Consider the following 285,289-nt stretch of genomic DNA (forward strand, 5'->3'; position numbering starts at 1 on the left):
TTTGATAAATTTAGTATTTTCAATTTAGTTATATGATAAATATGAAATATATCTATAAATTTGATCTCACATTATATTATTGAACATGTAGGTGAAAATTCATGAATAAAATATATTATTATCTTTTAATAATTTTTATATTTTATTTGTATGTGAGTATTTAAATAAACCAGCAATTGAATCGGTTAAACCGACCAGTAAACCGTCAACACAAAACTTTACCGGTTTGATGTCCGGTCCGGTTTTGATAACATTGTTGATTAGTCTAGTGGGTTTGAACTTTGATAAATTAAATCCGTTTAAAGAATAATAGAATACTTCGTTAATCAATTTATGAGATGGATATCTGATTGATACAATTGGACGGTAGATATGCCCATCAAACTCAGAATGGGTCCGATGGACATCGGAACTACTCCTCTCCCCTCACTTCAACGTGCACCTTGTGGATTACCAAAATTAATGTCATTTCGGCCTACGGACTCTTTACCAAATATAAAAATAAAAAAAATATCAATGTCCTTTTTACATGGAAGTGCTTCAAAAATTAGGCTATTACAAGGACAATCCTATTCACTTTGCAATCGATATTTATATCTTTGGTAATAAAGTAGTGGATTATGATTTTCTAAAGTAACTTAAATTTTGAATTTGGGTCCGGATCATCCCCCTTCTCTCTCTACTTCTCTCTCTTGTTTTTTTTTAAAGTTTACTTCTCTCTCTTGGTGAAAGCCGCCTCTCTCTCTCTCTCTCTCTCTCTCAGATGGCACGTGAAATTGAAAAGGTATTAAACTCTAATGATGGCTTAATTTCTTCTCTTTTTGCCCTGGTTTTCATGAAATGAATGAACAACTATTGAATTAATTTATGCATCTGCATTAATTTCAGGCCGAAGAGAATGAAAGTATCAAATATGACGAGGTATGTATATATGTATGTTTTTGTTTATATATTTAAAAATTGATCTAATTCCAAGAATATTTGTTAATGAAACTTGTTATTCTTGTTACTTTTTAGGAATTCATAACGAATTCTCAAGGCAAGAAACTATTTACATGCCGATGGCTTCCCAAAAACACCGAACCAAAAGCTCTAGTTTTTGTTTGCCATGGTTAAAATATATATATTTCTCTTCCATTTATCACAGTTCATTGATCATATACAGTACTAGTACTTAGAAATAAATTGATTTATGCAGGATATGCGGTTGAATGCAGCATGTTTATGAGAGGTAAACTCTCAATTTATTCTGAAACTATATATATATATATATATCATATTTTAATTATGGCATTTATAATTAGTAAATTTGGATTGTATTTTCAGATACCTTTACTCGGTTAGCGTGCGCCGGATACGGTGTGTATGGTATGGATTATATTGGTCATGGAAAATCATCTGGATTGCAAGGATATATACCTAATTTCAACGATCTCGTTGGAGACTGCTCAGCGTTCTTTGTTAGTGTTTGCGGTACGTACGTATGCATTTTAGTTGCAATAAATTATCTGGTATTCTTGTACTGTTCAAAATTAGCCCTGACAAATAAAAAAAATAATGTACAGAGAGAGCAGAGAACAGGAATAAGCAGAGGTATTTGCTGGGAGAATCAATGGGAGGAGCTGTGCTGCTGCTCCTTCATAGAAAGCAACCAACCTATTGGCATGGCGCCGTCTTGGTAGCACCCATGTGCAAGGTCTCTCTCTCTCTTTCTCCTCTATTTTTTTTTTTTCCTATAAAATATAGTTTATTTTAACAATTATGTGGTTCTAGAAGGTAAATTAGTCATTTAGCACTAAGGCAATGGTAGCACTATTTATTTGACCACTGTGGCAACTTGTTTTAGTTTACGGATTACCTGATTCCAAATGTACACAATAGCCAACCAAACTTTATTTCTCCTACCAGTAAAACTATTGATGCTATAAAATAAAATGAGGAGGGATTCCATTATATTTTTTTTTTTGACACTGAATTATAATTTCTATTTTTAAAGTTTTCAAATTCTAAACAGTCGATCTAAACCATTCAACATGATAGATATATTAAAATGTACTTGCAAGTCAAATTTTATATTTTTTTTGAATTTTTTTTATATCTTTATTAAGTATTTTACAAAATCGTTGTTTTCAGACCATTAAATTTTTGTACCCATCTTAATAAATAGTAAAAAAATTCAAAAGAAAATAAAATTTCATCTACAAGTACATTTTAATATAACTATTATGTTGAATGGTTGAGATTAACTGTTTGGAGTTTAAAAATATAAAGTATAATCCGATGTGATAAAAAAAAAAATGTAATTAGATCCCTCCTCAAATAAAATATACTATTGCATGTGTGCACATTACTCCATTCCTGTAAGTGGTACTGTCCGATTATAATCCGGAACAATCCGGCTTAAACTATAATCACTGACCCTTTAAAATTCCAGCCAATACTGAGGTACCTCAGGTTATATGAATATTCACTGAAATTTTTATAGTATCCAAATTTTTTTTCAAATCTACACCCGATTTGTAAAAACTTCGAAATCAACCAAATCCAGGAAATTATTTTGCAGATCCAGAGTCCTGAATCCACATAATAATTTTCCGAATTCAAGATTTCTCTTTTCAGTAACTTATTTACTGTTTATGGCATTTCCGGTAAATTATTTTGCGAAAACACCATTTCCGGTAAATAATTTGCAAGAAATAAGATTTTCTTATTTTTATGTTAATTAAATAGAAAATATTATGATTTTTCACTTTTTTTTATTGAAATATTAAAAATATTTTACATTTCTTTGAAAATAGATGGAATACTATATAATTGAATTTATTAGAAAGATTGCCACAAATAACCCAGATCAACATTTTTCAGGTCGGATTTTTTGCGGCTGTAAGAAAAATTAAAATACTTCTTTGTGTGTTATTGGAAAAAAAAATTTGGATCTGAGTTATTGATCCTGGTTCAAATGTTAATTATGGTAAATAAAGAAATTATCGTGGTCCTTCTAGTATATGTTCAAATTCTAAGATACTACATTTATTTTCGAAAAAAATTGATTTGACATTTTGGCAGAGCCACGTAGAAAAATTTGATTTAACATTTTCAAAAATAGACAGTGTATCTTAGAATTTATAAGTACTAGAAAGATCACGATAATTTCCTTATTTATCCAGAAGTGACTTTTGAACCATGATTAACAACTCAGACCCATAACATTTTTATTTTTTCCCAGTAACACATAAAGAAATATTTTAATTTTTTATACAGTCGCAAAAAAACAAGTCTGAAAAATGTTAATCCAGATTATTTGTCGCAATCTTTCTAATAAATTCAATTATATAATATTCCATTTATATTCAAAGAATATAAAAAATTCTAATATTTCAATACAACAAATAAAAAAAATCATAACATCTTCTATTTAATTAAAATAAAAAAAAATCTATTTCCGATAAATTATTCACCAAAAATAGGATTTCTAGATCAGGAAAATTATTCTGCGGATCCAGGCCCAAGATCCGCAAAATATTTTTCCGGATTGGGTAGATTTTGAAATTTTTGCAAAGTGTAGATTTAGAAAAAAAAAAAATTTTAGATATTAATAAAAACTTCGGAAATATTCATGTACTGTAAGCACTTGGTAACTTGGTGTAAACTTTATTTACTATATTATGTGTTTTACATAATTAATTAAAGGAGAATTTCATATATACCACTCAAAAACCATGAAACTACGTATTTACCATCCAAATTTTTGTAATTACATATTTGTCATCTAAAAATCTAATAACTCACATAGTTACCCAATATAACTTTAGTATACAACAAATATACCCAAAACTCAAATTAATTATATTTAATTTTCTAAAATCTATAATTAATTAAGGATTAACTTAACACCATCTCTTTCTTTCCTTAGAATCGTTCTCCTTTATACCCACTATAAAAGATTAAAAACATATATTCTAAACTGAACCGGTAACAAAACACAGATTCTCAAACTCAATTACTACTTTGATAACTAGTTGCGATATCAATGTTGAATTCAGTACGAGTTGTTTTGATGGAAAAGTTGGAGTGGTTATCTTGTTTTTAGAGGTTCAAGTTGTGGCTGAAATTCTAATATCCGAGTCTACTACCCCTTCTCTCCGAGTTTCAATGGGAGAAATAAGATGAAAAGAGAGTTTCAGCGGAAATGGAAAAGTTATGTCCAAAAAAAAGGGAGGAAAATCTGTGTGCAGAAGAGGAAGCGACGGAGAAAGAGAAGAGACTAAATAAGTTATTAATTATAATTTATATAACATTAAACTTAATTAATCTCATTTTTTGATTAATTGAGTAAATATGTGAATTATTAGACTTTTAGATGGTAAATACGTAATTACATAAATTTGGATGGTAAATACGTAATTTCACAATTTTTCAGTGGCATATATGAAATTCTCCCATTAATTGATTATATCAATTATTGAGATGCGTAACTGAAACTGTTATTGCTGACTTTTATATACTTAAGTAATTAATAAATAATTGAGATGTATAACTAAACTGCTATTGTTGACTTTGACATTAAATTTTATATATCTTGGTTCACAGATTGCTGATGAGATGAAACCTCCACGATTTATAATTCCTATCCTAGTAGGACTTGCTAATATAATACCCACGTGGAAAATTGTCCCTATCAATGATGTCATTGATCTCGCTCATAAAAATCCTGAGAAAAGACAAGAGGTAATAACTCAATTCAATTCACTTATGCATTTCCTTCCTCCCCTTTTAATTACTTTTAATTAATTATGAAATTATACAATCAAATGATGTAGACTCTTTTGAGTTATTCAATATAGAAAGGGTTTTGAAAAGTAGCATTTGTTAGAAACAAATACACAATTAATATTTTGATAGAGTCAGTCACATAGGCAAAATTTTATGCATGTTCTTCTAGAACTTTGCAAAAATTATGTTACTCTTCTAAAATACAAAAATTATCACATTTATCCTTTTAAAATTGAAACTTATTAATTTCGTCTCCAGATCGATCAATAAAGTTAAGAAATATAAAATTCTCATTTTTAACCTTCTTAAATCTCAGAATTATTCTCCCTCAAAGATTATAAATACCATATTAAATTATTAATAATTAAATACATAAACACTCCTATTAGATTACCTTCTTACCCTCATTCGAAATAAAAGAAAATTCCAAAAAAATTATGATACTGTTGTACCAACCACTTGGTGAAATTATGGGTTTGCAACAATGTATAACAAATTGTCTTGTTTTCTTCATCTTATTTTCTGGATGCACATTCTTTTGGTTCCCAACATCAATAAATGATACTGTTTTTGTATGTCCTTGCAATCTTATTTTATTTTTGTATTTGATGATATATAGATAAGGAACAATCCTTATTGCTACAAGGGAAAGCCTAGGTTGAAGACAGCAGAGCAGATGCTATCTGTCAGCTTATATCTTGAGAAACACCTTCATGAGGTACCCACACCTTCATTTATCACCAATCTGTTACTCCAATATTTCATATAAAATAATTGTCACACTAAATCCAGGTTCTATCAAGTTCTGGTCAAGGTCAACTCTTGGATTTTGTGACTATGATAGGGCTGAAAACGGATCGGAAATTATTCGACTGAATTTGGATCCGTATTCGAAAATTAGATACGGATATCCGATATTCGAATATCCGTGCGGATAGTGATACGAATATGATTTTGAATTTTAATTATCCATATCCGAATAGTAGATATATACCATACAATTTAGTATATATTATGAAAATATGTATGTATATATCTATGAATATCCGATCCGTATGTATCTGTCTAATATCCAATTCGTATCTGTATCCGAAAAAAAAAAATGGATACAAATATGATTTTACCACTATTCCATTCGTATCCGATCCGTTTTCACCCCTAGACTATGATCCCTTGGAATACTCCACTCAAATAATCTATCTAGTTGTGTATTGACATGCGGAGCACTACAACCATTGCATTAATTAAATTGCATTTTTTACTATGATTTTTTTATTAAGAAAAAAGGATATCCAAGACATTATTGGGATAAGAAGAAGTCTTTATATGTTCACATACCATGTGTTAATTTTTTTTAAAGCCACCGATATTTTTAAAGTTTAAAAGTATGATAATTTGATATAATTTTGGTAAAAGTTCATTTGATACAGGTGTTAAAAAGCAATTGATACATTTTATTAAAAGTTGATTGAGTTTTAAGATCTTTAAAGGCAATTATTGATCAAGGAGTTTTATATATGGATCAACCGATAATTATTGTCAAATGTAATAATATGGATTAAAAGTATTTAACTTTTTTATTCAATAAATATTAATCAATCAATGTGTGGAGTATATAATGAAATAAATAAAATTAATTGCTCTATTATGTGATTGTCTATTGAAATTTGTTTATATTTTTTTAATGTTGCATCCTATTTGATATATACAATTTGTTTCAATTTAGAATAATTTTTTTTTCAAATGTATATTTTTTTTGGGGTGGGGGGAAAAGAAAGATAGTTCAAGTATTATATAGGATGCCCATAATTAACTAGAAAGGTTAAACAAACATTCGAAGGATCTTAATCAATACCTACCTTAATTTTTATTCAAAAATTAGAAGATTGCATAACGCTATATATTCATTTTCATATCTCTGTCTGCATTATTATATATTGAAGTAATCTGTTTTTTTTTTTTTGCGCAAATCACGACGACTACCTTTCCACGTATATTAAGTCATTAGGTACTAAATATTTGCAAATTGTAAACATAGCCTAAATATAACATAGTTTTTTAAGCTACAACCTCTGGAACCATGCAATTGCTAGCTATCAACCCATCTTTTTTTTTTCCATATGCATGTCAGTAACATTTGTTCCATACGTTGTAGGTTTCGTTGCCATTCTTGATAGTTCACGGTGGAGACGACAAGGTGACAGATCCATTGGTGAGCAAACTGCTCTATGAATCAGCATCTAGCACAGATAAGAAGTTCAACCTGTACCCCGGCATGTGGCACGCTTTAACCTTCGGCGAGCAGCCAGACAATGTAGACCGTGTTTTTCATGACATCATTGCTTGGCTAGACGAGAGAACTGCATCCGTAAATGTACAGTCTGAGATGGAAGAGAAGGCGAAGCACGACAGAATAGATCTTTCATCTGATATGAAATTAAAATCGATGAGTAACTAAAAAGGAAAAGAAATGTGATTTTTTTTTTCTGGATATTATTAATTTCTTTCCGGTGTAATTATTGTGGGTTAATAACACGGTGCATATACATATATTGCACAATTGTGTCATGAAAGAAAAAAATTAAAACAAGTTAAAAGACGGTGGATAAGGTGCTGTGGACAAAACGTAAACAGTAGAAGGTGGATAGAAACAATTTCTCTTTTAGTTATATGTCTATTTTCATACTTCAACCGATTTTATTTTTGATAATTTTGAAAGGCTGTTTTGACTTTCCAAAATCTGATTGGGGAAGGACGAAGGGAGGGGAGGTTTTAAAGCTAGCTGGTGCAAACAAAGAGCGGGTCTGTTTTGGAGCGTCAGATGGGTATCAAAGGGATGATAGACATGAGTGCAGAATCGTGATCCGTGGACACTTCATTTATGAATTCCTATTATTGGCTGTAGAGGGTGGCCGCGTGACAGGTCTGTGGAATTAAGTGGTCACATGAGCATTTGTCTCTCCGGATATATAAACTTGTTTAGTACCACAAGAGTTATACAAACTGGAACAAAAAGTATATACAACAACAATGAAAGACTTTTCACGAGAGAGTACTGTCATAAACGTGTTTTTTTATTTGCGACGGTACTTTTCACGAGGAAGTACCGTTATAAATGTGTTTTTTCCCTTGCGAATACTGTTTACTTGGTTGTTGTTATAAGATATACTTTGAACTTCTGCCTTGAGTGAAAACTTCATAGAGGAGAGATATTAGAATACAATTTTTGGATATAAGCGGATATAATGGAGACACAAAAATTAAAATAAAAATGAAAGTATAATGGAGACACAAAAATTAAAGGCATTTGAGCCCTTCCTGTAATAATAACTATTAATTATGTTGATTTGTTTTTGCAGAAAAATTGCAAGTGTCTCAAATATACCAGATAAGGATAACACAGCTTATTTGTAAAGTTGATCATCATTTCGCCCTCTAGTTATTGTTAATACTAATTTCTTTTCATATGCTGATGGTAGATTATAAGCACTTCATCTGTTCATCGTTTCAATTACTTTTGGCAAAAGAAAGTCTGAAGGTTTTTTTTCTGAAATTCCAAGGTGAAGTGGGGTCTTTTAGAAAATTTTCAAGGCAAATTAGATAAAGAGGAGGTACTTACAAGCAGTTGTGTTCAATCAACCAAATCCAATGCAACCCATGATTGAGTGAATCAGGTCAAACCAAGGCGATCTCATTATTTCTTTGGCAATGTCTCAAATTAAGTCAGGTTTTCAAGTACAAATTAATTAACACATAATGGATGTTATCGACAGTTTGAGTTGTGCGTTCCACCTTAAAATTTTAATTAATTAAGCATATCAAAGCATTTCATCATCCTTACAAGTAATTACACAACAGTAAATAAATAATTATTTCTTTACAAATTAATCAAAACTTAAATGATCCTGAAATTTGTAATTTTAGCTGATGTTTAAAAATAGCAGCCCATCAGCTTGCTCATATTGAGTTATACAAGATATAAAATAATAAAATTGCAAAAGGCAACATCAAGATACTCTAACATTTGATCAGTAAATACAAAATTCTATATAAATAGGTATATAGGTCTGAAATTGACTTGTATTCAAAATTCTAGATATCCAGCCGGAAAAAGAATTCTAACTAAAAGGGGCCAAGTTCTGATCATACCCCATCCTAAACTGCAAATTAAGTATCATATTTACATGTCTTAAATTAATATTGATTTGTACGGTACTTGTCTCTCCTATTTTTGGGAATTTCATATTAATAATTCCCAAAAATATAAATTCGTTCATTTTGAAGTTAAACCCTATCTACCACAATTTACAATTACACTTTTTTTAGTTATTAATCCGATCATTTAGGTCTCCTTACCAAAATATTTAGGTAATGGTGCTGAATTTTTTTTTCTCAAACAAAAAAATTATTATGGAAACTATATATTGAATTTAGTATGATATGGTGGGTTTTCCTAAGGTGACCACAATTATATGTTTCTTTTCTTTTCCATCTTTCTAGGATGATCTTGTACCTCTAAAGGTCAAAAAAGAAAACAAAAAATGGATTTCTGCCCTTGGTGTGGTATGATGCTTCAAATCGAGTCGGCTAGTAGTTCCCGCCAATTGTGTTTCTCATGCCCCATCTGCCCGTATTACAGCGTCCCTGTAGCCAAGGTTAGTTTCATAAATATTTTTTTCTGTTTTCTTTTTCTTTTCTCTGTTTGTTTATTTAGCTTGGTTGGTGTCTGATTCTTTGAATTGGGTTCAGATTGAGAAGGAAGTTCCAATTGTTAAGAAGGAGGTTGAACCCATCTTTAGCGGGGCCGATGAGATGAAATTTGCACCTAAAACAAAAGGTAAGCTTTGTTCTTTTTCGTTTCTCTTTCTTTTTTTTCTTTTTTTTCTGTGCTACTGTTTGGTATTATCCAAATTAGGTCATTTTTGTTAGTAATTCCTGTATCAGAAAAAAATTGCAATCTTTGGTATAGAATCAAGTATTGTTTTTTTGTTTTTCTCTTGCTGTAAGCATAGTATATTCAGGGCAAGTATAGTTCTAATGTGTGTGCATTGCTAATAATGTTGTTGCCAGTAACAGTAATACTGGTTTGGTTTTGAGTTGTTTTATTATATATTCCTCATTTCCTCTTGTTAACTTTGTATTTAAATTGCTTGTAGCGACATGCCCGAGATGCCACAATGGTGAGGCCTACTTCAGGCAGATGCAGATCCGGTCGGCCGACGAGCCAATGACCACCTTTTACAAATGCTGCAACGACAACTGTCGCCACGATTGGCGTGAGGACTGACATCACATTTTGCTTTGGTGGCAATTATATCTTATAGTCTTGAGTTTTTGTTTTCTTTTTAACTTTTTATAGAATTAAATTTTTAACTAGGTGCTTCATGTTGCAGCTACGCCGCAACCGTTATGGTGTTGTTGTAAGTGGATTGCTATGTGAATTTCATTTAAAAGGATTGAACTTTTTCATAGAAGAAGCTGTACGGTCTATTTATTTTTTGGATCCTCTGATTTACTCAAGCAGGTTTTTACAGATTGTAAATAATGGTAAATAATATGAATAATTGTAAATATGTAAATACAGTATGCAATTAATTTTGGAATAGAAGCTGGCTGGAGTTGCACTTTTTACTTCTGCCTCTTTTTTTCCTATAACGAACAAATTCAAATTAGAAAACGAAGAGATCTTGAATTGAGGAACCATTAGATATAAATACGTATTTAGATTGAGCTGATAAGTTACATTTTTCTACTTTTTATTTACCTGTGAAGTAACCTTCATCTGTGTAATTAGTGCGCAAACTAAGTATGTGTTGAATCATTTCACACACTATTTAGCACGATATATTCTATGAAGTGCATGTAAAGTCGCCGTATGTATATTTATCTGCAAAGATGAAGAACGATTGATTAATTATGTGAAGGGAAAAATTCCATGTAGAATAAAGAATTACAATTGTAATCCAATTGTCTTCAGAAGGAGACCAAACTATCATTTGTTCAGTAGGTTGTTGGTATCTACCAGAGAGGACTGTAACAGTCACAGTGACTGATTCATTTGAATTTTTGCTTTGCTTGATTTCTTCTAATAATTAATAAGACATGCTAGAAGCTATAAGTTTTTCTATAGGTACACATGAAGTTGTTCATTGCTTTTATCAAGTACCATACCAGTGCTCGACTGCTATGCATAGGCCAGTAGTACATTTTCTTGTATTAGAAAATTAATTTAAGAAAATATTAATTCTTCGAAAAATATTAGCTTAACAACGTCAGCTAATAGACCCAGTCTGAATTGATAAAAATATATTCCTTGGACAATTGAAGGTCCAGTTCTCCTACAGTTTGAAACTTTTAATTCTAGTGTACATGTAAATCAAGGATTCATGTAGTAAAGATCTTAAGCCAAGTTGCTTTCAATTGCCACAGAAGGGTGGGGACCTCATAGTCAAGGCTGAAGTTATAAATAGAATAGAACTGAGTTTTGGGTTACAATTATGACTCACGAGAGCACGATGCATGTAGTAGGCATTTTGCTGGATGCCGGCGATGCCCTCGGCGAGCCACTTCTCCTCGTCCTCTGCCATCGTGTCGATGTGCATCAGGAATTTCTTCATAACATCAATTTTTACCACAATTTAAAAGAAGAAATTTTCAAGTCCATAGTACGGACCGATGTGTGCTATGCATATATAGTACCATAGTCTCACTCCAGTTAGTATGTATCATTTGATAACTTCGTGCAAAATAATATGGCAGAATAGATAAACATTGGAATAGAATGCCGTAGATAATGGCATATAATTAGGTTTATATGGAATGACTTGAAAAAAAAAATATATATATATATAGGCAAGTCAGGCTTATCTGTCAGGCTTGAAGACCAGGTTGATCCGTACAAACCACTATTACAGTTTTGTCCTCTATATATGTGTCAACTTCATTATTAAAAAAAACTAAGAAATTCTCTGAGACAGTTGAAGAAAAAGGACAGCGTGACTGGTTTTGCTTTTCATCAGTAGTGAGAAGGAGATCGATTTTGTGAAACCTTGCGAGTAATGTGGGCGAACCCTCTTAGAAATAAGATCTCAGGGTCGGTGTTTTCAATGATATAATGGACTTTTTTTTTATGCGTCTAAGACCAGAGTTGTATTTCAATATTATCAGATCTCCCACCAAGGGCCGGATATTCTCACAAAATAGCTCATGAGATAGATAGCATTTCAAAAAAGTTAATCTCAACTTTGTTCATAGGTGGGGTCACTAAAAGGATTAAGAGTATCCAAGATCCTATTTTTGTTCTCCTCACGTATATTCACTATGTGATTGATAATACCAAATTTTTTTTTTTTAAAATCATCTTTCTTTTTGACGATTTTGATCATGTGCTTCAACATAAAAAAAAAAAAAAATGGATTTTTCGGTCTGGGTTCACCTAATTATGTTTGGTGATCAACTTTCAAAGTTCTGTAATATATGTTTTCTTAGTCGCAACCCCTTGTGGAAAGAAATTGCTCGATTGAAATCTTCAACCGTTGTCGTGTAATTTTCTTGAGAGATTTCCAAATATCAACTTTTCGGGTCAAGAACCGGATGTAATTGTATATATCTAGATTTGACAAAGTGGTTAGTAAATGCAGGGGCGGAACCAAGGCTTAGGTCAGTTTGAGCTCTAACCCCCCTTGACCCAGAAAAATATACAGAGCTAGCTTTTAGTTTCTACCCTCTTGCCCCCCCCCCCCCCCCCCCCTCCCTCCACCCGTTCTTGCGACAGGGGTCTCTGACTTCGTCTCTCTCCGCGCCGTGAATTTTCTAGTTAGACTTCCTCTACCGATCATTCCTGGTTCCATCACCGAGTAAATGTTAGGTCTTTATAGAGAGTTTCTTTTATGAGGACATTCAATTATTTTTTGTAAGGCCAGTCTAGAAAAGTACATCTAAGATACATGTCTAACACGAGTAAATATAATTATTTTATAGTAAAAAGATGCATATTATGAATAATAATTTTAATTGAACTAATCAATATTAATATTTTTAAATATTTTTTACTGTCGAAAGCACAGAGACTTTTATCATTATCCTTTTTTAACATGTCAACTCTCTCATATATGTACATTATCCAATTCATGTCTCTCTCAATCAATCTGCACACCATACCGCACACTTGTACAAGAGACTTGTAAATTTGCAAGCAACAAAAAGGTATTCTCTCTTCTCAAGTTATAACGGGTCCCAGGTACCCGTTCAAACTTGTAAATCTCCATTGCATAGAAGTTGATATATCTAATTAAATAGTGTTGTCTATTTCTGCAATTTCGTAGGTTCAAATTTTATTATCCATGCTAGAATAATTTAAATATTTGTAATCATTATCTCGTACTAAAAAATATAATTTAATAATTTCTGAATTTTGTCCCACCATTACTTAATTCCTTTTTTCAAATTGGGCCGTGGCCCAATTATTGTCCGGGATTTGGGTTATTAATTTGAAAATGTTTATTCTAAAACCAAATACAAGATTAATTTTCCGAACTGAACACTTGAAAAACTAAAATAGACATAACAAAATGAAAGGAACCATTTTTCATGATCAAGATGCGTATATTTCTAGATTTGTATTAATTTATTATAGCTGGGCACGCAAAGTACTTAATTATTAGTTCACGAGTTACATGTCAATTTATCCTTTAAATTTGCTTTTGAATTGTCAGGTCAAATGGAGACCAACCACTGGTTTCTTTTGACCTGAATATATACTGCAAGACTACAAGTTCGACCTGATTAGTGTAGAGAGTGGCGAGGAAAGCAAGGTACTACTTTGAAAGTTGAATCACGACTCAAGTTATTTTTAATTCGTTTGGAATTTGTGACTAATTAAGTCATAGCTTACGTTCTTGTTTTTTTCTGTTATTTATAAACATGCAACAACCATACAGCACCTGAATCAAATTAGCCATGCATGAATCATTCATTCATTTGCGCATCCTTTCCTCACCCTTGCACAATTTACAACATACTAGTATAGTAGTATCCTATCTGTGCGTTGCAATTGAGACATATATATACTATAATATTGAATAAAATATAAAGAGACTTTTTTGTTTGACATTCACACAAAATTAAAAAAATATATATTTTTAAATGAAAATAAAAGAAACAAATAAAAAAAATGGAAATCCAAATAATAAATAATAATAATAAAAGAAACAACAACAAATGAAAAAAAAAGATCAAATATAGCATGAAAAAAAAATCTTGAAGTATCATTGCGATTTAATATCTAAATTTCTCCACAAACATGCCTGATCATTAAACAATTTAGAGAAGAAATAATATGTAAAGAAATAAAACTGGCAAATATATGATTAAATAATTCAAATAAGGATTTCCTCCACATAAATATCTTGATGAAAATTATTTTAACAATGCAAATTTCTCTACATATCATTTCTCTATACAAAAGTTCTAGATATTCTTCATTTTCTCTCCAGATCGAAAAAATATGATGGTTTTCATGAGCACAAGATCTGTTATTCATCTATTCACAAATATATAGTAGCCCTAAACAAAATCCCGAAAGATATGATTGTTTTCATTTTCATTTTCATTGTCGAAACTTTAGAGAAAGAGGAGAAATAAAATGGAGCAAGCATAGAAATAAGAAAATAATTTAAATGCAGAAATCAGAGATAGCTGTAAAGAGAAATAAGAAAACAGATTGCTAGAGATTAATTTAATTTTAATTTGATAAACCTTTAGCAGTCTGTGTAGCGAGTATATTTTTAACTGAATTTAGACATCTACACATAGAATAAATGTATTTAATCAAAAGAAGACATCATGTGACTAGACGTTTGCTAAACCCCTAACGGGTTCAACCCGTTTTGCCCGGCCCGTACCCGTTACCCGAGCTACCCGTACCCGTTGCCCGGGTACAAACGGGTAGACGGGTACGGGTAATAAACGGACCGGACAACCTAATTTGAAAAAAAACCCGTTATACCCGTACCCGCCTACCCGTACCCATCTACCCGCATACCCGTACCCGTTACCCGTACCCGACCCGTTTCACTTCAAAAAAATTTGAATTTTTTGAAAAAAACAGAAAAAAAAGGGAAAAAACAGAAAAAAAAAAAAAAAATCGGGCGGACCGGACCCGTACCCGGATACCCGGATCCGTACCCACGGTACCCGTACCCGTCAACCCGCAACGGGTACGGGTAATAAACGGACCGGATAGAGGTTTTGGAAAAATTACCCGTCTACCCATTACGGGTTTTACCCGTACCCGACCTACCCCTTTACCCGTCCTACCCGTTACCCCTAACGGGTAACCCGGAACGGGTCACGGATAACCCGTTAGCAAATGTCTACATGTGACTATAGGGTTGATATTCAATTTGAAAATTTATCTTTCAATCTTAGCTGTTGACGGATCATGACAACTAGGTGCATTATAAAAATGGAGAAAATGGAGATATAATACTTCATGCTAGCAAAAATATTAGCTAGGTTAACCAATGTCATTACAAAAGCACCGTTACTGTCTTTGAAATTACCTTGTGCACAAGAATGTGCTGATTAGAATTAAATTTAAAATAATTACATAATGAAAAATCAATCAACGTTCTAATTAAAAATCTAAAAGTATGCGCATCTAATTTAGAATAAGTTGACAACCTAATTAAAATTAAAAGGTAGCAGCACATATATATATATGCATAACTTCGAAATAAATTGACAAACAAAATGAAGATAGAATCATAGAAAATAGTAATTAATTTAGCTACTAATCTATCTCTCATTCCATGATTTGTATCACCATGTGGATATTGGAGCTGTACTTCCTTAATTTATATGATATATATATATATATATATATATATATATACACATAGTTTAGTTAAAATAATGATTTTTTTTTTAATTTACCTCTATATTACTCTTTAATTTGATGTACTCTGCGAAATATATATAATCAAAGAGATCAACCAAACAGGAAAAACAAAACAATCAAGGTTTGGAATTAAATTAACGTTATTTTTTAACATGAAATAAGGATCGAAGTCCAAACTCACTCAATTATAATGAAAACACTGAGTTTCAAACCCACAAACTCATGCATAGAAGATAATGCTTTAACCATTAGGCTAAGCATGATTCTCACTTTAATAATAAATAATAATGAACAAATTTACTAGTAGCTAGATGGATTGCTCGAATAATCAAATAAATAAGAACTAATTATATGTGTAAGACATTCTATTATTAAGTCCACACTCCTAATTAAATTATTAATATTATAATAGAATATTACAAAAAAAAAATTACGTATTACACTTATCACGAGTATAGCTAAATTGCTACCGGTAGCACTTTGACCTAAGTGCATAAGATATTTGATGTTCAAATAACAAATCCAAACCGTTAGATGTTCAATCTATATTAAAATGTGCTTGGAGACCAAATTTTATATTTTTTGGAATTTGTTTACTATTTATTAAGTTGGTTTGAAAACTGTTGTTTTTTAATGCTGTAGAAATTTAATAAAAACAGCGGTTTTCAAACTAGCTTAATAAATAGTAAAAAAATTTCAAAAAATGTAAAATTTGGTCTCCAAGCACATTTTAATATAGATTGAACATCTAACAGTTTAGATTTGTTACTTGAACATCAAATACTAAGATATGACTCCGTAAACACTTAGGTCGAAGTGCTACCGGTAGCAATTTATCCATACTCCACTTATCACCTACTGTGAATTTATTATTTCCAATATTGACTTCATCAAAAGTAGCATGTCAACAGTATTTTTTTATTTGTCAAAATTTGGATAAACAGAAGTGTTGTTATAATGCATACAGCAAATAACAAACCTCAAATGAATATTTGGGTCTAAAATCCTAAACTCATGTGTCCAGACATTTTTCTAAATTACATGAATATTTAGGCATAATTTTGCGATTTTTTTCAAACCAAAACCACTTTTGACTTTTCTAAAATAAGTATTATATAGAAAAATATTATGGCTAAAGTGATATACATTAAAAATTAACATGACTTGATATAACTTGTTGGCATGCCTTTTGTTGGCGTTACAAAACAAAAGACCCTTCATAAAATAAATCATCATCAAAGAAAGAAAGAACCACCGGCACATGTCTCGGTCATATATCATAAATGGCATCACAAGCACAATGATTGGTGGATAAGGCTAAGGTGCTATGGGTTGTACAGAGGGCTACGGTGCTACAACTTAATATTCGAGTTTTTAAAATTCAAACGGTCGATTCGAACCGTTCATCTTGTTCTCCATATTAATATGTGTTTGGAGACCAAATTTTACATTTTTTGAAAAAAATTTATTATTTTTTTAGATAAGTAGAAAATCAGTTGATCTAAAAAATTCTGCACCATTTAGATATTTGATTTTCTACCTATCTAAAAAAATAGTAAATAATTTTCAAAAAATGTAAAATTTGGTATTCAAATACATATTAATATGGAGAACAAGATGAACGGTTCGAATCGACTATTTAAATTTTGAAAACTCGAATATTGAGCCATAACACCATAACCCTCTATACAACCCATAGCACCTTAGCCTTACCATGATTGGTTCTTATATAATTATATTTCAAACTCGGTTGTATATGTTAGATAATGTATGGCGTATATATGTACATACAATTACAAGCTCTTCCATGCATGTTCCACTGCTAACCAAATATTATACTTAATTAGTATGTCAGTATGACAACACCATAATTAATTATTAAGAGTCAAACAATATTATTTAATTAGCTAGTAGAGCACGACCTAGAGTGTACGGCTACGTTTTGACAAGCAATAGGCCATGACCTAGTTTTCTCAAAAGCAAAAATAAAAAAATAAATAGAAGAGAAAAATATAAAAAGGAACTTAATGGTAATACGCGGAACATGGATTTACTAATAAGTCTTATATAATTTGATTGGATTAGATTAGATGCTCTCCTAATAGGCTCATACTAATCAACTCGGCAATTAATAGTGTAGCATTCATTTTAAAGATGCCGATTTAATTATAGCTGCTTAATTTGAAATCAAAACTAAAGAAATATCACAAGTAATTAATATTGGGTTTTCCGAGAACATGATAATTATTTTTAAGTACTTTTTTTTTAAGTCTTAAACAGACTTTATTCAAGCACACAACTCACAACTGCATATAATTCTTTGAAGGAAATTAATTATAGGTGAAAGAAACAATATTAATTGCACCAAAGGAAATCATTGTTAAAACAAAATGTTGTTTTAAGAAAACATGTAATTCTACGATTAATATTATTATTTTCATAATAAATTGTGTTGGTGCATTTATGAGTATTAAAAAGACTGCCCCCCTTTAATTCTTATTAAGACCTCATGTTTTTAATGTTAAACATACTATTCAATAATTTTGATCTTTAGAATAATTAAAGTAAATTGAGATCTATAATTATATTTATACATCTTATAAATAAAATGTGGAATTCGGCAGCTAATTAACACATTAATATAAAATCACATGCTGGTGTGAATCTCTTTAATTGGTTAAATGATCATTGCTAATTTTCATTTAATGAAACAAAGGAACGTTGGACAATTTTTTGCATTTCCATTTAACGGGCCGGGGTAGCTTTATATATATATAATAAGATCCAAAATCATCACAGTACACAATAGGAGAAAGTACATCAAACGACAATTTGAGAGCAATATCTACAAGATTTTGGGAACTACATATTTAAATTTTGTAAACTCTATTTAATTTTATTTAGTGACTTTTTTAAGCTTAAATATTTAAAGTTTTTTTTTTCTTCTAACAATCAGTACTGTGATATAAACGTTATAACGCAAAAATATTCGGAAAAAATAAGTAACAAAAGATGACATGTTACCACCAACTCATTGGTGGATATATAATTAGTTGATGTTCATGTTATTTTCTTTGTATATATGATTTGATTATATTTGCTCATGATGTCCATGGAGGAGCATGCATGTATGGTGCCGCATATTTCAACGTTCAAGGGAACAAGATATATATGTAGCAAGTAGTATGAAAAATGTGGCATGAATCATGCTGTCGGTCATAACATCACAAATTCATAATTAACACTTCAAATCATAGGTCAAAAATTTGAAAAAGTTTAGATTCTTATGCACTTTAATGAATGCCAACTCGGTGTACATACATATTTAATTTCTTTCTTATTTATAATATTTGCACAAACATCTCACTAATTAACACTTGAAGATATAAAAGCATCTTTGAGGAATCATTTGAATGATTTACATGCATAGAACTCTTGTTTATTTATTTCCCAATTAATCTCTCTATTGCATGACAGGTTTTTGTAGTGTTGGAGAACAGTTGTACATTACATGTTTCAATGCGAATATATATATATATATATATTTTGTTAATTAATTTAGTCATTTTAATTACATGCTACTTGCTGTTGGATTAATTATATATTCTGTAGCAATTAATTAAAAGCCTCATGAGCGCCATCAATGATATAATTGGAAAAAAAAAATTAAATTTTAAAATTAGATGATTGACCTAGTTAGCCAATGTTTCACTAATTCCCCTCACTATGAAGAGAGAGATGTCTATTTTTTAGTTGTAGAGCATGTTGTCGCATTTAAGAGTAACAAGTTGTATACTATAAACCATATATACATCAATAGAGATGTGAGTGTAGATAGGGATTGGAAGATACAAAATTTGAAATGTTTGTACAGTAGTGTAACCATAACATTTTCTCTTTTTTTTTTCTCTATTTTTTTTTTAATTGACAGCGGTTTCCAAAGTTGAACTCTCTCATCTTCTCTCCTTAATTTACAAATATGGACATTCATAAAATTGAATGCCATTGAATTTATAGTGTCATTAATGAATCTAAATTAGAGTTGCAATTCACAAGTTAGACTGAATTCAATCTCTATCTCTACATTGTATAAGCATATTATTGAAAAAAAATAAAAAAAGATATACACCTCATCTTGTTTGATAGATTTTGAAAGGATAAAATAATCAATATATTGTATTTGTCACTGTAGATATTTTTTGTGAGATTTGTGAATTAACCTTGACCAAGCATTCAATATTTAATTAACCTTGCTCAATTACTTTTGAATTAGGGAAATAATGACTATATCGACATTTCTTTTATTTATTTATTTATTTTATAATTTGGTTTGATTTTCACATCATTTACAAGGAGGTTTAGTTCCGTTTAGTTTGGGCATATTTATGTTTTAATTTAATTTGTTTCTTTATATTCTGACATAAGCTCATGTCAATGAAGAGGTATACTGGATTAGTGAATTAAAAGTGAAAAGAGATTTTTATTTTTATTCTTTTGGGGGGGGGGGGGGGGGGGGGGGGGGGTGTGTGTGTGGAGCGATTTCATGTTATATCCCTCAAAAACCTCAAATTACGTTTTCCCCTTCTAAAATTTGATATTTACCCTTTTCAATAACTCACAAATTTACTTATTTATTGACTTTTCTATTAAAACACATTTTAAATTTGTAAAATACCAATTTTGCTCTTGATTAAAAAAAAATAAAAAAAAAAATGTAGTATATGTAAGAAAAATGTTCCATTTCCTAATGGTCGGTTTCCGAGAACAAATAGTTCATTTCTCTACTTGTGACATATATATAGTGGCATTTAGTCATAAGCTTGTGTATGTATCACAAGTAGAAAATTAAATCATTTGCTCTCACAACCGATCAATTAGAAGACTAAATATTTATCTTAAAAATGCTACTTTTTTATATTTTTAATAAAATAGTAAAATAGGTACTTTATGACTTCAAAATGAGTTTTAATAATAAAAAAGTCAATAAATTGAGTTAATTTGTAAGTTTTTGAAATTTATAAGAGTTAATACAATATTTATGGATTTTAGAGGGGGGATACATAATTTTGAGGTTTTTCAGGGGTATACATGAAAATCTCCCTTTTCATTCTATTATTTCAACCGTATATATATTTATTTATTTTTAACGCAAGTTTGTGAGAAAACGGAAAATTGCAGTTAAGTGTGTATTTATACGCACTCCTTGGCAACTACCAATTTTTTTTTTTTTTTTTTTTGAGAAACTGGCAAAAGCTGCCAATAGAATTAATCAAAATAAGGTTTCACATCAACATGCCATGTGGGCTCTTTTCATGGAGGATTCAAAGGTTACAATCTTTATAAATGGAGGAGGGACAGCTTTGGATGGTGAAGAAGATATGCAGATGGTGCCTTGGTTGAATTTGGATTATGTAGAGATGTAATTGCATTTTACTTTTCTATTGTTTGCTGCAGGTTATAATTGTAGGAGTCGTTTGTTTTGTGATTTATCATAGCTCTAGGTTATATTGTTTTGATTTGGTAGGTAATCTCTTTTATAGGTATGTGATATATTTTTGTTTTGGCTTGTGGCAGCTGGTACCAAATTGGAAGCATCAGCAGTAACAGTGGTGTAAATTTGTGATTTTCATTTTAATGAAAATAGGTGGCTGTGCCACTTCTTTCCCAACAAAAAAAATAAAAATAAAAAAATAAAAAAAATTCAACAGTACAATCAAGGTTGGTAAATTTGCTTCTACCTCACTGAGCTACCAAAATTGAATATATGAAACGATGCAAATTGTCGAATACGATATGACGCACTCATTAATTACCAATTAAGATTTCATTTGCTAGCTCTATTTATTGATGATAACTACATTAATTACGTTGTACTAAGTTGACTAAAACAAAATGGTTTATAAGAAAGTCTCTAAATTATACATACGTGCAAGCCACTGAAGAATTAATTAGCATGCCGTACATTGAATTAAGTCCTAAAATTTGTTTAATCACAAACCTAATTCTACATTTCACAAGGTATTGGCTGGGTTTTGTACCCAAAAAAAAATATTATAACTAGAAATCGATTTTTGGAGAAGGGTTTGGGGTTTTGATCGCGCGTCGTTTTGAAGAAGGGTTTGGGTTTTGGTGCATTATTTTTTTTTATCCAAAATTTCAGCGATAAAAAAAAAAAAAAATCATTGATCGGTGTTTGCGCCGGTCGCTTATACAATTGGTCGCCTGATTTTAAGTGAAATTCATTTTTTTTTTAGAGAAATTGATTTTTTGCGACTTGCGTCTGACCCGGTCGCAGAAAAACTTTTCTGCTGTAGTGTTTCTTTCATATTTTTATAATCAGATCACAAGTGTGTGTGTTTTAATTGCAAAGGCTAATATACATTGTTTTATTCATTGTAAATCAACAAAAGATATGAAAAAATAGAAAAAATCGTAACAACATTGAAAAAAATCTAAGATATCAACTGTAAATGATATCCATGTTTTTTTTTTCCTCTAATTTTTTCTGATGTTTCCCGTTTGCCCCCTTTTCTTCGAATTATTTCAAGAATAATTCAAAAATTAGAAAAATTGCAAGAAATTGAAAAATACTGGACATTAATTGAATACAACTTTTACAAAACAAAAAAAATCCATATTTTTCCCCTATTATTCCCGACCATTTTCAGATTTGTTTTCTTATATATATATATATATGAGGAGGAATCAAGTTACAACAAGCTACAACAACCATTTTCTACATTTTCAAAGTCCAAATCGTCGATTCAAACCGTTAGATATGATCTCCACAATAAAATGTGCTTGGAGACCAAATTTTACATTTTTTTGAATTCTTTTACTATTTATTAAGATGGGTACAAAATTCAATGGTCTGAATTTGACTAGTTTTTGTATCCATCTTAATAAATAGTAAAAAGATTCCAAAAAATATAAAATTTGGTGTCCAATCACATTTTATTGTAGAGATTTTTTTTGAAGGTTGACATTTTATTGTAGAGATTACATCTAACGGTTTGGATCGATGATTTGGACTTTAAAAATGTAAAAAATAGTTGTTGTAACTTGATCCCTCCTCTCTCTCTATATATATATATATTTTAGCAAAAACAGTGTATTGGAAAAGAAAAAATATATATTAGGCACATATCCTGCCGAGTAAAAAGAAACGTATTGTGTTGAAATTTTCTATATTGTTGACTTCCGTTATATCTTTTTATCACAACACATATCAAGCAACATGTCATACCGTGTCATGCCAAATAGACATGCATGTCATTGTAAACATATGCCATGATGTGTCAAATTTCAATTCCTGTATTTTTTTTATTCAGATCTTATCTGAAATTCTCCAATAAAATCTGTACAATTGACTAGGAGACCATTAATTCTTCAGATATTAAGTATGCAATTTTAGTCAATGAAATGAAATTTTTCTCTGGGCTAACTGCCAATTTAATGTTAGAAATGAACTATTAAAAGGTAGGTAAACTTCAACTTTAACAGTCGAAACAGAGAATTAAGTCAAGGAAATCAACACAAAAATAAAAATAAAAAATATGCGGTTGCTTTGATCTTGCGGAAAATCTGGTTTGTCAAGTTAATATTTCTTAGATGGGAGATACTTAGATTATTTTATTTGGCTAATATCTTGAATTGATATTTGTACTCGATGGTTTTTTAATTAAAATGAAAGGAATCATAAAAGCCGTTTAGAGGTTAATGGCTCGAATTAAATAATGGTTCGAATGGATGCAATCTGATCGATCGTTTTTAGTTTCGGGGAATAAAGTAATCTGTTGATTTTAAACCAACGATTGAGATTTATTCTTTACAAATAAACGGATGCATTTACACTATAGAAATATATTGAAATAATTAAGTAATCTCTTGATTTATCACAGCCGTTCATAGCATTGCCTAATTATTGTCGCTATTCTGGCGACAGAGTTGAACACTGGAAAAATACAAACTATCTATCTCCAAAAATGAGAGTTTAAATACTTTTATTTTTGTGTTTACACCATACTTTAACTTTTTAATTTTCTGAATAATAACAAAAAAAATTAAAATTTATCTCTTCACATAAAAAATCTATCAATTTTAGTTTTTTTTATATATATACATCAATAAGTTGAAAAATCAACATCCAAAAATTATCTTCATGAGTGTATTTTTGCAAGATCTTGATAGCAATCAAAATATAAATTTTAAATATCATAATTCTTTACATGTGCATAGAGAAAATAATATATATCATATCTAACAGTTTTATTTTAATATATATAAATTTTAGATTTTAAGTTGAAGTTTCAAAAATAAAATATATTGGAGATATTTTAACCCTCCTCTTTTCCAATTACTATGTAAAATCTATAAAAACTTGACAAAGCAATTTTGTTCAGTAAGTGAATTTTAAATATTGATAAGCGATTAATCTTGCACGTGTGGGGTGCTATTTAATCTATCATTTGACTACTTAATTGCATGGCACACTAAAATTTACGCTTGTCACAAAATTTATTTTAATAGATTATACAAATTTACGTGATAAGATATATTGAATTTTGAATTATAAAATTCTCTGTCTATTTTGAAAAACGTGGTTATTGAATTTAATGGAAATATTAATTCCAACAAAAGCAACAGTGGCTCACATTTTTTTCACACTCATAAATATAACGATTGTAACGTTACAAGTGGTGGCGTAACGAAAACCATACATTAATTTGTCTGCTTGTTGATATATATATTTATTTGTACAAGGATTATGATACGTCTTTGTTGGGGTTAGCTATTACAACATAATCAAGCGTTGTAGAGTAAACCATCACATATTTATCCTTTGCACGTCATGTCAATATAATTCAGTATTTGCACACAAAGAGAGAATCAATCATTGCAAATGTAAAAAAAAAAAAAAATGTAAATAATGAGGTTAACAGTCCTTTTCATTTTAAATATATATCTCTCTGCAGTGTGCACCCATTTTCATGCTTGAACGCAATAGACGACAACAAACTATATATAATTAATAAAAACAACAAGATTAGTTACACAAAAATATAAAAATTGTATCATCTCAAGTGTTTTCATTGGTACACATTAATTAAACTCATATTTTATTTTAAATAGCAAAAGATAGGCAGAAATATATATAACAGCCGTGATTAAGATAAATCGAATCAGAAAAGAGAAGCAAATCAGACGGTTGACAGAAGACGTGACATGACACACATAAGAAATTTGCAAACCTAACTGTTTTAATGAAATTGTAATTACAATTATTAACAACAATTAGTATTTGATCTAATGACCGAGACAACATATGCTTTTGTACGAAGAGAAGTGCCAAAAAAGGGAGGCGAGATGTAGCTATTGGTTTTTTTCTTTTATTACTAGCTATTGGTTGAATGTATCTACATCTTTTACTACTAAGCAGCCACCTACACACACCTAGCTAGCTACTCTTTCTTTCTTACTCAAGCACGTCTCAATTCGTATCCTGCGGTTATTGACCGTCAGATTGGTATTGGCACGAATATTAAAGGATCATGTGAATTTTTTTCTTAGATCAGGTTGGTCTAGATTTTGATCGGACGGTTCGAATTTCAAACTCAAAATATGAGGTGCCGTATAGTATCCATGCCTTTTGAATTGTAACGTACAGAAAGCACTCACTGTTTCTGGGCCCACAGCTAGTTTGGTTTGGTCTCTGTCTCTCTCTCTTTCTAAAATGGTAATCAGATTATATCAGCTGCCATTTGGCAGCACTTTTCAAACTCTTGACCATTTAACCAAACCAGTGCCAATTATCCCTCAACAACTCAACCAAATTTATCTCGTCATCATTCAATCATCATTACGAACTAATTATTTAAGCACTGCCGCTCTTAATTACTACTAACCAGCACTGGCATTGGCATTTGGCAACTACCTACATATTGACTATATATATATACCCCTCCTAATCTCTCCTCTCTTCTTCTCTGATTCATACATCATAAAATTAATATCCATTTCTTTTGTTGGTAATTTTTTATGACTACTAGCTCCGTCAATGGCCGCATGACCCGACAAGTCGACGTCGATGAGCCAACCTACAACCGAAGCAACAACCGAAACCCCCGCATGTTCGAGTGCAAGACGTGCAACCGGCAATTCCCGTCCTTTCAGGCGTTGGGTGGCCATAGGGCTAGCCACAGGAAGCCGCGCCACACCGGTTCAGGAGAGACCCAAGCACCACCGGAGCCGACCAAGCCGCGTGTGCATGAGTGCTCGATATGCGGGCTCGAGTTCCCCCTCGGCCAGGCATTGGGGGGTCACATGAGACGACACCGTGCCAATGGAGATCATCACAGTGCGAATAATAATGTGAGTAAGCGGGTTGTGTCGGGTTTGAATTTGGATTTGAATCTGGCACCGCCGGAATCAGAGACGGATGAGGATTACCGAGATGGGATAGATTTGGAATTGCACCTTGACCTGGCAGAGAAGGTCAGGTTTGTAGAATGGCTGCAGTAGAGACTACTGTCATAGAACTGACTTGGTCTTATTTTGTTTTGAATTATTCCTTAATTTTCTATGATTTCTGATTAATTTTGGTTTTGGGGGCTTAGACTTATTACTAGTTTTTAAAGAACACACATTGTTAGGGAAGCTACTCTACAAATTAATGAGTGTTTATTGATTTATTTGTGGAGTGTAATCTCTGTTTTAATTAATTATGATACAACAATTGGCATTAGCGTTTTTAATTTTTATGTATCTTTTTTTATAAAAAAAATCGACCATTCCATTTATATAATCTGAAAGTAGATTTGGATCAATATAATGAATAAAACTAGCCAGCTTAATTGGTTTACAATATATAAATATGGTTACAGTTTGGCATTTAATATCATTTAATTTGTTCCTGAATATTCATATAAGCTATATAAATTTCATGGACCAAGTTAAGTGTAATAAATACATTATAGTGCATTCATCTTTGGTTCTCTTGAATTGTATGAAATAAAAAAATAAAAATTTGTAGAATTTACATAGCTCCATCCCTCTTGAGAAATTATACAATATTTTCATGTGAACTTTTGACTTTTGAAATATTAATTCAAAAGGAGGTGGTGGCCTGTAATTGACCAGCAAACAAAATATTTGTGGCATTGAATCTTTCTCATCTGAATTATTATTTCTTTTCTTTCTAATTCTAATAGTGTGAAATGAAATTGGTGCAAACTAAAAGTTTAGAAAGATGGTTGTCAAAATGGGAAGTTTGAGAGGTGATTGGCCCTTTTTTTGTTTTAATGTATATCGTTTTCTAATAGTGTACTTCCATTAATTTTGTACAACGTTTTCTAATAGTGTACTTCTAATAGTGTACTTCCATTAGTTTTGTACAACTTTTTATAAAAAGAGATTCAAATCTGCTCATTTTTTTTAGAAAATGAGTACCCTCCTATTCTTTTATTTGAGCCGTTCAAAATCGATCACACAGCTTTCATTACTTTTTTTTTATATCAATATAATATATTAAAACAAATAAGATATAATTGCAGCCGTGTGATCGATTTTGAACGGCTCTGATGAAATAACAGGGGATGCTCCAGAATTCAATCCGGCAAAAAGATGCCTGGAACTAATAGAAAAGAGAGAACACTTGCTGCTTTAGAGAATAAATTATTATGAGGAGCTAGTAATGACAAAGATGAATTGTAGGTCCAGCATAGATAATGCAGAATCTTGGACTCTGAAAAACTGCATGTTTAAGCCAGCCCACCACAAGATGAATGATAAAATATCGTACTTAACTACCTTTAATGAAAAAATTAATGTACATAAAATATCTTGTAAAGAAATGTGTCTCGAGTCTTGACAGTTGAGGCTGGTCCGCTATATCATATCAGCAGGGAGGCAGCAAGGATAGGACAGCCTCAAACCCTATATATTAAGAAAGAAAATAAAAGGATACATCAGACTCTTTAGGCCCAAAAATAGAAGGCCCAGCCCATTAAAGGTCTGAACAAATTGAAAAGATTTTTCATTCATTCATTCCTTCATTCTGGGTTAAGATTTTAACAGAACAGCTTTGACTTCTTACAGCTCAATAATTATATACAGATCTGTTTTGATTCCATAGTCCGTTAACTGCATTAAGCCAAAACTACCCTGTTAAACTCTATAACCATTATCCTCCCATATCCAAATTCTCCCATTTCAGCTCCAAGCTGCTTCCAGCGCATGACATAACAATTTAATTAGCAGATATTAAAATTGAAGTTCAAGCCTACACATCGTGATCGTGATCGTGATCGTTAGTTACACATTTCACATCTGACACCCCGCCCCCTTCCTCCCTCTCCTCTCCTCCACTGCAAAATCTGGATCTCGATTTCTCACTTCTGAGAGAGAGTGGGAGAGAGATGGCGGCCTTCACCAAGCTAGAAGACTCGCCTATGTTCAGAAAACAGGTCTCTCCATTATTTATATATTTTACTTCTTTTCAATTAAGCTTAAGTTTGCTTCCTTCGATCCCTTTTCGTCTACACAAGCAAACATCTCATTGTCACATTTTCAATCAAGCTTAAGCTAGTACATAGCTCAACAATTATTGACCAATCAATCAATCAATCATATAGCTTCAAACAATGTACTGTTACTGCTGCTTCAAACAAGGATAAAGGGTTGTTCTGTTCATTTTATTAATACTCTCTTATTCTGGTATTTATATTTGAAAGATGTACTCTTTGGAACAACTGGCTGATGAGTTGAAGAGACGCTGTCAAAAGCTTCACAAGGGATGCCAAAATTTCATGTTAGTTTATTATACTCTGTGTGTGTTTGTGTGGACAGATGTAGTATGTTATATTGACCTAAACCTCTTTGTGATTAATTGATTTATTGGATTGAATTTCAAGGGGCTCACTTGATGTGGCATATGAAGGTGACCTCGCCTTTGCTGATTCCTTGCAAGAGTTTGGTGCTGGCCAAGACGACCCCATTAGTGTTGCCATAGGAGGTACTTGACTTTGCTCTTTTTGTAAATTTGTAGGGCTCACTATTTTTTTGTAGTTGTCCATTTTTCACATGCCCTTCTTAATTTGCAGGGCCTGTTATGTCAAAGTTTATTACTGCTTTTAGGGAACTCAGTACTTATAAAGAACTTCTTCGCACTCAGGTATTTGATTTAATATTATTTTTAAAAAAAGCGGTGATGTAACCCAATTTCTGTTTAATTTGTTTCTTGTCCTTTTTTTTTTATAGAACACCTTAGTTTTTTTTTTTTTTTTTGTCATAATCAGATTGAACATATGCTGAGTGAACGATTAATGCAATTCATGAATGTGGATCTACAGAATGTCAAGGTATACATATGAAATTAATGTGCAAATTTTGGTAAAGTTAAGCAATAAATGCGGGAGGCTCTAAATGGTGCATGATTTGATAATACTTTACCATGATATAGGATAGTCGTAAACGCTTGGACAAAGCTGCGATTGGATACGACCAGGTAAAATGCTATATAATAACTTGAACTTTTGTCCTAGTTTACTTATAATTCTGTCTTAATTTTTGAGATTCAACTTTGTTTGGTTACAAACTGGATTATCGCGGTACTCCCAATAAATGCACAACATAATTGTAATATTATTTGTTATCGGATCTACTCTATTACAGGCACGTGAGAAGTTCGTGTCTGCAAAGAAAGGCACTAGGACTGATGCTGAGCTTGAAGAGGTAATAGTACATTCTCTCTCTACAAAACAAGCATTCGGGTATACATTTTGAAAGAGCAGTTTTTAATTCATGCAATGCACGAGTCATATGCAGCATTCTTTTGACTTTATTGTATGTGCGCTGCATAAATTAAAAGCTGCTCTGTCAAAATCTTTACCTCAAGTATTTTTTTGGTTAAGTAACAACTATGAGAATTAACCTATCTCATTTATAATGACAGGATCTGGAGAATTCTAAATCAACTTTTGAGAAGTGCCGATTTAACCTAGTATGCATAAGTCAATTGTTCTCCTTATTTTCTAACTAATGTAAGTTAGAATTTGTATTTTTTTACTTATACCCTCTTGACGGTAAAAATCTTAGGTTAGCGTTGTCGCAAGCGTTGAAGCGAAAAAGAAGTATGAGTTTCTTGAGTCAATCAGTGCTGTAATGGATGCCCATATGAGATATTTTAAACAAGTAAGCATTACATAAGTTAGACGACTTACAAACTTGCAATTTCTAATCACTCCTTTTCTTTTATCTAGGGATACGAGTTGCTGCAACAACTGGAGCCCTTCGTTCATCAGGCAAGGATTAGAAACTTCGATACTGGTATTGAGGCATTCACATGCTGTACCAGAATATACTGTCAGTGCTAAGCTGTATAAGTTCAGTGCTGAAGTCAGTACATATTTCCATTTATTTGTTATATACTTGATATTGGAACCTTTATGTCTTCTTTGAGTATTATACTTGATACTGGTACACCCAACACATGCACATGGTACCATTAATGAATTGTCATCCCACGTGGTTATTATTAATTAAATGTATGATCTATGATGAAGGTTTTGACATATGCTCAACAAACAAAAGAAATGGCTAGTAATGAACATGAAAAACTCGAGACAAGGATTCATGAATTCAGGACTCAGGCTGAGCTGGCAAACCTAAAACCAGCAAGTAATACTGACAACTCAACTAGTGGTGACGGAATTCATGTGGTCGGTGTTCATTCGTACAAAGAGATTGAAGAACTGATGCAATCTTCCTCAAACGGAGAGGTACTATCACTCTTTGTTTTCTGCCTCTGATGTTATTAGATTCGAATAATACCGGTCCAAAGTGTTATTTGAACTCTATATTTGTTGATTATATAGTTTTATATGATTGGTGGATTGCTCATATGTAAGAACACAGAGTGAGTGAAATAAAAGTAAAAAATTTAGTACTTGGACTTCTTTGTAATAAAAAATCATTTAAGGGCCATCGGCTAATAAACTTCCAAGGACTTCAGTGAAAAATAACCATTAAATAAACTAATATAATATATGAAAAAAAGTAGTAATCACTTTTGATATATTCAACTGTACAGATAAAAAATTGAGTCAAGAATCACTCGTGTTGAAAAACACCTCTAACTGAATGTGTCATTTTTAATTTTGTAGGTACAAATAATTAAACAAGGTTATCTACTAAAGCGCTCTTCAAGCTCAAGAGGAGAGTGGAAAAGGAAGTTCTTTGTGCTAGATAGTCACGGGATGTTGTATTATTATAGCAATAAACTTAATAAACAGTCGGTATGTCATATTCTTCACTTCTCCATTATTTTTTATTAGTTTGTCCGGTAAACTACATAAATCGTCTGTATAAATTTGAATATGTTTCCAATTTAGTCCAAACTATTATCATTAAGTCAAAATAATCAGGGATCAAAATTGGAAATGTGTGACAATTTAAGGAACATTTATATAGTCTACTCCTGTTATTTTTATAAAGCATTATGAAATATAGTCATGTCAGTACCTTTTTCTGATCTTTTGTAATTTCTAATAGCAAGGATCAACACTACAGCAGAGTAGATTCAAATTTTTAAATCAAAGAACTCCGTACCAGGGTGAAGAAGCTACTCTTGGTTATCACACAATAGATCTGCAAACCTCGACTCTCAAGCTCGATGCTGAACAAAAGGATCTGCGGTTCTGCTTTCGAATAATTTCTCCTTCCAAGAGTTATACACTTCAGGTAATTTCCTTTATTTCCTCTCCTTGACAAACTTACCTTTCAAAATGAAAAAAAAAATGTTTATTTTTTGTTTTAAAACCATGGAGGACATCATGGTAAAGGTCAAGTTTAATAGTTAATACTGGTATGAATTTGTATTATATTTCTAATATTGAAGGCAAGTGATTTCTCCTTTGTATCATTTTGCTGGGACACATGAAAATATTGTTCCGTGAATCTTTGAATGAGATACTTTGGTAGTAGTATTTATATAATTAAATACCATCAGGGCGAGAACAAAGCTGAACAGATGGACTGGATAGAGAAAATCACCGGAGTTATCGCATCAATCCTTCATTCTCCTTTCCCTCGCCAGGTTCTCTACTATATATTCTTTTGTTTTTAAGATGTGAATTTGTGAAGGGTGTTTTTATAAAATGACTAACTTAAATTCTTGCCTTAAGTTTCCAAAAAAGTAGGAATAACCAGAGGTTCTCAAAGTAAATGTCAATCTAGAAGTATATAGGTAACAAGCAAACTTCTTAAATTAGGAAAAATAATCAAAATGCCGTTAGAAGTTGGCATCTTAGCAACTAGAGCAGGGTTCAAATGCCTCAATAGTGCCTAACAAACAGTCGATCCGAACCACTCAACACGATCTCCATATTAAAATGTGCTTGGAGACTATATTTTTTGGAATTTTTTACTATTTTTTTAGATAGGTACAAAATCACTGTTTTTCAGAAGATTCTGGACCATCCAAAATCACTGTTTTTATGTTTGTGGATTAATCTTCTTATATTGCTTACTTTTCTATTGAAATATTACTAAATGAGTCACGGGATTTTATTCTTTTTGTTTGAACAGCTATCTTCTAGAAACTCTGATAAAGAAAATAACGGGATTGAATCTGTGTCCCTGGAGGAGCAGCAACAGGGATATGACAATGTATCAAGCAATTTGCGAAGCATCCCAGGAAATGAAATTTGTGCCGAATGCAATGCACCAGAGCCTGATTGGGCATCTCTAAATCTCGGTATACTCATGTGCATCGAATGTTCCGGAGTTCACCGCAATCTTGGTGTTCATATTTCAAAGGTTCCCTTTTATTTATTTGAAAATAGTTGAAATATTGACATTACTCAAAATGCATTTGCCAATGCGTATTAGACAAAAAAAAATGGTTTTCTCTGATAGCTAAGTGTATTTAGACCAAATTAACCCTTTCAAAGCAGGGAATTTGTCTCATAATTTGCTCATCAAAACTTGAACTGTAGCACTATGAGCTCAACTCATTTTGAGTTAAGCCAGGATTTACACCTAGCAGGGTCCTTTAGGGTATAGACAATTTAATTTCTGAGTGCTATAGAAAAGCAGTTTGTTTGTTTATAGAAGTTTCTTTTATACAATTATTCATATAAGCAAAGCTCTTTCACCACCAGTAATAGCTTAAAGTAAATAATATGTGAGTCAGGCTATGGTACTATGCATAGCGCATATCGATCCATACTATGGATTAATGTCTCCATTTTCAAAGTGCAAACAATCAATCTGAACTGTTCAACATGATCTTCGTATGAAAATATACTTGTAGATCAAATTTTACATTTTTTTTAGAATTTTGTTACTAATTTTTTAGGTAGGTACAAAATCAATTGATCTAAAGATTCTAGACCATTAAAAAATAGTGAGTTTCTACCTTTCTACAAAAATCATAAATAAATTATAAAAATTATAAACTTATTGTGCAAATAAAGTTTCATATGAAAATTATGCTGAATGGTTCGAATCGACTATTTGAACTTCAAACGAAAATATTGATCCGTATTACAAACCTATCCGCGCTATGCATAATACCGTAGCCTTACTCATAATATGTCTTGCTATAATTTTGAAGACTAATGTCTTTAGTTTTCTCTACATACAGGTGAGGTCTTTGCGGTTGGATGTGAGGGTTTGGGAGCCCGTAATGTGCAATTTATTCCATGCATTGGGTAACACATATGCCAATTCTATTTGGGAAGGTTCTCTTCTCAACAGAGACGAGAGGTAAATTTTTGGGCGATTAAAAATGCACCATTAAATCATTACTCTCAATAGCTGTTATTAATCTTATATTCGTGTGCAGCAATGATAAATCAAAAGAAGGTAGTGTCCCTATAGAAAAACCCAATCCCAGTGACACTCTTGTAACCAAGGAGAAATACATCCAAACAAAGGTACAGTTAAATTTTAACCCTTTTGCCATTAAAAAACTAATGCTTTTTTTCACAAATTGGGTGCCAAAGCCTGCAATATGTTATTTTTCCTACAACCCGGGCATATTTATGCTTGCAACTGAACCAAACAATTTTCCTAAGCAAAATTGAAATTTTGTAAGGTCACATATTTATGTAAACTAGAGATGACGAGATCTTGTTGAGTTAATATGATAAAGTTCAACACTGAAGGGCACAGTCATTTTTGCTTTAACTTGTACTTGACTTTAACTGGATAAGAAATTATTTGCAAATGTCTTCTTTGCTCTGCAGAATATGAGAATATGTTGAGTGTAACATCTAAATGTTTTTTAATACAAAAAGTAGACCTAAACCTTTTTTGTACTTTTAAAGATTAAGTGATAAAAATAAATGAAAAATAAATACTGTTTGAAACATTTTGATGACATGCAGTACATGGAGAAACTTTTAATTGCCAAAGAACCAGAACCGCATTCTGTTACGATTTGGGATGCAATTAAATCAAATGATATTAAGACGGCATATCGGCTTATTGTGGCTCACAACATAAATCCGAACATGAGATACTACGAACCAGATGACAATTGCCACAATCAATCCGAATCTACTGTTGAGCAGTGGCAGTTTGACCCGTTAGCATGTCAGAAAATAGCATCATCAGATCAGCAGGACAGTTGCATGGAAGGATGCTCTCCTCTGCATTTTGCGTGCCATTTTGCGAACCCTACCATGTTAGAGCTCTTTCTTCAGTTTGGGTCCCACATTGATTTGCAAGATTTTCATGGCCGTACACCTTTACATCATTGCGTGTTTAAAAAGAATGATGCAGTTGCCAAGTATCTCCTCAAGAGGTATGGGTTATCATGAAACATGGCCTGGTTATGTATCTGACCATTTATTAAAGAGTGAGGCTATGGTACTTTGCAAAGCACACATACCATAGATCCATATTTTCATTTTCAAAATCCAAACAGTCGATCCGAACCATTCAACATCTTCGTATGGAAATGTAATTGGAGATCAAATTTTACATTTTTTTTAAAACAAATTACTATTTTTTTAGACAAGTAGAAGATCAATTGATCTAAAGATTTTGGACCATCTGTAAGTAGTGATTTTCATTACAAAAATTATAAAAAAAAAGTAAAATATGGTCTTCAACTATATTTTCATATGGAGATCATGTTGAGCCGTTCCCATCAACTATTTGAACTTTGAAAACGGAGATATGGATCCATAGCACGGATTGATCTGTGCTTTGCAAAATACCATAGCCTCACTCTTTATTAAGTATGTATAATTTAGAGCTTTCATTGAATATGTATATTCTTTTCTATTCTCTAAAGGGGTGCCCGTGCTTCAATAAAAGATGGCGGTAATCTGACAGCTTTTGAAAGGCGAATGGAAATCGGTGCAATAACGGATGAGGAACTTCTCATACTATTTGCTGGCTAACGAGTTGTACATATAAAATATTAGGTTCTTTTTTTGCAGTTGTATGCATCTTTAAAAAAACACATAGATTGCAAACGCACAGGAGGCCGATACAGCTTTGTTTTTGGTTAAAATTAATTGGTATTTTATTCAGTTTTAAACATGTCAAACATTAAATTTCGGTGTTTGTTTAGCATGCAAGTATTGATAAAACAACTGTCAGTGCTTATATTCTTTTGGTCTTGTGTTCGTTAATCTTGGTTCTAGCAGATGATTAATAGAATAATAAATGGGTATAGAAAAAAAAAAAAACGCTGATAACAATCCTCGCAATCTCCACTCTGCATTTATCTTTGCAGATATTGCCAAAAAAACATGAGGGGACCACTCAATCATTAATGAGCGTTTAAAAAACCGTTAGTATTTAATTTGAAGCATTAAAGTATTTATCTTGAATTTGTCACGTATTAAACCCTCTGCAATGAACTCTATTTACGAAAGAATAAATCAATCCATTAATTGTTCTCACACAAAATTTCCTTTTTTTTTGAATCGTCCCCGCACAACTGGGGACCATTAAATTTATAATCCCCTCATAAATGCTTGTTATTTATCCCCGCACAAAATTTTCTTTTTTTCTGGATTGTCCCTGCACAACTAGAGACCATTAAATAAACAATCCCCTCACCCAATGATAAATACTCTGAGACATAATGATAAATACTTTATGCTACATGAGTAAATATTTTACATTATACGAATAAATACTTTATATTACATGAATAAAAACTTCTCAGGCATACTTGCAACTTTCAGTAAAACATTAATGATAAATACTCTCATGCATAATGATAAATACTTTATGTTACATGGATAAATACTTTTCAGATATAATTGCAATTTACAATAAAACATCAATGATAAATACTCTATATTACATGGATAAATACTTTATGTTACATGAATAAATACTCTATGTTACAAGGATAAATACTTCTCAGAAATAATGATAAATATTTTTTTGAACATCAATTAACAGATAAGCATTTATTAACATGGATTGTTATTAGATAACAGTATAATTAATGCGGAGATTGTTTTTAAAGGAATAATTAATACGGAAATTGTTATTAGAGGAAGGCATAATTAATGCGGGAATTGGTATTAAATGACAGTCTAATTTAATGCGGGGATAAATTGAAACTTTTAGCAAAATTAGTGGGGAAATATATGGCAGTTAAAAAAGAGAGAGAGTGCGGAAAAAATGCGGAGATGAGAGTGGGGGGTTCCATATAATTATTCAAAAAAAAAAAACAAGTCAGCATAAAAGAAAATAAAAAACTGTATGTGATTTAAAACAGACTTATACATTGATTGTGTCGGTAAGGATTGCATGCAAGAGAGAGCTTCAAATCTTTCTTTTGTAGTGTTGTAATTGGGCACTAAATTTAACCTGTCAGACTAGATTTGTGCTTATAAAAAGGTACACAGAGATTAAGGGGGGATTTCATGTATATCTCTCAAAAGTTTCAATATTACGTATTTATTCCTTCAAAATCAGTAATTACATATTTTTCCTTAAAAATTGTAGAAAGTCACATATTTGTCCAATCAATCATATTTAACATTGATTTTTTTATGTATTCCCATTTTACCCTTCTTTTGTTTTCCCTTCTAAGGCAGTAAGTAAATAAAAGAAAGCACTGAAACTGATTATCATTAAAGTCAATTCTCTGGAGCGCCTTTGCATGCCACTGTATTTCACTATTTCTCTTCTACAGTAGCTATTCTTCATTGCACAGATGTAAACTTTTGATTGAAGTCAGTGATCTAGTTTTGATTGAAGTCAGTATCAGTATTGAACCGTATCAGTACCAGTACCAGTACTGAACCGTATCAATACCAGTCATTACAGTATGTCTTCATTCTGTTGTACCAGTCCAGTATGCCACTAACCCGTACTAATCCAGTATTGTATTTCTCCATTCTCATGTACAAGTACCGTGCCCATTTTGTACCATGCCTCATTCCTTCTTTTAGCTTTTCTTTTCTTTTCTGTGGTTTGTTTCCCTCTAAAAATGCTGGTACCCACTGATCTGAACCGACTGAAAAACAAACTGCGCCGATCCTCTCAATTCCTTCATGTTTTCCTTTTATTTCCTTCTAAATACGCTGGTATTCGTTGACCATAAAGTTGTCGTCACTAGCCTATGAATTTCTACTAAAATGAAAAAAGAATCTTCATCACTGCATGAAAATTAAAAAGTCTAATTATGAGTATACTCAGAGATAAGGTGAAAAAAAAAATAATAAAGTGCAAAAGAAAAAACTTTATGCTAATGACAGCTTGTTAAAATCCAGCTCCTAAATCTATTCCTATGTGTAGAAGCCAACATTTTATTAACTCGCAAAGTTTAAATGAGTACAAACTATAGAAGGTCGAAACTATTGAAAGATATTCCCAAACTGTTAGATGTTTAATCTATATTAAAATGTGCTTGGAGACCAAATTTTACATTTTTTGAAATTTTTTTACTATTTATTAAGATGGTTTGAAAATCGTTGTTTTTTAATGATGCAGAATTTTAATAAAAACAGCGATTTTCAAACCATCTTAATAAATAGTAAAACAATTCCAAAAAATGTAAAATTTGGTCTCCAAGTACATTTTAATATAGATTAAACATCTAACGGTTGGATCGGCTATTTGAACTTCGAAACTAGAGATATGAGCGCGAATTAAAACATTTTGTTTAATTCACGAAGTAGCACAGCCTTACTCTATATATATATATATATATATATATATATATATAGAGTACGGCTAACGCGCTTCCTCTAGCATATGGGCCGAAATGCTTCCGGTGAAAAGTTAAAATTTCAAAATCCAAAAAGTCGATCTGAACCGTTCATCTTCTTCTCCATATTAATATCTGCTTGGAGACCAAATTTTACATTTTTCTGAAATTCTTTACTATTTATTAAGCCGCTTTGAAAATCGCTGATCCAACGGTAGCTTCTGATTTTTACTGTTTGGTAAGCCACCGTTGGATCAGCAATTTTCAAAGTGGCTTAATAAATAGTAAAAAATTTCAGAAAAATGTAAAATTTGGTCTCCAAGCAGATATTAATATGGAGAAGAAGATGAACGGTTCAGATCGACTTTTGGATTTTGAAATTTTAAATTTCCACCGGAAACATTTCGGCCCATATGCTAGAGGAAGCGCGTTAGCCGTACTATATATATATAGAGAGATAGGCTAATGTGCTTCCATAAGCACTTGGCCCGAAGTGCTGCCGAAAGAAATTTAAATAAAAATCAGAAGAAGCTTGGTGGAACGTTATAACGAAGAGAACTTCAAATGCAATGGGGTAAAAAAAAACAATCAATTGTGTAAATTAGAGCAAAAGAGTTGTCAGGAATGTAGCTAGAGAGGGGAAAGGAGATATGAGATAAAAATCATTTTTTTCTTTTATTATTATTTCCTTAAATAACATTCTCATTTAATAAGAAAGATATTAGAGAGAGAAAGATTTAAAGGGTAAAACAGGTACTTAGAGAGGAAATTTTCTCTTAGCTCTCAATATTGTAATAGTTGACCTCAAAATAGCACTCTCCTTAAACTAAATGAAATTTTGGTACATAAGTACTGTTAAAATTAATTTGGTTTCTTATGCTGCAGATTGCAAATTTTGTTATTTAAGTCAACGTGCTTCAATGCAAATTATATGCACTAAATCATGCTTTATGAAAACTTATGTGTCTTTGTAATCAGACTTTATGAACGAGTCGAGGATGATGAATGATGAACGATGAACGATTAGCCTTGGTCATCCTCAATAACTAAAAGACAATGGTATAGAAAGAAAGGTTTTGTTTTTTTCTTTAGTTTGATTTTTCTTTGAAAGTTATGGAAAATTGCAATATATGATACTTTCTATTTCTAATATATGCTAGTTATCTAGTTAACCTCTTCTCCCTTCATTCCTGTCATTCATATATGATCATATTCTCTCCTCCTACCATTTAATAACTACCATATATATTAATTTCCATTTTTGGTGTAAAATTATTCATCATGAGACATGACTACTTGCTCCATCAACAGCCTCATGACCCATCTAATTACTTACCACAGAAGTCAGGCCAATTGAAAAAAAAAATGATAAATAAATACAATGAAACATATGTTGAAGCACAGTTCAACTTAGTAATTTAATTGAAATATTTCTAACATACAAAGAGATCTTGCAGAGATGTTTTGCACACATCAGTATGCAAAATTATTGCAGAAACCAAAGAGTACACATGTACATGTCAAGACATTATGAATTCTACAAAGAAATATTCCACTGCAATCAATCTTGCATGGAACCAACGGTACGAATCTCGACAAATTCTTATTTTTCCAATGGATGGTTGATTGGGTCATCTTGCAAGGCCTTTTGCAAAATCTCGGTTTGCTCTTGCACATGCAATGAGTAGAAACCAGTTGCCGTGGCTGCTGATGGGGCCCGCCCCACGTACTTGATGTCCTCTATGGACCCGCGGTTAAGTGCTTTCATGGCTGTCAGAAGGCGTGGTGCAATGTAATTGTATGCACCCATGTTCATTGATTCCTCTTGGCACCACACAATCTCCGCATCTACAGATATTAATTCACAAATCAGTATTATATTAACAAACCATAATGTGTCGGAAGGGTAAGTGTGTAAAAGAAAAAAACAATACTAGAGACCGAAAGGAGTATTGTAGTGAGGCTACGAAACTATGCATAGCGCACTTTGTTCTGTACTATAGATTCATATCTCCATTTTCAAAATCCAAAGAGCCGATACATACCGCTCAAAATGATTTCTATGTGAAAATGTATTTGAAGACCAAATTTTACATTCTTATTAAAGATTTTGGACCATCCCTTCCTAAAAAAAATGATTTTGGATCCATCCCAAAGTAGTGTTTTTCTACCTATTTAAAAAAATAAAAAAATTCTTAAAAAGCAAAATTTGGCCTCCAAGTAAACTTTCATATGGAGATCATATTGAACGGTTCGGATTGACAGTTCAGACATTGAAAATGGAGATATATATCCATAGTACAGGCTGATGTGCGCTATGCATAATACCGTAGCCTCACTCTATTCCAGTAATAAATACTCATTGTTTACTTCTGTAATAGGAGGGTTCTAAAAAAATCAAAACCGCAGATATTTTCTGCGAACAATGAAAAAAAAGTTGGTGTCTTACTGTATACTTCTAGCAAAATAGCCTAAGGTAATTAATTACAAGTTATAAACTAAGATGTTTATATGGAATGATGCAGCAGAACCATATAAAGGAGTAATTAATGAAGTAAAAAATTAGAAAAGAAAACTGAAGAGAGAAAAATTACTGGGATATCTCTTTAGTTCTCGCTGGATGAGGTCATAGGGGACTGGGCACAGCTGCTCGACCCGACATATGGCCACATCCTTTCTTTCCCTTTTCTTTCTTTCTTCATCCAACTCATAGTACACCTATTATTAATATTATACGAAATAAAATAATAAATAAATAATAATCACAGAAATGACATGTTTAGAAAACATGAATCAAACTGTTCCGAGAATATGAAAAATTAACTGTCCAAGTGTACCTTTCCAGAGCACAGAATGAGGCGATTAATGCCCTCCTCAAGGTCTTTATGGTCATTTTGGTCTTTAATGAGACGTTTGAAGCGGGTCCCCTGTTTGTCAAACCCAGGGTGGCCCACAAGGTCATCAAACTCAGATAAGTGGGATTTACAGTCCTTGTGACGGAGTAGGTTCTTTGGTGACATCACTATCAGAGGCTTCCGGAAACCTCTATGTATCTACATTTAGAAAAAAAAAAAAAAAAGAGGGTGTGTGGGCGGTAAGTAAAAAAGTGTTGGGATTTATGTATGTTTATCGCATTATAGAAGCTATAGGGTTATATCGGTAAGAAAGCAATTATAGAAGTTATAGGGTTACGAATGCAAAATGTAATGCCTATATAGGCCCAAGAGAACAAAGGAATCAAAACAATTCGTTTTTGAACCATTTCTATTAAAAGGATTATGATCTCCACATATAAAAGAAGATATTCATATAGTTGAGTTTTTACTACCTGTCGGCGAAGAACATGGAAATAATTAGCTGGTGTGGTGACATTCACAATTTGCCAATTGCATTCTTGGATCTGTTTTCTCAGTGTGGGGTCCATCTCTGGAATAACATACGGGTTATCATCGCTCATCTGTATAACAAACAAAATTTTAACGGTTAGAGATAGCAAAATAATACTCGAATAAATAACAAAAAAAACACAACACATGCCTGGAGGAAGCGCTCAAGCCGGGCGCTAGAGTGTTCTGGGCCCTGGCCATCGTATCCATGTGGTAACGAAACGACGAGGCCAGTCTGACGAAGCCACTTTGACTCCCCACTGCTCAAGAACTGATCGAATATCACCTGGGCCCCATTTGCAAAATCTCCAAATTGGGCCTCCCACATTACTAGAGCATTAGGGTTTTCCATTGAGTAGCCCAACTCGAACCCCAATACACCAAACTCTGACAAGGAGCTACAAATAACACAAACAGTACAAAACTAAAGAGCTACTACATATATTCAATGTCAAATTAATGTGTGTCCCTGAAAAACTTATTAAATTGAAATTCTTTTGCTCAAATAAGGGTTTTACTCATATAATTGGAACAAAAAAGAAAATGGTTTGCAAGGTTACACAAGTTATGTAGGTACCTTTACAAGAATCTCTAGGGTATTTATAAAACGTTTTCAGGTTTTGCAGGGTACCCATCAGTATAAATCAAATAAAACAGAAAAAAAATATACATATATAATATAACCTTGATAGTTTCCATCTTGTAGGGATTCGTGACATTATGAGCTTTTGCAGGAGTACTCATAAGCTTAAATGAAATCAAAGTGCAAAAATATAACATACCTGTTACTGACAGTAAACATCTCTTCGGGTTGGTTCATGATAATATGATCAAGGGGACAGTATCTCTCTCCGGTAACTTGATCATGAATTACAGAATGCCTATGACTAAAGGTGCCCCTCTCGACATCTTGACCGCTCAATCTGACATGATTTCCTTCTACTATGAGAGTTGCAAATGCAAGAGCCTCTCCAACAGCCCAATCAAGCCCTTCTCCAGTCTCTATCATCTTGGCCCGGTTCTCATAAATCTTTTTTACTCCTCTGTGTGGCGTGAAGTTTTCGGGCAGCATTGTCATTGCTTGCCCAACCCGTTTTAGTATCTCCGGTTTCACACTACATGAGTTGTTGAGTCGTTATGACAAACTTGCAGTAAAGAAATAAAGAGAAACAAGTAATTAAGTAGAGTGTTACCCAGTATTACGGATCCTTGAAATTTGTTCGGGTGATTTAAACCCGGCCCAGTAAGCCGAGAGCCAGTCTCTTTTGTTCGGCACATAATCCTTACTATTTTCAAATTCTTCGTTCAAGATGGTGTTGACCTTTGTTTGCAACTTCTCTACTTCTTCTTTTCTAATTTGTTCCGATTCGAGAAGCTTCTTTTGGTATATACTAAGTGCACTTGGATGATTTCTGATCACCTATTATTAAAGAAGCATGAATAAAAAAAGTTATGCCAATTTGAATGAACAAAAAGGACCTTCCAGTTCAAAAAAGTATTCACATAAAATCTCCAATTTTTTACCCTGTCAAAAAGAAAAAAAAGGCCTTCCAAATTAAGAAAATTACATAAATTCTCCAATTTCTTGTGTTTATTTGTATTCTTTCTGTTGTTGATTCAACCCATTTTCCAATGTACTGATCAGGTACAGTACTTGTATAGGCTCCAGAGATTGGCTATTCGGCTTCCCCAAGAACTTAACTACATTAATACAAACTACAACTCCAACCCTGAGAAAAAGAAAAGAAAAAAAAATATACACAAAAAATAATATAAAGAGAACAAACCTGGTACATCTTAGGCTGAGTGAACGAAGGCTCATCAATCTCATTATGCCCAAATCGCCTATAACAAACTATATCCACGACCACATCAGAATGAAACGTTTGTCGCCACTCACCCGCCAGCTCACACACATGCACTACAGCCTCCAAGTCATCCCCATTCACATGAAAAATTGGCGCATCTAATGCCTTTGCCACGTCAGTACAGTACTGACTCGACCGTCCTGCTTTTGGATCAGTAGTGAACGCCACTTGATTATTCACAACTATGTGTATGGTACCACCTGTGGTATAGTTTTCTAGCGCACTTAAATGCAAGGTTTCATAAACCACACCTTGCCCCGCAAAGCTTCCGTCACCGTGAATCAACACTCCCAAGACCTTTGTCCGGTTGGTGTCGTTTGCGTAATATTGTTTTGCCCTGGTTTTACCGATTACAACTGGATCAACTGCCTCTAAATGACTTGGGTTTGCAACTAGAGATAAATGGATTTGCTTACCACCACGTGTTGGCCGGTCATAGGATGTGCCCAAATGATACTTAACATCACCTGTACCAGTATACAAACCCTCACCTTCATTTACTGGTTTGATACCGCCACTAAACTCACTAAATATCTGACGCAGAGGTTTCCTAACGACATTTCCTAATACATTTAACCGACCTCTGTGTGGCATTCCAATAACTATACTCTCAACACCCATATTCGCGGACCGATCAAACATTTCTTTCATACCGGGTATCAAAGTCTCGCATCCTTCCAACCCGAACCGTTTCGCTGTTGTCCATTTGGTTGCCAAGAAATTCTCAAATTGCGTGCTCCAAATAAGCCTATCTAGCATCACCAACCTTCTATCATGGGCATATTCCCTTGGTTTAACCGTCTCGATTTTCTCTCTCAACCAATTACACTTCTCTCTGTCGGGTATATGCATGTACTCGTACCCAATTGTACCACAATATGCTTGTTCAAGCCGGTTTAATATCGACCTAAGAGTCTGAACAGGTCGATTTTCTGATAAAAAACCAGACATCCGCCACACTCCAAGAAAGAATTCCCGGTCCAAATCAGCCTCAGAGAACCCATAAAGAGCAGGATCCAAATCATCAGGTATCGGACGCTGCTCTAACCCCAATGGGTCTAGTTTTGCCTTCATGTGCCCGTTAACCTGGTACGCCCGAACAAGTAATAGCAACCGCATGCTCTCTTGTATGGTTTGACCAGATATACCAGGTGATGTGGTGGCCTGGCCCACAAAGTTTCTAAAGAAGTTGTCCCATGATTCATCAACACTTGTCGGGTCTGCCTCCCAGGCTCTTTGTAATTCTTCCAGGTACACACTGCTCGTACCGTCTAAAAAACTGTCCGTCAGACGTGATAACGGTACAGCACGCGGGATTGGGGCTGCAAAGAAATGTGGTTTGGTCCCATGGAAGGTGCGGTAAGGAGGATGTGGTATTGGCCTGCTACCAGCCAAGTGGTACGGTGACCTGGCTAGGTTCAGATTTCTCCTCAGTGCTTGCCTAGAGAGAGCTGATGCGGCACGAAACCATGCCATGTCAGATTCTTTTTAATTGTTCCTTTTCTTTTTCTTTTTTCCTTTTATTGATATATAATCCTAGTGCATCTCTGGATTATATCATCTCTGGTTGCTGGGAAGAGAAGAAAGAAAAATAAGTCCTTTATCTCTAGAAACAACAATAGCAAGTTGAAAAAAAAAATGGATAAGAAGGAAGAAAAAAATCTGATGATCTGCATGTAATAATTAATTGATTTTCTAAATTAGGAGTTTACCTAACATAACAAAAATAAAAATAAAAGTGATATTGCGATCAGAGTACGTAGAATAGCAATTACAGGACCTTGGGGACTGATTTATTTTTAACTAAATTTGAGAGTATTTCTTTCAAATTAATTTCACTAGTACTTACGAGTTCTGCGCATATCCGTATTATTACAAAATTACTTGAGAAGAGGTTTAGATCTAATGTTAGTGTAAAATTGAGGTTTAAAGGGTAAAATCCTGGAATCAGAAGGTAAAATTACGATAAACCTGAGAATTGTAATCCTAATTGAGACAACACGCAAAGAATAACAAACTGTACAAAAAATAAGGAAATAAAAAAAAGGAGTAGATAATAATTGAGATGTTGCTTACACCAAAGTAGATAAAAATTCTCTCTTTTCTCTATTTTTCCCAATTCCAATCCTTTTTTTCTTTGATTTGAAACTCCAATCCTGTTCTCTTCTCTCCACTCTTTCTGGAAGCCACTGTTGATTCCAGTCTAACTGGTTCACTCATAATGGTACGAAAAAGCTTACTGACTTGTAGGACCTACCTCATTTTAGTTCAGTAGAGTTCGGAACACCATGTGCACATGTGTTTTTTCACCGGAGACAACCCAGCTACCCAGAAATTGTTTGTTGGACCAGGCTTACAGTAGGTCCTGGTTTCTGGGGTCCAAACTCCATTCACGGAAAAACAAATTATGAGGTTCACGAAGAACAGGTGTGGATAAATATTTGGTACGTCAGCATCGACTGCCAATAATGACACCCGCGGTCTTATCCCAGTGCGCGCGCTTTAAGTCATTAAGCGCCACGCTGGTCGCTCCCGCTATTCAGATTCTTGGCAACCGATTTGAGACAATACTGTGTGACACTTGACTGACAGGTAGGGGTGAAAACGGAGCGGATAATGCTGATACCATATCCACATCAATCGGATAATGAGCAGATACGAATACGGATACGGATAGTAAACGGATATCAAAATTCAAAACCAAATTCGCCTTAAACGGATACGGATATGGAACAGATAGTCCACGAATACGGATATAAAACAAATAATAGTCGGATAATTAAAATATATAAACTTCTAAGATATAAATATTAATGATAACTATAAGTTGAAGAAGATGGAGAAATAATGTATTGATATAATATATAGAAAAAATAAAGAAATTATAATACAAGATTGATGTGGTGTAGTGGTTCAACTTTTAGTCTTTAAAGCTCTCTACAGAGGGAGAGGGTTCAAACCCGGTTAGAAGCAATTTTAACAAAGATGTGCAAATTTATTTTAAGTAGTTTACATCTTTGATTCGTAGATTGGGCTTGGCCCAATATTACTTCGATAGTTAAATATAAATATTGATCCGTAGACTGGGCTTGGCCCCATTGTCCGGTATATCAAGGAGTATTGAATAGTCCCACTCCCACAAATAGTATTGTTCAAAGCAACATATCATATATAAACAAAGGCATGCAAAGCTGTTTCACGAGAGCACGAAGAGAGAAAAATTGATATTGGGTTTGGTTTCGGATAGTGCGGACATCCGATCCGTTTAGCCAATACGGATATTATCCGTATCCGAATTCGGGGAATTTGTCCATCTTAATAAAATATCCGTATCCGGAACTATCCGCTCCGTTTAAATTCGGATACGAATTCGGAGCGGATATCCATCGGATAATCCGGCTCTGTTTTCACCCCTACTGACAGGCTCAACTTAATTTGAACTTTATCAGTAATTAAGGTGCGAATCCAATTTTTTCGTACGGAGCGAAAAAAAAATAGCTAATTAAATTTAAATTCATTAATTAATTGAATACTCGATTAAAAAAAATAATGTTTAACTTGTACTTTTCAACACTCTAACTTATAAATCTAATTATCAATCATAATTTAAAAAATATATTTTAAATTTAATCTGCATTGAATAGACACTAAAAAAATAGCTAATCAAATTGATACGGATCTATTCGCTCCGTTTAAATTCGAATACGAATTCGGAGCGGATATCAATCGGATAATCCGGCTCCGTTTTCACCCCTACTGACAGGCTCAACTTAATTTGAACTTTATCAGTAATTAAGGTGCGAATCCAGTTTTTCCGTACGGAGCGAGAAAAAAAAAGCTAATCAAATTTAAATAGCTAATTAAATTTAAATTCATTAATTAATTGAATACTCGATTAAAAAAAACAATGTTTAACTTGTACTTTTCAATACTCTAACTTATAAATCTAATTATCAATCATAATTTAAAAAAAATATTTTAAATTTAATCTGCATTGAATAGACACTAAAAAAAATAGCTAATCAAATTTAAATAGCTAATTAAATTTAAATTCATTAATTAATTGAATACTCGATTAAAAAAAACAATGTTTAACTTGTACTTTTCAATACTCTAACTTATAAATCTAATTATCAATCATAATTTAAAAAAAATATTTTAAATTTAACTCTAAATTTAATCTGCATTGAATAGACACTTGCATTCTGCTTCCAGTACTTCAAGACATCGATGGATTCATGTTCCATTATCGCCAAATTATATAGCATACTAATTTGTTTGTGCTACTCTCGGACATTTGCAAGTCATCATCCTCCTGCAAATCTTGTAACAATCCAGTACTATTGTTGCTTCTGTTGTTATTAAAAAAAAAAAAATTCAAGTACACAAATAATGTAAATATTATAAATAATAAAAATTAAAAACACATATATATTTATATTCATATCTAACGTGGTGACGGATCGAAGAAGGTTGATTGGTAGTTCGTCTCGAGTTGTATAAGTTAGACATCTCCTCAAATGCTCATGTGTCCCTACCGAAGTCTAAATGTAGATTAGTCTTTAACCTTTGAAGCATTCTTCTTGTGAACTTTGTCTTGAATGACAGATGGAGGTAATTTACGATAATGGTCATGAGAGGTAGCTCTTCCCAATATTTTATGAATTTTTCTTTCATGGCTATACACTGAAAGTGATAAATGAGTGAATTTGAAAAGTGATATCAGAGTGAACTGACAACACACTATAAAGTGATAAATGAATGAACTGACTACACACTGAAAAGTGATAAATGGATGAACTGACCACACACTAAAAAGTAATATCATGATTGACCATACACTACAGAGTGACAAAAGAGTGATCATGACCATTTTCATTTTTTTTTAAATCTAAATTGTTTATATATAGAGTTATTGCAACAAATGCTTCTTCACCTCTTTTATAGCAAAATAATATATCATCTACTTCAATGAAAAATGAATAATGATAATGAGAATTATACAAATCTCATCATGCCACATATAGAGAGAAATATATTGGAACCAACTCCATGCCATACTTCAATCTTAACTGGAATGATGAATGTCAATGAAGTCTTAGATGCAACATATCATGCACTTGATAAACAAGTTGGTATGTTAAAAATGTGGTTCCCATTTTAAAAATTGCAACATATTATGCAATTGATAAACAAGCTGACATTGTACAAGCAGCATGTATTATACACAATTTTATTGTACATTACAATAGCAATGACGCTTGGACTGCAAACGTTAATTTGGAAATTGATCCAAATGATATTGTGGATGTACCAGATGAAGAGTACGGCAAAAATGTTGAAAGATTTAATAATCAATGTCAGGTAGGGAATAAAAAAATAGATGAAGTTGCTAGACTTATGTGGGATGATTATGTTAGATGTCAGAATAGAAACTTAACTTAATATTAACTTAATTTATTAAAATTAAGTGCCGCTACTTTAATTATACTTGTTCAATAATTTATTGTATTATTAAATTGTACTTGTTTAATTAATTTTAACCTTTATATTATTAAATTGTATTTGTTTAATTGAGTGCTTGATTATAAAAGTTAATTTTAGTTTAATTAATTAAACAATTAAACAAGTATTCATTACTATAATTCCTCTTTTAATTAATCAGGGCCTCTTTTAATTAATTTTAGGTTGTTAAAATTATTTTTGTTTAATTGAGTGCTTGATTGTGCACGTTATTTTTAGATAAATTAATTAAACAAGCATTAGTTAGTATAATTCTTCTTTTAATTTATTAAATAAGTTAACTATATCTTTTAAATTAATGAGCGAAAGACACTATCTCAATTTCAAACAACTTTGAACGGCCAACAACTAATTACAAAATCAATAGAACTAGAGTATTATTAAGCTCACCAAAGTATTTGGTGAGCTTTAACTCCAAAACTTATCAAATCGGTTTCAAATGACAAATCTGAACTATTGGAACACGCCTACCTTACGAGTGATGCGTCTACATGTGAAAATTCTAAACATTCGAATTAATATAGTATAAAGTCAATTGGTCAAAATTAGAAGATTAATAAATTAATTTTAGTGCATTCATTTTTTGAACGTTTTTTGACTGCTTGACTTTATACTAAATTAATTCGAATGTTTAAAATTTTCACATGTAGATGCATCACTCGTAAAATGGGTGGATTTCAACGGTTTGAATTCGTCATTTGAAACCGATTTGATGAGTTTTGGAGTTAAGCTCACCAAATACTTTGGTGAGCTTAAGAACACCCCAGTTCTACTCATTTTTCAATTGTTTTTTATTCTTCACAAGAGCCACAACTATATGAAAAAAAAAAACGGAGCTCACACTGAATTGTATTTTCTCCATAAAAACTGAAGGAGGCGAGGGAAATATATTTTGTTGGAATTTGAAATGGGAAATAAAATTTGACTACCGAACACGTAATAGAAAAAAATCCGACTGATCTATTTTTCTCAAAAAAAAAAGCCCATAGGAATCAAGTCACCGAACAGGCCCTGAGTGTACCAAAAACACGATAAGATAAGTGATAAAAAAAACTTATTTGTATATTCTCCAACAAGATCTGATATTTATTTTATTTATGTACACTTTATAAATTGGCAAGTAATTGAAACTAGAAAATAGAGATCCTAGAAAAGAAAATATATAATAGCCCAACTAATGGATTGAATGAAGAAAGTAATAACAACTTGTTTATAACTATCGGATCCCACCTGATAAACATCAGCATAAACCGAAAAATCTACCTTTCTTTTGAAGGATCAATCAATCGGTCTTCTGATGGATTTATTTTCCAAATCATGGCACAGCACAGCCCAAACCTTTTTGAGAACCCGTGTACAGCCCAACTCAGTTTAGTTTGTTTCCACAGCCCCACAGCTCTCTGGAATCGATATCATCTGAGGTAATAGAATATTTCTGTCAGAATCCGGATCAATCCGACCATACCCGCTATCTCGCTACCCGTCTCTCTGCTCGTTTCGTTGATTCGCGGATTCGGGTCTGAGGTTTCGCGAGAGAACAGAGAACAGGCTAAGGCGGCTCAGGCGGGACTCGTGGGACGCGGCTCAGCTACTTAGCCTGGTAACCCTAAGCTTTTTCTGAACTGCGATTAACCCTAGTCAGCCATTTTTGTGAACTGCGATCAACTTCTTCTTTTTTTCCTCTTCTGAATTGCGATTCGGAAAAGGCTTTTGTAATTTCAACATCTCATGCTCCTGTCATACAAAGGACACAATAAAATATTGGCCTAAGAGTAAGATATTAGGACTATTAAAGCATCATATTGAATTACTTCTGCATAATTAAAATGAGAAAAAATAATAAACTTCTATAAAAGCATTTTTTTTTTTTAGTTCTAAAAAAAATAAGAGTGGCTAAAACTGTGTTAGTTTAAATTTTTTAACCTACATTACTGTTCTAAGGTTTTGGAGTTAATTTGTGGTGCACTTTTATTACAAAACATTTGAGCCGACAAATAATATTCTAAGGTTTTGGGGTCATATTAGTATAATGAGTGGTACATACATACCAGATAATTCATTTGGTGCTTGTTGATCCTAGTTACAGTGCACTATTTAGTATGGCCAATTTTTAAATTAAAACTGTAAAATAGTTGTATGTATTTGCTGAACTCTGGGTTTACTGGGTGTGGGTGGAAATTTATATTTATAGTCTCAGTGTCTCACTTTGAAGAACTATGTACCTTTGTAGCTGATTTGATCGTTTTTCTTAGCTGCCAACATTCAGGTCTTATATTCTGTGTTTACATTCAGTTAAGTGTGTTCCCATTCACTCTACACATTGAATTTGTATAAATATCTTAAGAAAATTCATGATATAGCATTCAAATTATGCTCCTGATGAAAATCTTAGTTAAAGTTTATATTTTGTTTCATTTAAAAAATATAATTTTTGTTGTAATTTTTTTTTTTTTGCCTATCCCCGGTGAAAATCCTGGCTCCCCTGGCAACACACTATGGCTTGATATGGGGGAAGATCCTAATTTAATTTTAATTTTAAGTAAGGTACTTCACAAGCAATAATATGAAATTAAACCAGCTGAAGTACTACTTACCTGGTACTATCTGATCCTGACTAGAGACTTTGGTTTAAGCTGCTGTATTTATCCACTACTCAACTCTTTTTATACTTTTCTGTGATTGATTTGTGTGTTCTTTATAAAGTTTTTGTTTGTTCTCTATTTGGGTTTTACCGAGTGATCAGTATCCAGTATAATGCAGGATTGTTGTAGCAATTATAACCTGGTACAGGTATCAGAATAAACTGGTTTACTTATCCTTCAATACCTGTTATACCTGGTATGGGTAACTGTTTTCTCATTATAAGAATAACATTTTTATTCTTGTTAATAGTGCATAGGAGTTGTACAAAAGAGAGAGCCCAATTGATGGCCGACGGGGGAGGAGAACCTAAGGCGGGCCCCAGTGAACCATCTGTCGGATTAGCAGATAAATTGCAAGAGCAATGGCGCAGAACCAAGGAGCATGCCGAGACATACCCGTATGTGTGGGGGTCGTACATCCTGGTCTACAGTGGACTTGGTGCATACCTCACATGGAGGTGGCGCAAGCTGCGGCGCACAGAGGACCGAGTGCGTGTACTCCAAGAGCGGCTAAAGAAATTGGTGGCTGACGAAGCCAAGAAGCCACCATCCACGCAATAACAAGATTTTGCCTTTACCTCATCTCATCTTAAGTTGAGGGATTTTTACTCAATTTTAGACTCGTGGTTATTTTGAGATGTGAACTTCTCATAAGTTTGCATTGTGCTTTTAGTTTTAAATGCTAGCAAAAGCGTCGCGGGTCGGAGACGCGCATTTCGGATAATCTGTTCTTTCTTTCCTTTTGTTTAAATTATCTTTGTATCTCTGGTTAGTTGGGGTTAATGTTACAAAAGAAGAAAGTAATATCGGTCATGTTTGGTTGTGGAGTAAACCCCTTACTTCACACTTAAGCTGCAAAAATGAGGAGTAAATAGGAGTAAAATGGTCTAATGCTGAGCTAATCCGGAGTAAGTTACTTTAGGCGTATTAATTTACGCTACCTATGGAACGCACTTCCAGAGAAACATTCATCCGGAGTAAGTTTCTTCTACTTTTCTTAATCTCCAGTTTTGTAATTTCTCATTTTTTTTTTTATGAAAGTTATATTGGTACATGGTACATGTTGCATCCCATTTTAGTTTTTATATTTGTTAAATATTTTCGAATTTTTTTCAATTTTTGGTAAAATGATTGATATAGATGTGAATTCTCAACAACACGAACAAATTCATCAACTAGGTAACTAATTTGTGCCTTTTTGTGGTATGATCTAAATAAATATAGCACAACAATAGAAAATTTTACCAATGCCGTGGCATTTTTCCAATTAAAAATTAGAATGATCATGTACATCATGCCAAAAGATGTAGTTACTTCCTGGTAAGTATCTACTTTAGCTTAATTCTTGTACAATACAATTTGTTGAAATTTTAGGTTTAACTTTCATTTTTTTTACTGATATTTGAAACTAAACTAAACTACCCCGCAATACACACTTGTCTTGTGAGCAATGCACACTAGACTTTTGAATTATTTATATTTCAGGTTTTGCATGACAAACGATGAACCTTCAAATTGTATTCCAGTTTATTCATGTTTGTCATGTCATGCAAAAAATTGGAATACAATTTGAAGGTTCATTGTCTGTCATGCTCAATAAACTGAAACAAACTGAGAACAAACTCATTCATTTGTCTATATTCCAGTACTGTGTCAATTTGTCTCAGAAAATGAATGAGTTTGTTCTCAGTTTGTTGAGCATTAGGTTGCCATGACTCAATCTGATACAATTTTATCAGTAACAAGGATAAATATGTCCATACTCTGCAATCTAATAACATCACATAACTTCTGCAGTTATAAATGTAATCAAAATTATGCAATATGCACTAAAGAGTTAGCAGTAGTGCTATTTCAATCTGCTTTGTTCCTATGGCTGTGCCTTACTGATAGCAAGAAGTGATGGAGCTAACAATAATGATGTACCGAGAGTATGTTGGCTGAAAATACTAACAGTTCTTTTAATAAATTATTGGTTATTTAGTTTAGTTTAAGAGTGGATATCTATCTTTCAGTTTTACTTGATAATGTATGAAAAATTGATGATGAAATGGTATAGTCGTACCAGCCTTTTTCTCATGTACCGGTATTAGTCGTACCATCCCTTTTCTCATGCACCGGTACAAGTCGGGCGTATTTTTCCCTTTTGATAAATAAAGAGCCTTTTTGTTGAATTCAGATCTGACAAGGCCAATGTGTGGATCGCAACTCTTTTTTATAATTTTATTTAAGTTTCTGAAATTTATTTTGTAGTTTTTTTAACTACAAATTTTTGAAGTTGTGTAATTTCTGAATAAAATGCTGTTGAAATAAAAGTAAAATATATTATTAAAAAATAAAGTTGAAATAAAAGAAAAGGTTAAACCATGACTTAAATTGTATACTCCAACCAAACAAAGAATCATGACTTAAAGTAACAAGCTTCAAGAAGAACTTAATCCGTCTTAACTTGAAGCAATTCATTCCTCATTTAACTTTATTTTCCAACCAATGGCATGAGATTAGAAACAATGGGCCAAACAATGGGCCAATGGCATGAGATTAGAAAGAAGAAAGAAATAGACCTATTGGCCTCTCTAAATTACCTTTCGGTCATGTTCATCTTTTTCTTCAGAAAAAAACGCTCTTGAAATTCTATATTGTTAGTGAAAGTCATATTTTACTTCTTTGTGGTCTCGAACATATCAATTGAAATTTATGGAATTTCTTTTTTGACTGATGTAGTAACAAGTAGTATGCACTTACAATTTAACATCCATAAACGGTTTACACGTCATAACTGGAAGCTACATAAGTTCTTATGAGGTGGCAAGCAATAATACATTCAAAATCCAGTTGCCAGATGCAGAGCATGATTGTAAATGGGAAATGAGATAACCTAATTACAGTAGTGCACATAATACAAGGTCATGTCAACACACTGCGAAATAATTTGGAAAAAAAAAGAAAGAAAAGAAAAGTCCATGTCAACCACAAAAGGAGGTCCCATAATCGAAATTAAAAGGTAAAATGAGATATATATTCCACAATTTGAGTAGATTAAAACAATGGGAAAACAATAATACAATATGACTGCACCTCTACTACTTCCATCGCCATATTTTTTGGCTCTTTTGTAATACAGCATAAGTCAACAAGCAAGCAAACCAGTTGATAAGAGTCTCCTAATCACTCTTCCCTTAAGATCCACAACAAGCCGATCTCTGCGCTGCAGCTGCCTCTGGTGCAGCTGGATCGGCTTTATTAATTTTAATCGTCCGATCCTGAAGCAACAAAAAATAATAATAAAAACAAAGATCCACTAGTGCATAGCGCACATCTGTCCATACTATGGCTCCATATCTCCATTTTCAAAGTCCAAACTGCTCAATATGAATTGTACTTGGAGACCAAATTTTACATTTTCCAGAAGCTTTTTACTATTTTATTAGATAGGTATAAAATCACTTGGTCTAAAGATTTTGGAACATTTGGAAGTACTGATTTTGTACCAATCTAAAAAAATAATAAAAAAATTCTAAAAATGTAAAAGTTACCCACCAAGTACATTTTCGTAAGTGATTTCATATGCAGTACTTCTGAGTTATTGTTGGCAAAAATATTAGCAGAGGCAATGTAGATTTTAGAAGAGTAAAACTAAAAAAACTGTTCAATTTTAGATATAAACCTGTGCTAATTGGGATGGCCAGCTTTTAAGAAAAGTTTTTTACTTCCTTTTCCATTGTATGAATTTTAATTTCATTACACCGGATGTAAGATCATTCCTTTTCTTTTCTAATTTTGCCTTTTCTTTTGTACATCATTTTTCTTTTGGGTTGTGCATCTCTTTTTTGGGCTAGATTATAGTTTGTCCAGAGTCCAGACCAAAAGATGAAAAAATAGGCCTGAAGTTTCAGTGAACAAATCCCGCTGATCTGTTTATACCAATTGAAGCTACCAACATGGCAATCACTGTGGGACCCACTGTAAGGTAGAAAAAGGGTGGGCAGTTGGTACCTCGGGTTTTGAATCACTCTCAGAAAGCCGCTGCTTGATGTCTCTAGCTATAGAAAAGAACACTTGCTCCACATTTAGGTTTGTCTTTGCACTCTGCAATTCAGTGAAAGATCTTATTATATTAGAGAAAGAAGAAGAAAAACATATATATAATAAGGACAATTTCCAAGTCTACCTCTACAAACACAGAGTATAACACATATCAAATATAAAAGTATACCCTCTTAGATATGAAAATATCACTATGTTTCATCCTGAGCTTTTTCAAGAGTACCTAAACTATCCCTTTGTTCGTCTCCATTTATTCAGATAAAATCAGCTAGCAATGAAGATTTTGGGGGCATTTTCAGCGATATCATGAACTTATAAATATTTTTTGCAATATACATCATAGTCCTACTTTTATGGGTTTATTTGTAATATTCCTAATTTTTTAAAAGTGTGCATCATAAGGGATTTTCAGGGGTACAAAAAATCGCCAAAATAAAGCTTACAATAGAAAATTGTAGATTTGTGCAAACTTACAGTTTCAAAAAACTTGATGCCGTACTCATCTGCTAGTGCTTGTCCCTTTGATGTAGGCACGGCCTAAGTCAAGAGCAAACATTTTTTTGAGGTGTGAGAAGCAAAAACAGTATGCAAAACTAATAACGATAAGAGTAAAGAATTAAAGGACAATAACAATAATTATTATTTAAAAAAAAAATACCCTTTTGCTCTCATCCATGTCAGCTTTGTTGCCAACCAAAATCTTGTTCACGTTGTCAGAAGCATGTTGCTCTATGTTGCGTATCCAGTTCCTTATGTCTACATGAGTTTGAAAATCAACATTAATAAAAAATTAAATCAAGCCCTTAGGGAAACCCAACACAAGGGGGGGAGGGAAAGGGATATATATATATAGAGAGAGAGAGAGAGCATACTATTGAAAGAAGACTCGTCGGTGACATCATAAACAAGTAAAATGCCCATTGCCCCTCTGTAGTAAGCTGTTAAATTAACACTACTAAAAAATTAACCCTTGTAGAAACATGCAATCAAAAATAATGAATTATGACATTAATATTTAATGCTAACTAGTATCAGAAGTAACAATTGAGTTAAAATGACAACTTGCAAATCAAAAGAATGAATAACAGATTATTGCAATACACGAAGTAGATACTTGGCCCTTATAATATCAAATGTATCATCATCTATTTGACTATTTACTAGAAGGTTTTGGTATTTCAGTGTATATACATCACTTTCTTATCAGCATATAATTCGCTATTACACCTTAATTATATCAGCACGTGATCAACTTAAATGAGGAGAACATAAGCCTGTACCAGTAGTGATAGTCCGGAAACGTTCTTGGCCAGCAGTGTCCCAAATTTGGAGCTTAATCCTCTTCCCATCCAGTTCAATTGTTCTTATCTTAAAGTCAATCCTATATAACCAAAATGCAATAAAAATTAGACCAGAAAAAGAAGCAAAATTTGAAAAGAAAATGACAGCAAATTTAATTGTTTGTATATAAGCATAACTACCCAATGGTGGTAATGAAGCTGGTGGTGAAGGAGCCATCAGAGAACCGCAATAGAAGGCAACTCTTCCCAACTCCTATTATTTAAAGAATAAAATCAATTGTGCTCCAGGGATGTAAATACGTGCTATGCCATGACCAAGTCAGATTTTTGCGTGTTGTGCTGTGCTGTGACCAAATCGGGATGGACGGTCATGGCACGTTAGTCACGCCGTGTCTGGTCACATTTAACTATCTTTTTTCGTAATTTAAATTAGTTTATTCAAAATTCACCATTAGATCAGGATCTAACAGTCCTGATCACGTGTGACTCGTATGACCACTTGCCATGACCAAACCAGTTCGCATGCCGTGCAGTGCCGTGCCAATTTCTGAAGGATGGTTACGTCACGCGAATTGGCCATAGCATGGGACACGCGAGTCACGTCACGTTACCAGCATACATGCGACTTATCCGGACACGACGTGACTTTTTTACATCTCTACTACATCCACATGCATAAACAAAATTCATAAGACCTGATGATAGTGCTGTTTAAGTATATCACATTAGACACAACAATACAAAAAAAAAAAAAAAAATTACTTGAGCTGCTCTAGTTCGTTTGTTTCTTCAGCTCTGTATGTAATTTTCACTTCCAAACATAAACTGAGCATTTCAGGTGTGATTTTGACAGCATATTGTTTTCATGATCTAACATACAGGAACACGCGCTGAATTGAATCTTTTGACTTGATTATCTGAAGTCAGAATCGGGTATTCATATACCTTTTGTAAAGGTATATGAAAACAATCGAATTTGGCAAAAAGAGGGGAAAAACAATAAGCAAATGAAAATTAAAAAAATGCAAATACCGCTGTCGCCAATGAGGAGGAGCTTGATGAGATAGTCGTAATCAGCGCGAGCCCTTGCTGGTGGAGCCGCCATCTCAACTCAACTATAAATTTCAACAAACAGATCACAAAAAGGAAAATATATCGATCGATCGATCAATCAATAGAAGGAGAAATCAATCATACAGAAGAGAAAAGAGAGAATGAGAGCAGATCTAGTAATGTCGATGGAAGCGAGAAGGTCGGGAGGAGAGGAGAGGGAAGAAGAGAGAGAGAGAGTCTCTGGCCGTGGGGTCGGCCGTTACAGAGAGAGAAAGTGGAATGGGAGAGGAGGAGAGAGAAACGGGATTTTGTCGACAACATTTGTTCTTGCATTGACAATTTTCATATCTACCCCTCACAAATCTAAGTAATAATAATAACCCTTTAAAATGTACGCATAACTTTAATTTGCCTGTACTAAAAGCAATAAAAGGTCCGAGAGAAAAGAACCGAATTACATTATCTAAGATACCCAAAAAAATTTATATTAAATCTTTTTAAAATATGGAAATTTAATTATTACTTAGATAAAAATTTTAAATTCCAATAGTTGAAAGGACAGGAATTTTACATCCTTCGAGGGCTAAAATTTTAAATTTCTATTCTTCAAAAGTCAAACTTAAATCCTATTCTTCGAGAATCTGATTTTTTTTATGAGAAAAAAAAATAAGGAGCAAGTATTTATTTATATATTAATTGAGAGAATTGGATTTTAATATCCTAATTCTTAGTTTTTGATGTTTTTATTCCACTAAAAATGTGTATCGGTCAGAATTTCGTATTCTAGTCCTCCAAAACCATAAGTTTATTTTCATATTTCTCAAATAAAGAAGTATGAATAGAGAGAACTAATTTATCCGCATTGTTTCGTTAAGTAACTTTTTTATAAATACAAATTTTATCTATCTCTATCTTGTCCTCTTTCATTTTCTTCATCATAATTTTTTTTTCAACTTTTTGGAGAAGATAATATTTTATACAATCTAACAATAATAATTATAGTAATAATATTAATAATTATTATTGTTATTATTATATTAATAAATTTATAATTAATAGTTTTATTATCATTGTCCTTACAATTCAAACAATTAAAATATTTATTTTTAAGTTGTCGCACATTAAACATGTCTCTTCCCAAGTGTCTCTCATTTTTTACACATCGTATCTTGTATAGTCTAATAATTCATCATCTTAGCCCTCACAAGTCAATAGATAGATACTTTTAGTTGCACAAAACATGCTATATTAATAATTCATCATACCTTTAGATCTACAAATATAGATAAAGACTAACCATCAATCCATCAAAACACACCTTTTTTTTTTGTTAAAGATGAAAAATCAATTGAGAAAAAATGTTCACACTCCTTTTTACCAGACTTAATCCAAAGCCATAACATACTTTATCAATAATCATGATCATTAGTAGGAATATATGAGTTAAGGTTTGGTAACTTTAACAGATGGCCTACTATGCAAAATTCACATTTTTCTTATATCAAGCCCACATATTTTGTGTTGGGACTTGTACCTTCCTAACAAGTTTGTTTTCAGGTCAAATAAAAAAATTCATATGCAGAGATTATTCAGATATACTACTAGATTTTCAATAGATTGTTATTAAGATTGTCACAGTGATTTTACTCATATACCCTTGCCCAACTGATTGGGCAGGAGAAGGGGTCGTTTAGCATGCATAAGGATAAGGATCTTGAGTCAAAGTCTAATCATGCATGACTCTAGACATTGAACAGAATTTATTATTTCTGGTGACATATCGTATGATCTTAAACAATCAGAATATTCCAAGTAATGAAGAATAGTCAAATCTGTAAGTCAAACAAAATGACATGTATCAAATTCATAGATAAATTAGCTATAGTATCATTGTATTTTATTCATATAATTAATGCAATCATTCATAGATAAATTAGCTATAATTTTAAACACAACACAACCCCGCACGGATTACCATGACGTTCCAAAGATTGTACTTTCCGATGAAACTTCTTGCTTACCTCGACATAACTGAATAATAATTACTCTGCGCTAACTCAAAAGACTATCGGATCCATTAAAAACTATGAAAAATTAGGGAGCAGATCACCTGCCCCCTCAGTCACTGTGGGGTGGGGTCGGGTTTAGGGTTTGGGGTGGGTGGGGCCCACTAACAGTGACTCTGGGGGCAGAAAATTCCTGCCCCCAGGGGGGCAGGAGATTCGATCCCGAAAAATTAATACAACATGTTGTAAATTTGAGTAAGGCTATTAAAAACATTGAAAAAATTTGAGCGTCAGGATTTGTAATCCCAATTCATTAAAAACATTCATAAATTAATGCATGCAACATGTTGTAATCTAAGACTTTTATATATCGGATAACATTACTATAAAATTATTTATTTTTATATCTCGGTTTGAATTAATCTAAAAAGTTACTGTCAAGATTGTTAGGATAACCATCAAGTGATTGCGCATGTAATGATAAGACTATATTATCACCGAAGCTATGGCGTAATGATAGTGACATATAGAATATCTTACATTAAAAATAAATAAATCAAAATCCTAACATGTATTATAAGATTGGAGCGTTAATCCTTATCCTCATGTTTGGTTGTGGCCTAAAACTAAGGAGGCCTAAATTGGTTATTCCAACTTAGGCCGGTCTAAATTATTCATGTTTGGTTGAGGTCTAAAATTAAATCATAGGTTAAATTATTCCTTGTTTGGTTAAAGTTGGTGGAGGACTAAAGTTTTGAAAGCCTAAATTGGTTAATTATTTATAATAAGATACTAATGATATAATATTAATATATTAATAATAATTGTAATATATTATATATTATTATAAAATTTATTTAATATATTAACAATATAAATATTAATTATATATTAATAATGATTATTAATAATAAAAAATTAATTGTATAATTATAAATTAATAATAATTACTAATCATATAATATATTAAATCTTATTAAAATAATAATTTAATATATTAACAATATAAAATATTAATTATATAATTATATATTAATAATAATTATTAATAATAAGATACTAATTATATAATATTAATATATCAATAACAACTATAATATATTATAATATTATTATAATAATGATTTACTATATTAAGAATATTAATTATTAATTATTAATGATTATTAATAATAAGATACTAATTATATGATATTAATATATTAATAACAACTATAATATATTGTAATATTATTATAATAATTATTTAATATATTAACACTATAACATATTAATTATATAATTACATATTAATAATAATTATGAATAAGAAAATATTAATTATATAATATTAATATATTATTATATTATTATAATAATTATTTAATATATTAACAATATAGGGTATTAATTATATATTAATAATAAGATACTAATTATATAATATTAATATATTAATAATAACTATAAAATATTATAATATTATTATAATAATTATTTAATATATTAACAATATAACATATTAATTATATAGTTATATATAGTTAATAAGATACTAATTACACAATATTAATATATTAACAATATAACATAATAATTATATAATTATTTATTAATAATAATTATTAATAAAAGGATATTAATTATATAATATTATTATAATAATTATTTAATATATTAACAATATAAGATATTAATTATATAATTATATACCAATAATAATTATTAACAATAATATACTAATTATATGCAGATAAAATATTATTATAATCATTCAAGTTAGGCTACGAGGTGGAATAAAAATTAATCCACCGTGTGAGGTGGCTTAATTTAGGCCGGCCTAAAAATCGGCTTATGCCATCTTAGGCCGGCTCATTTAAGGCACGTTTGGTGGGAATAACGAGGCCTTAACTCCTTATTCCACCATTTAGGCCACAACCAAACATGGTGAATATGAATATCCCCTTGGGTATCGCAGGTACTTGAGTTAAATACCAGCCGAGCGATTTTTTTTGGGTCCTGCCTTAATGCACAACAACATATGGAAATTTCAAGATTTATGTCAAATTAAAATAAACGGTTCAGATCTCATTCTATCAGATCAAGTACTTGACTGGATCTGAATCAAGAATTCAAAGGGGATGTATGAGTAGGATTGAAGGACAGGTTTTTGAACTTTTACTTTAGAGTAAGGCTACGGTGCTATGGATTACATAGAGGGCTATGGTGCTACGGCTCAATATTCGAGTTTTCAAAATCCTAACGCTCGATCCGAACCGTTCATATTGTTCTCCATATTAATATATGTTTGGAGACCAAATTTTACATTTTTTGAAAAAATTTTACTATTTTTTTAGATAGGTAGAAAATCAAATATCTGAATGGTGCAGAATTTTTTAGATCAAGTGATTTTCTACCTATCTAAAAAAATAGTAAATTTTTTTTCAAAAAATGTAAAATTTGGTCTCCAAACACATATTAATATGGAGAACAAGATGAACGGTTCGGATCGAGCGTTAGGATTTTGAAAACTCGAATATTGAGCCGTAGCACCGTAGCCTTACTCTTTACTTTAAAATTATCATTTAATCTAGTGGTAAAAACAATATTCTCTGTGCGGGAAATCGTAGGTTTGAAACCTCAATGAAAGAATTTTTTGAAAATATTAATAATTGAGTGAATTGACCTCCGATCTTTACTAAAAAAAACTTGTACTTTAAAAAACAAAAAATTAGCAGACAGTACATCTGACCTAAAAGTTTAGAATTAAATGTAGACATTGTAGAGACAAAAGTGCAATATGTATTGGATATTCACGACCAAAGCAACTAAAGACGGACAAATTAAAATAATTAAAACTTTAGAAAACAAAAATGAGAGCTAGTGAGCATGATTTCCATGGAAAAAGGATGCAAAAAGGTGCACAAGGGGAAAAAGAGAATGTGGTTGGAGAATATACCAAAGAAGATCCTTTGTGATTAGATTAAAATTTAGAGCTACAAAAGGATGGAATATGAATTTGCTCCTCTCAACCAACAAACCTTAAAATTTCCATCTCTTCTATGACATATATGGATTATCTATGTGCGCGCGCGTGCAGCAAGAAGCAATCAACAATGGATCTATGTATTTCTAAATTTCTAATGGTGTGTGCATGGGCAGTAGAAGCAGCAGCAGCACTGGTGGATACTACACACAGATGATATAGAGATATATACGGCCTCGGTATATATGTTATATTAGCAGGGCAACTAAACTCTTTGGCAGTCTCATCTCATGGTGCCAGTAGCGACCCCGGTACTGTACCATGAGAATTTTCTTTTTCTCGGTTTTTCCAATGAAAATACCAAACTGTTTCATTTGCAAACTTTGTTAATTTATCTTTGTTAACCTGGTTTTGAAAAGAAACTGAAGTATGTGCATGGTGTATTGAATGACATGAAAAGGAATCATACATTTGCCAGATCACTCATAGACAGCTGATCCAGATCACTCCACCGTATCAGACGGTCTGGATCTTAAAATTACAAATAAAACCATGTTCCAAGCATGAAAAAGCAGTAGAAAAGAAGAAGAAGAAGAAGAAAAAAAAAGCAACCATTTTTCACACTTTAATTCCAACTCCCCTTCCACTGTGAGAGCAATATTTCAGACCCCACATTGGCAGCATAAATAGGAAAAATATATACTTGACACTTGTGCAGGAATAACGCAAGCCATATAAAACACACCTACCTATTAGTGTTCTTAAAAAAAAACAAAAGCCGTCTGTTTTATTACAAAACAAACAAAGTTTACAACTCAAAGTCATCAGTGTTATTTGACTCATAACATGACACAAACCAAAATTACCTCAGACCTCGCATAAAAAGTAAAAAAAAAAAGGATATGAACATTATTGAAACTCTTTTGCATGAGCACGCACAAGAAAGCAATATTTCAGTAAAACATTCTCAGCTAATGAACGGAATCTACTTATTCTCAGCCACAGACTTGAACAATTGTTAAAATGTTAGTACATGTTATAAAATCTAAGAAACATTTTGTGATGTACCCACGAAAAAAAATTGCCCGGCACTTACATTGAACACCGAGATATCAAATTTCAGTAAACTTCTCATGATCATACAAGCACAAAGAATTTAAGTACAACAATATCATAAACACAATAAACTCTACTATTCCATTGAAGAATACTCAAGTACCTAAACAGGTAAAATTGAAAACAACAACAGATCCCATCAAAGTTCAATCAAAATTACTTGCACCAACTCTAAAAACAAAGAAAGAAAGCATGAGGTGTACCAATTTCTATCCTACTAAGATAAGCATGACGATATCTAGTAGAAAAAACCGAGCACCTTGCCTCCGACATTCTTCCTCCTGGCCTCCTCATGATCCATGATGCCCGCAGATGTCGTCAGAACGATGTACCCAAACTGCAAAACATAATATTAATGCAGAATTAGAATCTGCAATTCTATTGTCACCCCAACTTTGACAATTTTCAAATTTATTCATTCGTGATCCAAAAAAACAATATTAACAAGCCACGTATAGAAACGGAGGGGCGTCCGCTCAGAACCGTCCAATTTGCTCCAAGATTTGTATGTGCCGCTTCGATAGTCATGTGCGCTGCTTCAAGGTTTTTGTGGATCAAGTTTTCGTAAATCTTGGAGCGAATTGGACGGTTCGGAACATTGATGCACCCCGCTTCCATCATGTATACCCAGGATGAGAAAATTCTTAGTCAACAGAACAAACTATTGGTACCAGTACTTACCGAGCACCAGTGTACCAGACCCGACTAACTAGAATCACCCTGAAAGATCAAGTATCAAGATATAGTCTCTCCCTCACAAATGCAGGAGAGGCCAACAGGACCAAACGCAGTATTACAAATTCCAATGAGCAAAAGAGATTTATGAGAGAGAGAGAGACCTGACGGGAGGGAAGGAGGCGGGCGGTCCAGGACTCGATATCCTTGACGCCAACATCAAAGCGGGGGCTGATGACGCCACACTTGTTTAGGCGGCCGTTGAGTTCCACAACTATCTTGCCGGCTCTGTGGTCGTCAACGTACTCAAACTCACCGATGTACCCTACAGTAAATGAAAGGGAATGAATTAGACTTCCGAGGTAGCGAATTACAGTGAAATTAAATAAAATAAAAAAGGGAGAAAAAAGAAAGGAGAGGGTAGAAATCACACCGTGCTTTTGCATGACAATAAGGAACTTGATGATGACCTTGGATGACGGTCGGATCATGACCTGGCGCTTCCCCCTCTTCTCGGCATTGTACATGCTCTTTAGCGCATCATTTAACACGCTCACTCTCACCATCCCTAATAATTCCCTCTTTCACTTTTACCTTCCTTTTATTGCTTACTCTTCCTGCATCATTCAGGCATGACATATCTTATTATTATTATTATTGTTATTTTTTCATTGCACTTCGATTATTAGCCCCCAAGTTCCTAACAGAGGACATAATTTAAATCATGGTCCTATTTAATTTAATTTAATTCAACTATATTACTAGAATTTGCAAGAAAAGGTTCTGGTAATGTGATGGAAACAAAAAAATAAATGTATATATGATCTAGCAAAAAAAGAATCTGCAATAGCTCACGCATTGAGAAATCAACCTACTACTAAGATCGACCGCACAATTAAACTACTTAGAAGAGAGAGAAAGAGAGAGATCACCTAAGGCTAAAACCCTACCTCCGTCTCAGCCTCCGCCTCTGCGCCAGAAAAGAGAAATTTGGTTTGGAGAGAGACGGCGGCTTTATATCATATGCCGATATGCGAGAAATATGGTAACACATATCGGACGGTTCTGATTTTGTATAAGACATTATATAAAGCGAGAGCGCCACATCGACCCGTTCAGATTTGACATAGACTCCTCAGATCTTCATCTGGCCGTAGATTTCTTCTCAGACATTATCACAGTTGCCTGATTGCCTCTCCAGGGTAAATTGGACCTTAGTATTGGGCCTTATTGGAAATTAATTTAACGCGAATTAAGTTAATATGAAAAGAGTTATTGGGCTTATTCCAAACGAAGGATTCTTTATGGGCTTTACAGATAAAACCCATACAACAGTTGTAGTATCGTTCATTTTTTTCTTTCTTAAAATGGTACTATTAAGTTTCTTAAACCATTCATACAACTGTTATATTTCTTATTCTTTTAGATGATTTTTGTGAGAATTAAACCGTTTATATCTCCTGCTTTATGAAAGAAGAAACCTAATATCCTAGCATCTCGAGTTTTTAAATATATATTTTTTTAATTGCTTGGTAGTGGCTACCAACTTGAGTTTTTAAATAGTTGACAACACACACTAAGTCTGATTTTCAAAAGCATCAAAGAAAATTTTTACAAGTGTAAATGTATGATGATGTGCAATCAGATGTTCATTCAAAGAGGCAGATCCAGTATATGTCAGGGGCAACTTTGAAAAGAAATTTTCAATTTAATAGGTCCGGATTAATTAATCTCTCTATGGAAATTAATTTTGCTCCCTTTTGTTGTTTTTAATACGTAAAAGAGTATTACTTTGTGGTTTTTTATTATATGAGAGACTATTTTTATTATGTAAGATATTTTTTTTTATCTAGTACATAATTAGTTAATGAATTTGAACTCGGTTCGTGCTCCACCATGACAAAAATTCTTGATCCGTCGTGTTCATTCTATACACGCAAGTTGAATCAGTTCTCCACGTCTGTGATCATTTAAGTTTAATTCGTTCATCTAGCTTGTACTTGGAATTTTTTTTCATCGAATTGAATGAATACATTTGTATAATGCTGAATGTATGTATCTGATTTAGATGTAGTTTCGTAAAATTTTACAATCTACAATATATTAGTGTTATTTTATTAAAATTAATATATAAATGCTCTTTCAAAAATTAAATAAATGCAAGATTTTTTATATCATGATTTTTTGGACGTTAATTTAGTACATCCAATCTGATCTATCAAGGTATTTTCCAACTAAATTGTATATTCGAGTTCTCTTGATTTTTTTTAACAAAAGCATGGATATATAATTAACTTTTGGTTTCCTTATTTTGATAATTTAACAATGAATTTGTTGTTTTAAATTATCATTCTAGTTATTTTACAGATGAAAACAAAGAGAGTATTTTCTACAACATTTTTTTTTAAAATAAGATAGGATTCAAGACCCTAATTTTATATTTATTTTATAGATAGAAATACTAAAACTTTCAAAAAACATGAAATTGCTCAATGGACATTGAGCAGGAAAAAGTTACATCTCTGCAACAAAATAATTAGAAGACTAAGAGCAATAATTTCTAAATAGATTGTAGATTTAATTTGGTACACTTCTGTACCATTTAATTGAATGGAGTATTGTCGGTTTAAGTAAATCCCAATGTGATCTTGGGGTTATAAATTTAGAAGAAGAAAAAAACATTTCTCTCCTTGCTAAACGGTGATTAATTAGATTCAAGGATCCAACTGTTAGTAGCAAATAAAAAAAATATACTTATTGATAAGTATGACCTTTTAGGTTTAGTTACATCTAGATTTTTTTTCCCTTTAGTTTGGTATACTAGCTTACAATAATATTTATAATATAGGAATAAATAGATTTATTGGAAATGATTGTGACTCAAGCCTTTAACACTTATGTTTTCACCCTTCAATTTACTAGACAACTTATGGAATTTTGTCTTCTAAATGACAACATTTGTCTTCTACTTTTTACTTCTTTTGTTCTTACTAATCAATCAAATTTAATTGCTTTGAGAGAGAATTTTTCTGGCAAATTCACAGTTCATTTCTTGTATCTGTGGTTAGATTATGGAGACATACACATAAAACCTGACTCCATTTGAAAAGCTAGCTAACATTTCCCTTAAAATTAAAGTTTTTTTTTCTGGCTCTTTAGACAAGATAAGAGTATTAACTAAACATAATTTGATTAAAAAAGACTGGACTGGTGACATTTCTTGTCTTTTTTGTAGTTTACCAAAAATAACTGACCATGTTTTTGTTAATTGTTCTTTCATATCTGCAATATGGACATGAATTGCACAACACAATGGCTTTATATATGATTGTGAATCTTTAACAGGCCTTTGGTACTTAGATTCATGTATACCATTAAAGGATATTCTTTTAGTTGAACATGTTAATTAGAGCAGCTACGATTTAGATTGTATGGTTGGCCAAGAACAAAATATGCTTTACTAATTCTCTTATTTCCTCACTTAAGTGTATAGGCACCTCTATAATTGGCCTTAATTACCTCCTACTAGTGTAAATCCAAGAATGATGATACCTTTTTTTAAACTAACTTTAATTCTTCATATGAATGCTTTCTTTTGGATCGAAGTAGACCATTTGCTAATCGTGTTAGACTCCGATAAGGGCAAGCTCCATTCTGGAGTTGGAAGAGGTCGGACTTGGTTTAGACGAGTCTGATCTATCTGACTACTTAAGTGATTTGACTAATATTGAAGCTTAGATGTTACTGACATTTCTGTTTTTACTTCTTCTACTTCTACTGGTTCTCCTGGTTTTACTGGTTCTATTGATTCATCATCTTATGCTAGCTGTGATGATTGTCTCCTCTGGCATGGATTGTGATTACTTATTTAGTTGTTTACTATGTTGTTATATGTTATGCTTTATGTGTGTTTTTTGTGTAGGTACCTTAATTAGTTTGTCCTTTTGACATCTTTCTGACATCTAAGGGTTATGCTCTAGTATTTTAGTTTATGTTTCTTTTGTTTTCAATGGTTACAATAGTAATAATTGTTTTCAATGGTGGACACTCCCCACTATTGTAAAAAAAAAATTGGTCCACTTATCCAAGTTTAGTTGAAATAGCGAGATAAATGGATTAATTGTTAGTTTCTTTTTATTTTATTTTTCTAGATCGAATCCCTAATTCGATTCCATGTGCACTGGTTAAATCTTTTATTATAAAAGTTGTGTACCTTTTTTTTTAAGGCTTGACGCTTGACCTAATCGTAGGTTTCAATTGTATACGTTTTATGCAATGCAAGAGTATTAATTAATTAATTAATATATTTAATTATAAGCCATCTTGCTCTTCCACACATACGCACGTATACAAAGCAGTGTTGTAAATAACGATATGCAGTTGTCAGACGGGTAGAATACTGCCAAGCAATTAATCGGAAATAATCGGCCGATTAATCAGAAAAATCCATAACGGTTTGATCACCGCCAACAACTAATCGGCTGATTAATCGGTCTAAACGGGCATTTTTTACAACACTGATACAAAGTAGTAGGATTATTGTACAATATAAGATACCACGTGGGCTTTAAATTATTTCTAGATCTTGGTTTTTGTTTTCCTACTTGTTATATTTTCTCGGTAAATACCTTTGGAAGTCGCTAGGCAACCCTTTTTTTACACATTAATCATCAATGTCACTCCATTTTCAACTTTGAAAGCTTTTTGTTTGTCTATATATTCTACCTTTTTTAAAAAAAAATAACATTAATACATGCATTCAACTTGGCAAAAAAAAAAATTTTAAAAATCAAGATATACCGATGAAAAATTGTTAAATTTGTACCAATTATGACACTTAAATGCCTCTTAGAGCATCTCCAACAGTGATTGCTTATGGATTGCTTATGCTGATGTGTCAATTATTTTTGTAATTGCTGGGTTGTATGGCTATTGCTTATTTAGCAATTGTTGAAAAGAATTGCTTAATAAGAAATCATTTTCTAAAGATGAGTTAGCTAAATATTTAATTCTTATTGGTCAAATGTTTAATTCCCAATTGTTTGGTTGATTGCACCAATGTAGTAGTGGATTGCTTAATTTTTTAAATTTTCATAATTGCTAATTTAGCAATTAATTTCAATTGCTGGATTGGAGATGCTCTTCGAAGATAGCATGTAACAAAATGTTTATAAAATCCTTTTTTTGTCATCTCGAACCACCTTTTAGTTAACCTGTTTTGAGCAAGGCTTTGACATTATGAATAACATAAGGTTTTTTGTGCTATTATTTTAAAAATTTATCATATAAATTTTGAACGATGAATTTAAACCATTAAAACTAATGTATTTTATTATTGATGCGATTATATGTCAAAATTTATAAAAAAAAAAACTAGTTTATTTTATATAAAGTCAAGCTGTAAAGAAATAATGAAAATGAATGTATTAAAATTAACTTAAAATTCATCTTCTTCTTTTTTACCACTTGACTCTATATCAAATGAATTCAAAAATTTATTGATTTGACATGTAAATGCATTAATAACGAAGTACATCGATTTTAACGTTTAGATTCATCGTTCGAAATTTATATGATAAGTTTTTGAGACAATAGCATGAAAGGCCTTATGCTATCCATAGCACCTATATATGTTTTACTCAATTATTGTTACATGTTATTAAATCCATCCTTGTATGTAGGGGTGGCAACGAGCTGGCTCGTCACTAGATGGGCACAACTCAAATTCATTACAAGCGAGTTGATTTTAGAGGCATGAGCTGAAATCTCAGTTTGAAATTGTCACAAGCTGGACCGAGCTAGCTAGCGAGCTGGCTTGCTGGGTCTGACTGGACCTTGTTTTAAGAAGAAAATAAATTATAGAAACTTTGTGGACCGAGTTGAACCGACTTGGACAGAGCTGTGGACAATATAAAATGCACATAAATTCACAAATTGACTCCTAGCTGAGCTAGGCTCCAGCTTAAACTCATTAATTTTGGATCGAGCTAGTGGCGAGCGAGCTAGGCTCCACCTTAAACTCGTTAATTCTGGATCGAGCTAGTGGCGAGCGAGTTAAGTCCCAGCTCAATCTAGTAACGAGCGAGCCATTAACGAACGAATCAATTGCAAATTACAATCGAACCACGAGCTTTTTTATCAGTCCTACTTGTAACGTAATAGTAAAATATATTAATTGGGTAGAAAAAATAAAGCACGTATGACTTAAATTTATTTATTTTACCAACAAAACAATGTCATTGTGTTTGTACTTTGTAGTATTTCACAGCTAGCTATTAATATTAGCCGTTCTTTTGCTGATTGACTGGCAATATCAACACTTGCTTTATTATTTTTTTTTTTTGGCGAAAACTACCAAGTTACCTAATAAATACGAATGAGAAAATTAAAAGATTCCAAATAGATCATTAAAAATTTAGCAACTGAACTTTTGACCAGGAGCAAACGTAGGGGACCACTCAACAAATTCTTGCTAGATCCATCTCTTGAGTTAGTCCGGATCGGTCTGAGAGTCTAACACCGTCCGAATCCGATCCACAGTTCGAGTCTAAACCGGACGGATCTTTTCAATACACTAGTGCCAATGTGTACGATACAAATAGAGTAGAAGCATATATCTACTGAGAATTGATTTTATCCATACTCTATTCTTATCTATTAAAAATTGACTTTAGTACCTTACTCTATTCTTACTCCGTTAAAATTATCGAGTAATAAAACAGGTGACTAACAAATAATACAAATATAATAATTAGTTTTATTATATTTTTAATAATAAAAAATCAAAACTCATTCATTTTATACATATGCAATCACATTATCAATAAAAAAAACAAATGTGCAATCAATTCCAACTAAATTATTTTTTTAATAAAGCAAGTGAATTTAAAAACACGAATCTCTCCGGACAAACTTAATTATTTAACTAAATAATAAAAACGTGCAAATAAAAGTAATTTGTTTTACATTTTTCTTATAACAAAAAATACACTGAATAACAAAAGTACATTACTAATTATTGTTCAAACATTATCATATGAATATCACGCAAATAAATTTTATCATCACTAATTATTGCTCAAACATTATCATATAATTTTTTATATAATTACTAATTATTGTTCAAACATTACCCGTACCTTTACCCGTTTAGCTAATAAAAAAAAGAAACCTTACCAATACCCATACCCATACTCATACCTAATAAGCTAATGAAAAAAAAATCTTACCCATACCTACCTTATCGAATACGGTACAGTAAACAGTTAAAAGGATATCACTGACACCACTTTCTTTACTGGATAAAGATAGAAAAATTCAGATCATGATCCTGATATTTTTTTTTCTTTAAAGAATTTTAAAAATTCTGAAAAGAATTCAATTGGTTTTAAATTGTAGAAGAAGGATATTTTTTTTTTTTTTTTTTGCACCAAGTTGATTATCACTTTTGAATAAGAACCAATTTAGTCTTCAAGTGTTTCTCGAAATAATAATTAATCTGAATATTTTGAGAGAAATTGAAGAATCCCTGAAATATAAGTATCATTTGGATACAAATAAAAGTGTAGAAATTAATTTGTATCCTTAGGAAAAAAAAAAAAACCGAAACCTTTTAACAATACAAGTTGAATTTTTACTAGAGAAAACAATGTAGGATTCTCCGTAGCGTAAATTGTGCCATTAATAGCGTAAATTTATTTTACTAGAGAAAACACATGGCAACCATGCATCCACTGATCCACCTACTACCCTTCTTCCTTAATTATCGGTTTTTATGTGTACAAAATAATGTCTATCAAATATAAAATGCATTTCGAGAAATAATAATAAGATTTTATTTATCAATTTTGAAAGCATAATTAAGCTGAGTCATCAAGTTGACTTATTTATTGGCGACCTCTGCACAACGTTTCAATTTGCCTCAGTGATTGGATATACATACCATACGTAAGTAACAATTTTGTAATTTGGATTATGCTATAAAATTAAAATTATTAGATCATCACGATTAATATTTAGAAATTTAATTTGTGTTATTGATCCCTTGATGTGCAAAAAAGTTGAAAAAAATATATATATCAGTCGTTCAATTCTAATTAAAAAAAAAAAAAATATATATATATATATATATATATATCCAACAAGCGACATTAAAATAAAATAACAATTAAATATAATATTTTATATATTTATATATAAAAAACAAACAAACAAAACAAATGACCTGTTAAAAAAAATAGGGGCCGCAATGACAATTGATGGCCTAAGAATGGGGCCGTCATTTGTTTTTGCGGTCCCGATAAATATAGAATTATCCAAAAAAAAATGGTTTATTTATTTTTATTTTTTGGATTGGGGGTATTTTTAAAAAAATATTGGCTCTCGGACCTGCCCCACCGTGTTTCTTCGTCTATCAGATTCACTCCTTATGTATCCAAACTCAAAACTACACAAATAGGAGTCAATTTAATTCTAACATAAAATTAGAAAATTGAGATAGAGAAAGTTAGATGAATTATTTTAAGCCATGATTTAAAAAACTCCAACCAAACAAAAATAGCTGAAGTCATGACTTACCTAAAAAGTTCTAACTAAATAAAAATAGCTTAATCCGACTTGAAATACAATTTAGATCTCTTTAATTTTAGACTTTCCACCAAATATGTTAAAAAGATTAAAGTATGTACTCAACGGAAAACAAATTTCGGATTTTGCCTAACAAAATTTGTATGTAGCTTCAAAATCTGTAGTTAGACCTAAGACTACTAACAATTTGAGATTATAAAAACTTCAAATAACAAACTAAAATTAAGCATAAAAAATGGAGTTCTAAAACGAAGGAATTTGAATAAAAGAATCAATCTTTAATCTAATAGAAATAAAACAATTTCATCCATGTGAGAGATCGGAAAATTAGAAATCTGAATAAAAATTTCTTTATAATCATTAAATTAAAATCGGTAGACTAGAAATCTATCTTTTAAAATAAATAAATGTATTATTCAAGGCAGAGGGAATCTCCGATGTACAAAGGGATGAGGTCTCCACTTCCATGCACGATCCATGCTTTAATTTTTTATTTTAATACCCTTCACATGTCCAACTCGTTCCTCAATATATATATATTACAGATCTTATCCTCTTATATTTTTTTCTTCCTTGAGCCTTTTCAGGATTACTTCGGATTCAAATATGCTCATATTTTTTTGAGAAAATAAGCATCCTCCTATTTCTCTATATGAGCTGTTGAAAATCGATTATATAGTTTTAATTACTTTTTTTTTTTATATCAATATAATTTATTAAAACAAATCAGATGTAATTGAAGCTGTATGATCGATTTTCAAGGGCTCGGATGAAGAAATAGGAAGGTGCTCCTTTAGCAGATTTGAATCCACTTTCTTCCATCTCTCTCTTTTGCAACACCAACAATTCAACATTTTCTTCTGCAAATTGACAAAGCAATAATTTCCTACCAAAATATACAAAAAATATTTGTATACTTTTATTTTCTAAATTTACATTATTAAGATTTGCTACGGGTGAACTCAAAATATCAGTATTATTCTTTAAAAATTATGGAATGGACAAATAAAAAATTACCGTAGTTTATCAGTAAGAAATAATATATTATATTAAATTAACGCGTGATTCATCAACCTTTTTTTTTATTAATTGTTCAAGTAACAATCTCAAGGGCTTTTTTGTAACACAGCCTACCTATATAAACCCACCCCCTGATCTCCACACAATCATACCAAACACACACACACACACACACAAAGTTCACAGTTTCTTCTCCAAGGATGTCTCAGAGGCCAAGCCGACACCAGAGAAGGCCATCGCAAAGCATGTTTGTCTTGCCAGAAAATTTTGCAACAAGTGAAGCTCCGGTAAAGGAGGCAACTTGTGGGACCCAAGACGCACCTGGCCACTCAGGTCAAGCGTCGAATGATACTTCGGCTCAGACATTGCTTCATTCTTCGGTTGTCGTTTTGAAAGAGCAGGAGATGAAGCAATGTGGGACCAGGAAGGTTCAAGCATGATTTTTTTTTTTTTTTGGTAGTTTTATATATTATTTGCTAGTTGAAATTGTGTGTTTGTTTGGCCATTAAAGATGGCATATCATATTTCTTAATAAATTAATTAGGATGTGATGGAAGGAATTAAATAAAAAGGTGTTTCTTGATCAGTCTGTTGTTGGTATTATTCGAATATATATCGATATGAATCATTGGAATTTTCAGTAATAATTTTAAAACAAACTAGTGTTAATTTGCCACAGCAATTTAATTTCTTGGATGATAATCAAAGAGCTTCAATTTCATCAGAATAAACTGTGTGGTTTTCCTCAAAAAAAAAACTGTGTGGTTGTGATTTGTTTTAAGGAAAATACATTTTATTTCTACAAATTAATTACAATATTATTTTATTAAATAAAAAAAATTGAATGGACAATAGAAGAATGGCAAGTTGACAAGTAGCAAACAAAAATGAATAGCCAATAGTGTTGGTCTGACGTGTCATAATATTTTGGGGGGGGGGGGGGGGGGGGGGGACTGTTTCATTAAATTCAACATGTCATCACATATCATTCATCAGATTTAAAATTAAATGCCGTGAACCCTAGCTATATTCTATGCATTGATATAGATTCCTCTCAGATTTGTTTGGGATAAGTATCAACCAAGTAGATACTTCCTCTCACCTCATCGCTTAGGTAAAATTTAGGAGGTTAATGAAAAATTCGATGACTATTGTAGATTTGAGGAGAAAATCTTGTATGAGAATTATATATGTAAGATATATGGTTTGACATTTGTATCATTTTTTTTAAATATTTATAACAAATTTTTTTTCCATCCGTCACACTCCAATTTGGGAGGGAAACCGATTCTATTAATTATAATAATAGAAGATTAAATCTTTCACCTCCGGTATAATTTTATCAACCAAATACGATTCAATGGAAAGTTTTTGTTCCTTTCCATTCCCTCCCTTCCTGTACTCTCCATCCAAACAAGGTGTAAATGATGTTTTAATCTCAATGTAAAAAATAATTGTCATAATTTTTTATGTTAGCTATAATAGATAATTGTCACATTTTTTATTGTAATAAAACTTATCAAATAATACTTTTAAAACATCGAATCACAACACATAAATTTCATGACTCCGTTATGACGTAAATTACTACTGAATATTTTATGTACATTAAAATTTATCTAATTTCGTTATATGTTCTTAAAAGGTAAAGAAAACAGTAGGTATCAAAATCATAGTTGTTGAATATTTGGTTATTGGATTTTTTTTATAATAATAATAATAAATATATAGAGAATCAGCTTTGTTCTAGTGACAAAGGCAATGCTCTCTACGTAGGAGGTTGCAGGTTCAAAACTCAAAAGAATTTTTTTTTATAGATATTAAATAATTAGGTAACTTAACCTTCAATTTTTACTAAAAAAAATAATAATAAATGTATAATTATTTGTGAGTGTGTTCTCAAGAACTTCAATAATTAATTATCAACTTACAACAATACAAAAACCTCTAAGCGACAAGACTGCAGTATGTATAGAACAATAGGGGCTTAGTATAATAAAAAATCTATCTTGGATGGAAAAAAAAAATCTTTACATGCTTTGTTAATCGGTCTTCGCACAGAGCCTTTGCACTTTTGCAGTGGCTCCATCAGCTTCAGTCTGCAACGGCTGTGTTATTTATGTCAATATCGAAATTTCAACGGCCATTTTTATTAATATCCCTAAAAACAAAGAAAATTTTAAAAATGCCCCTGTCCCCAAATTTTTATCAAATATGCCCTGACCGCCTGGACCCAGGGCGGCCCAAAACACACAGTGAGGCGCCCGTGGCTGGGGCGCCCCATGGTAACTAGCGGAGCGCCCGTGGCTGGGGCGCCCCATGGCCTTTGCCTTTTTTTTTTTTTTTTTTTTTTTTTTTTTTAGAGAGATGTTAGTATTTTGATTTGAATAATTTTGTGAAAAAAAGTTTTCTTATTTAGAGTGTATGCCAAAAAGTAAAATATTTGATATATTTACGAAGTGATGTCGTAAATTTTTATAACTTTGATTTTTTTTATTTTTATTTTTTTTGGTGAACTTTGATTTTATTTGTCAGTTGGATATCACAAGTCTAAATATAACACTAATAAGGACTTGGCTTTTATTATGGTTTTTATAATATATGTATAATATACATATACACATACACATACACATACACATACACACACATATACATATACATATACACACACATATACACACATATACACATACATATACATATACTAATAAGGACTTGGCCTTTATTATGGTTTTTATAATATATGTATAATATACACATATACATATACTAGTATTTTGATTTAAATAATTTTGTGAAGAAAAAGTTTTCTTGTTTAGAGTGTATGCCAAAAAATAAAACTTTTGGATATATTTATGAAGTGATGTGATGCACGAACGATCAAGAAATTAAAAAAAGTAATGGAAAGATAGATTTGGTTCTGAGATCACACATTAAAAACTCAATTCTTTGATAAAACTGAATACATTAAAAACTAACTTCTGCCAAAAGACATGACTTCTATTTAAATACAAACCCTAAAAACATAAAATACATAAAAAAAAAAACATAAAAAAAAACATAAAAGACCCTGAAAACTCTAAAATTATAAAGAAAGGTCCAAAAGTCCATGAAGGAAGGCTCAGATCGCCAATCTGAGCCCGAAAATGGGTGAAACGAATCTATAGATTTGTTTCTGATCCGGTTTTGGGCTGTGGAGTTCCTGTCAAAATTTCAGCCCGATCCGATGGACGGATCAAAAGTTACGCCCCTTTTCGTGAAGCATGCGCAGGACCATATTGCATCATGATGTCGTAAATTCATATAATATGCAATAAATTTTTTTGGCAGGACCATATTGCATCTGACGGACTAAAATAGTATGTGTATATATGTAGCTTTGTATATGTATATGTATATATGTATGTGTATGTGTATATGTGTGTGTATATGTATATGTATATGTATATGTATATGTATATGTGTGTGTATGTGTATGTGTATATGTATGTGTATGTGTATGTGTATGTGTATGTGTATGTGTATATTGAGGAGGGTTCAAATGCCTCCATGTTTTTGTGCCTCCATCATGCCTCCATCTCTCTCCATCATTTTCAAAGTTCAAACAGTCGATCCGAACCGTTCAATCTAACCTCCATACTAAAATATGTTTGGAGACCAAATTTTATATTTTTAGGAATTTTTTTACTATTTTTTTAGATAGGTAAAAAAATACTGTTTTTAGATGGTTCAGATTTACTGATTTTGTACCTATCTAAGAAAATAGTAAAAAAATTCCTAAAAATATAAAATTTGGTCTCCAAACATATTTTAGTATGAAGGTTAGATTGAACGGTTCGGATCGACTGTTTGAACTTTGAAAATGATGGAGAGAGATGGAGGCACAAAAACATGGAGGCATTTGAACCCTCCTCGTGTATATTATACATATATTATAAAAACCATAATAAAAACCAAGTCTTTATTAGTGTTATATTTAGACTTGTGATATCCAACTGACAAATAAAATCAAAGTTCACCAAAAAAAATAAAAAAAATAAAAATCAAAGTTATAAAAATTTACGACATCACTTCGTAAATATATCAAATATTTTACTTTTTGGCATACACTCTAAATAAGAAAACTTTTTTTTCACAAAATTATTCAAATAAAAATACTAACATCTCTCTAAAAAAAAAAAAAAAGAAAAAAAAAAAAGGCAAAGGCCATGGGGCGCCCCAGCCACGGGCGCCTCACTGTGTGTTTTGGGCCGCCCTGGGTCCAGGCGGTCAGGGCATATTTGATAAAAATTTGGGGACAGGGGCATTTTTAAAATTTTCTTTGTTTTTAGGGATATTAATAAAAATGGCCGAAATTTCAATGTCATTTGTTTAATTCCCTTTTTTTGTGCTAGAAAATAAAATCGGTTCTTTTTTTGAAAATATTGGTAGAGGCTATCAATTAGTTACATCATTCATCACTAAGTATTCAGTAACAACTCAATATCTCAAATAGAAATTACAATCCATAGAAGCATTTGGATGTCATCTTTCCAATTCCTTCTCAACTAACTGATCATGTACAATATCTCATCCACAGCTTCTCTTCTTGCAAAATTAGTTGTACCAGTATCTTTGGATGCTTCATCTTGTCAGAAAAAACCTTATTGTTCCTTCGCTTCCACATATTCTATAATGTGCACATGAACAAGGTTGCCCATTCTTTTCTCTGCATCGCCCCACTATTATTTTCCAAAGATTTTTTCCATGTTTGTTGTACCGAGATTCCCACTGAGAGTACCTCTCTTCCCTTATTCCTTGATATTTCTCGCCACACTGCTGTTGCATATCTACACCTGAAAAATAGGTGATGTGCAGTCTCTAGACTGCAAGCTACACACATTATACATCTCGGTTGACAGTGCATTTGTCTTCTCACCATAATGTCGTGTGTCAGTAATCTGTTTTTGAGGTGCAGAAATATAAATACTTTGACCTTTGAAGGAGTGTTCGTCTTCCAAATAAATGCAAATCTCCATTTAATCAAACCTCCTGTTGACATTATAAAATCGGTTCTTAGCCTCAGTATTTAGTCTATGTTTTTTTTTTCCTTCTAATGCAATATAAGAACCAGTGCCATTATATTTTTACTTCAACGTTGCGAATTTTGTCTTTATAATATAATATAAGATCTATCAGATTCTTCTTAAAAGTAAATATCAGTCAGCTATCAATCAAAAATCTTAAATTTTTGTTTGTCAGAATTTTCAATCGTACATAAAATTTGTTGAAATTTTTAATTTTTTTTCGTTTAATATAATTAATTTGCTCTAATTATAAGATGGAAACAATAGAAAATCGACTGACAAATATACCCAAACAAACGGCTGCACAGCTGGAGTTACTGCTCGGGCATTGCCAAATAAGGATGTGATGTGAATGTGATGACTAATTAACTATTTATATAAGATTCTAAGTAAAAGTGAGTAGTTGCTTGTCCGAGTTTGAGTCCAAGTCAGCGTCAGCAAAATTGTCAGTATATGATATGCTTAAACAAGAAATCTCCGCCTCCGCAAGTAACCTCACTTCACTTGTCTACCTCTTTCTACGAACCAGAAATAGAAACCGAGACAGAGAAGTAACCAGTAGCTGAAATGTCACCGTCAAAAACAAAAGGAATTCCAGTGTGCACGTAATCTTCTCGAGTGGGTATCCTCTGAGATATCTCAACTTTTGTGGGGGTCAGAATTATGTGTCCTTTGAGATTCGTGTAGAACGTATTTAAACGTTTGAGATTTTCCATAAAGTCACGCAAAGTTTGAGGTATCTCAGAGGATACGAATTCAATCTTCTCTCCTCTCTCTCACAGTGGGTTACCGTTAATATTCGTGCGGATTCGGATCCGACGGTGCGATCCGAATATTTCTTTTCAGATTTAGACCGTCCGATCCGAATCCGCACGAATATTAAAGGCTTCCGTGCATTTCATCTCGGACCGGATTCATATCGGACAGTTACAATACAAAAGGAAATAGAGGTTATGGATTCTACGGTTTCTATCTCAGGTGATATGAATTCAACTGCAATCTGCAAATATCATATCAGCTCCCACTTGTATCAGTCTCAATCGATTCCAATCAATTTATTTAATCGAACTGAAATTCAGAATCCAATTCAATTGATCCCTCGTTGTAATCTGGTATGGGATCCAACGAGGGCATAGATCCCCAATCGTCCGAGGAAGAGGTGCCTCTCGTCGTCTCAGTCGATGTCTCCGGCGCCCCCTCCGCCGTCGTACGGACGACGCCGAGCAATCACACCAGGGACTTGCATATACTCAGCTTCGCTTTCTTGTTCGTCTTCTCTGCTTACGGCGCTGCTCAGAACTTGGAAAGCACTGTCAATAATGTCTGTTCTCTCTCTCGTTTGTATTTTGTGTTCTAATAAATGATCAATTTTATTTGGATGGGAGAATTGTGTCAGTGTAAAACGGTTTGTTTTTAGTGTAATTTACTGATACGTATTAGATTGTTTGGATAATTGGATTACAATGCTTTTGTTCTGTAATTAGGAGGGAAACATTGGGACGATATCGCTGGCCATCCTGTACTTATCTTTCACTCTCTTCTCCATTATTGCATCACCGGTGGTTAGGGTTTTGGGATCAAAGAGAGCTCTTGTACTCGGAACCAGCGGCTACTTGTTGTTTATTGCCGCAAATTTAAAGCCGTCGTGGTGAGAAACTTTCATAGCTTTATGGATTCTACTCACATATATTTTTTGCTTGCATCTCAATCTATTTTTAGTCTTCAAACAAAATAGAAAATTCAAATCCAAATCGGGCTCACAGCATCAAATAGTTTGTCCTATAAAAATCAACAATAGCAATTCCTTGTTTTGTTTTTTATATAATTATGTTGTACTCGTCTACAATACAATGGTATAGGTACACTATGGTGCCGGCTTCAGTCTATCTCGGCTTTACAGCTTCTATCATTTGGGTCGGAGAGGTACTTTACTGATTATATTGGTTTGTACTGTACCGATTCAGCCTTTTTTTCTCTCTCTTTTGATGGGAAGCTGGGAACGCTTGTTGAAAAAACGCCCCTAAGAAAAACCAGGACCCCACCCTCCATGATTATTTCCACATAAAAAGGTCTATTTTGAAATATTTTATTTTCCTTGCATTTTAGGGAACATACCTCACAACTGCCGCACTAAGCCATGCCGAAGATAACAATTTGCATGAAGGGACGGTTATTGGTGCTTTTAATGGAGAATTTTGGAGCATGTTTGCCGGCCATCAGGTTTTGATGTTGAATTTTCTCTTTAAATAAAATTGAAGCATTTCGAAAGGGCATAAATTAACCATGTGTTTTGTTATATGTCCTCTGTTAGGTTATCGGAAACTTGTTATCCCTTGCCTTGTTGAGAAATGGCGTAAGTGTTAATATCAGTTCTCTCATCTACCATTAATAAAATCTCTGTTTTGTTTCAACAAAAAATAACTTGTGGAACTTTTATTAACTGTAGGAAGGAGATGATGTTACCGGCAAAAATTTGCTGTTTACCGTGTTCTTAGTTTGCATGATAATTGGTATTGTAATGATGTGTTTCCTGTCGAAAAGAGATGAAAAGAAGCATGATATGCCTACATACACCTCCCTCAATAGTTTACTTAAATCTTCATTTGCACCACTATTGGACAAAAGGATGCTACTAGTTATCCCCTTGATCGCATATTCCGGTTTACAACAAGCTTTTGTATGGTAAGTACACTCATGGATTATAGTATTGTATATTGGTACCAGTCTAGGTAGCTCCTGACTCCATGTACCAGTATCCCCTTGTTTGTTTGCATGTTCATAATGAATGAAAGTTTTTGATGTTCTAATTTATAATACATTTAAATTAGGGCCGAATATACAGAGAAAATAGTAACTCCAGCACTTGGGATATCTGGAGTCGGTGGCTCAATGGCTGTTTATGGAGCAGCTGATGCCATTGTACGTGTCTGTTACAAATTTTTCGCATCTGATTGTTAACAATTACAAATCTCATTTTTGTTTAACTTTTTGATAATTCGGATAATTTTTTTAGTGTTCTTTGGTTGCCGGGCGATTAACTAGTGGGTTGCGTTCAATAACTTGGATTGTATCCATTGGAGCATTTCTTCAAGGATTTGTCCTCCTATGGGTTCTTTTTGGCTACAGGTTTGTTGATTTTGTAAACTCAATTTAATTAAAACATCTTTGCTCAATTCTGTAACTCAATTCAATGATGTTGTCATTGTAGGTTAACTAGTGGATTGATGGGGATGGTGAATCCTCTACTTATGGGGGCAATTTGGGGAGTTGGTGATGGGGTACTTAATACACAGCTTAGTGCATTGCTTGGTTTGCTTTTCAAGAACAATAAGGTAATTTCATCTCAGTGAGTACCTAAATACTCCCCTTCCAAGTATATACATCAGTGAAGCTATGGTACTAATGCATAGTGCATATTGGTCTGTACTATTAATTAATATTTCCATTTTCAAAGTTCAAACAATCGATCTTAACGGTTCAACATGATCTTCATATGAAAATGTACCTCTTAAATCAAATTTTACAATTTTTTAGATTTTTTTTTTTTTACTATTTTTGTATATAGGTAGAAAATCACTTGATCTAAAGATTCTAGACCATTCAAAAGTAGTGATTTTCTAATTACCTAATCAAATATTAAAAAAATTAAAAAAATATATAAAATTTAGTCTGCAATTACATTTTCATGGAAATTATGTTGAACGGTTGAGAACAACTATTTGAACTTTGAAAATGAAAATATTGGACTAATTTGCTCTATATAATTTGTACATTTGGGCGAGGTTTTGTTACAAGTAAAAATTTAAGGTGTTTGGTATAACAGGAGGCGGCGTTTGCACAGTTGAAGGTGTGGCAGTGTGCTGCGATTGCAGTCATTTTCTTCATATACCCTTATATTTCATTGAATTTCATGTTGGTGCTGATGCTTGTGGAGCTGATCATATCTATATCTTCGTTCCTTCTCCTTACTTTAGTTGTAGTCAGACCCACCACTGCTGCTATCTTAAATTCCTGATTTTAATAGTATAGTTAAAAATTAATGAATGTTTATAATCTTCTTGTTTTTTTCTTAAAAATAAAAAGTTTCTTGTAAAAGGTACCACAATGTTTGTAGGCGCTTTTCTTGTAAAAAATTTAGGTTGTGTGCAGTGATGAATTAGTTGCATATCTATTTTAGTAGCAAGCAATGAAACTGAAATAGGTTCCAAAATAAGGAATTCAGATCCAACGTGGTACCCATTATCCAAACCGTGTAGAATGAGATCTTAGTCGTGTTGTTTTATTCTGGCACAAATCTCAAAGCGGACCCCCTCCCATGTTTCAAGTAGACTCCAAAGTTATTTTCGCTCAGCTGGGAACCTGGAAGTATTCTATGCGGTCCGGTACCGCAGAGGATACTCACTTCAAAATAAGCGCATTGAATTCTGCCATAGTCGTCTGATGTACGGCCATTTTTATTAATAACCCAAAAAAAATACTTTTTTATAAATATACCCTCAAAATATGAGTTTTTTCAAATATACCCTAACCGCCCGGGACATGGGCGGTCTGCTTCTATAGCAGACCGCCAGGAAAACGGGCGGTTTGCTCTTTTTTTTAGAGATCTGATTTTTTCTTAATATTTTCATTTGTGAAGTTTTAGTTTTTTTTTGTTTAGGGTATTTGCCAAAAAATAAAACATTTGATATATTTATAAGTGATGTTGTAACTCTCGGTTAATTATGAATTTCAAGTATGGATTGATACAGCATGTAGAGCATTCAAAAATACACAGAATTGATATAAATTTCAACTTATTTGGATTTTTCTACAGTTAATTATGAATTTCCAAAGTTTAATTTTCAAAAAAACTTTAAACACCCATAACTTTGGCTAGGAAAGTCGAATTTATGCCGCACATCTTGATGGGTAACTTAACTTAACTTGATGGGTAACTTATATTAATCTGAACCGCACATCTTGATGGGTAACTTATATTAATCTGGGCCGTCGGTTAAAGGATTTTCATTCAATTGACTTCTCTGAAAATAAAATTCTCCGGGCTCAACAGAGCAGCGCTTCGTAACCTCATACATAAGGTTCCTTAAAAATAATAATAAAAAATATTACACCTAGTGTTATGTATGTGGGCCTGATTCTAGGAGTATGCGGGGGGTGGCAGGGGGGCGGCAGCTCCCTGCGAGCGGTATCTGAGGTTACGAAGCACCGCTCTGTTGAGCCCGGAGAATTTTATTTTCAGAGAAGTCAATTGAATGAAAATCCTTTAACCGACGACCCAGATTAATATAAGTTACCCATCAAGATGTGCACTAAAGCATTTGCAGAAAAATATAATAAGAGACAGTTATCACAATTGATGCATAGTGGACCGCCCGGGCTGTGGGCGGTCAGGTCTCCTAGTGGACCGCCCCACCACCTGGCGGTTCATTATAGATCTGGACCGCCAGCATGTCTGGGTAGATATAAAAAAAAATCAAAAGATTGGTTAGTTTGGTAAATTTGTTTTTTATGTTGGGTATTAAAAAAAATGACCGAGAGTTACGACACCACTTATAAATATATCAAATATTTTATTTTTTGGCAAATACCCTAAACAAAAAAAAACTAAAACTTCACAAATGAAAATATTAAGAAAAAAAATCAGATCTCTCTCTCTCAAAAAAGAAAAAGAAAAAAAGAAGAAGCAAACCGCCCGTGTCCCGGGCGGTTAGGGTATATTTGAAAAAACTCATATTTTGAGGGTATATTTATAAAAAAACTATTTTTTTTGAGTTATTAATAAAAATGGCCGTCTGATGTATGGATCTTTTGTTGTTACCTGTATTTTCCAGTAGCAAGTTATATAACATATTTTGTTTTTGAAAAATGACAAAGTTGTGCGTAACATTTGAATTGGTTTGGCCTTTTGAGAATATTGTTTAGATTATTGGATAATTGTTGTCGAAGTGATCCATTTCTTTCTTTTTTTATCTATTAATATTTGGTGAAAAAAAGTTGAATAGGATGAAATAGAAATATAATACTAAAGTGGTAATTAATGTATATGATCAAATTCTACACATTATAAATACATTAATATCCGGTTGAATACACGTAATTTAAATCATACTTTATATGCATAGCATTGTTTTAACCGAGCTAAGCTTTCTTTAAGTTTATTTTTGGCCAGTATGCATGTAGGCATATTACTTCTTAAGCATTAGAAGTATTTAGTTTTGAAAACAATACAGTATTTGTAGAGAAAATTTAATGCACCTCTGATGAAGTAAAATGATATCTGAATTTCTTATTTCCATCTAAAATTATTCCTATTTGACATTATTAAACTGAAACAAAAACTTGCTCTGTTCCTACTTGAGGTAAACAGAAAGAGAAAGAGAAATCAGTATTGTGAGCATCTGATGGAACTCTCACTACAAGAATTTGCACTCCCTGCAACAGAAAATGTAGTATAGCGCAAATGAGATGATGATATTTTGTCAAAATTCGCACTTGATGAATGAAGATTCCTGCCGTTAAAAAAGTCACCTAAAATGGTAACTGCTGTGTGAACCCGCTACTCTATAGGCCACACCTTCCAAGTACACAGCGAACCTCCATCAGTCACACAGTTGGCGCACATTCAAAGAAGCCACAAATCTCAATATCTGTGCTACGCTTCTCTTCTCCGAGTTCTATTCCTTTACATCTTCTTCTTCGCTTCGCTCACCTACTCAAACCCTCCCTTTTTCCCCTCCTTCTCATCTCTCTATTCAATTTCAACACTCTTTACTAATCATTTTCTTATTCGGCACTAAACCTCTTTCTTAAATCATCGCACCAATTCATTCATTCTCCTTCAAATCAACACAATCTACACACTACAAATGACGCCCTTTTCCGACCTCCTCCCGCTCCTTCTCCGCCTTCGCCGCCCAATGCTCCGCCGCGCCGCCACCTGGACCGCCCTCATGACCGCCGCTGTCGTGCTCTCCTCCTTCACCCCCGAAGTTGCCTTCGTCTGGGCCCTCTCCCACCCCCGCATCGCCGCTGCCCGTTGCAGGGGAGACCGTGTGTGGGTCCCACTCGACAACGAGGGGGCCTGCCTGCCCTCCAGGGCCCTCAACAGATCCATTGCCGATGTGTTTGTGCCGCCGGTTTTTGCAGCATTGGTCGTTGGGGCCTCAGCATGCTTTGTCAAGGCCGTTGCATGGGGCCGGGACGACATTCCGAGCGAGATGGGTTGATTTTAATTTATTTGTGTGGTGTGGATCCAATTTGATAATTGGTTTTCATCATATCACTGTTTCGTATATTAAATTTTGGGGTAGAATTTTCCATTTTCATTGTTATTTCCCAGAGAGAGGGGGGCTGCAAATTGTCAATAAGTTGGTCCATCCTCTTCAGAATACATACAGATACAGTAGATAGAACAACAACTACATTTGATTTTGAAAACTTTTAAATTGTTTTTAATTTCTGTTAATTTATTTCCGAGTATAATTGGTAACAGAGAGCATATCATTAATATAATGGAAACAATCTGGTACCAAACATCAGAAACTGTACTATAACAGTGCCTGTATCAGAATTAACTTCTCCTAAAAAGTAACTCAAGTTTGAGTTTGGACCCAGACCGTCCGATCAAAATCTGCATGAATAGTAAAAAGGCCCCGTGAATTCTACCTCAGATCGTATTGGCCCAGATTCTGATCAGACGGTCCAGATCCAAACTCAAATTTTAAGTTACTTCAGGGGATTCAGGTATCAGAGCCTAAAACTCTTGCACACAGCATCACACAATTATACACCCCAAATGAAAAAAGGGACATCATTGACCGTTTAGTTAATATTGCATTATCATATAATGAAAGATAACAATTGTTTGACATTTACAGCCAACTACAAACAACCTGTAAAAGTACAAACAATATAGGAACGAAAAAAGATTATAACCAAAAAACAACTTTTCAACTAACAAAACGCAAGAACGGGTCATATACCGATCGCCTTTTATACACAAAATGTTCTAGAGAAATGAAGTCAGCAAAACTAAACCCCTATTTTATGCCTAACACTAGTACCAAAAAGGCTTCCTCTCTAAAATTGCAAATATTTTCTAATTAACATGCAATAATAAGAGTTAGGTTGATAGTTCGATGCCTCTCTTTTTTGCGGCCTCTACAATTTTATCTCCGCTTTCATTCATCCTCTTCAAAAGATAAAGATACGATTGCCATAACTTGAGAGAGAAAGGGTAAACTGAGACGGCATGCTCAAGAAATCTATTTGAAATATCAAACAAATTTAAATTGACCAAAACTTCAGCCCCTTCTACCCATACTGGCTCGGGTGCAACTGGTACAGACTGAAATATTGAATTGACCAAAACTGAACCGGTCCAAAACCTAACACTCATTGTACCAATGTCATCAAACCCAAATCTTCTAATCACGAATCTACAAACCGAAAGTGCAAACCGGTAATTTGCAGGAGAAATCTGAGTAACTGACTCGACCAAATTGACCAGCTCTTTAATTCCAGAATTTTCAGGAATAAGCAACTCTCCGTAGCACATCTCGAGAATAGAGTTGATCAAGGAATAGTCGTCAGAAACAGGGCCCAACCACTCGTCCAGTAACTGCCGGGTCCTGGTTTCCTTTATATCCTGGTAGAATTTTCTCGACAAAATTTTCCTGGCAGGACGGGTACGGGCATCTTTGAGGTAAGCTCTGATAAGATCCAGTACAACCTGACTAGAAATATCTGTTTGATTGACCAGAGACTCTTTCAAGAGGTATACAATGACATGCTCTTTTAAACAATGCATGTACAACTCCTTATCCGTGAGTTTTAGAGCCTCGTCCACTGAGCAATGAGCCGCCGACAAGTCATCTTGTATCAATTGATAGAGACACAAATTCAACAGCCCAAATAACTGTTCCTTTCGGGGAATGGAATCGTCGCTTTCTGACTTGGTGTCAATAAAGGACTCCAACTTAGCATCCCCATACCATCGGCTCAACAAGTGTCTTGTAACATCGAATCTTTTACTCGCCAGTAAGTGCTGAGCATACTGGTTCCATATGCACTGAAACCCATCAAATTGTCTCGGCCAATCAGAGATCGCCACCTCAAACCCATTTTCTCCCAATCTGGCTGAAATTAGGGCTAATTCCACACAATTAGGGAACATTTCCTTGTACTTAACCAACAAATCAGTTGCACCATTTGGCCCCCCTCGTATTGCCGCCTTACATTTGAGATGACTCAAAGCTAGAAAGTGTAACTCTTTAAGGTACTCTCCATCAGTTTTGGGGGTATTCAGACACAGTTCTGTTAAACCAGTATTAATAATGGCAAAGTTAAAAAGCCTCAAAACCCTAAATGCATCATTAGTTGTAAGGCTAACAGAAGGCCAATCAATCACAGAATAAAGGTCCTTATCTAATTGTAATTGTTCTAAGATCCCTTCTGGAAGCCTCCCATAGGTTGAGAGATATATGCTGCTAACCCAAAATATACACTTATCTGGTACAATCAAGGAAGAGAGAATGGCGGTCAATAGTTCGTCAGAAGAGAATTTGAAAACCCTAGAGATGGCCATCTCTGTGTTGCCTGACATGCACAGTGTGTTAACCATGTGAAGATAGAGGTCTAGTACGACGGAGCTTAGATCCTTTTTCTCTTTGTCAGAGGTTGGCCCCAGTTGGCACATACTGGTAAGTGCATCAGTGAAGGCGCTTAATTGATCCTCCAATTTTAGCCTACTGTTTATGTACATTAGCCAGAGATCATAAGAATACTTGTTGTTGTGCACCTAAAAGACAAACAAAAAAACAAAAAAAATAGAAAGGAAACAAGTTATTTGTTACATACAAAAGCCTCAATCAGTAATAACAGGCAATTTGACCATACTAACCTCTTGAGCCATCATCATAACTCAGTAATGTACCATTGTATTAACTGATATATCACTACCCTACCATTACATAAAATAAAAAGCAGTGTCTATGCCCAGATGAGGGGATAAGGTACCAATTATGGTTTGACTAGGTAGAAGTCTATTGTTACAAATTTGAAAATTTCAGAAGGCCAAAGTGGAGATGTGAACATCTTTGTAGATCAACTCTTCAAGCGATAGGGGCAGCAGATGCAAGCAAAAAATTTCAATTATCACAAGGCAAAATGGTAATAGGAAAAAAAAATATAAAATAAGAGCAATGTACCGCATCAAGGAACATATCATCCTTTCCAAAATCCTTCTCTTTCATGTAATAAATGTGCAGATATACTATCCAAATCAATACTGATTTTGGATCTCTCTCCAGAGCACGTGACAACACCGATAATACCTTCAATTTTCGTTTCAAAGACAGTGAGCAATGCAATAGTGCTGCAAATGTCTGATGAATAATAAAAAAAGAAAAGAAAAGAGAATATGCATCACCTTCTGCTTTCCAAGAGAAGAATTGAGAGCTAACTCTACACATTTCTCAGCTTCTGGCAAATCTTCTTCTAACAATAGTTTCTAAGAAACAAACAAAATATATCATACTGAACAAATAATAACTAAACAGTTACTAAAGCAATGTATTCAATACAACCCCTGGTGAAAGGATTGGTATTGAAACAAAAAAAAAAAACAAAAAAAAACAAAAGAAAAATAATACACACACATGTAATGCATCTGAATTAGAAAGAAGGAAACACACAAATAAAAGAAAGCGACCACTATCACAAGGCTGCGACTAGTATCACAGTACCATATACAGTACAAGTCAAGACTGGTAAAGTACTAGATCACATAAAATAAAGTAAACTGGCTCTAGAATCCAAGACATAAATTGTCTCCATTTCATTTTTAAATCATGCAACCCTATCAACTTACTCAAATTTAATATTAAAAAAAATCAACAGGAACCACCAATGAACTGACCTCATTGTACTGATGTGCAACAGAAGCTTCAGGAAACGATAAACAAGGTGCGTCAGTTCGTAGCAATCTCTTTACTGAAACAGGTACAGGAAACAATGCACAAAATCCCCTCTGCCAGTGCTGCCACAAGCCTTGTGCCTGAACCGAGCAGGCCATGTATGGCCCATTCTTTATTAAGCATGAACCAATTCGATGTGTTGGTACGTGTACCATATGCTGATAAAGCCCTGCATTAGTGAATTATCTTTCATTTTAATCATTTAATTAAATCAATCTTCTTACAAAACAAAATAGAATAAAATAAAAGCTACCATTTACAGTTCCAAAATTTCAAATTTCCAGCCACACACTACTGCTAAATTGAGAATAACAAACCTGAAGGAGAGGTGAGAGAATTGCCAGGTTTGAATTTTCGCCATTCGTAGTCTTTGACATGCTGCCAACGACACTCTTCATCATTGCACCTTCCTCTCAGCTCAAAGATGCAAAATGGCCAGAAGGGGTCAAGCTGTGGACCCCAAACCCCAGTGTCCTCTCTTGTTCGCTCCGATTTATTCACTATATCCATTCCCTCATATCTAGTGTTATGTGCATCATCAGAGGAGTTGACCATCTGCTTGAAATGGACACAGGCATTTCTTACGGTAGAAGGAGGTAAGACAAAATGAGAAGCAACCAACTCACTAATAGTCTTCAAAGAAGTGCATGTAATATTCTCTCCAGTCTCTTTCACTGGAAGTAGCAGCTCACAAGACGCATTTGGAGATTGGGTAATGTTCTCTTGAGGCTCACCAAATGGTACGTTCTCTTGATTGACCAATTTTTCCTCAGCTGACTCGGTAAATTTTTTAGAGGGAAAATCATCACCCCCTACAGAAGGGGAAATGGAAACAGAATGGGCAACAGGAGTGGGTCCAGAAGGTGACCCCTGAGTTTCATTAGGAGAGAAAGAACTGTTTTCTTGGGTCTGAGTAGATGGCTGATCGATCACCTCTCTTGGAAATAAGCTTTCTTGATTGACCAATTTCTCCTCAGTTGACTCAGTATTTTTTTTTGACGGCAAATTGTTACCCCCTACAGATGGGGAAATGGAAACAGAGTGGGCGATGGGAGCGGGCCCAGAAGGTGACCCCTGAGTTTCATTAGGGGAGAAAGAAGTGTTTTCTTGGGTCTGAGTAGATCGCTGATCAATCACATCTCTTGGGAATAAGTTCTCTTGATTGACCATTCTTTCCTCAGTTGACTCAATAAAATCTTTTGGTGACACCTGAGTTTCATTAGGAAAGAGAGAGAGGCTCTCTTGAATCTCGGTCGATGGCTGATCAATCGCGTCTCTTTCAGCGGACTTGGTACTGTTTAGCGGAGCTTTGTTGCGGTATCGTGCCACCAGCGCAGATCTGAGAGAAGCTTCTAGAGCCTCATAATCTTGTGGTGAGCTGTCGCCAGATAGCGAACCCCTCTTGTCAACATCAGAAAGGGTAGCACCTTCTTCCAATTGATCCTTCGTGTTTGTGCTGTCAGTCAGTTGTCCTTCTTCTCTGGTGTCATTACGTGACCCAGCTACGCGATTCCCATCTGCCGGCTGGTCTGACGGTGACTCTCTTGGGTCATGCCAGCACAGAGGCCAAGGGGTGTTGCTATTGCTTGAGTTCTCCACTAGGGAGTTGACCCGGTTTGACAGGATATCTCTCTTCTTCTGGAGGAGGTTGCATTTCTCATTGGCCTCGAACAAGGCACGTTGAGCCTTTCGGTACGCTTTAAAGGCTTCTCTCTCCTCTCTTTCCAGTCTTCGTCTCAGCTCTTGTGCCTGTTCGAGATCTCGATCTTGTGCATCCTCTTGCTCCATCAAACATTGCAACTGGATCTGGCTGTCAGTATTCTGTAGAGGAATAACTAGTCACATAAGGTAGACATATTATTTGACAAACCAAAGCAGAAAAAAATTAGGTAGATAAAACTTAACGATATTGAATAAAGTTTTTTCTATTAATACTATTAACTATTGTTTTTTTTTACTTGTGTAGCTTTGGAGAGAGAGAGAGATGACCTCAGCATTCGTATTCAACCAAGCAGACACATCAGCTGATCGGTGCATGCCGCTCAATACCAACCTGCCATTAATTTCTCCGCCGCCATTATCTGCTTTAGACAATACAATTCCACTGCCGGGTGCTGATACACTTATGTTTTCATTCCCGTTTTGCTGGTTCACAAATTGATTGGAATCTCCCTTCATGTACCTGGATGGGCTTGCATTGAAATTCAATTGATCCTCTTTAATACTCTGATTACCATTACTCGGTGGTTCAACCTTCATTCGCTTTGATGGGCGACCATAAGTTGCCTCAATAGACCCTGGTTTCTGGATTTTCAATGATTTCTCTCTCAGAGCTATCTCAAGACGGAGTGTCTCCAGTACTTTATCACTACTACTGCCCAAAGCACCATTGCTCTGACTCGATGATGCTTTAGTTTGCAATGTAGCATTTGGCCGCAGAGCAGACCCATTAGGGCCCAAAATTGAATTCCGAGCTGCCGTGTTGTTTGTGGGCCCAGATCTGGTCATTTGAGGCCTTACCTGTACCTGTACGTTGGCGGGTGTGGTGTCACTTTCACTATCGTCATCTGAGAAAGATATCACCAGGTTGTGGTCATCTAATGGTCTCTTCTTTTGCCAAGAGAGATTTCGATTAGTTGCAAGCTTATTGTACGGCATTTTTTTATTGTAGCTCTTGCTGCGGTAAGAGTGTGGGGTTGTCTGTGGCATGACCCATTGCAAATTTGGATTAGAACTAGGAACAGGTACGGGATTCAGATTGGGAAGGGATGAGGTGGTAATGGCACCTGGTCCAAACAGCAGATGTGATAAGAGATTAAGAGTTGAAAAAAAAAAAAATTATGCACACAATAAAGATTTTACAATCTACAACAAATTTGAATCTAAAGGCACATGCATCTCAGTGTGAGCAGCTTCACCAGCAATAACATATAATCTAATACACACGGCAATTAAATTACAAGCACTCAAAACCTCTGAAGGTAAATTTTCAAACAAACCAGAAAAATTACCTATCTTTGTACTTTTCTCAGCATTACTTGTCAAAGAGAGATTACTCGGTTCTAGGTTTGGAGCTCTTCCCAGCACACTCTGCGGAATTTACAAAACAACCAGTAAGTACTCAGAAAAGGAAAACAAGAAGTGTCACATCAACATACAACAGAAAACATGCAACTTACTAATTACAAAATCTATGCATAGGGCCCACATACATACAGAAATTAACAGCTACGATAACCATTTAAAGCATTTCTACTGCCAAACACGTGTTAGATACATACCTGAAATGGATACCGTGTACAATATGTGTATGATATGCATCAGATAGACCATCTGGCTATCCAACATTTTAATATTCAGTTTTGAACAGATAAGGTGAAATATGCGGATCAGCGCACGCAAGGCCACACAAATTGGCCTCACTGAACTACTAGCTGGTGTTAATCCATGTGCCAAACATTGTTAATATTGAAAGGTTAGAGTGGACCACTTTTAACTTGCACATTGTGGGACTAAACAAGCTCCTCGGATCTGAATTCCAGACCAACCATTTTAATACGAAACTCCAAACTTATAGAGGAAGCACTAGAATATTTTACTGGAATGATACTACAATGCTGTGCAGTCATCCTCTGAGTGCAATGCAATAGAACTTTCCTTAACTGTTTTTTTCATTGAATTTTTTCTACAAGTACAGAAATTTGACTAAACTAAGAATCACAAAACTATTCAACATATTTTACCTTTCTCACGCATATTCTGTCATACTCAAGAGTTTGTTGAGAGTTTGTTGCTGGTGTTACTCGTAATTACTCACACAAACATTAAAGATAAACTTTTTATATATATTTAAGGAAATAAACAATTAAACTCGGTGTTTTCTTAATTTGAAAGTTTTAATCATCAGAGAGTAGAAAGGTAATGTATTTAGATTTGCATAAATATATAAAAAATATATTTTCATGTTTACATAATATACAAAATATTAAAACGTAATAATTCATAAACGAATTATATACTATGATTTAAAAAGTTGCAAATCACCGTATCTGAATCATATCAGATAAATGACCAGTGTAAGATAATATTTGTATTGATGTCATACCCTAACTAGACACATGAAGAACACTTGTAATGGATCCCACATGCTGTAATTTTTATACAGATCAGCAATCTATCAACTATACACTTGTTTATCTGATCTTCAGCAGCTTAATAAGACCCATAGATTAAGAAGCCACAAAAGGTAGGGATACTACAAAGCGCACATATACATGATCAGTTGGTCCAAAGACGAGCACAAGATTAACATGTCGAGAAAACAATTGCACAAAACAATTTCCTCAGACTAACCCTGATGGCTTCCCAGCAGTAAATGGATTTTACTGAAAGAAATGGGATGTGGGATTCATTAATATATACCACTCGTACTAGCCATGTCAAGAAAAGCAGTTGGTTAAGTAGTGCAAGACAGTGCCCATCTAAAAGGATTTCCACATGAATTGAGTCAGTGATTAAAAAAAAAAGGTACAAAACTTGAGCAAACACATAGTTTATATTATCAGGGACAACAATTTGCTCTGCACGTCTAGTTATCCGTCTTCAGACCTAAGCGAACAACTGATAGGCAGTTCAACTTTGCAATGGAAAGCCTTGCATATACAAATACCCTGGTACAAAATCTCTTTTGGATTACACTAATGTTCTGATTTCACAGAGCACCTAATCCAGATCGTGCATTGCCAGACCGAAATAATTCCCTATGAATTAATATTACATATCCCTGTATAACTCCAACGGAACAACAAGCAAAAGAAAAAAGAAAAAGGAAAAGTACCTCGTCTTCCCCGCCAGACGAGACCTCCCCTTCCTCGCGAACTCCAAGAGCTCTGAAGCTAGTACTAGACGAACTAGGGTTTCCTAACTTTGCACTGAGAAGGTCGCTTCGATCCGCCATGGCTGCTCGATTGGAGCAGTGTCCTTCTATAACCCTAATTCCAAATTCTCTCTCCGTGCGTGCGTCTTTTGAGGGGGGTTTCCAGTTACGGCAATACGAGAAAGAGAGAGAGAGATTAAAAGAGAGGGCCTTTCCTAAAAAGAGAGAAAGATCAGGGTCCTGGGTTGCAATTCAGATCCCTAAAGTAACTCAAATTTTAATTTAGATTCGGACCGCCCGATCAAAATCTGGGCCAATCCGACTCGAATTAGAATGAGCTGGGCCACTTCAATATTCGTGTCAAAGTAGATCTGACGGTACAGATCTTAACTCAAAATTTGAGTTACTTTACTTAATATGAATACGGATGGGAGCGGGGTAGTTCTGAACAGGCGCAGTTCTGAACAGGCGCGTAGTGAGTAAAAAATTGAAAAGATAAATCAGTTAATTACCCTAATAAAATATAGGGACGTGATATGAGTACCCGCACTCTCATACCCCCATTATCCCCCCAATTTTATTTATTCAATCTCATCCACATTTCTCATGATCTATAAGGAATTTTGCGAATCTAAAACCACGAACTTCTTATACGCAATTTTATCTTTCAAATGAGATCCATGATGACATACTTTCGAGCTCGTCATCGTACAAGTATTTATACCTCGTCATTTAAGTATTTATACCTAGTATTTTTCACATATGACACTGCTGACATTTAAAAATATTAATATCAAGTATTACAAGTATTTATACCTATGCACGGAAGTATTTATACCTATGTGGTCAACTATTTTTGTTAGAGAAAGGTTGACGCAAGGACGATTAGGGAAATGTGATGCGGAGATGCGGGGTCCACGATTGGGGATAAATACTTACAAATATAGGTATAAAATACTTGAACGATGAGGTATCAATACTTGCACAGTGAGGTATAAATACTTGTGTGACGATGAATCTGAAAGTATGTCATTATGGATCTCATTTGAAAGATAAAATTGCGTAGAATACATTCGTGATTTTAGATTCGCAAAATTCCTCATAGAACATGAGAAATGTGGAAAATATTGAAAAAAAAAACTCATCTCTAAAAACGTGTATGATTCTTCTCCCATATAGTTTGAGTGGTCCCTCTATATAGTTATATCAAGTTAGACATGCAAGTATTAATATCTTAATTTGCAAGTATTAATTTATTATCTTCCAAGTATTTATACTCATGAATTTAATTAAATTTGGAAGATCATAGTGTTGTGAATAAATTTAATTAAACTAGTTAGTTAAGTTAGTTTATGGGAAGTTAAAATATGTTTAAGAGATGGGGGTACAATGTGGGTACTGGAGTGTGGGGATTGAAATAATTATTCTAAAATATATTATTTAGCTGCTATTTTGAAGATATATTTTTATTACTTGATTTGATTTTTTAGGTGAATTTTCTCAAAAAAAAAATAATAATAATAAATTTGTATATTTATAAATTTTATATGTAAATATATAATTCGCGAAGATTAATTTGAACAGTTTAAATTAATTGTTTGAAATTTATCCGATATCTTTAAAAAATTATTAACAATTAAGCTGAAATGTTAACGTTGCGTAATAGCCGGATTCTAATTTTAACGAATTGCGTTAGAACAATTAAGGATAACATTGTAGCATTTAATAGGATCTCAACATTTCAAAAGACATTTTAAAAATAAATATCTCGCAAAATAGAGCAATGTATAAAAAAGTAGTTGTCCAAAAAAAAATAATAATAATAACACAAAACAACAAAATCTGCAATCTATAAAATACTAAAATAACTAACATCATATACTTGATTTATTTCGAACCGTTTAGGTAATATCGATTAATTTTATTAGAAGTTGTAAACCAATTTTGGCAAGATAGTTAATCCTGTTGTTAAATTTGCATATCAAAAAGTGAAAAACTTTACAAACATCTTCTTTTTACATATAGTTGATGATCTTATTCCATGGTAATGATGATAATAAAAAACAGAACGCACAGAGACAATTAAATTGTAGCATTGGATTACCACTTGATGCTTCAAAGACATCATATAAGATCCATAAGTTACGAAATAAAGAATATACCAAAATTCAATCCCTGGAATTTAATATAATTAAAGATAATAAAATCTCATGGGTGGGATGACCTCCTCGGTTTAGGTGTATGTGTTAGTTCTAGAAGATGTTAACGTTGAAAATATCCATTTTGTGGTGTTTTGTGGCATCAAATTACATGCTTAATTTATTTATTTTGTACAATTAACTTATGGGAATACTTTATTCCTAGCTAATTAGTGTTTTATAGTGATAATGGGGGTTGAGACAGTGGAGATAATTTATGTCTTTTGCCGGATCCAACAAATAAAATATCATTGAATTGTACTAGTATCACTTGCAAATAAACAGAATTGCAGCTGGCATGCACACTCGCACAGAAGCAATTCCTTTCTAGATGGTGCATTTGGATGAATCAAGAAATAGCTCGGAATAGCAGCTATTTCTGAATTCGGAAGAGCCGCTAATCTAATATTTCATAGGAATAGCAGAATAACAGCTAACTCGAGCTATTCCTTTGTTGAGAATAACATTTTTTTTTCACCCAAACGTGTTGAAGAGAATAGCTCGCCAGGAATAGCAGCTATTCCTGGATTAGCGATATTCCTGTGTCACCCAAACGCACACCCAGCAGAAAATTATGGTATATTATAAGAGAAAACTGCTGTGAGCTAGCTTCGTAGCAACCTCGCAAAACCTTTATATACGAGGTTCCTTCTGTTGTTTAGGATGAGTAAGCCATACAAGAATTAGGAGTAGAAATCTAATCTCATTCATGTGTTCAGGGGCGGACTCAGGATTTTCGTCTGGGGGGGCAAAAAAATATCGAATCGGGTTTAAATAACTTATCGGATTTAAACCCATTAACTAATTGGGTACTCGATAAAAAAAACAATGTTTTGACTTGTATTTTTCAATACCCTGACTTATAATTTATGATCCTATAACTTATAATTAATATTACCAATCATAATTCAAGAAATTTATTTTGATTTTAACACCAAATTTAACCTGAATTACAAATCACAACATACAGAGGGGGGCAAAAAAAATTTCAAAAAGAGGCAAAGTCGATCGGTACCAATAAATCACCACTAAAACTCGAAATCCAGGGAGGGCAGCTGCCCCCTGTTGTCACACCCCAAATCCACCGGGTCTGACAGCCTGCCCCGTGTATCTATCAGGTGTCACATATACACGCAAGGCAGTGGATCTTTTATATGCATTGCCAATATCCTCTTTGCTGCGTCCGAGTAACAAACCTGAAAATAATCGGGGAGAGGGGGTGAGAATAAATTCTCAGTGCGAATTTGCCACAGTTTAGATTATTGGACTTGCAATCAAACTCTATATTCAAAAATGAAACCCAAACAATAAACAATGCAAACAGATACATATAATCATAAATAACAGAATGCCAATGCACGACAACAGTTAAATCAACCTACAACACAGTTTACGGAATTTCCAAGATGAATTTCAAACACAACATATATTTTGGCTTAACTCGATTCATAACTCAGTTCATTAGGGCTTGTAGCAATTACAGATGTTCTTTCGAGCTGAACCTTTCTCAAACCCACATCTGTAGGGTTACTGACACCTACAGATGGCCAACCGCTGGACCCTTTATCTGACACCCATCTGCAATCGCTTGGCTTAACAGTTTATTAAGGTCTGGTTCGAATCATATAAAGAAAATCCACTTTGGAATCATTCCAATAGTCGTAATATTCAATTGACCTTTCCAAATGCATTAACACGTAGGAGAATGCCACCGAGCCACAGACGTTACACAAGTCACCCACGACCTCAAATCACATATCATAACACATCACATATCATCACATGATCACCCTCCCTCGTCCCAACCGGTACTGGGAATATCGAGGGCCGTTCACCTAAGGCCATTTAGGATCCTGGGAATCCAAGTCAGCATACAGCCCGACTTGGCAAATTCATTGGATCTAAGTGCTTAACTTCATAAATCCATTCACATACATTCACATATTCAATCCAATCGTGGTGACTTTCAATCAAAATCAGATCATGATAGATCGATACTACCTATAACCATACCAGCATGCAAATCATTCAATTCAGATCAATTCGAATTTAATTTGATTGGGCGATGCAAATGCTCTACACAATTCAGTGATGCAATCAATGATATTCAACATGACAAACGAATAAACAGTTTAATTCCTGAAAATAAAGTATCAAACAAGTCCAAGAATCCCGCACCTTATTATGACGAGTGTACCGCTTAATTTAAAGATCAGGCGTCTCGAATTGCCTCGCGAAATCTGGCTCGACTGAGCCTACACCTATATTATACGATTACTTGATTTAGTTCGGTTACATTCTCAAAACTTAAATTCCAAAAGCCGTCTTTCAATTCGTCAATTCTTTTATACCTTTCGGCTCATTTATAATCATTTTAATTCAAGTCCAATTCCAAATTTACATATACACATCATGTCATATCCATTTCAATATTACAAGGCTTATGAAATTACAAGTCCAATTTACTAAGGCCCAAAACAATCAATCATTTCAATTTAATTTTATATTCCAAGATTGGGCCCAATTATTCATATACACACATCATGTCATTTATCAAATCAATTCAAAGGCCCAATCATTTAAATCAATTTATTCACAGGCCCAATTCATTAAGGCTCAAAGCCTTCTTCTATTTTATTTATTATTCAAGGCCCAAGCCCAATTAATTATACATCAATGCAAAGCCGAATTCATACTTAATTTTTTTCAGATTTTGCATAGAGGCCCTTCTTACTTAATTAATTTACAAAATTCAAGGGCTTTTACAACACACCCCTCTATCTTAGTTTAAATCATTTTAAGGCTGATTTCTTACACAATCAACCCCAAATCTTAATTAAATTACTCAAAGAGCCCTGCCAGTTCAAGTTTTTGGTAAATATACAAGTCAACCATATCACAGCACCATCTAAATCAGAGAGGGTAATTAGCAAAATGCCAGCATAGCATCAAGCACCACAAAAATATCATAATTTGGAGGTAATTAGCATCACACAGGAATTCAACAAGGCACCAGAGAAATGAGAGGAATAACTCAATTCAGATCAAAACAAGGCAGCACCTAGGTACTGACTCGAAACAGAACAGCACACGGTATCAATGGTCAAAACAGGGAAGTCATGCCGCAACAAGGAACAAGGAAACCTCATTGCTTCCGGGAAAATCAACAACCCGAGCAATGAAAGAAAATTCCGATCAATTAAACGAGCACTTCAAAGATTACCCGAATCGGGCTAGCACAAAGGAGAATAGCAACACGGCCGTCAGAGATCAACACCAGAACAGCACCGGGACAGCACCAATCGAACACCGAGGCAGCACATACCTCAACCCTAGAAACTAGGGTTTCATGGGAGGGGAGGGGAGGCAGAAACCGAGAGAGAGAGGGGCGACCTGGGGTTGTCCGAACCGAGAAGGAGAGAGAGGAGAGGGTGGCCGTGGAGCGTGGGCGTCTCGCCGGCGACGGGAGGGGGCGGAGCCCTCTCTGTTTTCTTCTTTGGCGTAGAAGAGAGGAGAGGGGACGGAAATGGGAGGGGCTGTCACGGGTAGGGAAGGAGAGAAAGAGAGAAGGGAGAGGGTGGGGGATTAAATGGACTGCTTTAAGATTCGTGCAGGGTTCTAATCCAACAGTCCAAACAATTCAGAATTTCATTATGGTCTCCTTTAATTGATTTAAAATCTGTTTCTCCTATAAATTCGAATCGAATTTTCGTAAAATTTTACAATTAAATTCGTATGTATATTTCGGACCTTTATTTGTCAATTTAAAATCTAAATAATGCGTTACCAAACAATATATATATATATATATAGAGAGAGAGAGAGAGAGAGAGAGTTAGGCTGGGGTGCTATTGATAGCATAGTGGCCTCTATGCTACGGCTCAATATTCGAGTTTTCAAAATCCAAACGGTCGATCCGAACCGTTCATCTTATTCTCCATATTAATATCTGCTTGGAGACCAAATTTTACATTTTTCTGAATTTTTTTACTATTTATTAAGTATTTTACAAAATTGTTGATCCAACGGTGGCTGCACAAAGCAGTAAAACCGTTGGATTAGCGATTTTCAAAGTGGCTTAATAAATAGTAAAAAAATTCAAAAAATTATAAAATTTGGTCTCCAAGCAGATATTAATATGGAGAATAAGATGAACGGTTCGGATCGACCGTTTGGATTTTGAAAACTCGAATATTGAGCCGTAGCATAGAGGCCACTATGCTATCCATAGCACCCCAGCCTAACTCTATATATATATATATATATATATATCAAATCAAATATCTAAAATTCATAATTGAATGAAATTCGTAAGTTTTATATTAATCTTATTGGTACAATAATTTTGTATATTTATTCTCCTAATTAGAACTCAATACAACTATTTATTTTATGTTTTAACCCTCTAAATTTTAATGTACATAATTTTATGATTCATTTATATTTCGAAATTTTAGTTTCGTTTAGTCGGTCAGAAAATTTCTGAACGATCGTTAAGTTAATTAAACTTTTTTTTTTTTATTTAAGTCAAATGATCGTTTTATCAATTTAATCATGTTTTAAAATTTCGGAATGTAACACCTGTACTATAGTTGATCCACCCCTGCATGTATTGACTTCTTCATTCTCTTTAACTTGAAAAAAAAAAAATGTATCTTACTCTTTTTCAGTAAGCTTATTCCTATCCGTATATAACTACTTAAGTCGGTGCTACTATCTCGAAGCGTTAATTGTTGGTGATTATATGAGAAAAGTATATGATATATCAGTTATGAAGTATATTGGTTTTCAACAATTTGAATCCATTATTTTGAAATTAAATCAATATATTTTAAAGTTATGCTCATCAAGTCTGATTTTACTCTGGATTTTGAGTGGCATACTGTAAATCAAGTAAAATTTGGGGATTCTTTGATTTTGCGACAATGAATTTTTTCAACTAGATAATTTTTTTTGATCGGTAAATTTGAATTACTATATCATTTTAGTTGATATCTATTGTATTAAAATCAATTGAAATTTTTCATTATAATTTTAATGAGATGGCAAAAGAATTAAAATAACAGAAAATCGTACGTAATGAGAGAATTAATTTCTTCCACTATTTGATTAAAGTACTTTTATGAACAAATAGTTGTTGCATTTTCTCGTGCACTACAACAAAAAATAATAATATAGCAACACAGATAGGGGTGATTAATGAGCGAGTTAGGGTATGCTCATGCTCGGCTTATTAAGTAAATGAGTGAGTTTAAGCGAGTTACTAAATGAGCGAGTTATGAGCGGCTCATGAGTTATGAGTACTAAAATTTAACAAATTGTCATAATTCATTTAAATAAAATAGAATAAAAATCTAACAAAAATTAACAAATAGAATCAACATATTACATTATCCATAGTAGCATCGACTTTGTTCTGCCGACTTTACAAAAGTATGAATATGACATAGGGATTTAATGAGGCAAGGCCTCAAGGATAATTTAATATTGCATAAATTTAGTTCAGTGATTTAATGCTACATAAATTTGGTAGTGCAGAAATTTATTTGAGATTGAATGTGGTAGGGATTAGATGTGGCAAATTCTTAGGTCCTGTTCAACAGTAATTCTGAAATTTACTGTCACGTGAAAAAAAAAATTCAGAGTGAATTTATTTTTTCCCACGTGAACAATAAAATGCAGAGTGATTTTTTTTCCCACTCGAACAATAAAATTCAGTTCAAAATTTTCAATTTTTATTCTCTATTGGGCTGCCGAACAGGTCCTTAATGAACTTTTTAATGAGCTGCTCACAAGTTTTGAGCAGTTTACTCACTCCTAATAGCATCTCCAATCCAGCAATTGAAATTAATTGTTAAATTAACAATTATAAAAAATTTAAAAATTAAGCAATCCACTCTTACATTGGTGCAATCAACCAAACAATTGAGAATTAAACATTAGACCGATAAGAATTAAACATTTGGCCAACTCATATTTAGAAAATGATTTCTTAGAGCATCTCCAATGGAGCAATTAAAGTTAATTGCTAAAGAGCTACGTCATTATCTTTAGCAATTAAAGAGGTTCATAATTGCTAAAACACTCCATTCCAGCAATTATTAATAGATTGTAATTAACGCCACGTCAGCCAAAAATTAAAAATGAGACCCTTTCTCTTCTTCTCCGTATTTTCTATTTGGTTCTCTTTTTGTTGGATTCGCTCTTGCTCTCTCCTCGTTTTATCTGTTCTGATATGCTCTTGCGCACTCCTCTCTCATCTTCTCTTGCTCTCTCCTCTTCTGCCGCTCTTGCTCTCTCCATTCGAACAGTATAATTTAAAGCAAAATAGTGAGCAAATAAAGTCCGCTGGTTTGGTAAATTCGGACCATTTCATATATTCATTTATAAATATTTTTGCCTTATCTTCGAACTTGAGATTTTAAATATGTTTCATCCATCTTTAGCAATCAATTGCAAAATAGAGAGTTGTAGAAATAGGTATCATCCCACATGGACAATATTTGTCCATGTACAGTTAATCATGCTTTACAGGATGTATCAATCAGCCCTGGTACCAGTAAGTCATATCCAAAATTATAGTCCTTGGAATGAACAAAATCAGTACTTTAAACAAAACATTTAGAACACTGCAAAATAACAACAACAACATCAAAATAATTGAAAATGGAAATTTGAACATGTGATCCAGAATGTTAAAACAGCTGCAGTTTGATCATTTTTGGGCATAAGTTAATTTGGCATGTGTATCATCCCAAAGTTGTTGCCCGATATACCCAGCGCTCAATATAACTTGTTCAAGATCGATCGGGAAATCTTCATCAATTGAAGAGTTCATCCCTGCATGCAAATAAATTATTAACAAAGAGATGATTCAGAGTACTAAAATAATAATTTTAGAGGTAATGGTAAAGAAACAATTACTTTGCTTATCACAAGTGTAAAGAAATATATAGGAAGTATGAATAAAGTTTGATGATTTGAATATCACTCTATCAATGCTTTATTTATAGACATCAATTTCAGCACTCCGCAACATTAGAAGAAATTGGAAAAAAAAAAGGCTCCGTTGGTCACCAACCGATGATCTGAAATTATGTGGCGCATGGCTATTAGTTAGCAAAGATCCGGTAACTGGTAAGGATCAAAGTGACAAAAGTTTTTGGAAATGTATATATACAGAGTATGTACAGTCTCAAAATCAAAACTCTGAACGGAGTATATCGGCCGTGGTAAGTCGCTGGCAAAAATTAAGCCACGCCGTATCAAAGTTTGCAGATTGTATTAAGAAGATCCACGATTGCTACCAAAGTGGGTTGAGTGAGGATGATAAGAAAAATAAAGCACTAGAGTTGTATCATCATCTGGAAGGTGAAATTTTTACCTTAATGCATGCATGGGATGTTCTCAAAAAAGAAGAGAAATGGCTCAGCCAGTATGTAAACACAAAAGATACCCCATCAACTGAACATACAGGTTCAAAGAGAAGCAAAACTAACACTACCAACAGCTACACCTCGAATGAAGATTCAGATATAATTATCTCTCCTTGCCCTCCAGGAAGGAAATTTTCAAAAGCCAAGGGAAAACAAAAGGAGGCGTTGGCAAGCGAAATAGAAAAAAAGAAGGAAGCACTGGAGGCTCAGCATAATGTTGAATTACAGAAGATTGAAAAAATTGATAGCTTCAATAAGACTATGGAAGGGTTGTGCAAGGAGATTAAAAGGGTGCACAATCAGAATTTCGCACTTAAGTTTATGGAACTGGATCCATCAACAATGACTGAAGATCAAAGGAAGGTGTACGACAAAACACTTGAGAGTGTTTTGAGTGATGATTGATGAATCAATATAGTTGATGTTAATTTCTTTATCCTTCCATAAAAATGTTTTGCTTTTTTTTTTTTTGGTACGAATAATAATTTGTTCTGCTTAATTATAAAATGAATAGAAAACACTCGTTCTGCTTAAATTGAAAGAACCATTTCACTATGATTTGTAATGTACCAGAGGAGCAGTCAGCTCCAGTACATGCTTGGTACCATACTGGTCTATATTCTGGTATGAACAAGTCATGATTAATACTAGAATCATGGATATTGGTTCCGACTGTTAAGAAATGAATAAAAAAATAACAAGTACCTTCTCTTTTGTCTAATCTGTTCGACCTTGTCAAAGGAGCTTTTCGGATCGTAGCATCCAAGAAGAAACTCCCAAAAACCTCGCCTCTAATTGAAGGATGCCCTGTGGTTACATCGACAATTTAATAAATTAAAAAGCCAGTAAGTCGTATCCAAGAATTCAATTAATTTTCTACCTTACTGAAAGATTATTACTCAATTCGGCATCGGTACAACAAATAAAATCATTACAGCAACAATTTCAGAAAAACAATATTGAGAAACTCGTAGAAACATCATATTCAGTAGCTATAGAAAGAATTGTTCGCATAAAACCCACAAATATGAGAAAAGGGGCAGCAGAAAAAAGGAAGTACCGTTCTAATTGACGGAGCTACACGTAGCTTTTTCACATCGGAGATGGACTTTGGCACTCAGCACACCTCGGCTCCCAAACCCTAGAAAAGACCTAGCTCCAAATCCTGTCCATCCCACTCTCCCTCGTTGAGAGAATTTTGTCGTAGAAAATACAGAAATTGAGATAAAACATATCCTCCAACAATTGAGATGTCAAAATGAAGTTCGTAAATAGGCGAATTCATTGGAGAAATCGGCAAGAAGAACGATAGTCGGTAGTAGCCAAATTGAGGAAAAAATGGAGTGAAAGATGTTTCGTTTTTTTAGGAGAGAGAGAGCGCTGGAGTTACGGAGAAAGAAATGATTTGGTCCAATTATTTCGCCAGCGTGTCATTAAGCAACGATTTCTTTTAAAGCAAATTTGCTTAATTAGAAATTCCGATGCATTCCAGCAATAGCTTAAGCAATTAACAATCTGTATAAGTAATCACTGTTGTAGATGCACTAGATACATTTATTAATACAATAATGTATTGGAACACAGATACTGAGATACATTTATTAATACAATAATGTATTGGAGGTAAAAAGAAATGGCGTCGCCCGGGTTCGAACCGGAGACCTTCAGTGTGTTAGACTGACGTGATAACCAACTACACCACGACACCTTTGTTGTCTTTGGAACCTTATCCATTTAATGTCTTATATCTGGGTAACAGCAATGCAATTGAATTGTGCTTTTTTTCTTTACTGTAAACCTGCCTCAGTGCCTCTTCGCTTCTCCCCGCTCTCCTTTCTCAGTTGGAGAGAGAGAGAGAGATGGCGAACGCACTGGACATGAGTCTGGACGATCTGATCAGACACAACCGGAAACCACCACCCTCCGCTACTTCGCCAGGTGGCCGTGTCGGTGGTCGCCGGGACACTGCCGGAGGAAGCTCTGACCTAAGAGGCGCTTCTGGCCCCGCTCGCCGGATACCTAAGTGGCGTACGGATCGCCATAGTCCCTACTCCCAGTTCCAAAAGGTGCATTTTTTTTCTTTGGAAATAAGGCTCAAGGCCCGTTTCCAAAAGGTGTATTTTCTCAAGAGCTTTATATATAGTTTTATACTACTTGTCTTGGTCTCGCACTCGCACTCATTTTACAGTGAATGATAGTGCATTTGATTACATTTTGGGGGAATTTCATGTATACCCCTAACAAACCTTTGAAATTACGTATTTTCATCATAATATCATATTTCTTAAACATGCTACGTATTTCTTATTTTTCTTAATAAACGGTACAATAGACACTTTATAAATTTAAAAATAGTTTTAATAGAAAAGACAATAATAAAATGGGTAAATTTGTGAGTTCTTGAAATTTAGAAGGGTAGATAATAATAATATGAATTTTACAGAGGGAAATATGTAATGTCACAGTTTTTAGGGGCATACATGATATTCCCCCTTGCATTTTTGTTTAATTTATGTACATAATATTTTTAAGTTTAATGGGATCATAATTGTATATTGTAAATAAAAAATATTTGTACATAGAAAAGACATAAGGTGCATATCTGATAAAATATTTTATATTTTTTCTATTTAAAATGCAATACTGTGAATTGGGTGTAGGCACCTGATACTTTGTGGGAGCACGATTTGTATACAGAAGAAGAGATGGGGGATATGGTGGGTCCCGTTGTTGCGGCGGCACCAGTGGCTGAAAGAAGCTTGGCAATTGAACTTAGCACAAAGCTGTTAGTCTCAAATCTTCACTATGGAGTTTCCAATGAGGACATCCAGGTAAGAACAAATGGTTTATATAAGCCTTATTGATCATTACTTGTTACTAAAAGTTCATTAAAAGGATTTATTTTTAAACTATGAAAGTACCTTGAATATTCATTATTATGTGTTTACAAAGACATCTCAGAATATTCACTTCAACGAATCTAAAGATATTTAAGGAATGCTGTTGTTACGTCAAAATTTCTCTTCATAAGTACTAACAAGCTTCTGGTCTTATTTCTATATTGATTTCTTATTATAAATTTCTATTTTTGCTTTGACATGCAGGAACTTTTTTCAGAGGTTGGTGGTATAAGGCGGTACTCAATTAACTACGACAAGAGTGGGAGGTCCAAGGTAGATTTCCTTCTCTTGCTCATCTAAAACACATTAAAGCAAATGAAAAAAATTTCAAGTAAAAATAAATTCATCTATGTAAAACCTAAAAATGTCCTATGATCCCTCCAAAACAAGAAAATACTGTATAAACTCATCTATGGATGAATTCATACATTTTGACAGTCACATGTCTTGTGTAAGATATTTGAGATTTTTGTTTTCATAATTTTCTTTAACTAATTTTACAGGGAACTGCTGAAGTGGTGTTTGCAAGGCATGCGGATGCACTTGCGGCTGTCAAGAGATACGACGGCGTCTTGCTCGATGAAAAACCGATGAAAATCGAGATTATCGGCATGCATTTCCCATCACCTCCTCCTCTTGTTTCTCATGTTGTTGCGCCTTTGCCGTTTGCTGGGGGTTTTGGAAATCTCAATGCCAGTGCCTCTACAAGGTATTGCGGCCTAAATTTTTTTCACCTTGTACGGATAAATTTTGCTTTGAAATGTTGGTTTAAATCATTCATTGTTGCAAATGGTATAAACAAAAGAGAAAAAAGAACAAAGAGTAGCCTTTGATTTTCATTACAACAATAACAACAACAACAACAACAACCAAGCCTTTGATCTGCATTGGTGAAAAAAAAATCAAAATTACAAGGCTGTTAGCCTGATATCACGTAAGGACTGACAGAGTATGGTGATGACTTCAGTATAAATAATATTTTAAGGGTTCAGTATGACCTCGGTACCAATCTCATTTCTCACTGTGCTTCTCTTGCTTTGACTCTATTATATAATACAATATAATTGCCATATAGGACTTTACAGTGTAAACAAAACCAAAAAGAGAAAAAAAAATGCCAATCAATTTTTGTGGTCAATAATATTTTCTTTCTTCTTTTAATAAATTCATATTATACTGATGATATCACAAACAGTGGCGGGAGCCTGTCTGGAGGCAGAGGATTTGGTGCAGGGGTTCGAGGCGGAGGCGAAGGAGGGAATTTTAGGGGTGGTCGTGGTGGTGGGGCCAGTAAAGGGAAGAGAAAAGAGCAGGTGTTGGTTTCTGTTGACGATCTTGATGCCGATCTGGAAAAGTATCGTGCCAGTGGGAGGCATGCAAGTTAGTATTTATCAAGTAAAGCTGATTCTGATAGGTTATAGATGGCTTTAATCATGATCTTTTGAATAGTTGATTTGTTAAGAAATTAGTTGAGTTTAAGTCTCCCGGAGCTGTTATTGTGGTGATTTTGATATAATTTCAGCTTCTATATTGCGGTGATTTTGATGGGGTGCATCTATGCTGCTATTAAGGCTTTCATACTCTGTATAGTCTTAGCTTTTGATACTGAATCATTACAAATTCAACAGATAATATGTGCTAGGTATTTTATCTAACTTCACAGTTTGATTTGTGGATCATACCCTCCTTTCTGCTATTTCCTTTTTCGGTTAATTTCTGAAAGGCTCTTTTGTTTCTTTCTCTAATGGCCAAATTAGCCCTGTAACTCTTTAAATACCGATCATGTATATTAATGTACATTGTAAGTATGATAATTGAATCAATAAATTAAGCTTTTAATCAAATAAATTCAGCAAATTTATCATGCTAAGAGTGATGGTGGCTAGGTTCTGTATGTGATTCTCAGTTGCTAAGATTGAAATTTATGCAAAGGTAAAACAAAAACAAAAACTTAAAATTAAATTTAGAATTACTTGAACAACAATCAGGACTTAGTACACAAATAATTTCTTTGCAAAAATGCCTTGCAATCGAGACATGAAGTCTTCAGATACGAAAATGAAAAAATTACGCATCCTTTCAAATAGCCACACCAGTGAAGCATTTCGTAAAATCAAATTTAGCTTTCTGCATTTAAAAATAAAGTTATATAGTTAACAACCATGAAAAATATGTAAGATTGTTCAATTTAGAAAAAAAAAAAAAAAAAACTCAGTCCAGAAGTAAGAATGATATGAATGTTTCGATGTAAAAAAGTTTCACAAAACTAATAAAAACAAGTAATAAACTTTTGTTAATTTGAATCATCAAAAATGGTAACTAAGATCTTCAACTTGTCACCTCATATCAAATTATTTCTATTACGAACAAAATGCATCAAAATATATATCTGAAAAGCTGTGATTCACATCACCTTTCCTTTTAAGAAGAGGAGCATGATTCTTGTAAATAGTAAAATATATTCAACCAAAAATGTAATTAAACCACATTAGATCAAAAACAATAAAATAAAAATAAGTATCGGTTTTATAGATTAAACCGAATTTTCATTACATTTTTTGAATGAGCACCGAAAAAGTGAAAAAAAAAAATCCTTAATAAAATTTGGAACCTACTAAGAGGTAGAAGTAAAATGTTCAAAGCCTTTGTGGAGAGATTAGATAACACAAGCAATAAAGTCTAGGAAATATAACTATTTCGGTACAATTTAAAAGGAAAAAAAAATGTTGCGCCTACAAGTCTGGGAACAATTATAAATATGTACAGATCATTGTTTTCACAATATTCTGGACCATTTAGACACTGATTTTATACCTATTCAAAAAATTAGTAAACAAATTATAAAAAAATATAAAATTTATAACATAAGAAAAGAAAGTTACAAATTATTAATTAATCACTAAATTAAGTTACTAACTAATCGAATGCAGATGCATATGCGACAATCACATGGGATAGCTAAATCAAATTTAGATGTCAACACAGAGATATAGAGTAGGGTTAAAATGCCGTATTGATTTTGTGCTCCATCATACTCTAATATATTTCAATATAATTATCTCTATTTTCAAAGTTTAAATGGTTGATTTGAACCACTCAATATGATATTCATATTAAAATATGCTTGGATACAAAATTTTATATTTTTTTAATTTTTTTGCTATTTTTTAAGATAGGTGCAAAATTACTGATTTTAGAAGATCATGGACCATTCAAAAATAGTGATTTGTATCTCTCTAAACAATTAATATATTTTTTTAAAATTTGTTATCCAAACACATTTTAGTATGAAGATCATGTTGAACGGTTTGGATTGATTATTTAAACTTATATATATATATATAGAGAGAGAGAGAGAGAGTAATGTGCATTTGAATGTATATGAGCCGAAATACATACGGTTCAAATTTGACTTTTCAAAATTCAAACGGTCGATCTGAACCGTTCATCTTGTTCTCCATATTAATATGTGCCCGGAGACCAAATTTTACATTTTTCTAAATTTTTTTACTATTTATTAAGTATTTTACAAAATTGTTGATCCAACGGTGGCTTAACAAAACAGTAAAATCAACAGCCACCGTTGGATCAACAATTTTGTAAAATACTTAATAAATAGTAAAAAAATCAGAAAAATGTAAAATTTGGTCTCCAAGCACATATTAATATGGAGAACAAGATGAACGTTTCGAATCGACCGTTTGGATTTTAAAAAGTCAAATTTGGACCGTATGTATTTCGGCCCATATACATTCGAATACACATTAGTCACACACACACACTCTCTCTCTCTCTATATATATATAGAGAGAGAGAGAGAGTTGGGCTAAAATGAGCCATGGCTCATAGCACGTTGGTGAGCCATAACTCATTTTAGCCATTTTGAAAATTTAAACAACCGATTCGAACCGTTTATCTTGTTCTCCATATTGAAATGTGCTTGGAGACCAAATTTTACATTTTTTGGAACTTTTTTACTATTTATTAAGCATTTGTGAAAATTGCTGATCTGATGGTCCAGAAAATTTTACTGTTTTTACTGTTCACAGCAAAACAACAATTTTAAAAAATGCTTAATAAATAGTAAAAAAATTCAAAAAAAAAATATAAAATTTGGTCTCCAAGCACATTTCAATATGGAGATCACATCTAACGGTTCGGATCCGTCGTTTGGACTTTCAAAATGAAAATACGGCGTGGAGTACAAACGCTTGGTGAGCCATGGCTTACCCAAGTCAACCTCTCTCTCTCTCTCTCTCTATATATATATATATATATAGATGGGCTACGGTGAGTTGCGAAGTAAAGCGACTATTTTACTTCACACTCATATTTTGTGATTTTAAAGTTCAAAACGTAGATCCGAATCGTTCATCTTATTCTCCATATTGAAATGTGCTTGGAGACCAAATTTTACATTTTTTGGAATTTTTTTACTATTTATTAAGCAATTTTGAAAGTCACTGATCTGATGGTCCAGAAAATTGTACTGTTTTTACTGTTCACAGCAAAACAGTAATTTTCAAAAATGCTTAATAAATAGTAAAAAAATTCCAAAAAAATGTAAAATTTGGTCTCCAAGCACATTTCAATATGGATTAAACATCTAACGGTTCGGATCGGTCGTTTGGACTTTCAAAATAAAAATACGGAGTGAAGTAGAAACGTGTTTTACTTCGCAACTCACCATAGCCCATCTCTCTCTTTAAGTCTAAATAATCAATCCGAACCGTTCAACATGATCTTCATAGTAATAAATTTTCAAAAAATGTAAAATTTGGTCTCCAAGAACATTTTAATATGGACATCACGTTGAACGGTTCGGATCAACTATTTAAAATCGCAAAAATGACTTATAAAAATATGGTGTCAAGATGTGTCACTATAAAATGATGTATCGGAGCATGATATATATATGTTGGAGTACAAAATCAATAGAGCATTTTAACACTGCTCTAGATATATAAGGTAAGGCAATCCAAAAGTCATCCATATATTCATTTGATACTTAACCATGTAACTACTTGGTCTGGTTTTGGATCCAATCAGAATTTAGATCTTGTCATTCATATCACAACAAATTCTATCTTTATATATTTGAGTTATTGTACCACTTAAATTGAATATCTTAAAAAATATTCAATTTAAGTGGTACAATTTACCGATTTAATCATCTTAAAGAAATATTCAATTCAGTTGATAAAACATGTAGCAAATTGAAAAAGTAATTAAAAAAAAATCATGTGAAACCAGTTAAAATAACACAACAACGATAACATATTAACATAACATACATGCACGACTAATATAATGAAAGAAATCAGGAATGGAGATCTATAATAATAAGTGATACAAAATCCAAGTCCAGTCCACGAAATAATAGCCCAGCCCATTTACTTAGGCCTCATATTATTAATTATTAGTTTGGCCCGCTACTATTATTCCTGTCTTCCCTTCTTTCCATTTCTTATATTCCTCTGCAATTGGAGGCGGTACGATACCTAATCGAATCCGTCCGATCTGCAGCATGATTCGTGTGTACATCTTAATGTTCACGCCGATCATGTTTGGTCCGATTCATCGAGGTCACATCCTCTCCAATACCTGATAAGGAAATCTTTTACAATTACTAGATCTGAACCGTTATTTTTAACTTGGCACGAATCTCAAAGCCAAAAATACCTGCCGCACTGCGGCCCGAATACCAAACCGGTTGAAATTTAATCTCAAACCGTAAAGTGAGGGTGATCCTCGGAGAGGATGCGGATTCCGATTCGCCTCTCTCGATCGAGATCGATTTTACAAGCAAATAAGATTACATTATAATTACATGCGCTTTCAAAAGTAAATTATAAGTAATATTTAAGCAAATAAGAGAGAGAGAGAGAGAGGATTTTGGTTGCAATTAAGCTGGGGATGGCGCAGGGGCAGATCTCGCCGTTGCTCCTCCTCCTCCTTCTCTTTTTCCTTCTTCTCCCCAGAAGATGCCTCTCCATTTATTGCGACGAAGACGACTGTTACGATCTCCTCGGGTACACCTCTCTCTCTATTCTTTGTTTGATGCATTTTCATTGGATCATGATTTCTTAATTCTTCTTGATTTATCTACCAGGGTTTCTCAAAATGCAAATGCCTCAGAGATCAAGAGAGCCTATTACAAGCTCTCTCTCAAATAGTATGTATCAACCAACACCTTCAATTATTTACTTTATTACTAGCAGCTTCTGCGAAGATTTTAAAAAAAAATTACTATCTTTCTCATTTTTAAATTCATTTCAAAATTTCAATTTATTTGTTTGATTACTTTTGTGCAGTCATCCAGATAAGAACCCCGATCCAGAATCCAGGAAACTATTTGTGAAAGTTGCAAATGCATATGAGGTCTCTCTCTCTCTAAAACACACACTCTCTCTCATAAGAACTCAATCAAGTTCCATTCACTAATCTTTGTGGTACAAATGGGTGTGCCGTTGAATTTTCTTTTCCAGCACTGATATGACACTAAGTGCTAATTACATAATTGTATTTCGGTGAAACTTTTTATTGGACCTGACTACATACGGGGTAAATATTAAAGTTCTAATTATTCCTTTATGTAGGTCGTTCCAATATAATTATATAGATTATCTATTTCTTGCTTACTTTTGAGTTTGAATTCGATCTGACAGATTCTAAAAGATGAATCAACAAGGCAACAATATGACTATGCAATTGCCCACCCAGAGGAGGTACGGTGTTCCTTGCAAGATTTCTTTCATTTAAATAAACACTACCTTCTGTTCCTTATCAAATTATATGAATTTATGTAATGAGTATAAATAATTCGGAAATTGTAAGTACTTGAGGGATTTATCTTATATTGTAACATTTGACTTGCTTCTATTAACATAGCTGCAAGTCGAGCACTAGTAAGTTCACATGACCCAGTTAAGCAAAAGAGCACCTAGACAAACATAAGAGAACCACAAAAATTTACATGCAGTCATGCTCAATACTGGTACAGCTTGCTCTTTGGTTCCACACTTGACTGGTACTTCCAGAGTTATTCATATCTTGTATTTTGCTATACTGCCATCATGCTGCAAGTAAGGTTTGGCAAGTGTTTGTCCAAGTTCTAATGAAATTTCTATCTTAAGGCCTTAATTAAGTGCTTCACTCCTGGAACAAGCTTTAACTAGGGACAATCAATGAAATGGATCATATGATCTATGCTGTACTTCGACACTGCAAATCATTATTTTCCAATGGAATTCTCTATGCATTATTTATTTTTACATGCCTTTACTGTTTTAGTATATTTATACTTTGGTTCCAATATGAATGAAGCAATCCCAGACAATCATTCTATGTGCACTTGAAGCTCATCCAAATTTATGAATCAAAATGTCTACCTTGAGCAATAACCATTTTAGTATGAACTATTGAACTCTTCTTATTATTCCATTTTCCATTTCAGGTGTTCTATAATACAGCCCAGTATTATCGTGCTTATTACGGGCACAAAACTGTGAGTCCCAGTTCTTTCCTCTCATTTTTCCCCTTGTGAATCTTAATAAATTGTATAAATGTTGAAAAAGTTAGTGATTTTTTCCCTTAATATTTGACTTGTCAGGATGCACGAGCAGTTTTGGTTGGCTTTCTACTTTTTGTTACACTATTGCAATATCTCAATCAATGGACAAGATATACACAGGTATATTTTCAAACAAACACCTGCAGCGGTGCACACGTGCAAAAGTCGGCAAGTTGTGATGAAGTTATTCTCAAATTGCAGGCTATAAGCATGGTTAAAAGGACACCTGCATATAAAAATAGATTGAAAGCATTGGAGCTTGAACGCACTGGTGGAATAACAAACAAAAAGAAAGGTCATAAACAGTTAGACAAGTAAGTATTCAAAATTCATTTAGAAACTAGAATTGAAAATTTACATGGGCATCACACTTGTGATGGAGATTTGCTTAATCCATCAAACAAACTTTGTTATCAGATTTTTGTATGCTCCTTGAACAAGTTTGCAAGTAGTATAAGCAATCTGGTTTGAGCTCACATCGTTTTTTGAGTTCTATCTCATTTCTATTTTTTTATTTATTTTAAGAAGGAAACAATAGTCAGTTCATCCAGTTTCAACACAAGTGGCTGCCTTGCAGTAGTACAACTGTACAAAGAGTAGTATCGGCTTATAGAACAATATGGCATACTTTCTCTGTTCCAATGTAAATCCTCCAGTTATAAAAAAATGGGGGAGTTTCATGTACCCCTCAAAAACCTTGAAATTACATATTCCCCCCTCTAAAATTCATAATGAGTTGGGCTACGGTACTTCGCGAAGTAAAGCGAGTGCTTTACTTCATGTCTATATCTTCAATTTAAAAGTTCAAAACGTCAATCCGAACCGTTCAAGTTGATCTCCATATTAAATTGTGCTTGGAGACCAAATTTACAATTTTTGGAAATTTTTTACCATTTATTTAGAATTTTTTAAAATCACTGTTTTTCAGAAAATTCTGGACCATCAAAAACAGCGATTTTAAAAAAATAGTAAAAAATTTCCAAAAAATATAAAATTTGGTCTCCAAGCACAATTTAATATGGATATCAACTTGTACGGTTTGGATTGACGTTTTAAGCTTTAAAATTGCAAAATATGAGTGTGAAGTAAAATACTCGTTTTACTTTGCGAAGCACCGCAACCCAACTCATATCATAATTACCCTTCTAAATTTGTAAAACTCACAAATTTAGCCAATTTATTGACTTTTCTATTAAAACTCATTTTAAATTTATAAAATACCCATTTTACCCTTTATTAAAAATAAAGTATGTAATATGTATAAGAAAGATGTTCCGTCTACTAACTGGTAGGTTTTCGAGGACAAATGGTTTGATTTCTCTACTTGTGACGCATACACAGTGGCATTAGGCATACACTTATGTGTGCTGTCACGAAAATCCTCCAGTAAAAATTATTTGGATTTTCGGTTCCGAAAAAAAATCTCTGTGCATTTTTGCTTATTGATTGAATGATTTTCATGCAGAAAGATGGAAGAAGATCTTGACAATGAGCTAGAATTACAGATACAAGGAGTTGAGAAGCCCTCAGTGTGGAAACTGCTGGGGGTGCAGTTTTTACTTTTACCTTACACCGTAGGAAAGGTCAGTAATTCTCTTTAGGGCATAAGGTTAAATCTTAAAACAAAGGAGAACACTAATTGATCCCTAATCCTTTTCAGTTAACTGAATCTACTTTATAGCCAATACATAGTCACAATTATCAAAATTTGATAGTGTACCTTTTCTGTTGTGAGAACCTACCAGTTGGATGCCATTACAGAGAACTATGTTGCATTATTCGATAATATTACTTTCGATGAATGTTATTTTCTTATTAGAGCTGTGCTTGGGTTGTTTCTATTTGTAGTTATTAATGTGGAGGGCTTGGTGGTTGTGGAGATATCAGATAAAGAGGCATCCTTACTCATGGGATGATGCTTCTTACTTGACCATGAATTCTCTTAACATTGGTACTAGCACATGGCACGGCATAGGTAATTATTTTGTGTGTGTGTGTGGGTGGGGGGGGTGGGGGGGGGGTGGGGGGGCTGCAAAAGACCCCCTCAATTTTTTTTTTTTTTTGTTGTAAAACCCCTTTTGATTTATCTGATGTCTCTGTTGAGATGGTTTCTAGTGGATGCATCAGCTTCTTGTAAGATTATGACTATCATATTAGTTGTCAGTTTGGGTTGGGTCCCTACTTGTTGTCACATTTATATCAGGTTTTGGTTATTGGTTAAGTTTTGAGTTTGGGTAACTTGTTTGTGAGATGAGCACTTAAAGAGTTTATTTGTGATTTGTGTGAACAGATGACTCGGTGAAGGATGACCTGGTGACAAGACGGTTGTGGGAGAAAGCCAACATGGAGACATACCGTGCCGAGATGAGGAAAGAATCAAAGCGCCGCCGATAGCAGCTCCTCTCCGCGGTACTCTATAACCTATGTTTAGAAGTTAGCGCCCCACTCCACTCTTCATCCTAGTAAAAAAAAGGGCCTTGTTTGTTAAAATGAAATGGACCCTTTACTTATTTATAGAAAGTATAAACACAAGGCTTGCATCGGTTCGCATACTTGAGATTCAGGGTAGGAAAAATGGGTAGTTTTAATAGGAGCCCCTTGATTGATTTATTTTTATTTTTCCAATTATTTATAGTTATTTAAGTCACTGAAAGATGGCAAATTCATTTTTTGGAAATGAATTTGACGACTCAGATTTTGGAAATGAACTTCAAGCAAAAGAAGATATGTGGAAGTTTCTGGAAATTTGTATTTATGATATGAGAAATTGAAGTTTGTTGAATTTTTTATTTATTAAATGGAAATTTGGAAATTGAGACTTTCGTAATGAGGACATAAAGTTCAGGTAATATCAAATTTGATGAAACAAAATTCAGCAAATTTGATATTAACCGGATTTCGGCAAGCATCATCTTTCCAAATTATGGGTTGGAAATTGATTTTTTCAAAATCAGGGAATAAAATTTGAGACTAATATATGGGAACGAATGTAATACTTTATTTTTCTAAAAGTTCTTAATCTATGGATTTAATTGGTGGTCAATTTGAAACCAGGAATAAATTTTGAAACTAGGAGAGGACTAGTTTCAAGAAAGTAATAAAACTGGGATTTGATTTCCATAGCTGTGCCAGCAGTTTATATTCGAAATAACTGCAATTGATACGTTACATAAAGGCATAAAGCACAAGCATACATTAATTACAGTTAAAGCTAACCATATTTACCCTACATAAACTACCTGTTGAGTGTTGATAGGGGTTATTAGTAATGGTTTTGTTTCCAATCCGCATCCCGGGATATCTCAACTTTTGAGTTGATATGTGTAAAAATTTGAACACGAATTGAAGCAACCCATTTCCTATTAATACATTCCTGCATCTAAATAGACACCGTTTAAAATCTGGCCCGTATATCCATCAACTCAAAAGATGAGATATCTCATTCATTTCTCCACAAAGCAATATACCACCAAAAGGTTTTCCATAACATAGTTTCATTAGTGCACAAGGTAAGGTTTTCCTTGCTTTTCTGTTCAACACGTACCATTTAATTAATGAAACCTGGGGGTGTTCGATGGGCATCAGACCAAATTTGGTCCGATGCCCGGTCGGAGCTATTCGATCCGATTTGTCTGGAAGATTTTCCGTGAATCTAAATGGACGCGTGAACCTTAACATGGTCTGGTGCCCATTGAAACGACCCATTCCCTTAATTAATTTCCTAGTCTCGTAAGTGCCCACTGATTTTTATTTTTATTTTTAGGAAAAATAGGGGTCTACCCCCTAGTTGCATATATTGATAACAGAAGTTACAGAGTGCCCACTGATCTCAATAGTTGTGCTGTGCAAATGTTGTCAGAAGAAGAACCAACCAACCAATTTACATGGGGATTGAACAAATTAGACAACGCATTGCTGCTTAATTTCTACCTTACCTATTCTATTATCACAATGCGTACATAAAGGTGAGGTCGCAACACATTTTAATGAGAACAAAAATTAACCTAAATTTTTTTGAAGAAGTTCAGTTTTCCTTTTATACTAGGTTTTAAAGTTATGTATAAATAAAATTTATCACAATGCCTTGCAGTTTGACATCTACATTTGGAAAATAAATTAAAATATTTTACAATTTTTCCTCTTACACCTTTCTCCCTCTGAGTTTGCAAAATATCTCATTCAGATTGACATTTCTCCCTGGATTCTCTGACTGTATCAGTGCAATCACCCCTCTCTCCATCTTCTTTATTTCTCTCATCAATTCTCTCAAACAAAACCCAATGGAACCCACATAAAGCACTAGTTCTCCCTTGATCTCCCAAGAACTCAATTCCTCCATTCGAAACATCTCCATTACCTCCATTTCAATCTTCTCAAATTGCTCATGGATGTCACTTAGTGAACCAAACTCAGACAATCCTTCTTCTACAATTCCCATCTCTATATCATGAGGCCTAGAATTGTTCAACGAACAAACCACTTCAAGGCACTTGACTGAAGCACAAGCCGCTTTCTTGAACTTCTCCATTTCTCCATTTATCATCCCTTTTATCTCATCAATCATAGGCTCTTCAATTCCATTATAGTCTACATAAATCTTTTCCAAACCTCGATCAATGAAATACATGAAATCTACCATTTTGGATAGAGATTCATGCAAATTTTGAAAACAAGTAGTGTTGAATGGCAAGAACCATAAATTCGGCTCGGAATTGGCTTCGGTAATGAGCTTTTTAAGAACACCAACTTGCTCTCTTAGCTTCCGCTCTCCTTTCATTGCATCGATGCCTTCTCTTAGTGTAGTGAGGCTTTGACAGAGCTGTTTTCTTGCCAGTGTTGAAGCCCTAGTTGGTTGTAGTACCAGCTCGACAAAGATTGCACATGACAACCCAATGAAGGTCTCACATAACCTAGTTATAGAAAATTCTATAGGCGACCCATAATTCCTCCTGCCCAAAATAAAAATAGCCGACAAAATTGCGGCTATGCTGCTGGCTTGACCAAACATACGACTATTTCGTAAAAAACCAGTGAATATTATCCAAGGTAGCAGAACCAAGAACCTTAGTTCCATTAAATGTTCAGAGATATACGAACCAAATACACCATATATAGACCCCAATAGCGTCCCTTGAGCTCTCAAATTTGCAAATGTAAAGGTTGATTCTCTGTGCATTGTAAAGGTTATTGCTACGGTTAAACCCGACCAAAAGGCATTATCTTTACTAAATAACATCCCAAAAAGCACCGCGAGAGATAGCACTAGAGAGCATTTGAGCGAGGCAATTATTCTTTGTTTGGGTAGTTTAAATGAAAAGTTGCGCTTGTTTTTGCCTCTTGGCTCTACGTCGGGTTCTTCACTGAATGAATCTGAGTCTGGTTCGGTAGCCGTTGGTGTAACCTTTTCCTTCGATCCATCAGCTGGCATGGTGCTTGGAGGATTTTTGAGAAGGAGACTCATGCAAAAGAGAAAGAAAAGGGAAGATATGTCACAAGGATTTTGTACAATTGTGGCTACCACGTTTTGGAAAGTTTTATTAAGAGTCAGTTTTTGATCATGGCAACAGTTTGGTTTTAGTAGTTTTAGGCATATTTGGTCTCTTAGGATGAAGAGGTTGCTTTCAAGATCTTGTTGCATTGAAAAGGATTTGATTGGGACTGAGTTGGTGGAGGTGAGGGCCATTTCTATCCCTTTTAGAGGCATTTCTATCCCTTGTAGGCCATCACTAGTCATGCCATTGCCAATTTGGGGTTGCGACAAACCAAATGGAGCCTTCTCCCATTGCACCTTTTCCTGTTATATGTGCATCACGATTAGTTAATTAGATCTATACATATCAAAAGGCAGTGATGTAAACTAACATTTACATTTTGTGTAAGATACTATATATATTCTAGTGAATCTTGTGGTGGAGCTTTTTCAATAATAAAGTTTTAAGGGATCACAACAAAAAAGCTTGTTCATTTTTTCTGCAATGATGAACCATATCAATTTTTTACCATATATATTTTTAAATTTTATATGAAGATGTCCTGATATTTTAGGAATTTTGAGAGTATTTCCGAATGTATATTTGGGTTTTGTTAAGTTCAGTAACATATATTTTCTTTAATCAACAATGAATATTATGAAATTTGAAATATTTAATTGAAGTTGTGAACATGACTCTGAGTTTCTAAAAATCAATAAAGGACCTACCCATAATTTTGTTACTTTATTAGTCCTTTTCAATTTAAAAAAGCTATTGGTATTGGCTTTGGTTGGTGAATTGTGTACGAGTAGGAGAAATTAATGGTGGATGACATGGTTCAGGTTTAGAAAAAAAAAAAAAATGTTGATTACCTTAACATCACAGCTTTGGTTACTCTGTACCGGATACATATACTAACCCTTAGTGTGGCGAGTCAAACCAAATTTTATATCTTATGAAATATCATATTATATTACGGATCGATGTGTGATAATATTGCTGATGCACTCATCGGTGTAGCTAATTTTATCAATGTAATTAAGTGAATTTTCAATATATTTTTTATTCTACCGTGTTCTTACGTGAATAACAATAAAATCTTAGGTTTTAAAATAAAACATTATTTTTAAATTAATCTGAACCATGCATTTAGTTCCACGTCATCATCTCATACTTATAGATTTTTATTTTAATAAATTAAACATGTTTTCCTCAACATTTTGTTGTATTCGTTTCCTTAAATATGGGAGACATTAGTGGTACTTCTTTTAGAAATTAGTTTGAAAAATAAATAAATAAAATTCACTTTCATGTGTAACGGGGTCCCCTCATGATGTGGATCCCTTGAGCAAAATCTATTGTATTGTCTTGATATGTGAATGATGTAACCTTATCCTAATTCCTAAGACGTAGTACACCAACCTTAATTTGCCTTTGTCTTTATTAAAAGTTGCTTATATATAGTTGCCGTGCTCATATAATTGGTCGCTTCCCTTGTACCGTACTTATCTGAAACACGGCTCACCGATGCAACTTATACGACTTTTATATATATTTTTTTTATTAATGACTTTTATATATATAATATATAGTTTGGGTTGTGAGGTGGTGGAAATCAGATCCGCTGTTATTATCTTCATGTGATCGAACAGAAACTCTGTTATTCTTGTTTTTTCGAATTCAACCGTTCAATTTATTTTGAAAACGAATTTCAAAGCGATCTTTTTTAGAACTTTTCTGTGCACGTATTTCGAAATAATTTAATAATTGAATTTGAAAAAATAAAAATAACAGAAATACTGTTCATGCACGAGAATAACGGCAGATGCGTATCCGTGGGTGGGGATATATAGTTCAATTAATTAATGCATGCGCCATGCTAACTATAGACTTTTTAGAGCCCTATATGTTCATTCTCTTTAACCTAGCTATATGTAAAGATCGAGTCATTAAATGATTAATATATTTAGTTAGGCTTCTAATTCATGCTATATGAAAAAGAAGGCTAACACTTATGATTTAAGCGTCTAAAAAAAGATGGTTTCTCTTAGAAATATATTAAGCATATATGTTCCGCCTTCTAATTATTCCCAAAAAAATAAAATAAAAAATAAAACATAGTCTTAAAATACTAACTTTACTTTGGATTAAGTATAGATCATGCAAGAATTCAAAAATTAATATAGCCAATCAACAAATACTAACTTTACTCTTTAATATAGCTAATCAACAATTAATTAATGTATACTTTTTAATATAGAAAATACTTTGTTATCTCAACCATTACTTGATTTACTTCTGCATATAAAATATTAAAATTTTATACGTACGAGTGGAAATTAATCCTAATATATATGGTTAAAACAGATGAATTTAATGAAGTGAACTTACTTGATTTATTTTGACATGGTTGATAAGTTTAGTGCTTGCTGTTGCAAAGCTTTTGGATTGAGAGATGAAAGCTGCCATGCTTGATGTGTTCTCTGCACAGAACCCCTCCACTAATACTCTTACTCTCTCTATCGCCATTTCTATGTACATTTTTTTCTTTCGTCGCACCTACACATTGCAAACATATATATAAAGAACAATAATTAGTGAATTGCACATGTGATTTAGAGTAGAGTGGATGTATATATATATATGGCAAAAACATGGCCTTAATTTTTTTGAGTTTGACTAAACTCTAAAGGCTGTGCATGTACAACATTAATAAACAAATATGGCCTGGTATTAATACAGCGCCTAACCTTATATTAATGAAATCACATATATAATACAAATGAAATTGCACTTCGGCCTTTATAGCTGATAGCTACTATCAGTTCTATCAAAAAGAAATTGCACTTCGGTTACCCACAACTACAAGACCGTAATACACACTAATTATACAACATATATACCTAATAAATATATAACACCCACCACAAATAATACTTGCTGTAAATCTTACTTCATTCAATGCAAGTCTTGGATAAGGAAACAATAGAGCAAGAATAGCGGCTGCCACACCAAGAACTGTGCTAGTGGCAACATGAGCTGGCTTCATGATGCTACCTCTGACACGTCCCTCATCCACGTCACCATGCCCAAAGCCCGTTGCAAAGATCAACACAGTCTGTCCGAGTGCAATGCGCTTGGCTACCACGTCGGCAGGTCGGGACCACGACACAAAAAATGCCAAGACAAACACCGTGGCGGTTGTCGTAAAGATCGATGATCCGACTGCCTTGACGAAATATAAGGTAATCATGGCAGGGAAGATGCCTAGAACAGACCCGTATATTGCCGAGATGGTGCCATGCAATGCACCACCAAGTGTTGCCTCGCCGACAAGCATTATTGCTACAACATAGGAGAAGGCCGGCAAGGTCACGTGGTGGCGAACTGTAACAGGCCCGTATATTGAGGTCACACCAACTATCACACATGCAAGAGCAGTGCGTAGTGCCGGGCCTAGGGAGGCCCGCAAAAATAAGACGGTGTGGTTGGATGGTGTGAACCAAAGCGGTTCATTGGTCGATTCATTCTTATTTTTTATTAGAGAAGGTGGAGGCAGAGTCGATGGCGGAGGCAGCGATACTTGTGAAGGTATAATAGCTTGACTCATGGTGACAAAAAATATGTTTGAGCTATAGTGGTATGTTTAGTTCAATTGTGTAAGAAATCAGTAATGAGATTCGCATGGAATGTAGGAATTTAAGGGTATATATATAGAGAAAGCATTATATGGTATTTGGTAGGGTACATGCATATATATTACAATTTAACCTAACTGGCGGGACGTTGATAAACTAAATTTATTTCAAAATATTAGGTACTTGTCTGATATTTTTTATCCTCTCTCTCTCTGCTTTTTAATTTCTCTTTATCTATTTCAAGTGGCAGGAAATATGGAAAGCTGATGAGACTAGAGAAGCTTGTGGAATGGTCGCCGCTAATTATAAATGTTAACCATTAATTAAGGTTTAATTATAATACGGTGTATGTCTTATATAACTATATGAATTTTGAAACCGTGGTGCATCAATGCATGTGAGGACGTGAGGTGCTGTTGAAATAAAGAAATCATAAATTTAATTTGACAACATTGTAAATAATGACGAATTAGAAAACAACAATTCAGCCTTTCTATTATTATTTTTATTTGGTAAAAAAAGACAAAGAGGGGGGGTGGGGGTACGTACGTGTACTTGAAAGTGCTTGAGATGGATTGGATGCGTGTGCGAGTGCGAGTGCGAGTGTGTGGTGTGCTCCTAATGGGAGTTCCACTTAAGGTTAAAAGCAGCTTGTTCTAAGTTGATGCTTTCTTTGCATATCACATGACATGACTCTCTCTTACCCTAAAAGATCAACCCATCACCTCTTCAGATCGGTAAGGGTCACATTTATACCGCCGCGCGCGGTACCAACTTAAAAATTAAGCATTTTAATTATATACACACACACATAAAGGATGTATCTACGTACGTAGCTTGCATATATAGCGCGCAATGCATCGGATAGAATATTCAAGTATTATGTTGAGATTTTTAATGCTAATTCTAATGCTCTATAACTTTTTCTTGGAATTACCTAACAATAACATGATCTTGAAAACACCACACAGTTCTACCTTTTCGTCAAGTCGCCGTCTATATATTCCAAACAAATTCAAAAGAAAAACAAAGTGCGTTCTGATGCAACATTAGAATTTATCATGTCATCATGCAACATTATAGTTCAAGTTTAGATTTGGTAATTCTATATCGTTTCTTTCCCAGTTTAATTCCTTCAAATCAAATGGGGTGCATTATTCATTTTTTTCTATTAATTATGTAGATGCTTCGAGCACATATCAGTTACTCAATTGGTCTATTAATTATGTGGATCCTGTTGAATGAATGTTAATTTACACAATACATATTTAATTAGTGCTAGTTTGGTACTCACTTTATGTAAACAAGGCGTTGTATTGTCAGAATCTCCGTACTATGCGACACAGGATGAATTGGACACGAAAGAAATGAGCACTTATTAAATTATACATGCATCATTTGTTCATGGACAAGACATCCAGCCCAGGTAGTACTTTTTTTCTCAGTTGAACATATATAGTGAAACAAGCATGAAATATGTCATAATTAATAGGCACGAATATCTTGACTATTGAGCAAAGATCAAATATCCAAGCCAGTAGCTAGAGAACCCAAACCAATCATTTTATGAGCTTTGGAAAAATCTTGATTCATTCATTCTTTCATGTTTTGGTGGTACGTGCAATGTGTGCAGTAGGGCAGTGCTCTCTGACAAGTTCAAGCTGGATGCAACCACTGTCTGCTACTAGCTAGACAAATTTCAATTCGTCAGTTCAAATTAAAATTTAAGGACTAATTGGTTAAATTTCAAATTCAAATTCAAATCATGCAAAGAGTAAAATTAACCCCATTAACCATGCCTCTCAGCCTCTAAAGGCATTTATATATATGCTTGCACTATTAATTGCAGCGACAAAAGTTGAGGATCAGTGCAACCACTGTCTGATTTTCACCTTATGTGTTATGCACAAATATCAACCATGAAAGAGGACTGTCACATCTGTGTTCCAATTTTGCACAGTTTCAGATTCAAGTGCATGTTTACATTTATATACTGTCATTACTGTTTTGAATTTCATCAAATTATTACTACTGTTTTGAATTTCATCAAATTAATTACATAATTAATAAATGTAACTAATACTAATAGTGCAAGACGACTATATATGAGAGAGTTGGTTGGACAGGAATAATACTAATTAAGCACATTCCAACCTAGAGCTTCTAATTAACGAGTGTTTAGAATTAGTTAACCGTAGAAGAGGGAGTATGTAATGTACGTACGTAGCCTTTTAATTTGGGATCTGTATCCTCCCAGGTACCTGACTCAACACAGTTGAAACGGACGGTCCAGATTTACTCCCAGCCGGTGCCTACTCGGGGTGGCGCAGGGGGCAAGTATTATTTATGCTTTGAGATTCGTGCTAAGTTAAAAAGAACAATATTGGACCATCCGATTCATACTCAGTCAGGTAACCTGAGGGGATATGAATTCTTTCATTTGGGCATCTTACTAATGAGATCTGCTTGGGTCCGATGTCCATTGGACCCAAAGTGGTTAATTCCAATGAGTTCGGTAACCATCGGATCTGCTTTAGGATTCGTGTATACGGATTTTAAAATAGACGCGAAATTACATGCGCGAATCCTAAAGCAAATCTGGCGGTTAGCGAACCCATTGGAACCACTTTGGGTCCAATGGACATCGGACCCAAGCTGCTTCCCTTATTAATAGATCAGAAATGAATACTTTCTTATGTCATTTTGGGGTCTGCAAATATTTCACATTTTAGAGACAAAGTGACATTCTCCATAAAGTTCAGTCTAGCAGAGCTATTACTTTTGATTCCTCTTATATTCCATATTTACTATTTAATTAATACATCATTATTTAGTGGCAGAGGTGGTGGAGCCATGGCAATGATGAATAATTTGTCTCAGGTACCACCTTCTGTCTGTTTAATTTTTAGCTTTTCATAAATTTTGGGTGTATTTCTTTTCCATTGGTTAGTTCGATTCTCAGCAGTAGCTGCTTTAAACTAGTTGTAATGGATGTAATCATATCTGGTACCAGCAGTTTCGTACCTGATATTAATGCTTGGTTTCAATAAAAACCAGTCAGTATCCCCTTTTTTTTTTTTTTTTTTTTGAAGGTCAGATAGCAAGAAGCCTGCTGACAATATATTAAGATAAGAAAAGTATTTACACACAGTATCCCCTTTTTTCATTTTTCTTTTTTCAAAATACATTATAATTTAGGAGTAGTTGGAGCTTCATGTAGCCATAAGCCTCTAATAACAGATCTGATCTAATATTATACCAGTAGGCAAGTATGGTACTGGAATGTACCGGTAGTGTCTACAGCTCAACCATCCATTTCAGGCACAGATATATATCAAAAGGTCTAAATCAAAGATAAAGGTCAATCATTCCTGGCAATTAACAGGTTCACTCCCATAGCGTGTCAACCAGGTACCATAACCAACATAAACAATAAATACTATAATTCCATCAAATATTATATAACTCATACTATTAAACCCTGAAGCTGAAGCAAGCGATATCTATAGTTTGAGCTTCCTAACTTCTATCATTTTATAATTCTTTTCTAATAATTTCAGTTGCAAATAACAATATAATACATCAGTGCCGTTTCCTATTTTATTATGAACTGGAGTCGCCGTAGAGCAGCGTTCAAATCAGTAGTTCATGGTAAAGAACTAAAGATAAGAAGTTGTCTGCTCCATGGGGTCCTTTTTCTCTCAAGCAAACCATGAATTTGTGCAGCTGCAATTAATGGGTATTTGGAAAAGAGTTTAGTAAGTAAAGATGACCCATCATGCATGTAATCCACTATAAAACCTCAGCTTGACAATTATGGTTTGAAATTTGGGATTCCCCATATATAATTGCAATAAACAATTTAATCAAAATGTTAAATTGGAAATTCTGGTGCATTACACGAATCCTCCCAGTTCGCAAACTTAAATCTTGCTCATTCATTTGTTCCTTCATTTGTCTTAAACCTTGCTTTTTAAAAAGGACTAAATAAAAAAATAACAACTCAAGCAAATCATTAAACTCATATCTAAATTGCTGATAACCAAAATTTCGCCCATGTATATTAAAAATTGTAGAGAACCTTCAAGCCCCTAGATCTACTCTCCAATTCAAACAAAAACTCCCAAATACACAGATTTTTCGCGCATGAAGTTAATTTTTTTTCGTGTATCTCCAAAATACAAAGATTTTCTTTTACAAGGTAGCATCAACTCTTGAAATTCCTATACACTTTGGATCAAAGGATAAAACATCTCTGTTATCCTGTACACCAGTCATTCTCCAAAAATGACATACAATTCTTATACTCACAAATTACAAACATTGAAGGGGCAAAAAAATGTACCTACCTACTTCCAAATTCAACACCACCTTAGAACCTACGATTGCATGCATATATATACTATTCTCCCTCCAGTGTTTGCTTTTTTCTTTATTTGTACAAAAATAAGCCAAAGAGGGAGGGCATGAGCATATTAGCAAACCAAAAGGAAACATTGGCATATGATGAATGATAAAGTTACACCATCTGTGTGGAATCAGGATCTATTTGACTCTAAACTATACTCACAATCAAGTCATGGAAGCAATTAAAGTTATGGAAGTAAAAAATGAATCACATAGGAAATCGAGATCCTGTGGCGAGAAAACAGACAAGTCGAAATCCTGAAGCTAGAGTTGCAAGTGCCAGAAAGAGAAACCCTGCAAAACCAAGCGCGACACTTATGTCAGCTTGTATGCAGTAAGATTCACCGTCTCCCTGACAAATGGGTCTCTGTGTCAGTCTTTGTCGTCCTGTCTCAGCTGCTCCGGCAACACTGGCACCCAATACCAGGTACGCAAAAACCTAAATTATAGAGTCCATCCGTTTATCATTACAATGGTACAGAAAATTATATGGTATAGAGTGTCCTAATCCTAATTCGATTGGAGACAATATGTTACTAATCGACCTGTGCTATAGATCCATATCTCTATTTTCAAAGTTCAAATAGTTGATACAAACCGTTAAACATGATCTCTATATGGAAATATACTTACAGAGAAATGTTACATTTTTTTATAATTTTATTACTAATTTTTTAGATAGGTAGAAAATCACTGTTTTTGGATGGTCCATAATTTTCAAATCAAGTGATTTTTTTACCTATCTAAAGTTAGTAGAAGTTATAAAAAATATAAAATTTAGTTTCCAATTACATTTTCATATGAAGATCATTTTTAACGGTTTGAATCAGCTGTTTGAATTTAAAAAAACCAAAATACGAGTCCATATAGCGGGTCAATTCGTAATATGCAAATTACCATAGCCTCACTCTTATATTATATTATGTTGTTCCGATTGCAACCTCTGGTACCAACTCAAGGAAATAATGGTAAATTGTAATTGTATATTAATTACCTGATCATGAGAGAAATCGAACCAGAGCTGAGCGGACTCAGGCAGGAGAGTGGCGCCCTTAATGATCTCCCAAGAGGCGGCGCCCATCTGGAAAAGAGAATAAACAGCGACAATGGCATTTGCAGCGAAGAGAAGGCGAAAGGAGAGAAAATCGAGTTGAGAGCGAGAGGGAGAGGAGTTGGAGAGAGTGAAGACGGCGGAGGCAAGAGAGAAGGAAAAAGAGGCGAGGCGAAAGAGGAGGAGGAGGTAGTTGAAGCGCCGGATCTTACGCTCAGACACGGTGGAGACGAACAAGTCCAGGTGGCGGTTTCTGGTTCCATTTCCATTGCGGAGAGGAGATGGCATCATTAATTAATTCTCTTTTTTCTCTTCTCTCACTAGTGAGGGAACCAAGACTAATGACTGACAGTGAGATGAGATGCAAACTATTCAAAAGGAAAGAGAAGAGAAGAGAAGAGCATTTAATGAATCACGAGTGGGGCATGGGAGTGGGCCATCAAGACAGCGACACAGAGAGAAAGAGGGGTATATTTTAAAGAGAACTGAATGCTCTGCCCCCTATTATGGGAAAATCCGAATTCGTTTCCTCTGAGATATCTCAAATTTTGCGTGACTTTATGGAAAATCCCAACTGTTTAAATACGCTCTGCACAAATCTTAAAACAAAAATAATACTCATCCCCTACATCACCCCGAATAGGCACCGGACACGTCAGTCACCCAAAAGTTGAGATATCTCAGAGGATACGCACTCGGAAAATCCTGCCCTCATTGAAGAGAAAATAAATCTGCTGTAATTCTTTGGGAATTACAGGACCTGTAATCTCAATCCGAACCGTTGGTCTTTTTTGAGATTTGTGCATGAAAACTTACTTTTTTTCGAGATCTGTGCAGAAAATATTTGAACGATTGATATTGGAATTTCAGGGCCCTGTAATCCCTTCCGGGATTACAGCAGATTCGGATTCCATTGAAGAAGGAGAGGGAGGGAGAATAGGGGTGTCAATGGGTACGATACTTGGAGAGTGGAACCATTTTCATACTCATATCCACTAAGAATTGATCTTACCCATACCCTACCCATACCCGTTAAGAATTTGTCTTACCCTACCCTACCCATACCCGTTATGATTAACGGGTAATGAAACGATAGTTGACTAATAACAAAAATACTAATATAATGGTCCAGACAGCATAGGGTCAATTTTGTCACTTGTTGCATTCTTTCTTCTAACATTTCATTCCATCTCATTCAATTATTATTATTATATATATATAGAGAGAGAGAGAGAGTTAGGCTGGGGTGCTATGGATAGCATAGAGGCCTCTATGCTACGGCTCAATATTCGAGTTTTCAAAATCCAAACGGTCGATCTGAACCGTTCATCTTATTCTCCATATTAATATCTACTTGGAGACCAAATTTTACATTTTTCTGAATTTTTTTACTATTTATTAAGTATTTTACAAAATTGTTGATCCAACGGTGGCTGCACAAAACAGTAAAACCGTTGGATTAGCGATTTTCAAAGTGGCTTAATAAATAGTAAAAAAATTCAGAAAATTATAAAATTTGGTCTCCAAGCAGATATTAATATGGAGAATAAGATGAACGGTTTGGATCGACCGTTTGGATTTTGAAAACTCGAATATTGAGCCGTAGCACGGGAGGCCACTATGCTATCCATAGCACCCCAGCCTAACTCTATATATATATATATATTCATAGTATAACCTTGAGAAAGTTGACATGTGATGTAAAATTTAGACGCTAACACCTGAGCTGACATTAATGGATTACTCATTTGAATCAAACAATACATTATTGCCAGAAAATAAGGTGAGGATATATTTTATTTGAAACATGAAATATTTTCATTTGTAGAATTGAGAAAAATGCAATAACGATGAATAAGGAAGAAAACAATGAAATGAATTCGTTGATATATATGTCTCCAGCGTTGATACAGGCATACAACAATATGAAAAGAAGAAAAATAAATAAATTGGATATAATATTAGTATATTTATATATAGAGATGGGCTATGGTGCATTGCAATGCATGGGCACCCTTGTGCATTGGACTATAAATCACCGATTCAAAGTCCAAATGACCGATCCAAACCGTTCATCTTGTTCTTCATATTAATATGTGCTTGGAGACCAAATTTTACATTTTTTTGAATTTTTTTACTATTTATTTAGCCACTTTGAAAATCGCCAATCCGGTGGTCCAGAATTTTTTACTGTTCACCCAGATTTTCAGATTTTCAAAGTGGCTTAATAAATAGTAAAAAAATTCCAAAAAATGTAAAATTTGGTCTCCAAGCACATATTAATATGGAGAACAAGATGAACGGTTTGGATCGGTCATTTGGACTTTGAATCGGTGATTTATAGTCCAATGCACAAGGGTGCCCATGCATTGCAATGCACCATAGCCCATCTCTTTATATATAATATATTTCATATAATTACCTATTACCCAACGGGTACGAAATAACCTTTACCCGTACCCATATCCATTTATCTAATGAAAAAAAATATTTACCCATACCCAATAAACTAACGAAAAAAAAACCTTATTCATACCCGTTTTATCGAATACGATATGGATAGGATAAACGGGTAAACGGGTGTCATTGACACCCCTAAGGGAGAAGGAAAAGGAGAAGAGAGGGACAAAGATACCTGTTGCACAGAGAAAGGGTGTTGCCTCTCCCTCTTAAGTTCTTTGCGGAGAAGAGTTGAAGGAATGAGAAGAACAGACTGACAGGGGGTGAAGTAGATTTGTTCTCTGTTGGACAAAAGAGAGTCGAGGAGAAGAAGCATAGGTCGGAGGGAGAAGAGGTGGTGAGATGGAGGGGGAGAGGAAAGGAGCCATCAGACCAGGAACAAGAGAGCTACCAGAGCCTTTTTATTTTTACCGTTTCATCAAGCGTTTGATCCCAGCACGAATCCGAAAGCATATCAAATGGCCAAATCCACATGGGGGCAGGATTTTTCTGCCCATAGAAGGGTAGAGGATTCGGTTCTATATTTTAACAAAGTAGTTTTGCCTTCCTGCAATGCAAAAATTATAGAATCAAAATAACACTCCGTATGATTCGTGCGCTGCATAAAGCCAAAACTGCTCTTTTAAAATCTTTACCCGAGAAAGAGGCATTTGCATTATTGCATTTGCCAATTTTTTAAAAAATACCCTCCAAAAAAATATTTTATTAAAAATAACTAGGTTTCAGCCAAATTTTAAAAAATAGTCAAACCGCGGATTTTTTCCGCGCTCCAGAATTTTTATTCCGGGCCGCGGAAAAAATTCGCCCCCCGAAAAAAAAAAATTAAATTTTTTTTCCCGAGTGCGGATATTTTCCGCGGCCCGGATTTTTTTTTTTTTTTTTAGAGTTTGGAAATTATTATTTTTTTGGAATTTTTTGTCCAAATTTGCACCTCTGGTTAACATATCAAAATACCTTCAAAAATCATGAAAATTTACCGACATACATTTTTGACTTCATAAAATAAGACTGTGAAGTTTTATACAAAATCTCAAAACAGATCGTGAGATATCGGCTCTCAAAAATTGCCCGAACTGCTGGAGGAGTGCATCTGAGCCCAAATTTGCACCTCTGGTTAACATATCAAAACACCTTCACAAATTATGAAAATTTACTGACATGCATTCCTGAATTCATAGAATAATACTGTGAAGTTTAATACAAAATCTCAAAACAGATCGTGAGATATCGGCTCTCAAAAATTGCCTGAAGTACTGGAGGAGTGCATCTGAGCCCAAATTTGCACCCCTGGTTAACATATCAAAACACCTTCAAAAATCATGAAAATTTACTGACATGCATTCTTGACTTCATAGAATAAGACTGTGAAGTTTCATACAAAATCTCAAAACAGATCGTGAGATATCGGCTTTCAAAAATTGCCCGAATTGCTGAAGGAGTGCTTCATGATTTTTGAAGGTGTTTTGATATGTTAAACAGAGGTGCAAATTTGGGCTCAGAAGCACTCATTCAGAGAGAGTTCAGTTTTGTTATGTTTGAGTTTTTATTTGTTATGTTCAATTTTATTATCTTCTTAGTATATGTTTTATTATGTTTGAGTTTTCAGTTTTGTTATGTTTCAATATCTCACAATCTGTTTTGAGATTTTGTATGAAATTCACAGTCTTGTTCTATGAAGTCAAGAATGCATGTCGGTAAATTTTCATGATTTTTGAAGGTGTTTTGATATGTTAATCAGAGGTGCAAATTTGGGCTCAGAAGCAACCATTCAACAGTTCGGGCAATTTTTGAGAGCCGATATCTCACGGGCAATTTTTGAGAGCCGATATCTCACGATCTGTTTTGAGATTTTGTATGAAACTTCACATTCTTGTTCTATGAAGTCAAGAATGCATGTCAGTAAATTTTCATGATTTTTGAAGGTGGTTTGATATGTTAACCAGAGGTGCAAAGTTGGGCTCAGAAGCACTCCTTCAGCAGTCCGGGCAATTTTTGAGAGCCGATATCTCACAATCTGTTTTGAGATTTTCTATGAAACTTCACAGTCTTATTCTATGAAGTCAATAATGAATGTAGGTAAATTTTCATGATTTTTGAAGGCATTTTGATATGTTAACCAGAGGTGCAAAGTTGGGCTCAGAAACACTCCTTCAGCAGTCCGGGCAATTTTTGAGAGCCGATATCTCACGATCTGTTTTGAGATTTTGTATGAAACTTCACAGTATTATTCTATGAAGTCAGGAATGCATGTCAGTAAATTTTCATAATTTGTGAAGGTGTTTTGATATGTTAACCAGAGGTGCAAATTTGGGCTCGAAAGCAACCTTGAGCAGTTCGGGCAATTTTTGAGAGCCGATATCTCACGATCTGTTTTGAGATTTTCTATGAAACTTCACAGTCATATTCTATGAAGTCAAGAATGCATGTCAGTAAATTTTCATGATTTTTGAAGGTGTTTTGATATGTTAATCAGAAGTGCAAAGTTGGACAAAAAATTTCAAAAAAACATTATTTTCCAAACTCTAAAAGAAAAAATCCGGTTCGCGGAAAATATCCGCGCTCGGGAAAAAAAAAAAAAAAAAATTTCGGATCGCGGAAAAAATCAGCGGTTTGGCTATTTTTAAAAATTTTGCTAAAAACTGGTTATTTTTAATAAAATATTTTTTTTGGAGGGTATTTTTAAAAAAATCGGTTGCATTTGTATCCTGATTCATTTCTATCCTTTCAAATATTCCTGGATTGTATTCCATATTTCCATCCCTTCCTTTTTTTAAAATAAACCTCCAGTCAGTCCACCAGACCAAGTGCTCATATTAATATCATCCACTTTTTCATCTACTTTTCTTCATCTTTCACCTCCAAAAAGCAAATTTAATTGGTTCCCTTTCCCTACTGCCTACGACCACCTCTTACTTTCTCGACTTTGGATTATGCATTTATGCTCCAAACGAAAAGAAAAATAAAAAGAAAATGAAAAAACAAACAAACATTACGAAAGCAATAAATACAAGGGTATTGCAGCGATATTAAGTTAATAACAATACAAGGAGTATATATACAAAAAAGTATATATATTGTATGAAAATTAATAACATTTCTCCATGCATTGTATTAAAAATATTCACATGTTCGTCATGAGGATTACAGCAAAGAACAGCAGATCTAGACCAATAATATTCTAATATAAAAGAGAAGAATAAGAAAGCATTCAAAAAAGGAAAAAAAAACTGAGACCCAAATACCCCACAGGCATCGGTTGAACATAATAACTTACTTCTCAAAGCATTTCTTGAGATCTTCTAACACAGCGGCCAACCTTCTTCCGGAATTGATCCCAATTCTCTCTCCATTCCTTCTGCAAATTGAAGTGTAGTTGAATCAATATTTTCTATCCAAGTTTTTTTTTTTCCTTTTTTATTATTTCTTTTAAACTTACAGCAGCTTCAACATTAGCAGGGGATTCATCATTAGGACTTGAAAGCATGGATATTATGCTCAGTATTATACTTTCTACCTACAAAAATCAGATAAAATATAAAATATAATTAAAAAATAGAGACCCAAAATTACTCCCATTGCTGTAATTTTGAATTCAGAAGTTCACATTATGAGGCCTATATTTCCCTAATAAAATGATCTTTACCTTATACATTAATCCATCCCATGACATAAAGCCTAATATTGATAAAAGTTTCTGAAATGAGATTTCTCCTATGTACTAAATAATCAGCTGAGCATATCGTATCGAACGGTCAGGCTTGATAACCATTGGTATATGCTAAATACCTTTATTTTGGGGTTTTTTCGTCAACAAAAATAAAATAATTAAATAAAACTGGGCAGTTTGGCATCATTTACATAAAAATCCAATATATCCTTAGATGTGCTCTATAGGCTATAGCACTTCCTCTGAATGCCTATAAAAAGTTGTAGCATTTCAACTTTGTTTCGATAGGCAGACAGAGTGTAAAAATCCACTGATTTGGACAATTGCTAGACATATTGTTTTCATGCTCTTGATCCCATAAAAATGAGGCCAAATGGCATAAATTTTTGGGCACATAAAGAAAACCGTATAGATAATATCTAATGGTTTTATTTTGATAGTTGGATTTTAGATATTATGTTATTTAACTTGAAAATATATTGAATAGCACTACAGACCATGAAAAGAGATAATGGTATAGATAATATCTAATGGTTTTATTTTGATAGTTGGATTTTAGATATTATGTTATTTAACTTGAAAATATATTGAATAGCACTACAGACCATGAAAAGAGATAATGGTAGTATGTAAACATTTAGGTGTACCAATTTTTCATATAATGTCGGTCACCCGAAACTCTTTTTTTCGGAACTATTAGGATAAGCACAAAAAAAGAAAAATATTAAGAAAAAAGTAATGTACCGTATGAACAGGAGACCACCGCTCACTTGCAAGTTCATATCCATTTGGATCATCACCCGGTGCATGGAGAATTGAAATACAAACCTTGCCGTCTGGATATACTATTTTTTCATGAAAAAAAAAAGTATTCACTTCAAATTGGGAATACCAATATATATAGTACCAAAATACAAGTAGAGATCCTACCATTTGGATGCCACATCTCAGATTTGAATCTGACAGTTGGTGGATTGTTCGGGTAGTCCGAAGGAAAGGTCATAATAGCATTAAAATATCCACCTTCACTGCATTTTTGTTATTTAAAATTAAGGAGAATTACATGTAGGCCCCTGTAAAACAAGAAAAAAGCCCATATACTACTACAAGAAATGAGATATATCATGCATGGCCCTACTAGGGGTGTTCATTGGGTACCAGTTTAATCGGTTTTGAACCGAACCGAATTAGTTTGGACCAAACGGTTCGGTTTTTTTAGTTTAATGGTCCGGTTCAGTTTGTTTTTAAAACCAAATTATAACTTCAGTTCAATTCGGTTTGGAAATTTGCAAAACCGAAATAACCGAACCAACCAAACTTTTATATATTATGAATTTGGTCCGGACCGCCCCGGTTTATTACTTAATCAATTACTTTAAATACTTCGGTTTATTTGTTAATATCCCAGTTTATTTCTTAATACTGCGGTTTATTTCTTAATATACTTCGGTTTATTTCTTAATATACTTCAGTTTATTATAAATCAATTGCTTTAAATAAAAAAAATAATATTTCGGTTTGAACCGAACAAACCGAAATAAAACTTTGGTTCGGTTCGGTTCGGTTGCAATGCTAATTTGGTTCAGTTTGGTTCTATTTTGAAACCGAATTATAACTTTAGTTTGCCTAGTTCGGTTCGGTTTCAACCAAACCGAACCGATGAACACCCCTAGGCCCTACTAGACATGAGAAGCATCAGATTTACCCCTAATAAACACAGAAATATCTTACTATACTCCTATTAGGATTATGTTTGCTATTTGAAAAATTTCTTTCAAGTAACAATTAATTTGAAAGTATTGATTTGGTACACCTACTTGTTTTGACCAACATAAGAGGAAAAAGAAGAACATCGAATGAGCATGTAAAAGCAGTAAATCTCACCAAAAAGTTAATTGAAACTAAAATCAAACACAAAAAACGAAAATAACCACAAAAAAAAATTGAATGCACTTCAACCTGCTGGTAGAATCTGGTGATACATGGTTAATACCAACACCTGATTGAACTGACAGGATATCACGATTGCTAGCATTTTCTTTTTCTTTTTTGGTTCTTAAGCTCTAACTGTACCAGAAATCAATATAATAACCTTTGCATGGAATATAGTTAAATAAAAATATGGGAGAAGTATAAATGAGAAAAAAAGAGACTAACTATAGCGTATCTTGAGGGCCTATGATAGTAACGCTCCATTCAAAAATATTGCTATCATCTACCAAACCAGCCGAGAACCCTTCTACTGGGTGCTTCATCAAATCTGACATGACAAAACCAATGTTTACTTTTAGTATAAGCCACTAACAACAAATTGCATAATTCACCCTTCACAGAAGTTATAATATAGCATGATTACTCTCCATTCGTACTGTAAACTTTAAACACGGCTTCACTGATACACTTAACTGGTATTTACTCGACAATCATTTTATAAGTTTTGGACTTGTTATGCAAAGAGAAGTTTGTTGAGGGGCATTGAAGTAAAAGATCTTATTTGGTGGATCAGATTCCAGGAAATATAGCATGATTACTCTACAATCGTACTGTAAATTTTAAACAAGGCTTCACTGGGATACATAATTAATATACTCTACAATCATATAATCATATTGTAAGTTTTGGCTTTATGTGAAGAAAAGTTTGTTGAGGGGCATTGAACTAAAAGATGTTATTGAATTCAAGTAAGTATACAAACCCTACGCTTGAATAAGGTAATTTGTTATTTGCTAGATCAGATTCCAGGAAATACTATGAAAATATGAGGAAGAATAGAAGTTAATTCCCCGTCTTTCTGTATGTGTAGTAAAAAGTACCTTTGAGCTGCTTTTGGAGCAAAAGACTGGCTTGGGTTGATGACGCCATTAATTGATGAGAGACGAGAGGTGGAAGCAGTAGGAGTGAACTGGAGATCGGAATTGCACAATCAATCAAGATTGGATCTGTGACACGATCTGATATCAGAAATAAAGGGGATTTATTAAAAAAAAAACAAAAGTTGGGATTGGATTTGTCAGGCGATTAGATTTCGTGACCCTTCCTCTCCTCTTTCTTTCTCTCTCGCGCGTAGTTGCGTGAGAGCTGACAAGGTACCGATCGGTGGAAGCTCGGTTGTATTTTCTGATACAAACGATTGTGCGGCTATTTGTATCCTCTAGTATTAACACAGTCCAAATCCTCTGAGGTAAAATAATATTTCTGTTTAGATCCGGACCGTTCAATCAGAATCCGGCCAATCGGTGAGGTGAACGCGATTAAACAGAAATATTCCGTTACCTTAGGTGGTATGAATTCATATTATGATATTAACATTGCAATTCTTTTGAGAGTTATAATATAGCATGATTACTCTCCATCAGGAAGGCACTTAGAGTAGATTTGGAAAAGCAGAGTTGCTGTGATTCTTTTGAGAATCACAGCAGATTTATTTTCTTTTATTCGGAAACAAATCTGTTGTAATTCTTGAGAATCACATGACTCTGCTTTTCCAAATTTATCCATTCATTTGTTTTGAGATTTGTGCATATAAAACAACAGATTTTGAGATTTGTGCATTTAAAAAAATAGAAGAGTTGATTTGGAAAAGCAGAGTCCTGTGATTCTTTTGAGAATCACAGCAGATTTATTTCCTTTTTATTCAGGCGTCTTTCTCTTTTTCTCTTTCCTCCAAGGTAATTTGCTATAAATTTCTTCATAATATTTAATTTAATTTACAATATAATTAATTATTCATCATATCATTAAAACTATACCATTGAAGTTTTTAAATTATTTGATAAAAAACTAACCATCTTTTAAATCATTTCAAATTTAATAGCTCATCTATAATTTTATTTTATTGTAATTTAAATAGTTTTTCAAATATATGTAGACGTAGATTGGAATTATCCTATTAATTTGAATTATTAAAATCGGTGGTAACTAATCGCTTAAAAGAACTAGACTAGATTAGCTATTCAGGCATTAGCAACAATTAGCTTTGCATATTATGACAACTTTATAACCTTTTCCAAGTGCCTTCCTGATGATTTAGATAGGTTATATATTAAATTTGATAAATCATCAGATGTGGTACTGAAAATAAAATGCAGTTAGTGAAATGGTGAAAGAGTTATTAAATCTGGATAAAAAAATATACTGGCATCACATGTAAGTGCAATTGTATTTGAATACTGGCATTATATTATCAGTTGGATTAGACACTTCTTTATCCCCATCTCTCCTTTTATTTTAACTTTTCACAACTAGGAGAAGATAAGTTGAGATTTTTTTTTAAATAAGATAATTTGTAAAGGACAAGTCTCTAATTTTATATTTTATTGATAAATTAAAAGTAAGCTAAATCAAAAAGCATGAAATTGCTATTGAGCCGAAAAAAATAAAATAAAAGTTACATCTCTCATAATATTTGACCAACCAACTTAAAAATGGAATTAAAAATGTATAGCAATTATTAAGACTCTTCGCAACCGCACAAGATACTTATTTTAGAGAATTGCACAAAATGGTTTGGCAATTATCATTTCACATCTTAATGACAGATAAGCTGAGACAAACATTTTTTTATTTTTTTATTTTGCTTTATTGGGCCAAATTGAGGCTTAAATTTTGGTGAAATAATATAATCCTAGTCAGTTGATCGTGTATGAAACACCTGAAATTTTGTTGTAACACTAGAAACTGTAACCCTTGAAATGATCACAAGGGTATAACGGTCAATTTTTTCCTGCTGAAATTGATCAACAATTTATCAATCTTGTTTATTGAACCCTGACTTGAAAGAAAAATAAAAACAAAATTACCACTTCACCAAAACACCCTTTTATTTTGCACATATCTGTTTAAATAAATAAATAAATAATGTGGGCTAAACAAAATTATCATCTCAGGATTTTTGAACGAGAGGATCACACACTTGTTTTAGCTCCAATAATTTCTCCTCAAACTCAGATGCCTTGGCAAATTGAACTTGTTCATTATCTAACCAATCAATTGCTTGCTCAACAGATCTCTCAATCTTTCTCTTCTCAGTAAAATAAAGTTTACCAGCAACCCTTGCATTCCGTGCCAGTTCCCTTACTCTGTAAGCATAATCCTCGAGTGAATTCTTCGCTTCCATTCTCTTTAAATTTTCTTCATCATCCACCTCATACTTTTCTAATTCATGCATCAGTTTTTCAATCTCCTCTTTACTAAGCCCCCCGCCGCATGACGAGATCTCTTTGCAATGTATGTCTCTTTTATTACCACGAGTCATGTCGAAGGCCTCGACACTCAAAATGCCATCTATATTTATGGAAAATGATACATGTACTTTCGGAATACCCCTCGAGCAAAAAGGCAGATCAATTAAATCATACTTTCCGAGGAAACAACCAGACTCACATGCACGTAATTGAATCGAGATGCTTGTTTGGTCGTTAGAGTTAGTGGTAAATATGTGCTCCTTTTTGGTAGGGATCGGGCTGTTTCTTGGAATTAGCACGCTTATGTCTCCGCCGGCAGTTTCAAGGCCAAGACTTAGTGGAGTTACATCATGCACCTTCAAACCATGATTGACCTTGTCTCTTAATACTTCTTTGCCGCCGGTCAAGATTGCTGCTTGTATGGTGGCGCCATGCGCGACCGTTTCGTCCGGGTTAATGCTCTTGTACAGTTCCTTTCCATTGAAGAATTCCTGCAAGTAATCACAGTGTATCAAAATTTATTATTTCATTATAAATAGTGCTTAATTATAAAATTTAGAAACAGATTGTTTTAAAATATACCTGCAACTGTTGCTGTATTTTAGGTATCCTAGTCGACCCGCCAACAGGGATTATATCATCGATCATACCCTTGTCTATCTTGGCCTCTTCTAGGCAATCCTCAATAGTTTCCATACACATTTCAAAAAGATCGCTATTAATTTCATCGAACTCGTCTCTGGAGATAGCACTACAGAAATCAACCCCATCGTACAGTGAGTCGATTTCTATTGTTGTTTTAGAGACAGTAGATAACACTCGTTTTGCTTTCTCGCAAGCTGTTCGCAGCTTTCTTAGTGCTCTTGCATTACTGCTAATATCTTTGTCTTCCTTTATACCGAACTGTTGCACAAAATGATCTACCATGTTTTCGTCAAAGCAATCACCGCCTAAATGGGGATTTCCAACTGAAGCGAGCACTTTAAGCCTGCCATTACAAATTGAAACAACCGAAACATTTAAAAACCCCCCACCAAGGTCAAAAACTAGAACAATCTTACCAAGGTCAGAGGCTGCCTTGTGTGAGGAGCAATAAGAGTAAGCAATTGCAGCAGCAGTTGATTCATTGATGATTTGCAAGGTGTTGAGGCCGGCTATGAGTGCGGCATTTCTTAATGCTTTTCTTTGACAACTGGCAAAGTAGGAGGGCACAGCGATGACAGCATTTTTCACTGTTGATCCGATATGAGCTTCGGAGATTTCTTTCATCTTTCTAAAGATCATGGAAGCGATCTCTTCGGGCACTATTTTTTTGTCCTTGCCTTTGTATTGCACCTGTATAACGGGTCTATCAGCTGCATCAGGTATGACCCGGGATGATAATTTCAAATTGTTATCAGTAGATATATCCGAATAATTCCTCCCGATTAAGTGCTTTATATCTGTAAAGGAATATATACAATTCCAACACAATTAATAAATACAGCAAAATTTTACAAATACTGATATAGTATATATTAAAGAGCCAAAACTAATTTATGCATAAGCAACTCTAAAACAAGAAATTAGACTTACCAAATATGGTGTTATATGGATTCATTGAGGATTGTTGTCTTGCGGCATCCCCAACAAGCCTCTCATTGTCTGTAAAGGCAACACACGAAGGCAGGATGCGACTTCCTAGTTCATCTGATATGATCTCAACATGATCATCTACCCATACACCGATGCACGAATAAGTGGTACCGAAATCGATACCAATCGTTGTTCCTGAACTCAAATACATCCTCATAGTTTCCTTATATAAACTCTCTAACTCTTCCATTTTAACCTTAAAATCCTCAGCCTTTGTACTGACGTCACTGGTATCCATCCATTTGACAATTGACTCTATCTCCTTTTCGATCTTTTGCTTATCATGGGATGAGAGTTGAAAGACGGTACTCTCTTGACTGATAGATGCCTTAATATAATCAACAGATTTTGTCAATGATCTTTTTGATTCCTCCCGTTTCAAGCGGTTCTCCTCATCCTCTCCTCCATTTGACCAACCATTATTTTTTTCACTACTATCATTACTGTTATTGTTACTGATACTACTACAATTACCACCAATTGTGATTCTTTTCTTGAGGCCATAGGTTTTATCCTCAACTGAGACTATTAAAGTGCCATTGGCATCAATTTCAAAACAAATATTAATTTTCGGAACACCTTTCGGGGTAGGAGGGATGCCACACAACTCGATTTCACCGAGATAATTGTTATCCTGTTTTTTATTTCCATCTCCTTCAAACACACGAACAAAGAAACTAGTTTGGTTATCATGATCAGTGGAGTATACCTTTTCTCTTTTGGTAGGTAATTTACTGTTTCGAGGGATCAACACGGTCATGACACCACCTGCAGTTTCTATACCAAGAGAGAATGGGGTGATATCAAGGAGAATGCTTTTAACCTTGTTGTGCATGTCACCTCCAAGAATTGAAGCAAGAATAGCCGCACCATTCGTCACGGCTGCATCTGCATCACTCTTGCAGAGCTCCTTTTTGTCCAAAAATTCTATCAACATATGTTGCAGTCGAGGGATATTTGTAGATCCACCCACCAAAACAATATCATCTACACTACTCTTCTCCATCATAGCATCTTTCAGGCATCTCGCTGCACATTCTAAGCATCTTTGAAAGAGATCCATGTTGAGCTCTTCAAACTTTGCCCTGGTAATGGTGGCATTAAAATCTATACCCTTATGAAGCGAGACGATCCCAATTGAGGTTGATGCGGTAGAAGAAAGAGCCATTTTAGCCCTCTCACAAGCAGTTCTAAGCCTGCTCAATGCTCTCGGGTCATTACTGATATACTTCTTATGCTTTTTCCAAAACTCGCTAACAAAGAAATCCACCATTCGATTATCGAAATCGTCACCGCCTAAGTGTGTGTCACCAGCAACGGCTTTCACTTTATAAACACCTTCTTCAATTGTCACCACTGACACATCTAATGTGCCAGCACCCATGTCAAAGATAAGTGCATTATGTCCATGACCAAAACCTCCATTAGAGATTTCAAGGCCATAAGCCATAGTTGCAGCAACGGAACCACTGACGAGTTTTAGAGAAACGCCTGCAATGGACCCCGCATCCTTGACTATTTGTCGTTGCGTATGGTTGAAGTAGACTGGGACAGTGATGACGGCATTCTCAACAGGATATCCAAGGATAGATTCTGCTGCCTCCTTGACATGAATAAGTATCATTGAGAAAATCTCCTCAGGTGCAATATGACTTTCGTCGCCGCTACTGTGGTGGATTGCAATCATGGGTTTGTTGTCAGGATCCTTTACTACCTTGAAAGGCCATAGCTTTGTGTCACTTTGAACCGAAGGATCAGAGCAGCACTTTCCAATCAAACGATTAGCACCTGTTTAAATTTGTTATAGTAATCAGAGAATCATATGATAATATTTTCAACTAAATTGCTGTTCAGAATTAAATAATGATGAAAAATAAATAATAAATAAATTAACATATGTTGATGGCACAGAAATTAAATTTAGTCAATGAGGATTAGATCTTATGCCCCTTGGCGTGAGTCTGTATCCTCTTAGTTATCTCAAATTTTCAGTTTATCTGAAGTCGGGTCAATTTTTTTCGGTTCCTATTCAGAATGCAGGGGCCAGTATTATTATTGTGCATCGAGATTCGTGCAGAAAGAATTTGTACAGTCCGGATTTTTCACATATCAACTCAAAATTTGAGATATCTCAGGGGATACAAATTCCCTTAGCGTATAGGCCTAAAAAGTATCATTTTGAATATATTTTGAGAATTTCAGTAGAATGCTAATTGTACTTTTCCTTGAAGCAAAAAATTCATGAAGTACTTCCTAATTGATTCTAATTATATTGCAAATGCAATATATATAACTAATTCTAAACTCACTGAATATGGTGTTGATGGGGTTTGCAGCAGCCTGATTCTTTGCAGCTTCACCTATTAGCACGTCCCCGTTGCCGGTGAAAGCAACATAAGATGGTACTGTGGCAATTATCTCCACACGACCTCCACGACACACACCAGCGCGTGCACAAGAGGTGCCGAGGTCAATGGCAACCATGGGACCCGTCTCCTGACCCCTTGTCATTGTCAGAGAGGATTGGAAAAAAAAATGGAAATCAATGGGAGAAGGAGAGAATTTGGAAGATGGGTTTGTTGGGTCAAAATAGAGGCTTTGAGTTCAATATGGAAAATATAAAATAATGAAATAAAATGAAATGTCATACAGTTGGACTGAAGGTGCATTTTGGTAGTTTATAGCACGTAGGAAAGCGTATATATATATATATATATATATATATGTTTATTTTTTTTACACATATAGGTAGTTTCTAACATAATGCTCTCCATTTCTTTTTGACACCTGTCAATGTCTCATTATTGGACCAGTCAAACAGTTGACCGGTCAACAGGACAATTAGTTAGTTGATTAGGACTCTAAACAAACAAAAATTAGTTAGTTAATTAGGAGTGTTATATATGAATATATTTACTTTGTGGCTATAAATACATGTACTAAAGATTTATGCAAGAATATATAATACAATAGATTTCTCTTCCAATTTCTATTCTTTCTCTAATTACAAGTGCAATGCTCTTATAATCTTATTACTCATCTATATATATTCATTCAATTGTTACTACTTGTACAAAGTTACTGACAGCATGGTACAGGGTTTGCATAAAATGTAAAGAAGCCGACCTCGTTGGTGATGCTGATTTCGTCAAGGACGACCCCACTGACAAGCTCCTCGGTCTCATCCTCATCAGCATTGTCCTCCAAGGTGTCGTCAATGGCATCGGTCATGAACTCGTGGTTCATCTCCATCTGATTTATTGCTTTTCTTATGTGTCGTTAATTCATTGTTTTACTGTTGGGAGATGATACGCTTGGCAAGGAGATAGAAAGCAGCAACCACTTATTGATTTATATAAAATTTAAGAAATATCATCATGTAGCTTCTTTAAGCAATAATCACTTATAAAGGAAAATAAATTAAAATTATTGGAAAAAGTTAAGCAAAATATGTTTCTGCTACTGCTATGGAACAATGATTGTAGCCACTTCTATAATTTTAATTTTTTTAATTATGTATATTGAAATATAATTGAATTTTTTTTTTTAATATGATTCAGTCTCCCTCATAAAATGCTAAATGTGCGCTTGTAGTTTAGTAGTTAGAATCTCATTTTGTAATTGTAGAGATTTGAGTTCAAATCTCACTGTCTCACACTTGAGCTCCAGAATCTGACATTTAGTGATGGAAACTAAAAGGGAAGGTAGCATAATTTAGCATATATTTTTTTTGTCCAGTTAAACATGAAATAAAATAATGAAACTTGCTAATGCGCATCAACCAACAAAGAGAGAGGAAGAGGATTTGGTAATTATGGGAACTGAAACAGACACATAATTTATGGGCTTTCACTTCATATAGGGCACCAGCCCAATAAGGCCTTTATTTCATCTTTCTAATACAGTAACTAATAGTTTTACCAAAACTAACCTTACAAAAGTTATTTTAATGCCAAGCGACCGATCACGTCAAACAAAAGTTGACAACAGAAGTAAATAAATTATGTACGTAACATATAATTACTAAATAGAAATAGTATCAATTAATTAAAATTAAAATTTGGATAAAGTTTTATTTTCTAAAACAAGATGGAACCTCGACCGTTGAACCTCTGCCTGATTATAGAAAATTAATTCTCTCTCAATACTCCCTCCATGCATATATGCATGCAAGTCTTTATTTTTTATATCTGTTAACTGGTGTCTTTCTCCCTCCACCTTTCTCTCACTCTCTTTCTCTCTCTAGAATGGATCAAGAGTATGATGTCATTGTTCTCGGCACGGGTCTCAAGGAGTGCATCTTGAGTGGTCTCCTCTCTGTCGATGGCCTCAAGGTGAGTATATATTTATTCTTTTAAAACTTGTAATTGTTCAAATGTACAACACAAAGGAGGCAAAGTTTACAAATGAATGAATAATTATCTCTTGGATTAATTAACGTATGAAGGTTTTGCACATGGATCGGAATGACTACTATGGAGGAGAGTCGTCGTCTCTCAATCTGGTGCAGGTATATATTCTGTTCTTCTTCCTTTATATTTCTTGCAAGCATTTTAGATCTTGTATTTCTTCGATCTGCTTGCTGGCATTTGCTGATGCTTTCATGAATTGATGTACTACTATTCTATAGTTATACAAGCGTTTCAAAGGCAGTGAAACACCGCCGGAGAGTTTGGGTTTGAGCAAAGAGTACAATGTCGACATGATTCCAAAGGTAGGTTAATTAAATCGAATATCTGTTAGTTTAAATTTGTACCATTACTTTATAGTTTTGATAATTGGGATTAATTAATTTTAATAATACTGAGATGTGATACTTTATAATTAAATTTCAGTTCATGATGGCAAATGGTACATTGGTCCGTGTCCTGATCCACGCCAATGTAACAAAATATTTGAATTTCAAGGCAGTTGATGGTAGCTTTGTTTATAACAAAGGGAAGGTATGTAAATTCAATGAAATTTAATTATTCCACCTATATATAGTAATTGCATACAAACAAATGTCCTGGTAATCATTTTTAAAATGTTAACAAAGTAATAAATATATATGAGTTAGGCTGGGGTGCTATGGATAGCATAGTGGCCTCTATGCTACGGCTCAATATTCGAGTTTTCAAAATCCAAACGGTCGATCCGAACCGTTCATCTTATTCTCCATATTAATATCTGCTTGGAGACCAAATTTTATAATTTTCTGAATTTTTTTACTATTTATTAAACCACTTTGAAAATCGCTAATCCAACGGTTTTACTGTTTTGTGCAGCCACCGTTGGATCAACAATTTTGTAAAATACTTAATAAATAGTAAACAAATTCAGAAAAATGTAAAATTTGGTCTCCAAGCAGATATTAATATGGAGAATAAGATGAACGGTTCGGATCGACCGTTTGGATTTTGAAAACTCGAATATTGAGCCGTAGCATAGAGGCCACTATGCTATCCATAGCACCCCAGCCTAACTCAATATATATTTATATATATGTGCATGCTAGCTGTTTGCTTATAGCTTGTTGGTTTTATGATATGATATAGATTTACAAGGTGCCTGCTACTGATGTTGAGGCACTAACATCAACTCTTATGGGCTTATTTGAAAAACGGCGTGCTCGGAAATTTTTCATCTATGTGCAAGATTATGATGAGAGCGATCCCAAATCACACGAGGGACTTGATCTCAACAAAGTCACTGCCAGAGAAGTCATTTCGTATGATCATCTAATTAATTCATTAGCTAATCTTTATTAATTTTGCTTATACTTGATTGTATTCTTTAACTAATTTGTTAGTTGTATTTCGTAACAACCATGCATGTTCAGAAAATATGGACTAGACGACAGCACGGTGGAGTTTATCGGACATGCATTGGCACTTCATAGAGACGACAGCTACCTTGATAAACCAGCGATGGATACCATTAAGCGCATGAAAGTAAGTACCTAATTTAAGGGCTTCAATTACACATGAATTTGAATTTGCATCAACACAACTCAAATCAGTTTTATATATGATCAAGCCTAATTAACTAAGAATATTTGTTTGTTTGTTTAGGTATATGCCGAGTCACTGGCTCGGTTCCAAAGTGGGTCTCCTTATATCTATCCTCTGTATGGATTAGGCGAACTCCCACAGGTTAATTATAATTAATTCATATTAATTTTTGACTCCTCACAAAACCCAGTTCCAGTTTTTCGATAACGACGTGATAACTAATTAACCAATTAACAAATGTAGGCGTTTGCTCGTCTGAGTGCTGTTTATGGTGGCACCTACATGCTTAACAAACCAGAGTGCAAGGTATTATATATCCATACATATATACATAATTGACTGGCTGAGAGTACGAGTATAATTGAATTAAATGCTATGTATCCATTTTTGAAGGTTGAACTTAACGAGAGTGGAAAGGTGTATGGTGTGACATCCGAGGGAGAAACCGCTAGAGCACAAAAAATTGTGTGTGATCCTTCTTATTTGCCAGACAAGGTAAGTACACTTCATGAATACAAATAGGTACTGGTACCGTACCAGTCGGGTTGGGTACCCTTACCTTTATGTATTATATTTTTTTTGTCTTAATTTTGACTAGTTCATTCAGAATTAAAATTAATAAATATATTATATATGTGAGCTAATTAATGTATCTGAACTAGAATTAATTTAAGTATGACTATAATATGTGTGTATATATATGGTATCAGGTGAAGAAGGTGGGACGAGTGGCGAGAGCGATATGCATATTGAGTCACCCCATCCCTGATACCAACAAATCGCACTCTGTTCAAATCATCCTGCCTCAAAATCAACTTGGCCGGAAATCTGACATGTAATTAAGTAACGCCTGTTATTTTCTTGATTCTAACTTATATGTCAGTAGCATATTTAACTCGTAATTAATTTAATGAATGTATTTAGGTATGTATTCTGCTGCTCTTATGCGCATAATGTGGCACCGAAAGGGAAATACATTGCTATTGTTTCGACTGAGGCTGAGACCGACAACCCCCAAGTCGAACTCAAACCCGGCATGGATCTTCTGGGAACCATAGATGAGACCTTTTTCGACATCTATGACCGTTTTGAACCCGTGAACAACCCACTTGATGACAGTTGCTTCATTTCCTCCGTATGTTAACTAATTTATTTGTTTTTATTTTGTTCTTTAATTCTTTATGCTTACCATTTTTTTTTTCCCGGTTTTGAATTTTATGATTTTTATTTATTTTGTGTTGCAGAGTTATGATGCCACCACACATTTTGAGTCTACAGTTGCTGATGTGGTTGCAATGTATAGCAAGATCACTGGCAAGGTAAAATTTAATTTCTGAGACCAAAGATGAAATCTGTTTAAAAATAGATTACCTGTCATGCTGGTTAAACGAAAAATAAAAAAAGATCAAGGAAAAAAGAGTACTTAACACCTCCATTTGAATGAATGTGCTAATTAGTTTGGTTCAAAAATTTGAAAAGGGGGATCATATATATATATATATATATATATTTTATTAAAGAGGCTAATTTTAATTTTGCATAAAAATCGTTGTTGTAAGTCATTTAACCCATTAATTTACTTATTGTAAAATGCAGGAGCTTGACTTGACAGTGGATCTGAGTGCCGCAAGTGCAGCTGCTGAGCAATCATGAATTAATGTTATTCTTACCTCTTATTACCTCTTTTTTTTTCTTTTTATTAATTTGGAAATTTTGAGACAATCAGCCCAAGCGCTGTCCGTATTTTTGTCTGTTCATTTTTGTTTCCTTATGTATTGCTAATTGTTACTTTTGTTGTACTTAATTAACTAGCTAATATTTAATCCCAAGTCATGAACTGGTTTCCATCTTAATTGTGTGTTTTAATTAATTTATCTTTTTACATAATGGGGGTGATTAGTGATTACTCCTGATTACTAGCTGCAGTATTGTTCCCTCGTCTAGATATGTTTCTTATCACCTTCTGACAGATTTCAAGAAGAAATTTATTATGAAATTTATTACAGATGATCTAGAACTTGTCTATTCTCGTGCAATTTTTCAGAAAAATGTGAAGTCATTTCAATCTATATTTGTGTTCGGTAAAATATTGGTATTAAATAGCAGTGAAGTAGCTGAGTTAAAATAATATTGAATAAAAAGATCAAATTATCCTAAAGCTTCCATCAGCCCATCAGCCCATAGTGACAAGATACGCGAATTATATCTGTTTAATTCTTTTTTGGGATGATGTCGAACTGAACGCCGAATTATTCGGTTGACCGAATTAAACTCGAATAATTTGAGAATTTTACGAATTATTCATGATTTTTTTCCGAATTTTTCCAAGAATAATTTTTTTTTTTTGGTTTTTTTTTTGCTCCCTTGAAGGACTGAGATTTCTGATCCGGATAATTCCGAATCATTCCCGTATTATACCCAAATTATTTCCGAATCATGAATTTTTTATTTCGCCGAACTGAACCCAAATAATTCATTTGTCACTATACATCAGCCTTCCAATATCATCTTTCCACCGACTCTGTTGAGACAACACAGAGATTTGGCCACAATCAATCGGAGACATACCCACCACAGAGAATGGCCCACCACAGCAAAGGCAATTTTTCAAATTTGAAATATTATCATTTTACCTATTCTAACTTCCTTGCAAGTAGATTAGTCTGAAAGCTGAAAACACGAATATTATATATAATTGAAAATATGCATGCAATATTTTGATTAATGTTTTTTTTAAGTAAAGTTGGAGGTTAACTCAATCAACTATTTAATATTCTTGTTATTACAATAAAAAATTTCTCATATTTAAGTTTCAAATCCATAACTTATCACATAGAGATCGCGTGTATTTGTCACTAGATCAAAGAGTAATTTTTTTTTAATATTTTTTAACACCAGAAATTAATGAAGAAAGTATTATATTTTTGCTGATATTATGCAATCTAAGAAAAAATGATAATCACCAGGGGCGGATCCAGAATTTTCGTTAGGGGGTTAAAAAATATTGAATCGGGTTTAAATAACTTATCGAATTTAAACCCATTAACTAATTGAATACTCTATATAAAAATAATGTTTTGACTTATATTTTCTAATACTCCGACTTATAATTTCTAATCCTATAACTTATAATTAATATTACCAATCATAATTCAAAAAAATTATTTTGATTTTAACACTAAATTTAATTCGAATTACAAATCAAACATCCAGAGGGGAACAAAAAAAATTTATAATTGGAACATATTTTTTTCACATCAAAGGATCATAATTAAGAAAAAAAAAATTCACATAAATTTTCTCTGTGCAATCGAAGTACTGGTATAACTCGTTTAAAACATAGCATAGAAAATATATAATACATTATTAATGACTCATATCTAAGCATGAAAAGACATACAAATTTTTGTTGATAGATCCAGTAGAATGATAAAAAAAAATAGTTATCTTCAATTTTTTTTTTAAATAGAACTCATTTAAGTGATTTTAAGAAAACAAACACAACAGATAAATAAGTTATAAAAATCACTTCATCAAGGCAGTCCGAAGTACTGCCTCAGCGAAGGGATCAAGGGAGGGAGAGGGGGCGTCCGACGCCCATCGGACCACTTTTGTGTTCAATGGGTTCTCTTCACCGTCGGATCTGCTTTAGGATTCGCACCCGCAATTTCGTGTCTGCTTTAAAATCCGTACACACGAATTCTAAAGCAGATCTGACAGTGAGAGAACCCATCAAACACAAAAGTGATCCGATAGCCATCGAACAGCCCCCTCTTCCATCGAAAATATATCCTCTCCAATACCTGATAAGGGAATCTTTTACAATTACTAGATCTGAACCGTACTTTTTAACTTGGCACGAATCTCAAAGCCCAAAAATGGGGCCCCCTACAGTGACCCGAATCCCAAGCCGGTTGAGATTTAATCTCAAACCGTTAAGTAAGTCATCCTCTGCAATAATTGTGCAATACCTGAGAGGATACGGGTTCTCTTCCATCGAGGGAAGCCTCATCAAAATTTTATATATAATAGAGATGATTTTTTTTAATGACTCCTCTCCTCTACCGAGACACTGGTGGAGGTGATTTTTATAACTTCTCAACCCAATGTACTTGTTCTCTAAAAAATACTTAAATGAATTCTATTTTTTAAAAAAATCGTTATTTTGTGCTGCGCCAGTGCATGTGATTTTCTGTGACGATCCCGGACCACAGTAAATAATTAAAGCAAGGCAGCATAGCACATGGTTTTAACTTGTGTTCTCCAATTTTCAAACACCGACACTGAGATAAAAAACTTGATCAAACATTGAATTGAAGGTTCTCTTTGATAATAATTTAGTAGGAACATATTTCTATAACTTATCATTTAATGTGGCCATGAACATGTTCATTGCTATTAATTTAGGCCATGTTGTTTGGTAGTTCAGCCCCCACTCTATTATATATCTTCAATTGTATCTCATTAAATTACCTTAAAGGACGGATTCAAATCGGCTAAGAAAAGGAGCACCCTCCTATTCTTCCATCTGAACCGTTCAAAATCGATTGTACGGCTTCAATTACATCTGATTTGTTTTAATATATTATATTGATATAAAAGAAAAAGTAATTGAAGCTGTTGATCCCTTAAAGGACAACATATATAATCAAATCAATCAGCTATGTACACAGAAAAAAAATACCTTAATTTTTTGAATAAATCCTAATTATTGTTCTATCTGTATGTGTAGAGAACTGAACTGAGAATTATTCATTGTTATGAATTGATTGGTATTTTACTTTTAATGTCTTTTTTACATTAAAAGATGTGTCATTACTAGAAAGCATTTTCATATTTAGGGCCGGAGTCATACTTTCAAACTATGGGGGGTCAAATACGTAATGGGAGTCAATCATATAAAATTTTCATGTTAAAAATGAGAGACAATTTACAATACTTGTGGTATTTTACTCTAAATTATATCAAAAATGATATGTAAATAAAAAATTCAGAAAAATGGAGGTCAATCGACCCCCATTCATATAAGCTCCCTCCATCACTGTTCATACCGTACCCGTTAAAAATTGTCCTTATCTGTACTCTATCCTTACCTGCTATAAATTACCTTATATGTACCCTACCCTTATCCATTAAGGTTGTTAGATAACGATACGATAGTGGATAAATAACGGATAATACTAATATAAAAATTATTTTTATTATTTATTAAATAAAACAATATAACATATATATTCATTTCACACATATATAGTACTTTATCTGAAAAAAAAAATGATCATGCTAAGCGCAAGTAAACCAATTAAAGTACTATTTTCAATGCTTATAAATATATAATGTATATAACTTGTTTTTATAATTACCCGATCGGATAACGGCGTATGAAATAAGTTTTACCCATACTCTTATCCGTTTAGATAACAATAAAAATCTTTATCCGTATCCATACCGGATAAATTTACAAAAAAAAAAAACCTTACCCGTATCCGTCTTATCAGATTCAGTATGAATCCGATAAACAAGTAAGAGGGTGTATTGACACCCCTAGTTATTAAAATGAATTGATTGCATCTACTAAAAGCTCTAGAACTGTAACTAAGTAGGAGGCAGTAACTTATATATTTCTTTGAATAATTTTTATGTCTTGTATTTTCATTTATGATAATTTGGTCTTTATATGTGTCTGATAGCGAAATAGTGATAATATGTGTCCGATAGCAAAATAGTGATAATATGTGTCTGATAGCGAAATAGTGATAAATTTTTTTTAGTAAAAAATGAACATCAAGTTATTTAACTATTTAATTTAAATAAAAAATATATATTTTTTATTTTTGAATTTACGACTTCTCATACGGATAATATTATTTTTGTTACTAGATTAAATGTTAATTCTCAATTGTAATATTTTTTTTTTGTCATTAATTTTTAGTTTGGAGAATTGTTCTTTATGTATAAGTACACCGGATATCGTACGTATGTCATTTTCAAATCACATGGCCCCTCCTATATATGTATATTTATTTTTCAAAATCCCTTTCAAATTTATTGATTGTGTGCATCAGTGCATGAGCAAAGACTAAACGGCCGGTGACATATGAATGAGATTCATGTTAAGGTATTGGAGACTAGTACTAGACTACTAGTAGCTATGACAAGTTGGTAATCTTTATTGGTCAGATTTATATTATTATAATAATATATAATATTGTAAAGATGCATGGGGGACCTCATCTCCTCTGAAAGACTGAAACAAAACAAAACAAAATTAATTTATTGTGAGATTCGCAATCAACGCCTTACAGTGGGGCGCTTGTTTTGTATCTTGTCCTAATTTTATTGTGCGTCTCCGGCATCCTCTGAGATATCTCAACTTTTGCGTGACCGACGTGTACAGTGCCTATTATTTGTGCTTTGAGATTCGTGCAGAATGCATTTGAACGGCTGAGATTTTTCAAAATATGAGATATCTCAGAGGATGCGAATTCCTCCCTCCCTCTTAATTATTATCAATTTATGAATTTTTCTTGACATCGCATATGTAAAAATCAAACACCAAATGAATGTGAGTGACGACTCAGAAGTCAGAACATGTCAAATATGTCAAATATAACGCAAGAAACCAAGTTTGATTTTATCTCAAAAGAAATTAATGTGATCCGTGCGTTGCGTTTGACTTTTTGACTTAACGAAGGGGAGATTTGGAGATGGGCGTGGGAACGAATCTCAAAACAAATTAACGCATCAGATATGCCTCCATTTAATTATGTAATTCTACCTGTCGCTGTGCACTCCTATTTCAATCTCATTCTACATTCATTCATCTATAATTCTACCTGTGACATTTGATTATAATAAAACAAGTCAATAAATTGTATCAGATTTAATGCGCAATGTTATTATCAAATTAAGATATATATTATGTATGCGTGGCACTATTTTCTTGCTATTCCTGCTATATATGCCTTTGTTGCGTATGAAAGATTTTTAATTGAAATTTATTTCAACTGAAATGTTTCAGTTTACATCTGAATTCTATTTTCTCCAAATCAATCTTTATGACCAGTTTCCTTCTATTTCCTTCAAAACCGAAACGTAACTCTTCAAATCAAAATTTATTTTAAGATTTTCTGCGATACTGTATGAAAATAACAAACCAAAATGGGTGCAACACTGAATATCGAGATTTATATTCAGTTTTCAAAATCCAATATCAAACATGGAGTTCAGTTCCTATGATTTTTCTAAATCTTTCTACAATTAAGTTGGTTTTCTATATTTTTAACAAGGTTCTAAATAGCACGCGATAGCAGCACTATAGCGCCGTTATGGCGATTTCAGACTATAAAAGATATGACGCTATCAGCGCTATAGCAGCGCTATATGACCATAGAGCCATTTTTTTAACCATGCCGCTATGACGCGATAAACGCTATTTAAATCTTTGATTTTTAATGTCTCGTGATGATTTAAAAAAAAATCAACGAAATGTGTCAAACGCTGATTAAATTTTGTGATACAAATGCAGATAACACTCTTTCGATTTTCATCAAAAGAGTAGAACTAGGGTGTTTTTAAGTTCATCAAGGCTCAATGAACTCAAGTCTAAAATTCTTTAAATCGGCTTTAAATGACGAATTCGAACTGTTGAAATCCGCATATCTTACGAGCGATGCGTCTACATGTGAAAATTTGAAACATTCAAATTAATTTAATACGAAGTCAAGTGGTCAAAATTAGAAGGTTAATAAATTAATTTTAATGCATTCATTTTTAAAATTTTTTTGACCGCTTGACTTTATACTAAATTTATTTGAATTTTTAAAATTTTCACATGTAGATGCATCACTCATAGGGTATATGGATTTCAACGGTTCAGATTCGTCATTTGAAGCTGATTTGACAAGTTTTAGACTTGAGTTCACGAAAAAGACTTTGTGAACGAACACCCTAGTTCTACTCTTCATTATAATATAATCACACTAGTACAAAAATAACAAATAATCCTCCAAACAACATTGCCATTCTTGTAAATAACACTTTATCAACAATATTATCAAAAAAAAAAAAAATTATGGTTGACTGCAAATGCCGTCAACGGATACATTGATTAAAAATGAAATATATACAAGCTCCCCTGGAGCCAATATTATCAATTCTTCATATATTGTCATCATAATACATATGAATTTGGACATAATGCTATTCTGACACTCTTTTAATAAATATAATATTATTGTATATATATTTTTTTAATAAATTACAAGCCTCTCATATTGTACTGTAGTGTACCGGATTAGGCTAGCGGTTTATCCGGTTATCTACATCCAACACAACACGACACAACCAATTAATTTTAATTAATTAATTACGTCTAAACTAGTAATCAATTTTGTTTCTCTCCTGTAAAATAAAATATAACGACACCGATCACTGTCTTATCGTTGTCTTTGAAGAAGCGACACCGACTTCTTTCTCTCTCTCTTAAAAGCTCTGTTTTGTTGCTAAACGCCTAAACCACGACCACGAGACCCTTTTCTTTTAACATCGTCTCTTTGTTTTGTGTGCTTCTCTCCCCACCTTTTCTCTCCTTCAATCTGTAAAAATTGTTTCTCCTTTCTTTCCCCTTTCCCCATTTCCTTTTGGTTTTTCACCAACCTTCTTTTCTTTTTGGTTGTATATTTATATTTAGCCCAAGGTCGCACTAAGTCCACTTAATTTGTTCTGTTTTTGTTTTTTCAATTTCATATCATACCCTGTTTGTTGGGTTGTTCTTTGTCTCCTTCATTTCTTTCTCTTTTTTTTTCTTTTTCTTTTGACAAACTCTCCTTCGTTGCCTCCTTTGTCATGGGTTTCAGGTGAGAGCACTGCATTGCATTTATTTCTCTGCGTACTTTCCATTTCAGGGGTTGATCAAGGATCATTTTTGTTTGCAAAGGAAAGCAAATCAAGTACAAGAAAAGATGAAAGCTTTGAGCGGTTTAGGCATAGGTCTTGCAGTTGTATCAAGTCTCCTTTTTTTAGCTCTGGTAGCTCAGCTCTATTACATTTTTTGGTGGAAAAAGAGATGCAATTCAAACCCAAATTTCACCTCCAAAAACTTAAACTTGCTCTCAATGCTCTGTTACAGAACCCCGATTGATTCACCACCAACCCAACATGCTGCAATACCACTTACATGCAACCCCGCGGACGACCACCTACCGCTCCACCTCTCCTCGAAAGATAAAGATTCTCTCCTCAAGGCCTCCATCAATGGAGAAGAGGCCATTGATGCTGAGCTGATGCGGCTACACAGCTTGTCAGGTCCACCAAGGTTTCTCTTTACCATAAAAGAGGAAACCAGGGAAGACTTGGAGTCGGACGACGGGCGGTCGAGAGGTGGAAGGAGCCGAAAGGGTTCGCGGGGAAGGAGCCTTGGAGATCTCATGCATTGCGCCGAGTCGCCATTTCTGACGCCTCTGTCTTCTCCGCCATTACTCGGCATCGGTGCACAGAGTTTGATGAATCTTGATTCGTTGAAGAAGCTCGGTTTCAATCCCTTGTTCGAATCGTGTTCGACTCCGCCACCCAAATTCAAGTTCTTGAAAGAGGCAGAGGAGAAGCATCAGAGGAGGATCAGTTTACTGGACGGATCCAGGGAAGAAGGAAATGGAGAGGGAGAGAAAAAGAGTGGGGACAGAGAGAGGAGACAGGTCACAGTCACGCCTTTGCCTTCTTCCCTTTCTTCTAATAAAACAGACAAATAGTAATTAATGAGCAGAGAAATTAGGAAGATTAATTGACATGTTCTTGTTCAATTAAAATTGATTTGCTGCATCAATTGAATTGAATTGAACGGTCAAAGGCACAATCTGATCTTTCATGGCGCGATCAGATTGGGGGAAGGTTGTTCATAGAAGAAGATAAGATTGTGATTTGTGAATTGAAATGCAAAATCAGAATCTTTTTCTTTTAGATGTATGAATTATTTTTGCTGTTATTTTTTTGTAAATTCCAATTGAAATTGAAAATGTGGTAGAAAGAAGGCCAGAAAGAGAGATGTTCAGTTCAGACTTTGAGAGAAGGGGAGCTGTAAATATTATTTATATCCAATATTTGTTGAGGTGACATTCACTGTTCAATTATCTCTCAGAATTTTCAGGATATTTGTGGGAATTATTCATTTGTTTTCCTGTTATGACATTGTTTGATTTGACATATTGGTTTCTGGTTTAATTGAATTACGCCTTCACATATAAATTAGAATAATTATATTATTTTTCTCACTCTTGTCCTCCCATTTATCTTCCAACTCTCTCTTCAAATTAACTTCCTTAACTGTTTTTTATTTCCCCATTAATTTCACTAAAAATTTCTATTTATCTCCGCATTAATGACTGTACTTTAATAACAATCTCCGCATTAATTATACTATTTTTTTAATAATAATCATCGCATTAATTATACTGTCATCTAATAACAATCCCCACATTAATTATACTGTCCTTAAATAACAATCTCTACTAACAATTATTTATCTATTTATTGATGTTCAAGAAAGTATTTACCATTGTTCTGAGAAATATTTATCATTATGTCTCAGAAGTATATATCATTGTCCCTGACATGATAATACTTTAATTTGATTAAACATTATTTATTGACAAGTTCAAGAACAAAGTTCAAGAAAATATTTATTATTGTTTTGATAAGTATTTATCATTATATCTGAGAAATATTTATCATTGTTTTTGACGTACATATGTTTTACTGAAAATTACAATTATGTCTGAGAAATATTTTCCATGTAACATAAAGTATTTATCATTGCTTCTGAGAAGTATTTATCGTTGTCTTTGACATATATATATTTTACTGAAAATTGTAATTTAAAGTTGATAAAAATTGATAACAACCAATTATTAAAAAAAATAACGTTATATGGTTTAAATTATTTATATGAAAAATATACATTAAACTTCCGTTGGATGAGAGATTGTTTATTTAATGGTCCCCAGTTGTGCGGGAACGATTCAAAAAAAAAAAAAATTGTGCGGGGACTGTTAGTTTGTAATAATCTAGAAGTCAATAATACGATAATTTATCATAAAGCTTTGTTCATGAATTGGATGATTAATATCATTTTGTTGCCTTGAGTATTATTGAATTTATGGATCATTTCGAGTTCATGACTGAAATTGTGAAACTCCATAATATAGATGATATATACTCTTAATCTTAAAAGGTCACTAACCAAGGTAATTAGCAGGAACACTAATTACCACTATAAGGTTAGTATGTGGATTGAAAGATGGTTAAATTTTACAAACCATTTGACACGAGATGTCATTTTAATCACATAGATACATGTTCTAGGAACATGGTATTTGACAGACCCCGAATGAAAACATTAAATAGAATTGTGTTCGTGTCATTTATGTTTTTCATTCAGTGTCACGTTCTAAAGTATGAGGTATTTATCGTTTCCACTAAGAAATATATATGTGTGAGTGTTATCTAACACTGTCCGTAAAAAGCAGTCATAACGGTAGCATTTCGATATATATAGCTTAGCTGAGGAAGTGATAGTCTGCCAATAATACTACTTGTCCCTCGTATCTCTATACGAGTTATAGCATCACTGGGCCCCTTGATAGAGTAAGATTATCAGCGCGCGGTATGATTACAAGAGTAATCATATTTGATAATATGCTCAAGATCAAGAAAAGATTCAGTTAGCAAGGATGACACACATCTACCTTGAAACTAATCTGATAGCTATGAGACAGAAGAACAGACACAAGTAAATTGTTTACTGGATCGTGATATTGTACAGTACAGCATCATCTGTGTAATTGGATGGTCATGATGTGTTGTCAGATGCCGCTCATGATTATAGAAGTTAAAATGGTTTTAACTCTGTTTACCAACATAACACAGATCCTATTGGGTCACACCATATAGGAGTTAATCGGAGAATCTTATTTTGATTGATTATAAATTGGTTATGATCAATGATAAGATGGTTATAATTAATTATACGTGTTATAATTAAATTATAAATGTTATGTAAAAATAACAAGCAAAAATATTGGTTAATTTATAAACGTGTGTGACACGTTATATAAAAGTTGACCGGTTAATTTATAAATGTGCAGGACACATTGTATAAATTATCGAAACAACAACCGCAAGAAAAATATATATAATTATTCAGAATAATTATACGAATATTATTTGTGTTCGGGCCGAGGGCATTCGAGTCTTTTCAGATTCGACCTTATCCGCATGACACGTCATCGATCCTATCCAGATGACATGTCATCGATACCGAAACAAATAACCGAAAGAAAAATATATATATATAATTGTTTAGAATAATTATACGAATATTATTTGTGTTCGGGCCGAGGGCATTCGAGTCTTTTCAGATTCGACCTTATCCGCATGACACGTCATCGATCCTATCCAGATGACACGTCATCGATACCGAAACAAATAACCGAAAGAAAAATATATATATAATTGTTCAGAATAATTATACGAATATTATTTGTGTTCGGGCCGAGGGCATTCGGGTCTTTTCAGATTCGAGCTTATCCGCATGACACGTCATTGATCCTATCCAGATGACATGTCATCAATCCTATCCACAAGGGCAAAATGGTCATTTCACACCTATGCCACCTTGCATGTGTAGAAGCATGGAGAAGGATGTGGAAGGGTGTGGAAGGGGTATTTTGGTCATTTCACATATAAAAGGATGAGGTGTCAATGGCATATCTTGTAAATAGGCCAAACTTGGAGGGCATTTTGGTCTTTTGCAACCGAATCTAAACACTATAAATAGGGGTGGAGGGGTAGAGAGAGAAAGATATATTCACATATATACATATGCATATTCACATATATACATATATATATTCACATATATACATATGCACATTCACATGTATCTTTTCGTGCAGAAACGAATCGGTATTTTCTCTCTTTCTCGGTTTCTCTCCCAAATAGTGTTTCGGTTGAGAAAAGAAAGTTATACGTAGTTGACGTATAATCTTGCGGGTTGTTGTGGAGAATATTTACGGGATCGATGAATAGTGTTTTACCGAATTTCGCGGTATGTCAGTTTTGCATATTGATGAAACTGAGCAACCGAAAATTCGTGTTTACGGGTTTTCGTCTTATTCTCGTGAATAGTGTTTTTGCATAATTCCGCGGTTTACGGTATTTCTGGCAGAAGAAATAAACCGCTCTCCGGTTAGTCCTGGTGGATAACCGATAGAGGTATCACACGTGTGATACTCCGAGTCGACTCCTTCCCTGGTGAGGCTCTACTCGCTCGGTCTGCATTCCAACTGTGATTTGGAAACAAGGTATAAATATGTTATATTAATCTATTTAATTTGTAAGTAGATTAAAGTTTTAGAAATCAATCATGGAGTAGATCTGTAAAAAGGATTAAAAGGGTCATTGCAATGAAAGACTTCAGAAGGAACTCTGCTTTGGTCTTTCCGGCATATCCCTTTTAATTCACGGCTTGAGTTAGAAGTAAAAATTTTTGTTTTACGTTCTTTCCGCAGCTTAAGCCTAAAAGGGTTTTGGTTACCGCGAAACCCTAAAAGTGGTATCCGAAAACCCTACAGGGACAATTGATGGATTGATTTATTATTTCATAAATAGAAATTATTGCATAGGGATTAATACTTTGATGCTTCAAGTTAAATACTAACAGTTTATGAAACACTTATTAATGACTGAGCGGTCCCTCCATGATTTTTTTGACAGTTTGTGTGGAGTTTTTTGTGGCGATAAAGCTGCGGGGATTGTTATCAGAATCCTATAAATTAATGGTTGTAGTCTGTATAACATATATATATCTTATCCTGCAATATATAATAACTGGCAATGCTCAACTTTAAATATGAAAGAGAAATAAAAGGAACAATTATAGATGGTAGTTTTGCAAGAGGCAAATTCTTTGGTCACATCGTTAAATGTCAAATTACATGTGTGAAATTTATATATGGAATATGCTAGCATGCTACGCATAACATAGAGGGCCTCCATGCAACGGCTCAATATTTGATTTTTCAAAATCTTAACGGTCGATCCGAACCGTTCATCTTGTTCTCCATATTAATATGTGTTTGGAGACCAAATTTTATATTTTTTGAAATTTTTTTACTATTTTTTTTAGATTTATTGAAAATCGCTATTTTCAGCAAATCTGGACCATAACAAAAATAGTGATTTTCAATAAATCTAAAAAAATAGTAAAAAAATTTCAAAAAAATGTAAAATATGGTCTCCAAACCGATATTAATATGGAGAACAAGATGAACAGTTCGGATCGACCGTTAGGATTTTGAAAAATCAAATATTGAGCCGTTGCATGGCTATGCTATGCATAGCATGCTAGCATATTCCTTTATATATAATGGATACTTGATACACACACACACACACACACACACATATATAGAGTTAGGCTGGGGTGCTATGGATAGCATAGTGGCCTCTATGCTACGGCTCAATATTCGAGTTTTCAAAATCCAAACGGTCGATCCGAACCGTTCATCTTATTCTCCATATTAATGTCTGCTTGGAGACCAAATTTTATAATTTTCTGAATTGTTTTACTATTTATTAAGCCGCTTTGAAAATCGCTAATCCAACGGTTTTACTGTTTTGTGCAGCCACCGTTGGATCAACAATTTTGTAAAATACTTAATAAATAGTAAAAAAATTCATAAAAATGTAAAATTTGGTCTCCAAGCAGATATTAATATGGAGAATAAGATGAACGGTTCGGATCGACCGTTTGGATTTTGAAAACTCGAATATTGAGCCGTAGCATAGAGGCCACTATGCTATCCATAGCACCCCAGCCTAACTCCATATATATATATATATATATATATATATATAGAGTAGAACTAGGGTATTCTTAAGCTCACCAAAGTTTTGGTGAGCTTAACTCTAAAACTCATTAAATCGATTTCAAATGACGAATTCAAACCGGTGAAACCCGCCTACCTTACATGCGATGCATGTACATGTGAAATTTTTAAACATTCGAATTAATTTAGTATAAAGTCAATTGGTCAAAAAACGTTCAAAAATGAATGCACTAAAATTAATTTATTAACCTTCTAATTTTGACCGCTTGACTTTATACTAAATTAATTTGAATGTTTACAAATTTCACATGTAGATGCATCGCACGTAAGGTAGGCGGGTTTCAACGGTTCAGATTCGTCATTTGTAATCGATTTAATGAGTTTTAGAGTTAAGCTCACCAAAACTTTGGTGAGCTTAAGAGCACCCTAGTTCTACTATATATATATATATATATATATATATAAAGAATGATTTGCACTCTGATTTATGACTGTTCAACAGTGACTGAGGTTGTAATTATTCCAATACAATCTGGAATCCATTGCTTTGTAAAAAAAGTGATTAGATTTAATAATTTAATACCTTGGCTTCTATGATCTATCCTCCTTTTTCTATCACACTATCATCATTTTCCTTCCTTTATTCGATGTCAATGATACGCATATCCAAAGCAAAGCATGCATCCTAATTATTACTTCCATGATTCCATCAATACACATTTCCATCAATATAAATTGTTCTATATTTTTATGTGTGTGTGTATATATATATATATAGAGTTAGACTGGGTGCTATGGATAGCATAGTGGCCTCTATGCTACGGCTCAATATTCGAGCTTTCAAAATCCAAACGGTCGATTCGAACCGTTCATTTTATTCTCCATATTAATATCTGCTTGGAGACCAAATTTTACATTTTTCTGAATTTTTTACTATTTATTAAGTATTTTACAAAATTATTGATCCAACGGTGGCTGCACAAAACAGTAAAACCGTTGGATTAGCGATTTTCAAAGTGGCTTAATAAATAGTAAAAAAATTCAGAAAATTATAAAATTTGGTCTCCAAGCAGATATTAATATGGAGAATAAGATGAACGGTTCGGATCGACCGTTTGGATTTTGGAAACTCGAATATTGAGCCATAGCATAGAGGCCACTATGCTATCCATAGCACCCCAGCCTAACTCTATTTATATATATATATATATATGAGGAGAGATTCACTTGCATTTTTTTCTTATGAGATTAAGAAGTTTAACATGATGGATATATTAAAATGTTTAAATAGTTGATTCAAACCGTTCAACATGATAGATATATTAAAATGTGTTTGCAAATCAAATTTTACATTTTTTTTTACCATTTATTAATATGGATAAAAGATTCAATAGTCTAAAAACAACGATTTTGTAAAATACTTAATAAATAGTAAAAAATTCAAAAAAAAAACAAAAAAATTTGATCTGCAAATACATTTTAATCTATCCATCATGTTGAACTGTTTGGACTTCTAAAACTTTGAAAATATAGAGTGTAATTCGGTGTTATCAAAAAAGCGTGTAAGTGGATCCCTCATATATATATATATATAGGTTGTGGCTAATTTGCTGCCGGCAGCATTTCTGCCGGTGGTGCTGCCACTGTTTTTTCTATTTTTTGATGTTCAAACGACAAATCCAAACCGTTAGATGTTTAATCTATATTATAATCTACTTGGAGACCAAATTTTATATTTTTTGGAATTTTTTTACTATATATTAAGCTGGTTTGAAAACCGCTGATTTCAATGCTGCAGAAATTTACTGAAATCAGCGGTTTTCAAACCAGCTTAATATATAGTAAAAAAATTCCAAAAAATGTAAAATTTGGTCTCCAAGTAGATTATAATATATATTAAACATCTAACGGTTTGGATTTGTTGTTTGGACATCACACGGCTAAATATAGCCCCGGCAGCACCTCTGCCGAAATGCTGCCAGCAGCAATTTAGACAGACCCTATATATATATATAGGTTGACTAATATCAAATCGATTGTTCTTGAGGTTCTGTTCAACCAAGTCGTTTTTTATTTTTCAAATTAACTCCAAAAAGTCAACCCAAACCATTAGATGTGATCTCTATATTAAAATGTGCTTGAATACCAAATTTTACATTTTTTCTGAATTTTTTTAACGGTGACTTAACAAAACAGTAAAACTAGAAGCCACTGTTGGATCAACGATTTTTAAAGTGGCTTAATAAATAATAAAAAAAATTAAAAAAAATGTAAAATTCGGTCTCCAAGTACATTTTAATATAGAGATCACATCTAACGGTTTGAATCAATTTTTTGAACTTTGAAAATTTAAAAACAATTTAGTTATATGGGACCTCAGAAACAATCGATTTGATATTAACTAATCCCTCTCTCTATAAATATAGCGCGTATTAATTAATTGATTAATTTGAGATGGAAGGTAGCTAGCTCTCTCTTAAACAGAAAAGCAGACAGAGGTTGCACGTAGTTGTCAGCTTCAAATTTGGTTACCTATTTCGGTGTTATATTTATTATTTCGTTCAAAGTTCTCTTATTTCATGATTATCTTTCCAATTTAATATTCTCCTAGTTGCCCGAAATTATAATAAAACATAAATCACTTGTGCTCTTCTTATCCTTAACTGGTTTGGTTGGTGACCAAATAAATTGTATCTTAGACCAAAATTAATATACACGACATTTACAAATATTTTTTACAGCAGTGATCAATAATATAACAATAATAGTGCATGCGTTGATTGGAAAATAATTGTATGCTATAATAATATACAACATAGTAGATCATCATATATTTGCTTTCTCACTGTAGTGACAAACAAAAAGTTCGGATTCGGTTCGACGAGTTCAAAAATTCGTGATTCGATTATAATTCAGATAATTCGGGAATGATTCGGTACAATAAGTAAGCCAAAAAAAAATTTCCCCAAAAAAAATTGGCGTTTTTTTGTGCGTTTTTTTCGCGAATAATACGTGACTTGCGTTTTATTCGCGAATAAAACATATTATACGTTTTTTTTGTGTTTTATTTAGAATTCAGTTCGAAAATGTCAAAAAAATATTTTATACACAAATTAAATGTGTATAAAACGCGAATCATACCACTATGTTTCTCACAAGAAGAAAAGATATCACCGAAGACTAGGTGATCAATAAAACAAACACCCCTAAAAAATTAGAAGCGTACAAGGAAGAGTTGAAGTATCTTCTTAACAAGCATAACTAAACTGATCGAAAAATATGATTAATTGTCTTTGTTGTTTACTTAAATAAATAATTAATTATATGTACCGTGCATGATGCATAGATGTGTTGGGTCCATGCAAATGCAATGCAAGGGCCTATATATATAGATATTTTTGTTAATTGAAACACACATGCACAAACCTTGTTTTAATCTTCACACCAAAGTTTTGCTAGCTTGATAATTATAGCTAATTATATCAACATCAAACCCACCATTTTTATATATCTATTCATACTCTCGTCAAATTTCAAACAGTTAAACGTGTTCTCTATATAAAAATATATTTGCAGATCAAATTTTACGTTATTAGAAACTTTTTTGTTATTATTTAGATACGTAGAAAATTACTTCTTTTGGATGGTCTAGAATTTTCTACCTATCTAAAAAATTCTAAAAAAATAAAAAAAATATATAAAATTTAATTTTCAAGTATATTTTTATATAAAAATTATATTGAATAGTTCAGATTGGCTGTTTGAACCTTAGAAACTAAAATATGTATTCATAGTACAGACGCTGTGTAATATGCATATTACTATAGCCTCGCTCTATGCTCATCAGGTCTGTTTAAGAAAACCAACTTTGTGGATTTGAGCTTCAGATTTGAAGGCTCTAGCATCCATTTATTCCAAAGATAAAAAGAAGCACCCAAATTGGTAGGCTTAAATAATATGGCCCAGAAAAGAACAAAGAATATGGCCTAGTAAATGACATCAATTATATTGGGCCCATTGAAAATCTATAAATATGAAATGGTATGATCTGGCCCAAGGTAAAAAGGATCCATTACACAGAATAATATGTATTTCGATACGTAAATTTGGGCTTCTTGTTTCTTTCTTTTTTTGTACTGGCAGAAATTTGGTATTGCTTAAAGTGTAGTTCAACCATATTCTACAAGGCTAATTGTTTATAGCTTTTTGTTCACCATTTGTCCATAGCTTTGACTTGCGCGAATGCTGTAAAATTACTTCTACATGCTGTATAATTATACACTATATCACATAAAATATATCAGTTAATCACAAAACATCCAGCAACTATTTGAAGTGGTCCCATGATAATTAGAAAAAGATTACAACTTGCACAACATGACAAAATAAATGTACTTTCAAACTGTACTTTCGAAAATTACAGTTATAGGAAGTTATTGGCAATTAGAGTTAGTTATTAGCGGTTATTGGCAGTTAGAGTTAATTATTAGCATCTGCACTGGGTTGAATCTTGTATACAGTAAAATTTTCAATTGAATCTTGTATACTATAAAATTGAATCTTCAACACAGTAAAATTTACAATTGAATCTTGTATACTGTAAAATTGAATCTTGTATACAGTAAAATTTTTAATTGAATCTTGTATACTGTAAAAATTAAATCTTGTATACAGTAGAATTTTCAATTATATCTTGTATACTGTAAAATATATACTGTAAAATTGAATCTTGTATACTGTAAAATTTTCAAATAATATTGTAAATTTTCAATTGAATCTTGTATACTGTAAAATTTCACATAATGCTATAAATTTTTAATTGAATCTTGTATACTGTAAAATTTCTAAAACTAAACCATAAAATAATACCATCTATACTGTAAGATAAAATGTAACAAATGCTACATTTCAGTTTAAACTACAACCTACAAAGAATCATGTATACTGTAAAATTGCAAAATATAAACCATAAAATAATACCATGTATACTCTAAAATTGCTAAATCTATACATACATCCATCATCACACAAAAAATCTGTTCACCACAAAACAACATATGTTCACCACAAACAACATCTGTTCAACACAAGATAAAAATATTCACCACAACATTCAGAATAGCATAATAGCAACAAAAAAACTATGGACAAATAACTTTTACATTACAAAACCTCTTCTGTTCATTGTTCGGATGAGTAAGAAGCCTTTCTATCATCTTTTTTCTCCAGATTTTCATAAGATGAATACTGTAAAATTACAAGATAAATACTGTAAAATTAACAAATCATCTCTTTCTTCCAGATTTCCACAAGATGAATACTGTAAAATTAACAAAGCAATATTGTAAAATTAACAGATCAATACTCCATATCGCATCTCTATCATCTATTTCCTCCAGATTTCCATAAGATGAATACTGTAAAATGACAAGATGAATACTGTAAAATTAACGGGGCAATACAGTAAAATTAACAGATCAATACTCCATATCGCCTCTCTATTATCTATTTCCTTCAGATTTCATTTGAAATGCTAGATCAGTTACTGCATACAATGAAAACAACAAATTCAACAGAAATAATTTGCTAGATTTGAATTTTGCCGTGCTCTTCAACAAAAACAGCTTCTATTCGATCGCGCTCCACGATTGAAGGTTTCATTGCGATCATGTACAAAAAACGAGATCGAGTCAGTAATCTCAATTAAAATCGACATTGCAAAGGAAAAATGAATCAGAGAAGGTAAATACAAAAAAAAATTACAATTTCGTTGCTTATTAGTTTGACTGGTGTACCTCTTCTGTGTCGTGCCACAGCAGCAGCTAATCCACGATGATCTTTTGTTTCACTATTCTGATTCTGATCTGACCGAGCATCTTGCCTTGTCAGAAGTGTCGGTTAAAGAAGCGAAAGAGAAGGGAATCTTTGATCAAAACCAAACATGGAGGAAAAAGGTGCGAGATTTGTGTCTCAGATATGATTGGTAGAGATCTGGCGGAGGTAGGGGTTACGGCGTCTGAGACCTCAAATCCGTCTTGAAATCTCGTATGATCTCTCTGTCAAGCCTACGAAATGGCAGCGATCAGAAGCTCGGTGCTATCTCTCTCGAGATCAATCTCCGATCGAATTCAAAGAGAAGAGACCGATCTGATTCAAAGAGAAGAGAAGATGAGGCGATTAGTTTTGAGAATTCTAATTTGGGGGATCGGGTGTTTAAATAGGCCGTTAGAAAGTGGATAGCGGGGAGACAATTGAAGACAGTTAAACCGGAAATTGATAGTGCAGTGGACAGAAACCTTTTCTCATTCTACAATATCTCACTTTCTATGGTTCTTAACGTTATACTTACCATATTCTAATTTGGCAATAATTAATGCTTAATTTTCCCTTTAATTAGTCATATAGAAATTCAGTGAATCAGTATAATTGAGAGGCCAGATGGCAGAACATGCAGACCGACCGACGAATAATTTACTTAAGAACCAAAACAACAATGGCGACAACGGCAGTAGTAACAATAAAATCTTGATATATCTTAGCAAATAATCTATAACATTAATAATAGCAATCCATAAAATTAATGAGATAGAGAATTAGATATAGAGAGGGGGTGGGTAAAAGGGGCTGGGGCTGGTCAACAGGTCCCATGAAAAAGGAGCAATTAGCAGCATCACCTTCTTTTTCTTTTTTGTTTTATACACACATATATATATATATATATATGTTGTGTTATAGATGTACATAAATATAAAAAGAAAAGAAGAGAAAAGAAAAGAGAGGTTGTGTACTGAATACTGCTCCATGGTTCTTTCTTTAGCATGTCATCTCAATCACTGTTAGGGTTTCCACATGCCTCTCTATCAACTTTTCTTTTCTTTTTCCATTTCTCTTCTGAAACTGTTCTCTCAGCATCACTCTCAGAATCTTAAAGCCTAAAGCAAGATACCCCCCACCCCTTCTTTCTCTCTCTCTTCCCTTCTCTTTCTCTCTCATTATAGATATCTCTTCTGGTCTCTGAGAAAGAAGCCATATATAGTGTGCTCTCTCCTCTCCTTCTCTCTCTAGCTTATCCTTCTCTGGATCTACTCAGAGCATAGCAATATACCTTGTCACAATTCACCAAAAAAATATAGTCATTCGCAAGCAAAATTCTTCAAAATGGTTTTTACTTCAATTCCAGTTTATGCAGAGCCACAGAACTGGAATCAGGTATATATATGTATAAACATCTTCTCTTCTACATCTCTTACACCTTTTCTATCACATCAATTTTTCCAATTATCTATATTTTAAGAGGAACATATATATGTACATGAGTACATCTTGCTCTTTTCTGAAAGGAAGCAAAACTTAGGAACTTAACACAGCATTTTTTTTTTTAATTGTTGAGATTAATTAAGACAACATACTCTTTCATTTCTTAGGATTTTCCTTAGCACCAATACCCTGCCAAATTTCTATTCTTTTTTTCTTTATGATTCCTTGGCAGAGGCACCCTTCTCTCTCTCTAGCTCCTTTTTCATAGTAGTGCTTTTACTTTCTTCCTGAAATATGCTTACAAAAAAACACTTAAACAATTTCTTAACCTTGTTTATCTCCACCTTTGTAATTATATATGTTCTAACAAACTTCAATTTTGATACCTAGTTTGAATATACCCTTGTACGTATTCTCTTCCTTAATTTTATATTAATTAATTTCCACTAATCCATCTTCTGTCTTCTCTTTTTATAATTAAACAAACAGCAGCAAACCTCGGATACACCCACAAGTGTCTCCAAGACGGGCTCCACCAACCGGCCATCTTCAATGACAGAACAGGCTCGCATGGCCAAGGTGCCACCACCAGATCCGACACTTCCATGCCCTCGGTGCGAATCCACCAACACCAAGTTTTGTTACTATAACAACTATTCGCTCACTCAGCCTCGCCACTTCTGCAAGACATGTCGCCGGTACTGGACTCGTGGCGGGGCTCTCCGCAATGTACCAGTGGGTGGTGGGTTACGCCGCAACAAGCGTAGCAAGTCGTCTTCTTCCAAATCATCCTCTTCATCTGCCACATCAGCTGGTGTGAATCGCCAGGTTGCTACCGGCAACGGTACTGCAAGCTCCAGCGGCACTGCTATTGCAAATCATAATGCTACACATCTTCCCTTCATTAGTCCCTTGCACCAGATGTCACACGATTATGGCAACGCAAGCTTGCCGAATTTAGGGTTAGGGTTTGTGAACATGCAACACATCGACTCCTTGGAGTATCAAGTGGAGAATAATAATAATAATAACGGGTTGAGTATTGGACTGGAACCATGGAGAATTCCAAATCCACAGGCACATAGCCTACCTTTCTTGCCTGGAATGTACTCTTTGGAGGGTGAAGGTATAATGAAATTATCGGCTCCAGGTCTCATCACACAATTCGCTTCAGTAAAAATGGAAGACAGTAACAACATGCCTAGTTTGAATTTGCCGCGTGCCTTCTTGGATAATCCAGGAAATGACATCTATTGCGGTGGTGGAGGTACCGGTTTTAGTACAAGTTGTGAAGGTAATGTTGGATGGACAATGGATCTTGCTGGATTCAATTCTGCATCTATTCAAAGCAATATAATGTGAGTTATAGTTTAATATATGTAGTGCTAGGTCGAAGGTTTAGGGGTTGAAATTTATATTATGTGTGCTTCTTTTTATATCTTTTCCTTTAGTATGATATAATTAACAGGAGTGTGCTCTCTTCTCTTCTTTTCTTTTTATTTCTTTCTTCTTTTAACTGTACTAGACAAAGAAGGAATGTTTATCAATGGAGAAGGTTAGGTTTCTTTTTGTTGCTTGTTATAATATGAAGAACAATTTAATGGATTATGCCTGATTTGTTGTTTAGCAATTGAAAGAAGTTTTAATTTGACGAAGATCTTGTGTAAATCATAACATATATGTAGTATCATATTTCTTTTGTTAGATTGGTTAATACTTTCTATTTTTCTTCTTCCGGAGTTCTATGGAGTCGGTCAATTGTTAATGTGGTATGATTGTTGAAGAAGGTATATGAAATGTTACTTACCGATATGATGCATGCATGAATGATAAGGTAATTACATTAATAGCCTGATGATATCATGGAGAATCAGCCAATTATATCATGATATTTTCAGATGACTAACAATTAATATGATGGAATTACATAATTAGCCAATTATATCATTTGCTTCTGAAGAACTAACAATTAATATATGAAGTTCTCTCTTTCAAAGCCATATATGGCAGCCACTATTTATTTTTCGTTTTCAAAACATATGATTTTGTATGTACCTACATTACATCTATTTCCCTAGAAAAAAATATTAATTTCCATGTAAGCATAATCCTTGCATAAAATCACAATAATACGATAAACGCTTGAGCCGGCTCTGACATCTAATTAATTAATCCTGCAACCCTCTCAATATATTTCTTACTGCTTAAAATCTCTAAAATACATTTGCAGTTTGTTTGTAAATTAAAGCTCGGTTACTCGAATCTACGTACGTACACTGAATATTCCTTTTTTTTCCATCTTCTTGGTAGTTTCTTTTGATTTATAATTTGGTCGGCAACATGGCCGAGGAAATAGTAGAGGCCGGCCAGTACACGTCTGTCTGGCTAACAATTATTCATCACTAAAGATTATTTTTCACTTTAAGTCTCATTCACACCAACTAATTGTGCACTAATTGTGTACTCGAGGAGACCCGTCTTTCTTTTATCTTCTTTCGGAAAGAAGCCATCACCACCTTACTATTTCATGTAATTAAATTCTATGTGTATATCTAGAACACAAGTCAAGATCAAGCTGATATATGCTTTCATTGATGTCTGTCATATTGCTAATTTCCATACTCGGTTTGTTGTTCTTTCTGCAAATTTTATGATACCTTTCTTTTACATAGAACTTCTAGAGTGATTCTTTTGCACAATTTCACATATCCAACATACTTTATATATATGAGACAACAAGAAATTAAAGTAGAAGAACAGCAACAAATGAAATAATTAATAACTTTTTTAAGTAGAAAAACAGCGCCAACACATGCCACCTCCCCAACAAAGTATGTTAATTTATATATAAATTATACAACATATTACAGCTTTAACAGCAAGTTGAAATATATATATATCAATATTACTGGGTCTTCAATGTTGTTTTAATGCCATATCTAGAACAACATCAAGTCCAACAATAAAGTAAAGACTGCGAACCTCTACATGAAATTCATTGCACTGATCTCCAGTCTAACAACTTTAAGCATCTTTCGGTTTAAAAAATATAATATAGCATTTGAAGGGAAATGATCATTAAGCTTTGAACAACTGTTTTTTCTCTTCTTTTTAGAGATCCTTGATGGACCAATCAACAACGACCATTCTCTCCTGCATTGAAAACTGTGTGATATGTTTTTTTTACCTAGGTTAATTTATCCTATGCTTTACCCTTCTAATAGAATGCTTCTTTTCCTGTATATGATTGAGAAGTTGGCATGCATGCGAGTCGTGGTTACTGGCATATATACTGAATGATATAAGGTATAAGAGATCAAGTCGCGCGCAAGGGATTCAGCTAAAAATGGTTTAATGCCTTGTTAATTGGTTTAAAGCTGGGTTAATAAAGAATCCAGTTGTTTTCCTCAAATTATAATTAGTGCATCAGTATGGGCATCCATGCATATATATATTTATACCAATATTAAATGCCGAGCATCACACACACACACACACACACACACACAAACACAAAAACACGGATCTTGGGAAAAATATATGATAAGTGCATGAGACTGTACGTATACAAATTATAAATTATATATGGAATATACACTATTATAAAACAAATTGAGGCCAGATTTTGTTTTTTATTTTTTTATTTTTTAAAAACAAACAGTATAAGTTGAGTGGATAAAAAGTTTCATGTTTACCTTGTACAGAATATATATATTATGATCACATAGTATTCTTGAAATAGTACATATATAACACATCATGTTAGAAAAGAGAAGTGCATGTGATGTGAGCGACAAAGAGACATTCACTTTATATGGGCATATTCTTTTAAGATTTGATGTATAGGTGTGCTTGTATATATTAATAACATTTTGACATACACATGTATTATGTATACTTGCCAATCTAATCTTGTTAGCTATTATTATGTGGCTGCACTTAGTACTCTTATAGGAATTTCCAAGATTTTGCATCCGGTAGAAATTATTTCCTTCAACCTGTTCGGCTGCATATTTGTTTTAGATGGGATTGAAATCTTTTCCTACGCTTGTTCTCATTTCGGCCCTGTTCGGCCGCGTTACTGTTCTCGTGGGAAAAAAAAAAATTCAATTCAACTGAATTTTTTTTTCCATGGGAACAGTACTTTTCAGTTCAATTCTTGTGCCCGTGCCTATTCCCAATTGGAGGCCAAACAGGGGGAAAAAACAATTTTATCTTATTGAATAATTTTTTTCCCATTTGTTATTACTTGATGCTTCTCTCTTCATTAAACAATATTAATGTAATTAACCTACAAAAAATAAACTACCAATTGATTAATTATGTGATGGCACGTAATTGACTTCCATCTTATTTTTTAGAGAAACAAGGTTGTTATTAAAGCATGTATATCAAAACATTTTTGTCAGATAATCTCTATTCTTTTTAATTTTTACAAAAAATATTATGTCAAGTCAACAACAACAACATGTTTAAAAAAAAAGTCAACAACAACAACAATTATTTCATAAACATATATATATCGGCATTTTAGTTATTATTTATAATATGAAACGATGAAGTTTTTTTTTCATTATATATGTATTTAAGAAAATCACAAAAAATTATATTATTCAATTGTTTATGAGTAAGAAACAAATTATTACCATTATATCTACTTATTTAATTTAATTTTCTAATTATAATAGAATATTCTTTAGTGATAAAAAATGATAATGATTTTTGTCATTATTTTAATATCATCATAAAAAATCATAATGATTTTCGTCATTATTTTAATATCATTATAAAAAATCATAATGATTTTCTATTATTATTTATTTTTTCTAAATATTATTATATGCTAATTATTAGTTATTAATCAGAAAATTAGTTTTGATAATAAAGTATTCCTACATTTTAAAAATATTTTTTAGAAATTATTTTCATTCTTTTCATTTTTTTCATCCATGTCATTAAATACACAATTTATTTAATTATTAAAAATAAATATTTTTATTTTCTGAAATAATAATTGATAAATATTGCTATGTTGTTTTTAATCAGCGTTATTTCATTATAGTAATTATTTTATTAATAGGGCTAATTATATAATATCATGTATTTTAGGAATAAAAATATAAATTTTCATAACTAATCCCACAGTACAACCGAACATTCATTTCAATACATTCCCGTACATATTTATATTCATGGGTTCTCATAAATTAAATAGTTTGTTTCTATTTCCATCAGATCTCATCCCGTGTAATTCCGAGACAATCAAACAGGGTGTGTAGTGTGTGGGTGTGTGGGTGTGTGGGTGTGTAAGAGAGAGAAAGAAAGAGAGAGAATGAAGGGGCACAGAAACCCAAGCAGAGATAGATTTAGATTAGGTCCCTGAGTCCCTCAAGAAAATCCATTTAGCAGCCTTAGAACAAGAAGCAAGGACATGCCACATGCACTTGCCAAATTAATTCCTCTCCAGTTGATTCCCAAGTCAAGGCATCATACCTTTTACACACCCTCTTCATTATACTATTCTAAGTTTTGAATATTTTTCACTCTATCTATATGGAGGGGAGGAAAGAGAGAGAGTGTGCGTATAACGTAATAGTGTTTAGTGTATGTTGGAGAAAAGAGAGGAGAGAGAGAGAATCTGGAATGATGTCAGTCAGATCAGGCTTTGGCGCACTCCGATGCAGTCTCCTCCTTTGCAGCAGATAGACAGAGAAGAATAAAGCGCCTCCCTCCACCCAGGCCCCATTTCCCACTTTTCAATTACTCCCTACTGTTACTGTTATTCTTCATTGCTTCCTATTTTTCAATTACTACATAACTACTTGCAGAGCACATAAGAAAGAGCAAGACTTGTGTGAAGTTTGAACACAGAGAGCGTGCCTTAGATCCAAAACTAAATTCTCACCAAGTACACAATCCAAACTCAACCCAATAATATGTACAAACATATACATTATATAAAGATTAATTAAATCATCTCCCGTTACTCACTTATGCGACGCATACACATATCAACCATAATTATATAATATACCTCCCATTCAACAATAAATAAGGGGGAAAAAATAAATAAAACTAAACATCTTCATGAGCTTGTGATTGTTCAACTAGCTCATGCACGAGACCAGAACCGCGACCTAAACCAAAACCCGAACCGGAACCCGTCTCCTGATTGGATTCCTCCTGCTTCCGTACCAAAAACCGGCTCATCTTCTCAAGTAATAGTGCTGCTTTTCTCTTCCCCCTGTCTGTGCCGTTGACGGCCAAATCCCTTATTGGGCCAAGTAATCCACATTCCTCGGCCCAGCCCAAGAACTTTCCCCCTTCCTCTCCATTACAAAGGTGCACCAAGACTGCAGCTGCATTCTCTCTATTCCTAGCGGACCCACTTCGAACTGTATCGACAAAAACCGGTACAGCTTCAGCTGTACCAATTGCTATTTTTCCCTCAGGATGGCTTGCCAGTATTGCCAAAATAGCCATCGCCTCATCAATCATTGACCCAACCGGGTCAGTCACCAGACCCATTACAAGCGGCACCACCCCAGACCGTACCGCCTTCCCCTTGTTCCCCTGGTATATGCATAAATTAAATAAAGCTGTAGCTGCATCTTTTTTCCCTCTGTGACTCCCATCACTCAGCAACGATACCAGTGCTGGTATTGCTCCCATTGCACCAATTGTTACCTTATTCTCGTCTATAATTGAAAGACTAAACAAAGTGGCAGCAGCATTTTCTCTAGCCTCCATGTTCCCATTTTTTAACACAAAGACAATCCCAGGGACACAACCGGAGGTCATTATCCCAGCCTTGTTCTCCTCGCAAATAGAGAGGTTAAGAAGAGCTGTAACTGCATGCTCTTGGGTGCGCATATCGGGGGAGAATAGCAAATCTTTTAACAAAGGGACTGCCCCGGCCTGGGCTATGGAAAGTCGGTTCCCAGCATTTCGCTTTGCAAGAAGTCGAATCTCTCCGGCAGCTGAGTGCTGGGCCTCCGGATCCGATGAACTCAGCTTCACCAAGAGCGCATCAAGATCTGTGCGAGGGGATGATAATGAGGAGGGAGCTGGGCGCTTTGGTGGGTCCAACCCATTAGACTCGCACCATTGAGTGATCAGACTTCTTAAGACATAATTAGTGGTCAGAGATCTGTGTGCCAACCTTTGTTGAGTGCTGGGACAGGTGTCATGGCCTGATGCAAGCCATTTTTCAATGCAAACCCGCTCATATGTCTGAAAATATTAAAATGTTACATTTTTCTTTTTATTTAAAATACATTACCAATAATATTTATGTTTTACAAGCATCAATTTATTAATCAAACTAAAATTTTGTAAGATTAAAAAAATTACCTGACCAGTAGAGACAATAACAGGGTCCTGCATCAATTCTAGACTAATTGGGCACCTGAACTCATCTGGTATCGGTATAGGTACTGAAACCTGACTCTTCATCTTTGCATCAGGCAACATCACATTTGGATTGCCTATGGTACCCATTACTGGGTTTCGGGTCTGGACAAAATCCTTTATCTTTTTTAAAAGCATACACATTTTTTCTATGCTTTCACCTGGGTCGTTGCCTCCAGTGGAGACAACCATCTCATGCATAGCAAGAGATTCTTGTTTTAGGTCAGATATTGTTATTAAATGAAGCTTATCCGATAGGTTTTGAAGAATTTCTTCATCCAGGTTAATTTCGTATGGGTTATTGTATATGGATAGTAGATCACGGTGTAGTTCTTCTGATGGTGGGTTATTTTTCTGCTCTTTGGCTCGTTTTAATTGCGAGTGTATTAGCTCAACCTGAAAGAAGAGGAAACGTTAGACAACAAAATCAAAAAGGTAATATATGCAAAATGACATCACAGGAAACTCTTAGCTGAGCTAACATGATCCCACATCAACCATTAATACAAATCAAATACAATGGAAGTTATAAAATGATATTAAATCAGCCCAAAATATCAAATTTCAGACACAAACTTTTACATACACTCTTTCCCATTAATCACTTCCAAACAAATTCAGTCTTTGATGCTTTCATGCAATTTTTATTGGGACCATCAATCGATAAACAGAACTGTTTCAATGTGGGCGGTATGGCATTGTAGGAATGAAAGGATGTATGGAGGGAAGACTCCTGACCTCAAACTGTTTCAAACTTTCCTCAAGCAAGCAAATAAGGAGTCTATGTTGGCTTAAGCTGTGGGGATAAGTGCATGTCAGAGGGGATCGCTATCACTGGTACAGGAACATGAGGCAGATTACTGATTCACATGCTATACTGAAGTTTCCTGGAAAGAAGCATGGCAAGGCAGCATGGGGGTGGTGATTCAAAATAAAGGAACTTTGCTTCTATACAAATCTGAAGGTGTAATGCTGAGCTGTCCCCTTCAAGTGGAGGCCATGGCGCTTAAACAAGGCATTTAACAGGTACTGATTATGAGCATACAAATTGTGTCTTCTACACTGACAGTAAGACACTTGCTGAAAACTGCAACCAGTTGAAGCCCCCAATTGAATCGGACTGGAGAGCATTTACTTAGATGTTTTCTTATGGAAAAGTTTAAAACTAAACAGGGGACTCAGGTACGAACACATAAGGAGAGGCCAGAACAACTTGGCAGATCATCTAGCAAAACTGGGGAGAATACAAGGATGGCAGTGTGAGGATTATACATTTCCAGTTTTAAAAGAATAGGAATTGAAATCTTGTAATAGGGTAGACTATTGCTCTAGAAGCTGAGAGAGAGTAGGAAGACGTGCACAAGAGATGCAGGGGAGAGAAGGAAGGTGAATCGGTGTCAGAAGAAATGAGAGATCAGCAAAGGGGAGGAGGAGGTAAAGGACAAAAATGTCATTTATTTTTCATTAATAAGTTTTTTTTAATTGAAATAAAAGATGGGGATATAAATAAATTAAATGAGTGATGGGGAATTAACTAATTTTAAAATTTTGATGGGTGAATATCTAATTGATGAAGTTATAATGGGTATATATATCTAAATTTCTAGTAGAACTAGGGTGTTCTTAAGTTCACCAAGTCCCCTTAGTGAACTCAAGTCTAAAACCCGTCAAATCGGCTTCAAATGATGAATCCGAACCGTTGAAACCCGCCTATCTTACGAGTGATGCATCTACATGTGAAATTTTTAAACATTTGAATTAATTTAGTATAAAGTCAATCGGTCAAAATTAGAAGGTTAATAAATTAATTTTAATGCATTCATTTTTTGAATGTTTTTTTACCGCTTGACTTTATACTAAATTAATTTGAATGTTTAAAATTTTCACATGTAGACATATCACTCGTAAGTTAGGCGGGTTTTAAATGTTCGGATTCGTCATTTAAAGCCGATTTGACGGGTTTTATACTTGAGTTCACCAAGGGGCTTGGTGAACTTAAGAACACCCTAGCTCTACTCCTAAATTTCTCTATTATCACTGGCCTGGTCTGACATATGGCATGTAGTTTCCTGTGATACACCAGTATAGGTACAGTAATACCTAATAGGTAAATCAGTTCAAGACTGGTACCAAATCAGTAATCCCTAATAGGTAAATCAGTTCAAGACTGGTACTGAATCAGTAATCCCTAATAGGTAAATCAGTTCTGACATATGGCAAGTAGTTTCCTGTGATGTGCCAGTACAGGTGCAGCAGAGCTTAAGACTGGTACCGAATCAGTCATTCTGGGGCAGACAACAGAGAAGTGTAACATTAAGATAAGGATAGACATGCCTGTTCTCTGACTTCATCAGAAATTCCGAGTTCATCATAGGTGATTACATCAAGAGATTCAACCAACTGAGATATTACTTGTTGATGCCTTTTCATAAAGGCTTCTTTCTCTAGTACCTGCATGCAATGCATATAGTATATTCAATTTGATAAAATCAATTAAGTATAGAACCTATTAATCATCCAATGCATAAATAATTCATTATCTGTACCAAATAAATCTTGCTTCCCTCGCTAGCAAAGTTGAGAAAGTCCTTGGCTTCTCCCAGCGCAGCTAGAAGCGGTTCAAGGGTGCGTTGCACCGCCGGGTCAGGGGTGGGGCCGGAACCTTTATCGAGCAACTCTTCTGCAAGAGGGTCGAGAAGCTTGATGCGACGTGAGAGGGCATGAAGCAGTTTCCTGAAGGAATTTCGGAAATCGGGGATGGCAGCTATCTCCTCCAGCAGCGCCGACAGTCTCGCCGCCGGGGAAGAAGGCGGAGGAGCGGAAGGGGAGTGCAAGGGGGAGTAGTAGAGCTTGTCTTCTTCTTCCTCCATTCAACTTCAACTCGGATAGGGTTTCTCTCTGTCTTTCCTTTTGTTTTGTTTTTTTCGTTGTAAGAGACTAGGAGCGGAAAAGGGTTGCCGAGAGAGAGCAGAGAGAGAGAAAGAGGGAGAGAGGAGTCCAAAGAAGAAGCAATGAATGAATTGAGTAGCGTTAGCCGTATTCGGATCCCCCTAAAGTAACTGAAAATTTGAGTTTGGATCCGTACCGTGATCTGTTATGGCACGAATATTGATGGTCTCGTGGATTAGCCGAACTCTAATCGGACAGTCTAGATGAAACCTCAAAAATTGAGTTGCCTTATGGAATCCGGAGCCGCGTTAGGCATCACATCAGTTTGTGTAATTTGTGTAGAAAACTGGAAATGTAGAATGAAAATTCAAAGAAGCAAACGCATTGACTTGGTCCTCGCTAAGTTCCAAGATTTTCTGCGGATGGATTGAATATATGAATATGATCCGAGCTTGAATCACAGTCTAAAAGATTCTAAGACGTTTCACATGATTGCTGAGGGCTCAGCCATAGGGAATCAAAATTAATTAACGAAGGATGTGAACACGGCCAGGTGCCATTTGCTCCGTACTCCGTAGACCGTAGTCAATTCAATGGGCGGAACTTTGATGGAATAATGTGATGAGTCATGAAATTTAAATTCAATGTCTCATCTACAAATACAATACAAAATTTCAACCACTAAATTATAAGCAAGCATTTAATTATTTTTAAGGAGACTAAACTATATAGAATGTTTTGAAAAAATAAAATTTAATTAAATTTCAATATATATAACTAAAATTTTAAAATTATAAGGGTGACTTAGCCACCTTTCTAATATAGTGAGATTTGTCCCTGAATTCAATTGCGGTGGGTCTTTTCTGCATGCCTTAGTCCGAAATTTTTTTTAGTAATCACCTTGTTAAATTCAAATTAAACAAACACCACTTATGTCATCATATTTAATTTAATACTACCTAGGCCTCTCAATCTGTCTATCAAATTAGACAGGTGCACGTACTGAGAAAGTGCACCAATTTAGTGTGCGTACTGGAGAAGCGCACCACTTAATGCGTGTACTGAAGATGTGCACCATTTGGTGCGCAAACTGAAGAGGCACACCAAATTTTTTTTTATGTTTTGTTTTAATATATTCAATATTATTTGTTCTAATTTTTATAAAATTATAATGAACGTCGTATGTTATACATATTAATTTTTGTATGTCCAACATATTTTATTGGAATGATACGATAGATAATAAAAGGAGAACATACGCTAAAAGTAGAATAAGAACATAATATCAAACATAAGTCTCTAATATTCAAATAATATCAAAAGTCGAACATACGTAATAAAAGTCTGCCACAGCATAAGAACTAAATAACAGTCCAAAAAACATAACAACTAACGAAATAACAAGTAAAAAATCTCCAACTACTTACTCAGTGGTGTGTACAGCATCTTCTCTTTCCTCAGTCTCTTACCCCACCCCTCCTCCATCCCCTCCTCCCCGAAAAATGTCTCCTCATATGAGCCTTGATCTGCCCCAGGACTGAAAATAACCTCATGTGTGGTAGACTATTAAAAATAAAATTTACCTGAATCACATCCACAAGTATGGTAGACTAATATCATTTTTGGAGGTAATCATCCCCTTCTTGGTACTCCTCTGCTTCATCAACCCTAGGCCTAACAAGTCGATAACGAGCTGTGAGAAGTCTCTGTACTCCACTCCCGTCACAAGCGCTCCATAAATAAGCAGGCCCCATAGACAACTCATGTCTTGAAGAGACACTGTAATCTCTCAAACATGCAAGTGGAATGTGTGCGTCTCCAGCCGCCACCTCTTAGCGCAAATAGAAGGACGACATAGGCGACTATTTTGGTAAGCTGTGACACATGCCACAGACCCATCCTATGTAACATCAGTGCCAATTTGATGCATTTCTAATCAATTTTGGTCTAAAATAATACAAATATGGTAAATTAAAACTTTTGTCAATTTTGGACACCATCAGTAAAAAAAATGGTACATTCTTGGTTAATTTCAAACAATACAAGAAAATTTTTGTGCATTTCTAATCAATTTTGATATAAAATACTACAAATATAGTAAATTTAAAATATTATCAATGTTGGACCCCTTCGAACTATTTAATACAATTTAATATAATTATTATTAAATTATGATTTATTTTGGACACCTATATACCCAAATAACTAATTTAAAAACAACAAAATTAATTAATTAATTAAAAAAGAAATTACCTTTCCTGCTGCCCTTGGTGTGTGTACCCCCGTTTGAGCACCAAATTTGGTGTGCGACTCAATTTATAGCACCAATCACTTGGTCCGCCTCCTCAGTGCATACATCAGTCCAATTTGATGTGTAAACTGAGGGCGCGTGGATAGTAGGATTAAATATTTGTCTGGATGAGTGGTGTTTGTTTAATTTGAATTTAATGGAGTAGCAACTAAAAAAAATTCCGGTGCCTCAGTGCGGTACATAATTGAACGATGACTATTTCATAGTACTAGCTGATGCTACTAAGATATCCATCTAACAATGCTAGTTAATTCCGAAATTTTTATTTATAGCATAAAAAAAAAAAAAAACAGATCACCTTGGTTTTGGAGAAATTCAAAAATTAACCGGGTTGCATAGACGATCCACGGACTCAAATACTAGAGTCCGCATAATCAATCTGCGGTCCTAAACTGTAGTCCGCATATCAGCTCCGTGGCTCCAATTTTTTTTTTTTAAGAACATTTATTAACTAAAAGACAAAAAAAAAAAAACATTTTCTTTGTCAAAAATTAGAGCGGTGGAGTCGGTTAATAAAAACGGCCTTTTGACTTTATGATGTTTTTGCCTTAAACTTGAGTTGGATCTTAATTAGATCCTCTTATACATCTTTTAACTTGAGTTAATTAACAACATCTTTTTATATACCCATATCGTGACAATTTAATTGATATATTGAACACAAATATTAATGACGGTTGAAGTGTCTTAATTTTTCTTTTAATAATAATAATTATAAAATTTATATGACATAATAAAATGGTTAGATACTTAAATGTGATATATATTATTATTTATGAATTTTTCAGTTTTGTTTTTATGTGGATCAATAAGTTGAAAAATTGACGTTTAAAAATTGCCTACATCAAAGTATTTGTTTCAAACTCTTGATAACAATCAAACAAAGTTGAAATGTCACAATCTTTTATATATGCATAGATAAAATGATGTACATCATATATAACAGCTTTATGTTGATATTTAATTTTTAAATTTTAATTAATTAAATTTAAAAATAAATACAAACACGATGGACGCACAAAATAATAATATATATTTGAAGTTAATTCAATTTGTTCTAGAGAAATTCATAAAGTCATAATGAGTTTAAAAATAAACTAGCTTTACCCTATATAATTCTATTTGACAGAGAGCATGGTGGGGATTTAATTAACGACATTTTTCAAGGAATCAAGTTAAATCAAACCTAATCAACAACACTTCTCAAGAAGACAAAACCTTAGACCTCCTCATTAATAGTTGAAAATAAATATTCCCATTTCCAATTCCAAACAATATATTGAAACTGACGCCAGCGCTCAATAAATATCCTCATTTTCCTTTCTGTAAAAAAATGACTCCACCGCTCTAATTTTTGGCACAGAAAAAATTCTGCACAAAAAATAATTTTTTTGTTTTTTAGTTAATAAATAATAAATAAATAAAAGTTAGGACTGCAGAGCTGATTTACGAACTCCAATCCGGAACTGTAAATTGACGATGTAGATTCCATTAATTGAGGCCGCTAAATCAATCTGCGGTCTGCATATTTATAGAGTTTTCCAAAACAGAGTGTTTCAGTTTTTTTATGCTATTAATAAAAATTTTAGTAGTTAATTTATTTAACGGTTTATGGTACAAATACAAACAACCTGCAACAAAGCTCAGAATCGTAAAAACTGTAATTCATACAAGTAAATAATCTTTAAAATACATCTATATTTAAATTATTAGTTTAATATAATATCCATTTAATCCGTACTAGGTATATTATCTATTGTGTTTTATTTAATTGGTTTAATTGTCCGAATCAGTGTTGTAAATAACAGTATGCAAGAACCAGCTTTTGGTCTAGTGGCAACGGCACATGGTCTCTATGTGAGAGATCATGAATTCAAAATCCGGATAAGAGAAATCATTTATTGTAATAATAAAAATATTAAATAGTTGGATAACTTGATCTCTAATCTTTACTAAAAAAATAAAAATAATACTATCCAGTCGTCACAAGATATTGTCAAACAATTAAAGAATAATCCAGAAAGCTGTAGCTTAATTCAGAAAAAGTTGTATGGTGGCGATCGCATCATCAAAACTGAAATTGGATACTGAAATGCTGAGAGAGATCCTTATCTTTTTTTTTTTTTTTTTGAAACCTTAACAGTGGGAGAGAGATGCTTATCAATGAACTTTATTATCACAGGAGAAGTTCAAGGTCCATTTTTGTTGTAAATTATGGGACAATTTGGTCCTACCTAAATAAAAATAAATTATATAAAAGAATATACAATTTGATCTCCAAGACTATTTTAATATAAGATTATGTTGAACGTTTCGGGTCACCTATTTGAACTTTGAAACAGAAGATAACCCGAAATTTTTATTAACATTAAAAAACAATTAACAATTTGCATCCATTTTCAGTTATGCCCAATTCGGAGAATTATTCTACGGATCTAGGATTACTTTCTGGAAAATTATTCTTCGGATCTAATGGTTCACTTTCTAGAGAATTATTTTATAAATTTGAGGTTTTTTTTAATTAAACAGAAAATGTTATGACTTATTTATTTTTTGTATTAAAGTATTATAAATATTTTATATATTTCTTTGAAAATAGATAAAATACTATATAATTTGATTTATTAGAAAGACTACGATAAATAATCCGGAACAATATTTTTTTGGTCAGATTTTTCGCGACTGTAAGAAAAATTAAAATATTTTTTTATGTGTTATTGTAAAAAATAAAAATATTTTGAATCTGAGTTATTGATTCTAGTTCAAATAATTATGAGTAAATACATAAAATACCGTGATCTTCTGTATTTGTTATTCTAATAAAACCAATGATATAATATTCCATTTATTTTTGAAAAAATATATAAAGTATTTCTAATATTTCAATACAAAAAAAATCATAACATTTTATGTTTAATTAAAAAAAAACTCATAGAGAATAATTATTCGAAAAGTGAATCATTGGATCCAAAGAATAATTCTTTGGAAAATAAGCATGGATCTGGAGAATTATTCTCTGAATTGGGCAGAATTAGAAATAAATAAAAAATGGGTGCAAAATGTTAAATTTTAAATTTTTTTAATATTAATAAATATTTCGGAAAGATAACGATATAAAACGAAGAATCAATGGGCCATTTTAATCCTCTTGTTAATTTTGTCTCTCAAAAACAAATAAAAAAAAAGAATCCCCTACATCTACATCTATTTTTAAACCCTGAAATTGTTTATTTTACCATCTTTGAAAAAAAAATCCAAATAATTATTTTTTCTGAAAATTATATAAATATCAGGATCTTCAATTTAATCTGAAATTATTTTAGCTGAGATCGTAGATTGAATCGGCAATCCTAATCGGTGTCTAAATAATAGTATTTGGATCGCATGTATATTGGGGTCTCATGTTGAATCTGCGATTCCAACCCTTGTAAAAATTGAATTTAGAAACAAAAGGTTATTTGTTTTTCTTTTTTCTGAAGATGACAAAAATAAAAATTTCGGCTTAAAACCAAACTTGAATGCAGTCAGCATTGTTACTCCAGAGGCTAACGCTATTCAATATAGTAGCCACAGACACATTGTTTATATAATTATATATAAACATATTAAAAGTTGGAAAAATACGAAGGTTGAAAATGTATTTAGAGAGAAAAAAAATACTACATTCCTTTCGGCCGAAACTTTTATTAATATTAAAAATATAAAATTTAACATTATGTATTTAAATTCGGAAAAATTTGAAATCTGCCTAATTCACAGAATAATTCTCCGAATTTGTTTTTTTTAATTAACACGGAAAATGTTATGATTTATTTAGATTTTGTTAAATATTAGAAATATTGTTTATATTTATTTGAAAATAGATATAATTCAATTTATTAAAAAAAACTACGACAAATAACTCGGATCAACATTTTTTAGTCCGAATCTTTTACGGCTGTAAGAAATATTAAAATATTTCTTTGTGTGTTACCGAAAAAAAATATAAATATTTTAGATCTGAGTTGTTGATCCTGGTTCAAAATTCACTTCTAAATAAATAAAGAAAATATTGTGGTCTTTCTAGTAAATTTAAATTCTAAAATACTGCATTTACTTTGGAAAAAAAATTGATATCGAAACATTTTGTCTGACAAATGTCAGATTTTTTAAAAAAAATAGATAGAGTATTTTACAATTTGAATTTACTAAAAGGACCACAATATTTTCTTTATTTACTTAGAAGTGACTTTTGAACTGGGATCAATAACTCAAATCCAAAATATTTTAATTTTTCTTACAGCCGTTAAAATTAAAATATTGATTCGAGTTATTTGTCGCAATCTTTCTAATAAATTCAATTATATAGTATTCTATCTATTTTCAAAGAAATATAAATTCAATTCTGTTAAACTACTTGGGAGACGTGCTCGGGGTACCAGAACATTTCTCAATTTTTTATATTTATTAATATTAATAAAAGTTTCTGTTCCTTCTGTAGAGGAAATGAAATTGGTTCATAGTGGGCTTGTTACTTAAGAAGATCAAGTCCTAGCATATTTTCTATTTTACTCCTACGATATAATTTCACATTACAATCAAACTCTCAAAAAACAACTCAGTTTATTGGACAAGCAACCAATGCAAACTGTAGCCGATAGGTCTATATATACAGGCTACTCCTCAATTTGCTTCGCATCTAGCATGAAATTACAAATCAACCGACACAGAAATAAATTATCTGATCGGGATATGATCATATGAAGATGAAATATTTTATCAATAACTTTTGAAATAGTTAACAGACCCCATTCCCAAATTGTCAAATTTCCGAATGAAGATAGAGTAGAGCAGTTCAATTTTTATCCATTTAAGTTTGTCAAAATTACAAATTTACGGCCCATCTATGGTCAAATAAAAGGCCCGTGGGTATATCATGGGCTTTTCCATAAACAAAAGGCCTGGCCCTAATTAAAAACGGGCCTCTCTCTAATAACAATAAAATGGCTCTTTACAAAGTAAAACTTCTTTATATAAAAGCAAGTACACCCCGCCCGCCGTCTAGGGTTAGGGTTTTCTGCGCCTCTCAGTCTCAGGTCTGTCTCTTTCTTAATCTCTCTAAAAATGGCACCGAAGCAATTTTCTTTTGATATTGATCTTGCTGTTTGTGTATCGGAAATCGTGTTTAGAAATGGCACCGAAGCAACCAAACACGGGACTGTTGGTGGGGATCAACAAAGGCCACATCGTCACTAAGCGGGAGCTGCCTCCTCGCCCGTCCAGCAGGAAAGGGGTAATTTTTTCTTTATCAAATCGCATATGAGTATCATCGATTGCTATTGAACTTTAGACAGCGTACTTTCATTAATTAGCGCACAAAATTTCGGTTCTTTTAGTTGAAATATTGCCTGATCGTATGGTTAGATTATCACTTTTAACAAAATCTGACCTGATAGATTAGTTTCTGCTATATTAGTCATTTTACATTTGTGGCACTATTGATTTTTAGGTAATTTCTATTATTATGTTTTTTGCTTCACTATGAATTGTGAGAGCTTATCAGATCAATGTCTGTACTTACCTCCATTCGTCTTATAAATTGGAATAGTTGTCTACAGCTTTTTTTAATAATCCCAAAGTTGCATTTACAGAAATATTGTTAAAGTATGAGATGCTGAATTATCATATATTCCTTGCATGTGTTATTTATATGATATCTTCCAACTGATTATGCAGCATGTATGTCACATCTAAATTATGAGTGCTTTCTGGTAAATCATTTGTTTCTTGTTAAATATTAACTTCTGAATGAATTTATATTTCTTGTCTAAACTGAAGAAACTCTTAACCTTTTATAATATCAAACTTATTATTATATTATACAAGCATTGCTGATATCAGAATATTTAGTTCACAAGATGCATTTTTTTGTTGTGTGATTGTTCTCTTACATATTCTTTGATTGTTTGAAATGTATTCAGCAAACAAGCAAGAGGGTTCACTTTGTGAGGAACCTGATAAAGGAGGTTGCTGGTTTTGCCCCTTATGAGAAGCGCATCACTGAGTTGCTCAAGGTGGGAAAAGACAAGCGTGCTCTTAAGGTTGCCAAGAGAAAGCTCGGGACCCACAAGCGTGCCAAGAAGAAGAGAGAGGAGATGGCCAATGTTCTTCGCAAGATGAGGTCACTTTTGTCTCAAAATTGTTCTCAATCTTTTCCATTTTTATGTATCTTTGCTATCTCAATGTTTATTGAAGGGCAAAAATGAAATTATTACGTGCATATTTTAATCTATTTAACTTGTTAATAAGAGGGAATAAATAGGCTTGTTCAGGTAGCTTAACCTAATGCATTTTTTTTAATGTGGCGTGCAGGTCGGCTGGGCATGGACATGGTCCCACAGATAAGAAGAAATAAGTATTAACTTTTTAAAATCCCATATTGATTGAGACAGCAGTATTTTTGTTTGAACTAGTGTTGAGAAGTTAATTTTTTTGTGATCAAGACATTTGTACATCTATTTTGTTTTTTTGTTTGCCTCTTTTAATTTAATCGGTGTTACTCTTGAATATTGTGCTGCTCAATTATGTTTGAGTATGGAGGTTTACTTGATCTGTTGAGCCTTGTGGTTTAGTTTATAGCTCTGAAATCTGATTTGGGTTCAAAATTGTCCTCAATTGTGTTGTCTCTATTGATCTGAGAAAGGATTATTGTGGCACCGGCATTTTATTATCAGGAATTTATTCTTGGTATTATATGGGCGTGATAACAAGTGATATGGTATCCCAAAAGCAGTAATATGAGGTGTATTTATTTGACATAAGTTGATCTTAGATCAGCTTCTCTATTGGTAATTTCTGGGATCAGCTTTTTTATGAATGGTAGATTAATATTGTTTTTGATGCACGTACAAATTAACTGTAGTTTGACATATAATGTAAATGAAATAATAGACATTTATTTTCATCAACTTTTCATTTTGATTTACGAGTAGTGCCTGAAGTTTCTACAGAAATTGGAAGTTGCTTTTGAGATTGATTTGCGTTGGAACAGTGATTATTCATCGGACCCGATTTGAGATCTACATCAATTGTCTTGATTAACCGAGCACTCCAATCAAATTCTACCTCTATTTTAAATTCGTTTCAATTAAATCCATCTCAAATCTCAATAGCATTTCCTCGGAGATGGATCGCCACTGGGATCCAATTTACATCACTACCGCTACTGCTCACTAGATGCTCCAAAGAAGACATTACTAATCATCACTGCTGTCGCTAGATGCACTTGTCTAGAGATGATGTTACTCGTCGTCTGATCGTGATTCGAAGGAAGTGATGGTGCAGCCTGGCCAGAGATTCAAATGAGAGAGGTGCCGTCTTATTTCTAGGAAGAAAAATAATCATTTGGATACAAGAAAGGGAGGAGAGATCGAAAAAAGAAAAGGCATATGGAGAGAAATGGAAGTTACAGAGAAGAGGACGGTACAAGGGAAGATGAGAGAAAGCACACGTGGTTCCAAGTGTACCATTCATTAATGTTATTTCATGTATATGCTTTTCATGTTATCTGTTATTTTTAATCTAAATTAACTGTAAAATAAATGAGTTGGTTCATGATTTGACATTCTACAATAAGAGAGGAAAAAAAAATGAGAGAATTCGTACCATGTTTATATTGCAATTCACAACATTCTCTACGGTTGTTATTAAGGTACAATTTAATTTTACATTCGTAGTATGTTTATATTGCAATTCACAACATTATCTACGGTTGGTATTAAGGTACAATTTAATTTTACACTCACTCAAGTCAGGATAAAAATATTTCTGTCATAAGCGACCTGGTAACAAGCCTGTACAATTCCTTACCAGATAGATTGACATTACGAACTGACAAGTACAAGCCACACAGTGTGCCTTAAGGGGACGAAGAAATGAAATCAACAAATGCCTGTCTTGATGGTCTCTCTCAACTAGGTGTTATCACATCATTGGCACATGTAACTAATTATATGAACAACACATGGGGCTAAGTGTATTACCATGACAATTTGGCGTAACCAAGCAGGTAATAATAAATGGATTTTGCAATAATATATACAATTTGGAGGATCTTTTGGCAAAAATCATATTGTCATTCATTTTGTGATTGATATTCGCAATATTCTTTGATTACTGACGACTTTCGCATTGTATATGTTGACCTTAATATAGGATTAATAAAACAAATCCTTGATTAGCATGAAACTTTATATTTGGAGTTATAAAACACCGTTATTCTTTTACTTATTTCCACTGATAATATATTTGAGATGGTTCTTAGAATTACAATCACATGAGCAATTTTGTAATAGCGAGCATTACGTAATTTCTTGTTGCAAAATTACAATAGTAGCTTTGATTGCAAATATGAAGTTGGTACTAGAAACTTTAGCAATAGATTCTGGTCTAAAGAAAAGCACACCAATTGTTGCAAATTCCAAACTATAGCAATTTAGCAATTCCCCTAATGTTGCAAACTCCATCCCAATCATTGTTACTAGAAACTCTTACAACTGATATTTCTCATCAGAACTTGCATGACCATTCCTTCTTGTTGTTTAACATGATTCTGGCAAAATAAAGAATACAAATTTATAATATTTTAACACTTATCCATGTTTCAATTCTTGACAGATCAAATCATGTTAATTCACTCTCATAAAAGAAGCCCAATAATAATCAACAGCAATAGCTTCAATGTAAAATTTTCCTGTAAAAGTCAGCTCTGGAAAAATGGTAATATACACCACTGAGATTCAGGGGTGTTCATAGGTTCGGTTCAGTTCGGTTTGGTTAAAACTGAAATAATATAGGCACACTGAAATTTATTCGGTTTCTTAAAATACAACTGAACCGACTAAAATAAACATATGAACCGAATTAAAACCGAACCAAGCAAAGCGAACTAATTTTCAGTTGAACAAAAATAAGAAATTAAGTAAAAATAAACACACTGATATAGTGATATCCCATATCCAACTGTTAATCTAAAATTTTTAAAAGAAAAAAAAAAACTCCAGCAGAATATAACTATATAAGAATTGATTCATGTGATCAATAATGCATTTATACTTTTTTTTTTTTTTACAAAAATGACACACCACAGGAGTCATCTGTTATCCGAAACACAAACAATGATATGTTTTACGATCTTAATCGCTCACACTTTGAACCCCATATCAGAAAACATACAAAAAATTTCAGAAATTATAACCCCACTGTACCGATACCCCTGAAACCAGTAATATCTATCTCACTACAACTATTTTTATTCTTCTACAGATTGGTACCATTCGTACCGGCTATGTATCCAGTGACTATTGCCTTGATACTTTGCTACAGAAGTCAGTAGAATCACATCTCTCATCAAAACAAAATAATCCAATTGTACAGAAAGTGCATCTGATCACTTGTATTGAAGTACAAATTCTTCATATTTTAAAATAGAAACAAAGCAACAATTCAACAAAATAGAAACAGCACAACACGAGAGCTCTGGTCCCAAGCAACACAGAGCATTTCAAGCACAAGGAATAAATTGCCAAACTAAATTACCAGATTTGTTCCACTTGATTCTCGGTGAGAGTTTATCGGTATCAAGGTTGTAGCCGGCCACTGCCTTCTCTAACCTCACCTCCTGACCAACCAAGGAGTTAACGAGAAGCAGCAACAGCCAACAGGGACCAAAATGGTGGAAACCCTAGACCGGGTTTGAGAAAAGAGGGGAGAGAGATCTGTTTAAATTGCACGTAATCACACAGATTTGTGTAAATCGCACAACAAAGAAATTTTGAAAGAAAGAGAATCAGAAACATAAGACAGAGAAAGAGGGAAACAAGGTTACAGGGGGGAGAGAGAGAGAGAGAGAGAGAGAGAGAGACACAGTCAGGTGGTCAAGGGACATCGTGCGTGCAGAGAGAAAGAGATGGGCTGGGTTCAGAGATTTGACATGGGAGTAGTACTAGGGGTCAAGCTACAGTAGGAATAGAGGTAAAGCGTTACAGAGAGGAAGTGATTGGACAGGTGAGTATAATTAGGTTGGGTTTGGTTGGTTTGTTTCAGTCGGTTTTGGAAAGTTCTAAACCAAACAAATTATGATAAATAAAAAATTGAACCGAACCGGTCCATTTAAACCGAAAAACAGAACCAATCTGTCCAAACCTTTTCAGTTTGTTAAAAACCAAATAAACCGGACCCAATGAACACCCCTAACTGAGATACTTAAATCAAAATTGATTCAGTAAAAGAAGGTACTGAAACTATACTTCCTGGTGTCAGTTTGATCTCATTTCATGTCTTTTTCCTTGGCCTATTCTGTAATGAATTAGAAATTCACGGAGCTACATAAACTTAGTATCACCAGGATCTAGTGAAACAACCCCTTAATAACACAGTTGAATTTGTATCGATGCATGCTAATACTTGTGCAAAACAGGTAAAGAAGCTATTGTAATAAATACAAAACTTAAAATACAAGATGATTATTTTGTTTCTAATTCAAATAGAAAGATAAATAAGGGCAAATTCTTTTTTCTTTTTAAGTCAAAACACAAAAAGAGGTTCCTAGTTTTATCAAATACCCACCATGTGTGCAGTTCCTAGTTTTATTATTGTAAAAGAAAACACCTGATCTCCATTTTCTTTCCTTCCAAAGCAGATTATGATGTGATGAAGAAAAGGACAGCAAAGACACAGATCAAATTGATGAACCAGGTTTAAATTAAGCAAAAGCAGGTTTGATTGGGGTGCTCAGTTTATCAAGACACGTAATCTGGATCTTAAAATTGATAAGCCCATCACACAAAATTTGATTCAACGGGTATCAGACCTTCCCCTCATTTGGTTCCGTAATTGTAAATTCAGGAAATTTTTGAGCTCCAATTTTGCAAACACTTCTAATGTTGGTTTTGGAATCTGAATTGAAAGTTCAAGGTTTATCTTATATTGTAGCAGTATACAAGGGCTGATGTTGCTCGAGTTTTGACTTAATGCCCAAAATTTGAGTAAGCTTTAACATTACATGCATGATCATATGTAAACATGTATGCTTCTAGTTTTCTGCTAAATTGGACCTGTTTCTTTTTGAAGTAATGCAAACTTCTTGTAGGCTGTCACCTGACTTGAGCTCCTCTCGAGTAGTTTCTGAATTAGTGGATACTGATAGTCTGATACCTATGAAATACTTCCGACATTTTTGAAGACGAGCGAAATATATTTCCTGAGATACAGAGGTATATTAACCTAGTTCATCAGAGCACTATGGCGTAAAAAGAGAATATACGCATCAAAAGAAGTTCAAAAATGAAAATAAATCAAATGTCTCACTACAAAGATAACTTTAAATTATCAGGCAAGCTTGCATATATCCTCATACTCCACAGCTTGCAAAACCCTTCCGTCATAAACCCCCTTTTCAATCTGAACTTTTGCACAAAATTTATGCGTGTCAACTGATAAAAGCTTCGCATTCAACCCCCTATATGCCCCATTCACTATTTTAACAAGGCCTCCAATTTGGGGAATAACAGTCTCTAATTCATCTTGATCAATTCTTAATCTGTGTTTCGTTTCGAGCATTTCAATTTCTCCTACGTACTTGTCTATTACCCTTTTCACCACCCCTTTCTCCTTGTAGTATCCCTTCTCAGCCAGTGACTTGCTCATCACCTGTTAATTATTTTTTAAAAAATAGTGTCAGTAGCATTAAAATTTCCAGAATCTACATTAATCTTTTTTTCATTATTTATCAGTGAAATTGAAAATCAAATTCACAAATTATACAGTAAGAAAGAATTTATCACCTTGACTATAATTCCTTCACAGAGCCAGTAATCCTTTCTATTACTCTTCTCCTTCTTCTTCTCTTCCTCTTGCATCAACAGATCCAAAGTTGACATCCCGGTAACCTTCCCCTTGTAATCTTCTCCCTTTATTCTACTACTGGACCTCTCTGTTTCATCCTCCAACCCTAATTTCACACCTCCCTTAATAACCATCTTCGCTTCTGCTGAGGTGGGCTGGAGCAAAAATGCTACTTTACCTCCAGATACAGATACATTGTTAATATCGGGTTTTGGGTCTTCTTCTGGGTTCTGACTACTGGACCCATCTGTTTGAATTGCCTGGGCCCGCTCAATCTGGGCTTGAATTGCTCTCTCTTGTCTCTCTTCGTCAACCAGGTCAGCTTTGAGTCGTTTGGCCTTTAACCTATCCTTGAATAAAGTCTCGGAGTCTTTGTCAACATAGGTTATGAACCAACCTTTGGGCGTATCTTCCACCTTGCACTGACCCGTACGACCCAGGTACTTCACAAAATCAGTCAGTGTGGCCCACCTATATAAAATACACAAAGTGCCAAAATCCTATGAAAATTATTTGTATAAATATGATGGAAAGTTGGACCCTGATGTCATATATCTTTACAGATTGGTATGGCATGTCTGAAATTAATTAGGCAAGTTTGACCACTATGGTTATGGTATAAGAATTTGGGTATAATTAAAGATGAGTTCAGGGAGACTTAGTTCAGATTATGAAGACTACTACTTTGTTATATACTTACCTCAGCCCTATGTTTAGTGGCTTAGTTTTAGACAGATATATGTTTTGGCAATTATTAGACTCACGTTCTTTTGTGCTGGCAGTGTATGCAGCAATATTTTGGTTCCTTGATGAATATATTTTTCTCTCACAGCAATGTAGCTTGAGAGTAGGGCCAAACTGTACCATAGGGTAGATAATAGCAGATATTGGGTGTACGTTAAACTCTATTTCATGTTAAATGAAATGGGCCTTGTGCCTCTTATAAAAATAAATAAATAAAAATGAGTTCAATTTTGGTTGAGCAACAAAAATAATATTGCTCGGCTCGGCTCCGACCACTTAAATACTTTGTATAGCAGATAATACTTAACTTTGATAGCGAAAATGATTGATATCTAGCTAGAAAAATCAAAGAAGTAGGGACTTTCTCAAACGAATTCACTTATAATTTATTACCATACCTACACAGAACAGGGAAAAAAAGATATAATAATAAATTAGGGTAGCAACTAACTTTGTGGAATTCATGTGCACATGATGTCTATCATTGATATATTCATTGTAGACGACGGTGGCTGCAATACGGGAGAAGCGGTGGGAGCGGCGCATATGATCGAGAAAGGTCTGCTCGAACTCCTCGGAGAAACCGTCAACAACGCGATCGGCGTTCTCGCCAAAGATCTGCATCTGGCGCTGATGGGATTCGCTCATGCAGTGGCATTTGAAACCATTCTCGTCTCGACACTGCTTCTGACACATCTGGCAGTACCATCGCAGCTTTTGCAAACCCTTGGCTTTGATTCGATTGGCGATTGCCTTCGGGGTCAAAAAATCGTTTTTCCCCATGGAAGATGCGAGAGAAGACAAACGAGAAAGAAAGAGAGAAATAAGGTGGGGTGCTTCGCTTTTGGAGAGAAAGAGGAGAGGAGATGCCAGGCGAAAGACGAGAGAAGATGAGACTGGATCCGTGCGGCCTCAAAACAACCATTTTCATTTAATGTCGGTTGAATTGGATGGGCTGTTCCGGGCTGGGCTGGGCTTGGTCCTTACTATCTATTTATATATCTAATCTAGGGTTAAAAGTTAAAACGCTTGCTTAGATGACGAGGTGATCCGTCCTGACAATGTAGGATACGAAAATTGACAACTCTGAATTATATAAAATACAAACACAAAGTTAATATTTTAATCTGATCCATTAGTTTAAAAATCAAATTTTGATATTTTGAAGAAAAATGACTTAAATATCTAGTCATAGAGTATGAGCCTCCATCTTACTTGAAATAAAATAATTAGACTCTTTTTATAATGGTGTACCAGTCTCTCGATTTCTGTCTAATGGGTAACCAACCTTTTTGTAAGATGACCAAAAAGAAGGTCTTTATATAATTATATACATGTATCTCACTGGTACCAGTTGGTACTAGTGCTTGGTTGACTCTTTTTATGTTACTTCCTCGATTCTGGTCAAACGAAAAGAAGGTTTACTGTCTTTGTTTGTTGTTTGAGCTATTCTGACATGCTACCAGGCGGTACCATGGTTTTCATACTGTTCTGGTACGCTTCAGGGTGTTTTGAGCCCTTGGTTCTGAATAAAAATGTATTGGGGTTTGCTCTGTAAGTTGTCTGTTGATTCTTTCTTGTCAGAGGACCTTGGTGCACAATTGCATATATGGGCTTCTGGACTTCGTCCCAAGCCGAAGTGACAGAAAAAGTAGGCTTCTGTTGGGTTCTTTCGGTCCGGTTCAGAAAAACGGAAAAGGAAATTAAAACCTTCGGCTGCACTTTGCCTCTGGGTTGGATTAAAATCTTAAATGGCAAATAAAACATTCATGTTTGATCCTATAGCCGAAAAGTCAGTTCCGTCTCCTTAACATGTATACTAGGTTTGCCGATTTTTTTATTTATATCCAAAAACAAAAATTGAATTTTAAAAACTAACTGAACCGGTTGTGAAATTTTAAATCTACCCAAACCGGTTCACGGTTAACCGGATCCTTTGAAATAGTCCGGTTAACCGTTAACCGGAAATTTGGTTTGGGTCCGGTTAACGGTTAACCGGATTTGTGCATTTTCCTTTTTTTTTTTCTTTTTTTTTTTAAAACAGAAATTTTTTTTTGTTTTTATTTTTTGTATTAAAATATTAGAAATGTTGAATATATTTCTTTGAAAATAGATGGAATATAATATAATTTGTTTTATTAGAAAGACTGCAACAAATAACCCGGATCAATATTTTTCAGATCGGATTTTTCGCGGCTGTAAGAAAAATTAATATATTTCTTTATGTATTATTGGAAAAAAATAAAAATGCTTAGATTCCGAGTTATTGATCCCGGTTCAAAAGTCACTTCTAGGTAATCTAGAAAATATTATGATCTTTCTAGTACATTTAATTTATTAAAAATTGTATCTATTTTGAGAATTATTTTTGAATAACAATCATTAAATAAATTAAAGTTTTTATTTTTTTTCAAAATAGATACAACTTTTAGTAAATTAAATCTATTAGAAAGATCATAATATTTTCTAGATTACTTAGAAGTGACTTTTGAACCGGGATCAATAACTCGGAATCTAAGCATTTTTATTTTTTTCCAATAATACATAAAGAAATATATTAATTTTTCTTACATCCGCGAAAAATCCGATCTGAAAAATATTGATCCGGGTTATTTGTTGCAGTCTTTCTAATAAAACAAATTATATTGTATTCCATCTATTTTCAAAGAAATATATTCAACATTTCTAATATTTTAATACAAAAAATAAAAACAAAATTTTTTTTCTGTTTTCAAAAAAAAAAAAAAAAAAAAGAAGGAAAATGCACAAATCCGGTTAACCGTTAACCGGACCCAAACCAAATTTCCGGTTGACGGTTAACCAGACTATTTCAAAGGGTCCGGTTAACCGTGAACCGGTTTGGGTAGATTTAAAATTTCACAACCGGTTCAGTTAGTTTTTAAAATTCAATTTTTTTTTTTGGATATAAATAAAAAAATCGGAGGTTTGTGTGTTTTGAAGCATGCATATTTAGTCTGCGCACTCATTTGGAGTGTGCAAATGCAAACTAGACGGCCATTTTTATTAATATTCTTAAAAAAATAGAAAATTTTAAAAATGCCCCTCTCTCTAATTTTTTTTCATACATGCCCTGACCGCCTGGGCCTGGGGCGGCCCAAAACAGCTAGTGAGGCGCCCCAGGGCCCGGCGGCCCATACCTTAAGTGAGGCGCCACCCCCTGGGGCGCCCCACTAGTCCTGTGATTTAAACGCATTTTCTGCCTCTGTCACTTCCCGATCTCAGACCTTCTCTGGAGGCGATAACTGGGGAAAATAGGTATGTTTTTTTAATTATAATAATTAGTAATTATAATTATAATAATTAGTAATTACTGTTCCAAATTTACTGTTGCACTTACTGTAGCGTACTGTACATTACTGTTGACATTTACTGTAGCGTACTGTACATTTACTGTTGACCTGTACTGTATCGTACTGTACATTATTGTTGGTATTTACTGCAGCGTACTGTACAATTACTGTAGCAATTGCTGTACACCTACTGTAGAAAAATTGTAATTTTTTTTAATTTTGTTTATTTATTTTTCAATTAGTCATTTATTAATGTACCCATTATTATGTCATGTAATACTTGTAAATTTTTTTTTTAAAATGTAGTTTGTTAAAGAAGAGATGTTAGTTGCACTGTATGTCGGCGGCAAGCTAGAAAGGGATGAAGATGGCGTGCATTACACGAAAGAAGTCGCATTTGGCTTCGAGATTAATGAAAATACCACATTTGAGGAACTGAAGCAGCTAATATACGAAAAGACATCTGTAAACCCCAACAGGTATGAAATAGAGTTGGCTACACGGATTGACAACTCACGTGGGGGGGGGTAGACCTTACTTTGTTAAGTTTCCAATAACAGATGCCAATTTGTGGAGAGTTGTGTATACTCAATTTGTAGCTTGTGGGGTCCCGGTAATGGACATATATTCGAAGAGGGTTCCCCGCACGAGGGCTGGACCTTCAAGTTCGGCTGGGGCTGGACCTTCAGGTTATGACAACCAGGGGTACCATCAGCACTCCCCTTATGACCACCAGGAGTACCACCAGCAATCCCCTTATGACAACCAGGGGTACCACCAGGAGTATCACAGCCCCGGTAATGACAACCAGGGGTACCACAACTCCCCAGAAAATACTGAAGAGTTACCACTACCACCCAGACAGACACCCATAATCCCTAGATTTCCAACTATGCCAGAGTCAGGACCGGTACCCGTTAATCGAAATGATGTTGATGTTGATGTTGATGCTATTGATGCCGTACCAGAAAGAGAAATGGAAACGGGGGATGAATACCAAGGGGTTTGGGAAGATGATGACTTATCAGATGGTGATGCAAATGTAGCAGGGTTGTCCAGGGCAGAAAAATTCCCGATTAGAGGTCGGGGGAATAAGCATCCGGTTGCCACATTCAACGACACCACAGCTTTCGAAGAGGCAGACATTAGTTTCTTTGGTCCTCGTGTTGTATACAACAAAGAACTTGCCGCAGGGCAAGTTTATACCAGCGTAGACGAGCTTGTAAAGAAAATATATGAGACTCATGTTCACGGCAACTGGGAATGTATAATACACAAAAGGGACCGAACAAGGTTAGTTGTGCTTTGTTCAACTCACCCGCACTGCGAGTTCCGCCTTTTTGCAACCCCTGCGGGTTCAGGGGAAGCATGGATGATTAAGAAGTGCGAACCACCTCATACATGCAAGTCTGCGTCCACAAGGACAGACCATTCAAATCTGACAGCATCACTAATTGCCGATGCAATTGAGGAGGACATTAAGTTGGATCCATCGATGAGCATCAAGGCGGTGGCTATGACCGTCAGACACAAATACAAATATATAATCCCAAAATACAACAGGCTGTGGAGAGGTCGTGAACTTGCGATTTGCAGGATATTTGGTAGTTGGAAGGACTCATATGGCTATCTGGCACCATTGCTCCAGGCCATGGCAAGTACAAATGTCGGCACCGTATATGAGCGATGGCATGGCCCTTTTTTTGATAAAGACGGTGTACTAATAGAGGGAGCTAAACAATTCAAGGGCATAGCATGGGCTTTTGGTCCTTGTATCCAGGCTGTGCCATACATCAGACCTGTTATCAGCATTGATGCATGCTTCATGTCTGGCCGTTACGAGGGGAGACTACTCATAGCATGCGCATATGATGCTGAGAACCAGCTGTTGCCTTTGGCGTTTGCAATTGTTCGTAAAGAGGACGGCGAGAACTGGGGATTCTTTATGCAGTTTTTAAGAAGACGGGTGATTGGGGAAGGGAAGTTTTTCTGTGTGATATCAGACCAGCACAAAGGAATAAAATATGTTTTTGATCGTGAAGATTACGGTTGGTCAACACGTACTGGCCAGTGTGTGCACAGGTTGTGTATGCAACACGTTGCGGAGAACCTTTCCAAGGCAACCGGAGGCGACACGTGGGTTACTGATACATTTAGATGGAATTGCAGAAAGAAAAAGCCGAGAAGGGTGGTAGAGATGACTAGCAGTTTTGCAAGGGTACATGCATTTCAATTGTTTACATATATTATTGTACTTTAAGAAAACAATTTTTTTTTACTACAATTGTTTACTTACATTATTCTATTTCCTTATTTTCTATGTAGTACATGCCAAAGGCAAATCTCTACTTAATGAAGGTGGGGAAAAATAATCCCCGAGATGTCAACGAAGATCCAGCATACGAGAAAATATATCAATCCCGGGATGGAGGTTGGCGTTGGGGAATTATGACCACCAACGGATCCGAGTCGCTGAATGCAGTATTCAAGCAGAGCCGGATGTTGCCTGTGGCTGCAGTTGTAGAGGACACATTCTACAAGTTAAATGCCTGGTTTCAGGAACGGCGTGCTAAGGCCGCAGAATTAATAAGGATGAACCAGTCATTTTCAACAAGGGTGGAGGAGAAACTAAGACGACACAGAGACAAAGGTGCAACCATGACCGTGATCCCGATGGGTAACGATGGAACAGAATTCGAAGTGCAAAATCCAAATGAGTACGTTCCTACCACCCGTAAACCAGACGGCACTATGGCGTTTGTCAAGAGGGCTTGCAAGTACGTGGTTAAATTCGGAGATGCCAGGGCGGTAACCTGTACATGCCAAGGACCCCAGCTAAGTCACATACCCTGCAGTCACGTGATGGCGGTATGCCGAGTGAGGAACTACTGTGAGGATCACTATGTTGCTGACATGTACCGTACCGATTACCTTGCTTCCACTTGGGGTGGATCTTTCCATTCTTATCCTGATCAGCATGAGTGGCCTACATATGTCGGAGATAGAATATTACCTTCAGAAGGATGGATAAGAAAGGGAAGGAGGAGACACAAGCGTATTGTAATGACTATGGACGAGATGGGTGGTAGGCGACCGTCGGGAAATCGGGCTCGCCGTTCTGTTTCCGACAGGCGCAGGGCAGGTACGTAGAATTGTACAAAATTTATTTATGCTTTAATTATATTACTAACTGAATTGCATTGTTACATTTAGATGCAATAAACGAACACAACGAAAGAGAAAATGCCAGAGTTGTCGCTGAAGCAACCGGTAGAACACAACCCCCTCCTCCTGTAAGCCAATCATCTAGTAGCCAAGCCTCTACAAGTAATGCCGCACCTGCCACTGGTACCAGAAGAACTAGTCGTTTGTTAGGTTTATTCAGACGTGGTGGCAGATAAACTTGCTATTTTGCTTATGCGAATTGATTTATTTGGTATATGTGTATGTGTATGTGTATGTGTATGTGTATGTGTATGTGTGTATGTATATGTATGTGTATGTGTATGTGTATGTGTATGTGTATGTGTATGTGTATGTGTATGTGTATGTGTATGTGTATGTGTATGTGTATGTGTATGTGTGAGTTTTTTTGTATGTGTATGTGTATATATGTATGTGTATATGTGCATGTGTGTATGTGTATGTGTGTATATTATACATATAGTTCACCAAAGAAATAAAAATAAAAATTAAAGTTATAAAAATTTACGACATCACTTCGTAAATATATCAAATATTATATTTTTTGGCATACACATACACATATACATAATATTTTATTTTTTGACATACACATATACATAAACCCAACACTTTTTTCAACAAAATTATTCAAATCAAAATACTAAGATTTCTCAAAAAAAAAAAAAAAAAAACCAAATTACTAATGGGGCGCCCCAGGGGGTGGCGCCTCACTTGGGGTATGGGCCGCCGGGCCCTGGGGCGCCTCACTTGGTGTTTTGGGCCGCCCCTGGTCCAGGCGGTCAGGGCATATTTAAAAAAAAATGAGGAACAGGGTTATTTTTAAAATTTTCTTTTTTTTCAGGGATATTAATAAAAATGGCCGCAAACTAGATTAGCGTGCCTGCTAAATTCTCAGTATTGTAAAATGTCCGACTAACTTTGAATCTTTAATTGTTATAAATGCTAACTAAAAAACTTTGGTCATGGGAAACACTGACTAAATGGGTGTAAACAGATACGGATAATCAGCTCTGTATTCCCTCTGTATCCGGATTAAACAGATACAGATAATTGTAGATATAGATACGGATAATTTTTGCATATGGTGAAAAAATGCAGATACAGTTTATGAAGCTGAATATCCGTATTCGCAATTATCCGGATTCAAAATTACTTCCAATCAGCTTTAACTTTACTGCTCCGGATATAAATTATTATATATTATTTCATATTCATTTCAGTCTTGGTTGTGGTATAAATGATAATACGATATGATTTTCAATTTAATTTCTTTTTTGCTGGTGATGGTGCTACAATAACGCAATTTCTTTAATTTTTACCTCTATTTCTTCTTTCTTCATTTTTTTTCATTCAAGATTTTAGTCTGTGAATGTAGTATGCTATGTCTATGCTAAATTGGTTTTAGTCATTGTTTTAAGACAACAAGTCATTTTTTTGTATCTTAAAGTGCATAACTCAATTATCCGACAATTATTCATATCGTATCCGTATTCGAATCTGTATCCGTATCCGTTTAAGGCTATGGTTTAAATTTTGATATTCGTTTACTATTCGTATCCGCTCATTGAAGAACAGATATAGATATAAGGGAAAATTTCCCTTATGCCCATCCAAAATTTTCAAATAGCCAATATCCCCATCAAAATATCATAATATCTAATATCCCCATATAAACTTAAAATTCTTCTTCTATGTGCTAGTTGTAGTAGTTGACACATGCGGTTGTAACATTAGTTTGTCCTATGAAATGGATCTTTAGCTCAAACATTTGGATAGAGTCCCTGAAGTAATTAAATAAATAGTAAAATAAATAAATGGGGATAAAAGAAAAAATTTTAAGTTTGTATGGGGATATTAGGGACTTGGCTACGGTGCTATGGGTTGCATAGAGGCCTCCCGTGCTACGGCTCAATATTCGAGTTTTCAAAATCCTAACGGTCGATCCGAACTGTTCATCTTGTTCTCCATATTAATATGTGCCTGGAGACCAAATTTTACATTTTTTGGAAATTTTTTACTATTTTTTTTAGATTTATTGAAAATCGTTATTTTTCAGACAAATCTGGACCATAAAAAACAGCGATATTCAATAAAACTAAAAAAATAGTAAAAAATTTCCAAAAAATGTAAAATTTGATCTCCAAGCACGTATTAATATGGAGAACAAGATGAACGGTTCGGATTGACCATTAGAATTTTGAAAACTCGAATATTGAGCCGTAGCACGGGAGGCCTCTATGCAACCCATAGCATATCAGCCAAATCCGGATATTATATATTATGATATTTTGATGGAGATATTGGCTATTTGAAAATTTTAGATGAGCAAAGGAGAAATTTTTCCTAGATATAATATAGCATTATCCGACTAATGATAATATAATATAAATAATAATTTGTTCATTTAAAAGAGAAAAGCGAGAAACAAAAAGAGTACTAACATATTTTGAATAGGTAGAAATTATACTAATCTAAAGTTTAGTTAAGTTTGAATCGGTACAAAATAGTTTGGATTTAAAGTTTGAATTAATTTAGATCGGTAGAACTTTCCAACCAATTCAAATTAGTTTTTTTTTCTCTCTATTAAAATAAAGGTTTTTAAGAAAATAAATGGAGTCACTCAGACACTTCATCTAAATAAATGGAGTTCTTTTATATCCTTCTGGTGTACTATTGAGAGTTTGAGACCGCAACCAAGAAAATACTTCCTACTCCTAGTCGAATTCGTATCCTCTGCATTAACAGAAATCTTTTAAGTTAATACATCTGGACCGTCTGATTAGCTTTAAAATTAGTGTGAATTGAATCCGCACTAGTATTAAAAACTTCTATATTTTAGACGAAACTGGATGAGCTCCGTTTACCATCGGACTCTTTTGAATTCATGCAGAGGATGCGGACTCTTCCCGGTCCTGGTTCATCTACTCCCATTTCAAAACAGTGCTCCCACCGCAATGGACTTCGCGTATGAACTTTCACGCGGGAATCCACTATCTGCTCTTTTATCAAAGATGTCCATCTGCATCCGGTCTATACTAAAACAAAATGATATCCTCTCATTTGTCCTAAGCAGATATTCCTATTGGCTTACATAGCACAATACAATATCTGGTTCACAGACCTAACTGTCTTTTCCAGCATTCCACTTGTGGCTCTCTGCCTTCCTAGAGACACTTCTTTTGCATTCCCGATTCCTGAACATAAATATTGCAAACTACAACTGGTGTAGTAAATCCATGCTCACTGACAGTGGGATAGTGAATGGTGAAGCATATCCCACTATCCAATTGCAGAGATTTTTTTTTTTTTGAATAATTGCAAGGAATTGAATTAGTCGAAGAGGCGAGGGCCGCGAGGACTGCTAGAAGAACCGATTAACTTGCGAGTTACAAACAAACACAAAAGAGAAAGAGAGCACTTCACTTCGTAGCCCCTGCCAAGATTTCAAAAAAAAAGAAAGAGAGCGAGCGAGCGAGAGAGAGAGAGAGAGATGGCGCCCAGGAGAAATGCGAAGGGGGAAGAGACGGCTGCTCCAGCGGCGGTGTCGCTGTCGCCGAGGAGGACCAGGAGCGGCGCCGTCGGGAAAAGGGTGGCGCCGCCGCCAGCTGCTCCGAAGCCGAAGAAGAAGATCCGAATTGCTGGAGTGAAAGATAAATCTGTCAAGGTGAAGGAGGAAAAGAAGAAGGAAGCCGGAGAGGCCGCCCCGGCAACTGGAGAGGCGAAATCCATAATCATTGAGGCTTGGTACTGCTATTTTGAACTTATTTTTATTATTGAATCAAAACCTAGGTTTTGCTCACATTAAATACAGATTTTCCTTTGATCTCCTTTATTTTTGTATTATTATTATGCATTTATATGTCACAGTGATTTTAATTTTTCTGGATGAATTACTCCATCAGAAACTGATTTTTTTCTTGATTAATTTTTTTTTGATTGATTGATTGAATTAATATTAGCAAGCAATGTAACGCATTCAAGACAAGAGCTTTGAAGGTAAAGGAAGGGTTAGAAAGTGGTGTCCCTGGTATCTCTGTGACCATTAACCCAGAGAAGGTGCGCCTTTCTCTCTTCTTCTTATTCCATGTTGAGATATTATATTGCTACAATAAGTCAATGAGTTATGAGTCACATCACTATTGCCATGTCATCTCGGAAGACTCTGTCAAAACCACAGTTTTTCTGTTTTGGAAAAGAAATATATAATTAATTTCTTTTGAATGCAAGTTATTTAGTTGTCAGGAGGCCAACAAGTTTGATGCTTATGCAAGTCAGACTTATAAACGTCAAATATTGTTGTTGAAATTTGGTAGACGAAAAAAAAAAAACTAATTTTATTGATTTATGATATTATTTCAATCTCTTATACGGTGCCCATTATAGGCTACATAATTTAAAGGGGTCTGGAACCTGTCCGATGCCTTTGAATCAGATATTGTCCGAAGGACTCAGTCGTTTGATTTAAGTAATTAGATAACAGTAGGAAATTGACCTTTAACGTTCCCTAAATCAAACAAGGTAATTATTTGTTTCTTATTTGGATACTAAGCTAAATATAAAGATGAAGGTAATAAATATAAAGTTTCACATACGCTTCTCACATTTTATTATTCTTTCAATAATTAACCTTTGTTCAACACTATATGTTATTCTAATTCTCAATTAACCAACATGAAAGCATGTATTAATTAGTTACGAAATTCTTGCTTGATAGCTAAAGTTGACTCTTAATTGATTTTAGAACAACAATTTACCTCTTATTCTTAATTTGATTTATTGAACAAAGCTTAATATTAGTTATGTATTATCATTTTGTAATTATTTATTTCATTAGACATATTTTTTTTTGTCGGAAAAGATATCTAGAACCAAGGGTAATTGAAGTGACATTTAATTATGAATTGATGTTGTTTCATTTTTTATTTTTGTCATAATAGATGGATGAGATCGGATAATATTTTTTCCACTCAATAATTGGGAAATGTTGAAGGTCTTTGAAATGTAGTTTTCAGAAAAACTAATTCAAAATTTATGAATAAAAGTTTATATTATAGTCTACATAATTTGGGTTTTGAAGTTTTTTATTTTGTCTTAATTGATGCACCAAATGGAACTAATCACAAAAATTAGTAGTTGAAAGAAGTTAATGTTGGCACATTTTTATGCTATTGTCTAATGGAGAAGGATAAAATATTTCTATATTTGTTTCTAAGAGAGTTAAAAGATTGCTACATAATCATGGAACTTACCCTCATCGGACGAAGCAGGAACCCTTTGGATAGGGTCTGGCCCAGCCATCGGATAAGTGGCAATTAAAATATTTTCTATTTACATGATTTGGTATATCTGCTAATTAGTACTAATTGATCTGCTATCAATGTAATTGATCTCTATTGATTATTTGTCTTCAATAATTGCTTCAACTTTCAAAGTCTAAGGCATTCATTACTTGAGAAAAATTACAGTGGCTTTTACCCTATGTAAAGAGTTGACATTCATTGACAGATGTTTTTAAAATATGGTATTAGAGTAGCTTTTGACTTGATAATGTTGACAATATTTTTTAAATCTTGTAAAAATAGCTTAAAAAAATAGAGAAAATAATTATAGACATGTTGTTGGCTTTGTAGATTGGGTGTACCAAATAACATAGAATTTTAGTGTCATTTGATATCCTACCAAAGACTGTAAAATATAAGATTTTGCCAAATTAAGTCATTTGATGAACGGTAGAACATGTATCAAATTTCATTGTTTTTTCACGTGCATGGTCTAAGTATAGTATAGAATATAGATCACATTTCAAATGTTGGATTTCAAAATTGCAAGTTATTTTTTATGATTGTCATGATTGTTAAGATAATCAATTATCAATGGATAACGTTTTGTAAATAATCTAAGACATGCCTGTTGTTATGTTTCTTTTCTGTGAATCAAAGTCATCATTTCAAGTTTTACTCATTTGTTTCCTGTCTCAATTAGGCATCCTTAAGTACTAATTCACATAGAGGCAAAACCTAGTTGGCTCATAATGTAGGGACATATGGTTCTTTTGTTCAATCAATTAAAGATAATTGTTGTCCATAACAATTGATTCTCATTCAGCTTTTCTCATGTCAAAACTTGCAAAAAGTTTGTGAACTTGGCTATTTTTCAACTTTGATAGAAGCTAACAACTTATTAATAATGATGATTCTTTATTACCTTCTCCAAACTCTTTAATAAAGTGTCAAGCTAATGTGAAATTCTAAGCTGTATCTGTGTTTTTTTAGTAGGGCATTAGCAATTACAACTTAAGCTCACCAAGCTCTCTGGTGAGCTTAACTCCAAAACCTATCAAAATGACTTCAAATGATGAATCCAACCTATTGAAACCGATCTAGTTCATAAGTGATGCGTTTACATGTCAAATAAATAAATATTCAAATTAATTTAATTCAAGCGGTCAATAAATTAAGATTTATAAGTTAATTTTAATACGCTCATTATAAATATTTAGAACCTCTTTTCTGAGTTTTATCTCGTCTTTAACTTAATGCTATTGGGTTCTACAAGACAACTGGTGTACAATGTGATCCATTACATTTATAACCTTTTAGTATCAGTATTGTTGTCATTTTTGTACTGGGTTCTACATCTTGGACATATACACAATAAAAATTGTATAGTTTCTTTATCCATGCATTCTGAATTTCCTAATCCTGCCATGCTGACTTCTTTGCCAAAACTCAGCCGCGGAGAGGATGCTTTGAGATCCGTGAGGAAGGTGGTGAAATATTCGTCTCCCTTCTGGTAATTGTTCTTTGAAAGCTTTATTGTTAAATCAATGTCACATGAAATCTAATATAAACTAAGTACAAAGATGCATGACGTAATGTATAACCAAGTAGTGTTTATATGTTTTATTTGTGTTTGATTAATATTCAGAACATGCCTCGGCCATTTACACCAATGAAGAAGCTGGACATGGATGAACTTATTCAGGATATAATCAAGAAGATTGCGTGAATTTCTGGCAATTCACTAGCTAGTCTAAATTTTAGTAATTCAATATCATTATTCCTAATTCATGTAATGCGTGATTATTTTGTGCGTAATTTTGGCCAGTTTCAAATGGTGTTTATGCGCGCAGTGCATGTAGGTAGGATGTAGGTAGGTTATATATTTAAAATCTTCTTTTGCAATGGTAATGTTTTCTTGAGTCTATTAATATGTGCACCCATCATGCACCGTTCTTATTAAATTTAGAAAACTTCCATAAGCCAGTTTTAGTTTTCCTCATAAAAATGAAAAAGAAAAGGGAACACAGCACCCATAGTTCTGTTCGTAAGCTTATAACATCCACTTTGTGAGCTTACCTTCACAAATGATGTATTTACATGTCAAATTTATAATTTCGAATTGATTTAGTATATAAAGTAAGAGGTAAAAATAAAATAAAAATAAATGTATTAAAATTAACTTATAAATAATTCTTTTTTTACTGCTTGAATTTATATTAATTTAAGTTAAAAATTTATAAATTTGGCATGTAAACTCATCAATTGTAGATCAGTTGTAACAATTTGGATTCGTTGTTTGAAGTAATTATGAGAGTTTGAAATTCAGATCATTGAAATACTTATGAGCTTAAAAACATCTTAATTTTAGCCAATGATAAACTTTTAGTGCAACAGTGAACAAAAATTATGTTATAAAGATGCTTGCTTGATGATGCAACACAGGGATAATGATTAATTTTAGAGACTTGCGGGTTGTATTATTTATTGTTGCTATTTGGTCTTTGTTTGTCGGAATCTTTTTTATTGAAATCAAGCAAGCTTTCCCAGCTATATCCTACAAAATTTTGAGTCTTGGCGCTGTCATCGCTTTGTACTGTTGTTAGGGGTGTAAACGGATCCGGATTATCTGCTCCGAATTTGAACCGAATCCGCTTATTATCCGTATCCGAATTAAATGGAGCAGATAATTCGCGGATCCGGATCCAGGTATTTATCCAAAGTAGAGAACATAATTGGATTTGGATACGGATTCGATTGTTTATTTGTAAACGGATCGAATATCCGAATAGTATTCGAAAGGGCACAACAGGTCCCAAAGGAAATAAACCCATCACCCGATAATTTGTCAACTCAAGGCAAATCTCTCACGTGGGATGTGATTGTTGAACTTCTGAAGTTCTCTTAACGTAGGATGTGATCTCCTGTTGTCTCCTAACATATAAGGCTTCATTTAAATGTTTCGAGCCTCTTGTGGGACTAAATTGAAATGGACTTCGGATTCCAAACCCTTCACTTGGGATGTGAAGATTCTTTTGTCTATTTGTATGTAGGATCTTAAGTAGCATTCTACATGCAATATTCAGTGTCAAAGTAATTTATTAGCGCCAAACAATTAATCAAATTTGATTGACATTATTTACCAACTATTAACTATTTCTTTAACTTTTTGTACAAATTATATAATTTTTTATAGAGTATGGCTAATATAACATGAGTGTCATTTCAGTTTATATAACACTAACTCCAAAACTTATCAAATCGAGTTCAAATGGTGAATCCAAACTGTTCAAACCGATCTACTTCATTAGTTGTGCGTTTACATGTAAAATTTATAAGTTTCTGAGTTTATTTGATATTAAGTCAAGCAGTCAAATGTATGAGTTTTTAAGTTAATTTTAATACATTCATTTTTCAATTTTTTTGCCGCTTGATTTGATACTAAAATAACTAAAAAATATAAAAAGTTTGCATGTAAACGCATTACTCATAAAGTAAATTGGTTTGAACGGTTTGGATTTACCATTTGAACTCGATTTGATAGAGTTTGGAGTTAGTGTTATATTGACTGAAATGGCACTGATGTTATATTAGCCATACTCTTTTTTATAGTTTATTAATTTAAAAACATGAGAAAATTTATTTAAATAGATGAATTGTCATATTTGAATTTTGAAAATTAGTATTTGTCTTTAAAGTTCATATGACTCGATTATCCGATAGTTATTCGTTTCGTATTCATATTCATAGATTATCCGTTCCGTATTCGTATCCATTTAAGATGGATTTGATTTTGACTTTTGATATCCGTTTACTATCCGTATTCGTATTCGTTCAATGAAAAACAAATATGGATTTGGTATCATAATTATCCGCTCTGAATCCGCTCCGTTTACACCCCTAACTGTTGTACACCAGATTTTTTTTTTAAAATTTTTTGGGTAATAAAAAAGTTAATTTTTTAAAAAGGAATAGTTTTTGGTTTCAAATAAAAAGGAAATGGAACACTGTCCAAAAACTTTTAACTCAATTTTTTAGGCTTATAACTATCTTTTTTTGGGTTCGAAATAGTTAGTTATGGGCTGTGGACGATTATTTTTATAGATTGCTTTGCAAGTTTTTTGAAATTGAGTAATAACAAGAAATTGGAGTTTGTTATAAAATGTTAGTTTATTTAAATTAAAGGTTGAAATTTCATTTAGATTTTTTGCTGAGTTTATTCGACCTTGTTCTCATTTTTCTTCATCATCCAGAAAGCCTTCAGCGGCCTAATTTTGTTCAAATATTTATTTGTTTAATTTGAGAAGTTTAAATATATTTTCACGCAACATACTTTTTTTTATAAAGCTTCTATAGTAAATGTATACCTCCTAATATTTTTAACTAATACTATTTTTTTTTTGAGTAAAAGTTGGATATCAAGTTATCCAATTATTTAATATCCATAAGATTTTTCTATCGGATTTCAAATATGTGATATTCCCAATGTTTTAAAATGCGGCCGCATATGCGTATGCGGTCGGTAGCCGTGTTCAGAATGCCCATGCGGTTTTTCCATGCGGCCGCATATGCGGTTATGCGGATTAAAAATGCGGCCATGCGGACTGAAATATGCGGCCATGCAGTTTTTCCATGCGGTTTTGATAATTTGATTGTATTTTAATTAAAATTTATATTAAAAAAGTCAAAAAATTATTGTTGGTTATGTTATTATGTGAAAATAAATTTAAATATATGAATATGAATATGAATATAAATATATATATAGGGTCTGTCTAAATTGCTGCTGGCAGCAGTTCTGCCCAGGTGTTGCCGGGGCTATTTTTAGCCGTGTGATGTCCAAACAACAAATCCAAACCGTTAGATGTTTAATCTATATTATAATCTACTTGGAGACCAAATTTTACATTTTTTTGAATTTTTTTACTATTTATTAAGCTGGTTTGAAAACCGCTGATTTCAGTAATTTTCTGCAGCATTGAAATCAGCGGTTTTCAAACCAGCTTAATAAATAGTAAAAAAATTCCAAAAAATGTAAAATTTGGTCTCCAAGTAGATTATAATATAGATTAAACATCTAACGGTTTGGATTTATTGTTTGGACATCACATGGCTAAAAATAGCCCCGGCAGCACCTGGGCAGAACTGCTGCCAGCAGCAATTTAGCCACAGCCTATATATACACACGTGAATTTTTATTTTTAAATCGGCATATATAAATCGGCATGAAAATCCGCATATGTGGTATGCAGTGGCATTCCGCATGCATGAACAAAACCGCATTTTAAAACACTGGATATTCCACACAAAAGACATTGTTTTTTTGTTTTTTTAATTAATACTACCTTCAAGTTTTAAATAAATAGTAAAGGATTTTTTGTGGCCAAGTTACATCTTTTGCATACATTTTTTAGTAACCGATTTTTTTTTTTTAAATGTGGCTAAAGTATTGAATGAAAAATATTGTTCCTTCTGTGGCATCGAAGAAAAAAAAAATCCATCAATCCCCTTTCCGAAAGAATATGAAATAAACTTTTATAAATAAAATTTTCTTCTTGTACCAAGTACTAACCACTTAACCAGTTCCCACCAAAATTTTCTAAATTGCGTTGCTGGAATTTGCTAGACAGATAAGGTTGCAGAGGATCCATGTAATCGAGAATCGTTATCAAAAGGGGAAATGAAAGTTGAAAAGGCAAGAAATCTCTGACTGGAAAGGAAAAAGAGAACAGATAAAAGATAAAAGATAAAAGATAAAAGAGGAGATTGCCTATTTATAATTAAAAAGGCTGAGTTTGTTTTCTTCAATATTAAAAGGAGAAAAGAAGGATTCATTAGATGTTATTAGTTTTTCTTCTCTGAAATTGTAGCTTATTCTTAATTTCAGTCAACTCGATGTTACATTCTACCACCTCACGTCTAACCTTAATTAGTCTTCTGAAGCAATTTTAGTGCCAGCTAGGGTACCATCCAAATTTCGTTCCTTAGTGCTGATATTGGCTCCAATTGTAACAAAAATAAATAAAATAAAATCTTAGTGCCCCATCATCCATGAAATAGACTTGAATTCTGCTGTGTAATTTCCAGTGATAAATAAACCATGTTGAATCTTGATCACAAATTCCCAAATTTCCATTTAGCAACAATATTTAGAATTTTAATGATTTAGGATTATTTTTATCTAAATATTATTTGTATATGCATGTCTAAGATCAATGAGCGCATGGATGACACATTAGTTATGAACAGCACAATTTATTTTTTCTTAATTCAATTGCTTTTTAATGAAAAAAGAAATTAACATATTCTATCTAGTGTTCTGTATATAATCTCTAAGTATTATATCATTTTTTTATTTTGCAAATTATTTTATGAATATTATGGGAGCAACTAGTTGATGGATGAAGCACTAATGTTGGGTTTCTTTGTCGGAGAATGAATCAGAATAACTTTTTGTATTTTTGTTAAAAAATATAAAATGAAAATATAAAGGCACAATTATCAGATTCACACCAAGTTTGCACCCAAAATAAAATTTTTGGGAAAAATTATACCAGAATGGACATTATTTCCCCTTTTAAAATTCAGATCTGGTGTTGGGCACCAATTAAAAGCCTTCATAGAACAATCATATACATAACCCAAAAAAAGAAAGGGAAAATGGAAAACTATGATATTCTTTTGTAATTGTGAGAGTTCATAATTCAACAATATTTCAGTCACACACTCAAAATCAATCCAAAAGAAGAGACCAAATAAAGTATAGTACACAAAATGAAGCACAATATATACCAGAAATCACTTATGTTGTCGTCTTGCCTTTTTACACATCCGTCCCGCTTCAATCTCACAACCAAATAATGAAATGATCTGTTCGTCTGGAACCAGAATTTGCCTACGCGCAATTCCAATTCCTATTCTACCCTTTCTCTTTATATACCTTACCCATTTCAGTCTCTTGGGTGCCGGCGGACACTTCAAAACTGGTGCAATTGTACTTGCCGGAGATGTCGGTGTGTGGTATCCACTATCATTGTCATCTTTTGGTTTACACCCTTCTTCTTTGGTTTCATTATCTTTCTCAAATTTATCATGTTTTGTCAGTTCCTGAGAAGTGGTAGAATGTGTTTGGAATTGGAGATTTGTGTCTTTTTGTTTCTGTGTTTCATCTCTGGAACTCATGTATGTTTGGTTGCTTGATTCTTGACTTTCAGGTGTGTAAAGGAACTGTGTCGTAGAGAACAATTTGTAGTCTTTCTTGGGGATGTGTAGCTTTGCTTTGTACATTCTTAATTTGAGTTCATAGAGCATGGAGAAACGATTAATGGATGAATGTACAGGATCAAGATGAGATGCGAGAGTGAGTGAGAGAGAAACGACTAATGTGTACCCTCCTCTCTCTCTCATATATATATAAATATGTAGAGAGAGAGAGTAGAACTAGGTTGTTCTTAAGTTTATCAGGTCTCTTTGTGAACTCAACTTCAAATTTCAAAATATATCAGATTAATTTTAAACGATGAATCTTAATTAACCGTTGAACTCTTCTACTTTAAGTGATGCGTTGAAAATTTTAAATTTTAGATTAATTTTTTTAAAGAGTCAAATGGTAAAAAAAATTCAAAAAATGAATGTATAAACCTTTTAATTTTGATCAATTGACTTTATAATAAATTAATTTGAAAGTTTAAAATTTTCGCATGTAGACTTATCACTTGTAAAGTAGAAGGGTTTCCATGGTTTAGAAACCAATCCGATAGGTTTTAGAGTTGAGTTCACAAAGGAACTTGGTGAACTTAAGAACACCCTAGTTCTACTCTCTCCCTCTCTCTCTTTCTGAGATGAGCTACGGTACATTGCAATGTATAGCTATTTTTGTACATTTGACTATAAATTACGTGATTCAAAATCCAAATAACTGAACCAAACCGTTCATCTTGTTGTTTATATTAATATATGTTTGGAGACCAAATTATATATTTTTTGGAAATTTTTTACTATTTTTTAGATTTATTGAAAATTGTTTTTTTTTATGGTCCAGATTTGTCTGAAAACAACAATTTTCAATAAATCTAAAAAAAAAATAGTAAATTTTTTTCAAAATATGTAAAATTTGGTTTCCAAACACATATTAATATGGACAACAAGATGAACTGTTTGGATCGGTTATTTGGACTTAGAATCACGTGATTTATAGTTCAATGTTCAAAAATAGCTATACATTGCAATGTACCGTAGTCCATCTCTCTATATATATGAAGGAAAAAATAATAGTTGACGAGTTGCGGCTGTTACATGTAACAATTTGTGTTTCAATTCCTTTTATAGTTGGTTATACAAACTAGCTGCCATTCCACTTCATAAAAATAAACCAAGAAATATATACACCATTTTCATGGAAACAAATTTGAAAAAAGAAAACAAAATGCCACCTAGAGAAGTTCTCTATGGGTTACATTTTACCACAAATGCATGCGCCTTAATTTAAAAACCTGGAGGTGTTAATTATATATTGCACAAGTACGTACAACATATAAGCAATTTATTCCATTCTTTTATATTTTATTATCTGACAGTTTGCACTGGAGAATCTTATTTTCCTCTTTTGTTAGCTTTAGATGAACTTAAATAGTTTGATTGATTGAGAATGGTGTGAGATTTAATTGTGTAATTAGTAGTCTCTTATGGGGTCCAATAGCTAGATCTGCTCAGAGATCATACCCATATTATTATATATATTTTACAATTAGAACTACAATTATAACTAGGAATATATACAGTACAACATGATCAAACTTGATTGATGCAATGAAACTCAATTTAATCTGCAAAAGCTGTGTGGAACAATCTTATTACATCTCAAGTATAATCTGTCTCCTTTGCCAGAATTATTTGCAGGTAGAGATATACTATTATTATTTGCAGATGATGTATTTGCTTAAAGATATAACCTCTTATATATGTATATTATTTTTTCTGTATTGTTTATTAAACGTCTTTTGTTTAATAAAATTTTAAAGTAGACTTAGACCGACTTTGTAAAAATAATAATAAAAAACTTTATATACACATGGTGCGTATGACACCATATATATAATATAGATGCGCAGTACTACTGGATAATAATACAAGCACGCTAACTTTTAACTTTCTTCTGGCGATATATGCAATCTTAGCATCAACATAGAAAATGAAGCCAAAGTATAAATAAGATAATGTTGTTCTAAAATATATAAAAATAAATTACATAATGTACGTGAAGAGATCTACTCGGAATCTGGAATAATAGCAATAGTACCAACGACCACTGCACCATCCATCAAGTATCATAATTGTAGAGTATGTGCTAAGAATTAGAAAGGTATACTTTGGAGGTAAGCAAATTTCAACGCATTCCAATTTGTCGACCCAAGATAGTGTAGCTATAGAGAAATGATAATTCATTGGTGCGTTTTTCTATTTTGGTACCACAGTTTTTTCGCCGTTTTTTTTAACTATAACACACACACACACACAATTCGATTCATACTATTATTTTCGTTAGATTTCAAAAATAGCACCACTGCTGACTATGAGAAACTTTAATTTGATCAAAAGAAATGGGATCATAAAATTGCAAACAAATAAGTTTGTATAATATTGATGAGAAATATTTAGTATTTCTAAATTTAAAGAGATATATGTTGTGTTTGTTAAGCTTTTCATTCATTTATGTCTCCGTTATAATTTGCGTCTTTTTTATTTGAGTGCAATGTTCACTAGCTATTAGATAGCCATTGAGTTATTTTACAAACATAAAAAATTGACAATGATGAAAAAAAACGAAAGTATACAAAAACATAAGATAAACCATACAAAAAAAATATACATATTTGAACCAAAAATAGTGCCTAATACATTCAAATTATGATTCTCATATCATTGTTTTAATTTACTATCCATCTTCAGACTCAGTTTACAACACTTATTTATTCACCAAATATTGACAATTGAACTACTTATATTTTTTATAGTATTATCATGTCGATCTTAATTTTTATCATTACTTTCCGTTAGAATAATCTTATAGTTATATTCATCCATTCCAACTCGATAAACTATGATAATTCAACATTAATTTCTTATATAAATAATAATACATGAAAATATAATTTTCTTTTATATTATTTTAGTTCTTGATTTTTTTTATAAAAGGATGCCACAGGCAAAAATACTTTATTTCTCTTAAAAAATGTACTAATGTGGATAATTTATAGACGTTGAATTTTCAACTTATTGATTCACATAAAAACAAAATTGGAATGTGATAATTTTGTATGAGCACATAGAGAAAATAACATAAATCACATCTAACGGTTTTATTTTGACTTTTAAGATTTAAATTTTGAGATATTAAAATTTAAAAAAATGGAGGCATAATGGAGGCACAAAAAATGGAGGTATTTGAACTTTCCTCTTCAAAAAATCAAAATATATACATACGTGACGTAGACATTATTCTTTTGTTTTCCTTTCATTGCAAGTATATTTCAATACTATAACACATATATTTAATTGCTTTTATGTTTCTCAATCTTTTTTTTTATTTAATAACTCCTATTGTAAATTTCAAAGACTGTAACGAAAATAAGAAAATAAGATAGAAATCAACAAAACTCATGGAATATAGAAAAATGACGATGAGTATATTTTTCATTTATTGTTGCTACCTCTTATCTCCGACCTCTATTTTCTTTCATATCTTAAGAATGAAATGAAAAACTTTTGACAGCACGTAGATTGTTAGTCACAATTTTAACAAGTAAAAAAAGAAATAAATTATCTGCTTGTAACTACACAACATCATCAAAAAAATAGCAAACAGTATTTTTATCTCATTTTGTTTTTCGTTCCATTCTTATTTTCTTTTTACAATTCACCTCTTTATAAATATGCCTACATACAAAAGTACCCTCATTACCACCTTTGAAAGTAAATAAAGTTTCCTGCACAAAAATTTAATAAATGAAAATGGCATCACTAGTTTTTCTCGAAAATCGTGGATACTCTTTAGTTATTACAGTGTTATTAATGTTGTGCTCTTGTTCTACCTCTACACGATCTCTAGGTATAAGCACAGTAAAACTTGCATCTTTTCCCATGTTGCCTATGGGTCTCATCCCACTATCACAGACGAGTTTCGCTCCTCTACTTCCAAAATCACCACCAGGTGCAACCTTTATCGATGGCAACAGTCATAGTCGAGAGAAAAAAAAATTAGGTTCCCCATGTTATCAAATAGTATAGTGCCACAATCAAAGTTGGATATATTTTGTTGCTATAAGATGCCCAAAAAATAATCCGACCAATAATAGTTCTAAATTGTACATTCTAATTATGGTTTGCAATATATTGTCCTTCTTCATATTCAGCATATTGCTTTATTTTTTCAGCAAATTTTTACAATTAAACTACTAATTAGGATTATGCTGATCTTTTTATCATTATCTTCCGTTGGAATAAACTCAGTCTTGATCCCAACTACACAAGTTATTGGAAACAATCCTAAAAGAATTTACTTCATAATAAATGCTTCCGATTCTAAAATATAGTGATGCGCATTATTGAAGAGAAATTGTAAGAATGTGTAAACATAAGAAAACTAATTTAATAGTAATAAATTTACATAGTTTTAATAAAAAAAAGTAATAAATTTACATAGGGCTCCGGGAGAGAAAAGTGTTGATCTGAATTGAATTTATGTTGAAGCATAATGGGGCCGGGGACCAATGACCAAGAGAATTAATAAAGGATGGAGAGAAGAGTTGCATGTTAAGGTAAAGGAAATGGTTGTGACTTTAGAAGGCATAATGGAATGAACAAAGAAACAATATCCATCCTCGTGCCATCATCATTCATTGTCAATTTGTCACGCCATGCATTTCTTAACATCATTATGCCCCATCTTGTCATCATTATGCTTGATGTGCAAAGTAAAATTTTCGCTGTCAATAGCGCAACCCATGGATTAAACTCAAGAATCTTTCTAAGTAATTTCATCAAGGGACAAGAGAACAAAGCCCTCGAAACTCAAAAAGTTTTTTTTTTTCTTGCAAGTAGACGTCAGCCAAGCAAACATGATACACATTTCTGTGGCCTATATGAGAAAAGAATAAGGGTATAGATAGGGGTGTTAAAATGGCTGTTTCTGTTAAAACCTAATTAAAATAATCAAAATAAAATTTAATTAACAAAAATCTAACCGAATAAAATTTGTCAACTAAATAACAACCAAACCAAAAGAATCGAAGTAAATTTCAATTTGTTTGATTGAATTGAAATCAGAGAGATTAAATATCAAAAGGTCAAAATTCAATACACACAAATACAATATATAATCATAGAAATCAAAATAATTCAAGTAAATATTTAGTAAATTTCAGTTTAATTGGTCGAACTGAAATAAAGAGTGTTCACCGAGATACTTTTCTCCAAGAAAAAAGCAATTTCACCCCTGAACTAATTGAATTATTCGCCATTAACGTGAGCTATCATGTGAGGGTCATTTTTAATAAATTCAACTGATCTCTTTTCCTGTTTAAATTCTTTATTGTTTGTTTCCTGAAAAGGTAGATTGGTGGGTCTGATTCTAATACTAGGCGCGTGATTTTATTAGGACATAATCATCAGTCAAGCGTTCTTCTTGACTAGGTTTAGTGAATGAAATTATGATATGTAAATGAAGGTACATTTTAAAAGAGAGAAAAAAAAAAATAGATCGTATATATTAATTGGATTTGGATCTACGTGCCGTCCTTTTTTAGATTTTTAAATGTTTGTTATCTTCAAATTAGTTGTAAACAAGTTTCTTTTTAAAAGGGGATATTGGATTTCCATGTACGCACGTATTTCTTTTTTTTTTTTTTTTTTGTTTGAAAACTTGGTAGTAGCTACCAAGGCTCGTGAGAGGGAATCAAACTCTCGACCTTTGGGTATAACAACTCTAGGATATTTTCCTAGCCAATTGTGCTACCTCCCCTTTCTCAACGCACATATTTCACATTATAATTTGGGATAGCTAATAATAGGAATTGGAATCGTTGCAGTATATATGTGCTCTAAGACTGTCAACGAGCCGAGCTGAATCGAGCTAGACGTAGCTCGCAGCTTGCTCGTTTTCAAAATGAGCGAGCCATGAACGAGCTAACATAAAGTTCAAACTAAAAATGTAGCTCTTGGCTCACTTGGTATCGAACCGAGTCAGAAAACAAACGAGCATTAGCGAGCCACACGAGTCACAAGTTTTTTTGCCACCCGGCTAGCAACGAGCTGAGCTAGACATAGCTCGTGGTTTTCTTGTTTCTAAAATGAAACTAGCTAGCGAATCAACATTAGAATTCAAGTTAAAAAAATGGCTTTTGGCTTGCGAGCCACGAGCATCGGCGGATCCAAAGAGGGTCAGGGGTAGGCAAGTGTGTACTCTTGAATTTGAATTTTTTTTTAAAACAAGTGACATTTTATACTGGTGTCTATCCTTAGCTGGAAATAATGTCTATCCCTAGATTTAAATCATGACCCAGTAGAAGAAAAAAACATGAAATAGAAAGTCAGCCCATACTTATTCGTGTAAAAGAAAGAAAGTAAAAGATGTGGTCTGATCCAATGCTCCACTCATAACAAATGTTGATTCGAAAGGAGCAAAAGAAAGCCCGCTTCTAGGGATCTAAATATGTATCATACCGTGACTAGTCATTCCGTAACTTGAATTACGTGTTGAACCGTGACCAAGTCAGATATATATGTGTTGTGCCATGATCAAATTTAAGGATGGTCGTGACACGGGGTCACAACACGTTAGTCACGTCGTGACCACACGTGACATGTTCAAACGTGATCGGTCGTGTTTGTCACATTTAACTATTTTTCATAATTTAGGTCAGTTTATTAAAGATTCACCATTCGATTAAGATCTAACGGTCCTAATTATACATGACTCACATGACCATATTTTGTGCTGTGACGAAATCTTTCACGTGACTTGCCATATCGTGCCAAATTTTTGAAAAATAATCACGTCACTTGAAAGGTCACAACATATGACACGAGTCACGGCATGTGACCGGCACACATGTCTAGTCGTGTTGTAACTTTTTAGATTCCTATCTACTACTCCGCTCCAATTCGATAAGAAAAAAAAATTATACTCTTATCAATATTTTATGCCTACTGGCTACTCCTCTTGACCAAAATTTTGAATCCACCCCTAATAACGAGCTGCCAGATTTTTTGTCACCTATTAGAGTGTGCTCAATACTGTCAACGTGATTGAGTGTCAATCTTTGTGCAATAACGTTTTAATTTTCTTGAAAACACCCTCACAAATCGGAAATAAATATGTTGTTATTTCAATGGAATAACATATTCCTGTTATTCTAATCTCAATGGTTGATTTATGTTGAAATTTGTGCATAAAAAATTTCTTCGTTGAAATTCACACATGGAAAAATTTAAACAGTTGCAATCGGAATAACAGATTCCTATTATTTTAAAGGAACACAGCAGATTTATTTCCTCACAAATCAATTAAGTGGTACGACACAATGGGACGGTGTCGTAATTAGGTCGTCACATGGTATGTATCAACGCCGATTTTTTTAAAAATACCCAAATATTAAATAAAATTATTAAAAATAACCACGTTATCTCTAAAATTTTAAAAATACACACCCCGCGGATATTATCTGCGCCCCGGATTTAATATTCCTACCCGCGCATATTATCCGCGCTCCGGATTAAAAAAGCCCCCCCGCGGATTTTATCCGCGCTCCGGATTAAAAAAGCCCCCCGCGGATAATATCCGCGCTCCGGGTCTTTTATTTATTTTTTTTTTTTTGGCGCAATTTTTGTTATAAATATCAGAGACTTCAGAGGAGAGAAGCAGAAGGAGAGAGAGAAGGAGAAAAGAGAAGGAGAAAGAGAGGAGAAGAAGAGAGGGAGAGAAGGAAAATGAGTATTTGTTAAGCTGGTAAATTAGGTATGCACTGTTCACGTATTTACTATTTATGCGTATGTATTTTCTTTTCATGCACTGGTCATATACATGTACGTATACGTATTTACTGTTCACGCACTGTTCATGCACTATTAACACCTACTGTTTGTTCACTGTTCATGTACTGTTTATGTATTGTTCAATCACTGTTCATATGTAATGTTCAATCACTGTTCATATGTACTGTTCAATCACTGTTCATATGTACTGTTCAATCACTGTTCATATGTACTGTTCCTAAATAATGTTCAATTACTGTTCATCAACTGTAGAAATACTGTTCAATCACTGTTCATATGTACTGTTCAATAAATGTTTAAATACTGTTCATATGCACTGTTCAATCACTGTTTAAATACTGTTCATATGCACTGTTCAATCACTGTAGAAATACTGTTCATATATACTGTTCTCAACAGTTGACAATTGAAATCAGCAAAATGACCAAATATTTGACATTTGTGAATGTAGTTCATTGGCCATGTCTATTGGAATTTCAGTACATTTTGGAGGGAAGTTCATAAATGATCAGTATGGTGTACGTTACTCCAAACCTGCAGTAAATACGTATTGGGTTGAAGAAAATTTATCATTCGAGGAGTTGCATTCAATTATTTATGAAGCGAGCGGCTACAATAGGAATCACTGGAAATTAGAAATACAGGCCCGTATGTTCCAAGCAGGAAAGTATCTCAGAATCACATTGCGAGACGAAGGAGCATTTAGAGGCCTGCTTAGGAAGGTTGTGAGGTCCGGTGATCCTCTGTTGGAAGTTTTTGCATGCCGAATTAACAGAGAGTCAGGAGCTAGATGTTCATCCCAAAATTTGGCTGTAGAAAATTATCAACCAAATTATGAACCACACACTCCTCTATTCGTACCCGGACCAATGCCAGTACTAGAACCAGAACCAGAAATATACAATGATTCACCCCAATCTCCACCTTTTATCCAACCCCAACCACAATGTCGACCTTTTATCCCACCTATATCCGTAGGTTCTCCATCCTTACCTGGACCTGAACCAAATCCTCACCCCAGACCGCCACCAGTACATGAAGATCCAAACGAGTCAGAATTTGAATTTATGAACGAGGTACCGGATGAGAATCTGCAAACTGGGGATGAATGGGGGGGGGGAGGAGATTTGGATGATGAGGTAGATGAGGAAGATGAAGAAGATGAAGAAGAATACATGTTCGCTTACAAAAGTATGCTGCAAAGTTTCAGTACAATGATTAATTGTACCTTTTAAAACCTTGAGTTACTCTCGATTAAGACTGCAAGTGCACAGTCCTGCTCGTATAGTAAAATCAGGTATCGATCCACATGGACGGTTCTTTTCTATTCTAAATTCCTACAAATCTGAGCTAGGTACTAGAAGTGTGAAAAGTTGGGTTTGGTTTGTTTATATTTCCTAATTTCAAGTGACAATTCAATTAACAGTAAATGAAAGCAATTAAAGATTTTGGTTTTGAACAATGATAATAGGCGCTCCCAGGGTTTCAGGTTTCATCCCAAACTTTGCCTTCTCTGGACCTATCATGCGACTCGCATCATCTCTGATGCGGGTCGCATGGCCCTCGAGCAGAGCTGACATGTGTTCGTATCTAAGTTGATTTCTTGTGCGAGGCTTCAACCTGTAGCTCTCACCTACTGGTATCTAACCTAAATTGATTGTCTGGTTTGCTAGAAGTATCCACAACCTTTCTATAATGGAAAGTTCACCTCTCGGCTACTATTGATCATAAACATACTCCAAATACTCAATCACAATTGCAAGAAACATCAAGGTCAAATTACTAGAAGAGATGCTATAGACATCTAACAGTAGACAATCAAGAATCAATCAAGCAATCAAAATCAAGCAATCAATGAATACTCAAACAAAGAATCACACAAGTTCAAACTTAGATCAAAACAACATGCAACTGAAAGACAAAGCTTAGAGACTACATCCTAACCCTAGGAACTAAGAATCTACTCAAACATGGTGAAAGAAAGCATAAAAGAGAGAGAGAATAGGCAGATCATGATAAAGCTCGAAGATCCAAGGTGGATTGGAGAGGATCTTGCAATCTTCTCTTCTCCTCTTCTTCAAGCAAGCTCCAATCTCCTTCTTCTCTCTCGATCTCTACTCTCTAAGTGATTTGGAATGTAAAGGGAGAAAAAGCTCTCGAAATTCTGGCATAGGACCTGCTTATATAGGCAACGGATCTGACTTGGGGCTTTGCTGTCTGCTCTGGAAGCTCGTGATGCGACCTGCATCAGGTCTGATGAGGGTCGCATCGGCTCTGATGAGGGTCGCGTCAGATGTGATGAGGGTCGCGTCAGATGTGATGAGGGTCGCGTCAGATGTCTCAGAATTCAGTAACTTCCCTGATTTTGCCCGTTTTCGCCTGATTCCTGCAAAGTAAGAACCAAAACATAGCAGTACCACATTCTATGGATATTCAATGTAAAAGGCACCATTTGTTGGTTCAAAACATAGATTTTTGTATGGAAACATGTCGAAATAATAGGTCTAATAAAGTGATATCAATACACACAGCCCACTGTGAGGCAAAATAGAGATATGCCGTTAAGTGGCCGTTCTGAGACTCACCCGTTCCTAAACTTCAATGACACATCTGCTTTTCGAGAAGCAGATGTTTCTTACTACGGTCATCGGATTGAATACAAGAGTGAGCTCGCAGCAGGCCAATTCTTCGCCAACAAAAAGCAACTGACGAAAAAGATCAGAGAGTACCATGTTGACAAGAACCAAAAGATATATACGAAGAGAAGTGACACATCCCGGCTGGAAATTAGATGCAGCACTTCGGGTTGTCGTTTTAAACTGAAGGCAAAAGCAACAAAAATTGGAGATACATGGAAGATAACTGAGCAAGACACGCCTCACACATGCACATCTGAGTACACCAGGATCGACCATGCACAATTGACGGCATCAATTATCACAGATATCATCGGGCCTAGCATTAAGGAAAACCCCACTATGAGCATCCGGAGTGTGGCACACTGCGTGAAGGTTAGGTTTGGCAGTATAACCCCGAAGTACAACAAACTTTGGAGAGGTCGCGAGCTTGCAGTAGCCCGGAAATTTGGGAGTTGGGAAGAGTCGTACAACTTTATGAAACTATTACTTCTCGGGATATGTGACAAGAATCTCGGCTCGAGACACCTATTTCGGACCAACCCGAGCTTCGATAAAGATATAGGACTGGTCAAGCAAGGTGTTGTGGAATTTGTGGCCGTGGCATGGGCTTACGGACCATGCATCACCGCATTTGGTTACCTAAGGCCGGTGATCAGTATAGATGCAACCTTCCTTTCTGGGCGGTATGAGGGAAGACTTTTGATGGCTTGCGGCTATGATGCCGAGAACCAATTGCTACCTCTAGTATTTGCAATTATGCATAAGTTGGCAATCATATTTCTGGCCATTCCGTAGTGTATTTGGTAAAACATACTCCAATCTCTGCCGGGGTGATTACCGTGTGTCATCCTGTAATTAATATGTTAGTTGCAATTTTCAGTGAATAATCAATGTCCGCTACTAAATAATAGAATAACATAACTTACCCGTGTAGCCTCCTGATCTCAAATCTCGGGACGTCTGGATCTGCAGGGATGAGTGGAGGATATCCAAACTGATGGAGCACCGGGTCCGGATAGTGGAACTCCACTATCCAGAAGCACACCAGTGGACCCCTGTATAGCCACACCGCCGAATCATCTGCTACAGTCTGCGGCAGCCTCCCCTCACTGTATAGCTCCTGGTATGGAGTCCAGGTCACCTGCGTGTCACCCAGGCTCTGAATCTGTCCTCGGACCAGCCTGATACCTACTGGTTTTCCGTGAGGCTGGTTCCTGTACTAGTGATGTCCATAAAATTTCTTGCCAAATGCATGACAGTCTTCATTCGTGGGAACTCCCCATTCTGGCGATTCATTCAGCACAGGTACCCCCACCGGTAGCCGTGACCATGCCCAGTGCTGCAGTAGAATTACTGGCCCATACATAACCTTGTGTTTCTTCTGTAATTTGAAGAATATTAGCCATCACATAGATGTTCAAAAATTTAAAATAAGACAAGAAGAACTTACTGACCTGACAACTCTGGTACAAGTTGAAGTAAAGATGTGCCAGGACTGCCCCACCCCAGTTGTACTTTCTATCCGGCTCAAGGTCCCGCACCAGCTCCAGATACATCAGCGGGACAGTATCACCGCCCGAATCAGGGAACATAATAGAACCAAATAGGTCCATCAGGAAGGCCCGTGTATATCTGTAATATTAAAATTAGAAGGCAACTCATTTTTCGGCATTAATTATAGTACAATTTAAATTTATTTCCTAATAGTTTTTTGAGTACCTCTGGATCTCGAGCTCTGTGGCATGCCGATCCAGACCTCCCGCAAACAGAGCTCGCAGCTTCGTCTTCTTGATAGCGTATCTGAACTTTCCATTATAATCCCGTATATCTCCTTCAACTACCAACAGCTCTGCGAGTCTGTCATTGATCATGTCGTCATCCTCCTCAGGAGGGTCAGATATGCCACCAACGGGCTCACCCTGGATGGGCAGACCCCATAGGACACTAATGTCCTGGAGAGTCACTGTCATCTCTCCGAACGGTAGGTGGAACGTCTGAGTCTCAGGGCGCCATCGCTCCACTAGTCATGCCAAGAGGGATGCATTAATGGCCTTAGTCTCTGTCTCCATAATATCGACCAAATGATGCAGTCCCAAATTTTGCAGATACTGGTCCATCAACGAGTAGTACTGTATACTAGGATGCCGACTCCTAGCCTCTACAATCTCCTCACTCTGTGTTGAAAGAAGTAAACAACATAAAAAACTGAAAATACGACAACTCCACAAAATTAAAACTTAAAAAGGTAATCAAGTACCTCAACAGATGCCAGTGAAACTCGGTGCTCTGCGTGAGTCATCCATAATAGAGGACTGAAATGCTCTGTGCTGTTATTGGGAATTGGCTCAAGATCAGGGTCCGGTGGTGGTACTCTCCTAGGTCGTCCCCGTCCCCTAGCCGCCATCCTACGTTAAAAAGAAAATTAGACATGATACTATTGGGTAAAATACGCTAATTGCGGTAAAAATATGTTAAATTAGGCTAATATGCAAAAAAGAGGGTTATTCGGGTGAAATATGCTCAAACATGCCAAAATATACTCAAATATACTAAAATACCATAATTGCGGTAAAAATATGTTAAATTAGGCTAATATGAAAAAAAGAGGGTTATTCGGGTGAAATATGCTCAAACATGCCAAAATATACTCAAATATACTAAAATACCATAATTGCGGTAAAAATATGCTAAATTAGGGTAATATGCATAAAAAAGGGGTTATTCGAGTAAAACATGCTAAGACATGCCAAAATATACTCAAATATGGTAAAATACGCTCATTGCGGTAAAAATATGCTAAATTAGGCTAATATGCCAAAAAAAAAAATTGGGGTAAAATATGCTAAAACATGTCAAAATATACTCAAATATAGTGAAAAAATGGAACATGATTATAATTAAAAGATATAGCTCAACTGATATTGAACTCGAGTGAATTTTCTGTATGAAAGTGAAAGCTACATTAATTCATTATTTCTAAATAAATGAATGAAATATAGTATAATTACATGACTAAAAGAAAGGCCTTATCACTCAAATCTTCTTCTAATCGTATTAAAACCTCTAATAATCAACTAAGCACGAACCTCTAAAGAACCGATGTCATCTAATTCGAAAAGAAAATCTCATATGGACTCAGATATCAATGGCCTGTAAACAGTACTAGCAAAGCACCAATCAAATTTATGTAATTTATTTTTCAAATTAAGAGTAATAGAAAATTCTCTAATATAAGAAGCTATTAAAAAAAATATACAAACTCATGTTCTCTAAAATACAAACAAATTATGGTTTTATTTTAATTTTACAAAAATAGTATTTGAGCTCATCATTGACTCCCAAATTATTAAAAAAAATCCCAACATATTGCCTCATACTCGTACAATTAATAAAACTAAGCTATAATTTTGATTTCTAAATGAGAATTTGTAATAGGCATCTTCATAGAGAAAACGGATACCGTCCTCATCTAAATGAAACATTTTACATAGCATTATAATCACTCACCTTTTTTCCAACATAATACGAATTTTTGGATCGTTTAAATAGCTATACATATACTATACACACCTTATTTCCATGTTCAGTATTGTATATTCAACATACTTCACCTAAATACTATCTAAAAAGGAATCAAAACAATTCTATTAAGTCGGGAAAATCAACAACACGCACTCAATAATTAATCAATTCAAGTTCTACAATCTTCTCGAATTAGATCGATCGACACAAGTCACATAAGCTATCATTAATTCGATTGAGTCGGGAAAATCAACAACCCAACTCGATAACTATCAATTACTTCAAATATGAAAAAATTGAGAGAGGGATACCAACCCGAGAGAGGAAAATTACAAGAAGGCCGCAAAAGTCAAATCCGCGGAGAAGAGAGATCTCGGCTACCTTTTTGCCTTCTCAATCGGTGCTGCGGGTTAGTGAGCAAGAGAGACGGGTTAGGGTTAGTGAACGAGGCGGGTCAGTGAGTAAAGCAGAGAGGAGGCGGGTCAGTGAGCAAGGAGGAGAGGAGGTGAGTCCGTGAGCAAGGAGGAGAAGGAGGTGGCGGAGCTTCGGGCAAGGAGGAGACGGAGGGAGAGCAGAGGCGGTTTTCACAGAAGGGACGCGGGTTGGGGAAGAAAGGGACGCTTCAAGATCCGTGCTGGGCAGATCATGCGTGTATGGAATTTAAGCCCCGGACCGCGGATAATATCCGCGCTGGGGAATAAAAATTCGGGCCTGCGTATAATATTAGCGCTCCGGAATATAAAATTGGGGCCGCAGATAATTTCCGCGATTTGACTATTTTTAAAATTTCTATGACAACCTGGCTATTTTTAATAAATTTATTTATTATGTGGTTATTTTTAAAAAAATCGGGTATCAACGTATGCAAGAAAACACCGAAAAGGAAAAAAAGAAAAAGAAAAAGAAAAGCGCATTAGAGCAATATGCCAACTCAATACGATTGGAAAGGATATATTGGTCCATTTATTGAGTGAGAGTGTGAGACTGGGCTGGCATCAAACTGAGCCCATTTAGACTGGATACATGCGTATCTGTTTATAAATAAAGAAAGAACCGGCTACTAATCCATCTCAAAATTTGCTTCTAAAAAGAATTCTCAAAATTCAAACGGGTGACGGGCGTACTGTTTTGGACCCATTGATTCACTGACTCATTTATGTTTACACTTACCAAATTTAAAACATCAAATATTTCTCTGAACAAACTTATTAGTTTTCAAATTTCTGATGCAATTTCCTTGTAATCATTATACTACAAAAAAAAAAAAAAAACTCTTTTCTTCCTTAATCAGGAGAAACAAATTCATTGAGACATTCTTCAAACTATCAGTGCCATCAATATGAAAGTTTTGGAGAGGGAACCAATTTTCTAGTTGCGATAGTGGCGTCAAATTCTTTGACAATATATGTAACCTATATTTTTTCCCCTGTAATTAAGAATATAATCATTGACTAAGATTGTATTTGGTGGCAATTTTGGAGGAAGATGACCAATACCAAGCTGCAATGGTGGCACCAAACCCTTTAACAACATGGATAACCTAATTTTTGGTTTTTATTGTGACTATGAATATAATCATTGACTAAGGTTGTATTTGATGGAAATTTTGGAGGCGAAGGACCAATACCAGATTGCAATGGTGCATGACATCAAACCCTTTGGCAGCATATGTAATCTAAAATCTTTTTTTTCCGTGACTATGAATGTGGTCATGGACTAAAGTTGTACCTGGTGTCGATTTTGAAGGTAATTAAATGACTGATACTCGACTGTGATGGTGGCGCCAAATCCTTTAGCAGCATGAAAAACTTGAAATCACGTTTCTCTTGACCACGGTCATCAATGAAAGAGGTAGGCTTTAAAGTTGTTGTATCTTGTGCCAAATTTTGACTGTGGTCTTTGACAAAAGATGTTGATTTTATAGGGGTTGCACGCGCGTACCTTGTGGTGGTTTTGGAGGTATGGGACCGATACCCGACTATGAAAAATTGTTAATAGGGGAAGAAACCATGACAACATGGGAAATCTAAATCGTTATTTGTCTTGCATAAGTGAATGTTCACTATCATGATCATCGAGAAAAAGATGCAATGAGTAATTAGTTGTGATTCGGTTTGATTCGATTTGATTCGAGAATAAGACTATAATAACTAAAAAGTATCCATAATTTTTTGTGAGAAACTAGCGATACTATTTTTATTTTATGAATTTTTGTATAAAAAATTTATTTACTTTGATAGGATGGAATGAGAATACTTGTGTATATTGGATTTTTTTTATATAGAGGTGACGATAAAAGAAGATAAGGATGGAATAATAAACAAAATGAGACAAGAATAGTGTTGTTGGTTTTTTCTATCTTGTTGTGTAGTTGTTAGCAAAAATATTGTTTTCATTTTTTTTACTAGTTAAAATTGCAAATAACAAGCTATGAAATGTCAAAAGTTTTTCTGTTTAATTCTCAAAGAGATTAAAGAAAATGGAGGTTGAAGATGACAGGTACAAAAAAACTTGTTCTCATTTGTTTTTCTGTTCCGTGAGTTTGATTGGTTGTTAACTTATTTTCATATTTTTGTTATATGATTTGAAAGTTTGTTATTGGGGTTATTATATAGAAACCTCCTGAGTAACATTCTGTATAAACTGCATTATTTTCTAGATGAGAGTTGTCCCTCCTAAAATAGCCAGTTTCTTCTGATTTAACTATTTGCACATTCCATATATCTATTTTATATATAAAATTTCGGACAGGTTCCCAACAGTACTCCTCTCTACGGTGCGGCTTACAATTGGGTCCCATTTACAGTGACGTTCCTTCCTCCGACTTCGATCCTGTTTATCTTACTTTTGATATATAACCAGCGTCAGCTAGTTTTAAAGATCACTTAACAATTATGGTAACGTTATTTGCAACACTTGTGTCAACCAAAATAATTTATTTATATTTAAGAGTGAGGTTATGGTGATATATATGTATTACCGATCGATATGGATTTGTAGCTCTGTTTTCATAATTCAAACAGTCAATCAGAATCAAACATGATCTCCATATAAAAATTTACTTATAGACCAAACTTTATGTTTTTGTAGATTTTTTCCAAATTATTTTCGACAAATAGAAACCAGTTGATCTAAAGATTCATCTGGACCATCCGGAAGTAGTGATATATTATTTTTTAAATAGTTAAAAAATTCTAAGAATATGTTCTTCAAGGGGTAAAGCTAGGGTGTGATGTGCTTACCAAGAAGGTTTGGTGAGCACAACTTCAAAAGTATATCGGATTGTCTTCAAATGTTAAATTCAAACCGTTGAAATCCATGTACTTCATGAGTGATGTATATACATGCAAAATTTTAAAAGTTTCGAGTTTATTTGCTATAAGATCAAGCGGTCAAATAAATGTTGAAAATTGAATATATAAAACAACTTAAAAATTAACTTATAAAAAATTCATTTCTTTGACTGCTTGACCTTGTAGCAAATAAACTCGAAACTTCCAAATTTTTGCATGTAAATGCATCATTAATGAAGGACATGGATTTCAACGGTTTGGATTCGGCGTTTGAAGTTGATCGAATATACTTTTGGAGTTATGCTCACCAAACTCTCTTAGTGAGCACATCACATCCTAGTTTTGCTCTTCTTCAAGTACATTCTTATATGGAGACACTAGTACAGAAAATGCTATCATACACGACATACCATATACGTATGCGAAAAAATTCCACATTAACAGTGCATAATGGGAGGAGGTGCTCGCTCAACAAAAAAAACTCCAACATACACAGATTGAAAGTTTTGAACTGTGTCTGGAAGTCATAATTATTTGTACACGGTTTAATAATATCGAAACGTGTACGCTTGGACTACTTCACACACAATCTTTTATTAAAAAAGTGTATGTTTTTGCTCAGTTTTCGAACACTTTTTTTTCAAACACTATTATTTGTACACGCTTACACTACTTCACGATTATTTGTTCAGAAGTCGCGAATGAAACCATGTATGGTTCATTCGTGTCTCTCTACTAAAATCCATATTAGTAATTAATATCTTGTACGTCTCAAGTGCCTCTTCACACACTTACACCATTTAAGTTCAACCCTTTCCCTTAATTTGTCTCTTCATTATCTCTTTATTGCCCTTTTCTTCCCTCTGATTGGTGTAGATCGATACTTCGACTCTTTGTTCCTCATCTTCATTTTCCCCTCGTATGCAATCTTGATTTTCTGTCGAGGTTTAATACAATGGCACTTAGAGGAACTATGATGGGCTATAAGACTCGACTACTCCAATTAGAGGAACTTTTTCATGGATGTGAGACAGATTACGTCTATAGAGAGGTTCCTCAATTGAGAAAAGTTGTGAATAACTTTCATATTCTTGACGAAATTAGAAGTAGCAAGGTCCTTTGGTATGAAATTATTTTATCATTCTTTACTTGCTAGCAAATATTAAAATATAAAAAATAACCATACACGGTTCTATAGAAATGACCGTGTATAATTAGTAGTTAGCTATGTTGCATCGATACGAGTATGGTGTTACAGCAATTTTCAAAAATTAGTATATGATACATCTCTCTCTCTCACTCTATTTCCAATTACACCATTTTTTGTTGACACCGAATTACACTCTCCATTTTTAAAGTTTTCAAATTTCAAATAGTCGATCCAAACCGTTCAACATGATGAATATATTAAAATGTGCTTGCAGATCAAATTTTATATTTTTTTGAATTTTTTTACTATTTATTAAGTAAATTTATAAAATCGTTGTTTTCAGACCATTGAATTTTTGTACCCATCTTAATAAATAATAAAAAAATTCAAAAAAAATGTAAAATTTCATTTGCAAGTACATTTTAATATATCCATCATGTTGAACGGTTTGTATCGACTATTTGGACTTTGAAAATATAGGGTGTAATCCGGTGTCACCCAAAGAGAGTGTAATTGGATCCCTCCTCATACATAAATTGGCTAATATAAAAACGTTTGTTCCTAGGCTGTGGAACAAAACGATTCAGTTTTTATATTTTCAAAGTCCAAACAGTCGATCCAAATCGTTCAACATTCAATCTATATTAAAATGTGCTTGGAGACCAAATTTTATATTTTTTTGATTTTTTTTTAATATTTATTAAGCTAGGTTTAAAATCATTGTTTTTAATAATTAAAAACAATCATTATTTATTAAAATCAGCGATTTTAAAGCTGACTTAATAAATAATTAAATAGTAACAAAATTCTAAATAATGTAAAATTTGGTATCCAAGCACATTTTAATATAGAGATCACATCTAATGGTTTGGATCGACCATTTAGACTTTGAAAATTGAAAATCCAATTAGTTGCACCACAACTTCGGAATAAACGTTTTGATATTAGACAACCTCTATATGTATATATATTATTTTTTATTATTTTAATTATGATATTTAAATTAATAATAATTATAATTTAAACTAAACTTCTACATTTCATTAAGAAAATTAAGAAAAATAATTTAAAAAATAAAATGGAGTAAAATGGAGTTGTTGATGAAGATAGAAATGGAGAAGAGAAGAAACAAACTAAAAGAGTAAGGGCCTGTTCGGCTGCTCCTCACAAAATACTGTTCACGTGGGAAAAATAAAATTTATTCAGACTGATTTTTTTTTCCCACGTGAACAGTAAATTTCAGTTTAAAAATTTCCTATTCCTATTCTCATTCTCACTGTGCAGCCGAACAGACCCTAAGAGAACAAAACTAAGTGGGAATAGTTCTCTGCATTTCTATTCCATTGTTTGTAGCTTTTATTGATGTCTCTTTTTACTCTGTTGGATTTAAAATTTAAAATTCACTGCATGTAGTTACATATCAAAATACTACAGCAAATATATCGAGAAAAAAACATTAAGGGCCTGTTCGACCTCCAATCAAAAATGGACATGGACACAGGAATTAAACTGAAAAGTACTGTTTGTGTGAAAAAAACAAATATTCAGTTCACGGAACAGTAACAGCGAAATTTGCTCCAGAAATAGTGCAGCGAAACGGGCCCATAATGGGATCTTCAGTTATTATAACTATGTAGAAAGAACCGTAGCGGATAGAAGTTTAATGAACTGAATATGATATATAAAGGAAACACAGTTATCCGAAAAAAAATATGTTTGTGATAATAAATAGCAATAGGAATAAATCAGTTTTTTTTTATAATTTTCAAAAATTATTAATTATTTTTTAAAGGAGCAGAAAGATGATTTTTTTTTTTTTTTACTTTGAAGAAAGAACCTTATTTTGTATACAGTTCCTTGAGGCAGTTTTTAAACAACCACATCAATGATGCGGTTACTTCGAATTTCACACTACTGGTGATTAGCAGCCCCAGAAAAGCCCTCACTCTCTCTTCTTTATTTCTTTAATATTAATATTAATATGAATAAATTATTAATTAATATTGTGTATTTAAAGTGCGAAAATTTGAAATATTGAATTGTAAAAATTGACTATTAATTAATTGTATTAAATTATTATTATAACTTTAAATTATCTTGAAATAGTTATTTCAATTTCAAATTTGGCCACGTGACTTAATTGTCAATATTTGTGCAAAAGCGTAATTAATTTTCCTTGAAAACACCCTCAAATCTCAATCAAACAAATGGAATGGGCACGCAAGAAAACATTGAAAAGGAAAAAGAAGCAATGCTTCCTCATCCCTCATACCATTCAAATTTGAAAAGGACATATTGGCCCATTTACTGAGTCAGACTGGGCCCAGTGCTAATTTGTTCTAACTTCTAGTAGGAATAAACAAAGAAACGGCTAGTCTATCTTCAAATCAGAATTCAAAATTCAAACTTCAAAGGGTGACGTAGGGACTGTTTTGGACTTGTGTTCACTCCCACCGCACATTCAATGACATTTACACTTACCAAATCCACTATCTCTAATTTATCTACCTCCACCTCCTTCCTTCCAGGCCTCAAGGTCTCATACTCAACCACTCCACCTCTTCCTATTTCATTTTGGATGATTTTTTCTTTTCTTTTTCTTTTTTCTTGAAGAAGAAAGCATGTCTATGGCCATTGGTTTGAACGACATCAAGAAACAAGCTTCTTTCTTCTTCAAAGAAAAGATTCGAACTGCTCGCCTTGCACTTACTGATGTTACTCCTGTGCAACTGTATGTAATTCCCAATCCTTCATCTCCATTTCTGTTTCTCTTTCTCTAAAAGGAATGGTATTAATTAAGCTAAATTTTCAATTCTTTATATATATATATATATATAGGCTGACAGAGGAAGCAACAAATGGGAATTCATCTTCGCCAGATGCAAAGACTATGCGATTAATATCTCGTGCTTCTTTTGAAATCGATGATTATTTGCGAATTGTGGGTATTTTACACAGGAGGTCTGTAACTTGTCGTATTCTTTTTATTTTTCTTTTCGTGGATCTTTGTTTAATTTATTCTCTCAAAGGTACTCGCCTCAGTTTATTGACTTATTCTCGCTTTTTATGAAGGCTTGCAAAGTTTGAGAAGAAACAATGGAGAGAACCGTACAACTCCTTGGTGCTGCTGGAGCACCTTCTAATCCATGGACCTGAGAGGATTGCCGATGAATTTCAGAGTATCAGAGATATTATACAAGACATGTGCAAATTTCAATTCATTGATGAAAGAGGGTACTGTTTGCTTTAATTTTTCTTGCTTAAAATAAAGGTAAATTAAGAACTTGTGTGCCCAGTTTTAATCTATTAATTATTCCTCTTGATATTTTTCTAGGTTCAATTGGGGCTCAGTTGTGAGAAAGAAATCCGAGAAGGTGCTGAAATTGCTGGACAAGGGCCCACAATTCAGAGAGGAGAGAGAACGGGCCCGCAAAATCTCACATGGAATTCAGGGATTTGGTAGCTTCAATCAAAATTCAACAAGTAATACCATCTTCCAAAATCACGAGAAAGCTTCAAATCTCTATGGGAGGAGCATTTCAGTCTATGAAGAATGCAGTTGTAATAAGGTTCAAAAAGAGAATATGAATTTGGATTTGGGTTTAGATCAAAAATTAAGTTTGAGTTCAACTAAAATAGAAGAGGAAAACAGCAGTGGTTTTACAGTTGGAGGAGAGTCTGAGCCATTTATAGCACGAGAGGAGGAAGTGAAAAAGGATAATGAAATGGAAAAGATAATAATAGAGCATCCATTTGCTAGCTTTGAAAAAGGGACCAAGAAGTCTCTGTTGCTATTGAGCCAAGGTTAACAAAATTTTCAAATTTCAAGTATGGTTTTGTTTATATAAAATTAGATTTAGACGCCCATCGCGTCTATGGTTAATTGGGTCAATGTGTATTATTGTATTCCTATAGAAAATATTTCTCTACGAACTAGATGAATTAACACAATATTTGGAACAATGTGTATTATTGTATTTTCTGTACACTAGAATTCCTTGTTTTTGTTATTATATCTGTGTTGATGTTATCTTCTTGTCATATGATTTTTTTTTCCCAAGTATTTCTCTTTTGATGCTCGCCTGTATAATCGCTAGGCACTTTCTCTTTTGACGTCCGTCCGATCCACTTTAATATTCATGCAGTTCTAGTGCGCACTAATCTTAAAGTGAATCAGACAGACATGCAACCCATCGGACTTAAATTTGAGTTCGATGTGCGTCGGACCCAAATTCTTCCCTTATGATAATGTCCGTGATTTTGATATTGATGGCAGCAAACCATTTGTCGGAAGATCCACAAATGTAATAGCCGCACAACTCGGGAATGTCGATGGCATAGTGCTTATCTTCTGACAAGCTGTAAAATTTACGTTTCCCAATGCCACGTCTGTCTCCAAGAAACCAAGGGAATGTGGAGCTGGAGAGTGGCGATTCTGTTTTGCTAGTATCCAATTTTTGCACACGGCAGTGAATGCATAATTGTTAGGTATAAGAATACACGATAACCCCATTTTAGATAAAATACTCTCATTCCCAAACATAGAGAAAAAAAAATTGAGATTGACTTAAAGAGTTACTGTAGTAGCTATAGCTAAAATTATTTACAGTGGATTTTTTTTTTAATTATTACAGTGCACAGAGAAATACTTGAATTTTTTTTATAATGATATGTGTTCATGCATGTTAGCAGAAGATATCAACAATTGTATCACTCATAATAAAAGCTAGTGAAAACAATTAGATATTTGAATATTTCAATCACAAAATCTATGGATTTCGACGCTATGTTGACAAAAAGATAGGCATATATGAGAATAATAAACCCTAGTTTCACACCACAACTTTTTGGTTTTTAATACGGTTGGTAACTGGTAGGCACCATTGCTGTATCAGGTAAAAAAAGGATTTCATGTATACCCTTCAAAATCTTCGAAATTATGCATTCCCCCCTTTAAATTTCATGATATCGTAATTACCCCCTCTAATTTCTATAACTCACAAAATTACCTGATTTATTGTCTTTTCTATTATAACTCATTTTTAATTTATGGCCTCGTTGTTGGTTGAAGGTAACGAAAGGGGAAAAGTCGGTGCTGATGTTAGAGAATTTTGAAGGAATTGGTACGGACTGGCAGAATTCCTTTCCTAAGTATTAGTGCAGATCAAAGAGAATTCCAAGTAATTGCTAATTGATGCGAATCAAAGACAATTTCAAAGAATATAATGTGAAATTCGTAAGTATTTAGTGCTTGTCTAACAAGAACCCCCTAATGTGTTCAGAGCTGGCGTTGTTTGAGAAAAGAGAAGAGAGCTTCACTTTTCTCTTATCAAGTAAACATGTTTTACCTTAACACCTAAAAATAGAAATATAGACATAACAACTCTCAGGATCAATCCAAGAAAACTTGTCTAATAATTTTCTCTTTTCTTTACTATATATGATTTGCGGCAAAGACATCATTATAAACATAGTAAATTAGTTCAGGAAGGTCATGTTCCATGATCTGCTACATGGAGATTGCATTAGCTTCTCGTCCGGTAAGTTGCTCTCCTATTCTATTCTATTCTAGGATCTCAATTCCATATCGTAATTTTTATTCTTATTATTTTCATCTTGTCGCTAGAGGCAAATCTATTGGTATGGTTTCTATTTAAATAGAGTTTCTTTTTGTTGCGGTATGCTTTCGATAATCTTGTTTGGAAATGATCTGGCTTACAAATCACAGAGGATTGTCTTTCAAGAAATTAATTTGTCCTTATGCCAAATTTAATTCCAAATACTTTCTCTTAACTTTTCTCATTTCCTGTTTAGTGAGGCATTTGCAAAAACTGATCAGATAATAATTTAATTTAGCACTTGTTCGCAGTGAAATTCAATCGGGGCTGAAGAGAAGAATCAAAATGGCACAAAAATCAGGATCGAAGAGGTCCATGTTTGGGTTGGAACATCACCATTCGGGGTGCATCGAGAGCCTTCTTCACTTTGCCATTTTTCAAGGCAGCTGGCAACAACGGCTTCACCTTAAAAAGATGATTGCTTATAAAAGGCACACCGATATCTCTCGCCCTCCCAGTAACATTTTTACTATCCTTTTTTTTACTGGTTCATCAGTATGCCTTGTAAATACAGCACTGAGTCCTGATTTTGAAATTTCAAATTAATTTATATAAGATCCTTTGCTTTGCTGCAGGAATCAAAGTTCCCAAGGTGCAACATTGTGACATCAAGGAGGGTTCCGACTTACAAGTAAGTTCAATTGCAATTCCATCCAAATTTGGAGTTTAACAAAGAGTAAAAAAAAATATTAGCTTCTTGTTATGTCCTTAAAGTACAATAATTTTAAATTGATTAGGTTGGAGAATGTAAATTGGGGTCTCCAGGTAAATCCCCAACAAAATCTCCCACTAAAAGTCCTCGGAAGGATCTATTCAAACCTCTCAAATTCAAAAAGAAATCAAGCGAGAAGAGTCACAGGAGATGCATCACTTCTCTACCTCATCCCTTGGCATCTCGGCTTGCACGCACCGTGTCAATGCATCATTTAAAAAGCTGTAACTATGTTTTGCCAAATGAGTCCTCTGATAATCAAGAAACAACAAATGACAGAGGCATTTCGCACTGTTCTGGTTCTCCTTCTACCAGTAATTTTTTGCAAAATGAACCCCAGAAAACTTGCCAACAATGTGGAAGTGTGTCTCGATTAAACTCGGTAGACCAAATCCATCAATCAAAGGATCTACTGGACTTTCTTCAGTTTTTCAATGAGAACAAAAAATTGCTGATGAACCTCGCCCGTAACCCTCAAATTTTGTTGGCCAAAGAACCACTTGAAAAACAGGCATCTTCAAATGAAGGAATAGAGTTAAACAAGTCCCAGACTTTTCCGAGGCCTGGTCAACAAAAAAACAAAGAACCGCACATGCCTTCTTCGATGCCAAATAATTCAAAATCTATAAGATCTGATGTCAAGAAGGCAATAAAGGAGAATAAGAAGGAGGTCATTCATATAGCCAATGATGGCTTTCTTCACAAAGTGCCGTATGGACAAAAAGATCACGAGGGGCATAAACGTAGTTATAGGAAAGAAGGGGTTGAAACTCAAATGAGGAGGTCTACTTCTCTTAGTGAATCACTTGAGAAATACTCGAATCTTTTTGAATCCATATCGAAAGAGGAACCAAAACTTACAGACAGCAGGGCAGGGTCGCTGCAAAAGAGATCATCGGACTTGGTCTTTAAAAGAATACACTCTTCGCCTGAAATTAAACCTTCCTCTGCATTTGTTCCACCTTTCTCAGTTACTGCATCTTTTAGAGATGCTCCTGATATTAAAAGTGTGCACTCTTGTCCTGAGGCTGAGTCTGAACCATTAGAAAATGCATTAGGTATCAACGAAGAAGAAGTTGAGCAGTTAGATCTCCAGTTGTGTACCAATCGAGTTGAGAAATATCATCCTGAGGCACATGACCATGAATGCATACAACCAAATATGGAAGAAAATAGGAACTATGATAGTCCATTTTCTGATAATACCACTGGTATCTCCCCGAAGCAATCCATTTCAGGTGACATTTCTAAGTATATTGTTTCTTTAAGAGAATTAATTGAACCTTTTTTTTTCTATTAATTATATAATTTTGTGTATCTTCAATTCAGCAGCAAGCTCCAATTAACTATAATTGATATATGTATACCACCATGCAGGCAGGCCCATATGTAAAGATGCAAATCTGACCCAAATGCTTTCTATCTCCTTTTACTTTATTTTGGAATCGAAAAACCTATGTATCTAGCATCCCTCACACTATAACTTTAAAATGATTGCAGATTCTAGTCTGAAATCTGATAACATGGACTCAAATGAATCCAAGTTACAAGAAGACGCAACCAAAGTACATGTCACTGATCACTACAGCATTGGAGTAGATGAGAGTGATGCGGCATACTTCCTTTACATGAAAGACATATTGGCGAAATCCGGGTTAACGGGTAGCGAGTGGTATTCATCTGAAACACCTGTTATAGACCCGGCATTCTTGGAGCTCGAGCCTGACTCGGGTCCAGACCAAGTCCTTTTATTTGATTTGATAAACGAAGCTTTGGTAGATGCATATGAATCTTCACTGTGCTCTGGCACATGGGCCCCACGATGCGGATTTGTGACGAGACAATTCCATTTAGGTGAACGTATGATAGAGGAGGTGTGGGCTAGATTGAAAAGGCAGCTGAATTCTTTTGTGGAGGTTGCAATAGAGGATGTGGTGGCAACCGATTTTCTCAAGAACAGGGACGGATGGATGGATTTGAATTATGATTCTGAATTGGTGGGTCTAGATTTGGAGGATTGGATAGTTGAGGATTTGATAGATGAAATTGTACTGGAAATAGGTGAATCCCAAATCAATCCTTCTTTCTGATGCAATTGATCAAAATTTGTGTACATATTTTTTTTTTTGGTTGGTTTACAGTAGTGCTGTACCAGATGTACAGTAAAGCTGATAATATGTATTGTTAGGCCAGTTATATACACATACGCATAGGATGTGTTTATATTGATTGATTAGATGAGGAGAAATTCAAATGCTTGAACCATTTGTTTGTATTAAATTGGGTACATGCATAACTAGGCAAAATTAGGGGTGTCAATGACACCCGTTTACCCGTTTACCCTACCCGTATCGTATTCGATAAGACGGGTATGGGTATGGATAAAGATTTTTTTTCGTTAGATAAACGGGTATGGATACGGGTAAAGGTTATTTCGTACCCGTTGGGTAATGGGTAATTATATGAAATATATTAAATATAAATATATTAATATTATATCCAATTTATTTATTTTTCTTCTTTTCATATTGTTGTATGCCTGTATCAACGCTAGAGACATATATATCAACGAATTCATTTCCTTGTTTTCTTCCTTATTCATTGTTATTGCCTTTTTCTCAATTCTACAAATGGAAATATTTCATATTTCAAAGAAAATATATCCTCACCTTATTTTCTGACAATAATGTATTGTTTGATCTAAATAAGTAATCCATTAATGTCAGCTCAGGTGTTAGCGTCTGAATTTTGCATTACATGTCAGCTTTCTCAACTGTGAATATATATATTTAATAATTGAATGAGATGGAATGAAATGTTAGAAGAAAGAATGTAACAAATGACAAAATTGACCATATGCTGTCCGAACCATTATATTGGTATTTTGGTTATTCGTCCACTACCGTTTCGTTACCCGTTAATCATAACGGGTATGGGTAGGGTAGGATAAGACAAATTCTTAACGGGTATGGGTAGGGTATGGGTAAGATCAATTCTTAGTGGGTATGAGTATGAAAATGGTTCCACCCTCCCCGTATCGTACCCATTGACACCCTTAGGCAAAATACGCATAGCGGACATGAGATACATCCGGAAATTATTAAGCATTTAAAATTTTTAATCCCTTGAGCAGTTGTGCGCCAAGAAAACAGAATAAAAGGGACCATCGTTCGGATACTTGTTATTTAATGATTGAATATTCTATTATCAAAGCTAATAATTAAGCAGTTACTTTTTCTTTATCTTATTACAGTGTATATATGGTCCATCTCTATTTTGATTAAAAAAAAAGTACATAACCACATTCAAGGATCAACTTGAACATTGGGAAAAAAAAATCGTACTCAATTAATTAATGCATGTTTAAGATTAGAATAATTATATGAATCTCTCTTCTCAGTCCTCCCTTTGTCCCCACAGCAACAATTGATGTGGGACCTCGTATCCCCACATCAATTTGCCCCAATCGTTCCCGCATCCACATTCCTCTAACAAAATCGTTCCCACATCCACATTCCTCTAACAAAAATAGTTACCATCACAGGATAAATATTCCAGTGCATAGGTATGAATATTTGTAATATGTAAACAAATATATAATATTTTCAGACGTCATCTAACGTCATATGTAAAAAAAATAAGTTTTGCAATCCCCTCCTACTCCCTAGTTTTTCTTAAACAAGTTACACATTTTTGTGATTTTAACAAAGGGTAAATGGATATTTTATAAATAAAAAATGAGTTTTAATATAAAAAGTGTAATTTTGTGAGTTTTCAGAGATTAGAAGGGAAAATATGTATTTTCAAAGTTGAGAGGGACGAGATATGTAATTTTGAATTAAGAAGTTTTTGAGGAATATACGTGAAATTCCCTCCTTTTATTTTATCTATAATTTGGTTACCAATCACACCATGATCCATCCCTCAATATTTAGACAAATCAAAGTCAACGTTTTGTATTCTTTAACTAGTACGAGAGAGACATTCTGTATTTTAACTACTGCAAGAGGCGCATGTTGCAGAAAATATTATATATTGTTGATTTGAACTTTTGAAGGAATAAAAATATATATAGTATGTAAATCATTGAGTGCAGAGTGCCAACCTGTTTAATGATATATAATAGTAACTAGTAAGCCCATACTGTTGATTTTAATCTACATCTTGAATCATAATTGTAATAACAACTTTGCTCGGTAAAAGTGTGTTTCATTAAAAATTTAAGTATATCAAGTTGCCGATAATTGATTAGAGCAGCAAGTCTTAAAGTCGGTTATATATATATCATATGACTGGTATATGTGTGGATTATAAATTTGTGAACTTGATTTTGTAGTCCGATTTTATGAATAAAGGGAATTTAACCATAGAAAAAGTAGAACCGATCCTCTCCCACTTTATGTTTCCGACTAAATCGTGCAGATTGTTTCGAGTAATTGCTTGCTAAGTTTGGAACCTAAACCTTTTACTTTTTCCCCATTTTTGGGCCTCTATGAATGCATATTAATATATTATACATAGATTTAAATGTGTCCTGTTGTTAGGCCCCGATCTTCTCTCCATTCGTAACTGTCATCTCACTATGGCTTCTTGGAGGCAGGCTTTGAAAAAAAAACACCCGACCCGACCCGTCTAATCTTGGGGGGCCCTTCTCGAGCTATTTGCAGATTACTTATGCTCCAAGAAGCTTCCTTTAGCCAGAAATTGAATAACATATAACAAAATGTTTAGAGAAAAAAAAATCAGAAAGCCCGTCTAGCTCAGTTGGTAGAGCGCAAGGCTCTTAACCTTGTGGTCGTGGGTTCGAGCCCCACGGTGGGCGTCGGTCGTCTTTTAATCCCCTCTTTTCTTTCTGTCATATTTTCATGCGGTAACTCTTTTCTCCCCATATTTTTTAGTGAACTCTCTCTGGCTGAGCTTAAGCGCCTTCATATCAAATCTTTACTCATTATTTCTGTTATTATTATCAGACAAAATTGCTTCTCCAATTTTACACGTCTGTCTTTTTTTCAGCCAATAAATTTTGGATGTATTAAAAGAATGCTTATAACGAATGTGCACTTTGTGTTTTGGATTAGGAAGTTGGACTTTGCTTATATTATATATATATATATATATATATATAAAGTTGAGAACACTAAGCAATGCCCGTCTAAAATAAATTTTGGATGTAATAAAAGAATGCTTATAACGAATGTACAGTTGTGTTTTGAATTAGGAAGTTGGACTTTGCTTAAATTTATATAAAAAAAATAGTTGAGAACACTAAGCAATGCATTGCCGTCTAAACTAAATATGGTCTGGATTTGGCTTGGCCCAATACAAACCTTTTATATTAATATCATTAGAGTTTTCAAACTTTATTATCTGTAATACCGCGTAAAAGCCACTCTTGTTTTGCTAAAAAAGAGTTTCAGATTAATCAAATAAACAAGAAAATTGTACAAATCTGCAATTAGTACAACTAATACTCCCGGCTATAAATTTCTCTACTTGATGAAGGGAAAATAAGAGAAGAAGAAAAGGAAAAGAACAAAAATAACAACATTCTTTTTGCTTGTTGAAATTCCAGAGAAAGAGAGATGGATTGCTGTGAAGGGGGTAATTCTAATTGCAATACAGACAGCAACTGCACAGAAGGGTAAATACGTCAAAACATTTTTCTTATTCTCACACCTCATAAAGCCTTGTCTTTTTTTTCCATTTCTTAGTGTTAATATAATTAGTATTATTTTGTTAAATTCAGGGAATGCAAGTGCAAGAAGAAGGCTTGTTGCAGCAAGAAGAAAGGTTGTTGCAAACCGAACATCACATGCCTCGTTGGATTCGGAGTTGCATGTCTTGGGATTGCTTTAATCGTGTTTAAAATTATCAAGGTTTAATTTGATTTTGCATTACCAATTCATGTACTCCTTAATTTCGAGCTTTGACTTTCTTTTCTTTTGCCATACATAATTTCTATGTATTAAATGTTCAGAAGTTGCATCTTCTTTTTTTGTGCGGGAGTGATTGGGATTGTATGTAATCCAACGGAATTACTTTGTTAAATTAAATAAATTGGTTTTTATCCATATCAATTTTATTTACAGAAAATCAGTTGCTGGTTTAGATTTCAAATATACATGTTTCTTATGTAAGAAATCACGAGTTCGACGTCTAGATAGAGAAAAAAAATTATTACACAGGTTGAAATAAAGAATCTTTGTGACTTGACTCATTATTCATTTCAAAAAAAAGTTTATTTACATGTAAATGTAAATGTCATCTAAGCTTGTACAAGTCATTGATTGAGTAATTGAATAATTTCCAAATTAAAGGAGTAGGTGATTCGTCATTCTATTGGTTCCTTACGCCACGGTAAGACTTTTTATAGAGTATGGCTAATATAACATCAGTATCATTTCAGTCTATATAACATTAATTCTAAAACCTATCAAATCGAGTTCAAATGGTGAATCCAAACCGTTCAAACCGATCTACTTCATTAGTTGTGCATTTACATGTAAAATTTATAATTTTTGAGTTTATTTGATATCAAGTCAAGCAGTCAAATGTGTGAGTTTTTAAGTTAATTTTAATACATTTATTTTTCAATTTTTTTGCTGCTTGATTTGATACTAAAATAACTCAAAAATATAAAAAATTTGCATGTAAACACATCACTCATAAAGTAAATTAGTTTGAACAATTTGAATTCACCATTTGAACTCAATTTGATAAATTTTGAAGTTGATGTTATATAGACTGAAATGACACTAATATTATATTAGCCATACTTCTTCTTATATGCTAGTTATATCAATACAACGAACTATTGACTCCATGTCAATAGTTAATTAAACAATTTTAGTGTGATAAGCTAGTTATATCAATACAACGAACTATTGACTCCATGTCCCTCAGATTAACATACAAATTTCAATATCACCGTGTATTGTCAGGATGTCAAAAAGTCATATCGGATCACATCAAGTCATGATTGTCGATCATGCGTTGTAATTTATGGGTCACGTGTTGAGTCAATTCACATATTGTAATCATCCTCTAAGAAAGAATAACAATGCAATCAGAAGCGGAGCTAGACTTTCAAACTATAGAAGTTAATTGTATAAAACAAATTAGAAAGAATGAGAATCAATTTAACAATATTACACATTTTACTATAATTTATATATAAAATCATGTAAAATATAAAAATAAAAATAGAAGACCAATTGACCCTATTGTTTCAATTTACATCCGTCCCTGATCACAACACTAACCAATACAAAACAACAAGGAACACAACACAAAATTTGGCCAAACACGACTACATGACAAAACAATATAAATTTATATCATTAGTTATTCCAAGATACAATTCAAATTTCCAACAATAAATTTTTGTTTTATACTAACCAGTGTTCTAAATAGCATACTATTTAGAACACTACGCTATGAGATAAAAATGTGTTGTTTCTGGACCTTAAACACTACGCTATGAGATAAAAGTGTGTTGTTTCAGCTACGACCGCTATAGCGGTAATAGCGATCCATTATCTACGCTACACGCTACGTGCTATAATGCACATTATGCTACATAGGCTTTTATATAAAACCTAAACTGAAAATTAATTTTAAAGATCAATCTTTTCAATGTCCAAATTGATTTTGCTTTTAAATAGAATAAAATAGATAGTTCATTCCATGATGCATATGTTTTTTTTAATAGAACAAAATATATAGTTTATGTCATGATGCTTAGATTATTTTGAATGGAAAAAATATATATATTTTATGATATTATTAGAGATATTTTGAATAGTAATTTTGACTTTGTACTGGTTCAATATGAATATTCTAATTTCTTAATCAATTTTGTGTTACTTATTGCTCTATGAAACTTTAGATAATGTTGATAATTAGTATAAATATAAAATATATTCTTTTTAAAACAAATAACGCTATGTAGGATAGATTTTGCTATAACTACGCTATTCGCAATAGAGTTTTTTTTTAGCCTTTCCGTTATGACGCGATAATCGCTATTTAAAACCTTGATACTAACTATTTTTGCAACATTGCTTCTTTATTTTATAATTTTTTTTTCTGTTTTTTCCTTCCTTAAACAAACTTAAATTTCAAAAAAATAAAGTTACTATATGATAAATTAGTTAAGTATGTCGGTCATATATTATGACTTGTATGTTACGCGTTGTGTCAACTCACATGGCGTAACCATTCTCTAAAAAAAATAGCATAGTACAATGCTAACTGACACTGAACGACAAGAAACACAACACAATATTTAACTGTGACTACATGGCAACAATAACATAAATTTGTATCACTATTTATCCAAAAATAATTCAAATTCCCTACAATAAATTTATGTTTTACCCATAAATTGTTTTTACAACATTGTTTTTATTTTATTTTATAGTTTTTCACATTTTTTATATGTTTCATATTTTTTTCTTCCTTAAATAACTCTAAGCAAACTTAAAAATAAATAGTTATATATAACCAAATTAAACATGAGTACATGTAATTAAATATGACGAGTCAAGCTACAACGTGACTAACGTAGTGCGACAATTTTTCTCAATTTTGATCTTAATTTGCACAGTACGTGACAATTTGACTGAATCACATCATGGTACGTCATCTGAATCAGATATACCTGTGTGTGACTAATTTTGCATAATCGTTCAAATGAAAGTAGAAATAATATAAATTAGATGTCATATAAAATGGAAAAAAATATTATCTCGACAACCATTTATTTTTGTACAGTAAAAAGTGGCACAACCTAGATTTGTTTTGTTAAGGAAAAGGAAAGAATTAAAAAAAAAAAATCGAGTGACAGATAATATTAGGCCACAAATAATCTACTCGACCCAGAAGCAACACATAATAATTAATAATATCAAGGGTACGTGGCGCCACCAAAATCCATCAATTTAAAAGATGAATTTTCTAATTTTCTTATGATAAGGTATTTTATTGTCCAACTTGTCAACGATTTGCAAGTTGATAGAGTTAATAACAATATATATGACGCGTACTGTACTGTATATCTATTAATTATATTGTTCCAAACTCATTTACTAACATGCATTTTATACGTATGAGAAATTTAAAAAAGATAATTAAACTAGTTGCAGTTATCTATTCTATTAAATATTAATTATCCTATAGATGAGATGGGTATTAAGGGTATACAAATTAAGCAATAGAGTAGGACCTTGTCTTAATTATATGCGGAAGTACTCCATTGATTATTTTATTCATTTTTAAGCCTCTTGGGTAGCTAGGCCTATCGGTTGCAGGCGCAAATATTGTGAGACATATGCATGAATTTCAATGCATTATGCATATACGAATTGCGATATGTGTTATGTATATGAGGAGGGTTCAAATGCACTCAAATTTTTGTGCATCTAAATGCACCTTATCTTTCAAATCATTTTTCTTCGTTTCCGAAGTCCGAATATTCAATCCGAATCGTTAGATGTGATCTATATATTAAGATGTGCTTGGAGACCAAATTTTACATTTTTTGAAATTTTTTTACTATTTATTAAGCCACTTTGAAAATCGCTGATTTTACATTTTCTGGACCATTAGATCAGCGATTTTTCAAATTGGCTTAATAAATAATAAAAAAATTTCAAAAAATGTAAAATTTGGTCTCCAAGCACATCTTAATATATAAATCGCATCTAACGATTCGGATTGACTATTCGGACTTTAAAAATGGAGAAAAAGGATAGGGTGCATTTGGGTGCACAAAAATTTGGGTGCATTTGAACCCTCCTCGATATATATATAGACTATTAAGCCACCGTTAGATCAATAATTTTGTAAATTACTTAATAAATAGTAAACAAATTCAGAAAAATGTAAAATTTGGTCTCCAAGCACATATTAATACGGAGAACAAGATGAACGGTTCGGATCAACCGTTTAGATTTTGAAAAGTCAAATTTGGACCGTATGTATTTCGACCCATATACATTTGAATGCACATTAGTCACTCTCTCTCTCTCTCTCTATATATATATATATATAGAGGAGGGTTCAAATGCACCCTATCCTTTTTCTCCATTTTCAAAGTCCGAATAGTCAATCTGAACCGTTAGATGCGATCTATATATTAAGATGTGCTTGGAGACCAAATTTTACATTTTTTGAAATTTTTTTACTATTTATTAAGCCACTTTGAAAATCGCTGATCCAATAGTCCAGAAAATGTAAAATCAGCGATTTTCAAAGTGGCTTAATAAATAGTAAAAAAAAAATCCAAAAAATATAAAATTTGGTCTCCAAGCACATCTTAATATATAGATCTCATCTAACGGTTCGGATTAACTATTCAGACTTTGAAAACGGAGAAAAATGATTTGAAAGATAGAGTGCATTTGGGTGCATTTGAACCCTCCTCATATATATAAATGTGCGCATTTTTTAATACATGATAATTAACACATCAAAATTCGTATACTGGGATAGAATAAATATTTTTGACTTCCTCAATTATTAGCAGTGTTCAACTTAAAATACATATCGGATAAGCTAGTTAGCTAGCTAATCTAAATATTTTAAATTTTGTGCTGATGTGGCTGTAGATTTCATCTTATTATGATATAATGGTAATGCTGCATATCTACCCAAGGACAGACACAGACGAATTTGCATCCTCTGAAATATCTCATATATATATATATGTTGTGTTGCTTTCTGGAAAATCTCAATCGTTCAAATACGTTATGCACGAATCCCAAAGCTCAAATAATACTGGCTCTCTGCGCTATATCCCAATAGGCATCGGATACGTCGGTCATATAAAATATGAGATATCTCAGAGGATACGCACTCCACATAGACATCATGATGTAATTTTAAAATGTCGGATTTTTCTATGGCTTTCATGCCTTATCTCATATTTTTGTCTTTGTTTTCAAAATTCAGATAATTAATCTGAACTGCTCAAGATGATTTTTCTATTGAAATATTTGGAGACCAAATTATATATATATTTAATTTTTTTACTATTTATTTGGATAGATATAAACTCGCTATTTTTTATTGTCCGGAAACAATAATGTTGTAGTTATATAAACAAATAGTAAAATATTTTCAAAAAAATATAAAATTTAGTCTCCAAGTAAATTTTAGTATGAAAATCATGTTAAGTAGTTCAGATTTACTGTTTGAATTTCAAAAAATAGAGATAAAAAATGTAAAATAGAGTGAAACATGAGACATTTATGTTCTCTTCAATTTTAATACATATCTTTTCTATTTTATGACTATATTCAATACCACAAAATATGATAAATAAGTGAAAATACTAATGAACTATACAAGATGTATTTAATATCACAAAATATGATAAAAAATTATATATACTAGTCTTTTTTTCAAATTTATAATACTAGTTAAATTATAATATAATAATGTTGCATATTCATTACGCATTTAGACGATGAAATGTCATTTACATGATTTTACGTTTGTCAATATTTCTAAAATAGCAACTATGAACTTGTTTTACATGTATTCTTTTCCAAAGTTGCATGCTAATGTTTTATGGTTGTACCTAATTATAAACTAATGAAAAGAAAGAAGTTACATGTATCCCACTTATTGAATATAGATCTAGCTAGGCAAAATATTCAAGTATACCAATTTGGTCAATAAGACTAAATAAAATTAGGTTGAAAAAAAAAAATATGAGGAGTTGAGTCATCACCAGCTATTGAATTTTTAATAATGTCTGTGACTTAATTTAGGTTCGTGATTTATGTTTTTGTAAATCAGAAAAAATGATCAAGATTTAAGTCGTCACCACTTAAATATTTAATATTGACCTAGCTTAGGTTTGTGATTTCTTCTTTTTGTTTCAAAAAAAAAAGTTGATGATTGATCTGACCTAATTACTTGAGGTAGCAACCTAGTAAATTATAAGTTTTTTTTCTTTTTTTTATGGAAGTAAATTAGAAGTTAGAAATTAAAATTGTTACCAACTGAATGAATTAAAATTCTTTGCGCTATCTATAGCTGGGTTTTGTAAAAGGAAATTAAGAAGTCCCTTTGTTATTTTTTCTTGGGCTTGAAGTAACTTGTAATAATAAATTTGCAATAAAATAACAAAATAATTCATAAATAAATTTCAGAAAGTGACAAATGAAAAATTAACTTGCATGTTGGTATCCCGAAACTGGAGTAATATAGCAAAACAGAGCAAATCTAATAGAAAATAGAACCAAGAAATCTTGATAAAGAAATAGTCTTAAAAAAAAAGAAGACAAATTTCATTATATCATTCATTCCTCTTATATGTATTTTAATTGCTACAATAATTTAATTTTTGTCGTTGGATGAGCAGTTGAGTGCATAATTGCATATATAATCCAAGTATTTTTTTTTTTTGAGGAAATTGACCCGTAGGTTATATATAATCCAAGTATCCAACTCATCAAAAGTCGTGTCAGCACCACAAATGAAGTAGTGACACGTGGACGGTGATGTCCCACGTACCTCTTCCTTTCTGCCTATAAATACAGGCATAGTTTCCTAGCTTTTTACACAAACCAAACAAGTAAGAAATTTCCTCTTAATTAATTCTAAATCAACCTATTTAAACATGTCTTGCTCTTGTGGAAGCAACTGCTCTTGCGGCTCCAACTGCAAATGCGGGTCTGTTTATTTTATTTTATTTTAACACTCCATTTTTTCCTTAATTTTCTTGGTAAAAAAATAAATGAAAAAAAATATGATTTAGTTGAGCAAGAAATTAGGAAAATCATGACTTTTTTTTTTCCTCCCGTGAAATTAAGATGAATTAATTGCATATATGCTTCTCCCTTATATTAATTACATCTAGCAAGTAAATAAGCATTTAAGTTAGAATTTGGGTTTATATGATATGCAGGAAGAGGTCCATAGACTTGGATGAGAAGATCACGACCACAGAAACTATGATCATTGGTTTCGGTCCTGCCAAGAGGTAATCAATATTCTTCTTTTTTCTTTTTTTTTTGAATAAAAGACCTAAGCCGTAATGAAACATAAAAGTCTATTCATATTTTTCTTTATCTTTTGTTTTAATTAATTTGAAAAAATAACCATATTTTATCTTATTTTTCTTTGCTAACTAAACTAAAATTTTTAATTGTAGTGAATTTGGAGGATTTGAGATGGCAACAGAAGCAGGCGAGAACGATTGCAAGTGCGGTTCCAACTGCAGCTGCAGCTCATGCGGATGCAACAAATGATACCTTCATTATAAGCATCCAAATTCAAATATGATTGAAAGCTTCTATTAATTATCTATCTGCTGTGTGGGTATTGTGATCTGATGAATTTATGTGTGTTACTTAATTACTTAAATTAAGAGTGTGTCAAAATAAAACAAGGCTAAGATGGATTTATTGAAATGGCGTGTAGTGATAGAGAAAACGATCTTAGCCCAACTGTTTTCCATGTATTGCTACAATCAATCTATACTATTAGTTTGTTTGTACATGTATTTGTGTGTTTGAATGAATGAATGAATGAAGAATGAAGTAATGAATATTTTTACTATTATTATATAATTAAGTTTCATGGCTCTCTCTCTCTCCCACCCCCAGTTTATTAAAAAATATTCCTGAATAATACCTTTATAATTCTCATTTTTATTTCAGCACCTCATCAAATTATTCTATATACGATGAAGTGTACGAATAACGCACTATTCCTCTCATATTATTTGTGAAAATACTATTGCACAAATTTATTATTTTAATTATGAAAATAAAATATTATATCTGAACCACAAATTAGTCTTTGATTAAATTACTTGTAAATGACGAACAAGTTACTGGACTTTGAATAAAAAGATAGGAAAAATTGACCTTTCTTTCTAGAAAGAAAAAAGAAAAGAGGAAGGATAAGAACAACTGACCCCAACAAACGGTAGTATAGAATTAAGTACAACATGCTGGACGACGCTCCTTTCTTAGACCTCTTTTGGCCTTATTACTTCTAATTCAGCTGACATGAGTTTCTTAAATTGAATTAAAACTCCTCAGCTTAAATTCTTAAGATCTATTCCTTGACTAATTTGTTTTTTTTTTTGTCTCTTTAAGAATCTTTTTAGCTTCTTTTTCAAGACAACAATACCCTTATATAAGTAAGTTCTTTAGAGCCTCCTTGATCTTTTATTATTTTTTATTTATTTATTTATTCCCCTCCACCTCACACGGGTAGAGTGCGTCTCTATTTCATATTTTGTGTGACCGACATATTCGGTGCCTATTCGGGGGTGACGTAGGGGCCAGTATTATTTGAGCTTTGAGATTTGCATAGAACGTACTACAACAGTTGAGATTTTTAAAAAATGAAGCGTCTAATTGTCCATAATTTTTTGTTCACAGTTTGTTCACAAAAAATTGTCATTTGACTTGCGTCAATCTTGTAAAATTACTAATTCAATCCTGTAATTTGTATAACAAATCTTACAAAAAACACACTTTAAGTTTCTAACATTCAGCGGGATCACTTTGTATACTTGCAACTTGCACAACTTGCCAAACTAATTGTACTTAATGCGGGACCACTTGATGTACTTCTCTAACTTATAGTTAATGACAATTTTAAAACCTTCTAGAACATTTTAAAATTAAACCACTTATCAAACTTGCAGTTTTTTCAAAATAATCCCTTATCAAACTTGCAGTTTTTTCAAAATAATCCCGGAAATTATACAAAATTAATTTTTTTGAATACAATTTTCTTTTTCAAAAATTAAAATTATTTTTATTTTTTTTGAAAAAAAATTCATAATTTTTTTCTTTAATTATTAATATTTATATATGCATCTATATCCTATAAATTAAAACTACACATACTGTAAAACATAAATATGCAAACTATAAAACTTCAATAGTGTAAAATTTTCAAATGTAAACTATAAAACTAACAGATGCAAACTATAAAACTATAAATCTGAAACCTAAAACACTATAAAATTGAGATAAACACACTGCAAAATTTAATACTATAAATTTAAAAGATGTAAACAGTAAAACACACAGATGCAAACTATAAATCATCAATAACATCAAATATTCACAACCACATTGTTAAACATTAGTAACTGTTCACAAGATGAATACTATAAAATCACAAGATAAATACTGTAAATTTAACATGGTAAATACTGTAAAATGACAAGATCAATACTTCATATCGCCTCTCTATCATCTCTTTCCTCCAGATTTTAACAAAATGAATACTGTAAAATTACAAGATCAATATTGTAAAATTAACAGGGTGAATACTGTAAAATGACAAGATCACTACTCCATTTCGCCTTTCTATCATCTCTTTCCTCCATATTTCCACAAGATGAATACTGTAAAATTACAAAATAAATACTGTAAAATTAACAGAGTGAATACTGTAAAATGACAAGATCAATACTCCATATCATCTTTCTATTATCTCTTTCCTCCAGATTTCCACAAGATGAATACTGTAAAATTAACGGGGAAATACTGTAAAATTAACAGATCAATACTCCATATCGCCTCTCTATCATCTCTTTCCTCTAAATTTTCACAAGATGAATACTGTAAAATTAACAGGAAAAATACTATAAAATTAATAGATCAATACTCCATATCACCTCTCTATGTTGCTCCATGCCTACGGCTCCATTAGCATTGAGATCGTCCAGATCTGTTGCTCCTCTCCTTCTTCTACTGGTTTCGTGATGGAGACTTCGGATAAGTCAAAATCGTAGAGATCTCGAAAGAAAAGGCAATGTTCTGCTTAAAATGTTCATTAGAGGTAATTTATGAAGATTAAAATCAGAAAGAGAAGGAAAAAGAAGCACCTCTAGGACAATGAAAAAGAAAAGCGTCTATTGCCTCTTTCATTATGATCAAGAAGGGTCAGCGGTTGCCCCCTTCCTCTGCCATGGGGTCGTCGCAAGGGAGCAGGGGTGAGGCTATGCGGGGTGAGTCCGAGCGGAGGCGCGATCGAGATCGTTTGAGGCAGATTGTCTAATAGGAGATTTGACAGAGAGGGTTGAAAAGAGAGAGTGTGCAGGGAGAGGCCGCTAAGGAGGCGGTTCGGGCCGATCGATTGTCGGATCTGTCTCCTGGATCAAGTTTGCCGGTGCTGTTGCGAGGTTCAAGTGGCCGAATTGAAGATGGCGAGCAAGGAGAAAAGAAAGAGAGAGAGAGGGAGAGAGGATGAAACTGACAGTGGTCGTGATTTTATATTTTGTCAAATTAGAAAGAGAAAGATTTTCGTTAAAAACAGTTAGATGTGATTGGATAAAGTACTGTGGATAAATCGTGAATAAAAGACTGTGAATCATAACCTTTTCTCTTCCAAAAAGTCACGCAAAATATGAGATATCTTAGGGGATGCGAATTCCTCTTGGCTCGCCCGTACGGAGAAAAAAAATGTCTTCTCTTTGATGGTCGATTCTCTGTTGATCATGAGTTTGAAAATCCGATGTGACATATAACTTTTGTTCTTTTTTTTATTTTATTTAAGCCAGTAGTTACTCACACAATTAGTAGCGGATTCAAAAAGAGTAAGGAGTTGGCAAGTGCCTTCCTCTAGATTCAAATTTTTTTTAGACTCAATGTTATTTTATACATGTACCTAGTCCTGAATGTAAATCACGGTCCAATAAAAAACAATTGTGCGGAAAAAGAAGTCAGATTCGTGTAAAGAAAGAAAAAAAAAACGCAGTCCGACTCGCTACTCCACTTAAAAAAATCGTTGATTTGTTAGGAGAAAAAAGAGGTCCGCTACTATATGTACAATGTCAAGATTAGTCACATCGTAACTTGGATCATGTCTTTTCGTGCCGTCATCAAATTTGGAAGGACGTGTATGGTCACAACATGTTAATTACAGTAGCGATGGCATGCCGTGACCAGACGTATCCAAACGTGACCAGTCACATTTAACTTTTTTTTTTTCATAATTTAGGTTAGTTTATTTAATATTCATCATTCGATCAAGATATAATGGTCTTAATTACACGTGACCATGTGACGTGGCCAAATATTTTGCATGACGTGCTTTGTCGTGTTAAATTTTCAAAAAATAGCCACTTCATGTGGATGATCACGACACATAATCGGTACATGTGCCATGATGGAACCGTGTTGTGCCATGACGTATCTAGTCGTACCATAACTTTTTTAGATCTCTATCCACTACATTTCGATTCATCAGAAGAAAAAAAAAAATTTGTCAATATTTTGCGCCTATACCTAACCTAAATTCTAGATCCATTCATGCATGTATGTACGTACACAACACACGCACGACTTAAACCCAGATTCTCCTGTGGAAAAACTGATGCTTTATCCATCTGATGTACGCAGTGTTGGCATATAACTTCCACTTGAAATGATCTCTCATGCAAGAATGAAGCCTATAGCTAAAGAAGTACTGGTACATGAATGAGTGCTAGAATAGCTAGAATAATATTATAATGGATGGTACACTATTTTTTCACATAGTATAATATTTCTAATGCCCAACAATATATCATGGTTTGGGTCGAAAAATATGTTACGTTGCTTAATTTTACTTTATCTTAAGTTTTGAATTTTTTTTGTTTTATTAATTTATTGGTCATTTTTTTTTTATTGCTCCAAATAGTAAACTGTACTATAACTAGCTCTCTTATCCGTTTTATATGATAAAAGTTAATAACAACAACGTGAACAACAAATTAATTTTTACATATTACGATATATATTTTTATTTACATCAAATCTTGTTCCTTACATTTTCCTGAAAAGTTTCTCGTAAGACCAGCAGTCAATGCGTACCCGTTAAGTCGTACCCATAGTTCTAGAATGAAATGCAAATGAAACGAATCTTATCTCTTCCCCTAATTTAAGTAGGAAAACTATAACGAGGGGAAGTACATGATTGATTGATTGATTGCACAGTTGGATAAGTAACATCGTAGATACAGTTGAATTGCATGTCCAGCCCATATCGGCCCAGCCCAATACATAAAACACAACACAAGTAGATCGATCCTCAGTACTTGCATACATTCTAAAACCCTAGTCGCCTAGTCGCCTGGCCTGTTTTCTTTTATCTGAGAATTCAGAGTAGATCCACCGGAGGCGAGGCGACGGAGAGAAAGCGAGTACTTCTCCAACCTACTAGGGTTAGAGGATTAGGGTTAGCCGAGAGAGAGAGAAGAAGAAGAAGAAATGGACAAGAGCATGCTCGGCGATCTGGACGGGATGCCCGAGGAGGATAAGCTTCGCATGGCCTCCATGATCGATCAGCTCCAGCTTCGCGACAGGTCTGTCTTTCTCTTTCTCTCATACCTGATTTTCGCATCCTCAATTTTATCACATCACATACAAACCAATTAATTTGTACGATTATTCAATCCGGTAGTGTCTACCTTAATTGCTTGAATATATCTTCTTGATAATTATCTCCATTAGTTGTCTGCCCTAGTGGCAACACTTGAGTTAAGCATGTTACACAACGAATTGTTGTTTTTCCTGTCATATTTAGTTGACTGTACCCTCTCTCAATCCTCTTGAAGATCTGTTAATTTCACCTATTAGTGTCTACAAGCATCATTCTTTGTTACAATATGTTATTTTGTTATAATATAAGTAGGATAATTTCAATAGAAGTTGCTTTGCAATCCTAGCACTATTTCTTAAATCAACTAAAAATTATTTTGCAATAGTACCGCAAGGGTGTTATTTGGCCTTTGGACTGTTTAGGTATCCAATTTTTATGAATTTAAGCTTGATTGTACACTCCATCACAGATTCTTCTGTACAGATTGCTTCATTAACTACCGTCTGTATCAACTTCATGAAATCAAGCATGATTTTTGTATCCATGAATTTCATATCATCTTGTAGACGAAATCCTAATAAAATAGTTCATCACTTTTTAACATCTGTACATCTTCATCCAATTCACGACTGATACTTGTGCATAATAATTATGTTAACTTCACATAATTTCTTTGTTTTATTCAATGAAAATGACAGCTTGAGGATGTACAACTCGCTGGTGGAGAGGTGCTTCACTGACTGTGTGGATACATTTAGGCGCAAAACCCTTGACAAGCAGGAGGAGACATGCGTCAAGCGCTGTGCTGAAAAGTTTTTGAAACACTCCATGCGTGTCGGCATGCGTTTCGCAGAGCTCAACCAAGGAGCAGCCACCTCTGACTAATTTTTTTTTTTTTCTATTTACCTATTTAAATGAGATTCCAGTTTGAGACGGTTTGTTTACAGACCAAATTCTAGTTACAGGTGCTATTGCTTATAATAAGGTTTTGATTAGTTCACATGGGAATGACATTGATCCCTGAGTATTTTGTGTACCTTTGGCTGCTCCAGTTTTTCATATGTCATTTCTTTTTGTCTTTACTTCATGTGATTTAGTTTAAAATGGTTTTTTTATTTTTTTATTTTGCGTAAAGAAGTCTTATCTGATTGCATGTATAATTTTTAGACTGAATAAAATAAACAAACAACAACAGCCAATAACAACCAATTCTCTAATCTCAAACAAGTCAGGATATGTTACAAATGAAACCCAATCATAGTCACAAGATGAAGTAGATAGTAATAAAATAATAAAATAAAAATAATAATACTAATAATATATTAACTACATTATGCCTACATTATAGATTGTAGGTCTCAAAGTCCTAAGCTCTACATCTAGGGGTGAAAAAGGATCGAATACAAATCAAATAGTGATAAAACAATATTTGTATCAGGTTTTATTTTTTGGATACGGATTTGGATACGGATACGAATCAAATATTATTCATATACGAATACGGATTGGATATTAATTGAATACGGATCGAATATTAATTGGATACGAATACGGATCGGTTTTTAATCGGATATAATTTAAATTCTTAATTTGGATATTATAACAAAATTAATATATTATATAAATAATTGATGATAAGGTTAATGTATAGAAAAAAATGATTGCTAAATAATATTTGCCTACTTTTGATCTGTGAGTTATGATTCAAGTGAAAAAGAGAAATATTTGAAGAAATAAAAATTCAAAAAATTTCAAAATTGATTAATTACGATAAATCATAGTTTACGATAAATTAAAATCAAGATTTAATAGATAACTAATAATTTCAAACCATTTAGAACTTCTTAGAAAAAATAAATTAAAATCACAACTTTTAACTTTTGAGATTAATGAATTACATAATATCATTTAAACTAAAATGAACATTGTCATTAACATTTAAACAAGATATAACATCAGTGGAGTGAATTAAATTTTTTAATTGTAAAACAAGTATCCACATTTAGAATCAGAACAAAACTAATTAACTAATGTATCATTAATAAAAATATTTGACCCATCACAAACAATAAATTACATCAAAACTCAATTAATTAAATGAGAAAATAATTAAAAAAATAAAATGATTATTAGCATTTTTGAAGAATTATTATGAATTTTTAAACCTAAGATTTAACTTAAACAAAGAAATGAAAATTTAAGATGTTGTTTGAATGACAATGGGGTCTTATGGCATAATCCCTCACTCATGGATGACCACATAGATTCCACCTCTTTCTTCTCTTCTCTTTTATTTCTATTATAGGCATACCCCACCGGAATCTGGATATCCAAAAAATTATCCGATTATCCAAAAAATATATCTGAAAATTGAAAAATTCGGATATCCAAAAAATCAACATATTTGTATCCGCTTTTGAAATTAAAATTGAATTTGTATTTGTATCCAGATAAATCATATCTGTATCCAACTATCCAAATCCAAAAAATTTGGATACGGATCCGAATTTGGTTGGATAATATCCGACCCGTTTTCACCCCTATCTACATTATTGATCCTAAATCTCTAGTCGTATATCCGAAAGCCTATACTACCTCTAGACACGTCTACACATATTTCCTCAGTCATAGTCCTAGTACGTGAATTGTTAATTTTTACATGCTCCTATTCGAGGCTAAACATAGATTAATGTGTAACTTGTGTTAGAACTAATATATTGGTGTAATGAGGATTTTACGGAATGTAATATGAGGTATGTTTCATTACCTTGTTTGGTTCATGTATAACTATCGCTTTAGCATTCCAGAGAATGTACCATTATCATATTTGATTTGAACATGGCTATTGCAATATCTTTCGAGACATATATTCGCTACTTTTAATTTATTCACGAAATATTGTTCAAAAGTTCTTATTTAATTCACATAAATATAAGATGAACAAATCAAATCATTTAATCAATCGAATTAAAAATTTATCCAAATAATACAGTTAATTCTAAAACACTTTGTATTTTGTTGACTGATGAATCTTAACGAGCCGATCAATAATGATGGCATGAAGAATGAAAAGCTCGAGTTAACCATGTTAAGTTTCAAGACATCTGATGACTTGATCAAGGGAACACGTGCTTTTTTCTCACAGAAATGTTATGGTTTATCAATTCGTAGCTCGAGAAAAGATAAGTATATAATTTTGGGGTGTGAAGAGGTGGTTGTTATCGAGACCAACATAATGTTTTGATAGAACAAAGAAAAAGAACAACCACAAGCCGTTAAAGGAAAATGATAAGATAATGAGTTATAGATGATTGAAATAAAGAACTACTTACACAATCATGAAGCTTCGGTTGATGTAACCGGACATCCGATAAGTTGTAGGCTATTGCGCCATATGCTGGTTCCTTGTGAGATATGAAGATAAAATCCATAAGCTTAGGGCCGAAGATCGTTCCACATTCTTTCACAAGGCCACGTCGCTCATAAGTTGGTCTCATGTGAAAGTGTGTGATGCTGGGCTTGGCATGTAACCAAGTCCAAAGGCGGGCTCTCCTCTCCTAAGTGGAGTGTTCAATCTCCGTATTATCCGCGGGACCCCGTCGCCCATAAGATAGTCACCACCGAAATACGATGCCAGGTAACACCGAGGACCCCATCGCGTCATATGCTGGTCCCCAATGAAATATGAAGGCGATTCCCCAAGCCCAATGCCGGAAGACGCATAAACCTATAAAATCACTACCAGGTCAAGAGATTTGGTCGCTTAGAACCCGACTGAAGAAACTCGAAAGACTCGGTAGAATTTGAGCTGAATAAAAATATTTGGTCGCTTAGAACCCAATCAAAGAAAACTTAGAAGGCTCAAACCAAAAGCAAATACAAGCAAACATAAAACCAAATCCAAACCATAATTTGGTACGCCAAGATGGGCTCGATGGCATACACTCCACAATGTAACAAGTAAAACAAAAAACATGACCTAAATACAGATGCCTAAGCATGAGCTGTGCCAGGAGTAGTAGCCAAACATGGAGCAACAGTCACAAAACTCTCCTGAGGATGTCATGTGGCCTCTCCTCCCTCTACAGTGGGCAATCATGCCCCAAGTTGACCTGATCCTGCAAACATGACAAAGGGTTAGGGGAAAACAAATCATGTAAAGCCCTTAAAGTAAAGCCAAATGAATCCAAACCTCCAGCAATGCAAGTGCTAGCGCTAGTTCGCCCTCTTCTCCTCTTGCGGCCAGTCTTCTCAGAAGGCGGGTTTGAACGCTGCAAAGCCCTAACATGGATCCCCAATGATGTAAGCACTCCTCCCACTGGATCACGGAGTGCTAAGACAAATGTCAAATGACACAAGTCAGCAACACTAAATTAAAGTAAATGCTGCAAAAAATCAAAATCAAGAAAAAAATACCGGCTCTGGAAGACTCTGGGGCTAAAGGCTCAAAGAAGCGACTATCTCGGCTCTGTATGCCCGGCACTATATCAATTGGAGGAACAGTCCTCGGGCCAACATGATAAGTCGGCCCAAGCAAAACCTCTCTCATTCAGTGCTCCAAGTACCGCATATAGCAGGGTTGCACCATATCTTTGAACCATCTCTCATACCTAGTGGTGAAAGCAACATATATATGAGGTCAGGGCATACCAAATCTAGCCTGGGTCTCTACCTGAAAGAAAAAAGACCAACACCTGACTGCACCTGCTAAATTAGCATGAATGTCATTCGCTAAAGGGACATCAGCAAGAATGCAATGGTCTAAATCAAACTGATGCGCGCAGCGTGGGGCATATATGGCTCCAGAACCACACAGTCACCCAATCTCAAAGGTAAAAGGCCGTAGCGCAAACTGATGAAAAATCCTAACTCAGGGGAACCCAATATCAATCTCCTGTGATGCCCACCATCAGGACCTCCGTCAAATAAGATCAAATCCTCAGACTGCTCCTCACAACAAGAATGATGATGTGCAGTGGAAAGTCTGAGACAATCTCCACTATGATAAATGAGTGCATGCACCTGCTGAGCTAGGATGCGAATAGCTCTCACTCCTACAATCTCTATCAAAATGGGCAAGCCGCTTAACAAAATGTCACCAACAACCGATGAATATAATGGTATGGAATCACCTCATCGCAGAAGGAAGGGTCACATGATATCGAGACCACCCACATGCACTTCTAGAGTAACGCCAATGAAATCAAATCTCCCCGCGCCAACCACTGGCCATGACAAATGTACCCGGCCCGATAATGCCCTCAGGTCAGCTAGGAATGACAAAATACCAAAGCCACCATGCCAAGAAAGCGGTCAATACAGTCTCTCGCCATGCGATCCTGTGACGACCATAGCATGATGGAAAAGCCACTCCAACATGGAAAATCCTCTCCCTCGGTACACTAAAAGGGACAAAAGGACGAGCAAATACCAGGCAAGGATGCCTGATTCGATCAGTGAAATGGCTGATCCAAACTAAGAATGTCACATCCCCAACTATAGAAAGACAACGATAATGTTGTCCTAGGGTTGTAAATGTCCTATTAACTTGCCATATGGAGACACTACTAGAGTGTTCAAAACACCTTCAATTGTAGTGTTGTATTACGGTTGCAAATATCTTATGATCTTGTCATATGGAGACACCACTAGAGTGCTCCAAACACCTTCAATTGGAGTGTTGTTTTAGGGTTGTAAATGCCATATTATCTATCCATCTGGAGACACTACTAGAGTGCTCCAAACACCTTCAATTGAAGTGTTGTATTAGGGTTCTAAAGTCCCTATTATCTTGCTATCTGAAGACATTACTAGAAGCTCCAATCACCATCAATTGGAGTGTTGTATTGGGGTTGTAAATGCCATATTATCTAGCTATATAGAGTCACTACTGGAGTGCTCCAAACACCTTCAATTTGAGCGTTGTATTAGAGTTGTAAATGCCCTATAATCATACCATCTAGAGACACTACTAGAGTGCTCCAAACACCTTCGATTGAAATGTTGTATTAGGGTTGTAAATGCCTTATTATCTTGCCATATAGAGACACCACAAGAGTGCTCCAAACACCTTAAATTCAAGTGTTGAATTAGGATTGTAAATGCCTTATTATCTTAACTTCTGGAGACATAACTAGAGTGCTCCAAACACCTTCAATTCAAGTGTTTTTTTTGGTTTGTACATGCCTAATTATCATGCCATTTGGAGACACTACTAGAGTGCTCCAAACACCTTCAATTGGAGTGTTGTATTTGAGTTGTAAATCCCCTATAATCTCGCTATCTGAAGACATTACTAGAGTGCTCCAATCACCTTCAATTGGAGTGTTATTTTTGGGTTGTAAATGCCCTATAATCTTGCCATCTGTAGACATTACTAGCGGGCTCCAATCATCTTTAATTGGAGTGTTGTATTTGGGTTGTAAATGCCCTATTATCTTGCTATATAGAGTCACTACTAGAGTGCTCCAAACACGTTCAATTGGAATGTTGTATTAGCGCGGTAAATGCCCTATTATCTTGCTATAGAGTCTCTACTAGAGTGCTCCAAATACATTCAATTGGAGTATTGAATTAGGGTTGTAAATGCCATATTATCCTGCCATCAGGAGACACCACTAGAGTGCTCCAAACACCTTCAGTTGGAGTGTTTTTATTAGGGATGTAAATGCCCTATTATCTTGTCATATGGAGACACGACTAGAGTGCTCCTAACACCTTCAATTGGAGTGTTGTATTAGGGTTGTAAATGCCCTCTAATCTTGCTATACATTGTCACTACTAGAGTGTTCTAAACACCTTCAATTGGAGTATTGTTTTAGGGTTGTAAATGTCATATTATGTTGTTGTATGGAGACACAACTATAGTGCTCCAAAAACCTTCAATTTGAGTATTGTATTATGGAGAGACATGACTAGAGTGCTCCCAACACCTTCAATTGGAGTGTCGTATTAGGGTTGTAAATGCCTGGTTATCTTGTTTCAAACACATTCAATTAGAGAATTATTTTAGGGTTGTAAATGCCATATTATCTTGTCGTATGGAGACACTACTAGAGTGCTCCAAAGACATTCAATTTGAGTGTTGTATTAGGGTTGTAAATGCCATATTATCTTTCCACCTAGATACATTACTAGAGTGCTCGTAACACCTTCAATTGAAGTGTTGTATTAGGGTTGTAAATGGCGTATTGTCTTGCCAGATAGAAATACAACTAGAGTGCTCCTAACACCTTCGATTGGAGTGTTGTATTAGGGTTGTAAATGCCCTATTAACTTGCTATATAGAAACACAACTAGAGTGCTCCTAACAACTTCAATTGGAGTGTTGTATTAGGGTTCTAAATGCCCTATTATCTTGTTATATGGAGACACGACTAGAGTGTTCCCAACACCTTCAATTGGAGTGTTGTATTAGGGTTATTCTTGATATACATAGTCACCACTAGAGTGCTACAAACACCTTCAATTAGAGAATTGTTTTAGGGTTGTAAATGCCATATTATCTTGTCGTATGGAGACACTACTAGAATGCTCCAAAGACATTCAATTTGAGTGTTGTATTAGGGTTGTAAATGCCATATTATCTTTCCACCTAGATACACTACTAGAGTGCTCGTAACACCTTCAATTGAAGTGTTGTATTAGGGTTGTGAATGCCTTATTTTCTTGCCAAATAGAAACACAACTAGAGTGCTCCTAACACCTTCGATTGGAGTGTTATATTAGGGTTGTAAATGCCCTATTAACTTGCCATATAGAAACACAACTACAGGGCTCCTAACAACTTCAATTGGAGTGTTGTATTAGGGTTGTAAATGCCCTATTATCATGCCACCTGGAGACACTACTAGAATGCTCCTAACAACTTCAATTGGAGTGTTGTATTAGGGTTGTAAATGCCCTATTATCTTGTCATATGAAGACATTACTAGAGTGCTCAAATCACCGTCAATTGCAGTGTTGTATTTGAGTTGTAAATGCCCAATTATCTTGCTATATAGAGTCACTACTACAGTGCTCCAAAAACGTTCAATTGGAGTGTTGTATTAAGGATGGAAACGCCATATTATCTTGCTATCTGGATACACTACTAGAGTGCTCCAAACACCTTCAATTGGAGTGTTGTATTAGGGTTGTAAATGCCCCATTATATTGCTATATAGAGTCACTACTAGGGTGCTCAAAACAGCTTCAATTTGAGTGTTGTATTAGGGTTGTATATGCCCTATTATCTTCCTATCTGGAGACACCACAAGAGTGCTTTAAACACCTTCAATTGAAGTGTTGTATTAGGGTTGTAAATTCCTTATTATCTTACCATATAGAGTTACTACTAGAGTGATCCAAACACCATCCAATGGAGTGTTGTATTTGGGTTGTAAATGCCCTATTATCATGCTATAGAGTCACTACTAGAGTGCTCCAAACACGTTCAATTGGAGGGTTGTGTTAGGGTTCTAAATGCCCTACTATCTTGCTATTTGGAGACACCTCTAGAGTGCTCGAAACACCTTCAATTAAAGTGTTGTATTAGAGTTGTAAATTCCTTATTATCTTGCCATATAGAGTCACAACTAGAGTGCTCCAAACACCTTCCATTGGAGTGTTGTATTTGGGTTGTAAATGCCCAATTATCATCATAGAGTCACAACTATAGTGCTCCAAACACGTTCAATTTGAGTGTTCTATTAGGGTTGGAAATGCCCTATTATCTTGTTATCTGGAGATACTACTAGAGTGCTCCAAACACCTTCAATTGGAGTATTGTTTTAGGATTGTGAATGCCCTATTATCTTGCTATACAGAGTCAGTACTAGAGTGCTCCAAACACCATCAATTTGAATGTTATATTAGGGTTGTATATGCCATATTATCTTGCTATCTGGAGACACCACTAGAGTGCTCCAAACAACTTCAATTGAAGTGTTGTGTTGGGTTATAAATGCCCTATTATCTAGTCATATAAAGACACCACTAGAGTTCTCCAAACACGTTCAATTAGAGTGTGGTATTGGGGTTGTAAATTCATTATTATCTTGTCATATAGCGTCACTACAAGAGTGCTCCAAACACCATCCATTGGAGTGTTGTATTTGGGTTGTAATTGCCCTATTATCATGCTATATATATTCACTACTAGAATGCTCCAAATACCTTCAATTGGAGTGTTGTATTAGGGTTGTAAATGCCGTATAATTTTGCCATATAGAGTCACTAGGAGAGTGTTCCAAACACCTTCCATTGGAGCGTTGTATTTGGGTTGTAAATGCCCTATTATCATGCTTTATAAAGTCACTACTAGAGTGCTCCAAACACGTTCTATTGGAGTGATGTATTAGGGTTGTAAATGCCCTATTATCCTGCTATCTGGAGACGCTATTAAAGTCCTCCAAACACCTTCAATTGGAGTGTTGTATTAGGGTTGTAAATGCCCTATTATTTTTCTATATAGAGGCTCTAATAGAGCTCCAAAAAACGTTCAATTGGAGTGTTGTATTTGCATTGTAAATGCCCTATTATCTTTCTATACAGAGTCTCTACAAGAGTTCTCCAAACACATTCAATTTGAGTGTTCAATTAGGGTTGTAAATGCCATATTATCTTGCCTTCAGGACACACCACTAGAGTGCTCCAAAGACCTTCAGTTGGAGTGTTTTATTAGGGTTGTAAACACCCTATTATCTTGTCATATAAAGACATTACAAGAGTGATATAATAGGGTTGTAAATGCCCTATTATCTTTCCATCTATATACACATCTAGAGTGCTCCTCACACCTTCAATTGGAGTGTTGTATTAGGGTTGTAAATGCCCTATTATGTTGCCATCTGGAGACACCACTAGAGTGCTCAAAATACCTTCAATTGTAGTATTGTATCAGGATTGTAAATGCCATATTATTTTGTCATATAGAGTCACTAGGAGAGTGCTCCAAACACCTTCCATTGGATTGCTCTATTTAGGTTGCAAAAGCCCTATTATCATGCTATATATAGTCACTACTAGAGTGCTCCGGACACCTTCAATTTGGGTGTTGTATTAGGGTTGTATATGCCCTATTATCAAGCCATTTGGAGACACCACCAGAGTTCTCCAAACACTTTCAATTAGTGTGTTATACTAGCGTTGTAAATGTCATATTATCTCGTTATATAAAGTCTCTACTAGAGTCCTCACAACACCTTCAATTGGAGTGTTCTATGAGGGTTGTAAATGCCCTATTATCTTGCTATACAGAGTCAGTACTAGAGTGCTCCAAACACCATCAATTGGAGTATTGTTTTAGGGTTGTAAATGTCACATTATCTTGCCATCTTGAGGCACTACCAGAGTGCTCCCAAGACCTTCAATTGAAGTGTTGTATTAGGGTTGTAAATGCCCTATTATCTTACCATATATAAACACAACTAGAGAGCTCCTAACACCTTCAATTGGAGTGTTGTATTAGGGTTGTAAATGCCCTGTTATCTTGTCATTTGGAGACACCACTAGAGTGCTCCAAATACCTTCAATTGGAGTGTTGTATCAGGGTTGTAAATGCCGTTTTATTTTGCCATATAGAGTCACTAGGAGAGTGTTCCAAACACCTTCCATTGGAGTGTTGTATTTGGGTTGTAAAGGCCCTATTATCATGCTATATAGAGTCACTACTAGAGTGCTCCAAACACGTTCTATTGGAGTGATGTATTAGGGTTGTAAATGCCCTATTATTTTGCTATATAGTGTCTCTAATATAGTGCTACAAAAAACGTTCAATTGGAGTATTGTATTTGCGTTGTAAATTCTCTATTATCTTGCTATATAGAGTCTCTACTAGAGTGCTCCAAACAAATTCAATTGGAGTGTTGAAATGGGGTTGTAAATGCCATATTATCTTGCCTTCAGGAGACACCACTAGAGTGCTCCAAACAACTTCAGTTGGAGTGTTTTATTAGGGTTGTAAATGCCCTATTATGTTGTTATCTGGAGACACCACTAAGGTGCTCAAAATACCTTCAATTGGAGTGTTGTATCACGGTTGTAAATGCCCTATTATGTTGTTATCTGGAGACACCACTAGAGTGCTCAAAATACCTTCAATTGGAGTGTTGTATCAGGGTTTTAAATGCCCTATGATTTTGCCATATAGAGTCACTACTAGAGTGCTCCGAACACCTTCAATTTGAGTGTTGTATTAGGGTTGTATATGCCCTATTATCAAGCCATTTGGAGACACCACTAGAGTGCTCCAAACACCTTCAATGGAAGTGTTGTATTAGGGTTGTAATTGCCCCATTATCTTGTCATATGGAGACACCGCAAGAGTTCTCCAAACACTTTCAATTAGAGTGTTATACTAGCGTTCTAAATGCCATATTATCCCGCTATATAAAGTCTCTACTAGAGTCCTCCAAACACATTCAATTGGAGTGTAGTATTAGGGTTGTAAATGCCATTTATTTTGCAATATAGAGTCACTACTGGAGTGCTTCAAACACATTTAATAAAAGTGTTGTATTAGGGTTGTAAATGCCATATTAGCTTGTCATATGGAGACACCACTAGAGAACTCCAAACACCTTCAGTTGGAGTCTTTTATTAGGGTTGTAAACGCCATATTACCTTGTCTTATGGAGACACGACTAGAGTGCTCACAACACCTTCAATTGGAGTGTTCTATGAGGGTTGTAAATGCCCTATTATCTTGCTATACGGAGTCAGTACTAGAGTGCTCCAAACACCTTAAATTGGAGTATTGTTTTAGGGTTGTAAATGCCATATTATCTTGTCGTATGGAGACACTACCAAAGCGCTCCATACACCTTCAATTTGAGTATTGTATTAGGGTTGTAAATGCCCTATTATCTTGCCATCTTGAGACACTACTAGAGTGCTCCCAATACCTTCAATTGAAGTGTTCTATTAGGGTTGTAAATGCCCTATTATCTTGCCATACATAAACACAACTAGAGTGCTCCTAACACCTTCAATTGGAGTGTTGTATTAGGGTACTAAATGCCCTGTTATCTTGCCATTTGGAGACACCAATAAGTGTCCAAATACCTTCAATTGGAGTGTTGTATCAGGATTGTAAATGCCGTATTATTTTGCGATATAGAGTCACAAGGAGAGTGTTCCAAACACCTTCCATTGGAGCATTGTATTTGGGTTGTAAATGCCTTATTATCTTGCTATATAAAGTCATTACTAGAGTGCTCCAAACACGTTCTATTGGAGTGATGTATTAGGGTTGTAAATGCCCTATTACCATGCTATCTGGAGACGCTAATAGAGTGCTCCAAACACCTTCAATTGAATTGTTGTATTAGGGTTGTAAATGCTCTATTATCTTGCTATATAGAGTCTCTAATAGAGTGCTCCAAAAACGTCCAATTGGAGTGTTGTATTAGCGTTGTAAATGCCCTATTATGTTACTATATAGAGTCTCTACTAGAGTGCTCCTAACACCTTCAAATGAAGTGTTGTATTAGGGTTGTAAAAGACCTATTAACTTGCCATATAGAAAGTGCTCCTAACACATTCAATTGGAGTGTTGTATTAGGGTGGTAAATGCCCTATTATCTTGCCATCTGGAGACGCCACTAGAGAGCTCCAAACACCTTCAGTTGGAGTCTTTTATTAGGGTTGTAAACGCCCTATTGTCTTGTCTTATGGAGACACGACTAGAATGCTCACAACACCTTCAATTGGAGTGTTCTATGAGGGTTGTAAATGCCCTATTATCTTGCTATACATAGTCAGTAATAGAGTGCTCCAAACACCTTCAATTGGAGTATTGTTTTAGGGTTGTAAATGCCATATTATCTTGTCGTATGGAGAAACTACCAGAGTGCTCCAAACACCTTCAATTTGAGTATTGTATTAGGGTTGTAAATGCCCAATTATCTTGCCATCTTGAGACACTACTAGAGTGCTCCCAAGACCTTCAATTGAAGTGTTGTACTAGGGTTGTAAATGCCCTATTATCTTGCCATATATAAACACAACTAGAGTGCACCTAACACCTTCAACTGGAGTGTTGTATTAGGGTTCTAAATGCCCTGTTATCTTGCCATTTGGAGACACCAATAGAGTGTCCAAATACCTTCAATTGGAGTGTTGTATTTGGGTTGTAAATTCCCTATTACCATGCTATCTGGAGACGCTACTAGAGTGCTCCAAACACCTTCAATTGAATTGTTGTATTAGGGTTGTAAATGCCCTATTATCTTGCTATATAGAGTCTCTAATAGAGTGCTCCAAAAACGTTCAATTGAAGTGTTGTATTAGCGTTGTAAATGCCCTATTATCTTGCTATATAGAGTCTCTACTAGAGTGCTCCAAACAAATTCAATTGGAGTGTTGAAATGGGGTTGTAAATGCCAAATTATCTTGCCTTCAGGAGACACCACTAGAGTGCTCCAAACAACTTCAGTTGGAGTGTTTTATTAGGGTTGTAAATGCCCTATTATGTTGTTATCTGGAGACACCACTAGGGTGCTCAAAATACCTTCAATTGGAGTGTTGTATCACGGTTGTAAATGCCCTATTATGTTGTTATCTGGAGACACCACTAGAGTGCTCAAAATACCTTCAATTGGAGTGTTGTATCAGGGTTTTAAATGCCCTATGGTTTTGCCATATAGAGTCACTACTAGAGTGCTCCGAACACCTTCAATTTGAGTGTTGTATTAGGGTTGTATATGCCCTATTATCAAGCCATTTAGAGACACCACTAGAGTGCTCCAAACACCTTCAATGGAAGTGTTGTATTAGGGTTGTAATTGCCCCATTATCTTGTCATATGGAGACACCGCAAGAGTTCTCCAAACACTTTCAATTAGAGTGTTATACTAGCGTTCTAAATGCCATATTATCCCGCTATATAAAGTCTCTACTAGAGTCCTCCAAACACATTCAATTGGAGTGTAGTATTAGGGTTGTAAATGCCATTTATTTTGCAATATAGAGTCACTACTGGAGTGCTTCAAACACATTTAATAAGAGTGTTGTATTAGGGTTGTAAATGCCATATTATCTTGTCATCTGGAGACACCACTAGAGAACTCCAAACACCTTTATTTGGATTATTTTATTAGGGTTGTAAACGCCCTATTACCTTGTCTTATGGAGACACGACTAGAGTGCTCACAACACCTTCAATTGGAGTGTTCTATGAGGGTTGTAAATGCCCATCTTGCTATACGGAGTCAGTACTAGAGTGCTCCAAACACCTTCAATTGGAATATTGTTTTAGGGTTGTAGATGTCATATTATCTTGTCGTATCGAGACACTACCAGAGTGCTCCAAACACCTTCAATTTGAGTATTGCATTAGGGTTGTCAATGCCCTATTATCTTGCCATCTTGAGACATTACTAAAGTGCTCCCAAGACCTTCAATTGAAGTGTTGTATTAGGGTTGTAAATGCCCTATTATCTTGCCATATATAAACACAACTAGAGTGCTCGTAACACCTTCAATTGGAGTGTTGTATTAGGGTTCTAAATGCCCTGTTATCTTGCCATGTGGAGACACCAATAGAGTGTCCAAATACCTTCAATTGGAGTGTTGTATCAGGATTGTAAATGCCGTATTATTTTGCGATATAGAGTCACAAGGAGAGTCTTCCAAACACCTTCCATTGGAGCATTGTATTTGGGTTGTAAATACCTTATTATCTTGCTATATAAAGTCATTACTAGAGTGCTCCAAACACTTTCTATTGGAGTGGTGTATTAGGGTTGTAAATGCCCTATTACCATGCTATCTGGAGACTCTACTAGAGTGCTCCTAACACGTTCAATTGAAGTGTTGTATTAGGGTTGTAAATGCCCTATCATCTTGCTATATAGAAACACAACTAGAGTGCTCCAAATACATTGAATTGGAGTATTTTGTTAGAGCTGTAAATGCCTTATTATCTTGTCATATATAGACACTACTAGAATGCCCCAAACACCTTCAATTCGAGTGTTGTACTAGGGTTGTAAATGCCCTATATCTTGCCATATAAAGACACGACTAGAGTGCTCCAAACACCATCAATTGGAGTGTTTTATTAGGGTCGTAAATGCTCTATTGTCTTGTCATATGGAGACACGACTAGTGTGCTCCAAACACCTTCAATTGGAGTGTTGTAATAGTGTTGCAAATGTCCTATTATCTTGTTATATAGAGTCACTACTATAGTGCAACAAGCACCTTCAATTGAAGTGTTATATTAGGGTTGTAAATACCCCAAATATCTTGTCATTTGGAGACACTACTAGAGTGCACCAAACACTTCAATTGAAGTGTTGTTTTAGGGTTGTAAATGCCCTATAATCTTTCCATCTGGAGACATTACTAGAGTGCTCCAAACACCTTCAATTGGGGTGTAGTATTAGGGTTTTAAATGCCCTATTATCATGCCATCTGGAGACATTACTAGAGTGCTCCAAACACCTTCAATTGGAGTGTTCTATTGGGGTTGTAAATGTCATATTATCTTGCCATATAGAATCACTACTAGTGTGCTCCAAACACCTTCAATTTGAGTGTTGTGTTATGGTTGTAAATGCCCTATTATCTTGCCATATAGAGATGCAACTAGAGTGCACACCTTCAATTTGAGTGTTGTATTAGGGTTGTAAATGCCCAATTGCCATCTGGAGACACTACTAGAGTGCTCCAAACACCATCAATTGGAGTGTTGTATTAGGGTTGTAGATTCCCTACTATCTTGCAAAATAAAGTCACCACTAGTGTGCTCCAAGCACCTTCAATTGGAGTGTTGTATTAGGGTTGTAAATATCCCTATTATCTTGTCATCTGGAGACACTACTAGAGTACCTCAAATACTTCAATTGCAGTGTTGTTTTAGGGTTGTAAATACCCTATTATCTTGTCATCTTGAGACATTACTAGAGTGTTCCAAACACCTTCAATTGGAGTGTAATATTATGGTTTTAAATGCCTTATTATCATGTCATGGGGAGACATTACTAGAGTGTTCCAAACACCTTCAATTGGAGTGTTCTATTAGGGTTGTAAATGTCATATTATCTTACCATATGGAGACATTACTAGAGTCCTCCAAACACCTTCAATTGGAGTGTTGTATTATGGTTGCAATTGCCCTTTTCTCTTGCCATTAGAAGACATTACTATAGTGGTTCAAACACCTTCAATTGGAGTGTTGTATTAGGGTTGTAAATGCCCTATTATATTGCCATACAGAGTCACTACTAAAGTGCTCCAAGCACCTTTAATTGGAGTGTTGTATTAGGGTTGTAAATACCCATATTATCTTGTCATCTGGGACACTAGTAGAGTCCTCCAAACACTTCCATTGTTGTGTTTTTTTAGGGTTGTAAATGCCTTATTATCTTTCCATCTGGAGACGTTACTATAGTGCTCCAAACACCTTGAATTGGAGTGCAGTATTACGGTTTTAAAGGCCTTATTATCATGCCATGTGGAGACATTACTAGAGTGCTCCAAACACCTTCAATTGGAGTGTTCTAATAGGGTTGTAAATGCCCTATTATCTTGTCATATAGAGTCACTACTAGAGTGCTCCAAACACCTTCAATTTGAGGGTTGTATTAGGGTTGTAAATGCGCTATTATCTTACCATATAGAGACACTACTAGAGTGCTCCAAACACCTTCAATTGGAGTGTTGTATTAGGATTGTAAATACCCTATTAACTTTCCATATAGAGACACGACTAGGGTGCTCCAAACACCTTCAATTGGAGTGTTTTATTAGGGTTGTAAATGCTCTATTATCTTGCCATATCGAGATTACTATGAATGTTGTATTAGGCTCATAAGATGTAGAAATATTCCAATGAAGGCCAAGACTTTATAATCAACATCTACTTTTCATAAGCTTTCTGAAAAGTGGTCATATGCCGAAATCGGACACTCGGACACCAAGATACGCATGTTTGAAGAGTGCTGGAGTTCCAGAACAGTTGAGGACCGTTATAATAGTTCAGGGAAAGTTATAAAGATAAAAATACATCCCAGGATAGTCCGTGATGGATAAAATACCTTTTAGCATCACCTAATGTTAATCAATCCAGAGACAGACCTTTGCAAGCTACCTGGACCATCACAACGCTAGAATTCTGTCAGCCTGCGCACCTTTCGTATTTTGGCCACCGTTTGGTCATACAAACTCGGATTTGAGTGAATCATAGCTTAAAATTCTCAGGAGACCGAGATCTACAAAGTCTTTTCTAGGGTGTTCTCCCGCTGCCAAACTTCATCTCCTCTATTCACAAGAGAGCCACCATGGTTGCTAGACCTTAAACTTTAATACTCATTCAACAACCGAAGATCTCCTCCACCATACTCAATCAACTTCAACAACCCGAGTGATTCGTGAGGGATCTTTATTTACGACAAACACCTTGTAACCCTTGTTATCTTGAGCCTCGCGCTCACCTTGCAATCCTTGAGTCCTCGCGAATCGGATTGTTTTCTTTTGAGCCTTTAGTGCTCCTGTTAGGGCCGTGTGACTTCCCATTAGTTTGTAAGGGCTCGTCGATTTCACCTTGTAATCATTTCTCATTGGGTAAAGAAAGGTGTGCAATCTAGAAGGTCGGGTCCCGGAGACATAGGCGTTAGTGTCAAACTCCGTAAACAACTCTCGTGTCAAGTGTCTCTAAACTCTACTATTTACTTTACTTACTTTACTTTTAGTTTAGGATAAAGTTATTCTAGCTCCCACCAAGAATAATTTATAGAAACGCTAGAATATTACTACTTAGACCAAAAATATAAAAAGACCTATTTACTCCCCCCCCCCCCCCCCCCCCCCCCCCTAGGTGCCTTTGGGACTAACAAGTGGTATAAGAGCAGAAAATTCAAATTAAGGCACACTTAATTTGAAATTTTTATTTGGATCTTTAATGGCACCAATATTACCAAGACATGGCAAGGAACCTCCAATCTTTTGTCAAGAAACAAATAACTTTAGCCATTGGAAAAAACATATGATTTATTTTTTTTCAAAATCAATGAGGTTTGGGATATTGTAGAAAATGATTATGTACAGAAATTTGATGAAAATCATAAATTGACCACCGAATCCAAACTTGAAAGGAAGGATAACCTTTATGCAATAAATTATGTAATTAATTCGGTTAGTGGTCATGTCTTTTCATTACTTAAAGATGTGGATAGTACCCATGAACTATGGGAGGATCTAATAAATCTATATGAAGTAAATACTCAGATTAAAAGGAGTGAGACAAAGACGGATGGTCAAGATCTCAACCTTGCGTTGATGGCAAAGGACAATGAAAGATTAATGATGGTGGATGTCAACTCGATTGTCACAAGCAAGAACATCACCAATAAGAAAACCATTGAGGGTCCAACAAACATTGCCACAACCAAGAACAAGAAGATGGACTCAGATGATTCAAGTGACTTGGATGATTCAAGTGAAGCATCAACAAAATCCGCCAATGAGGTAACTCTAGCACTTGAAAATAATAATCAGGAGTCGGAAATTGAATTGATAAATAAATGTGTAGAAATTGATGATACAAGTAGCTCTTTGGATAAGGATCAAACATATAGGAATGAAATTAAATTGAGATTTCTTCTTGATAAATCATATAAGACATTACTTAGGAAAGAAGAAATTATACAAAATCTGAGGTCTAAGATTGTTGATCTAGAATATAAGGTAAATGAATTTGATTCAATGACCATTGAATCACATAATTGTAGATTCTTAGACGAATTAGAAGCGGTGAGAATAAGAGCTAATAAATTACAAGATGAGAATAGAACCTTAAAAGCAACTAATGTTATAAATAAAATGTTAGAAAGTAAGCTTGAAAGTTATGAATCCAAAATTGGAGAATTGGAAATGACTAGTAAAAGTGACAATTGTCAATCACAATTGAGTGAAATAGAAATTTTAAAAGTTAGAATACAAACCTTAGAAACCGAAAATAAGACTTTAAGATCATGTAACAAGTTTAAAAATATAATTAATCTTGAACAAGAGGTAGGCAATTTTATCATGAATTGTAAAAATACCAATAGCACTAAAGAAGGAGAAAAACATACACTAAACTCAAAGGTTAATAATAATCGAAAGTCACATAACTATGCATTTAAGTATGGATATAATAATAAAAGTTATAAGGATAATAGGATACCCAACAATTCACAAAGATCAAACAAGAATTATTCTAAAGGATCAAATCAATAGTTTCATGATTTAAAAGATAAAAATATCTCACAAAATAAAGTTCAAACTAAGAATTCAACTTGGAATATTTCCTAACATCATAATAAATTTAAATCCTACCAAAATAAAAATGGTTCACCTAAAATAGTGAATTGGAGTTCAAATGAACCTTAGAAACAAACTCAATAGTTAAAATATTACTTTCAAAATCACTTCAAACAAGGTCCAACCTTGAATTTACCTCACCCCTCAACACCTCTCAAACCCTATCTTACATTTTGCAATTATTGTTGTAAGATTGGACATATTTCATTAGAGTGTAGGTTTAGGAAGAAGAAGTTATATGTCAAATGTTGTTTGGATGCTTAAATCTAGAAAAGAATAATTAGATGGTCAAATTGTCTCCCCACTAAACTCCAATTTCAAAATTACTGAGGGGGGAGATAAATTCAAGGTATGTGCTAGTAACCTTGACTAGTATATATCTAAATACATGTGGTTGATTAAATATATTCAAGAAAATATTTGAACCATTAAAATGATGCATGTGCTATAATTTCAATTACATATATTATGATAGGGTCACATGTATAGATATAATATTATTGAAAAAATTACTATATGACACCTGCATATAAGTACTAAAGAGCATGACCATCATTAAAGTTGAATTCGTTATAATACAATTATCAAAATAAGCAAAATCTCCCGTATCTAAAAAATCAATGAATGAATGAATGAGATCTAATATTACAAATTTTTAAAATTAACCCTTCTCAAAAATTAATATTTCAAGATGATAAGACCAAAAATTATAAAATTTCCAGTTTCGGTCTGCTGCACACCAATCATTGTTTTCTATGTCCAAGATTGTGTGTTTCGAACTAAAATTTAAACCATACATATTTGAAAACTAGATGTACAACCAAGGAAGAACAACATTAATAAGGGAAAATGATTTTCCACTTTTCCTCACCACTGTGTATTGCCGAATACACTAAAGAATTTAGAAACAAAGGTGAAATTTAATGTCATAGTTTGACAAGAGAAAGAGAAATACTTTCACTTGACAACCACAAAATCTTGTTTAAATATGAAAGTACCAGATTTTGAAGACAACTAAAGGAAGAGGAGATGAAGCAAGTTACAGACAATCAAATGAGAGATAAGAGTCAACATGCACTACTGAACAACCAAATTATATAGTTCAGATAAGTAAAAAATTAAAATGGACACAGAGGTTTGCCCGATCCACCGCCTTCCTCAATTTATCATTATTACAATGCCGAGTCAATGTTCATCCTAGATTTTTCTTTAACATTATATTCCTGCATTAAAAAAAGTGTAAATACAATTCATTTATAATATAGTACAAATAAATATGAATGCTTTAAGGTAAAGAGATAATTAAAATGTATAGTTCTAAAACTATTATTTAGAGACCACTCATTGCAGAAGCAGAAGGATGATGTACTGCCCGGGTTATCAGTAATTCAGTAGGCCCATCATTTGACACCAAATTCATCAGGAAAGGAACACTTGCTTTGGTCCTTCTACAAAAGCTTACTACGAGTTTCACGCAAAAAAATTGACAATTGAAGAAGAATATCAAAATATAACACATCTGAAATAATCTAAAATTAGACAAAAATTTGTAAAGCAAAAGATAAAAAAAAAAATCAACGTGAGTCAGTACGTACCAGAATTTTAATTGAAAGCAATCGGCATAATGTAATAGAGCTTAGACCAACAATAATGGAAAACTCAAATTAATTCGTACAGAGTGACAGAAGAGGGCGTAAGGGTGGTCGTCGGTACAAATGCTATTGCGACGGTGGCTGTAGTTAGAGAAGTAGGGATCAAAATGGAAAGCATGAAGAGAGTGTGACCGACGGGTTTGAAAACGGTGGTGGTATGGATGCCTTCGACTTTCTTCATGAGTTCTATAGCGAAGTGGGAGAGAAATCAACAAAGATGGAGAGATGAGAAAGTAACGAAAACGGGTTTAATTGGAGTTTGATTCAGCAATCTATTAATTAAGCCATCTGTTATTTAACAGAACAAGAATAAATTTGTTATTTAGAAACAAATTATTCTCTCAGCTCTTTAACTTGAATTGTTGTCTTCAGAAACTCTCCATTATAAAATGGCCATGAAGAGGTTCAAGCGGTAGGATGTTATTAGCATAATAATAAATGGTTAATAGTAAAATAACTCATCATTAAAGAAATACATATTCGATTTAACCCACTAATTTTTAAATATCACAAATGAAGATTTTAAGCAAATTTATTGAAGAAGAAATTTCAGGTTTTTAAAACTTAATTTCAAACACAAAGCTAATTGGAGAGGTGAGAATTGGAAGATTGAGTGGAGCTGGAGTGGAGACTGAAGAAAAGAGTCAAAGACGGTTTTTCCTCTCTCACAAAAAATTATCGGAGAATGAGAGTTTCATCGGTGTGCTAGTGTAATTCCCATAGAGTTGGAAGACTGAGTGGAGTCGGAGTGGAGACTGAAGAGAAGAGTCTGAGTGGAGTCGGAGTGGAGACTGAAGAGAAGAGTCGGAGATGGTTTTTCCTCTCTTACCAAAATTTATTTGTGAAGGAGAGTTTCATCGGTGTACTGGTGTAATTCCCATAGAGCGAGAATGAAAAAATTATGTCTATTTTTTTCCTATTGCAATAGCCATTAACTAAGGAATTGTGATGGCAAAGGGAAATCGGTGATTTTTGCGCTTATGCCCTTCCTCTTCTAACTAAACGTGAAAATAACAAAAATAGCATTGAGATGTCAGGAGATCATATCGCGATAGAATGAACCAAATGCCCCCTAATAGAACTGCAACATGTAGTAAGAATGGAATTACAACAACTGCATTGGCTTGCAAATGAGGCTAAGATATCAAGATTAGTATTTCATGGGATCAATAGTTTTAAATACAGTTTTCATGCAGTATGCGAAAGACAACATACTGCATATACAGTATGTGACTGCCTATACAAATTTTTATTCGGATTTTATGTGAATAAATCGAGAGACTGTAACAACCAAGATACATAATTATGCACGAGTACAAATATATTAATATTTAAAAAGATGAAAGCATGAATGGTCTATACGGCTGTATGCATTAAAAGAAAAAAATGGAGAAGAGTAGAAAGGAGTAAACGAAAAGAATTGCAGTGACTTCTATCCTCTCTGTCCGAAAAATGAAAGTAGCTGCGAGCTTATAAAAGGAGCTGGGATTGGATTGGGAGAAGTACTCAAGTGGACGGGTCGTCTGGATGAGAAATTAAATTTCGGTTATGGTTAATGCTGGATCCGCATTTTTTTTTTAATAAAATATTCTTTTAATACTGAATTTCGCATATATGTGGTATTCGGTATAATGCGGAAGCATAAGTAGATATGTGGTAACATGCGCTGCATATGCAGAATTTGCATATATGGTCCGTATAAGAATTTTCTATGCAAAATCCAATCACATAAGCATATGTGGCCCCATTAACTACATTTTACTATCCGGAATGAGATACCTACACAAGGTAGCATTATACCAAACAGTATTGGATTACAATTGGATCGAATCAATTTTAAGAGGAAACGGTAGGAAGGACGGAACAAGATCCAAGTATAGTCCATTTCAGTGGACATTACTTGTTGTTTTAATTAATGCACGGCCTTTAGGCTATGTAGAGATACCCAATGAACTTTACTTTTCATTTTTCAGACTGAATGTATGGAACAATTTATAATTAGTGCATATCCAAGGGTTTTTTCTAAAAAAAAAAAAAATATATATATATATATATATATATACTTCAAATAGACACCGATTTAATTTACCAAATTAATTTTGACCTAAGATCCGCATCGTCTGCATTAACTATAAAGAGCATATTTTGAGTTAATACATATTGGTCATTTGATTGTAAACGGAGCACATCTGACCCTCACCTAAAATATAGAAGATTTTTAATATTAGTGTGAATTTAAATCTCAAAAATCTTAAAGCTGATCAGACGGTTCAGATATATTAACTCAAAAGATTAACTTTTGAGTGCAGAGGATACGAATTGGGTACTTGAGGGATACTCACCGAATTGGGTACTTGAGGGATACTCACCCGGATACATTTCGGCGCAGAACTCTTGACAATCAGGAGGAAACCTGCATCAAGCGTTGTGCCCAAATGTTTTTGAAGAACTCCATGTGTGCCGGCATGTGTTGTGCTGAGCTCAACCTAGGCACTGCCACCTCCGATTATATTTTTTTATTTGTTTTTTTAAATGAGATTCCAGTTTGAGACGGTTTGTTTACATACCAAATTCTGGTTATGGGCAGATTCCAGTTTGAGGTCTTGATTAGTTCACAGGGGAATGACATCGATCCCTGAATATTTCGTGTACCTTTGGTTCTCTAGTTTTCCATATGTCACTTCTTTATTGTCTTTACTTTTCATGTGACTTAGTTTGATCTAGTTAGTTTTGCAAAACTGTTGGCAAACTTTAGCTGGTTATGGTAAAATTTGGTGAGAGCCATGAAATAAGTATTCTAGCTTTAATGAAGTGAAATTTTCTTACAATAAAAAAGAACCGGACAAAGGAATTGTTTTCGTTTGCTACATCTGTTGGATGGCTGACAAGTGACAACCTGCCTTCATCTCAGATTAAAAAAAATAGACAAGTGACAACCAACCCCTTTAGTAATTGTACGAAAGAAATGCTTCTCTTTCAATATTATCCCTGGAATAATCTTTGTTGGCATATAAATTGCATTTTTTTTTTTAAAAGTCCATCTGTTTGCTTGTACAAATTTTCACATTGAATAGAAGAAACAAACAATATAATACAAGAAAAGGAAAGCATAAAATGAGAAAGGGGTAAATGTAGATTGCTGTGTGATTGGATTTTGCATAGAAAAAGAAACGAGAACCATCGCGTAAGAAACAAATGGGTCCCAGACCTTGAAAGAAAAAGAAAAAGATAGTAGCAAAGATAAGGCTAAAGAGGATGGAATAAAGGAAAGCAACACCAGTGGCCAGTACGGGGTAGCTTGCAAGGGAATAAATATATGTTTATTATACAATGAATACGGAAACATTACAATTACAAATAAATTATTATACCCAAAATGATTGATTTAATAGAACCAAAAAATAGCGAGGCGAACCTAACACACCCCTCCTGTAATCCTAACTAGCTAAATAACATAATAATCTAGTCTAATACATTAGAATAGATTAAGCCTCCAACCGAAAGCTTTTTCCTTTTTTTTTTTATTTGTTAAACAGGTTGAATCAACAGGTATAGAAAAAAAGAACGAAATATGATGAGCAGGTGTAGATATCTGATCCTGGCATGCCTCCAAATGTTGTCAGGAGCTGAACTTTCTTGAGGGGGTTGATCAGGAGCTGAACTTGCAGCTGCCGTAGCCTGTGGCAAAGAAACAACACATAACTCTGCTTATTTGTTAAACGGCTCCTAATTAATTAACAGCTCAATGAACACATGTAATATACTTAATTGGGTCCTACTTACTTGGATCAGTTGTAGTGATGACAGCAGATCCAGAGAAATCGCAGTCATAATCGTATCTGCCGTTGGATTGATAGTATGAATTCATTGCATACGCGGCATGCGCTTGAAGTGTGTTAGGCTGGAAGCAATTCCCACCTGATTGAACGGCCCCACAGTCCACATGTTGACATGCATAATTTATGTTATTTTGCAACACGGTTTGGGTCGCATCGGCTTTGGGTACGCACCACTTCTTGCTCCCAGTACCCGACCCGCTCGGAGTAGGAGTCGAACTTGGTGCTGGGGTTGGTTGTACAGCCTGCACAAATGTACAATGTAACGTGTTAAAGCTGGGGAAAATACAAATTATTAGTTGGCCTTTTATTAATTAATTAAATAAAATATTAACAAGTAAAAGAAAAGTGGTGCTGCTTTGCTTGCAGAAGCGTGTCGTGTCGTGCACTTTTCTTTTGAATTGCTACTCTTAAGACCAATGGTAAAGAGAATCTGACCTAGTCTAGAAAAATGCAGAAAGTGTCCTTTCGTATTCCCTAATAGTAACCTCACTTTGAACGGCATACGCCATGTTACCAAAATGCCGCCACGCTGTTACAAAAATTCACTTACTCGACACCCGCAGTCGGCACCCACCCAGTTTTTTTTTTTTTTTTTTAGTTCTTACATGGCCCGTAGGCCTACCCACCCAGTTTCCCTCGTTTACATTTGATATGATTTCACACATGCCGAAACCTATCGCCTCGTTGTTGATATGATTTCACACATGCCGAAACCTATCGCCTCGTAGTCCACAAATCACAGTACACAACTACACATTACCAGCTGTCCCCCACTACTAGATCACTGCCACATACTATGTAATGTTCCCATCCCAACCATAGGGGTATTTTCGTAATATCATTCAGGTAACTGATTAAAGTAAAGAAACGCTTACCGGATCACGCAGCAAGCCGACATCGTAGACCGGAGTCAGGTCCGCGTTGAACAGCCCGAAATTACGCTCTGCTATCGGACCCGGTTTCTGATTCTCATTGAACAGAGCAAAGATGTAGGTCTCGAAAGTCCGCTTGGGCATCAGTGGAGTGCCCAGACCCGAATTTACCATGCGGATCAGGTTACCGTTGTAGGCCTCTGCATCCGCCACACTCACCCCGATCTGACCGGCCTCCGCCTGGGAAGGCCAACCTGTCTCCCCGACGGCGATGTCGACATCGCCGTAGCCGAGCTTCTTCATAGCGGAATAGACTGCATCGAGCTGGGCCTCGAACATGTTGGTGTAGTTGATGTTGGTGGCGGCATCGAATACGCCGGCGTTGGGGCGGAAGAGCGCGTAGTTTAGTGTGCGACCATTGTAGCCGAAGTAGGGGTAGGGGTTTACTGTGAAAGGTGTCTTGGTCTTTCGGTGGAAATCGAGCATGGGGGTAAAAATTGCGCGGTCATAGCCACGACGGAACCGACCGGTTGACGGGGGCTCAGAGGAAGAGAGAATGCCAAGGGAGTGAGGGGTTGAGACACGGATGTGGGGGTATCCAGCGGCAGAGAGAGCATCAGAGATGCAGCGCATGGCGGGGACGAGGCGGGCAATGAGAGAACGATCGAGAGAGGCGAGGACCTCGTTGCCGACAAAGAGGAGGGTGATGTTGGTGGCAGGAAGGAAGGGGAGGAGGTTCTGGGAGAGCCAGTCAGAGGCCCCTTTAGGGGTAGAGAGGGAGGGGATGGCGGAGTTGGGGGTGGTGACGGCGACGGAGATGGAGGTGTTAGCGAAGGCGCGGATGAAGTCGGGATTGGCGTCGAAAAGCTTGACGCGCGTGATGTAGGTGCTGTCCCGCAAGAAGGCGGCCACCTGGGCAGGCGGGGGCAGGTTGTCGCCCGTGGCCCCATAATTGACGCCGATCGTCAACGCTTTTGCTGTCATGGGCAGCACGGTCAGGAGGAGGAGGAGCTGTAGCAGTAATAGCACTAGTTTTGCTTTATTTTGAGGCGCCATTGCCATTGAATGGGAGAGGGAAAGACGGAGAGAGAGAAGTGTGTGTGATTTGATTGTTCAAGCGAGTGATATTAGGAATTTAGAAAGGATATGGATTCTCGAAGAGTAACGTAACGTCGTAACCTACCTAGTCTATTATTTATTTATTCCTATTTTGACTCCTCGTCACACTTGGTCTCAACCTATCAGCTGTATTATTATCTTATATTTATATCTAATGGTATGGTTTTCTTATTACACTGAGTAATTTATTAGTTATGTTGGCAACTGGTGGGGCCCGTTTCCTTAAAATTACCTTAACGTAACTGCTTTGCACCTTCATTTGGATGTACTGTGCACATGACACGGCCCTTAAATATGTACTAGCTTTTCCTGGACTGTAAACGCAAACGCGACGCGGCTTACACGGTCGCTTCTCGCACGTGATACAGATACACTGCCAATAATCTTTGCAAAATTTATCCCAATATAACATACATGCTTTCAACATT

At 34.0% G+C, this 285,289-nt stretch overlaps 31 protein-coding genes, 5 long non-coding RNA genes and 2 other non-coding genes across 45 annotated transcripts; 24 read left to right on the forward strand and 14 right to left on the reverse strand.

Annotated features, from left to right (window-relative positions):
* The first annotated feature begins 763 nt into the window (after positions 1-763).
* On the forward strand, positions 764-7,240 carry LOC144575197 (caffeoylshikimate esterase-like). The gene is made up of 8 exons (XM_078325311.1): positions 764-784; positions 889-921; positions 1,018-1,111; positions 1,327-1,473; positions 1,566-1,696; positions 4,591-4,728; positions 5,393-5,491; positions 6,929-7,240. Exons 1-8 carry the CDS (start codon positions 764-766, stop codon positions 7,229-7,231), a joined length of 966 nt encoding a protein of 321 aa, XP_078181437.1. The 3' UTR covers positions 7,232-7,240.
* On the forward strand, positions 4,734-83,290 carry LOC144574991 (Major facilitator superfamily protein). Of its 2 annotated transcripts, XM_078325105.1 has the most exons (11): positions 4,734-4,748; positions 80,214-80,440; positions 80,604-80,767; positions 80,979-81,042; positions 81,226-81,339; positions 81,431-81,472; positions 81,566-81,801; positions 81,948-82,038; positions 82,133-82,245; positions 82,328-82,451; positions 82,943-83,290. In XM_078325105.1, exons 2-11 carry the CDS (start codon positions 80,234-80,236, stop codon positions 83,132-83,134), a joined length of 1,347 nt encoding a protein of 448 aa, XP_078181231.1. In that variant the 5' UTR covers positions 4,734-4,748; positions 80,214-80,233; the 3' UTR covers positions 83,135-83,290. The 2 variants fall into 2 exon arrangements, with proteins under 2 accessions (XP_078181231.1, XP_078181230.1); XM_078325104.1 differs by lacking the exon at positions 4,734-4,748 and having other exon boundaries at positions 80,141-80,440.
* On the forward strand, positions 9,235-10,123 carry LOC144575183 (uncharacterized). Its single transcript, XM_078325301.1, has 3 exons — positions 9,235-9,428; positions 9,523-9,610; positions 9,930-10,123. Exons 1-3 carry the CDS (start codon positions 9,315-9,317, stop codon positions 10,058-10,060), a joined length of 333 nt encoding a protein of 110 aa, XP_078181427.1. The 5' UTR covers positions 9,235-9,314; the 3' UTR covers positions 10,061-10,123.
* LOC144574802 (uncharacterized) lies at positions 25,645-26,385 on the forward strand. The gene has a single exon (XM_078324869.1). The coding sequence runs from the start codon at positions 25,712-25,714 to the stop codon at positions 26,192-26,194; it is 483 nt and encodes a 160-aa protein (XP_078180995.1). The 5' UTR covers positions 25,645-25,711; the 3' UTR covers positions 26,195-26,385.
* LOC144574990 (ADP-ribosylation factor GTPase-activating protein AGD4-like) lies at positions 27,870-35,277 on the forward strand. The gene is made up of 19 exons (XM_078325103.1): positions 27,870-28,137; positions 28,405-28,481; positions 28,585-28,685; positions 28,774-28,844; positions 28,969-29,031; positions 29,133-29,177; positions 29,345-29,404; positions 29,625-29,672; positions 29,768-29,863; positions 29,932-29,973; positions 30,235-30,450; positions 30,835-30,966; positions 31,223-31,411; positions 31,680-31,766; positions 32,258-32,488; positions 33,318-33,439; positions 33,519-33,609; positions 34,063-34,481; positions 34,977-35,277. Exons 1-19 carry the CDS (start codon positions 28,090-28,092, stop codon positions 35,083-35,085), a joined length of 2,247 nt encoding a protein of 748 aa, XP_078181229.1. The 5' UTR covers positions 27,870-28,089; the 3' UTR covers positions 35,086-35,277.
* LOC144574989 (uncharacterized) lies at positions 39,254-45,386 on the reverse strand. The gene is made up of 9 exons (XM_078325101.1): positions 45,193-45,386; positions 43,036-44,686; positions 42,442-42,668; positions 42,031-42,363; positions 41,400-41,646; positions 41,191-41,319; positions 40,700-40,915; positions 40,457-40,580; positions 39,254-39,710 (listed from the first exon to the last, which is right to left on the reverse strand). Exons 2-9 carry the CDS (start codon positions 44,590-44,592, stop codon positions 39,466-39,468), a joined length of 3,078 nt encoding a protein of 1,025 aa, XP_078181227.1. The 5' UTR covers positions 44,593-44,686; positions 45,193-45,386; the 3' UTR covers positions 39,254-39,465.
* Positions 50,103-52,032, forward strand: LOC144574996 (uncharacterized). Its single transcript, XM_078325112.1, has 2 exons — positions 50,103-50,239; positions 51,532-52,032. Exon 2 carries the CDS (start codon positions 51,567-51,569, stop codon positions 51,840-51,842), a length of 276 nt encoding a protein of 91 aa, XP_078181238.1. The 5' UTR covers positions 50,103-50,239; positions 51,532-51,566; the 3' UTR covers positions 51,843-52,032.
* On the reverse strand, positions 54,248-57,984 carry LOC144574993 (ras-related protein RABE1c-like). Its single transcript, XM_078325109.1, has 9 exons — positions 57,827-57,984; positions 57,662-57,744; positions 56,810-56,882; positions 56,609-56,709; positions 56,201-56,266; positions 55,987-56,084; positions 55,803-55,865; positions 55,278-55,370; positions 54,248-54,544 (listed from the first exon to the last, which is right to left on the reverse strand). Exons 2-9 carry the CDS (start codon positions 57,732-57,734, stop codon positions 54,461-54,463), a joined length of 651 nt encoding a protein of 216 aa, XP_078181235.1. The 5' UTR covers positions 57,735-57,744; positions 57,827-57,984; the 3' UTR covers positions 54,248-54,460.
* Positions 63,771-65,512, reverse strand: LOC144574994 (small ribosomal subunit protein uS8z/uS8w). 2 transcript variants are annotated; one of them, XM_078325110.1, is made up of 4 exons: positions 65,377-65,512; positions 64,878-65,061; positions 64,609-64,769; positions 63,771-64,106 (listed from the first exon to the last, which is right to left on the reverse strand). In XM_078325110.1, exons 2-4 carry the CDS (start codon positions 65,008-65,010, stop codon positions 64,008-64,010), a joined length of 393 nt encoding a protein of 130 aa, XP_078181236.1. In that variant the 5' UTR covers positions 65,011-65,061; positions 65,377-65,512; the 3' UTR covers positions 63,771-64,007. The 2 variants fall into 2 exon arrangements, with proteins under 2 accessions (XP_078181236.1, XP_078181237.1); XM_078325111.1 differs by having other exon boundaries at positions 65,395-65,493.
* Positions 83,291-85,902: 2,612 nt separating the features above from the next.
* Positions 85,903-86,528, forward strand: LOC144574572 (uncharacterized). The gene has a single exon (XM_078324556.1). The coding sequence runs from the start codon at positions 85,986-85,988 to the stop codon at positions 86,343-86,345; it is 360 nt and encodes a 119-aa protein (XP_078180682.1). The 5' UTR covers positions 85,903-85,985; the 3' UTR covers positions 86,346-86,528.
* A 410-nt stretch (positions 86,529-86,938) lies between these two features.
* LOC144574571 (zinc finger C3H1 domain protein) lies at positions 86,939-95,175 on the reverse strand. The gene is made up of 8 exons (XM_078324555.1): positions 94,933-95,175; positions 93,107-93,185; positions 92,085-92,881; positions 90,413-91,916; positions 90,038-90,264; positions 89,549-89,629; positions 89,328-89,453; positions 86,939-88,918 (listed from the first exon to the last, which is right to left on the reverse strand). Exons 1-8 carry the CDS (start codon positions 95,050-95,052, stop codon positions 87,242-87,244), a joined length of 4,611 nt encoding a protein of 1,536 aa, XP_078180681.1. The 5' UTR covers positions 95,053-95,175; the 3' UTR covers positions 86,939-87,241.
* An 8,585-nt stretch (positions 95,176-103,760) lies between these two features.
* On the reverse strand, positions 103,761-106,008 carry LOC144575039 (uncharacterized). The gene is made up of 3 exons (XR_013518348.1): positions 105,666-106,008; positions 105,311-105,412; positions 103,761-104,009 (listed from the first exon to the last, which is right to left on the reverse strand). It is a non-coding gene; the product is annotated as an uncharacterized LOC144575039 (long non-coding RNA).
* On the forward strand, positions 104,039-105,318 carry LOC144575146 (uncharacterized). Its single transcript, XM_078325265.1, has 2 exons — positions 104,039-104,071; positions 104,183-105,318. Exons 1-2 carry the CDS (start codon positions 104,039-104,041, stop codon positions 105,008-105,010), a joined length of 861 nt encoding a protein of 286 aa, XP_078181391.1. The 3' UTR covers positions 105,011-105,318.
* A 231-nt stretch (positions 106,009-106,239) lies between the features above and the next one.
* On the reverse strand, positions 106,240-106,313 carry TRNAV-AAC (transfer RNA valine (anticodon AAC)). The gene has a single exon. It is a non-coding gene; the product is annotated as a tRNA-Val (tRNA).
* Positions 106,314-106,413: 100 nt separating this feature from the next.
* Positions 106,414-109,031, forward strand: LOC144574822 (THO complex subunit 4B-like). Its single transcript, XM_078324897.1, has 5 exons — positions 106,414-106,671; positions 107,266-107,436; positions 107,710-107,778; positions 108,009-108,214; positions 108,701-109,031. The coding sequence occupies exons 1-5, from the start codon at positions 106,465-106,467 to the stop codon at positions 108,888-108,890; spliced, it is 843 nt and encodes a 280-aa protein (XP_078181023.1). The 5' UTR covers positions 106,414-106,464; the 3' UTR covers positions 108,891-109,031.
* A 4,307-nt stretch (positions 109,032-113,338) lies between these two features.
* LOC144574997 (Chaperone DnaJ-domain superfamily protein) lies at positions 113,339-117,890 on the forward strand. The gene is made up of 10 exons (XM_078325113.1): positions 113,339-113,537; positions 113,618-113,680; positions 113,820-113,886; positions 114,174-114,233; positions 114,962-115,012; positions 115,118-115,198; positions 115,280-115,392; positions 116,544-116,661; positions 116,927-117,053; positions 117,369-117,890. Exons 1-10 carry the CDS (start codon positions 113,422-113,424, stop codon positions 117,470-117,472), a joined length of 900 nt encoding a protein of 299 aa, XP_078181239.1. The 5' UTR covers positions 113,339-113,421; the 3' UTR covers positions 117,473-117,890.
* A 1,242-nt stretch (positions 117,891-119,132) lies between these two features.
* Positions 119,133-124,232, reverse strand: LOC144574507 (uncharacterized). The gene is made up of 3 exons (XM_078324469.1): positions 123,503-124,232; positions 122,941-123,108; positions 119,133-120,872 (listed from the first exon to the last, which is right to left on the reverse strand). Exons 1-3 carry the CDS (start codon positions 124,157-124,159, stop codon positions 119,220-119,222), a joined length of 2,478 nt encoding a protein of 825 aa, XP_078180595.1. The 5' UTR covers positions 124,160-124,232; the 3' UTR covers positions 119,133-119,219.
* A 4,232-nt stretch (positions 124,233-128,464) lies between these two features.
* Positions 128,465-130,019, reverse strand: LOC144574830 (CASP-like protein 4C2). The gene is made up of 2 exons (XM_078324907.1): positions 129,589-130,019; positions 128,465-129,033 (listed from the first exon to the last, which is right to left on the reverse strand). The coding sequence occupies exons 1-2, from the start codon at positions 129,934-129,936 to the stop codon at positions 128,803-128,805; spliced, it is 579 nt and encodes a 192-aa protein (XP_078181033.1). The 5' UTR covers positions 129,937-130,019; the 3' UTR covers positions 128,465-128,802.
* Positions 130,020-135,211: 5,192 nt separating this feature from the next.
* Positions 135,212-138,907, reverse strand: LOC144574998 (ubiquitin-conjugating enzyme E2 7-like). The gene is made up of 6 exons (XM_078325115.1): positions 138,586-138,907; positions 137,930-138,032; positions 136,703-136,800; positions 136,517-136,617; positions 135,542-135,619; positions 135,212-135,460 (listed from the first exon to the last, which is right to left on the reverse strand). Exons 1-6 carry the CDS (start codon positions 138,632-138,634, stop codon positions 135,383-135,385), a joined length of 507 nt encoding a protein of 168 aa, XP_078181241.1. The 5' UTR covers positions 138,635-138,907; the 3' UTR covers positions 135,212-135,382.
* Positions 136,773-137,540, forward strand: LOC144574999 (uncharacterized). Its single transcript, XR_013518334.1, has 2 exons — positions 136,773-136,903; positions 137,446-137,540. It is a non-coding gene; the product is annotated as an uncharacterized LOC144574999 (long non-coding RNA).
* Positions 138,908-140,504: 1,597 nt separating the features above from the next.
* On the reverse strand, positions 140,505-141,995 carry LOC144575096 (heat shock cognate 70 kDa protein 2-like). The gene is made up of 2 exons (XM_078325214.1): positions 141,538-141,995; positions 140,505-141,446 (listed from the first exon to the last, which is right to left on the reverse strand). The coding sequence occupies exons 1-2, from the start codon at positions 141,880-141,882 to the stop codon at positions 140,655-140,657; spliced, it is 1,137 nt and encodes a 378-aa protein (XP_078181340.1). The 5' UTR covers positions 141,883-141,995; the 3' UTR covers positions 140,505-140,654.
* On the reverse strand, positions 141,906-145,101 carry LOC144575198 (heat shock cognate 70 kDa protein 2-like). The gene is made up of 4 exons (XM_078325312.1): positions 144,900-145,101; positions 142,531-144,378; positions 142,017-142,397; positions 141,906-141,943 (listed from the first exon to the last, which is right to left on the reverse strand). Exons 1-4 carry the CDS (start codon positions 145,099-145,101, stop codon positions 141,906-141,908), a joined length of 2,469 nt encoding a protein of 822 aa, XP_078181438.1.
* A 1,687-nt stretch (positions 145,102-146,788) lies between these two features.
* On the forward strand, positions 146,789-150,407 carry LOC144574823 (guanosine nucleotide diphosphate dissociation inhibitor At5g09550-like). Its single transcript, XM_078324899.1, has 13 exons — positions 146,789-146,924; positions 147,038-147,100; positions 147,221-147,304; positions 147,426-147,533; positions 148,128-148,300; positions 148,412-148,523; positions 148,644-148,724; positions 148,827-148,889; positions 148,977-149,078; positions 149,294-149,418; positions 149,508-149,718; positions 149,828-149,902; positions 150,180-150,407. Exons 1-13 carry the CDS (start codon positions 146,838-146,840, stop codon positions 150,234-150,236), a joined length of 1,341 nt encoding a protein of 446 aa, XP_078181025.1. The 5' UTR covers positions 146,789-146,837; the 3' UTR covers positions 150,237-150,407.
* A 6,671-nt stretch (positions 150,408-157,078) lies between these two features.
* LOC144575222 (uncharacterized) lies at positions 157,079-158,671 on the forward strand. Its single transcript, XM_078325330.1, has one exon. The coding sequence runs from the start codon at positions 157,547-157,549 to the stop codon at positions 158,330-158,332; it is 786 nt and encodes a 261-aa protein (XP_078181456.1). The 5' UTR covers positions 157,079-157,546; the 3' UTR covers positions 158,333-158,671.
* Positions 158,672-170,420: 11,749 nt separating this feature from the next.
* On the forward strand, positions 170,421-172,393 carry LOC144575141 (dof zinc finger protein DOF3.6-like). Of its 2 annotated transcripts, none has more exons than XM_078325260.1 (2): positions 170,421-170,677; positions 171,215-172,393. In XM_078325260.1, exons 1-2 carry the CDS (start codon positions 170,627-170,629, stop codon positions 172,085-172,087), a joined length of 924 nt encoding a protein of 307 aa, XP_078181386.1. In that variant the 5' UTR covers positions 170,421-170,626; the 3' UTR covers positions 172,088-172,393. The 2 variants fall into 2 exon arrangements, with proteins under 2 accessions (XP_078181386.1, XP_078181387.1); XM_078325261.1 differs by having other exon boundaries at positions 170,489-170,677; positions 171,218-172,393.
* Positions 172,394-176,580: 4,187 nt separating this feature from the next.
* LOC144574567 (protein spotted leaf 11-like) lies at positions 176,581-181,154 on the reverse strand. 2 transcript variants are annotated; one of them, XM_078324549.1, is made up of 4 exons: positions 180,682-181,154; positions 180,470-180,586; positions 178,079-178,531; positions 176,581-177,958 (listed from the first exon to the last, which is right to left on the reverse strand). In XM_078324549.1, the coding sequence occupies exons 1-4, from the start codon at positions 181,003-181,005 to the stop codon at positions 176,801-176,803; spliced, it is 2,052 nt and encodes a 683-aa protein (XP_078180675.1). In that variant the 5' UTR covers positions 181,006-181,154; the 3' UTR covers positions 176,581-176,800. The 2 variants fall into 2 exon arrangements, with proteins under 2 accessions (XP_078180675.1, XP_078180676.1); XM_078324550.1 differs by lacking the exon at positions 180,470-180,586 and having other exon boundaries at positions 180,682-181,110.
* On the forward strand, positions 180,154-180,587 carry LOC144574568 (uncharacterized). Its single transcript, XR_013518261.1, has 2 exons — positions 180,154-180,242; positions 180,287-180,587. It is a non-coding gene; the product is annotated as an uncharacterized LOC144574568 (long non-coding RNA).
* Positions 181,155-188,303: 7,149 nt separating the features above from the next.
* LOC144574562 (large ribosomal subunit protein eL36x-like) lies at positions 188,304-189,922 on the forward strand. Of its 2 annotated transcripts, none has more exons than XM_078324546.1 (4): positions 188,304-188,410; positions 188,494-188,607; positions 189,296-189,495; positions 189,687-189,922. In XM_078324546.1, the coding sequence occupies exons 1-4, from the start codon at positions 188,318-188,320 to the stop codon at positions 189,727-189,729; spliced, it is 450 nt and encodes a 149-aa protein (XP_078180672.1). In that variant the 5' UTR covers positions 188,304-188,317; the 3' UTR covers positions 189,730-189,922. The 2 variants fall into 2 exon arrangements, with proteins under 2 accessions (XP_078180672.1, XP_078180673.1); XM_078324547.1 differs by having other exon boundaries at positions 188,312-188,410; positions 188,504-188,607.
* Positions 189,923-194,527: 4,605 nt separating this feature from the next.
* Positions 194,528-196,854, reverse strand: LOC144574561 (DNA/RNA-binding protein Kin17, conserved region). Of its 2 annotated transcripts, XM_078324545.1 has the most exons (4): positions 196,414-196,854; positions 195,158-195,689; positions 194,682-195,023; positions 194,528-194,574 (listed from the first exon to the last, which is right to left on the reverse strand). In XM_078324545.1, the coding sequence occupies exons 1-3, from the start codon at positions 196,743-196,745 to the stop codon at positions 194,703-194,705; spliced, it is 1,185 nt and encodes a 394-aa protein (XP_078180671.1). In that variant the 5' UTR covers positions 196,746-196,854; the 3' UTR covers positions 194,528-194,574; positions 194,682-194,702. The 2 variants fall into 2 exon arrangements, with proteins under 2 accessions (XP_078180671.1, XP_078180670.1); XM_078324544.1 differs by having other exon boundaries at positions 194,528-195,023.
* Positions 196,855-199,033: 2,179 nt separating this feature from the next.
* Positions 199,034-202,674, forward strand: LOC144575200 (uncharacterized). Its single transcript, XM_078325313.1, has 5 exons — positions 199,034-199,238; positions 199,580-200,795; positions 200,889-201,491; positions 201,599-202,415; positions 202,487-202,674. Exons 2-5 carry the CDS (start codon positions 199,890-199,892, stop codon positions 202,672-202,674), a joined length of 2,514 nt encoding a protein of 837 aa, XP_078181439.1. The 5' UTR covers positions 199,034-199,238; positions 199,580-199,889.
* Positions 202,675-205,855: 3,181 nt separating this feature from the next.
* LOC144575016 (selenium binding protein) lies at positions 205,856-209,690 on the forward strand. The gene is made up of 4 exons (XM_078325131.1): positions 205,856-206,224; positions 206,440-206,536; positions 209,213-209,272; positions 209,408-209,690. The coding sequence occupies exons 1-4, from the start codon at positions 205,971-205,973 to the stop codon at positions 209,486-209,488; spliced, it is 492 nt and encodes a 163-aa protein (XP_078181257.1). The 5' UTR covers positions 205,856-205,970; the 3' UTR covers positions 209,489-209,690.
* Positions 209,691-235,911: 26,221 nt separating this feature from the next.
* On the forward strand, positions 235,912-237,444 carry LOC144574954 (ENTH domain-containing protein C794.11c-like). The gene is made up of 4 exons (XM_078325058.1): positions 235,912-236,145; positions 236,253-236,375; positions 236,487-236,648; positions 236,749-237,444. Exons 1-4 carry the CDS (start codon positions 236,036-236,038, stop codon positions 237,221-237,223), a joined length of 870 nt encoding a protein of 289 aa, XP_078181184.1. The 5' UTR covers positions 235,912-236,035; the 3' UTR covers positions 237,224-237,444.
* Positions 237,445-238,932: 1,488 nt separating this feature from the next.
* LOC144575244 (uncharacterized) lies at positions 238,933-242,022 on the forward strand. Its single transcript, XM_078325356.1, has 4 exons — positions 238,933-239,489; positions 239,608-239,663; positions 239,770-240,982; positions 241,245-242,022. The coding sequence occupies exons 1-4, from the start codon at positions 239,318-239,320 to the stop codon at positions 241,832-241,834; spliced, it is 2,031 nt and encodes a 676-aa protein (XP_078181482.1). The 5' UTR covers positions 238,933-239,317; the 3' UTR covers positions 241,835-242,022.
* Positions 242,023-244,493: 2,471 nt separating this feature from the next.
* Positions 244,494-244,566, forward strand: TRNAK-CUU (transfer RNA lysine (anticodon CUU)). Its single transcript has one exon. It is a non-coding gene; the product is annotated as a tRNA-Lys (tRNA).
* Positions 244,567-245,316: 750 nt separating this feature from the next.
* On the forward strand, positions 245,317-245,827 carry LOC144575241 (uncharacterized). Its single transcript, XR_013518380.1, has 2 exons — positions 245,317-245,385; positions 245,491-245,827. It is a non-coding gene; the product is annotated as an uncharacterized LOC144575241 (long non-coding RNA).
* Positions 245,828-252,296: 6,469 nt separating this feature from the next.
* Positions 252,297-253,049, forward strand: LOC144574891 (uncharacterized). The gene is made up of 3 exons (XR_013518302.1): positions 252,297-252,428; positions 252,664-252,738; positions 252,910-253,049. It is a non-coding gene; the product is annotated as an uncharacterized LOC144574891 (long non-coding RNA).
* A 4,744-nt stretch (positions 253,050-257,793) lies between these two features.
* TIM9 (Tim10/DDP family zinc finger protein) lies at positions 257,794-259,171 on the forward strand. Its single transcript, XM_078325035.1, has 2 exons — positions 257,794-258,072; positions 258,788-259,171. The coding sequence occupies exons 1-2, from the start codon at positions 257,978-257,980 to the stop codon at positions 258,972-258,974; spliced, it is 282 nt and encodes a 93-aa protein (XP_078181161.1). The 5' UTR covers positions 257,794-257,977; the 3' UTR covers positions 258,975-259,171.
* Positions 259,172-282,329: 23,158 nt separating this feature from the next.
* LOC144574795 (glucan endo-1,3-beta-glucosidase-like) lies at positions 282,330-285,021 on the reverse strand. Of its 2 annotated transcripts, none has more exons than XM_078324862.1 (3): positions 283,746-285,021; positions 282,815-283,112; positions 282,330-282,709 (listed from the first exon to the last, which is right to left on the reverse strand). In XM_078324862.1, exons 1-3 carry the CDS (start codon positions 284,802-284,804, stop codon positions 282,681-282,683), a joined length of 1,386 nt encoding a protein of 461 aa, XP_078180988.1. In that variant the 5' UTR covers positions 284,805-285,021; the 3' UTR covers positions 282,330-282,680. The 2 variants fall into 2 exon arrangements, with proteins under 2 accessions (XP_078180988.1, XP_078180987.1); XM_078324861.1 differs by having other exon boundaries at positions 282,330-282,735.
* Positions 285,022-285,289: the final 268 nt, after the last annotated feature.

Source organism: Carex rostrata, chromosome 23 (genome assembly GCF_964058835.1).
Source record: "Carex rostrata chromosome 23, lpCarRost1.2, whole genome shotgun sequence".
NCBI lineage: Eukaryota > Viridiplantae > Streptophyta > Magnoliopsida > Poales > Cyperaceae > Carex > Carex rostrata.

Excerpts from the sequence above, each read along its gene's own strand:
- LOC144574562 (XM_078324546.1), top strand. The coding sequence starts at position 188,318 with ATGGCTCTTTACAAAGTAAAACTTCTTTATATAAAAGCAAGTACACCC. Across the intron at positions 188,411-188,493 it reads TCTGCGCCTCTCAGTCTCAG|TCGTGTTTAGAAATGGCACC; the intron begins GTCTGTCTCTTT and ends GTGTATCGGAAA. Across the intron at positions 189,496-189,686 it reads AATGTTCTTCGCAAGATGAG|GTCGGCTGGGCATGGACATG; the intron begins GTCACTTTTGTC and ends TGTGGCGTGCAG.
- LOC144574989 (XM_078325101.1), bottom strand. The coding sequence starts at position 44,592 with ATGGCATGGTTTCGTGCCGCATCAGCTCTCTCTAGGCAAGCACTGAGG. Across the intron at positions 42,669-43,035 it reads CTCAGCCTAAGATGTACCAG|GTGATCAGAAATCATCCAAG; the intron begins GTTTGTTCTCTT and ends CTTTAATAATAG. Across the intron at positions 40,916-41,190 it reads TCCATGTTCTTCGCCGACAG|ATACATAGAGGTTTCCGGAA; the intron begins GTAGTAAAAACT and ends TTCTAAATGTAG.
- LOC144575222 (XM_078325330.1), top strand. The coding sequence starts at position 157,547 with ATGAAAGCTTTGAGCGGTTTAGGCATAGGTCTTGCAGTTGTATCAAGT.
- LOC144574571 (XM_078324555.1), bottom strand. The coding sequence starts at position 95,052 with ATGGCGGATCGAAGCGACCTTCTCAGTGCAAAGTTAGGAAACCCTAGT. Across the intron at positions 92,882-93,106 it reads TGAGAAAAGTACAAAGATAG|GTGCCATTACCACCTCATCC; the intron begins GTAATTTTTCTG and ends TGTTTGGACCAG. Across the intron at positions 91,917-92,084 it reads GGTTGAATACGAATGCTGAG|AATACTGACAGCCAGATCCA; the intron begins GTCATCTCTCTC and ends ATTCCTCTACAG.
- LOC144575141 (XM_078325260.1), top strand. The coding sequence starts at position 170,627 with ATGGTTTTTACTTCAATTCCAGTTTATGCAGAGCCACAGAACTGGAAT. Across the intron at positions 170,678-171,214 it reads AGCCACAGAACTGGAATCAG|CAGCAAACCTCGGATACACC; the intron begins GTATATATATGT and ends TTAAACAAACAG.
- TIM9 (XM_078325035.1), top strand. The coding sequence starts at position 257,978 with ATGGACAAGAGCATGCTCGGCGATCTGGACGGGATGCCCGAGGAGGAT. Across the intron at positions 258,073-258,787 it reads CAGCTCCAGCTTCGCGACAG|CTTGAGGATGTACAACTCGC; the intron begins GTCTGTCTTTCT and ends TGAAAATGACAG.
- LOC144575244 (XM_078325356.1), top strand. The coding sequence starts at position 239,318 with ATGGCACAAAAATCAGGATCGAAGAGGTCCATGTTTGGGTTGGAACAT. Across the intron at positions 239,490-239,607 it reads CGATATCTCTCGCCCTCCCA|GAATCAAAGTTCCCAAGGTG; the intron begins GTAACATTTTTA and ends GCTTTGCTGCAG. Across the intron at positions 239,664-239,769 it reads AGGAGGGTTCCGACTTACAA|GTTGGAGAATGTAAATTGGG; the intron begins GTAAGTTCAATT and ends TAAATTGATTAG.
- LOC144574572 (XM_078324556.1), top strand. The coding sequence starts at position 85,986 with ATGACGCCCTTTTCCGACCTCCTCCCGCTCCTTCTCCGCCTTCGCCGC.
- LOC144574830 (XM_078324907.1), bottom strand. The coding sequence starts at position 129,936 with ATGATGCCATCTCCTCTCCGCAATGGAAATGGAACCAGAAACCGCCAC. Across the intron at positions 129,034-129,588 it reads TCGATTTCTCTCATGATCAG|GTTTTTGCGTACCTGGTATT; the intron begins GTAATTAATATA and ends TCTATAATTTAG.
- LOC144574823 (XM_078324899.1), top strand. The coding sequence starts at position 146,838 with ATGGATCAAGAGTATGATGTCATTGTTCTCGGCACGGGTCTCAAGGAG. Across the intron at positions 148,725-148,826 it reads GATTAGGCGAACTCCCACAG|GCGTTTGCTCGTCTGAGTGC; the intron begins GTTAATTATAAT and ends TAACAAATGTAG. Across the intron at positions 149,903-150,179 it reads ATAGCAAGATCACTGGCAAG|GAGCTTGACTTGACAGTGGA; the intron begins GTAAAATTTAAT and ends TGTAAAATGCAG.
- LOC144574802 (XM_078324869.1), top strand. The coding sequence starts at position 25,712 with ATGACTACTAGCTCCGTCAATGGCCGCATGACCCGACAAGTCGACGTC.
- LOC144574954 (XM_078325058.1), top strand. The coding sequence starts at position 236,036 with ATGTCTATGGCCATTGGTTTGAACGACATCAAGAAACAAGCTTCTTTC. Across the intron at positions 236,146-236,252 it reads GATGTTACTCCTGTGCAACT|GCTGACAGAGGAAGCAACAA; the intron begins GTATGTAATTCC and ends ATATATATATAG. Across the intron at positions 236,376-236,486 it reads GTGGGTATTTTACACAGGAG|GCTTGCAAAGTTTGAGAAGA; the intron begins GTCTGTAACTTG and ends CTTTTTATGAAG.
- LOC144575198 (XM_078325312.1), bottom strand. The coding sequence starts at position 145,101 with ATGACAAGGGGTCAGGAGACGGGTCCCATGGTTGCCATTGACCTCGGC. Across the intron at positions 142,398-142,530 it reads TCCATATAACACCATATTTG|ATATAAAGCACTTAATCGGG; the intron begins GTAAGTCTAATT and ends ATTCCTTTACAG. Across the intron at positions 141,944-142,016 it reads CAAGGCAGCCTCTGACCTTG|GCTTAAAGTGCTCGCTTCAG; the intron begins GTAAGATTGTTC and ends TTGTAATGGCAG.
- LOC144574996 (XM_078325112.1), top strand. The coding sequence starts at position 51,567 with ATGGCCGACGGGGGAGGAGAACCTAAGGCGGGCCCCAGTGAACCATCT.
- LOC144575096 (XM_078325214.1), bottom strand. The coding sequence starts at position 141,882 with ATGGTAGATCATTTTGTGCAACAGTTCGGTATAAAGGAAGACAAAGAT. Across the intron at positions 141,447-141,537 it reads AAATACAGCAACAGTTGCAG|GAATTCTTCAATGGAAAGGA; the intron begins GTATATTTTAAA and ends GATTACTTGCAG.
- LOC144575183 (XM_078325301.1), top strand. The coding sequence starts at position 9,315 with ATGGATTTCTGCCCTTGGTGTGGTATGATGCTTCAAATCGAGTCGGCT. Across the intron at positions 9,429-9,522 it reads ACAGCGTCCCTGTAGCCAAG|ATTGAGAAGGAAGTTCCAAT; the intron begins GTTAGTTTCATA and ends AATTGGGTTCAG. Across the intron at positions 9,611-9,929 it reads ATTTGCACCTAAAACAAAAG|CGACATGCCCGAGATGCCAC; the intron begins GTAAGCTTTGTT and ends AATTGCTTGTAG.
- LOC144574561 (XM_078324545.1), bottom strand. The coding sequence starts at position 196,745 with ATGGGGAAAAACGATTTTTTGACCCCGAAGGCAATCGCCAATCGAATC. Across the intron at positions 195,690-196,413 it reads GTGCACATGAATTCCACAAA|GTGGGCCACACTGACTGATT; the intron begins GTTAGTTGCTAC and ends TATTTTATATAG. Across the intron at positions 195,024-195,157 it reads GTGAAGGAATTATAGTCAAG|GTGATGAGCAAGTCACTGGC; the intron begins GTGATAAATTCT and ends AATAATTAACAG.
- LOC144574993 (XM_078325109.1), bottom strand. The coding sequence starts at position 57,734 with ATGGCGGCTCCACCAGCAAGGGCTCGCGCTGATTACGACTATCTCATC. Across the intron at positions 56,883-57,661 it reads CCTCCTCATTGGCGACAGCG|GAGTTGGGAAGAGTTGCCTT; the intron begins GTATTTGCATTT and ends TTTAAATAATAG. Across the intron at positions 56,085-56,200 it reads CGACGAGTCTTCTTTCAATA|ACATAAGGAACTGGATACGC; the intron begins GTATGCTCTCTC and ends AAACTCATGTAG.
- LOC144574994 (XM_078325110.1), bottom strand. The coding sequence starts at position 65,010 with ATGGTGAGAGTGAGCGTGTTAAATGATGCGCTAAAGAGCATGTACAAT. Across the intron at positions 64,770-64,877 it reads TATTGTCATGCAAAAGCACG|GGTACATCGGTGAGTTTGAG; the intron begins GTGTGATTTCTA and ends CATTTACTGTAG. Across the intron at positions 64,107-64,608 it reads GCCTCCTTCCCTCCCGTCAG|TTTGGGTACATCGTTCTGAC; the intron begins GTCTCTCTCTCT and ends TATGTTTTGCAG.
- LOC144574997 (XM_078325113.1), top strand. The coding sequence starts at position 113,422 with ATGGCGCAGGGGCAGATCTCGCCGTTGCTCCTCCTCCTCCTTCTCTTT. Across the intron at positions 113,887-114,173 it reads AAGTTGCAAATGCATATGAG|ATTCTAAAAGATGAATCAAC; the intron begins GTCTCTCTCTCT and ends TCGATCTGACAG. Across the intron at positions 115,393-116,543 it reads GGTCATAAACAGTTAGACAA|AAAGATGGAAGAAGATCTTG; the intron begins GTAAGTATTCAA and ends ATTTTCATGCAG.
- LOC144574822 (XM_078324897.1), top strand. The coding sequence starts at position 106,465 with ATGGCGAACGCACTGGACATGAGTCTGGACGATCTGATCAGACACAAC. Across the intron at positions 107,437-107,709 it reads TTTCCAATGAGGACATCCAG|GAACTTTTTTCAGAGGTTGG; the intron begins GTAAGAACAAAT and ends TTTGACATGCAG. Across the intron at positions 107,779-108,008 it reads ACAAGAGTGGGAGGTCCAAG|GGAACTGCTGAAGTGGTGTT; the intron begins GTAGATTTCCTT and ends CTAATTTTACAG.
- LOC144575016 (XM_078325131.1), top strand. The coding sequence starts at position 205,971 with ATGGCGCCCAGGAGAAATGCGAAGGGGGAAGAGACGGCTGCTCCAGCG. Across the intron at positions 206,225-206,439 it reads TCCATAATCATTGAGGCTTG|CAAGCAATGTAACGCATTCA; the intron begins GTACTGCTATTT and ends AATTAATATTAG. Across the intron at positions 209,273-209,407 it reads AAATATTCGTCTCCCTTCTG|AACATGCCTCGGCCATTTAC; the intron begins GTAATTGTTCTT and ends ATTAATATTCAG.
- LOC144575200 (XM_078325313.1), top strand. The coding sequence starts at position 199,890 with ATGGACATATATTCGAAGAGGGTTCCCCGCACGAGGGCTGGACCTTCA. Across the intron at positions 200,796-200,888 it reads TCAAGGCGGTGGCTATGACC|GACTCATATGGCTATCTGGC; the intron begins GTCAGACACAAA and ends GGTAGTTGGAAG. Across the intron at positions 201,492-201,598 it reads TGACTAGCAGTTTTGCAAGG|TACATGCCAAAGGCAAATCT; the intron begins GTACATGCATTT and ends TTTTCTATGTAG.
- LOC144575197 (XM_078325311.1), top strand. The coding sequence starts at position 764 with ATGGCACGTGAAATTGAAAAG. Across the intron at positions 922-1,017 it reads AAAGTATCAAATATGACGAG|GAATTCATAACGAATTCTCA; the intron begins GTATGTATATAT and ends GTTACTTTTTAG. Across the intron at positions 1,697-4,590 it reads TGGTAGCACCCATGTGCAAG|ATTGCTGATGAGATGAAACC; the intron begins GTCTCTCTCTCT and ends CTTGGTTCACAG.
- LOC144574567 (XM_078324549.1), bottom strand. The coding sequence starts at position 181,005 with ATGGAGGAAGAAGAAGACAAGCTCTACTACTCCCCCTTGCACTCCCCT. Across the intron at positions 178,532-180,469 it reads CTGATGAAGTCAGAGAACAG|GTTGAGCTAATACACTCGCA; the intron begins GCATGTCTATCC and ends CTCTTCTTTCAG. Across the intron at positions 177,959-178,078 it reads TTATTGTCTCTACTGGTCAG|ACATATGAGCGGGTTTGCAT; the intron begins GTAATTTTTTTA and ends TAATATTTTCAG.
- LOC144574998 (XM_078325115.1), bottom strand. The coding sequence starts at position 138,634 with ATGGCGTCATCAACCCAAGCCAGTCTTTTGCTCCAAAAGCAGCTCAAA. Across the intron at positions 138,033-138,585 it reads GCTCCAAAAGCAGCTCAAAG|ATTTGATGAAGCACCCAGTA; the intron begins GTACTTTTTACT and ends TTGTCATGTCAG. Across the intron at positions 135,620-136,516 it reads GGTGGTCTCCTGTTCATACG|GTAGAAAGTATAATACTGAG; the intron begins GTACATTACTTT and ends TGATTTTTGTAG.
- LOC144575146 (XM_078325265.1), top strand. The coding sequence starts at position 104,039 with ATGATTCAGAGTACTAAAATAATAATTTTAGAG. Across the intron at positions 104,072-104,182 it reads CTAAAATAATAATTTTAGAG|ACATCAATTTCAGCACTCCG; the intron begins GTAATGGTAAAG and ends CTTTATTTATAG.
- LOC144574990 (XM_078325103.1), top strand. The coding sequence starts at position 28,090 with ATGGCGGCCTTCACCAAGCTAGAAGACTCGCCTATGTTCAGAAAACAG. Across the intron at positions 30,451-30,834 it reads AATCTTCCTCAAACGGAGAG|GTACAAATAATTAAACAAGG; the intron begins GTACTATCACTC and ends TTAATTTTGTAG. Across the intron at positions 33,610-34,062 it reads AGAAATACATCCAAACAAAG|TACATGGAGAAACTTTTAAT; the intron begins GTACAGTTAAAT and ends GATGACATGCAG.
- LOC144574507 (XM_078324469.1), bottom strand. The coding sequence starts at position 124,159 with ATGAGTCAAGCTATTATACCTTCACAAGTATCGCTGCCTCCGCCATCG. Across the intron at positions 123,109-123,502 it reads CAAGACTTGCATTGAATGAA|GTGCGACGAAAGAAAAAAAT; the intron begins GTAAGATTTACA and ends TGCAATGTGTAG. Across the intron at positions 120,873-122,940 it reads ACCATGTCAAAATAAATCAA|GAAAAGGTGCAATGGGAGAA; the intron begins GTAAGTTCACTT and ends CACATATAACAG.
- LOC144574795 (XM_078324861.1), bottom strand. The coding sequence starts at position 284,804 with ATGGCAATGGCGCCTCAAAATAAAGCAAAACTAGTGCTATTACTGCTA. Across the intron at positions 283,113-283,745 it reads TCGGCTTGCTGCGTGATCCG|GCTGTACAACCAACCCCAGC; the intron begins GTAAGCGTTTCT and ends ACATTTGTGCAG. Across the intron at positions 282,736-282,814 it reads CATCACTACAACTGATCCAA|AGTTATGTGTTGTTTCTTTG; the intron begins GTAAGTAGGACC and ends ACAAATAAGCAG.
- LOC144574991 (XM_078325105.1), top strand. The coding sequence starts at position 80,234 with ATGGGATCCAACGAGGGCATAGATCCCCAATCGTCCGAGGAAGAGGTG. Across the intron at positions 81,043-81,225 it reads CTATCATTTGGGTCGGAGAG|GGAACATACCTCACAACTGC; the intron begins GTACTTTACTGA and ends CTTGCATTTTAG. Across the intron at positions 82,039-82,132 it reads ATGGAGCAGCTGATGCCATT|TGTTCTTTGGTTGCCGGGCG; the intron begins GTACGTGTCTGT and ends TAATTTTTTTAG.